Source organism: Agelaius phoeniceus, chromosome 5 (assembly GCF_051311805.1).
Source record: "Agelaius phoeniceus isolate bAgePho1 chromosome 5, bAgePho1.hap1, whole genome shotgun sequence".
Lineage (NCBI taxonomy): Eukaryota > Metazoa > Chordata > Aves > Passeriformes > Icteridae > Agelaius > Agelaius phoeniceus.
The window spans coordinates 51,095,958-51,339,750 of NC_135269.1; the positions used below are offsets into that span (position 1 = coordinate 51,095,958).

Here is a 243,793-nt window from a genome sequence, read left to right on the forward strand (position 1 = left end):
GGTAGTGTCTTAAGGCCCTGTCATTACTTTGTGTCTGCATTTATTACTTTTGCTTGTTCCTCCTTCTCTCTGTCCACAGTGTTTTGTCTGCAGTGTAGGATTGGTGCTGACCCTGCCCACTCTGCCCTCACCCCATCTGTATAATTTTTTTCACGTTCTAGCACATCTTCCATTGGACACTCTGACCTGTTTAGATATGTGCTTCCTTCTTGAGGTTAATTTAACAGCAATGAAAATTCTAGTTATAGAGAATAACTCAATCCATTTTGTTCAGGATAGCAGCTGTCACAACTGGATGGGTTTTAGTCTATTTTGTAATTATAATTTACAATAAAATATCAAAATTTTAAGTTACACTGACAGCAATGTAGCTTCAAACTATTCAAATACTGCAACATAATTAATTTTCATTATACCTCTTGAACATACTTTTTAAATATTTAAATTATTAATTTATCAAAATATCAATAAAAGTATCTGCACATAAGAAATAACTGAAGTCTGAATATAAATCAGCTTTGACATTTGAATTCATAGAGATGGTAAAGACTGGCTTTAAAAGTCCATACACAAAGTAATTTGTGGACACTTGGCCAGACTGTACTCCCCAGAGCATATCAGCTTTATACTAGAGTCAATGAAAACAGACATGTGGTGTGAGAAGCTGTAAGAGAGCAGAACCTGAAAAGCAGAGCTTTTAACCAGCAGTCAAAGGCCACTCAGAGACTGATGGAATCAGCCATTCTGCTGAAATCTAAGACCATGCCAAATTGGATCACTGTCACCTGTATTTTATTTCCAAAGAAACTAGACTACATTGATTACATATTTTAATTTCTTGATCAGAACATGACAACACAGCTTCTTTTGTGTAGAAAGAGATTCCATCACTTAAACTTGAAAGTGATTCCATCACTTAGAGGTAGCTATTGTCATTTGAGATGCACTGGCTACCAGCTGCTGCTCCAGGTAGAACTCCTACAGCTCCATGTACAATTAATATTACATAGGCAAATAGATATTGTTACCTATAGATTCACCAGATGCTTGCATCTAGGTGACTAAATCCCAGCACCAGTGATTGTCAATAAGTGGGTTTTAATGCCTGGAAACATTTCAGCATCAGGATTAACATCTTTAGACTTATCTTGCAATTAAAGATAAATACAAATTTTTGTGGGTTTTGATCCTTGAACTCATCCCATAGTGTCTTTCTTAAAATATATTTTCTCCACCTTTTAAATGTACTGTTCACTGGTGCTTCTTGAGCTGTAGTATATAATATTCCATCACTTCTAATCAAGAAAAAGTTATTTTCACAAACAGGTATCAATATTTTCTATCTTTGTAGGCTGCTTTTGCGATTTCTTACCTTAAAAAAAAAATCCAAATTAATACACTTATTCCAAGAGAAAAGTGTTTTGGAAGTAGATAATGCCAGGAAAATGTGCTCTCATCAGAATTAGATCTGTGCTTAGACTTCAACTGAATTCAGCTGTCCTGAAAATAAATATTTTTTGTTCTTTTTTTGTATAAAGAGATAGATATAAAGGCATAGATGTGTGTGTGCATCCTATCTCGAACCAGGGTAAATTTAAGATGAACTCAAAGCTTTAGCAATTTGCACTTGGTTATGGGAAACAAGCTTTTTCTTGTCAAATTCTTTTCTTTCCCAACCTTTTCTTACTTGCAGTAACCTAACCCTTTTCAAACAGAAGCCTGCCAGACCACAGACTTTGTTGTCACTGAGAGAACCCTGGGGTATCACTGAACAGGCACAAAGAGCATAACAGTGCCCAAGAAGTAAAGCATGCTTATTTAAGCATATTTAAGCAGCAGAACCTGTCTCTTCTCTCAGCTTGAACATATTTCACAATAAGTGCAGAAAAACTTGAAAGGGTGGGAAAAGAAAATATTGTCTGTTTTAATGCCCTCTGAAATGGTAATTTGCTATGAAATTAACATGAAGGTGAACAGAGATACAAACTACATGTAAAAAGTGCTGAGCCACCAAAGTTTTAAAAAAGAGAAGGTTTTTGATTATATGTATTTTTCAAATGAAGTATGATCCTCATGAAGTGGAGCAAAATTATGAACTTTGAATGCAGATTCAGCTTGTCACTTAAGTTTCTGCTTTACCTGAAGTTTTCTAAATAATTGCAGGTCACCCAGGGAATAAACCCATAAAGGGGCCTTTAAATTGACCCTGAGGTTTCTGTAACCCATGGATGTGTGCTGGATGTTGATGCAGGTCTTATTGTGGCTGCAGATGCACAGAGGAGATTCCTGTGTCTCTCTCAGGAGATAGATTCTGGAGGATCAATTAAAACATGCCCGGACTCGACTGACAAGTGAAACCCATTACAAAGAGCTGAACCAGCTGATTTCTGGCATGGGAACTCACAGCCAGCTGAACCTCAGAAATCCTCTGCACTGGCAGTGTGTCACTGCACACAGAAAGGGTGGAAGACTACATGGCTGTGTCACTTCCCTCGGCCATCTATGCAGACACAGCATCTCCATTGCAAAAAGTGCTACACTCAGTGCTACCCTCACCAGCTGGGAGTTGTCTGTGCCAGCTTTAATGGAGCACAGTTGCAATGTCAGAGGCAAGCAACTCTTCTGCATGTGTTTTTCCAGAGACAGGGACCACCAATTAATTTTGCCCAGATAATCAAAAAGCTGTTGTGGTAAAGATATGATTTTTCCTACTGAGCAGAGCTACTGCAAAACTCACTGACCTGGAACTGAGATGGCCACATACTTTTATTCATCCTCAGATAAATCATGTGGGTTTAACATATCTTTTCCTAAATAGTGACCAGGAGTTGATATTCAGTTTTTGAAAATTGTTAAATATAATCCCATTCTCATTTATGCCAGTGTGAATAACACTATTGAAGAATCTGATCCACAAACTAATGATAAACATTTTCTCTGACATGAACACAAACATTCCTGTGTTATGTAATTTGAACTGATTTTTTTTTTTATCTCTGTTTTCCTTTGTGTTTATTTCTTTTTGGTATTTTTTTTTATCTATAGCTTGAACGTGAAAACAAATGTGAGTTATAGTCAATATAGATATTCCTAAGAGGGAGAGAAAAATTTAATGTTGTGGGTCAGCTAATACCTAAAATAATGTTCTCCTTCTGTTCTTTGTCTTTTGAATATTTTTGGGTTTGCCTGTGGTTTAAAAATGAACTCTTCTCTTCAGTGGAAAAGGTCATTGTGCTCCTGTAATTTTCGTGCTACATCTATGAAGTGCAGCCATTTTCTTATATCCAGTCAACTTTAACCCAAGCACCAAAATTTTAAAATACAGCACTGCCTTGTGCTTATGTGGAACATAATAACAAAAATCCAACCACACATTGAGAATATTAATTATACAATGGCAAGAAACTTACACGTTAATTAAAGTAAATGTATTCAAGATGGACATTTAGATTCTTTAGCTTACATAAAGGAAAATACTTATGCAATTCAAGTTAAGATCCTATTAAAATAATGTGGCTCCCTTAAGAGCCTTGCTTGGCATGCAATGTTAAAATAGGCATTGTTACTTTATATTGAATAGCATTCTATGATGCAACATGGAATAAAAAAAGACCCCACTGTCTTTATCATAGAAAAAGACCTACAAAGAAAAAAGATTTTTTACAGTGAATATTACACCTATAAACATTCTTTAAAATTATTTACACTACTAATTTAGCTACACTTAAGTTTCAAAAGTGATTTCTGTGTTAACCTCATTCCTAACTGTTTATAATTTTCTGAAAAATTCTATTTTCAGATTCAATGCCTCTGTGTTTTGCATCAAATAAATAAAAAAAGTTTGCCTCATTTGCAAGTTGTTTTACTATAATATTTACATCTCCAAGTTCATTCTTTCTCTTTTCTGACCTGAGCTGAAGTGAGTGTTCGTACTATGACCTTAAATTACATCTAATAACAAATCTTTGTGCAGCAAAACTGTAAATATATACACTGACCTTTAAAGATCATGCACAATGAATTTTAAACACACCTGCAATGTTCTATAAGCCACAAATGAAGAGCAGTTTTTATGAATAACTGTGCAGTGATGGGTGCATTCCTCTGCAAAGGCAAAACCTCTAAGTCCAAATATTGTTACAATTCTTAAACTGAAAAATAATGCTTTTGTAGATACAGAGGGACTACTTGCTATATTTCAGGTTGTTACTCTACCTCCCAATCTGGTGACTGAAGCCGCATTTTCTTGGTCACATTCTCAGGCCTTGAAAGCAAATTGCACCATACAGACCATATCTGTGCTGTTAAATTATATTTCAATTACTCATTTCTGTGTCTTTATCTTCTAATATATCTTTCCAGAAAGCAGATTTGTCTAGATGTGTCTGTGTTCAGGGTTAACTAGTGATTTGAAAAAGAGGGTAGACCTTCAGGGATGGACGTGACACTTCTTCTCTCCACACCTTGCATACAAGCTAAAAGGTTTGTGTAACAGCTCACACCAGCTCCAACTTGTTTGATTTAGCTTGCATATTGTCTGGAGCAAGAATTAAGATCCTGAATCATCCTTTATCCCCCACTCTCAGACCTGAGAAAATCTCCTGTTATACCAAAAGAATTGCACTGAAGAACATTTGAATCATTATGATTCCCTTTCCCAGTTTTTGCCAACTGTTAATTATCAATGATGTTAAAAATAACTAATCATCAGTATGCAGTAAGGCAGTGACATTTAAAAGTGATACTGAAGGGCCATGAACCAAATGACTTTTGACTGTTACCATGCTATAGTTATGTTCTCATGTAATGTGATTTTTCTAATGGGAGATAAAAAGCATTTTCTATAAAGTACAACAATTGCTGCCACTAGAAATAATATCCAAATCTACTCAGTTACCTCTAGGGGGAGGAGGAAAACAAAACCTCTTTCCGTAGAGTCTCTAATGGAGGTCTGTTTCTGAAATTTTTACACCAACATCAGTCACCTTACACAACATATTTTCTAGTTTTATTCTTTTATTCTTTCCTGATTGCAGTTCTGGATAAGTGAGATTGGTTTGGTGTTGAACTCATAAACCAGAATTTATATTTTTCTGCCTAGATAACTCAGAAGTATTAAGTATCAAAGTCTACCTGCAGATTTTCATGGCTCAGTGTTGCCATCACACAAAATTTCAGCTTAGGAACATATTAGTGTTAAACATAATTCATGAGTGCTCTTAAGCTTTCCTGGTATGAAGATAATAAAGCTTTTTTCTCTTCCTTATCCAAGACTCTGGGCTTATTCTTGACCACAGTACAATAACTGAAAGTAAGCAGATAGATTGCTTTACAGTATTCCCAAAAAATAAATATGTATTCCATGTATTGGAAACATACACAGATCTAGAAAAATAATACCACATCTATCAGACTTCCCTCACCTGGGTTACCTTCTTTTCAACACTCATTCAATATGCTTCAGGGTCCTTTGAGGAATCCAGGATCTTTCATGATTAAAGTGCAATCTCACACCACACTCATGGCCTCTTTCTTGCTCTCAAGCAAGGAATTGTATTTCTTCCCTGGATATTCTCACCTGTCATGACTAACTACATGAGTACAGTCCTGAGTGCAGTGTAGTGGTGTGATATAAACTTTGGGTTTGAAAATTTGTTAGTGGCAAACTCACCAGATGTGAGTTTGGCAAACTCTAGCTGCACTACCAGGGGTTTTATAAAAACATCTTATGAATCACTTCAGTGGGAGCTGCAAAACCTTTTCACTTATGGTAGTTATCAATGGCAGCTGTTCTGCCCTTGGAGAAATCCAGCAGTCTCAGATGCTGGTTTGCTCCAGAACACTTGGAGAAAAATATTTTTCTCTTTAATTCATCTATATCAGGCCAAAGAGTTTTCTTTTACCTGTATCACCAACCCTTTGGATACCATTCTCATACATAAGCAGAAAAAATCCCCATATTCAAGCCAAGGTTCAGTCTGGCACAATGGCACAAATGGGCAGTCCCAAATTCACATCAGTGTTACAACCTGCATTTAGGCATATTCAACAGGTTTTTATGTGTAAATTAGCATATGATTACAGTTTTCACATATCTTAACACAGTAGTTTCTTCTGAATAATTTGATAATAGGTGTTTTCATTACAACAAACATAGACAGTGATTGTTTTCCTATTTATTGCAAGACTTACCATAAGATCTCTTGAGAACCACATTCCATTTATTGCTTTTAGAAAGAGTAAGAAAGTGTAGCATGTTACATGCTTTTCCAAAAGTTTTCACAGTACACCAAAATTCATACTAACACCTTTGCTATCAACCACCACTATATGCTTTTTCATATACATAAACATTTTCTGTCTGTTTCTGTGATAGACAACCCTTTCTTTTAAGAAATTATTTATGTGAAATTCTGTGCTGGTTTTAGAATATCAGTTAAAAATAATTTGCTTTTGCAGATGATAGCAGTCATTAATTTCTTTCACATGGGACTGATGAATATTTAAATATATTTCAATTCCCAAAATGTTTACCTTTTCTCCTATTTAAGTCAATGGGCTAAATATTTTTTTGCCTTTTTCTTTAATATTTTCACATAGTAAGAGATCAGTTAAGGTTGGAAAGACCAGAAGATATGCCTATACTAAGGAAATACAATTTCATTGACAGGAAGGACTTAGAGTATCATATCTGGTAGTTTTATACTAAAAGGTAATTAGAGGCAGGTTGAAAACTGTCATTTAACATCTATTTTTTTTAGCAAATATTCCTATTCTGTATGATGAAAGGCAGTCCAGCTATTAGAAACACAATACAAAAATAGGTCAGCGGTGGATTAGTGTGATGCTGTGGAGAGCAGGGTTTTGCAAATGTCAGTCTCTATGGGTCCAGGAAGGTAGCATGAGAGGGATTTTATGAGCCAAACTGGATACACAGATTTTCTCAATTCAATGTTTTATAGTAAACATACCCCAGAATCAGCAGCAATTAATCTGAGTGACTAAAGTCTACATGAATGTAATGTAATGGCAGCTTCATTTACTGTTGTCTTTCACTGGTTTTGGCTGAATCCAGGTGCAAGAATGGAACAAAGATGTACATGCACTATTATGTATATTAATTAAAAACATTAGATTCAATATGCTTTGCCTAATTTTTCTTTTACCTATTTCCCACTGGATGCAGTTTCAAACAAGAATGATCAGTTAAACTATGGATTTCTAATGAAGTATTAGCAAATACGTGTATGTTTTTCTCCTTGTGAATAAAGCTATTTCTCTGTTTTACTCATCCAGCTTGGGCAAGAAAAGAACATCACGTGATAAGCATGTTCTAGCACTGCTCAGATTTAGCATATTCCTGCCAGCAGTCTACATATAAAAATTATTTACAAAATTTATCTGATGAATAAATTTGAATTGCAAAAGCTTTCATTTTTAAATTTAAAATATAAAAAAGGTTCATAAATAATTTTTGGGTGATTTGACTATGAGAAAAAGCTAAAACAACCAAACTATTAACTGAGGAGTACCTTCTAAGATTTATCTAAGATATTTTTATAAGTAATTCTCAATTGGAATGCAGTTCATGTTTTGTAGATATCACAGTCAGACAATGGAAAAAGTCAGACAGTTTCTGATAGACAAAAGATGGCATTGATTGCTTTCTTAGTGAAGTACAAGTGCATAAATAAAACTAAAGTCTTTTTGAACTGTTTTAGTTACTTATGACTTTGCTATGAGGATGATAATTTTTAAAGAAGTCAATATTTGTATTAAAAGGTGAAAAATTACTTAAAAGGTCTGGTGGGAGGACAGGGTTAAAATTGGTAGGTTTGGTGAGGAGGAAGGAATAGTTTTGCTCAAAGTGACATTGCAGCTGAGAATGCTAAAAATGTTGGTGTGGGAAAACTGCATTTCTTATGCCTTCTGTTTGGAGGAGAAAAGTTCCTGTGGGGAGGTAACACAGTCTCCCAGGACACGTGTGAACCCTTTTGCTATGGCAAGATGGCAGAGAGTCCCCCATGCTGATTGCTAGGAGGAACTGAGGGGAATGGAGACTGTGTCCCCCCGTGTGGTTCAGCCACATCAAAAAGGTAATGAAAAGCCTTCTTTTTTAGCAAGGTAATGAAATAAGTTTACTTTTAGTATTTTGGCTGTGGTTTGATGGTTGCCCTCGGTTACCTCTATGTGTTGATTCACACAAGATCCTTTTCCTACAAGATCATTGCTTTGCTTCTGAAAGCCCAAGCAGGCTATACTGATAAACAGCACATCCATAACTTGCCCAAGCAATTTTCTTGTTTTGCTTCTCTAGGATGATCAACAAGTTTTCCTGGGTTGGGCTGGCTGTGTCTCAGCGTGTCTTGTGTAATTCTTACATAATGTGCTTGATTGATCCTTTTTCTCCAACATGCAAATCTGGGAATACCACACGATAAACCAGCTGATCAAAATTAGTGTTTCATGTCACAACTTGTATAGCAAGACACGTTACAGATGTGTATTTCTATAAACTATTTGAGCCACTTTACTAGCAACTGTGAAAGAAAATATATTTCTTCTTTGAAAACTGTACCACTTTCACCTGGGATAGAGTTAATTTTCTTCTAAGTAGCTCCTGCAGTGATGTGGTTCGGATTTATATCGAGAATAATTTTAGTAACACACTGAGATGTGTTGGTTGTTGCTAAGTGTTTACCCAAAGTAGTTTCCTGTGCTCTGCTGGTGAGGAACTGCACAAGCAGCTGGGAGGGAGCACAGCCAGGACAGGTGACCTGAAACAGCCAAAGAGAAATTCCACACCATAAAACATCATTTCCAGTATATAAATTGGGGGGGAGTGGCCAAGGACCCACAATTTTTCTTTTTTCAACTTACCCTCCTTCCCACTGGGGTAGGAAATGATGGTGAACAAACTGGTATTCTCTCACCAACTGGGGTTAAACCATGACAAAACTCTCACCTTTCTTCCTTCTGTGGAATTTATGGATAATTTTTCCAACCTGTGACAATTTATCTCTTCCTTTGTAGAAATGTCTCTCAAATCTTTTCAGAATCTGATCGTATTTCAGTGCAGTTTCTGTCTTGTGTATTGCCCTCCTTTCACCCAATAATATGGTCTTCCTGTAAAATTACTGCCATATCTAACACTGAATACAGGCAATATCAAGAAAGCATTTAAGTATTTCAAATACCTTTTCAAGTTTTTCTGCCTTTTCAGAAATTTTTCAGAGAATGACAAAAAAGTCATTAACTCAAATGAGCACTCACACAGAAATGTTCATTCAGTTTCAGTATTCAGAAAAAATTCCAGTAATGTATTTACTCTATGCATGTACACTTTGGAACACTTACACTGTTGGGAAAGGAGTGACACCAGGGTAACCTCTCTGGCCCAAGCATTTAATATGTTAGCTTAGCTGAGGCCTTGTTATTTTTTCACGGTGTATCCCAGAATTCATGTATTCATTGGACTTGATTATTTGAAAACTTCCAAGAAGAAATTGAGAGTTAACTCTCCTAATTTCAGATATTTAAATACTACATGTGCAATGCGTATAGCACATGTATAGCATATGTGTAGACATGTTATGAATGACTGAATGAATCCCATCTGTAATATTTAAATATTCAATATCACAAAAATCACAAAAATAAATACTTTAATATTTTAAATATGTGCTATAAACATATATAGACATGTAATCCAAATTTGTCTATAGAGACCACTGAATGAGTCTAAACAGCTGTGCAACTGATATCTGATAACTGATTTCTAAGGACAGTTTGTTGTCAATACAGAAATATACTATCTGTCTTAATGGTGCCTATTTCACCCCCTTACTCTTTAAAAATGTGATAAATGGCTTCTAAAAATGAAGATTTGTCTCCATTAATTAGAAGCATAGTCTAAACAAGCTTCTGTTAGCTCTGATTGTCAGAATCTTAGAGGTCAAATAATTTGCTAAAACTTCCCTGCCTAGGGCCATTTGAGACTCTTTGGTATGTATGAGAGTCAATGTGAACAGCTTGCCAGATGTGGCACAGGATCTATGGGAAACTTCCTGCAGCTGCAGCTGGGAGCCAGGCAGGGCCTCTTTGGGCAGCTCAGATGGCACAGCATCCCCATGTGGAAACAGTAGAACCAAGATCTTGACTTTTACACGTGTATAAATATGTGAGAAGAACTCATCCTATCTGCGATTGCTGATTTGAGTCCATCACTTAGTTTGACATAATTTTGTGTAATCTAACACTTGCACAGGGTAAAACTATTGACTTAGCACACTAAATTGTCAGACCGTGGGATTGTAGGACCTTGGTGAAACCTGTGGCAGCCTGGACATCATCATGGTCTAATGCTGTAAGCTACTTGCATCCTCTCAGAAAAAAAAATCTTCAATGGTAAAAAACTCCTGGTGTGGTTACCATTAAAGCCACTAAAACATCTATTGGATATCTTTAGTGTGTAGCACCTATATCTTAAGACTGCTAATACAAGGAGAAAAATTTTGATTTTTTTTTTTTTTCTGCCTTGTTTTTGGGGGTGGGGTGGGTGTGTGTTTGTGGGTGTGTGCATTGGCATGCTGGTTTGTTTGGTTTTGTTTTCATTTTTGTTTTTTAAGTAAGCAAGATTGATTTCCTTTTCAATTTTCAGATCTCTCAAACTGGAGTGTAAGGAGGAACACAGGAATAGAAATTGATGTGGACTTATTGGGTTTGCTTGAAGCCAGCTTTTGTTGTAATCATGAAGTATATGTATTGACACATATGAAGAAGACTAGAAGGGAAATCTGTGAGCATACATGTGCATCTTCATTTTGGAATGCAACGCACAAGAAAAGAGCTGCTGCACTGCCTCAGGGAAAAAAAGTTTAGCTGAATATTGCATGGATCCTCTTACTTTTTCAGGAGTAAACCCTGAATGGTTTGCGCAACCTCTGAATAAAATCTATAGTCACAGGTCCCCCTAATTACCACTCCTGTTAATTGTCATTATCTTCTCCCTTCTCTGTCTCTCACACCTTCTCATCTCACAGCCTACACTTTTAGCTCTGAAAAAGAACAAATAAAACTCTGTAACTTATCATTAAGTTGAATAAAGAAAAAAATCATCTTCTTGATGTCAGCACATGTGTAATTATTCTCATATGCAGTGAGCAGCAACAAGAAGTAACAGTGCTGGAGACTTTACATCTGGAAAGTGCTTTGTTAGTTTTCACATAGGTTACACCTCATGTAATTTGGTGGAATTACTTTCCATCTTCTCTTTCCATTTTGGATAGGAGTAAAGATTTAAACACTATTAAACATACATGGTGGATAGAGGAATTAGTAGGTTAGAGGAATTCTCTGGTTTTAGGAGTTCAACCAACAGTTTTCCCCAATTCATTTTCAAAGCTTTTCAACAACCGTTGCTGGCTTCTAAATTCTTCTTTACCCTGCCCAGCATGTAAAACATGCAATACATGTAGACACTAATATACTCAGCTTACCTCCCATCTCAGCTGAGTGAGTCTCATGCCAGCAATTTTGGTGAAGTCATCCTTTGTTTCAGGCCATGGGATAGAAATCAAGCCTTTGTATGCAGGATATTTGATCAAAAATCCATACATGAGAGAAGAGGGCAATGCATTCACAGCTGATAGCTTTCTAGTACTTTTGCCTTCCCATTGATTGCACTGACAGCAAAGCTGATGAACATCTTGTTCAGGTACACCTGTGGCAAGGCTGGAAAGCTCTGGGATGGGTAGAAATAGAGCTCTGATATAAGACCTGGGCCAGATATTTCATCCTATGAATTTGAGTTACAGTCCTTGGCACAGAGATTAAAACCAAAATGTTTTTATTTTGGTGCTTTATCATGATTTACTGGGTTTACACATTAACGTAATTTTCTTGCCCATATTGATAAAGGATTTTCCTGATTCCCTGGTATTCTTCTTACTAAAGTTCCTTTTTCTTCCCCTTAGTCTCTCTTCTCTGTTGTTTATTTTAATATAAAATAACAGTAAAATATTGCTTTTGTAAAGAGCCATCTCTAGGATGTATGTCAGTTATCTTTTCTATAGTTACATTGCTTTATTAGCACTAAAATTTGCTAAACTTAATACAAGCATTCATCTTATCAGCATCTTTATACTCAAAGCTTTTTAGAGTGGCAAGAACCTCAATTTTTAACAAAAGACAGATTTTCATGTCATTGCTTATCACTTCTGCTTACTGACCTCTTACCTGAAGCCTCCATTTAACTAAACACCATGAAACATGCTTAATGTTAAATGGGAAATTCTAGTGTCTTCAAGAACGTTTTACCGGTGCAGAGCATCTGAAATAGGACATCTAAAATATTTTCTAAAGCTCTGTTTCCAAAGAGTCTGCTTTTGGCACCAGTATCTTAAAAATCATCTATTTTTAACACTAAAGTTACCTGCTATGATGCTGAAGTCCCAGGCTCTTTAAGAAATCAGATTTGTTATCTATAAACAGATTTAGGGTGCCAAATTTGGCAAAGGAGAGTTTTAGCCCACCAAGACAGTTTCTCAACCCAGCCAGTTTTTAGTCTGTGTTGAGGGTAGCAGTTTTCCCTGAAATCACTCACCAAAATGACCAGTGAGCCACCAGGCTCACTTAATTCAATTTTGGTGCATATCCATGAGACAATTTAATATCTTTTCCAGCACAGAAAGGGAATACCACCAACATTTGCAGAAACCCAGAGGCTACGTGGCTTTTGGAGTAGCAGGGAGAAGTTAAATAGACTGGGAGCTGGCTGTAGAAAGAGAGATTGGTTCTTGGATATTGGGATGAAAGGCTCAGAGCTGGCACGAGAAACTATATGTTTCTGGCAGAGGAGTCTATAAGAGGCATGAAAGAGCCTTGTGGGTGGCCCACTAAAAAGGGGGGTTACAGCTGGATCTGAAGAAGGCTGGCAGAAGACAGTTCCTGGCTGCTAAATTTGCCAGCTTGTGTATGCTTGCAGCAAGGCAATGACCTACAGGGAGTTGTCTGGACAAATTCCACATCTATACCCAGCAGGCACTGGGATGTCTTTAGGGCTGAATGAGGCATGATGATCTTACATTGGTAGCTCACCATTTGTATACACGGAACATGAAAAGAATTCTCCTCAGAAACAAAGGTTGGGAAAGGGTACCTTCATTACAACATGATCAAGTGAACACGGAAAATTCTTCAGAAGTGTTTATTTAAACACACCTGTAATCCTCTGGGTATTAAAACTGCACAATGACCATAAAAATAATAAAAAAAGAGTGTAAGGTAATCTATTTATTTTTTGCCCTACCCTCTTTGGATGTGGAGTGCTTAAAAAGAATTAATCTGCTAAGAAACAAATCCACACAAAGAATTGTTAAAGGATTGGAAGACTTTTCATGTCCTTCCTCCTTTTTTTAATTTGCTCATATGTATGTTAAACATGACCATATCTTTCCAAACTTTTTATGGTCATGTTTATAAAGCTCTTTTTTTCTATCATGACCCACCTAAATAAAGTACTCCAGGTAAGTCCTCACCAGTGGCAGGTGCAGCAGAACAGTGACCTTCCTGACAACACAAAATGACATGTTTTTTTATAGCAGCATGATATAGTTGATTCAGAACTAGCCTAATAAGTCTTCTAACTTCTCGGCCCTTTCTGTTATTGCTACCAATGAGTTAACACTCTTTTCTGCATGAAAACACCACAAACAATATATTGAATTTCACCTTGATTGATATTCTCTTTTTTTATACCAAATGATCCTTCAGCTGGTCAAGATCTTATTTAGTGAACCTTGCCATCTTCACTCATTCAGTTTTTCATTAAAGTTCTTTCCAAACTATCTAAAAACTATTCATTCAAGCTATTAAAAAATATTGAAGAATACTGAGCACAGGACAGAGCCCTAGGGAGTGTGACATAATAGGAAATGGTTGACTAATAGCTCTAGAGAAGATGTGTGCTTTTAGCTGTGAACCTGCCAAAACCATCATGTATACATGACTTCCTTGAGAGAAAGTGCCATATGGAAAGATCTCAAAAGCCAAAAGTCAAGGCACATCCTGCTGTTGCCTCTTTTTCTGTATGTGACATGATTTTCTCTGGAGAATTAAGAAACCGCAGTTTAATTAAACAATTAATGTTTGAGTATTGGAAAATCAGTTGTCTTTTTTCTCATTTCATTGTTATCTTTTAAATTCCTACAAACTGCTATTAATAATTTGATTATGATTCTTCCAGGTTATCAAAATGGCATGTTTTTTATAATTCCATTCTACCCTTTTCAAAACTGGAAATATCTTTGCCATCAGGTTTCCTTGGATGCTGTGATTTCTGGAAAAAAATCACTGCAGGTTTGGGAGTTGCTATAATACACTTAATCAGGAACTCCCAAACTTGAGAATAACTAAAATATTCTCAAAGTGTTTTGAGCCTAGGTTTTTACATCTGTTTTTAATTTTAATTATTTTGACCATATAGAAGAACTAATATTTTGCTGTACTTGAAATAAAAGGCTTTGAATTTCTCTGCTCATTACTTCCTTCCCTTTCCTGGTAAGGATTTAGCTCATTCTTTCATTTCACTTTCATTTACTTCTAACATATAATTAGAAGGTTTTCTTCTTGTCTGTTTTCTCATTAGTCACCTAAACTTTCACATATTTTTAACACTAATAATGTGTCTCAACTAGCTCAACCTCCTGGCTCAATTGCATCATTTCAGATTACTTCTACTTTTATCCATCCCCAGGGACTTTCAGCAAATTGGCTTTTGGTTGCTTGAAAGCCAATACATTAAACCTATTTTTTTTTTGATTGATGGTGTTGTTATATACTATGTGTTTTCTGACTTTACTATTTAGCTCCTTGCTCAGATACTTACATGAAGGAGGTCAGGAGAACAGGAGATTCTTTGTCATAAGCAAGTGATATCATAGATTATGGTTAATAGATTAATCATCATAAAAATCATAAGTATACTGAAAATGAAAATCAAAAATGTGTACTATTTTGCAACTTTCTCCTTACATGAAAAGAGAAGCTATGTTGAACATCTATTGGCACACACTGGAGAATTACTTTCATTGTAAGGTAAAGTAACTTCCTGCACAGTGAACTGGTCCTCTTTCTCTTCTGTTGAGATTCCCATTCCCATGAGGAAGGAAAGCTGAGTGCCTTTTGTATTCTCCTGTGCACTGAACAGAAAGCATAAGGTCTTGCCTGGCATAAAGGAACTGAAATAAGTAGACAGTGTGTGCAATGGTGGCCTCTGGGAATGGTTTCAGGACTTTGTATTTCCTAGTTATTTTGTGCCTTTTTGTCAAAGGGTAAACAATTCAAGCTAAATTATTCAGAAGGGATTTAGGAGGTGTTTTCTTTAAGTTCTGCAGTGTACAAATGTGTGGAGAGAAAGAAAAATCAAGCATTCTGCTTTGGTTTTGTGTTTTTGTTCACTGGTTACACTGAGATCTTTGAAGGATTGTATGGATGTCTGGGGTAATCCAGTTCCCCCCTTCCTGAGTAGGGCTTTCATAGGAAGCCACTCCAAACCACTGCTGGAAGAGGTCTATCTCAAGCCTAGTAAAGGAGAGAAAAGAAAAATCCTGGCAGATGAGGAGCCATGATAAAATCTGAGGGGATTTTGCTACCAAGACCAGTACATTAGTGATATTTCTCCAGCTAAGAGAAGACATAGAGTACTTTTCAGGAGATGGCATTATGTAAATATGTGGTGTATTTTAGCAGTGCAATACCAGCACAAGGCCTCAGAGTGCAGAGTGAATTCACTTTCCTGAAAAAAATACCTTCTTTACATATAGGTGGAGGAATGTAACTCCCTAAAGGTAGAAATTGAGGTAGAAGCCATCTGCTTCTGGATGCTCACATCGACAATAGAATATATGCATACACATAGATGTTTGTCATTTAAACAAAAACTAATTGGTAATTACTAGGACCATGGTATGCCTCAATACACATAATCTGCATGAAGCCAGAAAAAAACTGTTTGACCCCAATGTAGCGAAGCCTCCCCAAGGACTGCTGGAAATGCCATTTTCCAGACTTCTGCTTCCTGCAGTACATGGCAGCAGATGGCCAGCCAGCACTCTGGGATATGACTGACTGTGAAACAGTGCCTTGACTTTATTCTGTCATTTTAAGGACTCAAAATTTTAAATGTATGTATTTTGACAAAGTTGTGAGACTGATTATATGGGAGGTAAGAAACAGGGGAATAAAAGTTGTTGCTTTACAAGATATCGTACTCTCTAGAGAGACTAAGAACTTCGGGCTTGTTTATGCTAAATAACTTGCTGAGCCCATGTGTCTTGGTTAGGTTAAATAATTCTGAATGTCCTCAATGGGGTCACCATCCTTCTTCAATATTCCCACAGCGTAGTTTGAGTAGTGAAAGAAATAGTAACCCTAGAAAGCTGTGACCCTCATGGCTTACTGTCCCCAGGAGAACAGAGGCTGCCTCTTTTGAAATTGGGCATTTTTGTACTCTGGCATCCATCCATGTTTAGTGTTATTCCACTTATCTGTTATTATGGATTTGGCCTAATTCCATATGATACAGAAGCATGTATTTATATTTAAATATTGTGCTGACTGCAGTGCAATTACTGTACAATTACTGATCCCAGGGAACCAATTCTCTTTCAAAGCATTGTTACAGCTATTTTTATAGTGATATTTTTTCATGGTTGACAAAGTTGTAGGTGACAAGGTTCAGGCAGGCACCAGAAGTTGTGGAGGTACTGACTTTCAATATGAGAGGTCGAAGTGCACGTCCTTGTCCTCTGTCCACTGTCTCAGCATGATCTGTGACACTTTAGGTAAGATTTTACAAGCTAGGACATCTATTTCTGTGCAGATTTCAGCTACATAAGTGTAACAGACTAGTTTGAAACCTTCTTCACATTAACCCTATGAAAATAAAATACTGCAATACTCTACTTGGGCTTAAAATTTAGTACACATTTAAGAACCTCACTTACCTGTAGCATGTGAACAAGGGTCCTGCAGACCCAAATTAACAGTAAATGCACAGTACTTATGACGGGGTTCCAATACGAAACATGGCATTGAAAGATAAGGATTAGCTTGGTATGCAGGAATGTAAATGCATTTAATTCTCTTTATGATATAACATACCATAGACTTGACATGTTGTAGCAATATTAAAAAAAAATTGACGAATGTCAGGGATGTCCTCAAGGAAACAATGAATTCCTAATTTGCACAAAAAGGGATAGAGATAAGGAGAGAGGAAGACCCTGCTGCTATGCATGACTTTCAAACCCTGAAGTTCTTCTCCAGAAGTCAGTGGGCAGAGATGTGAGACATGAGAGCTTGGTGAGTTAGAATCACATGTTGCTGTTTCATTTTTTACCTTTGACATTTTATTTCCAGCCCTGATATTAAGAATTTAAGATTTTCTTTTGCTCAAATAAGCTTTCCATAATTTTCCCATCATCTTTCCAGTGCTGCAGTTGGGGCCAAAGGAAACTGACAAATTTGGCTCACGTTCTGTCTCTGGAGGTAAAGTATGCAAGCATCAGTCTAATATTCCCTCCATGAGGTGCTCTCTAACATGGTGCTAAATGCTCTCAGCCAGGCTGGAAGGGTCAGCCAGGGCCTGGGAGTGCCGAGCACTCTATTGAAAAAGTTGTTCCTGGCAGACACAGAGTACACCCCTTCTTCCAGGATCAGGTAACAAAGAAAGACCCCTCACAGCAGACTCCTGGGGAACCTTTCAAATCAGCCCATGGCTGCAAGGGAAAATGTAGCAGCTTCCAGCACAGCAGAGAGGGCTGAACTAAATTAACCAAGAGAAGATGTTGGACAGTACTGTTTGTGAGACTGTGTTTGAAAAAAATATTTACAAACATTTTCTGCAAAGTTGCTACTATTGTAAAATATGCAATAGATGGTGTTTTCATGAGAATTATGAAAAGAAACAACTCTTTTGATCTAATAAATTCCAGGAAATCCATTCTTTATTCAATCCTCTGACCTCAGATGCTGTGAAATACAGATTTGTTCTACCTATTTTGAAAGGTACTGGAAGTTATCTAGTAGTTTTCTCACTCCAGTAGACATTGCAACAATGCTGTCGTTTTTATCACTTTAGCCCATAAGGCTTCTCTCTGTGCTGCCAGGCTCATGCCTCAAGAAAGTCACTGGCAAAAAGTACTTGGAACTCTGCTTAAAGCCCAGACCCAGGCTTTGGAGGAGGTCATTAATGCTTAGAAGCTGGTTACCAGGGGAAAATGTTTCCATGGAGCTTTCATGGAGCTTTTATGGAGACAGCAGTCTAAAACCCAATATTCTTCTCAGAGTGATAAGCTAAACAGGATGTGGGGAAAGTTTCTATTTTATCCTCCAAAATAGGTGACAATTGCACTGATGTTATTTTATAGCTATTGTTGGATTCTTTATTAGGTTGAAAACAAAATAGCAGGTGCAAAAAATATTAATATATTGGAAGGGACACATACAGGAGTGCATATCTCCTCATGTTCCCATGCCCCTAAAATTGTTTGTATTCCACTCTAATGAGAAACTAGATGTAAAGGAGGAGGTTATTACAGGTAACTCAAGGAACTGTCAGTCCCATGTTAAGTCAGTGTTAAAATAGAAACTTGAATTCTGTGTTCTCTAAATGCAATGATGTGAAATGTTTTGGGATTGTCACAAACCAAATATCACCAATACTATCAAAAGGAGACCCTATTTAAGAGCTTATCTGATAGTTTGTGTGGTACTATGAAAAAGTGCACATCGTGCAGTAAAATAAACACCATTGCCATTCAAAATCAGGGGGGAAAAAGGGGAAACCAGGCTACAGAAAACTGCAGAGTGCATTGAAAGCACTTTTAAGTAAAGCCTTTCAGAGATTCTAACAACTGCCAAAACAACCCAACTTCATTTGGAAGAAAGAGAAAGCAACAGTGTGGAAAGAAAACCCATGCCACATAGAAGAGATTTGAGTGCAGAACATAGGGCCAGAGTGATGGTAATTCCATCTTGAAATGGTAAGTATCACAAGTGAAAAGGCCTAGCTGAAAATAATAGTGCTCCAGGTACAGGTCTTCCATAAGGTCCTAATTAAACAAAAGAGATTGCCCAAGAGTTTAGATTCAGGAAACAGCTCCAACAACCTGAGTACCCTGGCATGTAATTGATAAAATATTAAAGTGATATTTTTAATCCAGCAGCCGCCCAGGTTAAGTCATGAACTTGTGAGTTAAGCATGTGTTAGTGAAACATCAGCAGCTAAGTTTTACCCATGAAATACACACTCACAGAGAGGTTATCATCCATGGAGCAGGCACACACCTGCTGAGAGCGGGCAGCCGTGCATGCACAGCTGCCTCCTGCCTGTGAGCCCAAAGGAGCTGCTTCGATCCCTTCTGTGCCCAGTAATGGGGCCCAAAGCAGAGACAGCTTGGATACTGTGTATTGCTAAAAACTGAAAAAGGTGCACTGGAGCCTGCATAACTCACTGTAACAGAAAGGGCTCTAGCAATGCCTGTGAGGAATACAGCAGAAAAAAAAAATAAAAAAGAGAGAACACTGAGCTGTGGAAAATAGTTCATCTCCTTCCTTTTTAAGGCTTTTTCTTACAATCCTAATTAGACATGAGCAAATAATTGATTTTTCAGTTTGGTGGCTGAACCTAAAAAATACTTTATAATGTGTTTTAGATAAACCTGAACTGATTTCTTTTGCTAACTTCTTTTGTTAACACAAAAAGGAGCATTAAGAATATTTGGTGATCAAGTACTTCTACACTGACAAAAATAATTTTGCTCTGCTTTTTTGTTGGTATTTAGTTTGGTTTTTTTTTTTTTTTTTGTCTTAATAAATGAAGGACAGTTTGACTTCTGCAAGGAATGATCAATAAATTTTTATTTTAAAAAATTGAAATTTGATCTCAAAGTTCACAAATTACTTTGGTAGACCTAAAACCTTTCCTTTCACATGAAATTTGAATATGAATGCAGGCACAATCTCCATTATTGAAAGCCTTTACTTTTTTTTACTAATTTCACATTACTAGAATTAATTCTGCCCTCATGTAAGTGGAGCAATGTAGCTCTCACCACCACAGAGTCCTGAATCAGTAAAGAACCTGTGTGTGTTCTTAATGATAAGGAACCTGAGAAGACATTTGTATTTCTGTTTGAAAACTAGGTCAACTAAAAAAAAATTTGAATTCTAAACATCATTTCAGCAGCTTACTCCTGCATTCCTTTCCCTCTTATAACTGTGCAGTAACTTCTCTATATTTCCAAAATCTTCTGTCCTGTTGAGGTTCCCGTTACACACTGAAGGAGAAGTGACTGGGGGCAGCCTGTAAGCTCCCAGTCTGCACTGCTGACTCCTCAATGGAGAATTCCTCAGGGTGCTTCTGATCTCCAAGGTCCAGATCAATGCTTCTGCCACAAGCTGCTTTCATCTTAGGCTCATCCCTGCCTGTCTAGAGCTCTCCCCACACTCATTATGGTGTGGATGAGATCCAGCCATACGGGCAAGATGAGACCCAAGGAAGACTCAGGTGAAGCTTGCAGCTCCTGTATCTGGGTGAACCAGGATTTCTGAGCATTCCCAGAGTGCAGACCTGCAGTTGGAGGAGCTGTGGACCACTCACATCCCACCATCACCCCAGGAGTTAACTCCTTACCAAAAAGAAAAAACAGGAGATACGTAGTAAGACAGTAGTGGATTGTATGAGCAATTGAGGAAAATTGACTGAGTCACTTGGGCAAAATGAATAAGCTGAAGAACAGGAAGAAAAAAAAAAAACCACATAAAATGAACAATTCTTTAGCAATCTTGGCTGCCTCTGGTATCAACAGTTTCTAGGACTTTTTAAGAGGGATCTTGACTGCCATACTGCTTCAAAAAGTTGTCCAAATGACTATATTCTTTCCGTTTCTTTACACATTTCCTTATTTCAGTTACTCAGGAATTGTAGCTAAAGAGAAGAGTAAAAACATTTCCCTTTATTTATGGTGTGCTGGAGGAACCTCAGTTGAGAACACTGAAATCACAGCCAGATCCAGAGTCCTTTGTTAAAACCTGTTTTTGGAGAATCCTGTCCCCTGCTGCTGACTCCTTTATTTGTTGTTGCCTCTTTTCTGTGCTGCTGCTCTTGGCAAACTGGGCCTCCTCTCCCCTTCAGAGGGGTAATCATCATATTCAGTGTGGGAAATCCCTGTTCCTGGGAAAGGGATGAGGCTGTTCTTGCTATCTGCTCTGCCAGCTCTGTGGGTAGTTCCTATTTCTCCTCTGTGTCTATTCAAGTTCAGGTACAGAGGACCTTTCTCCTAAGCAGAAATGGTCCCTGCCTAAATACAGGCCAGTTTAAAACCACTCTAGTCTCTAAAGCTGTTGACTGAAACGACACTGGCTCTTTTGGGAGATTCAACACCTAGCAAAATTTCATCTGTGAACACATAGGTTTAAGTGTCTTAATCTGAGAGTTCTAGGTTGACTTTATGAATCTATGGCCTTTTATTTCACAACAGCTTTACTCTGACTGGTAGGACAGCCCAAGAATTTAGACCCTGTGACTGGAAATACTTAGAACCTTGAATTTAGAGCCATATAGGCTTAGATCTGAAGACCAGCTAGTTTAGGTAAGCTAGGCTGACAGAATCTAGCCATTATTTCTGAATGTTACAAAATCTAAAATTGTCTATTAGAATCACAGTAAGTAGGATCAGATGAGTTTCTGTAGTGTCCATGTACAATGATCCCAGTCTGGCTGCTGCACAATGAGGTTCTATCAAAGGCAAAGGGTGCATTCAGGTTTCTCATACATAGTTTTTGAAAGGAGGTCCAAGAGACAGCTGTCACTGATGCTTTTACTCATCCTTGCAAGTAAGGTCTGAGTCCCATTCATTAGAGAATGTGTAATGACAAAAAAATTGTATCTTCCCAAGGTGTTTAATTCATTTCTCCAACTTTTAGATTATCATTCTGATAGTCTTTACTGAAAAATCAATGCACATAAAATGAATACATACACAAATGGCAGCAGCATTAAAAGAAGCAGAGTGAAAAGACTTTGAAAGAAGTAGTAGATTATATCTAACAAAAAATATATGTGAGTTTTGAAATGACATTTGAAAAGACATCAGAGGGGCAAGGAAAATGAGGTCTTTTCTATCTGTCCTGACTACAATTCTACTGCAAAAATTTTCCCTAACACATAATAATCTTAGCAAAAAATCAGCTTTACAAAGCTAATCAGCTTCACCTTGAATTCCTTCAATATGATGGCAAGATATTTTTGCAGGTAAAGATACAAGTGAGAAAGGTAAAGACCTTTAGCATAAAAATCTGTGGCTTGTTGCAAACAGACTGACATTTTTGTAGGAGAAAATTATAATTAAGTTGCAAGATTCTTTTCCAAAACAGAAAGACCTTATTCTACAAGTGAAAATTACATAAGCCAAGTGGTTCATCATGTTACCTTTAAGTTCAGCAATCAGTAAATTCAACTCCCACTACCCCCTCAAAGAGTTTAAATCTGAAAAATACAGAACTGAAACTAACACACAAAAACTGTGGTAGGGAAAAGGGTGGCAAGATTACAAGGGTAAATGAAGCCATGTAAATCATCAATGAAATCCAGTGTCCTGAGTTTACCCAGACAGCTATGCAGGATTTGTACAGCCACAGGCTGGTTTTATCTTAGGCTTATCTCTGGCTGTGATGAGGCAGGGCAGGCTTAGCCTCATGCAGTCCCCCAGACTGGGGAGGTAACTGGTGATGTTCAAGGCCTGCAGAGAGCAGGAGCAGCACCCACACATACACTTGGACTCCAGGATTCCTGGTGGTGATGGCCCAGGCTAATTGCTGCCAGAAACCCCCATTCCAAGGCTGGGTCTGCAAGGAGGGACTCCCCTGGTCCAGCAGAGATCCTCTGCACTGAAGTAGTCACTAAAGAAGTTGTGAGCTCCAGGCAAATAAGGTAAGGGTGACAAAAGAATGTTAAAATTTTAGTGAAAATACATCTATGATCCAGGCAAATTGCAGGGGAGAAGGGAGCTGGGAAAAGAAATGGATCATGAGTTATAAAGAAGAGACAACTTAACTGCACAATAATAAAAGACAAACATCAGCTTTAGAGGAAAAAAATATTTTGATGACAGAAACATTCTTGCAAGTCATGGGTCAGTGCTGCCTGTGACAGGAAAGAAGAATCATTCTTGCTTTGAGACCTTGTTCTTGCCCCTAAGTACTTTTCACAGCATAACAGTAGGAAAAAGTTGTTAAATATACAAAATTGCTGCTGCTGTGCTCTCTGCTGTCTCACAGCATGCTTTGATCACCAAAATATATAAGCAGAAGCCCAGATTCATTGCTAAGCAACAGGCTGCTTAAACATACACCTGAATTCAAGTGTGTGACAAAACTCCTATCAGTAAGACAGAAGCTTGTCACTCAGTTTAAATTCACAAGAGTGTCTTGTTGAAGGGGGATATGGAGGTGGTAATGTGCACTCTCTGCCCAGCACCTTCAATGTCAAAATGGAGGTCACATGAAGCTAAAGCAATATCAGACTTTTGCTGCTTTCTTGATGCTGCTTTTGGACTCAATTATCTTCATGATCTTTTCTAATCTAAGTGATTCCATAATTTGTTATCAGCCATTGCCATTTTGTATCTCTTGATTAATTTTTTTGCAACAGTTCAAGAGTTTTCCTTGCTCATGAATTAGGAGTGGTGCAGCATGAGGGAAACATGCAAACACAGCACCTGGAGGGATTGCTGCACCATCTGATCCCATTACCACTGTTGTGGGACACCATGCACTAATCTTGCAGCACCAGGAAGGTTTTACAGAACATTCACTCCCACACTGTAATCCTGGTGTTATGGGTTTGGAGTTGGAAGAGACATTCCAGATAATCCAGTTCCAACCTCCTTGCCATGGACAGGGACTCCTTCCACCAAGTTGCTCAGAGCCCCATCCAACCTGACCTTGAACACCTCCAGAGGTGGGGCAGCCACAACTTCTCTGGGCAACCCTTCCACTGCCTCACCAGCCTCACAGCAAAGAATGTCTTCCTAATATCTTGTCTAAACCTACTCTCTTTCAGTTTGAAACCATTCCCCCTTGTCCTATCACAACATGTCTTTCCTGTAAGCTCCCTTCAGGTAGTGGAAGGCTGCAATAGGGTCATTCCAAAACCTTCTCCTCTCCTGGCTGAACAATCCCAACTCTCTCAGCTTTGTCTCATAGGAGAGGTGCTCCATCACTCTAATAATCTTCATGGCCTCCTCTGGACTTGCTCCATCAGGTCTATGTCCTTTCTGTGCTGGGGACCCCAGAGCTGAACAAGTACAGTTCTTCAGGTCTCCTTCTACAAGACATGGGATACAATTTTTAGATATAAGTATACATGGGGTTGTGTGTGTGTACAAATAACATATGCCATGTATACATGCATGTATGCATTTACACAGCTACTTATTTTTGAATAAAATAACTGAGAAAAGGAAAATTTGGAGATCTTGCTGCTGTAGGACTTATTCTTCCTTACCTAGTATTGTCCCTACTATTTGTTACATTCAATTCTCACAACACCGTAAAAATGAGTTGGTAAGCATTTGGAACCTGAGAAATGTGGTTCTGTTCAATCTATCAAATGAATAAATAATTTTAGTTGATGCTGAAAATCTGCAAAGAAATCAGTTGCTATAACAGCCACTGAAACTGTGTTAGAAATTTTGGGAGAAACTGACTCATGATATAAAGGTATCACATACATTCAAAGTTATTCTCTTAATGTTTACTAAAGTCACCTAAGGAAAGGTATAAAAAACCTCAAGAGGCAGTAAAATGATGGCAGTGACAGCCAGATGGGTTCTGGGCAAACTCCTTGATCACTGGGAATGGCACCAAGGCTTTTCCAGCTCCTCTACAAGAGACAGAAAGAAGAGCAAGAAATACAAATTTTCCCACAGGTGGGATCCTCTGCACCTCACTTCAGAGGTCTGTAATGTAAATGCCTATGTTTGAGGTAGCCACCCCCAGGTAATTTCACCTGGAGGCAAGACATCTTTCCATTGTCAGATCCAGGGATCAGCCTGACTCATCAGATGCAAGCTATGTGTAATTTTATAGGCTAATTGTGGTTGCAATTAATCTGGTTTAACTTTGTTGTTTTAAAGTTTGGAGATCTGTTCAGCTCACTTGAACCACACCTGTTCAGGGAGCAGTTTTGAAATTTTGCCTCATGCTTTTATTTATTGACATAATGATCATAATTATCACCCCACTTCAGTTAGCAGTGGTTTTGATGTGGCTTCTCAGGGCTCAAAGTTGAGTGTATAGGGAACAATATTCTTTCAAAAAAATGCTGATTTTGGCTTATGTAAAATGCTTCACACGAACGTGAATGTCTTTCTGGAATAATCACTCTTTTCTTCTTGCAAGTAAAAGATACATCCAAGCAACCTCAATAAGAAAAAGAGTGTAGCTCTGATCAAAGCTAATCACAGTGTACTAGAAATGTTTAATTATTTTCCTCTACTTTCAATGCAATTCCAAAATTATCTAATACTCACTTCAACAGATCTGAAATATATATTGTCTTGATCAAAGGCAAAAAAAAATGCATTTTCATGTCATCATTTCAATCGCTATCCTAAACTAAATATTAATGTGTATTCTATGATAAAGTTAAAAACAATTATTTGGTTTTATTAGTAGACATAGCATAGGAATTAGCAGTTTAATCTTACCCACACAGACCATTTTCCATGTATGAATATGAAACATCACAAGGAGATAGATTAAAATTTTTCATTTTTCAAGAATTCTGAAATATTTGGCTCCTTATCCCATTTTATCTCTAAGAATTCCTTGAGAAATGGAAATTCAGATCAAGCCTGATATAGTTTTATGAGGGAAAGTAATATTCAGGTTCTCTGAAATCTTCTGAAATTCAGCTACAATCAATTGGATGAATCATGAAGAATTATTCTTTCTAAAAATTGGATGGATTTTTAAAGTTGTGTGTCTGTAGGGTCCTACTAAAAAATCCATATGATTCAAAATAAAAAAACTCCTTTAATAATTACTTTTACTGAGAAGGCGTAAAAATCCTGTGTTATTTGCACAGAAATAAAGGAAGAGATCATGCTTCATTCAGGTCTTCTCTTTGAATATCTCAAAATGACTTCGAAAGATAATAAATTTAAGTCTCAGAAAGATCAACCCATTGTTATATTCTCAGTAATTTTAGAAAATGGGAGTGGAAAATGGGAGTGGAAAATGGGAGTTAAATGGAAGCACTCAGAACAAAGTACTTAGATGCTATCTCAGACTCCAATTATGAAGACCAAAGAGCAAAACCTTCCACGTATTATTAGCACCACAGGAGATCTTTTTACTAAGCTCATTTAAAACACAGATCTGCACCTTAATCCCTTCTCATGAAAAACATCTCTTCTGTCTAAAATTTCCCTGAAGCATAAATGTTGAGGCACTTGTGTGCAAATGGAGCAATTAAAAGGAAGATTAAAAGAAATTTATAGAATGTTATTTCCTTCATAACTACTCTTATTACTATTCTGAAGCTCCTCAGAGTCTCATTTGATTTTCCCAATGGATTTTCAGTCTTTTTCTAGTATCAATATCAGTCAGGATCTCTCCCTGCAGAGTAACACATCTGTTCTCAGGGAAAAGAAAGGCAGACAGATACAGGGTTTCTTCTAAATCAAGCCAGAACCCATTATGCATTTTGTTTTCCCTCATGCATTCCCACAGCCATAGGAAAGACATAGCAGGTAAAGTATTCACTATGGAGAAAAAAATTACCAAGACTATAAACCACAGTGAAGCCATGTAGTTCTCATGGAAGTCTAATGTATTTAAATAAGCAGAACTCACTTTTACTGGGGGAAAAAAAATTGATTTTTTTTTCCAATGATAATTTAGGACTTTGCCTTTTTTTTCACTGAGAGTAACAAAATAAATAATTGCTTTAAAGATTGAAGTGATCCCAATCAGATTACAGTTAGGGAATTTTGCAGAAGCAAATGCTTTAGGAGGAAAAATAGCTTTATATGCCCAAAAGAATGGCCTTATTTATTTGAAAATGTAATGTCTTTAATCCTCAAGGAGTTACCTGAGCTTTCACCGTTCTAAAAAACAAGCTATATGCAAGGAACCCAGAACTGATCCTTTTTGACTTTAAAAGCTCTTTATAGCTCTCACTCTTTTAATTTGAACATCTCTGTTGCTGCTGAAAGAGCTTGGTCAATATGACCTCTACAGCTGTCTCAAATACAACTTGCAGCTAATGGAAATAGACAACAGCTAGGATTTTACTGAGAAAACACTTTCCCAGCTGGATTAACCAATAATAAAAGGTGGCAAAACACCTTCTACCATCTTTTCTGGCCAAACCCCTACATTCCACCTCCTACAGAAGGTTACAGTCGCAGCCATACATGTTTGATTTCTCCTACTTGGGTCCAGATACTGAGACAAGGTGAAACCTTCACCTCATGTTGGGTGCAGGAACTCATGTCTGACAGGTGTAAACTTTGAGGTGTAAACACCTGAGGTTCAAGACTTAGAACCTTGCACTTGTGTCCCTGCACTTAAGAACCTACTGATACTGTGGGCTGTCAAATATTTTATTTGTATCCAGCAGCCTTATTTAATTGCCTTTAACTGCTTCTATATGAGCAATTGCGTAGTCACTTTCCTCTTAGACAATTCAACCCGTGGTGCCTAGGCAGTGCAGAGGAAAAGAGAGTTCTCCAGCTGTGAACCAGCAAAAGAGAAAAGTGAAAAAACCAGACCATTCTTGGAATAGACTATAAAATGTGTGCAAAAGACTTTACGGTATTTAAGAATTAAGGAAAAGATAGGAAAATATGAAGTACAGAATAATGTACAAAAATCTTCCCAAGAAAAAATACAGAGAAGCAAAGATCAGTTTGCCATTGACACTGCTGAGAAATCCATGGCTAGAATATGGAGTGAAATCTCTTTATCCCTTTGTTACTTCTTGAATTGCAGTTCAACTTATGTTTGCTAATCTATTTTTCTTCATTAAAAAGTTACAAGACATTGTCTTACATGTCTCGGAAATCAAAATCAATCTGTGCAGTTTGAAAATTTAGGAACATGTTTTCTGTCCAAAGGTAACAAAATAAGGATGGTTATCTTACTAAATTCATGTTACTTTACAAGACTATAAAGAAAATCAGAAGAGGCATTTACCCCAAATTGCTGGATGGAAAATAGATCTCAACACTGTTTTAATTTCAAGACGTGACTAAATCACATTTCATGCTTTCCTATCTTCTAGATAGTTTATTTAAAACTTTCAAGAGTACATTTGTACTTTCCTTCTAAGATCTTAAAGTTCCAAACTGCAGCTGCATGAATGCACGTGGAGTGCACCTTTTTACTGAGCTGTACTTCTGTCCCTTTGCCAGCTGTAGATGGAGCAGCAGGCAGTTTCTTCTCAGAAACTTCTAACCACTTAGGATGGGAGAAAAGAAATATCATGTTTATGATAACACAGAGAGAGTAGTAGTAATCTGCAAGGTGAAACATGTCATTCAATTCAAGGCATTTGTGGGTTTGTTGATACTGCTTAGCACCAGACCTGACAGTTTGGGCTTTGGGCAGTCTATTCAGATGACTGTATGGGTTTAGCCTTTGAAGGAAGCATACAAGGTAGGTGGCTTCATGTCCTGGACAATAACTTCCAGTTACAGTAAATGGAAGCTGAAAGTGATGTGGTTAAAGTTTACAGAGCTCATAATAAGGGCATGCTCTGTGAGACATGGATATAAACCTCCCTCTTTCCCAATCATCAGCATAGCTACCCATCATTCTTCTGACAGGCATTGTAGCCCTTGCTCTCAGTATGCATGGCTCAGTCAGTTTCCTCATTTCAGTATCCTGGAACAAATAATTCGCACTTCCTTTTCAGAGCAAAAATCCAGATAAATTTGGATTTCAGGCTACATAACCAGTGAATGAAATGAGACATAGCTTCATGATCACCACTATTTGGCAGTGATCTTCAGAATGTATTTCTTCCTCCCTGCACTCCACTCCTGCATCTTGGCATCATAGAATCACCTGAGTGGAAGGGACCTCAAAGATCATCTGGTTCCAACTCCCCTGCCTTGCACAAGAACACATTTCACAAGATCAAGTCACTCAGAGTGTTATCAAAAATAGGTAGAAATAAAATTCCTTAACACCAATGTAGCAGGCATTCTTTATTCTACCAGATGCACAAGGGGATATCTCCTCTGAAATATCATTCATCCTGAGTATAGAAGGAGCTTCACTTTACATACTGTATTTTACATACATATTAATTGATTTTCCTGGAATAAACATCAATATGATAACCATTTTCTCAAAGAATATTAATATATGTTCCCTCCCCAATACTCATGAGTTCTGTCCCAGAGATCTCTTTGGTAGTCCTGGGTGGTCAGTGATCCCAAAGTCATATTTGACTGCCGGTTCAGCTGATAAAAATTAGGCATAACTGGGCTGGATACTCTCCAGTTCTTCTTCTTGCTCAATGCTTAACATCATCCTACAGAATAAGCATTGTGCAGATCCATAGGCTAGTGATTTATGAAGAATAAATGTTGTATTAATCCACCAGGTGCAAACAATTCTTCATCTGGCAACAAGAGCTCCATCCACCCTGGCCCTGAAAACTTCCAGGGATCATCCATAACTTATCTGGGTAACCTGTTTCAGTGTCTCAGCATTCTCATAATAAAGGCATTTTTTCTGAATATACAATTTAAACCTACTTTCTTTCAGTTTGAAGACATTCTCCCCCCAACATATAGTCCTGTCACTATATGCTCTTGTAAGAAGTCCCTTTGCATCTCTCTTGCAATCTCCCTACTGGAAGATCACAATCAAGTCACCCCTAAGCCCTCTCTTTTCAGAAGGGCAGAATCCCATCCCCTGACCTGCTGGCCACACTGTTTTTGGTGCAGCCCAGGATACATCTGGCTTCTCTCAAGGCTCCCAGTATTCCCATTACACTTTTACAAGACATACACCTCCACATCCAGGTGCTCTGCTTTTTGTCTCAGTTTTTATCTTTCCACTGGAATGCAAATACTCTGCTTTAAAAGATCTAATAGCTCTCCAGCTTAAGGAACTACATATTCTCTAACCAAATTCAGATGTATTTTCCACAGGATTTGCAACCAGCTAGGTGCTGAATTCTATGAATTACTTAAGTAAACTAACATTTCTTCAGTATTTTATTCAAGTCTGCCTTGAGTCTTACCTGCTGCTACAATCATACTGATGTTCCCATGTGACTGTGTTTCTATGGATGTTACAGTGTGTTGAATTTATGACTCATCTCCACTTTAAAGATAGTCGGTATGCACACATACACAAAAATATCAAAAGGTTGTCATCACTTCACTGTTTCAAATCTGGTTTACAGGCTATTTGATGTAAAACACAGAAGGCTTTTCTATCATAAATGGTGAATAATACTGACCACGACTAATTTTTAAAATCTCATCAGAGTAGGAAAATTGAATCAGAAACTGCTTGCTCTTTTGGTGATGATCGAGATGTGTAGCAGGTATTGCTTATTAAGCGGTGTGAGGTGTAAATGAAGGAACAATACATCCTACTCATTCATTTATCAGACTCTGTGTCAGTGAGATAGCTGCATCCCAACATATAAACCATATTTCAGAGGGGCATATCAGATTTGACTTAAGTTGATGGCAACTGCATGTGCAAAATGCATTTCAAAACTCAGATGCCATGATACATTCCTAAATCCACTGAAGACAATGAGAGGCCCCTCTTTCCAGTGGAACAGCTGTCAAGTCCTACAGCAATTAATATTAAAATTGTACATTTCTGAACATAAAATTCCTCAAGATCAAAAAAATTCTGACATTCTATTAGTAATTTTTCCATAAATCAAAATTGAAAACCATCAAATGTCAGAATTTTCCAGTGACCACATTTACTTCCCCGAAATTCACCACATTATGTTCTGCATTTATGGCTTTTTATTCATTGTTGCTTTCATTCTCATTATAGAATGATGACTTGCGTCCTGAAAATAGCTACTTGATGGAAGTGGAGCCATGGACATTTAGTTTCAGCATAGACACAAGAGCACAGATGTCTGAAGTTAGGCTGGATTACAACTTTTGTCATTCAGACATCATGAGAACTGAGACATATAAGGCAGCATGACCCATTGCCCAGCACAGACTACAGAACATTATCCAGTGATCCTTTCCCTAACAGACAGAGAGCTGATAAATAACTGGTATTCCACCTGTTGAATAAGGTGAGAAAGCTAGGGATAGGCAAAACAGTATAGAGTATCATGGATTATATAGAATCCCTTGCTCTAGAACCAAGAAAAACAGATCACTAACACCACTACAGTGAATAAATCTGTCTCAAGCATACCAGCAAGGGTTGAAATTTGAGTCAGGTGTCATTTCCCTAGAAGTTTTGTTCCAGCTAACACATAAAAAAAGCTAAAAATATATACCCTCTATCTAATTATCTGGTTTAGCCTCTAGACACTGCCTTTGCCTGCTAGATTAAAGACTGATTGCATCTACTGATCTCTCTTTTTTTAATATACATATGTATGTTTATATTTTTATAAATATCTAAGTTGTATCTTGATTTTCTTTTGATCATGGAAATAAATTATGAACAATTACCTCACTGTAACATATGAACACTTCATAAACTCTTACTTTTTTGATAAGAGGTGGCAAATGTAATCTGCTTTAATGTAATATCTTCACTGTGAGAAGATAAAAATAGAAGTATCATACCCTATTTGTTGCAATGGAAGTTTTAATGTTTACATCTAGCTCAACTGGTAGCAATTAAAACTCTAGAAAACAGCCCTTAATAGGATCAAAGAGGTCTTTTTCATTTCATTCCTTCAAATGCACATCAAAGCCTCCAACTCCCTGGGTAGTGCCGTTAAGCTGCTCTATAAATATGTGTTCTGTCATCTCACAGTAAGGAACACGGAATTTTTGGCCAAATAACAGTTGAGCTGCAAAGTGAGCATTGCAGAACACAGTACTGTGGGTAAAGAGAAAGTTTTACTGTGAAGGCATCATGAAACTCAACTGAGGCAGATCAGCTGAAGAGTCCCCATCCTGGTATTAAGAAGCCAGATGTCCAAACACATCTTTTGACTCATGCAATATGAGCATGAAAATTTAGCCCACAGCCCAAAAGAGCCTCTCACAGTCACCTAAAAGCAGAATTGGATCATATTTCTGCCCTTAACTGTTGGAAACAGTCATATCTGTCAAGCAACAAAAACCATAATTTTCTTTCAGATCTCTTACGGAGATCTGTGAGAGCCTCTTTTTGAACCTACCTACATCTCCTGAAAAGCTGGACTTACAAGGAAGTTCAGATCTGATAGGAAGAATTTTTGCTGGTTCTTCTACTCAAAAGGAAGTATTAATTCCATGCTGTTTGATCTTTAGATGTGGTCTCTTCAGGATTTGAGACATACTGACTTCCATAAATCCATAGGATTTATGCAAAACTTGAGTAAGGTAAAAGATAGATGTTATTATTCTCTAAAAGAACACCAAATAGGAGTACACATTGCCCTGGTCAGGCAATTTGAACTTCCTGTGCATGAAGGGCAATCAATAGTTCTGTGCTTGACATAAGTTTTCCAAATAGCACAGAATATCTGGTGTTAAATAAGCAATGGCAAATTATGTTCTACTACACTACACACATGTACGAACAGATTGTTTCATCTATTAAAACAAAGGACAACTAATTGCTTGCATAAACTAAGACTTCTTTTGGACACCTTGCCTTCATTCCTTTTTCTTTCCAAGCTTTACCATGATATAACAATTCCTATCACCTAAGGGAAAACAGATTGTTAAAGACAATCTGTCCATAACATTGTTTTGGACCTCAGCAGAAGCCTAATCACACAATCAGCCTGGAGATGCCTTTCCCTTTATGAGTAAATTAGATCATGGATTTCTACACTCTTAGAGCAGCTATATAGAACTTTGAAACTACTGTTTCTAACCAGAAAGTTTGCATTTATTTGAACATAATTTATGAGGTGCATAGCAATATTTAGATATCCAAATAGCATCTCTCTCTCTAGCAGAGTAGGAGAACCACAGGCTACAGGGTCTATAACCCTTTTGTTGCAAATTGAAAGGCGCCTGAGACACTGGGTTAGAAATATCAAACATCCTGATTTATGTATCTGTTTTCCTTACTAGCTATTCCCATGGAATTTAACTTATCACTTAAAAACTCCTAGGGAAATGAAGACTTCCTTCTATCTGAAGAATTTTTTTTCCTTTTCAGATACTACAGCGCAAATAAGAATTAGGGATTATTATCATGAGGTCTTCACTGTGTATGGATCCAATAGCAAAATGCACCCTTCAGCACAATTTAAAAGCCCAGGATAGATTGATTCCTGTAAGCTGGAAGGAATTATCATTGCCTAAGGTAAATCTTCAGAAGTGCTTCAATTACTTAGGCTGTTGAAGTCCCATTTTCAAAAATGACATACACACTTAACAACATAAATCCAATAGAAGCCTAATGATTATTGTAGCCTAATAGCTATTTCATTGCAGGTGAGCAGCAATAACTGCTATACTTAACCTACTAAGATCTGCATATGAGGCTTAGCTGGCTCTTCCTTTGTAGGTTAAGTACAGTCAAATTTTTCTTACTTCCCATGTAGCAGGCAGGAAGCCTGTTATGAAGGCCTACTTGACATGTGGCAGAAGGTTAAGTTATAGTAATTCAGGATTAGCAAATGAAATCAAGGGACCTCAGAGCTTATGAATATGTAAATTCAGCTCATGAGAGGTTTTTGACTCATAGCCTAAACAGAACTTCACCCAGAAGTTCCTCCAACAGTCCCACAGCAGCTCGCTGAATAGATGCATGGATGCATTTTCTTGAAATCTTGCTTTATCCTAAGAAATAGCTATAGATTTTTCAATTCTCTGAAATAGTATTCCAAATGTTCTTTCACGCAGGTATGTATTTTAATATAATTCCAAAGAGAATGTTTACTGAGAGCCTGTGATTCTTTGTATTCCTTCATTTCTTTTACCTGTGTTGGGTTACCCAAGTTTTCAAGGAGCTGTGTCTCTTCTTGGTGTGCACACACACACACCCACACACATGTGAACTAGAAATTGTGAAGAATGCACTAGGAAAAGACACACTAACGGGTTAATCATCCATCTAAATCTGTGTGTGGGTGGCTAAATAATTCATTTGAAATATAGCTCACTTCTCACCCACTCACAAAGGTGTTACTGAAGACATGAATTCTCTTTCATACTTGGGAACAAAACAAGGCTTATTTTTTGGCTTTTGTAAGAAATGCTAAAACCAATGTGAGAACCCATCTTCTCAAATACACAGAGTTCCCACAAGCATTTACACAACATCTGCTGCAGTGGGCTGAGGCTAGTAAACAGTAATGTTAATATGAAATAAAGATATAGTATTGCTAATAATACAAAGTAATAATGTGTTTTTACTGCTTAGGGAATCACAAGTGTATAACCTAAGGCAAAGCCTGCTTTTCATCTGGAGGGGGAGAACGAAGACAGTCACCTTTTTACAGCAGTAAATGTCATGCTTTGTAGAATTTCTGCTTCTCTGCTGCAATGTGATTCTGTAAATATGATGTATTCATTTGTTCTACATCTATTTCTGTGTACCACAGAATGGATGCTGTGATCCAAAACACATGAATGAAGAATCACTGGACTGATTGAAGAACCACTCTATTTAAGTGAGAATACGCTGGATGTAAAGGCTTTGTTTTCATTAACATGGTGAGCTTTTCTGCCAAACTAGCTGCAACTGAATCTCCTGCTTTAATAAAAAGTACACACTATTCTCTATTTACAGAACATTATTGTTTCCAAAATGCTGCTCCTAGATAGCAAAAGCTTGTAAATCTTTTCTATTCCTGTGTAATAAATTTCTCACTCAAATACACTTTAAAGGGAGCAACTTATATTGGTTTTGCTTTTCAGGTAAATATATATCACATACAATAGGAAGCATAGGTATCATCCTGGTTTTTTCCACCTTCTTTTATGCCTTTTAGGTGTTTTAAGTTTAAAAAAAGCATGCCATAATATTCAAAAGATACGGGAAAAACAAATTCTAAACTTCATGGCTTTACCATCTTAGAATTGCATTGATAAATTCAGGAGAATACTTCTGGCACACTATGCTTAGCCTTCACATTTAGGGATGTGCTAATTTAACTGCATGGAGAAGCAACTCTGAGGCATTCTCCTTCAATAAGACCCTGTCTTCCGGGCCATCACTGCATGATAAAAACAATCTCAAAGTGTTTTTTGCACAAGGATTGACATAATACAATTCCTCATCATACCTTATTATTGTATCTTGCTCATCTGTTCATAGGGGGGACACTGTGCACAACTGCAAAACTGACTTTCAGGAAATCACTTTCTGGTTGACTCTTTCTTTACTCAGACACTCAGTTCTCCTCTACCTATGCTAATAAACAAGGAAACACACTGAACTGTGTATGTAAATGCAGCCCAAACCCTTCATTTTTTATAAGTCCAGCTACGGCACAGATCCAGTTCAAATCTAGCTGGATTGAAAGGGAGCCTTTTCACTTTGTTTTAGATCAGGGTATGCATCCTGCCTTGGACAACTCATCTTTCGGTAAAAAAGCCCTTCCAATTCCTTTCAAGTTTCCTTCTAAAAACATCTTTCTCTTCTATGAGAAGATATTCTGAAATATTCTCGTTTTCTTCATGCTGTGAAATTACAGTATGTGGTCTTTATGGGCAGTGTATGATGCAACTGGCAAGTGTTAAATGGCTGGCCACCCACTGTGGAATAATAGTGGATGGTAGCAAAAGCACAGTAAAAGTCCATCAAATAAAGGGCCAGAATTCCTTAGACAACAGTTAAAACCCCAGGGATAAAGCAGTCGAGCATCACTTCCTGCTTAAGATAGATGACATTAGTGTCCAATGAAAACAGACCTAGACACACAGGGAAAATGCAGACCAGATCCTGAGATCTAGATGTGAAGGCACCCCATGAGCTGCACTTGTTATCTGTCCACAAAACAATACATAAATCTGTAATGCCTCCTGTTTGGGAAAAAACAAAGCACTATATAAACCAGTTTATAATTTTTACAGTTCCTCATTGCAGCTGGCTATTGCTAAAATAGATGATCTCATAGTCTGCTGTGTGGCTGCCAGATAGCTTGCATGCAGATAGATGCCTTTGTGCTGCAGACCATAGAAACCTGCATAAAATTGGCCTTCTTTCCTTAATAGAGCTGCATGAACAAAGATGAGTTTGTTGCTGACCAAGAACTGAAAGCTTTGTTTTATAAGACTCTTTGAATGTATTGCACTTTGCCAAAGGGAAAGGTTCTCTATTAAAAAGGAGAAGGAAAAAGGGAAAGAGAGAAAAAGAGAGAAAAAGAGAGAGAGAGAGAGAGAGAGAGGAAAAAAAAAGAGAGGGAGAAAAAGAAAGAAAGAAAGAAAGAAAGAAAGAAAGAAAGAAAGAAAGAAAGAAAGAAAGAAAGAAAGAAAGAAAGAAAGAAAGAAAGAAAGAAAGAAAGAAAGAAAGAAAGAAAGAAAGAAAGAAAGAAAGAAAGAAAGAAAGAAAGAAAGAAAGAAAGAAAGAAAGAAAGAAAGAAAGAAAGAAAGAAAGAAAGAAAGAAAGAAAGAAAGAAAGAAAGAAAGAAAGAAAGAAAGAGAAAGAAAACCAGACAAAGTGTGTGCACTTCTTTGGTGAATATTTGTGAGTAAAGTGGGCTGAAACCCTTTTTCTTTTTTTTGAATAGTGGTCACATTTTTTTGAGCTGAATAAAAATGAAAGCAAAAGGAACTTTAATTAATGGGATGCCTTTTGATTTGTAGAGCAAAACTGCCAGAGCAGATGTACCAGCAAAGAGGATTAGATTGTCCCTTCCCTGACACACTGAAAATTTCTTTTTCCCCTTGTAGTAACCCCCATTGAGGAGAGGCTGTCTTTAGTGTCTAAAATTCAGCACTGCTAAAGAAACTGTTGTATTTGGGCACAATGGGCAGCTCTCACAAGACTAGACAGAATATGTGAGGAGAGAGCTAATATTCCTTTAAATCCAAGGTTGATTCCAGTTCAGTATTTAGAGTAAGCCTAAATAAAAGAGAATTTCTAAGTCTGAGTTCTTTCAAATCTCATCAAATATGTATTAAAGTGAATCCTGAAGCAGTCGTGATGAATGTTCATCCTTTTTAAAAGGCTGAAGTAACTTAAAGAAAGAATCTTGAATTTGTTTTTCATTTATATTAAAAGTCCGTCAATTCATCTATTTCTGAAATCTTTGGCTTAAGTTCAACTTTGAGCAAGGTGGAATCATGGAGTGTGAATGCAACTGATGAATTTTATACACAAAAATTAGGTCGGAGAAACAAATTCCTTAGATATTTGATTTTTACATATTTTAATTGGTGTTTTTAAAACTCCAATTTGAAGAAAAACAGATCTCCATTTCTATTTATTTAACTTCCTTTGCACCAGCTGTGAGATAAGGCATATAATAAAAATTCTTTTTATCTAGTGCTTGCTTAGGTTCATTTTAAATTTCTTCTGTATTGAGAAGATTACTTTGGAAATACATAACTGGCTCAGTGGTGGACATGCTAAGGTGGTGAATGTACAGAAGCCTCATTTATCCAAAGAGCAGCTAAATGGCTGTAGGAATCAAAAGAAATACCTATTTTTTTTTCATATATTATATTGCACCTATAAACAACACATATTTACTAAAGCAAATGTGTACACAGAAAAGAGGGGCAATGATACATTTTTAAGGTTACAGTGCTTATTTCTTGTCTTTTTGGATCACTCCTGGAATGGACCATGCACAGGGGGCTTCAGTTTACATTTTCCTTCCTTTCTAAGGGATAGCAACTCTGGCCTACGTTTATTCCTGCCTTAGTCAAAGGCTAACCTTGATGTACTCTTTCATGAGGATGTGTCCCAAGTCACGATTTTGTTACTTACTGCTAGGGTAAGTGATAAAAATTACTTTTAATGCACCATTTCCATCATGTTTACTTGCCCAGAACAGTTTCTACTGCCAAATGTCAAACAAAAATCAAAGCTCAAATGTTTCCTTTTGTTAAAAAAGGCTTCTTCTGGTGCAGAACTTGGCCATGCACTGCTCTCCCACTGGGTAAGTTACTACATTGTTTAGGCTATGATCCTGACAAGTTCAAGTCCTAAGGAAACATTTTAAATGTGTTTTTTCTTCTTGTAAATCACAGTATAGATTATACTTGGCATAACACTCCTGCTGCTACTGTAGTGTCAGAAGCTTTATATTGGCATCAAAATTGTGTACAGCACCAGAGACCTACACCTCAACAGTGCACACATCATTGCCAAGGAATCAGGACTTTTATTTAGCCAACTGTGAATCTTGTGAAACACAAATAAAAATGAAGCTATTAAGTTCTTTTACCAAACTCTCCAACATCAAGATTTTGGATGGGATCCTGTGATGGTATGACCAGCCTACCATTAGACAAATCATCTCCAGGGAAGGGCTCACCAATATCAGCTGTTTCCCATGTGTGCCTAGTTAATCTGCAGTCCTTTTTTTCCACACTTATTTTACATAAAAACAGTGGGTGAAAATAAGCACATGGCTTATTTTCATAAGCACCAGGGATGCACTGCTCTTCCCCTCCCAGCAGGAAATTGCTTGATTGTATTTTCAACTGCTGACCCTTACATCCAGCTTTGTTATGCAGGGGGTGGGGTGGGGGAAAGGCGGGAGCTTGAAAGTGCTACCTTTTGGCAAAAAAAATATGGGTATTCTATGGAAATTGTATGTCCTCTGGACAACTGATTCCTAAACTGTTCATTCTAAAACTAAAACAAAAATCCAAGATAGGCAGAGGTAGGGATTGCAGTTCATAAAGTGCACAGGGACAAAGAACAAGTACATAGACTCACTTTAAGACCTTAATAACATAATCAGTAACAAAATTATAGCTGTGAAGTGATTGTGTACTAAAAGTGTGATAATGATGAGAAGCAGAAATTTCAGGCAGGACTGAATTTTCTTTTTCCATAGAATTTGCTATATATCAAAGATGCTGTTTTAGTTTACTCCTCTTTCATTTTCAGTATGAATTTTCATGTACAATTTTATGGTGGATGCTTCAAATTTTATTTTAATGCAGTATATATTATTCATGGACATAAAATAAATTGGCTATAAAATTGTGATTTTGTTTGTTTAGCTGTAAGTATGGCATTTATTAGGAAGCAAGATATAGCTTTATAATAACCAACTATTGAAAGACCGACAAAACATGTCATCCTTTATACTGGTTTTGTTATATCTATATTAATAGGACCAAACCCAGCAATTTGGGCTTGTGCATGGAAATTGAATTAGAAACAGAATGTAATGTGAATGGGTTTATCACAGACACATTTATATAACAGCACTACAAACAATTTACTTGCACTTGCTGTGTAATTAAATTCATGATTCAGCCTGTTTTGTTAAATGACATTCATGCCTACATATGCAAAGATCTGATTCTTTTCCCTTTTTTTTTTTTTTAATTCTGGAGCAGAGTAAAGAGGGAGCCAGTTAAATCAATGCTTACCTATGAAGCACTACACTAATTCTTCATTCCTTGTATTACTTACTTTTTTAATTACATCTTCCTTAGTTTGTAATAAACCCAGTGCCCTACTCCAATACCTTAGCTTCACTATTGTGATTTTTTTTAATGTACAGTATTTTTTGCTATACTTACAAAAGGAAAGATAAGGTAATGAATTATCTTTCTACTGATAAGTTAACAGTATCTAGTGATAGAGTAATGCAGCCCCTTTATGTGTGTTTCCCATATGTGTTTGTCCAAATAATGTTGCTCACTTGCTGTAGTCTAAGTGCTAAACAAGATATCTTCTCCTTTAAACATCCCTCAAAAACTTGCCTTGTTGTAGACATCTTTTTATGAAAATCCTTTCCTCGGGATTTTTTTTTCCTCCTGAGAAGCTGAGAGACCTCAGGGACAAAATGTAAACCATGATTGTCTGCTGCTGTGGAATGCAACAGGTGGATTTTTGATTGGCCCATTTTGGATGTTTATAATTAATGGCCAATCAAGGCCCAGCTGTCTCGGACAGAGTCTGAGGCAGCTGCCTTTTGTTATCATTCTTTTCTTTTCTATTCTTAGCTTAGCTAGCCTTCTGAGATGAAACCTTTTCTTCTATTCTTTTAGTATAGTCTTAATGTAATAAATATCATAAAATAATAAATCAAGCCTTCTGAAACATGGAGTCAAATCCTCGTCTCTTCCTTCAACATAAGACCCCTGTGACCACCATCACATTGCCTTATTTGGTTTCTTTTTATTCAGCCTCATCCCAGTCTTACTGCCAACACGTCTCTATGAAACAAATTCCAGAGATTTCAATTCACTTTTAAGTTCAAATCCCATTCAGTTATAGTTCCATCATTTATCTAAAACACAGAATATTCTAATTTCTTCTGAAATTACTTGTTCTGCAATTCATGCCATAGCTGCTAAAATAAACTTTTTCTGTAATATAGCCTATTGGTTTTCTTTTGTTCCTCCCATCAAACGCAGTTTTGCAGGTTTTGTGTTTATAGATTGAAAACTAAGAGGTAGGTAATTTGTGTGTTACATTATTTTATTCAGACACTGTCCTTGATAATTTGTGTCTCTTGCCAGGAATCAGAAAAAAGTTGACCATCAGGCCTGTACCAGAGCTGTTCTTGCCTCCTTACTCTCTGTGACATGAGAATGATTAGCAAACTAAGACTACCCCTCTCCAGCTGCATAGCCTCAGCATGTCCACCAGTAAGTGAAGAGACATCAAACAGAGATGGAAATGTGCATCCATGGAAAAAACTTCACAGTGGCTCTGCCTGTGACTTTCAAATCACTTTGCAAAGCATGGTCAAGTGTTACCCTGTGAAAAGTGAGGTATCCAAGGCAGGGCTACAAAAGCAGCTCTTGGAGGCTGTGCTCTCAGTTGCTTAGGTAGAGTGGGACAAACAAGAAGGAGAGAAGATGTGGGCAGAAATTCCCAGGTAAAGACTGAGGCAGAATTAGTGAGAGAGTGAAGGGTACCAAGGCTACCAAGGCTACCAAGGCTTTAAAGGCTACCAAGAAAAACAAAGCAGGTGAGAGAAAGATCAGAAATGCACTTGTGTTGGTATGTGATGACAAGACACAGAGGAACAAAATGAAGCTCTTTGCCATGCACAGCTCCTCTTAAATACTGCAATAGGAGGGCTAATATACTCTTTGGATACAGAGTGTATCCCATTGCCCTTTCTAATGGACAACAAACTAAATAAAGCATGTAATTCAGGCATAGATTCACTTCCACTTGGGGCACCTGGCAAGAGTAGAAAGGAGCAGAAGAGGAACACCTCAAAGGGGAAGAGTTCTGTCCTTCTACCCAGAGAACATAATTTTTGCTTGCCTTCTGCACACTGCTCAGCCTTTTGCACCATGCAGCTCCAAGGGAGCCGAGGACTCTGGTATCCAGGACACCACAGCACTGGAGGGCTGGTCAGCCTGCAATATGGTCTGAATGAAATCAAATCTTCCTCAGACAAATAAGACTTGGATTCAGGGTTTCCTGTTTCCAAGAATAAATGGTAGTGTATGATGCAGAGGACATGACTGCTGGTTGAGGTTCACAGTGAGAAACAGTTACCTGTCACCTCAGCATGAGGCTAGGTGAGTGTCAAGAAGGTTTTTACAAGCTTTCCTTCAATGACATATCTAGGAAGATTACTGTTTAAGGGGCTAGCTAGCTAGCAAATCTGAAAAGATGTTACCTTGTTTCATCTGTCTTTCACAAATAAAGTTTTATTTCTATTTATGACAAGATCCAATTCTAACAACTTAAGTGGCATTGAATAATGCCCTTGAATTGTGAACGAGTCCATCAAAATCAATTGAATTTTCTCGCATACTGAGGTTGAATTCAATAAAACCCAGAGTAACAGTCATGATCTCCAAGAAAATATGATTCATTGTTACTCCCCTCCTAAATAAAAAAAAAAAAAACCAAAACAAAGACCCCCACTTATCGTAGACTTTCTATTATAAAATCTTCTTTTTAAGGGTCAATTATTCTGTAAAATGTATCTTAAAAGAACTCTGTCATTTTCAAAATTTGCAGTTGCCATAAGGATACTTTATCCCTGCATGAAAGGTCAAGAGAGATTCTAAATTGGTATCAATTGGCAAATATCCATGTGCTTCCATGGAGCTGAATCTATTTACATCAAATGCTTTCCTGGCCTTTTGAGAACAAGATTTTATTGTTATTATTATTATAATTTTAAAGGCTACCAAGACAGCAAGGTTTACACAATTTTTTTTCCTGAAACTTGTGTTTGTAAAAAAAAAGCGCCCTACTTTCTCTTTAGTAATTTTCTAATTAAATCCACATGGAGATAATCGCCACTTTAAGAATAATTGGGTGTATATTCTTGTTCTTGGAAGCATGAAAAATTTTTCAGCCAATACAACTTCATGAAATGTTCTTTATAACAGGCTCAATGGCTCTCACAACTAATTTGACATTATATCATAGGAAAAAGTCTGTAATACTCCTCCAGCAGTGAATCAAAGAAGCAGACATATTAATATGTACACAGAATTTATCCTCAAGCTAAACCCTTGCCTCATGCTCAGTGCCTGAATTTGCTGCTATGCCCACGTTGAGAGGAACAGAATCCACATCACAACAACCATGTTTTATCCAGAATGGATCAGGGGCACGTATGGCTCCTACATATAGAGATTTGGGGATTTACTCCCACACTGCAGCCTCATGGTGTGCAGAAAAATGCCATTTACTCTGTCCAGTACTCAGAGAACATGGAGCTCTGTCCATGCTCCCTGTGGAGTGAGGACACCCTCACTGCTATGGCAGGGTTCCTCCTGATGACAAACAAGTGTCTTGCTCTTGAGTTGAATTCCATGTCTGCTCCTGCCCAAAAGCAGGACAAATTAACACTGGTCTGCAAGTGCAGGTGCTCACTTTTAGACAGACTACCAGTTTCCAGGCAACACAATGACCCTTTTTGTTTGGAGGTATTGCTTTGTTAGGTGTAATTGTATACACTGTCTCCACTTTAATCAGAGACACCTAGTAAATTATACAGGGAAGCATTTTACAGAGAGGAACACTGGCACCCTGAAAAACTCCAACTGTTTCTCTGCAATATTTATTATTCATATGCCATCCCCATTTTCTGTATGGGGCACTTCACATTGCAACAAAGCAGAAAGCAAAGATGCTATCAGCTGACAGCTTGCAACTGTGGATCTAAAAGTTTAACTGTTCAATCCCACACCCTTCAGACAGGTTGCTCCCTGCTTAGTTGTGTTTTTGCTGCCTGGTGAATAGTTTACAGTACAGGATTAAACAAACACAAGAAATTTTCTAGTCTAACAATAGGTTACATTTTTCTAATGGATATCATTATATCTACACAGTAAATTCTCTCTTGTTCTAGAAAAGAACATAGCTACATGAGGTTGAGAAGTGTTACTTTCCATTGACAGCCAAAAGCCTGTACCCATGTGTCTGATCCAGTTGTGTTGTTAATGGAGGATATTGGCAGGAGAAATGAGAGATCATTACAGCTCATTGCTATTTTTGTACACGGAGCAAACATAGCAAGGAACAATAACAAAAGGTAGAAGAATGAGAGGAAAAAAATCAAATTCCCCTTTATTTCATTCTCATCCCTGAGTGACTGCTACTCCAGGCGCTGTGGTACTACAGAAAAGCTTGAAAGCTGAGAGTCAGATCAACCCATCCACCTGCCCAAAACACCCTGACATCACAGGTTTTCGACAGAAAAAAAGACAGACTGAAAGATGAGCCCAGGTGACCTCCAGCCTATTTGATTTCATGGCACATCATATTGAATGAACCTTCCCAGCACAGTTAAACAAACGATCTCTGATATTTCTCTAGGATATGCTTTATTGAAAACTGAAAAGATTTTCACTTTTCAAAGACTGAAATCAAATATTTGCACTTTTCAGAGATTGCACATTTGGTGACATCTTTTTGCCCACTGATAAGAGCTTCGCAGTCCAGGTAAGGATGGGTGTAAAGAGGAATATTTCCCATCTACTGCAGAAAATGAGGGATGATTGATTAAAAAACTTGCATCACTTTAATTAAGCCTTCAGGTCTGTGGAATAAAACCATTGGATTCATGATTAACAGCCAGAACACATAACATTCTCTTCAAAGAACAAAGTGATGTACTAGTCAATAACACTGTGGATATTAGAAGAGTGGGCAGAGCTGTGGTAAGTGGGAATTATGGTGCCATATGGCAGCAAAGCCCACACAGAAACAGCAGCTGCAAATCCACAACAGCAGCAGCAGCTGCTGCAAGGGACTGAGGAATAGCAAACCCTCATAAAAGCCCTGGAATAGAAAAAATATCACGATGTTGGGAAGGCCCATGCAGCTATAATTCTTCTTAGAGTTCTGAACATGGGTTAATCACTCCTGCTAGACACTGCAGTGGAGTGCTGCAGGGTCACAGGAGTATTTTCATGACTCTTTTAACCCACAAGAACCTCTCATCTCTCTTGGTCATGTTTCTGTCCTTTGCCCCTCCATCCCTCTTAAGATATCTACTGTGCTCTTATGTCAAGAAAATAACTTTGTAAAGCCAGTTCTGTACTTAATTTGAAAGTTCCCTATATATAGCTCTGTGATTAGGAGGTGGTTTAGGTGTGGCACACAACAAGCAGTAGAGCAAAGGAGCCTGGAGTCAGATCTCAACCTCCACTCTTCAGTCCCTCCTGGCTGCACCTACTTGTGGTGAGGGGGAAAGGGAGATACATGCAGATCAAATATTAAAGAACAGCATTTTACCAGAGTGTTTCTCGACCCAAATAAACATTGCATTAGATTCTTTTATAAGTACATAAAACCTATTACATTTTTAGCACCATAGACCAAAAAAAACCAAAGGAAGCACTATGGTAATTAAAACACAACCCCTTACAAAAGGAGATTTTTAGCTATGATTTTCTGTCTGAATGTTCCCAAAACTTTTAGAAAAGCAGTTTATCTTCAAGAAAATTCCCATCAAAGGCAAATCCATTGAAACACTGAATAAGTTGTTCCTCTGCTTAATTAGCCCCATCATAATATGCTAATCAATAGTAAATAATTGGTTTTTAATAGTTACCGCTCTATAAAGCCTTTAATTACCCACAACCTTCCTGCAAGTCATAAACATCACCAACCAAGCAGTAACATATTCAGTAATAGCTCTGAAGTTTCATAAAAGTCTTTGGTGATTTGAGTATCTAATTGAAGAAACTCAACCTTGTCCTTCCAAGCCAGGTACTCAAAGCAGCTCAGCATATTTGGATAACCAAACTAGAGATGGGGATAAAGGCAGGTTTCACCCAATTTTACCAGCAGAGTTTGAATTTTACATAGCTGTTTTTCTCTTTTGCTTAAAAAACACATTTCATTTGTGTTGAAAAAATGTATGTCCCCATTTCATTTTGTATGTAGTACATATGGGAAAAGGCTTCCATGTGGCAGCAGTGATCTTAACAGATGCTCCCCTTTGGGCAAATGGGATTTAATGGAAAAAGTGCTGAGCAAGATGCCAGTACCTTGTTCTGATGGAGCGAAATCATTCTGAAATGAAAGTTTTGTTTGTCTCCAGTGTACTTGGTTTATGATGTCAGCTGTTAACTGTTAACCTTCATCACAAGCAATGTTTAATTTATAGGTATTCATATCAGATATAAAAACAGAGAACTGGAAGTTAAATCAGTTATTAAGTACAGTCCATTAAATTGCCAACATAACCCATTAAATGAGAGATTATAACTGCAATTTATTTTTCATCTGTTACTCTTAAGGGAAATGATAGTTGCTTTCTACATGGAGTCATCAGTCAGACTCATGGCTGCCTGATGAACTGTGATGATTTGAACCTAGGAAAAATAAAGAGCCAAGTCATTCATTACTTTCTCTTGTACACCACTTGTAGACATGGTGCCAGCTGCAGGAAAATCTCTCTCTGCCCCACACTTGAGTTGCAATAGGCCTATTATTCAATGCCAGGCTATGGTTTCCTAACTTTTCCGGCATCAGCTTAATAGTAGCGTCAGCTGGGCATCATGCCATGCACATCAGCTATGCCTCATTTACCCTCCTGCTCCCAATTAGCTTGATCACGATGATAAAACCAGGAGAAAGACCTTTGGATAGAAGGCACATATTTATTTGGCCAACAGTCTAGTAAAAGGAAGGAAGGATGGGAAACTCATAAAGGGGAGGAAGCATGGATTGTGATCTTGGCTGTTCTGCAAGTGCTCTGCGTGACTGCCACTTCTCTCAGCTTTCTCTTATTCTTCTTGCACAACTGGGACCATTCTTTGCTTTGCTCATGGGAGTTTTCTGAGCCACTCAGATAGCACAGTGGCAAGACACAGAAATCACTATAAATGAAGGATTCCAAGAACTTTAAGTGACCCTGGTGTTCACAGATCCACAGTTGCTGCTGATGTCTCTTAATCAAAAATCTTTGCTGAATTTTTGTTTGCTGTGACTATTAGGCCGTGAAGCTGCCATCTCAGTTGTAATCCAAAAGCTGAATGTGATTATTTTGGGTAAAGGAGACAAATCTTCTACTTTGAGACCTTTGTGCAAGATATAAACCACAGCAATATAGCTATGAGAGAGAAAGCTCTCTGATTTACTCAGCAAGTAGTGTTTGTGCTAGCACAAGGGAGCAGACACCCCAAGATCTCAGACACAAGCAGGGCTTACAGTATGCTAGACAGGAAAGGGGAATTTACAATTTCCTGCTGTTGAATCCATGGCATTATATGGCAGTGGAAGAAGAAATAATTTAAATGTGAAGATCCTGTATCTCCCTGTGATCTCAGTTCCAAGGCAGAAAAATTGAGGAAGAGTTGCTAAAAATCCTTCCAACAACTACAAAGAAAATCTTCACCTAACAATCTCAGGAGCTTAAGGTTTCCTTCATTTTGGTCTTTTGGCCCATTTTCTCTAAGGTGTTGCTCATCCTCTGAAAGATACTTTCACCTATATGATTCATGGTCTCCTGAAGTGAGGTGTTCTTTTTTGAACATAATGGAATCAAATTATTATTGTGTGAAGTCCTTCAGGAAATCTGTACCCAGGGTAGTTGTGATGAACATTCAAGGCTAGCATAAGCACTCTGGGAGTGCCAGCACCCAATACAGAACATGTTGCAGCCTCAGAGCATGGAGGCATAGGAAGAGACAAGGCAAAGGTCCTGTCAAGACCAAATATCTGTCCATTACAGGTCAGGAAGGAGTGAGTCAGCTGCCTATCCCATCTGATCAGGTGTAGTTCCTGTCTCTTCCCACCATCATTAAAATGGTCAACTTCAGACCTGAAATGAGTCTTGTTTCCTCATCTGGGCCTCAGGCATTAGTCATGTGTGTGTTATTTTGGCTGTGACCCTCTATTCATCAAAATGAGTGACAGTGGAATTGAAAGAGAAAAAGAGAGAGATCAACATGTGATGCCATTTTACGCCATCTGCTACTAAGTATGGGGATGCATATGGGAAAACACTATTGAGAAGGCTTCTTAAAATGTTTACCTACAAAGACCTACTACTTCACTGCTGCAATCTTTCCTAGCAAGGATAATTCTCAGAATGATTATATCCTCTAAAGCTCATGATAGCATTTACACCTACACTATTTAAAAGTAATGTCCATGTTCCACCTGAGCAGGCTTTCTGTGGGAGGTACTGAATAGAGTGTAAATAGCTAACAATGCCTACGTGTACTTCTACGTGACTTTAATTCTTTTAATTTAAAGACTTTTAATTTGTTGCTCACAGCAAGAAGACATCCTATTATTTAACTTCACTGAAAAACTAGTTATTCCTTAAAGACTAAATGTAAATCAAAATCAAGTCTGTAGGAATTAATTTAATCTGCATCATAATAAACATCGTTGCCTCTGTTCACTTTCATGTTTCTTTGCAAATTGGAAGACTAACATATATTTTTCTTTCTAGCAATCATAATTCCAACCACAGTAAAAAATTAACTCCTGCTTTCTTTGAGAGTCTTAGGTTCTTATCCAGAAGACTGATTTTTCATATTTGTGGTGTGCTTAGAAACACATTATCTCATTCTAGGAGTCATGTGACCCCATTCCTCTTTAAAGCAACTATCCAAAAGCTATAACCTGTGATGTTTTGGACATGTTCCTAACTTTTCTTGAACAAATTTATAGCATTCACTCCATGTTTGTAGAATTGGCCACTGATTTTCTACATGACTATGTAATTTAAGTATATAACCTGCAGCCAACCATTAAAGTGAATAGATTTACTTTGCTAAAGATAAAAAAGACTATTCCTCTTATTAATGCCCCAAATCTTTATTTTGCTACTGTGCAGAAGATAGTATGTCAGTGGAAAAAAATACATTTCAGTTTGACCATTATTTTGACCATTATTATGAGTGCTTTTCATTTTTCCATCTGCAGACTTTCTACCAGGGCACTGCAGCCCCAAGCACTCTGTCATAATTCCTCAAATAATTAACAAGGAGATCATTTAAAATGAGCAAGTCTCTGAATACACCCATTGCTCTCTAACATGGGAACTTCTACAAAATGGGATGGTTGTGCAATGGCATTTGTACACAATATTAATTAGTCTGAAGTACCATATGAAGAATATACCAAAAGTCACTGACAGGATGTCTCCTTGCAGCCAAAATAAAATTCTTGTTTTCAAGTGAAATATGAAGTGAAAGAAATACTTGCTTTCTTAAAAAAAAAAAAAAAAGTACTTTGGTGCCAAACATTTTAGAGATATTGTTGAGGAACAGTCCTTCCTCACATAGAGGTTATCCCTGTGGTGCTGCCAAGTTTAGGGCCTGAGTGGATGATTTGCCAAGTAAGTGCCAGTTGTGTAATATATGCTGTAGCAGGCATGGAAGCAGATTTTACTTTCACACTCGCCTTCTGAATTGGCATTCTTTGCCTCTTTTGTGCCAATATTGCTCCTCTTTCCCATTCTGTGCCCTCCTTTTTCACTGGAATGCCCTTTCCCCTCACGTATAAGCTGAATGTCCCATTGTTTGCTAGAAAGCAAGAGTTGCTGAATATGGATTTTATGAAAGTCACTCAGGAAAGACAGACTGTATTACTTGCTACATACCTTATTCACATGGTGACCCTATCAGGAGTACATTATTAAAAAAAACTCCACTTTTATTTTGTCACATGTAGTTGTCTATCTTACATAATGGGGATGAAAATAGCTTTTCATTTCTCTGAAGCTTTTCTTTCTCTTACATCCCTTCTGTTTGAATGACTGTTTAAATTTTGCTTCAATTTTTTCTCTCCCAAATCTTTATTGTCCTCATATGTATTCCTTTGAGTTTGCAAATTTCCACTGTTTAGATAAATATACCTACCTAAATAAACCTACTCTTCAGTTCTTAACCATATGTTTTGAGTCAAGTCTCTTTAACAACTCCACACAGAGCTTAAGCACGTCTTTCCAAATGCTGACACTTATGTGCACCCTCTCAAGTAGTAAAACTGGATTTTCCAAAGACTTTACAATCAAGCCTTAGTAAGCAGGTTTATGCAATCAAATTATAGAAATTGTTGCACAATATTAGAAAGTTTCTTCAAGTTAAAGGCAACTTCTAGCTCAACTGGAGAATCAGAATCCTGTTTGGTGTAGGTTTCTTTAAGTCCAGGTCTACTGTAGATCACGATGTTCTTCTTCTTTGTTATAGAAGCAGGAAGGATGAGCAGGCTAAACAGAGACATGTCTTTAATGTCCTTCACCTACCTGTCAATGGCCAATGTAGGATATCAGCCTTGCATCCTTTGAAGTTACAGACGACTCCTTCCAAGAGCCAAGAAGTGACTGGAGGACAATAATCACTCTGAGAGTTCGGATTTACACAGATGTTGCATCAGCTGCTCAGGTCTTCACTTGTCAGTCAAGCAGTTGTATTAGTGAGGATGTGTTCTCTGATCCTGGGGTAAACATTAGGTGTTTCAACTTAGATTGCATCCTTTTCTTTGTGGCATAATCAAACTCAAGTTTCTTTTCCCTGTTATTTCAGGACGTGTGTCAACTACTGACACTCAGCCAGTGCTTGGTCAAACATTAAATATGACATGATGGGGTGTGGAATCTCTGAGTCATTATCCTTCACTGAATGGCTCTAAGCTGGGCCTTTTAAACTGCTCCCTAGCTCAGGAAAGACCCCAAATATCAAGATACTGAGTACAGTATCAAAGTCTTTTGTCTACATATTTTAGCCAGAAGAAACAGAAGGCACCTCATTGTGTCTCACCTTCAGGGACTGGTGAGATCCAATTAAAACATCTCAAGGGTGGTTGATGCCACTGCAGAGTGACTGCTCAGCAGTCTTATACCTGGCACATGCATAATTCTTTGGAATACAACGATTTTGTCATGAGGAATTCTACTTAGGAGATTTTTTTCCTTTGGAGGAAAATATTAGTTATCATTAATTAATGTCTACTACCAATTAATGTCTACAAACATGTCTCCTTTATTAATGTCTACAAACAATAAAGACACCCTGCTGAAAAAAAAGATGGGGGGAAGACTTACTGAAATGCCTGGACAAAGATCTTTTTTACTTTCTTCTGAGAGTAATGGCTTCATCTAAGCATATGTCAAAGTAAGCTGTTAAGAAAAAGTGGTTAACACTCAGTTTAGACTCCCTGTCAGATTTCTCCATTTCAGGGTTCATGAACACACAGAATCATTCAAGCACCGAGTACAGCATTCATATGGGGAGAGAAGGGCAATTAATAGAAACTCATTTATTTCTTTGGAAATGCTATTAAAATGTAGGTCACCTCCTTTAAAAGGGAGGAGAAAGTCTGCAGATGCTAATCTTTGGTGTGTTTTGAATCACACTTTCCCTTATGAAACCCTGATAGCTGCACTTTGCTATAACTGAAATCAGAAGCACTGCAGATGTAGCCATCTTCTATTCTTTTCAGGACTCTGAGACAGAGTCCCTGCACAAGTTTCTCAATATTTCTGTGTAGAATTTGAATGTACAACAGAACCTCTAGCAGTTTAATTAAATTTGGAGAAAAAAGAAAACCAAACCTAACCAAAACTGTACGGGACACATGAGAATGTACTCCTGTCTATGGCAAAATATATTTTATTCCGATTTAAAATAAGAGTTAGTGGCTTACTTTCTTAGTGGGATATTTTATTTCTGTAGCTCTTCCTACAGTAAATCAGTTCTTCTTTTTTAATAACCATTATTTGTTAACTTCTTTCTTACCATTGTAACAGGATGCTCAAATTATTTTATTCTTACAGAGACTGCACTTAATCAGACACTTCACTATATCTCATTGTTTCCACAGTTATATACTCGATTTATTTAGCATCTATGTCTAATTTGTTTAAGTGTAGTGTCATGCATTTGTGGTTCTTCATAAATAAAAAAATAAGAATACAGACAGATTTGTGCATTTTTTTATTTCTGAAATGATTTTTTTTTAATTCATGGGATGAAATAAAATATTTAAACCTTTAAAATACATTTAAATATTTGTAAAACAAGTTTTTCACTGCTAAGGAAACCATCATCTTTCCTGTAACTTTTCTTAGCTAAACTTCATTGTTTAATACCCAGCTCCTTCTCTCTTCCTCTCTTTCTCTTTCCCTCTCTTTCTCTCTCTTTCTTTTCCTCTTCCTTGTTCGCATCTTTATCCTTATCCTCATCATATTCCTTGTTCTTGTCCTCATCATCCTCTTCCTCTCCCTCTCCCTCTTTGACATCTGCTTTCCTTATTTTCTTTCTCAAAGCAGGTTAGACTCCATTTATGTCTAGGACCCATGAAACTCTCCCAGATCTTTAAGCAGCCAAAAAGAGACTCTATGTGAGCCAAATTATGAAATAGGCTAAATGACACAAAAGGAGATAACTCTCCACAAGGCTTCTGTGTGCTGACTCTTTCAAAGCTACAGCCCATGCCTGGAGATGACACTGATTTCTGTGTTATTACATCCCAGCACTGAAAGGGAAACTGCACTTACAGCTGGACTATTATTCTTAAAACCTGAAGAAAATTACTATAGGATAAATCTAGGTTTTTCTTTGGCTAATAAGTGCAATGATATTTTTAAGAGTTGGAAGTTTATTTAAAGTTAAATTAATTAGGATATTAAGTACAGAGGTTGCAAAAGAATAATTTAAGAAAAATTATGAGAAAAACTACTTGATCTAATGCTTGCTGTTATGGCAGCTGTGCTATAGGCAGCTTTCTTCGTAAAAAAAAAAAGAATTTATTTTTTGCATGCCTGGAGTCTGCTCATGTTATTATCTAAAATGCAATAGTTGAAGCAGAGGGGAGTGTAAATGTGAGGTGAAAAATTCCTAATACAATTCATTGGTGTATCTAAGCAACCAAGTGGAGGACTGGATGTGCTGTCTCATGGCCATCTGAAACTTTACAGTACCTGCCACTCACCAGTGTGGCCCACTCTGACAACAGATGCAAAAATGGAAAATTTAATAAATCTGACTTCAGGAGAAGCAACACAATTAAGCTGTTCTTTAGCAAAATAGACCCATCATATAAAGTATTCAAAAGAACTGCTACAGGCTGAGAAGAATAAACTTTCCATCTCTGCTTCATTCACCATGATGTGCCTCTCACTGCTTTCTTCTCTTCTTCAGCCCTAATTTCCCCTCCTCCTTCCCTTTTCAACTCCTAATTCTTTCACTGCTTCCCATTCAGGCCTTGCCCTCTGCATTCAGTTTCTGCTTCTCATTCCCCTTTGCCCGCTACCCGCCCTGCCTGGTCCTTTTTGGGTTCAGTTCTTCTTACTTCAGGCTTTTATTTCTCTGAGGGATTTGAATAATCACTCCTTCTTTTTTGATCTCATTGTCATCTCAAAAGGTCTTGCTGCCTTCCACCCTCTCCTCAAAAGGTAGGTTTCCAAAGAAAGTATTCATTCCAGAAAGGAGGAAAGGGACCTCTGAAACTCACTGACCCTTCCTAAATTGGATGCCCCATTGTGCATCACAAAATTAGGAATTTTTCAATTGTATGACAATGTTAACTTTGTTAGTGAATTTCTTTTTTAATGAGCACATTAAAATCCTCCTTAGCCTTATAAAGACATAACTCTGTCTACTAGTCTATCATTATTAATTTCTGTCTCCAGTCAGCTGAGGGTGAGGTTTAACAAGGCTGATTAAGTCATACATTAAATTTTATGTAAAACATCAGCTGAAGGAGTCTTACTAAAGGCCAAATAAATGTTTTTTTAGTATAAGAACTGGGACCCCAAAACAAGCCTGATGCATAACTGATGCGTACTCCTGACCATATTTTTAAAATGCCTCTCAAATCTAAAATCTGCAACTGAATGCCCTTAAAGGCAACTATGCACAGCTGAGCATCTAATCAGACTGCTTGAGCAGAGAAGTCTTTCATAACTGTGCTTGTTCTTTATCATAGGTCAGACCAAAGAGTGAGACACAATAATCAGGTATTCCAGAAAAAAAAATACTGTGGTACTTCAGAGTCATAACTCCTGCAATAAATTAAAGAACAAGTCAAAAAATAAAATAAACAAATTTGCAGCTATTATCAAAGGCTTCAGCCTTTTGCTTTCACCATATGTAAAAAAAAGAAATTAAAGAAAATCCTTAGTAACATAGAAAAGGCCACAAAACAAGAGCACCTTGAGTCAAACTTCTTCAAAGGTCAACAATATAGGCATAATATATTTAGTCAAGCAAGTCATATATTTTGCTCCTTATGCACTCTTTCAATGGCAAACCACTGCAAGTTTGCTACAGACCTTGTAGCTAGGTGAGGAAATGTTAAAAACATTCCTTTTTTTCCTGCAGCACCCAATCACCAGGGTACTAAACAAGCATTCCAAAATAAAATGAATGCAGAACCATATGGTGAGTTTTGCAGGAAAAAAATCGCTCATGCTTCTGTTCTGTACTACAGATGGTTCTGATGGACAGCACATTTTTACTGCCTAGAAAAATGTGAAGACAATTCTGAAAATCTATTTATGGAGCACTGTCCTTCTATTAGACATAGGGATAAGTAGCCAGAGGGTATCTTTAAAGAATTACCATTTCTATTTTATATTCTGCTGCACTGTATTATCTGATCATGCAAACGCCTCAGCAAATCTTTGAAAAATTCATTGTTGCATCCAGTCTTTAGAGTACATTTTCTTCTGTTACTTTCATCTCACTTCCCAGAATTCTCACTTCTACCTGTAACACTGAGCCTATTGTTACTTGACATTTTCGAGCATCAGTATGGTTATTTTTTCTTCTAAACTTGGTACGTTTGACTTCCTGGTCTTTTGAAGTAGTAGTGGTCTTTAGTAGTTGCCTAGTAGACACATCTGACTCATCACCATATCTGTGGGATGTTGACTAGATTTTAAAAAAAAATCATCAACAAAAATAAGTGAAAGATCTCTTTTCCTTTACATTTACAATTTCCATCTCAACAGTTTTCTTATTCATGGATAATGTAAACCAACAAGCACTTTCAGGTTTTCATTTATTGTTTTCTTAACTACAGGACAGTAATGCCCAAAATGTTCAATCTACAGTTATCACAATATTGACAAATTAAATTGTTCTGCAAAACATACAGATTTAGATAAAATGTCTCAAAATGATCTCTTCACAAAACATAGGAACATTCATTTAGCAACATAAAAAATCATTCTCATGTCATCTGACTGTGACCATAATATTATGAATTTCAGTCTGCTCTCCATGAACTCAGAGGAAGAGAAATCCAGCCCGTTCTCCCTCCTCCTCCTCTTTGTCCTTTGCAAGAATTTAAATAAGACTTCCATATCTACTTTTACCACTTCCATTCTGTTTCAAAAATAAGTGGTTTTGTGTAAATGCAGATAGCACACGGTCACAGGCATTCCTGTTCTACATTCAGTTTCGAGAAGTTTGCATAATTTTCTCTTTAGGGATTCTTACAAAAAGTGACAGGGGGATGGAAGTGTGTTTTTTTACTCCTCAGTCATGAATTCCATCTGTTGTCATGGCACTGAACCCAGTGTTGAATAGCAGCCAGCATTGCTTTTGATGTTCTGTAGGATTAGTAGAGATGTCTGAAGTTATTGTGCAACATAATTCATTGGAATAGCCCAAACTGGGCTATATGCAAACGTTGAGTTGCTAAATTAATATATAAATATGGTATACCACCAAAGTTCACTTTCTGGGGGCAATCCCTTGGACTGGCACTATTTCTCTAATGACTCACATACATTTTTTTTCAATTATCTCATTTCTACGAAGACAAGTCAAAAGTCTGAAGCATTTTGTTAAAGGCAGTTCAAAAAAAATATGGCAAATGAAATACAACTGATGATCTGTAGCTGGTGAAATGATGAGGCAAGTTTTATTTTTGTAATCTAATAAAGATATTCATGATTTGACTCTGCTTTTGACTCTGATGTTTTCTATTGAGCTATCAAGAAAGTTACCATTGATCCTAAATTCAGGAGGAATCAAATATTCAACAATTAGAGATATTATTCAATGCTCAGGACATTCAGGTTGTCCTATTTCAGATCTTCAAATCTCTTGACATAATCAAAATTTCAGAAAAGCCCATAAAGTTTGGGGTTTTTTTCTTGTAAAGATGAGTCTCAGTGCTGTATAGGAGTTTCTTCTGACATTTCCAAAGAAAAACTAAAAGTTGTCAGTCTAACAATACCTTGTCTTGTTATGGATACACTTTGGAAAGATTTCCAAGTTTAAAACGGAGTTTCTGGTCAAATATTTCACCTTGGAAGGAGCTCAGGAAAAGGACATGTAAACAGCTTTCTGCAACAGGTAATTACCAGGGTAGTACATGAACAGAACTCCACTGGTTCCTTTTCTGTCTCTAAGAAGCCAAGTTTGCTTCTGCTTCTCAGAAAGCAGCCAGGGTATGGGGGCAGTGGCGGGGCAGTGGCTGGGGAAGAAGAGGTAGCAGCTGGCATCTCCTGTCCTCACTGGTCCTTCCCTGCAGGAGCAACAAGCCAATTTACTGTGCTGTTTCCTGAGGAGGAGCAGTCCAGCACTTCATCCTTGGAAAAGAAGCATTCAGTTTTGCCTCTGCCCCTGAGAGGTTCTATCTCAGCTCTGTCCAGGAGAGTAGCCTGGTGGGTGGCTCTTTCTAACAGAAGTAGAAGATATAGGTCTAGGATGCAGAGCAGACTGTGTGGATTTGGTATCCCACAGCTACAGCCAGTGCCTTGCTGCTAACTGTGCTCCATGGCTTCAATAAAATGCTTTAGAGAGAGCTGTCTTGCATTCTCTGCATCCCGAAAGGAAAAATAGGAACTAGAGATTTATTTTCTTCTCTAACTGCTGGAATATTACTGATTTGAAGCCCCTTAGATTTATGCTGTTTCTAAACAAAAATAGCTCTTTTTTCCTTAAATTCATTATTTTCGTATCAACTGTTTGCACAGACTATATGGTATCCAAGAATGGCATTGGACTCTTACAAGTGTTTGGAAATTACCCCAGCTTTTCCACACGTGACACTCTTTGAATGAAAGTATGCAGCCAGATCGGATAGTGTTTATGTGGAATAAATCTACTTATTTCAGTAGTAGCATCCTGAAGCTACTTCAGTGCAAATTAATATGTTATTAAATTAATTAATCAGGTTCTTATTTGAAATACGTATATAGAATACAGATACATTGCCTTGAAGACCAACAGAAGTCTTCTGATACTCACCAAGGGAAAAGGATAAGGAAAACAGGACTTCTCAGGATATGGGATGGAGCACAGAATGAAAGTATGCTCTGCTATGCAGGTGGCTTTCACCTGCTGAGGTTTTGCCCTCCCTAGTGAGCCAGTAAGGCTAAACTCCAACACATTTAGTGACGTGAGGGAGCTTTAAAACTGCAGCAACAGATGCACAAAAAAAAGCACCTGCTGCAGAGTTAATAGAAGTAATTTCTTGTTTATTTTGAGGAAAAAAAATAGCATGATTTAGTCTTTTGTGTGTGAACTGGTAGAAAGATATGTCTGTTTTAAAAGAAGAAACCATCATGGCTCACACTACTTTTTCTCCTTTCTGTAAAGGCTTTTCACCCATACTTTCACCTCAGTCTATAAATGCATGTTTCTTTTGTAGCTGATATATCAATGTCTGTACAAATGCAGTGCAACACATGAATGACTGGGAGAAGGCTGGACATTATATTGGTTTGGAAGAAGCACAGCTTAGGCACTGGTGAGACAGAGCCCAGACTGTTTTTTCACCTACAATGAAATCTCGTTTCTTTGTGGTGCCTCCATCCCCAGAAGCTACAGCCTGCAGCAGATGTGCAGCATGGGAATGGCATCAGCCTGGAAATTCTGCTGAGCATCAGCTGCAGCCCTACTCACCTCTCACTTCATCCTCTGGCAGATGCAATATGCTCAAATATTTGCTTTATGGGCTCTGTGTCCCCAGGGCTTGACCACACATCCTTCAGCAGGACAGAGAGAGCACCAAAGCTGGAGATAGGGGTGTTAACTTTGCTTTTCAGTGACAAGCAGACCACTGCTGAAGCAAATACAAATTGCCACATCTGGAGATGCTGTGCTCTGTTCTGCTGAGGGAGTCCCTTCTGCTGCTCCATACAGTGAAGAGAGTGGCAGAGGACTGACAGTGCCAGCACTACAATGACCCTGGGCCAAGGTCAGTCATGGCTGGTTTCTGGTTCTTATGTGCACAAAGAAAGGGGAGAAACAGAGAGGCCAAGAATCCAGAGTTCATTTGCAGGTAAGAGTGAATCTCATTGAGGTGAAAAACCTTTTCCTGATATCACAAATACCATTCAGTCCCTGTATTAAGTATTCTGCGAGGTGCATACAATACAGATATATTTAATTTGTAGCTTGTAAAATTAAAGATTGCCTTTTCACTGATAATTTGGTTCATAAAACACATCCATTGCAGGCTCCTGGTGCACAGGTGCAGCACTGCTACCTGAACATGAGCCCACGAGCAGCGTGGTAAGGAGGGATGCATATGTAGTAGCACCAGGCTGTATCAGTGAAACTGCTTTCATTTTTCACTGTCATAGTCCTGTGTGCTAGACTGAGCTGTCCTTCAGGAAACAGTCAGGCTTGGTTCCCTGTGCCCAGAGGAAAGAGTCTCATCTAGTAAACAAGTGCCATGCTATCCAATTGTGTGAATTTTACTCAGTTTCATTTTTTAAGTTGCTATTATCTCAGGTACCCACAGATAAGATATCACTGCAGGAAAAACATTTGATCCAGGCCAGAATGATCCTGTCTTATTTAAGGACTCTCCTTGGCCACTAAATCTTTTATCCTCCTTAAGGAGATCCAAGAGCTAGTCTCTCTTTTAAAAAAAAAACAAAACACACAAAAGAGATGTTGAAGCACTAGTTTGTTTTTGTTCAGGGGTTTAGTAGACTCCACTGTATTGTTTCCGTTTTATTTGGCTTTACAGTGCACTGAGAGTGTCTTCAGAGACAGAAACCTCTTTGATAAAAAGCACAATTGTCTAATCTGTGTCAGTCATGCTGATGGACACTGTAGATATCTTGATATTATGCTGCTTAGTATTGTCAGATGGAGCTGAAATATCAGCATAGAATTATATTTTCAATGAAGCTGGGAGCAAATTGAAATTAAGATGTACAGTTAACGGCTTTCAAAAAGTGGCCAAAAGCCTACTGAGCTCTCTTTTCACAATGTATCATCAGAAAAAGTTTTATAGATAACCTGTTTTCAATAGGCAGAGAGACAGCAAGACAACAAGACAGATCTATCAAAGAAAAAGCATTTAGGACAAGATTATGAAGTTGTTGAGCACTTACATGTCAAATCTCATTGACTTCAACTTCTCATTAGCATGAGAAAGGGTTGCATAGTTTGGCCTTTAGTGAGACAGTAGGCTTAAAAAAATACACATTTGTCAACTTTCAGCTGAAGCATCTCACTAATTCTATTCAGACTACCCAGCTGAAAGAAAGTTGAATTAAGTACCTGCATGGGAGCTTTTTTCTATGCCTTTGTGCACACAGGAGTGAAATTCTCTTCAATTTATGGATTATGACTTTTACTCTAAGATTTTCAAAAAAAGATCACCGTCTACGGTATTTTATTCCTCAAAAACTGCTCCAATCTTTCTAAAACTCATTACAATTTGGAATCAGTTGCTGAAATGTGCACAGATCTCACAGGTATCCTGAAATACTTCTTTCATGTATAGAGAAACAGCACAAGTATTACCAACAACTGAATATTCTTGGATGAAAACTGCCTTTAATAAGTTAGCACTAGTAGAAAAATCTGCTTCTTGACATAAAAATAAATTACAGAAGGCTTTCCTTTACTCACTAAGAATTAGTTCTTTCCTAAACTTCTAAAGATTTTAAACTTACATGATGCACATATGTTTTTTGAAGCTACTCAGGCAGTAGAGGGAACATGCTGATTCAAGAGCTCCTTTTTTGAGGGAATATCCTTCTTCTTCTTCTTAATATCCTTCAAGCTACTATGTAGGCCAGACAAATTACACACCAAAGCCTGGATGTGTACTGGGCTAGTCAGACATTTTCAGGGACCTCATCTGTTTCAGTAATCCCGTGTTTTAACACATGAACCCAATTCATGACTATTTTTTCCTTTGAGGATTTCCAGAATTGTTTTGGAAGGTCAGTATACAGTTCCAGTCATTTGTAGATAGAATCCAATCATAGCTAAAGACACAATAATAGAGGCATGGCTCTAGATTAAAACAAAACAAAACCAAACAAACAAAAAGCCAAAAACAAATCAAACAAAATACACAACCAAAAAGCCATAAACAAACAAAAAACACAAACAAAAACCAAAACAAACTTGATAGAATTGTTTGTCTGTGGTATTTAAGAGATAGTGAAGAAAAAGCAGGCCCGTTTCAGGGGGGCAAGGGTTAGGTTATGTTTGATGATACGTGTTTTAATCATTCCACCACAGTTTTTTTCTAATCTTCCTTGCTTATCACTGTTAAAAAAGAAGAGCATATCTCATTATGTATTATTTCTCTGCATCTACTATTTGCCTTTCAAAAACATTTGTTTTCCACATGGACTCCAAAGGCAGAAGGAAGTGACAGCATTTAAAAGCATAAGGGCAGCACCAATTCTACTAACAATTTTAAAGCTCAACAGGAGTCTCCAAGTACTAAAGAAATTTAACCTGTAGCACACAAATGTATTTTAAAAAGTACAGGGGATTAGATTAAACCATGAACTCTCAGAAACAATGGAATTGTACCACTGACTCTGCTAAACACCAGGCTTTCATCCTCATTGTATCCCATAAAAGATCTATAAATACAATCTGAGCCTGAATTTTCCCTCTGTAAAGACTCAAAACTCTTATTTGAATGGAAATGAAGACAGTTTTGGAGGGGGGAAATCCAGTGCAACAGCACTGTCAATCCCATAACTAAAATGTGGTGCATTTTTCCAGATATACCCTGGGACTGGACAAGGACTGTCTTATCCACATGGCTCCCACCCTTGTCATTGTCCTACCTGAATGTTGTGGGAACATTCCTCACAATGAAGTGGCTATATGGGGGTTATGTAGATAATGTAGGAAATATTAGGAAGAGAAAGGTCATATGTATTTTCAGAGGCCTTCTGATTCCAGGCTTGACTTAGAGGAAGCACTACAACACTACAAAGCCCATGCCAGAAGGACTGCTGGATTTTACAACAGCTATCTAACATCTGTGGAAAAGATGTATAGGGGCAATGGCATTTGAGCCCAGGCCTCTTAATTTTGCACAGTACAGTTCAGGAAAATCCATCTGTACAGAGGAAGAATAATTTTTGTGCCTCCCAGAATAATTTGCAGCAGGCCCTAAGGTAGGGCAGGCACACTCCAATGCTACAAAATTATGTTTTAAATTTGAACTCACCTATATTACAAAGGTGTAGGAGTGTTGCATTTTGAGGCATCACAGTTTATGTTACTGTAGTGCTTCACTGCCATCTGACTAGTACAGCAGTCATGTATGCCCTAGAAAAGTGGGGAGGACAAAACAGCTGTGAGATGAAAACCCTCAGTTATTTAATGCTCTGAGTACAAAGAAACGGAATGCAAAATATTTCAAATTTAGTCATTTATTTACAGTGTATACCAAGAAAATCTGAAACTGTTATTTCAGTAAAAAGCCAAGATGTTTTATAGCTACAGCACATTTGTTGCCTGTATCAATTGGACTTAATCCAGCCCCTCGAGATCTGAGTTAAAGAAAAATCATTAATTTCATGACAAATATGCTCATCAGTATCAAAAATTGGTGGTGAGACTTACCTACATCTTAATAAAAAGTATTGAACATGTGACCCTGTTTTCTGATATTCTGAGGTCTGATATCTGCACAATGTAAATTGTGCCTTTTCAGTTGATTTGAGCAGTTGACAGAGTAAACCACGGATGTTATTCCAGTCTTTGGTTTAATTGGAAGCTTTCAGTATGTACTCTAAAAGTATGGGAAAAGAGACCTGTTTTTCACAGTCATACCTATTCTAGTTATGGAGTTTTTCACACTGTTACACACAGCAAGTCCTTTAAGGCTACTTCCAACTTCAGGACAGTCAGAAGATAGGGAGGCCCTCTCAAGACTGACTGCCCAGCTCAGCATCCCTCAGAGTGACCTGAGGGTCACATCCCTCGGAGTGCAAAAGCAGCTCATACCATGCTGGTGACATTGGTCACAGGAGAAAAAAATGTGCAGTTTTGTCCAAATATTTTTTCCCATATTCTTGATTGTTTTTGGAGTCTGAAATCTAGTTGGAGATTACAAAATTCAAAAACAAATAAATAGTGTGGGAGCTTGCTGTACTACACACAGATAAACACACACACGTACACATACAAACCTCCACCTCTCTCCCCACCCTCCCCTGTTAAAGTAGCTATCTTGCACATCAAAGGGTGAAGGGTATTTTTGGTATATTCAAAAATCACTCAGGAGATGAACAAGCTTATTTGTTCCAAATGATGAAAGTTCAAAGTATTTCATTTATGCTAACAGTTCATTAGTGTAGCCACTCATGTGTGCTAATCCCACTTATTAAGCCTCCCTGTCTTCTATTAATAATAATTTAGCTAAATGGGAGATGTTTCAACAAGAGTATTCCTACTTTCATATATAATTATCCTAGATATGGGTATAGTATCTTGATAATAATCTTCCTTTTCACAAAGACTTTAATCTAAATAGAGCTTGGAGTTGCCACAAACAACACTAAGTGCTGCACAGGCTGCATTTGTCTGAAATACTGTTACTGAGCTGTCTGTAAGTGTTCACCTCCAAAAATCCCTGTGTGAGCAGATTAGCCGTGGTATCTCTCCTGAGCAGACAGAAACCTGTACAGCAGAAAAACACTGGACTAGAACCCACAAAACCACTCATGCAACTTAATGGCTCTCAGGACCTTCAGGCAAGCTGTGGCAATGAAAAGAGGCAGCAAGTGTTGCAAAAGCAATGAAGGACCCGAGTGTCCTATTACTCCCTAAGTGAGGGCTTCAGCTAGTACACAAAGAGCAGCCATTTCCTCCTCCAGCTGTTTCCAGAAGTGAGCTAATTGTGCCTTGAGAGATGACTTAGACAAGACAGTTAAGCCTTGGCAGCCATGGTGGCCAGATCTGTTTGCAGGACCTGATTCATTTGCTACCGGCAGCTCTTCCTGTTGGCCAAGTGAGCAGTTCCCATCTTTGCTCTCCATGGTCTGATCTGGTTTTACAGACCTTGGTCTTGGGATGTCTCTCTTCCAGAATAAGGAATCTCAGACTCTCATTTTTGTCCCTCAGATGTCTTCCTTCTTGTTCCCTAAACATAGAAGAAAATCCCATCTCACCTCATCTTTGAGGTGCTCTTTGGAGAAGATTGCTGTTCTTAAGAGAAGAAAATTTTGGTATTTGAAGGTGTGTGGTGAGGAAAAAAAGCCCAAACAGAACCTAAGGAATTTTTAAGGAGGAATTTTCTTTTGGTCATTATTAGAAGCATCAAGCAAGGAGAGTTTTTATAGAGTGACATAAGTAATGATGTTCTCTGTTTTGCTCTCTATTAAGAATATTTTTGCCATTTTTTGACATCTATCAAGTACTGAGCAAAACTTTTCATACAACTGTCTATCATAACCCCAATACCAAATAGTGAGTGGCAAGAGCAATCTCAGATCTCATCATTTTCCTTTAAGATATAGGAATTCTTTTTTATACATATGTCACATATGTCTTTGTGTATATTAAATTTTTTTATACTTCAGTTACCACAGTTGATAGGCAGCTTTGAAGTTTTAGTAGCAAAATAAAATAAATCTATGTTTTCTGATAATATTTTGTTCAAATATCAGAAGTTTCTTTTTCTAACAACAGAGGTTCTGAGATCCTAAAAGTTTTTACAATGGAATGACTGCCAGAAATGCTTTTATAATTAAGAAGGAATATTGTTTAATTATTCCTTTCCTTAATTGGGAAACTTGGGCATTTTGATTCTATGTACTAGAATCGAACATGTCTGCCTCTGTTTATTTTTCCTATCAATGAAGTAGCAATATGTGGTACTGTCAAAAGAAGGAGGAGTTGTGAATTTATTTTGTGGATACACTGAATACTGACAAATAGCTGCTATTTTTTATATGGGCTATGGCATCTCAGCATACTTCTGTTGCCATTTTGTGTACTTTTATCCCCACTTGAATAATAGATTTCAAACATACTTATATTTTAAAGCTATGAAAATAATAGCAGTCATAATATGCAAATTCATTTCCATAATCTAATTAGCTTCTTACTCCAGCTAAAATTGAAACATATATTGTAAATGTGCTACAATTTGCTATAAAGAAAAAAAATAGGAATAAAATTATAAACATGCATTTAAGGAAAAAACTTCCCATGCTTCATTTTCCAGCAGTGAACTATTCCTACCATTCAATATGCATTATTTGAAAACTCCTCTGTGCAGCATCATCAACAATGTTTACTGGAGCATGATGATTATGATAAATCGTTCCAGGGAGTTCATACCTATTGTGGTTGTAGGTCAGCACTTGCTCTCACTTGCTGTAAGAAGAATGTCACCAAATTCACAAATAAAAGAGAAAAAAAAAAGGATATATGTGACATCAGCATAGGAAAAGCTGTTTAATAAGATCAGTGAATATGCCAGCTTGCTTTTGGCTGGAATTGACTTAGTAGATCTCAGCTTAATGGCTTGTTCCAGGAAGATTTATTTATTTTCTTTCTTATTTACCATTAAATGGGCTATTATTAAAGCCTGCTGCATATGTAGGAATGGGGTTTACTCTGCATGACCAACTGTTTAAGTCTATGCATGCCTTTAATACATAGCTTAAGCATGCACTGGAATTTTGCATTTTGGATTGATGTTTTTAAAAGTATACATTTTGGTTTTGTTTGTCCAAATTTCCTGTCAGGATGTACATTATCTTTAAAAGAAGGCAGGAGAAAAAGAGCCTTTTAATCATCAACACCACTGAAAACAGTGCCTTATTCTGCAGTTACTGACTGAGAGAATTTTCTTCACTGGCACAGAAAATGCCTCTTTCCACTCTGTAATGAGAGCTATACCAGCAGTGAGAGCAGGAGGAGAAGGGGTGAAATTGCAGGCACAGCCCACTGCTTGGCTGACATGAAGGACAGTGGGTGCCTTGTGTGTCTCAAAGTGAAGGGCCAAATTCAGTGCCTGGGTAGGCTGCAGAAGGCTGGGAGAGGCTCTGCACACTGTCCCCAGCAGTAAGGGGAACTTTCCATAGAAAGTTCAGCAAAAGTTAAACATCCCAGGAAGTCACATTACCTTGTGTTTGGAGACTGTGAGGGAATTGGATGTTAAATAATTCACTCCTGCCCACTCTTCTTTTATCATTTCAGGATTTAGCCTTATCTGTCTCTGTGGGAAACTACTGTGTTGCTAACAGGTAACCAGGCAGTGGGATGATATGACAGTGTGGTCAAAGCTGTACTTTCTGTTCCCAGTTTTACATTTAATAATCCAAGCATAAATTAATAGAAAAGTTAAATAGGAGTATTAAATATTATTTTCATTTCCTCCTTTCATTTCTTTGCTCCATAGAAGGATGGAAGATAACCAAATGTCCCTAGAGGCATATCCATTAGTCTAGAACATAGGAAGAGATTTACAACTGGAGTAAGAAGATTTTTACAACGTGGCCATGGCTCCCACAGAGATGAAAATATAGTCAAAAACTCAGCCAGTGGTGCATCTTTCTTTACAGAGAGGTTCTGTGTAGAAAAGACAGAATCAGCCTTCAATAAATATGTTGGAAACACTTGTTCATAAGAGGTGTTGAGTAGTAGCAGTGGGTGTCGAGTAGTAGTGTTGAGTGCCACATAACAGAGAGGTAAATTGTGATCAAACAAATCACAAATCTGACAAAAAACAAATCACAAATCAGACAGCCAAAAACAAGTAAGAAGGAAATGTAGACAAATTTGACTCAGTGCTCATGCATGTATGTATGTGTGCGTGTGTGTACATAAATATACATAAAAAATGTTCAAAATTTGCCTTTCAGTGCATCATTGCTTACTTCCTACACTCGATAATCACTCTGCTCTGATACATAGTGGGGTTAGAAGGTCATTCCTCAGCAGACTTAACAAAGAATAGCTGTTTTGGCACTTAAAGAATCACCTAGGCAGAGACTGGTTTTGCCAAAAGGACAGAGTTGGTAGGGGGATGTGGAGTTTATTTCACAATCACGTGGTAAAGCTGGGAGAAAGCAATATATAAGATTTTTAGCCCATAAACCTTTGCTTTGCTTTGTCAGAAGACATGATGTTTAAGCCTTTTCCATGGCTAGGCCAGACAGAGAGCTGTCTGAAAAAACAGATTTAAACCCTGCTTTTTTTAGTGCATCTAACAGTTCAGCTTTTTTCAACTGGTTCTTACAAGGAAGTAAAATAATAAAATCAGATTATGTGAATAGACTTTGTCTCTCACACAAGCCTTCCAAGGCTGTGATGGCACCTGGCTCCTGTCAAACTGTCAAGTTTTGATCTTTTTCTGAGAGGAAAATTTATACATGTACTGCCATTTTGCTTAGCTTTGAAAACCAAATTGGGTTACATCTTCTCTTTTAGGAAAGGGACAAAAAAGGGCATTAAAGTCATCATTTTTCTTGTCTTTTTGTGTTCTTGGAGGCAGATGAATTGGGAAAGTAATGCCTCAGCCCCATTAAAGAAATAAAAGTAACACTAGGTAGAGTGCAAAAATGGAATTCATTTAAAATATGAAAAAAAAAATATTTACCTGTTAATAGGTTTTGAATAATCTTGATCCTCTAAAATACTAAACAAAATTGAAGTAGACAAAAACAGCAGGTTTACTTTTATTTTGTATCTTAATATTACCAAAACAAAAGTTTGAGTTCCTGTGCTAACACTTCTCCATGTAAAGGGCCATTCAATATTAAACACCCATGGCAATAAGCAAGTGCTCTGAAGAAAACCAGTATTTTAACTTGACACATCTGACACATTTGATTTCAGCATGACTCCTAATGAATGTGGGTTTTGGTTTTGCATCATGTATCTGAATGATATTCCTAATGATAGTAGTGACAGGACGACACGTGTTTTAACACTCCTTTTTAATATTTTGAATGAAAATGTGGGTTTCTCCAGCAAAGGGAGAGGAGAGGAGAGGAGAGGAGAGGAGAGGAGAGGAGAGGAGAGGAGAGGAGAGGAGAGGAGAGGAGAGGAGAGGAGAGGAGAGGAGAGGAGAGGAGAGGAGAGGAGAGGAGAGGAGAGGAGAGGAGAGGAGAGGAGAGGAGAGGAGAGGAGAGGAGAGGAGAGGAGAGGAGAGGAGAGGAGAGGAGAGGAGAGGAGAGGAGAGGAGAGGAGAGGAGAGGAGAGGAGAGGAGAGGAGAGGAGAGGAGAGGAGAGGAGAGGAGAGGAGAGGAGAGGAGAGGAGAGGAGAGGAGAGGAGAGGAGAGGAGAGGAGAGGAGAGGAGAGAAGAGAAGAGAAGAGAAGAGAAGAGAAGAGAAGAGAAGAGAAGAGAAGAGAAGAGAAGAGAAGAGAAGAGAAGAGAAGAGAAGAGAAGAGAAGAGAAGAGAAGAGAAGAGAAGAGAAGAGAAGAGAAGAGAAGAGAAGAGAAAAGAGAAGAGAAGAGAAGCTGCATGTAAACCCAAAAATGGATTTGACAAATATCAAAGACATTATTGAAAATGAAAACAAGAAAAGAAGATAATGCTACAAGGAACTGACATTATTGTGAAAAAACACCCATAAAGCACTCAGAGCTAGAAAAAAAATTAAAAGCTGAAGGAACCATGGAATGACTCATTCTGGAAATTAACAAGGTTGTCACAATACAAAGGAAACTACAGTATCAACACTGAGAAAAAGTTCATTTAGCCTAACAAAAAATGCTGAAATTGATAAAAAGATCAGATTTGAAGGAAATATTTAACATCAGGTTGGAAATGAAAGTTGAACATTAAAGAAATTTAAAAACAAAATTGAAGGCCTTTGAAAAGGAGAAAAGTTTTAAACAGTGACTAAACAGGGAACAGTTTCTCATCAAGATTTGCTAATGTTCAGAAAAGTAAAAGTAGAAATATTGTGTACTAAAAAAAAGCTTTATGAAAACCCCCAACATATCTACTATACAGTATAGTGAGGAAAATAAGTCATATTTTCATTGCTAAGTCATCAATAAGAATAGTGAGTTTTAAAGAAACAGAAATCTGTAATGTTAGCTACAAGTCCATTTCATATCTGCTTGCTCCTGTGACACGTTTTGGGTTATTTATACCTCATAGAGAAGAGAGAGGAAGCAGCAATACAAATCATGTTTTGAGCTAGTTAATTATTTTCTTTACACATTCGTTTATTTCCAAACTAATTTCTGTGAATTTGGCTTGTCACAGTACAAGCTAAGACATCATGAACTGACAGCTGAAGGCAAAGATGAAGTGTCACCCTACCACAGCCAAGTGCTTCCTGTACCATAGAGAGCTCTGTCCCCAGCCATTCCTCAGCTCAAGAACCAGAAGGGAATTGTAGAACTTGGCCTCTGTCCTGTGTATTTTCTAAACCACTGACACCCATTCAAAGCAGCTGTAAATTATAATCACAACAGGATATTATAATTTAATTCTTATTCTGACCAGCTATGCACACACACACTGAAAGGCCAGAGATGAACCTTCTAATCCATCCTAATTATCTCTGCATAATAGGCTATAAAACTGCAGATGAGTTGCTTAGTGTAGGCATCTGTGGCCATGTTTTAGGGAGACTATATTTGAATGTAAAGGTTTGAAATTATGGAGAGTCTAACACACTCACTGGTGATCTGTCTTAAATGTTCATCATCCACCTCATATAATATTATAGTGTATTACCTACTGAATGTTAACTGTCAGCATAACAACCATGTCAGTCCAGATTCTCCCTGTGTAGTACTTACAGTGGAAAACTAGGAAATGGTAGTGCCCTCTGTGAATGCTGTACTTACCCTTCATTGTGGATGTGTTCATGATGGGTAACTTACTCATGGCTAAATAAAAGGGAATTCTTAAAGGAACCCTGTAAGAAAGAAATACACTGACCTATCTAAAGCTTTTTCCAGCATATACCTGGGCAGCTAATCATGCTAGCAACTGTTAAGAGGAGGTCCTTTAGTCTTGTCAGACAGTCACAAACTGGGGAGCAGCTGGTCACAGCTGAGCACCTGGCAATTAAAAAGTCATCAAACTGCTCAAAAGTTGGTTCCAACATGGATAGAGGAGGAACCTAGAAGTTGCTGCAAGCTCTTGCATACTTAGAAGCAACACAACTGAGTTACATCTACCTGTCATCTTGAGAGAAAAGCCATGCAGAGGTATAGTCTGAGAGTCAGGCATTACTGCAGGCTCTGGTTTTATACTGTGCACTACAATGATATATTGTATATTACAATATATTGTGTATTACAATAATAACTATGCATACTGATATGCAATATTGAATTATTCTTACTCCTACTGAAAAACTAAGCCAGTTGCAAAATGGTGTTGGAGCTGGAGTTTATCTCAAATATATTAACTATTTGTATTAGTATTTTGTCTTCCATATGTGGATCAGTGTGTTTGTACATGCTTGTCTATGCATGGGTTTGGAAATCACTATAGCTTTTTCCTGGCATTTAGATTCATTCAATAAAATGAAAATCAGCTGATTAAAATCTTTAACATTTTCCCTTAGGACAGTCCTAAAATAGTTTTATATTGGTGGAGCTCAGCACATGAAGCTTGTTTCTTCCCATGATGCTGAAAGTCCATTTAACACGAAGTGTCACTCAAGTTTTCTCCTAATGAACCAACCCCTATTGTATTTACACTGTAGTACCCTGAAAGATGCTGACCTTGCATGAGAAGACACATCTGCAGACTGCTTTCCAAATACAATTGACTGCTTGAGCATCTTGGCACTTTCTCCTCTTACTTTTGTTCACTCTGAAAGTTCTGCTTTGTTTAATGTCAAGATAGCTCATAACATCCCAAAAAGCCAGGTAGAGCAGGTGAAAATTGAAATGAGAAACACACAGGATCGTATTTTTTTTTTTTGTCTTCTTTGAAGGACAAGCTGGCAGATGCAGCCCCTGTGCCTGAGGACTGAGGCTCGGTAGAGTAGGGTACCTATAAAGCACCAAGTGTTTTTACACTTAAAAGTCGCATCACATCCGTGCAGAAAAGGCCGTTTCACTCGGATGCAAACAGTATCACAAACACAGGCACCATTCACACGGCTCCTGGGCTGCACTTCGGCGGGCCTGGGATGGAGCCGAGGACCGTGTGTACCATCTAACGCTCCCAAAATCTCTTGTGTTTGTCAGGGGTGTTTCCAGCCCCCACTTATCTTTCCCATGAGAGCTCGGCTCGGCGCGGCAAGGCCGTGGGAAGGCAGGCGCAGCTCAGAGGGCAGGGTGCCCCCCCCGCCGGGTCGGGGTGCGTGCAGGGCAAGGGGGACTCGGCTGGGGCCCCGCACCACGCGTGCTGCTCTGCATGCCCCCGGCCCGCTGCTCGGCCCGCACTTCCCAATGCGCGGGACCTGGTGTTTCTTTGCCTTCGTGTTTCACTTCTGGTTTGGGTGGCTTTTGCTTTCTTTTTTTCTGGTCTTGTTTTGACTTCCCGCAAAAACGGTGCCAGTGCTTGCGCCCTGACCCACTTCTCCGTCGGATAATGATATTCCGCAGCTCCAGCCCCTTCCCCCGCTGCCACTCCAGTTCCCAGGGAACACGCAAACCCTCCGGTTCCCGGGGCAGGGAGCAGCCGGCAATCAGCACCTCCTTAGAGGCGGCTCCGCTCCCAGCGCCGCCGGTGCCCCGTGCCCGTTCCCACGGCTGCCCATGGCGGTGCGCGCCCGCAGCCGGGCCCCGAGCTCCGACCCTCGGCCCGGGCACAGCGCTTCCATCAGGGTCCTTCCCCGGCCGCTGCTCTCCGTGTGCTCCGGGCTGCACTGACCGGCCGCGCACCCCGCTGACCTCGGAGACCTCAAGAAGCCCAGAGCCACCCCCCGTCTCCGCCTCTTATACAGATCTTGTTAAAGAAATAAACTTTTCTTCCCACGGCAAGGGGAGGCTGGCGCTGTCTGGGGGGCTGCTCCCGCGCGGGGCCGCTCTCCCTCCGCCAGCGCCGGAGCTGTGTCCCAGTCCTCGACCCCGGGGCCACGCTCTGCCCGCAGCCGTGTGAACCCCTCTCGGTCCCCAGGCCCCCGTTCCCTCCCTCCTGCTTTTTAGGAGGGGGGAGAGGGTTCTGTTCCTCCCGCCCGCGGGTGCGCGCCACCGCACTCGCCGCGCACAACACCCCCGCACACGCACCCCCATTCCCGCACCCCACATTCACACCCACCAGCGGGCACACACACACACACGCCCACACACATATACACACATACACACACATACACACATATACACACACTCTCACACGCGCGCACACACACATATACACACACTCTCACACGTGCGCACACATATACACATACTTATATACATATACACACACATACACATATACACATACCTTCACATATCCACACACTCTCACATACACACACACACTCTCACATATCCACACACTCTCACATACACACACACGCTCTTACATATCCACACACTCTCACATACACACACACACACTCTCACATCCACACACACACACTCTCACATATCCACACACTCTCACATACACACACACACTCTCACACGCGCGCACACGTGCGCGCCCGCCCAGCGGAGCGCGGTCTCCGCCCCCCGTGCGCACACACATACACGGCGCGCACACACACACACACACATATCCACACGACACACACGACACACAAACAGTCGCGACAGGCACATCCAGCGGACAGCCACGCACACGCAGCCGCCCGGGCACAGCGCACAGCCCGCGCTCCCCCGCAGCCACTCGCGGCCCCCGCCATGCGCTGAGCGGAGCCGCGGCCCCGCCAGCTCCCAGCGCCGCTGATCCCGCCCGCCCGCCCGCAGCGTGGGGGCGGCCGCCGGGCGCGGTCGCGGCGCGGAGCCGGAGCCCCGCGAGGGAGAGGTGCAGCAGCCCGCGGAGGCCGGCGGGCGGGCAGGAGGCTGAGACAGCCGGACAGGCAGGCAGGCAGTCGGAAGGAGACGAGGGACGATTTGGACATGCTCATTCTCGGGAGCTTGGCTGCCTGCATCCAGCTCATCTGTATCATCAGAGTGGGTGAGTGATCTCTACATGAATTCATCTTCGGGCTTCGGGACAACTTTTCTCCCCGTGCTCCGGTGGGTTTTGGTCTCTGTGATCCCTTTTACATAGATATGCAGGCGCAGTCCGTGCCTGTTCCACACCGCGAAAGCACGCTGTCAACGCCACGGGTGGGAGCGTTTCTCCTACTCCTTTTACCTCAGCCGCCGGGCTCCGAGGATGCGCGGTACCCCAGGGCACGGCCGGCGCTGCTCCGAGCGGGGCTCGCCAGCCCACGCTGCCCCTGCTCCCCAGCGTGCCCCGCCGAGCCCGCTGGGGTCCGGCACCCGCGGGGGAGGGACCGGGTGTGCGCCGGTGACGGGGCGAGAGAGAAAATCCATGGCCGGCAGTGCTGATATCGATCATCTCTGGGGACGTGGGATGTGAGATGTTACTTTAAGGTCTCGCATGAACTGTTCCGAAGAGGAGGGGATGGTGCAAAATTTCGCTTTAAAATGACTCGTTCTCCCTGAACGGGTAACGTCAGTGGTTGCCCTAAACCATGCAAAATACGAGTCGGTCATTCACGTGGGACCCCGCATACAGAATATGGATTCATATATAGATGTTAGTAGGACTGCTTACATAACCAAATTCATTTTCAGCTCGTGCAGACGCGTGCAACTGGAGTGCATCCTAAAAATCATGCCGTTCCCTGTTACATGATAAGATGGGTATTATAACCAGTGTGAGTCACTTAATGCTGTTAGAAGTGCTTCATCAAATAAACACTAGCAGCTTTTGTGGTCGGGTTTGTATCCTGATGGATGGTCGTTTTGAATTTATAAATTCTAATTAAATAGATCACTAGAAAATACCGGTTAGCTGCTTATATTTAAGTATGAGGAACTTGGGAGCTTGGGAGCCTTGTGTACAAAACCAGTCTTACAATAGGTCTGCGGTGACAAAGTAGTCACTAACCTACATTTGTCACCCAATAGGTGGAGCTGCTTCTGAAACCATGCAGTTCTATAAACAAAGATCGGGGTTAGGTTTCACTTCTAATTTAGTAGCAAGTTCTGCTAGTTAGGGAAAACTACTTTTTTATTTTATGGGAAGAAAGTTTTTGCCTCTTTTCAGAAAATACTGTGAGAGAATAATCTATAAACGTAATGAATGTAACTGATCTTCAGTTAAAATGTATAATATTCATAAAGGCATTGATAACATTTTAATGTCACTTTTAAACTAACCTATTCCTAAAAATAGGGTGCTTACTCCAATTCCCTTACTTCAGATAATTCTCTTATACTGTGGCAAAGAATGGTCTCTTATAAAACTTTTTTAAGTTTTAATAATGTCTTTCTTACATCAACAACCTGTTTCCTAAAATCAGATATACTCCCAAGTCTGTTTAAACGAAAAAAAATTAGCAGGTGCTTTTACATGTGTGTGGAGGTATATGAAAATGTTTGAGAACAGATCAAGTATATGATAATATCATCATAATGTAATACAACTCAGTTAAATTTTGGAAAGAACTTCCCTATTCAGGTGATCCTATCACACTGGAAGCAATGCAAGACATAAACATAATTTTGTAACCTTTTTTGTTCATTTGTTTTAAATCATTTTATCTAGCATCTTATTAGAAATGAGCTGGTTTTATGTAATATTATATATGGGTACTTGTTGTGCATATGTATGTTATATTAATGAATTTACAAGATCTGACAGGATAGGAAAAGGTTTTCTACTCACACTCAAGATTTCAGTGCAGCTACTTTTTGTTTCTTAAGACAGATACACTATTGTTTTCAAACCTGACCTGGAGAAGACCCCCTTTCTAGGTGTGATGGATTGATTTGGTTGCAGTCGTGCATCCTTCTTAAGACTCATGAGCTAGACTATTTATGGAGCAGGGTATTAGTCAGTGTGTTCAACAGTATGATTGTGTCCAAGAATGAATAACCTGTACAGGCCATTAGATTGATTTAATCAGATTGCATTTGAATATGTTCCTGTTGGATTACCTCTCTGTAACAAATATGCTATGATGTGATAGCATTAGTTCATAGAAACACATACTTAGAATCCTGATATCATTTTCTTTGTTGTTTTTTGTTTGGTTGATTGGGGTTTTTTCATAAAATAGAAAATAAATTATTGCATACCACCAATGTAGAGTTCCAAGGGTTTGGTGAGTGAGAAGAACTGGATGGGACTGTCTGGCTCTTACCATTAAATATTTCTGGTGCAGAAGAAGCCAGACCCAGGGCTCTGTGAATGGATTGGTGCTGGAGAGCATGGCAATCTGCCTTTGCATTGTGGAGCCTATGCTTATTAGTGTGAGGCTAGGTAACATGGAGATCCCAGCATCATTTGCTTGTAGTTTCAAAAAACGTTGTTGAATCCTCAGCTGGTCTGGTACAGAGCTTTATCAGTGCTTCTTTTCAGGGAATCTGATTGGGAGATTTGCTGTTGACATTGGGAGATTCATCAGGGAAATCTGTCTCATATGTGTCCAAAAAAGACAAGCCAAGTCAGCCTCACTGAGGAATAAACTGTTAGAGCAGATGGAGGCAGAAAGTTCTTCTGGGAATGACAAGACAGTGACAGTTCATTCTTTGCCTTACTGAAGAAATGGTTAGGAGCTTAATTCTAATATCCCTGCTGAGTTATGAACAGCACCTTCTTTTACAGTGCTACTGAAGCCAAGGAACTTGATTCCATCAAGTACTGATGTAATTATTTATGGAGCAGGGTATTATCTGAGTACTCTCAGTGAGTGCTGTTCAGTGAAGTCCAGTGAAACCTGTGGAGTGAGATGCTATTCAGCCACAAAAGCTCATAAGAAATCCTATGCCATTGTTTGTGAACACTACTGTGTGCTTAGAGATTTCCTATTAAGTTCTTTCTTTTACTGAGACTAAAGGAAAAAAAAAAACAAACAACCCTATATGGACAATTTTTTTATATTTTTATTTTAAATGAGAAATTTATGAATCTGTAATCTTCAGCCTGCATGTATCTCAGACTGAAGATACTCTTTGAAAATCTGCCCTGGCTTGCTGATGTGCTCCATATAACCTGAAAGTCAATGAGGTGTGCCCTTTTTGAGCCTTTTGTTGCATTGTTCCTATGAAAATAGTATCTGGAGCCTTTTCAGTAAGTATACTATTTATGAATCTGTGTAGGCAAGAAAATGTTCATAGAAAAAGGAACTTGTTTTAACAAATTAGACTGTAATTGTGGTTAAATTTGGGTCAAAGTGTAAATATTTAGGCAAGAATTAAAAATATTGCATGCTTTCATTAGCCAAATGTATGGGTAGTTTCCCCAAATAAAGTAAAAACTATCTCTAGAATTAGCTGATCTGTATCCTACTGCTGTCACTATCTGGCCTCAGCCAGGGTTTTACCTCTCAAAATGCAGCTCATTAATCTATTAATTGCTTAATTAGTTGTGTCTCAGTTTAATTTCTCACTATCTAGAAAAGATCTCTTATTTTTAGTTTGTTTCTGGCATCCCTGTGCCATGACTTTATGCACAAAGATGGTAATAATTCCCTAAATATTCTTATTTTTCTTACACAACTGACATCAGGACAGTATTTCCGATCTCTCAGGCAGCAAGCACCTCCCTATCAAGATGAAAGCAACTTCTCTGGGCTCTTTACTGGAGGGTCACTATGAAAAATTATGAGACTCTGAAGCAGAGCACCCCTTTGGCTTCCCAAATGCAATCACACTTTGTGTTCATTCTCATGTCCACATTCTTCGACTCAGAAAGCCCTTAGACTATTAAAGGACTGTGGGATCAGATCCTTCTTTTTTGCACTGATCTCTTCTTTTGGAAATATTTTTGTATGCCAGTTATTGGGCACACTTAAAACTGAATTGCATCACAGTAATATTAATGTATACTACTTCTAATGCTTTAGCACATTTAATGCTTAAGATTATATGTTCCTATGGATGATGATACATAGCTCCTGTGGAGACATGTAATCCTGCTATATCTAAAACATAAGAGCTAAAACAAAACTTGAGAATTTTAGAACTGATTTATTTTCCACTTTAGCCACCTATATTGTGGCCATATATATGTTATGCACTTTTGCACCATAGAGATTTATATGTATCAAAATCTAAATAGGGATTTATTTTAGGTTCAAATACTGGCAGGTATGAAAAGTGACAAAATTAATGGCATGTTCAAATTAATGTCAGTTTAGACAAATATTTACTTAGCACACTAGTCATCTGTAGGACATACCTAAAATAGTTATGTAGTTTTCAACATGGAATCAATACAATTTATAAGGAGAGTTTTCTCAGTTGCATTTGGCCTTACTTCATCTCTGAATTTACCTTTTATCTGGATTCCTGGAGAGAAATGAAATAGTATGTATAAAACAAAGATGGTAATTTGAAAATATTATCATTATAATCTGTATTGTAAATTAGGATGTTAATTTATGAAAATAGGCACTTGCCTATTTCTTAAGGAAGGCTATTCCCTAGATATTCAGTGCTCATCATTTAAGTGGCCACTTCCCACTATGAGATCTCTAATTGGGAATTTAAGGGTGAACAGATTCTGTTCTTTCCCTGACAATTTCAATTCCTCTTCAAATGTGCTGTGCTTCTCAGTATTCCCCGTAGGGCCTGGAAGTCTGTGGCAGTTCCGGAGCCCCCAGCTCCCATTTAACAGCTCAGTTCTCACAGCTTCTTGCACCATTTATGTGGCTTTCCTGTACAAGACATCCTTTGGCTATTCAATAAGCTTCTTTTCCCATAAAGACAAAAGTTACCTTTTTGAATACATGTCAAGCCTTCTGTATTAGAAAGATGAATCTACAGGAAGAAAAGGACTTACAGTATTAAATAAACAAGATCCACTAAATGAAAGATAGCAAATATTTCAAAGAAGCCGGGACTATAAATGAAACTTGGCTCCTGCAGGTTGTTGAGGAGCTGTTGGCGGCAGAATACTTTTGTAGGAAGGTATGGTGCAGGTTGCTTGTTGAATACAAATTACTGATGTTGGTCCATTCACTCGTGAGGCTAAACTGGAAATAACTGGAAATTTTAGAAACAAGGTGAGGGTTTATTTGCATCACTGGCTGGTAATTATGGTGCTATCTGATAGAGGTGAAATAATAGACTTTTTAAGTAAAGCAGACAGCGTGTGAGAGTGTCAGATTATTCTAGATGAGGCAGGTCTCTCAAAAGCTCCTATTGCCCACACTTGGCTTTGGTTTTCTTTCATCCATTGGAAGGAGTTCTATTTCACCCTACAAATCAGTATTTTTCATTACTGTTTGAAGACCCCAGGAGCTCTTGTTTGAGTTAGTCAATTTCAGAGCTCATTATTGTGGTGAAAGTCACAAGGATGGTGAAAGTCCTATCCTACATCTGCTGAGGAACACTTGGCAATGGAACTAGGATGCCTCTGGAACTCAGGTGTCTAAACCCAAATTTTAATCAAAAGGCTCCCTGACTCAGCTCATACCTTGATGGCTTCCAGGAAGTTTTCAGGCAGCTACAGTCCCCCTCCTCCTCACCTGACCTTATTGTGTGCATCTCAATGCCTCTTTCACTCCAAAGTTTCATTGGATCCACATGCAAATGTCCTTTCAGGTGGCTTTCCTGAACCTTAAGTCAGTAAGGCTTCCCTAAATATCTGCTGACTGAATCAGGTGTCTTGATCTGCCTGCTGCTACTTCTCTTCAGGACAAAGGACAAGGTGCTGGCTGTGCCACCTTCTCATATTGTAGCCCAGTCACTAAAGCCTTTTACCCAGACAGTCTAGAGAGCAGGCCTGGTCTGAGATAAAGGGATTTGAACCCACGTCTTCTGTCTCCAAACATTAGGTTTTGTCAAATCAGAAGACTTTTCATACTTCTTGTGTAATATGAAGCAATTAAGCTTATTTTTCTAAATTAAAAATAAAAATAAAAACTGAGAGGATTCTGGGCAAAATCTTAAAAGAGGGTTGCTAAGCAGTTAGAAACCACATCTATTTCAGGAGTTTTTGGAACTGGAAATGGAACCTGGGAAAGTTAGCAAGAAAATTTTCCAGCATATAAGTTTGCCTTTTTCTCACTGTTTCTTAAGCATCCACTTCAGGCTTCTGAAGTAAGGATTCTGAATTAGTATGATGCTACAGCAAGATAGGAAATATGAGTTCTTATACCTCCTCCTACTCAGTATTTCATTATCTACTCGCTGGATACAATGCATAAATCACTATCCCTGCCTTTTCTCTGGTTGTGCTCTGAAAAAGATAAGATTTTGCTTGTTTCTTTAATAGTTCCAGATACTTATTCAAAGAAGGGAACTCTAGGTTGCAGCTTTGCTCACAGGTGAGCAAAGCTCAAATGTTTTTTCAGCAACTCAGCATTTTACATCAGCTGTCCTGGTCAGCTGAGTACCACTTGGCCAAGCCAGTTGCTTGTTACTGCACTCAGCTGCTTAGATCACCTAAAGACAGTGGAGCAGCCTGAACTTCGAGGCCCTGGAGCCTACTGCTATTGCCTGGAGGGGGTAATTCTCTTCAAGCTGTCTTGCACTTGAATTTTTTTCTAAGTCAAGGCACCACAGTTTCAGATTCAGTGGCTAAAAAATAGGCTGGGTGTACTTTGGCCACTTGCCATATAAAAAGTGCTATTTCCTTATCTTGATTTTTTCAGCATCCAGTTAGACAAACAAGGTGACATGTTTGAGGTTTTTTTACTATCCTTTATGTTTCACTAAATGTAAAGAATGTAGTTACTTTGAAATTTTCTCTGTGATATTGAAATATTAAATATCCTAATGTGCAGGTAGCATTCAGACACTTATATTTCTGTATGAAGCTACTAGGACTTCTCACCTGACCAGTGAGAGATTTCATTTGAAGTTTTTGGGAGCACTATATCTGTTAGTAATTTGGCTGGGAATTGTCATCCTCATTGCCACAAAACTTCTGCTAAATATTGGATTACCTAAAGGCTGAAATATAAAGTAGGTAACATTTGAAAAGTTATCCATCTTCACTGCCTCATTTATCTGTTTGCTGAGATAGGATAAGAGTAAAGCAGGGAAGAGGTGGTTAAACAGTAACACCGAAAGGGCAAATAAGAGACATTAAGAGTACTTTTACTGTGTAAAAATCATCATACAGAAAATTGGTCTTCAAAATCCTATATATTAAGAATGTTGCATAAAAATAAATCACATCAAATGTATCTTAGTGAAAGACAGGGTTTTGTAAATTCTGTAACAGAATGGGACAAAGAATTCCTGACTCATTTAAAGTTTTCTTGTCATGGTAAGTTCTTTAATTAGAACAGATTTTTTTTTTTTTAATAAGCTATCCAGACCACATGAAATATTTTCCTAAAGAAAATGGAAGGATTTATTGAATTCATTGAGATTTAGATTGGTTTGTATCATAATGCTTCAGAATACATTTTTCCAAAAATAATGCCATTTTTCAAAAGCTTAAAAAAATCCTTAATAAAGATAAATCTGTGATGTTCTGCAGGGGCAGCATATACCGAAGAAACAGAAAGCTTTTTGAAAGCTACAGCAAATATTTTGAGGAAAAAAATAAGCCTTTAAAATCAGCATTTTAAAAAAGACTTGATTCTTCAATTGCTTTATATGCTGAACTCCATGATTTCAGCAGAAGTTCCCAAAAAGAAAAACATCTGCTTGCTGAGACTAAATAGCTAATGATCAGAGTAACAGCTGGCTTTATAAAAGGGACCTAATATTGCTCTGGGCAATTTTTCTTCTGGCTCCGTCCCCAAACTGACCAACTGTGTTTGATCTATTTCTAGTCATTTAGAAAAGTCATTTAGTTTCAAGTGTATGCCAGTTATTTCTTTCAGTACCTTTTGTAAGTCTTATTCTGATAGGCGTGTCTAAGTATGATTGCTAACAAATTTGTCAGGGTGGGAGTTCCTGGGTGGCCCAAGAGCCTTCTTCCAGCTTCTTGGAGCTCTCCAGTTAGTTGTCTGTGATATGTCATTCCAAATGGTGCACTGGCCACACAACCCACCCACCTGTCATTTGCACAGAGTTTGGGGAGAGTCTTGTGATCTGTGTGATCTGTGCCTACCTCTTTCTTCATATCTTTGAGTTTTGGTCACTACCTTTGCATTTCATGTATCTTGCAATGTTGGAGAAAAACTGACTTGCTATTGGTTTGGGTTTTTTTTTTCTAACACACTTTAAGTTTGTGTTAAAAAAACAATGAGAAAAGGTTTTAGAAGACCTATACAAGTTTTAGGGTAGCGCTAACACAAACCCAAATGACTGTAAACTAGCAGTGTGAAAATTTATACTGAAAACTCAGAAAAGTTCCTAATCCTGAGATTGGGCAAACAGGAGCGTGGCACATCTCTGAGGACATGGCACAGCAGTTCACACAGGCAGGGCAGGCAGGCCTGCAGTTTTCCTCCTTCTAATGGGGTTTTTGGTTTGTTGTCTGTTTTGTTTTGTTAGTTGGTTGGTTTGGGTTTTTTGTTAGTTATGGTTTTTACACAATGAAAAACTGCAGTTAGTAAAAATGTGCATAGCAAAATAGAACCCTCCAAAAAGAATGTGTCTGTCCAGACCCCTCTCTGTGGCAGAGTGTTTGAGCCTGTGTGTACTACCAGGAGGCATTGCAGGAGAAGGCTGCCTGAGGTGTGAACAGGTGAATTATCTGCTTTCACTGGTGGCTGAGCTTAGGGAGGAAGTTGAAAGACTAAGGTGTAATAGAGAAATTTAAACAGAAATAGATGGGTGGAGTTCAGCCCTTTCATCCTTGAAGGAGGTCCACCAGGAGTAAGAGGACTCCCATGCCTCCCACCGTCAGGCAGTAGGAGAGCACCTGGTGGATGAAGGGGATTGGAAATGGATCCGTACTTGGACAGGTAATAAAAATTCCTCCTGACCCCTATCCCCAACCCAGGTGCCACTTCAGAATAGGTATGAGCCCCTGAATCCAGAGGGTCAGCCAGATGATGGAGAAGAAAATGATCTGCCCAGTGAGCCTCCCAATTATGCTTCATCTGTCAGAGGGATCAGCACCTCTAACATCAAAAAGAAAAGAAGGATAGAGGTAGTGGGTGACTCCCTTCTGAGAGGAACAGGGGGCCCCATATGTCAAGGATCTGTGCCTCCCTGGGGCCAGGGTATGGGATATTACCAAGAGACTCCCTGGGCTGATTCAGTCCTCTGATTATTACCACTGCTGAAACTCCAGGCTGGCAGTGATGAGATTGAAAAGAGGAGCATCAGGGCAATTAAAAGGGACTTTAGGGCACTAAAGGGTCAAGTGGTTGATAGGGCAAGATCACAGGTAGTGTTCTGCTCAGTCCCTCTGGTGGCAGAGAAAAACTATGAAAGGAATAGGAGAGCCCACATCATCATCAACAAGTGGCTCAAGGGTTGGTGTCATCAGCAGATTTTTGGGTTCTTTGATCATGGGGCTACTTTTTTGGCACCTGGCCTGCTGGAACTGGATGGGCTCCATCTCTCTGTTAAGGGCAGAAGGATTTTAGCGCATGAACTGGCAGAACTCATTGAGAGGGCTTTAAACTAGGTTTGAAGGGGGAAGGAGATGCAGCTGGGCTATCTGGAAGCAGGCCCAAAGGTGGTAAGCCTGATTTAGGGGTGAAATCAGTAGCCCAGCTGAGGTGTGTGTATACCAATGCATGCAGCATGGGTGACAAACAAGAGGAGCTGGAAGCCATGGTGCACCAGCAAAGCTGTGATGTAGTCACCATCACAGAAACGTGGTGGGATGACTCACACAGTTGGAGTGTTGCACTGGATGGCTACAAGCTCCTCAGGACAGTCAGGAAAGGGAAAAGAGTTGGAGGGGTGGCCTTTATTTAGCAGGGATTTTGATGCCATGGCTATTAAAACTAATGATAATGGGTATGGGTAAGAATTAAGGGGAAGGCCAACAAAGCTGACACCCTACTGGGAGTCTGCAATTGTCCACCCAACCAGGAAGAAGTGGATAGCTTATTCCATAAGCTGGAGAGTGCTGGAGAATGTTTCAGGATCACCAGCCTTTGTTCTTGTTGGTGACTTTAACCTACCAGACATCTGCTGGGAACTTAATGCAGCAAAAAAGAGGAAAGTCCAGGAAGTTCTTAGGATGTGTGGAGGACACCTTTTTGTTACAGCTGGTGAGTGAGTGCACTGGGGGAAGGACTACAAATAGAGATGGGCTGGTGGGAGATGTGGTGGTTGAAGGCTGCTTGGGGCAGAGTGATCATGAAATTACAGAGTTCTCAATATTTAGTGGAATCAGGAAGAAGATCAATAAGATTTTTACATTGGACTTCCGGAGGGCAGACTTTGGCCTATTTAGGAGACTTATTCAGAGTTCCTTGGGAAGCAGCCCTTAAAAACAAAGGAGTCCAGGAAAGATGGGCGTGCTTCAAAACAGAGATCTTGAGGGCACAGGAGCAGACTGTCCCTGTGTGCTGAAAGATGAGTTGACAAGGCAAACATCCAGCCTGGATGGGCAGTGAGCTTTCAAAGGAACTTAGGAATAAAAAGAGGGTGTATTGTCTTTGGAAGGAGGGTCAGGTCTCTCAGGAAGTATTTAAGGGGATTGCTAGGGCATGTAGGAAAAAAATCAGGGAGGCCAAAGCTCAGTTTGAACTTAATTTGGAAACTTTTGTAAAAGATAATAAAAAATATTTATACAAATATATTAATGGCAAAAGGAAGGGTAAGACCAACGTTTGTTCTCTACTGGATGGGAGGGAACTCAGTAACTGCAGATGAGGAGGAGGCAGAAGTGCTTAACACCTTCTTTGCCTGAGTCTTTAGTGGGAAGATGGCTTGTCCTCAGGACAGCCGTCCTCCTAGATTGGTAGATGGTGCCAGGGAAGAGAATGGTCCCCTTGTTATCCAAGAGGAGAACTGCTGAGCTGCTTGGATGTTCATAAATGGTGATGAGAGAGCTGGCAGGTGAGCTTGTGAAGCTGCTCTCCATCATTTACCAACAGTCCTGGCTCATTGGTGAGGTTCTGGATGACTGGAAGCTGGCCAGTGTGACATCCATTCACAAAAAGGGTGGGAAGGAGGATCCTGTTAATTATAGGCCAGTCAGCCTGACCTCAGTACTGGGTAAGGTAATGGAGCCATTTATATTGAGTGTCATCACACAGAACTTACAGGATGGCCAGGGTATCAGACCCAGCCAGCATGGTGGGTTTAGGAGGGGCAGGTTGTGTTTGACCAACCTGGTCTCCTCTTACAACCAGGTGACCCACCTGGTGGATGCGGGGAAGGCTGTGGATACTCTCTGTTTGGACTTCAGCAGGGCCTTTGGCACTGTCTCCCACAGCACACTCCTAGAAAAGCTGCAGCCAAGGGCTTGGACAGGAGCACTCTGTGCTGGGTTAGGAACTGGCTGGATGGCCGGGCCCAGAGAGTGGTGGTGAATGGTGCTGCATCCAGCTGGCAGCCAGTCACCAGTGGTGTCCCTCAGGGCTCTGTGCTGGGGCCAGTTCTGTTTAATATTTTTATTAATGACATGGATGAAGGTATTTAGTCTTCCATTAGTAAATTTGCAGATGACACTAAGCTGGGAGTGTGGGTCAACCTGTTGGAAGGGAGAAGGGCTCTGCAGAGAGACCTGGAACAGCTGCATGGATGGGCAGAGTCCAATGAGATGAAGTTTAATAAATCCAAGTGCCGAGTCCTGCTCTTTGGCCACAATAACCCCTGCTATGTTACAGGCTGGGGACGGTGTGGCTGGACAGTGCCCAGGAGGAAAGGGACCTGGGTGTGCTGGTTGACAGTCGGCTGAACATGAGCCAGCAGAGTGCCCAGGTGGCCAAGAAGGCCAATGGCATCCTGGCCTGTGTCAGGAACAGTGTGGCCAGCAGGAGCAGGGAGGTCATTCTTCCCCTGTACTGGGCACTGGTGAGGCCACACCTTGAGTGCTGTGTCCAGTTCTGGCCCCTCAGTTTGGGAGGGACGTTGAGATGCTTGAGCGTGTCCAGAGGAGGCAACGAGGCTGGAGAGGGGTTTGGAACACAAACCCTGTGAGGAATGACTGAGGGAGCTGGGGGTGTTCAGCCTGGAGAAAAGGAGACTCAGAGGTGACCTTATCACTCTCTGCAACTTCCTGAAAGGTGGCTGTAGTCAGGTGGGGTTGGTCTCTTGCTCCAGGCAGCAACTGACAGAACGAGAGGATACAGTCTTAAGCAGTGCCAAGGGAAATATAGGTTGGATATTAGGAAAAAGCTATTTACAGAAAGAGTGATGATGTACTGGAATGGCCTGCTCAGGGAGGTGGTGGAGTCACCATCTCTGGATGTGTTTAAAAAAAGAGTGGATGTGGCACTCAGTGCCATGGTTTAGTTGAGGTGTTAGGGCATGGGTTGGACTTGATTAGCTTGATGGTTTCTTCCAATCTAGTGATTCTGTGATTACAATAGTGGATTTCTGAAAAGTGTTTCTAGTGTGGGAGCAAAAGGCAAACCTGTTTTTTCTGGTTTGTTTGTTTTTGGGGGGTTTTTATGTAATTGTAGAATACTATGTTTTTTATAAGAGCCCGTGGCACCTGAAGCAGTAGAAAGTCCTGTCAATGATCTAGGAGTTCCTGTCAGTGAGTAGCATGGCACAGTTTCAAACTGTGCAAAAAAAAGCAGAGTGCATCTGGCTGTGCCAGGCAGCTGCCCACCAAAACAACATAAACCAGTCACTCCTCATGATGGACTGGTACATTTGTAAGCTGAAGTACTGAGTGCTCACTTAGCATCTCAAGCACCTCTCAGCATTTCAAAATACATACAGTAAAATAAAGAAAAATATAAATAGGAGGCTATATATCTTAAATTCAATATAAAATCATGAGACTTAAAAATTTACATTTTGAGTTTGGTTATTGTGTTTTGAGGCTGTTCACCATTTGCTATTTTAAACAAGATTACTTGTAGAAGTATAAAGTAAGAAACCTCCTTTAAAGGAAAGTATTTGAAATTGCTCATGTGATTGTATGACATCAGGGGCTAGAGGTAGAGTTAAAATACTAGCAATTGAACATCTTAGAGAACTGGCAGTGTTCTCACCCCACACCTGATACAAGCATAGGAGATTTCAGTTAATTTTATTTCAGCGTCAGATTTTGCATTGGCTGAATTCTGAGAGTATTCTCAGGCTCATCTGCCCATTACTCATTAATCCTCTCCACTTCCACCTCTCATATTCTCGTATAGATGGTTTGGCCTCTCTGTCAGCCCCATTTCTCACTACATGCACATTTTGCCAAAGAAACAGGCAGTTACATGGTGGTTTACTCATGTAAAATTACTCCAGCAACTTTGTCAGGGTTCTCCTTGACTGGTTTCTGCACCCCTTTTAAAGCATAATTCTTACATACCTGATGTAATTCTTTTTCTCTCTTTGTTCCTCCTCCTTTATTTGAGATGAAGAAAAAGGGATTTCTGTTTTGTTTAGTGCTTTCTCTGCATAGTAAAAAATCAAGCAAACATAAATCAATATGTATTAGAACTAACAAAACATTGTTTAAAAATGTAAATTCCTTATTTTGTTTCTCTCTGAGTTTTTTTTGCTGCACTGTTGCCTAATCAGCTTCAAAGCTTTATTTTTTGGTATGTCTTTATGAGAGACAGAAAAGATTTCTGTGTTTAGAAGTTATGTATGTATTTGACCAGTGTCAAGACAGTATTACATTCAACAGAATTCATTCAGGAATACTTAGACTAGAAATTATTCTTTTAATCCATTAGTACAAAATACCTCCATGAAAAATTCCTGAGGATTATGCAAAGATATCCTTTAATCTGAGTCTTTTTTCAGTATTTTCTGGTTTTTGCTATTCACAGTGGGATTTGTAATGCATGAATCAGCAGACAAAGTATGTTTCCATGTGGCAGTAGTCATCTCTCTCTGTATGGGATGTTCCAAACTTTTTTGTGTGAGTGGTAAGACTGTGACACAAAACCTTCTAATGATTTATCTGAGCAGTGGCTGTCCTCATGAAAACAGGGGTTTAGATTAGATATTAGAAAAAATGTGTTCACTGAAAGGATGGTCAGGCATTGAAACAGGCTGCCCAAGGTAGTGGTGGAGTCACTGTTCCTGGAAGTGTTGAAAAAAAACTTGTGGAAGTGGCACTAGGGGATATGATAAAGTGATGGACTTCATGGTTGGACTTGATCAGCTTAGAGGTCTTTTCCAGCCTTAAGGATTCTGTGATTCTGTGAAAAATGACAGCAGGAACAGATATGCCCTATTGTTAGGAATATGTGTGAATCTTATATGACCCGATGAGCTTTTGCAGCTATATGTTTACTGTAGAAAAAGAGATTCATCATAGTAAAACATATTGCAAGTGCACTTTAGAGCAGATTCAAAATATCCTTATTGCCCTGCTGAATGGAAGGAGACAGGTTCAGCTAAATCTGCTGAAGGTAATAAGACAGTGATGAAAAAGAAATAGTTTCAGGTTATGTGTAGTCAAGTGAAATACAGGAAAATGTATACGGAGCAACCAGAAAATCAAGTCCTGTTTTTGGTGAATAAGGTAATATGAGTTAATCAGCTTTTTCTAATATGATCTACGTGTTCTATCACAATTGTAAAGAGTGCATTTGAACAAAACTGTAATACAGGTTTTCATGGTTTGCTTCATTAGTTAAATAATTCCTTGGATGGGCAAGAGCTTTTCAAAACACATGTAACCCTGAAATCTGTTGTTCACTTGAAAGAAACAGGAAATTCAACCTACTCTGAGTATGATTAAATCAAAGAGATTTCATCATCTTGCAGTGGAACTCAAAATTCTGGGTGTGCATAGGCTGGGACTCACAGCAGCCAGCATGCCCTTTACTGGGACAGGCAAGCTTGGCTGGTAAAATAAAGATCAGTGTAGATAGCAAAATGTGCAAAGAATAACTAACTGGGACATGCCTCTCAGGGACACATACAGGGAATAATTATGCTGACACATCTTGTTTAGATGGCTAGATATGTGGAATTCACAACTGTTGATCATACTACCCCTAAACCACTATATGATGCCGATACTGGACACTTTCTGTCATCATCTAATAATACAATATTTGCCAAAGAAACAGGAGATGGCAGTCCTAAACACTTCCCACAAACTGAGATTTGAACCACAGCTGTGGAGGGCAATATGACCCACAGTATGACAGAGCACAGCAGTTGGGGATGGGCAACACTGCTGATCTGTACCAGGCTGAAGGTGGGAATTGTAGAAATGTTTGAAAGTGAAAACCTAACTATTCAGTATGGGTGGTATAAGGTGGTTCAGTGTAGCATTTCCAGGTGCTAGACTAGATCTTTGCCCTCTCTTCTTCACTGCACCCCTGCTACCCTGCTCCAGAGCAGCAGCTGCTGCTGTGTGTGAACAGCAAATCCCAAGCAGCAAATCCCTGGTCTCTTCCTTCTCCTGTGGCTCCCTACCATCTCCCCCTTTACACCCCCACAGCATTGTCACTCTGTGGCTGCAGTAGGGATCTCTGTAGTGGAAGGCACACAAATGTGCATTTGGCAGCCTGTACTGCTGGAAGGGCTGCTCTGTGATGGGCAGTGGGCAGGAAAGTACATTCTGTAGCTTGGTTCAAAGCCTTGGGTCAGCAGTTGGCCCATGCTGGGTTATGCCTGTCATAAAAGCAGTGATACATGGAATTCCAGACCCTGTCTCTTATCTAGCTGCTATCCAGTGTAAAACCAGCAGGATTTCTATTGTCTCCTGTAGTTTTGAAACCTGATGAAGAATGCTGCTATCTCCTGGTCAGATGCTCAGTCTGGTACTTATCTAGGTCTTTTGGGTATCTCTGAATAGTCACCTGCTTACCCTGCACCCATGAAGTCTCTTCATCTTTCAGTCTTGGACCAATTGCTAATTTTGTTGTGTTGCAGAAAGTGAACCAGTTAGACACAAAAGTGCATTGTAACTCTCCCAGAAAAGTGTGTAGCTGTATCATTAGTCTGTGTAAGAAGCATATGCATTTGCACCACCCCTGTTGGAATAACAGGAGGTTTTTCTGCCACAGGCAGGTCTGGCAGCTGAATGAGCAACTGTGCAGTGCCCTGGAAGAAAATACAGCATGTGCTCCTTTTTGTAGCAAATCAGGTGCTTTAGATGGCATAAAGACAACAGATGCATTTCCCCAGTGAGTCACTGAGTTTCCCTAAAGCCCTGCATCTCCAAGGCTTTCAGCTGAGGTGAAGCATGTTATGCTGCTCTCACTACAGTCAAAACCTTAAAGGCTTAGTCAAAACTATAATTAACTAATGCTTGTGTTAGACTTAGAAGATATCTCACTAGATGAGCACAAAATCTGTTGCTAATGATTTTAAATCTATAAAGCAACTTCCTAAAACCCTTTGAAATTGGCAATTATAATGTTCTGTCTTACATGGGAAAGCTTTGATCACTCCAGAGCAGGAAATAAATGCATGACTTAAACTGGAGAGATTCAGTGACAGAACAGCAGCAAACTGTGAAATACAGTGGCATGGCAGAGAGCCAGAAGATTTGCTGTTGCTCCATCCAAAACTCAATTTGAAGTCATTTCAGTATTTCTGTGTTGCATAAATGACTGTGAAAGTCCTAGGAGGTCTGCAGTTGCATGTGCTTACAGTCTGAAGATAAAACTTAATTGAAGAATTTTTGCTTTCATCTCTTGTTCATTTTTTTTTAAATTCCTATGCAATTACAAGGCTACATTCTGACACAGCTCTAGAAGTGAACCTAATGAAAATCTGACTTGTTCTGTCACAGGTACTTAAATGTGATTTTTTTAAAAAAAGGTGTTAAATATATGTGAAAGCCTGTTGTATTCTGTTCAACAATAGGAATACTCTGCAGAGAAACTAACTAGCTCCAGTCTAGAAACTTCATTTTTGCTGTGATGTTTTCTGAGAGCAAAACATGTGAAGCTATCTTCTGTGCTTGACTAATGCTTGTTGTGGCTTTAGCAATGCCATCCACCAAACTATTTTCCTAACTTTTTCAATTTTTAATTAAATCATTAAAATTACCAGGTTCTTAGGTATATAAGAGTCTGGTATTTGCTTGTAAACTTTTTACTCTTCCTCAAATAACTCAGTTATTAATGTGTAGAAGAGAGAAAATAAGAACATTTTAAGAAAATAAAAATGCATTCTAAAAAGACTCTGCTTTTAAGGATGTATGGGGTCTTTTTAAGCTACTGTACTGCTGTCACCTGCATATAATAAGCACCTGTTGGAGGCATCTTAAGAAACATTTTACTTACTATGATTAATTGCATAATAATCCTCCCTAGTGGCTGTTTGATTAAGTGAAAAATACTGCAAGTTGTTTCTTGAAAGAGCAAATATTATATTAATGGTTTTATATCATAATAAAATAAATTTACATCCAAGTAAAAGGAGGGGGGAAAGGTCTCTCTCTCTCTAATTGTTCATAAGCTTTCCACTGAGGGATTAAATGTTAGCACTGTGCCTATTGATGCAGTACTAGTACACTTCAGAAATTTTACAAACATTTGGGAAATTTATAACTGGTTATTGGAAATACAACTATTTAAAATTCACTATTTATTTATTTCATTGCATGCAATATATTTATTTCATCGCATGCACAGATGAATCCTTTAATTGGGCTTTTACATGTGTTGGATATTTATAAAAAAATGAGAACTCAGGTTAAACTGACATGTGGAGATGCTGTATAACCAGGGACTTGCTACCATTTATTATTTATGTATTGACAACATTTACATGCACCTGTCAGTGAGCAGGGTTTCATTGCATAAGGCACCATATGAACACAGAGCAGTAGTATGACACCTACTCTAAGGAATTTAGAAATAAAATAACATACAGAAAGAGAAGCTGAGAGGACAGAGAAAATGGGTGTTAACTGCTAAGAAAAAAGCCCTATATTAGTATAAAAAGCAGTTGAGTTGGTGAAGCAGCAGTTTGTCATCTTTTCTAGCTGTTCCTATGAGTACCAGTTTTCAAAGAGGTATTGAAGGGGTCTGTCTCAGTTCTACATCTCTAAGGTAGAGGTAGTAATACTCAAAGGTCTTTTGTGTGAACATGAGTATGTTCACATATCTGAAACTCTTTCAAGAGGAAAAAGGTTGGCTTGAAGTCACAGGCGACAGGGCAGTGTCCCACTGTGAGGAGGTTGTGCAGGGAGCCTCTGCAGCCTCTGAGCACCAAGGCATGTGTGAAGGCAGCTCCCTCTGCAGTTCCCTGGTGTCCCTGGTGCAGCCCCTCCCATGCTGTGTCAGCCCGAGACAGCACTTTGAGGTGAGGAGAAGCATTCACCTGGAGACCTACTGTATCCTGATGGTTCAATAGGAAGCTGAAGATCTTGAGACCTTGGAACTGAACGTTGGCAATATCAACTCGAGCACATTTCCTTCTGCAAAGATGAGATGATAAAAGCTGAGATGATATACCCATCCTTCCTGACATTGGTTCAGGAACAAAATACTGCATATGTACAAGGTGTAGACATAGTACAGTGTGCACATAGGTGTGTGAGCAGCAGAGGTGTGCTGGTTTGGGTGAGAAAGGAAGCCTTTTCAGCCTGTGCACAGCCTTCCTAATGGTGTGTGACTTCACTTAGGGGAGACTGCATGGACATTTAAACCTGAAAACATGAGTCAAAACAGCTGATGTGAACATTTATCTTGTGGTGGATTGTCTGTGGTCATAATCCTAAATGGGGGTTCTCACCCTGTGTGACCTGCTGCTACCCAGAAACTATGGGCTCCAACAAGATCTCATACCTCATGGTCCCTGAATGTCAGCATGGAGAAATGTGGGAATATCAGGTAGGCATTTGCTGTGTAAAACAAAGCTCTAACATCTCACAAAAGGGACAATTATACTGAATGGGCATGCCCCTGATGTTATTTTATCTAATTGCTGTGCTCATATGAAGCATGGTAGTACACTGAAGCACACTGAAAGTTGGGTTTTCCTCATTGTAGCAGTCAATAAAGCTTGGGTCCACGTGTCATGTTTGATGATAATAAAAATAATGATACTCTTTATCCTGTGTCATTTTTCTTCATATATCATTCTCCATGCTACAAAAGTAGCATGTGAGCACAGGTAAAGAGAGGGGTGGTGGCTGTTGGCAGCTATTTTCCATCAGCTGCCATTTCAGTTCCACAAGGTCTTGCAGCCCCCATTTTCTAGGTGGTCCCTGGTGCTGAATGAGTGGGTACAGCTTTGCACTCTTATTCCCTCCATACTGCCTCCTCATGCCTCTGTGTTTGCTGCCAGTTACCAAGCTGCAGTGTCCTGACACATTCCTGTCTGCAATTCTGACTTCAGGGAGGTGATGCTCTGTACCCATTTGTTACTTTTACTTCGGAAATAAATGTTGCCATCTAAGTTGTTACCATAAAGCCACCTGCTGACATGGACAGAAGTTTTAAATTGCACAGGTGCAGTGTATAAAATACTACATTTCTTTGCATTCTCTCTTTAAAAAAATAGCATGTGTTAAAAAATTAATTGAAGGACCATTCCAGATTTCTGATGTCTTCTGGAAAATGATATCTTGTGAGGGGAAAAACAGTAAGAAAAGGGGTGGGTCCTTTTAATAAGAGGAAGAGACTTAATGGTAATTTCTAGACTCTTTAGTCTTTTCCAGTTTGTAGAAATCCCAGAGAGATTGAGAGAGTAAATGAAAGAAAAGAACGGCAAAGGGAAAAAAAAAAAAAGAAAAGAAAGGGAAAGGGAGAATCAGGAAGAAGGCAGTGAAGAAGAGAGGGCAAAAAGAAGGAGGAGCAGTGATGGGTTTAGGGAAGGAAGAGACACCACCCCCTGCCCATTTACCTGCACTTCCAAACTGCCTTGGCCTTTGAGGTTGGCCTTCAGCCCCTCCTCTCTTGTCCTTCCTCATAGGGAACCATATGCACTCCCATTCCCCTCCTTCTCTTTCCAGCCCCACATCTGGATGTGAACCAGATTCCCTCCAGAAAATCCTACTCTTCTAGAACAGTTCTTGTCTGAGGGTAGGAGGGAATATTACAAAGCAGACTCTGGGTAATTGCCACTCACTGCCTGTGGCAAGTACCCATATCTGAGATCATCATATAAATTCTACTTGTGCTACATACAGTCTCAATGCAGCTCAAGTTCTGTGGATTCACTGGCAATATTACAAGCAAATTATTGAAATAGTTGTTAAAGAGTGAGTGCTGACAGTGCTATTCAGGCTGTAATGACCACTGTAATCTAAAAACTTCCAAGGAGCTTTATTGCTTTATTGTTTTCAAAGAGAAATGTGTGTTCTTGGGCTGAAAGATAATTTGGTTGGAATAATACATTTCGTTTATAATGAATACATCCTAAACTAATGCTGCCTCCTTGAACATTATGTAAACCCAGGATTTGAGGGTAAAACTCACTTCCTAAGGATGGCACACTGCTGCCTCTATGGACAGGACATTGGTGTCTGTTACAGATTAAATGGGGACTACTGGTGTTCACCAAAATGTGTAGACCTTTGGTAGTTACTCTTTGTGAAGAAACATTTGGAGAATTAAAAGCCTTGGACTTGTAAGGAGCACGTTGGGAAGAATTTTAGCATGCAACAGGGAACAGACAGGCTGGCATGGCAGTAGGTTCTGTAAGTTTTAAGCTTTTTTCAGGGAAACAATATTTAGAAATAAGTTTCAACTAAATTTCACAATTATTTTAATTGGAGAAAACAGCTCTAAATTCTTTTTGATGCAATAACTGTAATCAGTACTATTTTAAGAATCCACCCAAGGCTCTAGTCATGAAAGAACATGTGCTTGACTGGGTTGCATTCACTCTGTAAAATAAAACTGATGTTCTACTTGCAGCTCTAAAGAGAAAATCTCCATTTGTTTTCCTCCATGCCAGAATTCCATGATGGCTCTGATGAGTATCCTAGTTTTCCATGGAAAAAAAATCAAAAGAGAAAAAAGCTGTAATTACCCATGGAAAAAAAAATTAAGTAAAGAAAGAAATTGTCAGGATAAAAGGCATACTAGTGCAAATCTTGATCAAAAAAAAACTCTTCTGCTCAGTTCTAAAGTGTGTCCATTGCATTTTAGATGTACATATACTAGGTGTTACTATTTTCTGATGTACATTGTACAACAAATAACTTTCTAAGAGCAGGGCAATATTGGGTTACTGTGGTGTAACCCCAGCCAACACTAAGCTCCAGGCAGCCACTTGCTCACTCCCCCATCAGCAGGATCATGGAGAGAATTAGAAGGATACAAGTGAGGAAAGTCATGGGTTGAGACAAAGAAAGACTAATAAGGAAAGCAAAAGCCCCACTCACAAGCAGGGCTAAACAAAGAATTTTTCCCACCTTTCCCATGGGCAGACAAATGTTCAGCCATCTCCAGGAGAGCAGGGCTCCGTCACACATAATGGTAGCTTGGGAAAACAAATGCCATCAGTCCAAACCTTCCTCCCTTCTTCTTCCCTCCAGTTGGTATACTGAGCATGATGTCATAGGGTCTGGAACATCCCTTTGGTCAGCTGGGATCACCTGCTCTGACTGTGTCTCCTCCCAGCCTCCCAAGCAGCCCCAGCTTCCTTACGAGCCTGGCAGTACAAATAGCAGAAAAGGCCTTGGCTCTGTGCAAGCCCTGTCCAGCAGCAATAGAAACACCTCTGTATTATCAATCCTGTGTTCAGCACAAATACAAAACACAGCCCTATACCAGCCATGTGAAAAAAATTAGCTCTACCCCAGCCAAAACCAGGACATAGGGTAAAAACTGGTATCCAAGAGCTACTCCTGCATTTAAGTGACTTGCATGCTTAGAAAGAAATTAGAAAAAAGTTAACTGCTGCAAGTTACCATATAGCAAGCTAAATTTATAGAGGATTGGTTCCAATTAGAGATGATCATCTGCTTTTTTTGATGTAGAAAAATAGCCAAAACACAGCCAAAAAGTGACGTAGTCAGTATTTGCATGAGAATGACCTATTGAGCATACACCAAAGTAGCCTCTCAAGAACAGTAAACATAGAAGTAGATATTGAGATACCAATAAAATCAAGAAACCTTTTTTCCTACAGTTATATTCTGTTATTACCTTTCATTTGAGTGCAAATATAGAGTTCATAAGAAACCATACATGTTTTAGTGAACTAATAAAATTTGATCCTAATATAATGTATAGTATATTGCCTGTATAAGAGCAGTAAGCCCATTGTTTTGGCAATAAGCCAGGCACTGCTGGATAAATTAAAATGCAACCCTTCCATCACTGCTTGATTTAGCAATTAGTTGACATCAATCTAGGAAACACGCACTAGGCAGAGTACAGAATGTGATTTCTCCATATTAATACTCTAAATTCTTTTATTGCATATCTATATAGTAGGCAGGATTAATACTGATAGGATTTCCTCTATTTACCAAAAAAAATCCCTAGTCATATTAAAGTGTTATTTTGCAGTTGCATTCAGCATAGATAAAATATTCCTTCATTCTAAATATAATTATGATAAAAATTAATGATGACAAGCCTTGAGAAAATAAGTGTGTGACAATTAATACAAAAGTGGGTTAGATATGAGGATTAGATGATGATGCCTATAAATCACCAGTGTAAGAGGAGTATGCTGAGAAAAGACAACCATAAAGGCAAATTACAAAATCTAAATGAGACCCTGGGTACTAGGAAGACAATGATGTAAATTTAATCTGAGATGTGGGCTAAGGCACAAATGTATAGGTGAAAAACGAAGCTTCAATTTGATACAAGAGAAAGGAAATGTTTGACAAATGATCTATAAGTTATATGTGACCTCAGAGAACAATTCATCCATCATTCAGTTAACTGCTGACAGTTTCCTTTCCCTTGGGACTTAATTTGATGGCAACTGCCTGCCCTCAGCTGTCATTTTTATAGGAGCTGAGAAGCTTATTCCTACCACCATTTGGCACTCACCTGACACCCAGCATGCACACAGATGGGTGACTGCCACTCTGGGACAGAGAGGGCCACCAAGAGTGACCAGAGAAATCAATGTGGCCATTCAGGAAGCTCTGCCAGGATGGCCCCAGCAAGGGCATCTGAGTGCTTTGACAGCTGAGCCATCCCTCAGCCCCGGCAGCATTGGTTCATCAGTGGCACAGGAGCCTGCCCCAGCAGCACATGAAGGTATGGAGCCCCTGCAGCACGCTGGCCTTGGTGTGGTAGATGTATGGCAACAGCTTAGAAAGAGAAATGAAATGTTAGGAATCTGGAAATAGGTGCATACGAAGTCAAAGTTGGCAGGAAGGTGAAATGGACAGCTTAAACTGTCCAACTGCAAAATACAGCAAAATTAACAGGAAAAATTAGGAATGAAAGGAAGGAAAGAAGAAAATAAACTAGAAGACAGCAAAATGAACTTTGGGTCCTATTCTGATTTGACCAAGAACTTTTTTCAGAAGACTTCTGGTTTTTTTTTTTTTTACAAAACCTCTGGGGGTTTTTTGTATTTTAGGCTTCACATACATGCTATAGTTCTTATTCCATTTTTTCTGGAAAGAGAGATGAAACACTTGTGTCCCCTCATGAAAAGGTATGATGATTTTGTTTTGATCTTCAGCCCAGAAGTAAGTTTTACCAATGAAGAAATAAAAATGAACAAATACACACTCTCTGGTCTTCTGTATGTTGGCCTCAAAAGTGAATTGCTTCAGGTATTTGTAAAAAGCCACAATCCTTTCATAGTGCTACAATCACCTAAGAAAGCCAAGATATATTTATGTAAAATTTGGAATTTACAGTAGAAGGCTAGACCTTATTTAGGTTTTTTTCCTTCTAATCTCAGCTGTAAGGTGTATTTGATTGATGCTGTGTGGGCCCTTTGCCCTGTTGTGCCTCAGAGTACAAGAAAAGGGAGAGTCAATGCTGATCTGTATATTCTAACCATTCAAGGACCAAAGATGCTCCTTTGGGATGAAGATTACAACTTCTTTCTAAGGCAGACTTTGATACAATTATCTATTTCTTGTTGAATTTAGTTACCTATAATACGTGCATCCTGAGAACCTTAAAAAGGCACTGCTTGCACAGGTTTTATGTGGCCAGCACACCCCCAAGAGATGTTCCTTACTTTTCTAAAGAGAGTGTTTACTTCCTGCTTCTTTCATATGCCAGTCTCTTAGAGTGGGTGGTGGGTGGGGGAAATTTAATTTCTCCTTTTCTTATTTTGCTTTGGTATACTTATGCAGCAGCCTGTGCCTTGGAAAGGGACAGTACTCTTCATCACAAATTATATATAACTTCAACTAATCAACATTTGCTTGGAAAATTTGCATTTCCTATAAATGAAACCATATATAACTTATATAATTCTTTTTCACAGAAAATCTATTTTCTTTATATGGAAAGACTTACTTTGATATAATTTCCTTGAAGCTGATGGTAAAACTGAAGTTACAAGTTAATGATACATGGTACCAGAGAATATTGTGTGAAGTATTGAATGCTGAATTGCAGAAAGCTATGTGGATATATGAAATGTATTTATTAGTGATATGGTATTTATGGACTGAAAAAATATCATCTTTTTCAGATGAGTGTCAAGATACTTGATTTCTTTCCAGATTAATTTTCAGAGTAGAACTTAAGGTACAACTTCAAGATTACCACTGAAGCCCCAGACAGGTGTTACTGCATATATATGCATGCATGATTATTGATTTCAGTTTAAGAATTCCAGAATTCTCTCACACACAGAATAAATGGTTGAACACCAATGCCTTTTACTAAATTCCCTATTTTTCTTTGCTAAGAAATGTATTTTATAATTTGGAAATCATTCTTATACCCTGTATCAGGGTAAGCAGATAATTTAGAGCATTAGAGGTACTTTGCTTTAAAGAAGAATAGGGTAAGAGAAAAATTTATTTCAGTTCATTTGTGAAAATTGTGTTCAATGTATTTGAAGACATTTTAGATAATGAAATTTTGTACTCAGATCACACCTGAACTTGATCCCCTCAAAAGCTGTGACAACACTTCCTGTTTCTTTAATGGAGCCACAGTTTCTTGTAGAGGCTTGGGTGTGTGAGACAAGAAGGAGCTTTGCAATTAAAACTGTTACATGGTAGTCTGATTTAAAAGTATTCAGGATTTGTCAAAGAAACTAGCAATTAACTCTGAACTGTGTAAAATTTCAATCCTTAAATACAAAAGAGAGATCTCTTCCATTTGTAATTATCTGTATGGGCTCTAAAATATAGGCTCCAGATAAAGAAAAGCATTTCCTTTCATTAAACTCCATGAGTATTGTTAGATGGAAAGGTCATTACTATGAAAATATTGTTCAGTTTAAAACCTCAGTGTGATTCTCTTAGGAAAAAACACACAAATACATAATTCATTATTGAAAATTTCTCCACTTGTGCATAGCAGTCATAGGAAAGGTTTTTTAGGAGCAGAAGCTGATGAAGAAGTCTTGGAAACCAGAAGAGAGAGGTTTTTGGGGAGGGAAGACCCGATTTCAGTTATCCCTAGATGGATTCAGAGGTGTGGAAGATTGAAGATTAGATGATAATAAACTCAGAAATATTAACTGAAGCATTTTGGACCTACTGTGCATTCCTCAGTGCCTTTGGAGCAAGAGATTGTTCAGGTAAGACACTGACTTTCATGCTGTAACATACCTTGACCAGAAGGTTAGCCCAACAGGACCAATCCAGATTCCTCCTAAAGATCTGATTTTCTCCATAAGAGGTATGTGAAACCAGCAGCTGTATTGCTGCTTTACAGGGAAACATTTTTTAAAGGATTCATGTCATTTAAGTGGACAATGTCCTACAGTAGGAGCATTTTAATTTGGAAGTCTTGAATCTGCCAACATCTTTTTTAAAAAAATAATTCCTAATAATGATATATTAACATAGTTACAGTAAATCCAGAATCTCTGAGACCTTTTCCTGGCCTCTCCTCTTTCACAATTCTTGAATACAAAATTGCAGTGATGCCTTATAGACCAAAACTGATTTCAGTTAAAGGTAAAACAAACCAAAAAAAAAAGGGTCGCAGGAGAACAGAATGTACCTCTAGTTATGGCAAGGTCAGCCAAGCCAGACTGCATTGAGGACACCTTGTTGGTCAAATGAAGGGATTGCATCTTCCTTTTGGTTTATGTCTGACAGATGTACTGCTGTGACTTGTAATTTTTTGACATAAAAAGTTCACTATTATGGCATAACAGAGTAGCATTTTATTGTACATAGGATATTCCAAACTGTTTAAATTTTGCAGCTACTTAGTTTAAGGTAGTTGGATAATGATTGCTTATTTTAAAATATCATTTTAAACAGTTACCCAAAATATTAGTTTTCCTTGCTCTTTAACAAATTTGCAGTTTTTTACTGTAAACTGTATTTTAGGAGATAAAAGTATGTATTGTTTGAAACTCTCATCACAATATTCATGTCACTGAAAGCTTGGCTGCCTGTTTTCTCTACAGACTTATGTAAATTTTCAGGGACCTTGTGTGAATGGAAGGAGTCTGAATTTGTGTCCATGGTAATCTGTTCAATGTGTAGAGGAAGTTACAATGGCCTTAGCCCATGAAAAGGATCAGTTGTTTTCATGGAAAGCAGTCAAGACATGCTTTGAATTCAGATAGTCAACTTAATCAGAGCTGGACTTTGTTTCATAAGGGTTTCTCTTTGAAAGAGCTGAATGCTGGTCACCTGCTACAATCAAAATACATCATTCATCTGTAAAGGGGCATAAAAATTTAACAGTTAGCTGAAGAATGGATACATCCCTGAAACAAAGGGAAGAAAGTCCTGCAGTAATTTAGAATCTCTACATGGGCATGTAGAAGCATGAAAATGCCTCAGCTATTGGGGCTCATTACCTGCCTGCAGCCACGGGCAGCTGAGCTCATTCTTACTGTGCTTCCTTAGGAATGGGAATCCAGCAGTGCTTGTCCTCACTGCCTTCCTGGCTGGGATGGGAGTCCTGCCTGGGCAGGACTGGCCAGTCCCAAATGTGGGAATTCAGAGTTGTATCAGCCATCAGAGGACATAGCAAGAATTCAAGTCTAGTCCTCCACCTCAGACAAAATGATTTTGCATGGTACAGCCCTGGTAAAAATAAAATGATTGAAACTATATTTCTCTTTTGTCTTTACTAAAAGAAATGATGTAACATTTGGTGAGTTTTCCCTGCATTTAAATGAAATCACAGTACAAATATTAGAAGTATAATTAGGCAACCTATATTTATTTGGCTATTCAGCAAAGATTTAATTTGAAAGATTGACTAATACTTGTCTCAGCTTTATCTAGTTTCAGCTAGTGAAAGGTCCTTCTGCTTCATATCTTAATTAATCTGCTGCAGAATATTTCCAGAGATTAAAGGTAGATTTGTATGAGGGATGGCTTGCTTTTGATGATGAGAAGGATGACAAGGTTAAAAACAGTAAATACAATAATGTAAGAAAATAAACAGTTCAGTGTCTTTTATTCATGCAATTTTTTTTTTTTGCAATACCTATCAAGTGCTACTTGAATATTTTCCACATTACCAATGTTAGCTAAATAAATTTCCCTTATTGTTGCAAGAAGCTGTATTTAGAGAGCATTGTAACTACATTTCTTGGCCTTCCTTGCATATGGCATTACCCAACAGCTTTACAGTGGGAGGTGGTAGATCTTTCAATGCAGAGCTCTGAATTAGGACAGCAAGGACACTGGGTACTTACCCCTAATCCAACTTAAGAGCTGTAAATTCACAAAATTATTTTCATAAGAGCTAATGTGCCCTGTGTGTTCAAACATCTCCAAACAGTGGGGATGTTTGGACATTAAAATTGTAATGGGAAACATGGTAGCTGCTCAAGATGTAAGAGAGACCTTTTCTTTCTCCATGGGAGCAGACAATAGCAGCAAGGATTTCCTTAAAAGTTGCAACAAAAGATAGAAGCATAGGCAGAGGTATACTGCTAGGGAGTATCTCAGATGTTTTTACAGAGGAAATAGGGATCAATGGCCAGATCAGGCTATTCTCTTGGTTCTCCAGGTCAAACACAATTGACCTGGAGAATAAAGCAGAATTTCTAGAAACTGTTTGGGGGGAAAAGCAATATTAACAATAATAGACAATTAAATAAAACTTTGTAGAGTAATTGCATTGAACCATACAGTCAGGAATCACAGAATTGGAACATTGGAAAATGCTCTTGTCCACAACATAAAGGGACAAACTCTGCAGTATAAGTTAGGCCAAAATCTGCTCTACCCTATTCTTTTATTAGGGTAGTGAAAGACAGTATTGTCTAAAACCAGCATTTGCTCTTTGAACAAAGATTGCAACACAGAAGTAAGCACCATGTGATCCCAGTTCTATGAGGTAGCTGCAGCTGATGGATCTGAGATTTTTCCTTTTATTAGGCATATCACTTCACAGTCATGTTTTGCTTCCCTGATGGAATTTCAGAGATCTAAGGGGCACATTGCTAAAGAGCATCTAGGGACATACTCCTGTGAATTGAAGCGAGGGAAGAGCCAGTCATATCACTTTCTCCAGCAATCCTCTCAAAGTTAACTTCATTGTTTACCTGGGCATAAAAGTAAATTGTCTATCACTGAACAGTAAGTGATATTTATTTTAAGTTTAAATAGTACTTATATGTTATCTAGGCAAAATGCACTCACTGTTTCACACACCATGGATCATTTCATGTGTGGTATGCAAGTAGTAGGAATGGCCATGTTGGTCATCCCTGAATTCAGTATTGTGTGACAGAGGCCAGTGCAGAGGTTTCAGAAGAATGGGCATGAAATCAGTAGGTAGAATTTAAATACTCCCCAATATTTTCTCGTATTTCTCGTCTATGCTAGGTACCTTTCACAATTTGTTGTGATAAGACCAAGTATTCCTGATATCCTACAGTTATTTCAGTCTTCATTTAGCTGTTATCCTGAGCAGTTTCTTGCAGTGATAATTGCCTAGACAGATATGAATAAAGTGAATCCTTTCAATGCTTTTCTTACTTTCAGCTTCCTCATTAATGCCCCCAGGTGTTCTTGTTCTTCCAAAGAGAGGGGAACAGAAGTTCCCAGTCTTCCTCTTAGCAATATTCATTATGCTTTATATTTGTTTTCTTTCCAAAACAAGCATTCTTAACTTTTTCCATCTCCTTATCTAGAACTTTTCCATGGCCACTTTCATCAATGTTCCCTCTCACCCATGTTATTGTGCTTTGTTGTTTTCAAGAAGGCAAGTTCAGTACAGAATCCATTTTTCCAGATGGAGCCACACTGATGATTTGTTTTAAGGGGCAATAATATTTTTTCTTCACCATTTCTCAAATATTTCCAAATTTAGGCTTGGACTCCAGCTATACATTGAATCAAGAACTTGATTTAGCTGTCCAGGGATGCCCTGGTCTATGCTATCAGCTGATAAAATTAATTATTTTAATTAAACCAACAAAGTAAGAGCAGGAGTTCGTTTCTGTGCTTTTTTGCAATTACTTTTTGCTGCTACTTTTGTCACAGCTAATCATCATTTGGCATTGTTACACATTTTCCTTGCCTGTTACAGCTCTTTGAATTTCTTGAAACCATAGTCTTACCTAATCTGATTAAATGAAACCTCAGTGCATCACAGCATTTTGTCATGTCCTCTTGGATCTTATAACCATTTTGCTTTCTGGAAAATAAATAGGCATTTTGAAGAAATGTTGCAGTGCTATTTAAACTGGGAGTATTTTTATTTTGGGGAACTCTTTAAAAAGCTTGTGCATTTAATTACTAAATGTAGGTGTCATTGTACTATTTTGCCACCCATGCTGTCCCTTGAATGTCAATCTGAATTATGGTGCCATCATCTCTCTTTAATGACTCATCTGCTGTTCACTGGGTAACCTCTGCTGTGCTTATTAGAAGAAAGGCTTTGGCTTGTTTGTGTTCAAGAGGTGCTTTTCAGATTTGCACCAGCAGTGTTACTCTAAGCTTTGTCCTGCGGGGCCATTTACCCATTTGAAATGTGGCCATTGATGTCATACTGGTTTGTTACATTGTGCTGATTATTTCATCCTGCTCCCCCTTAGGAATTCAATTTGCTTTTCTTTGCTAGCCTTTGTGACATAGCCACATATATACATATTTATATATAAAAAATACATACATACATATATATATATATATATATATATATATATATATACACAGTATATCTGTTATTAAGGCTCAGACTTGTTCTTTTAGAGTCAGCTGCATGTTCCTCTCCTCTCAGCAGTTTTATTTTCCACAAGGCAGTCCCCAGTGTCTAGAAGTTTAAACCTTCCTTGCTCACTCAAAGAAGTGAGTTTTAGCACTCTTCATTTTGTCTGTTTGGGCCTGCACCCTTAAATCGAAGCATTTATAAGAAAACAGGCAGAGAGAGAGCTTCTTCTAAGGCTATAGGTAAACTTGCAGGCTGTTCCCTATTCATAGTTCTGCATTGCTAGGCGGGATATGTAAGTCAGGCTTCCTCCGCAGCACAATGGCAGAAGTGTCTAAATGGCCCCGGGACAAAGCACCCTAATTATGTGCCCGAGGAGTGCTCACAGCAGACACTCTGAATCCAGCCTATTGAAGTTTTTCTGTACCATAAAACCTCCATATAAATATTCATAAGAGAGAGGGGGACAGGCAGACATGCTTCACAAGCTGCTAATTAATGCCTTTACCCATGGTTTTATTGCTCTACACCTAAACCAAGGACAGGATGTGTTTATCAAGGGCTTCTGAGGATTTGGGGAGCCTGCAGTAGGAGTTCAGTGTTAAAATCCTCTTCTGGTACTAATTCTTTATCACTGAAGAGCCAAAACCTCTTAGTTCTGTTGGAAGTTGAGATCTGAACCAGCAAAGACTTTAGGCAGGTGAATTCCCAATGAGGAAATTACTTTTTTCTGTCCTGGTGTAAATTCACAAGCCTCTTTAGTGCATTGAAATCTAAGTACAAGATTCAAGCATGCTCATACTACTAACTTACCATACATTTTTAGATAATGTTTTCCTGATTCTGGTTGCTGTTAATTAATGGAGCAATTAATTAATTTATTAATTGGCTATAAAAATAATTCAATCCTGGTACATAAGTAATTGAATGTTCTTCTAGTTAGGTACATTGTATTTAACTTCTTAACATTTCAGTGTTTAGTTTGTAATACAAATTTGCCTATGAATCACAGTGACATTCCCAGGCTTTCAGATTTTCATTTCAAAGATTTAATTTCTCAGGATTAGAAAGTCACAGTCAATTTGCAGTTGGTTATTGAGTGTTGACAGCTGACTGCCACAAGTATGAACTTTCAGTTGTACTGAACTAATGGGAGCCTAGGAGGAGTTCTGCAATAGGATTCTCAGCTCAAACTGTGTTACACACTCAGTGTAGGATTGCAAGTAACAAGAGGTCAGAACCTCCATTTTGTGGTTCAGTGCACAAATTAAGGCTTTTCATGGAGTGCCACCACCACCTGAGACCTGTGAAAATGCTTTTTACTGCCTTAGCAAAAGATTGGATTATATGGGGAAGTGGTTACTGCAGGAAGGTGAAATTTCATGTTTACAGTGATTTTTCAAACCATGTTTCTATCATCTTACAGGGCTATTATTTCCACATTTTGGGTCAGATCCTGCTTAACTCAGTTTATGGCTCCTGGCAGAGCTGAAACAATATGAACTAACAAAATAATGTTGTGGGTTTGTTTTTCTGAAATCACAAATCTGCATTGTCTGCTATTACTGTTATGTAAAATGTGCATAAAGTAGACATTAGGAGGATGGGTAGGTGATGGTTGTATGCCACTGTATAGGGGTTTTGTGCTCTGTCTGCATTCACCTGGGCCTTATATTACTTCCCAGTAAGATTTACCATCCCACTCCAAGATGAAGAACATATTGATTAAATAGAAATGAGCAAGATACATTGACTATATGGATCATGCAAAATACCTGATCAAAACATCTCTCTATTTCCAATTATTATGGTATCTGAATTCCAAAATTGTCTTTGAAGTTCCAGTTTTGTAGGTGATTGGTACAGGACTAGGATGAGATTCCTGTTTCCTTCATGGTACTGTCTTGGTCATACATAAACCATGAGACAGACTTTGACCCTAAAACTATATCAAATGGTCACTACAGAGTCGATCACAAGTAACTGAAGAGAATTAAAAATTAAGTCAAAAAAGCAAATGTGAAGAAAATAGTTTTTAAATTGGCCTGCCTGACCTTATTTTATTTGATATCCTCCCCTGCTATTTTTTAGTTAAATCTGTATGAGAAAAGAAAAAAATCAAGTGTCAATATTGCTGCAGTTAGCTACAATAAACACTCACATCCAGGATCAATCAGTACACCATGTTGTTTTCAGCAATTTGTGAAAGTAAAACAATTGTTCTGTAGAACAATACACCATATTTGTGTATGTTTGATGAAGTAGGGGAGCAGATACTGAGCATTTGCTTTTTAAAACATGAGTAAAACATGATGGTCAGTAAAAGTCTGCTCTCAGTGCCTGCATTGTATGAAAAAACATGAGTGGTGCAGCACCCTACCTGCATGGTGCAGGAGCTGGCACAGCACAGAGGAAAGCCCAGACCATCCTCTGGAACCTCAAGCCAACCCCCCTTTTTTGGTACTCTTTTATTTTATGCGACTCCCCAAAGTAATAATTAGAAGCTAAACCAGTGTCATTTAATCTGTCCATATTGACTTTAAAATTTTTGGAATGAAACTTCTGAATAGCTGAAGTGAAATGATAGAATGATATCCCACCAAAAGCAGAGGCTATATTGATTAAACTTGGGACTCTGTGTCCTTGGTAGCTGTAAAATCTGGTTGAGAATTATGGGAACCTTAGCCCCACCCAACAGCACCACACCCTTCTCTTCAGTCAGCCCCTTCCAAATGCTGCCATCTCTGAGCAAAGCTCCAAGATCTGGGAAAAATTATGGCTGAGTGCACTATTAATTTTTTTTCTGACCTATGTGGCATGTACTTCTTTTTTTCCAGTAATTTCTTGGTTGAGGTTGTGCCATAGGGGTTAAATTCAATATACATTTCAAATATATTGTGGTGAAATCTCACTTAGAGATAGTACTTGGAGTGTACTTAGAGTCAACAGGTATGGTTTGGCTTATTCAACAGTGAGTTTCCAAAGGATTTTGTAATTTTATACAGCAGGAGTCAGACTAAAAAGTGACACTTAGGCAAAAGACATACACCCAGGTCCAAAGTTACCCAAGTCTTGAAATATGAGAAATACCTGACTTTACAGATGCTTCACTTCTTTCCCTGAAAGTCTCCTGAATGCTTAAAATTCTGCTTTAGAGTTTGCTAAAAATTTTTAAACTGGATGGCAAGGAACTGCCTGGAGTCTTTTTCATACCTAACAGATAGCTAATTTTAAAAATTAATGAGCTTTCAGGCATCCTTTAAAAATTAAACACTATCAGAATAGGTTAAAATACACATTTGTAGTGTTAAGCTCCATGTAAGCTATTGCTGATTCTAATTCTCCTTTTCACTGCATCCTGCTGGCTTGAAAACTCCACGAATATCAGGAGACAGGTTCTTCTTCCCCTGACTGGGGAGAGGGGAATCTGTGGGGCAATTGCTCCTTAAAAGCACACAAAAGGCAAGGGGGCAAGGACAAGGCATCTGCAGGGGCAGAGGGAAGGTGCTGCCCTGTGCTCATGGCAAGGGGAGCTGTGGGCCTGAAGGGTAAAAGGCAGCCTAGATTACGTATCCACTCAGTGTATTGTTAAGTACTGTATCATGAATGAGTTTTAAAGTAATTGCATTATTCTGATTATTTTTCTCTGCAATCTCTGTTATGCCACTGTATTAATAATTCTGCTGAAGTCTAGTAAAAATAGAAAATTATTAAAAGAATCATAACACAAACCCATAATTACGTGTCTTTGTTTTGACTTTGGTTTGTGTTTCTGGTGTGCCAGTGTTTGTCACATTTTTCTCTGTTGTCTCTATCAATCATGAGACACTGTTTTCTTTTACAAATGATGTGTTTCAGTGATGAGTTGCAATAAGGAAATGATTAAAGGACAAGAGTAAACATGAGATTTAAAACATGATGTTATCATAAGGGAGAGCAATATGTGTGTGTATGTACTTATAAACAAACCCCTTTTTGACAAATCCTTATAGATGAACATTTACGCAGACATACTGATGCACATATATAATAAAATTGTTAGGATTTGTCAAAAAATGGTAGGTTGTGTATTGGTTTACATGTTTTTATATGTTTTGTTTTCATTATGTTCATATTTTTGTTATGAAATAGAGACATACTTTTAGAGATATGCAGTGGGTATTGGGTTTTCATGATGAGCTTTGGAATTTTTCTGTCTTGATGTTGTGGTGTGTAGTTCCCTCCAGGGAGTAGAATGATGTTGGTATTGTTTTATAAAAACTATGTGGCATAATCCCTAGAGTTATTGGAATACTTATAAGAAAATCATCCAGAGCAACCTCTCTCTTCCCCATGGTTATTGAAAAATAATTTCATTGAGACTGTAATATGACTGGAGGGATAATGGTTGAGTAGAATTTGCAATTCCTGCATCAAATAAATGGGACAGGAAAATATATAATAATTAAAGACTTCCTCCTGTAAGGAATGTCCTTCTCTCAATCCCCCCTCCACCAGCATCTTCAAAGGATCCAGTCTAAGGCTGTTCATTCAGGTCCCCAAGATGATTTTAGCCACTGAAATATTTTGCAAAATACAAAGTTTATAACAGCTTGACTTCTCAATCCCTACTGTGCTGAAAAAGCATTTATTTCAGTAAATGCTCCTTTGAGGCAGCTTGCATGAAGTTTACTCTCAAGAGTTTCAGATAAATATTGCCAAAGATTTAGATCTTTCTGGTTGGTAGCTGCTAATATTAATGGACAGAGAGGCATTGAAGAAACAGTATTTAAAAAAAAAAACCACAACTTTCCAAAAGCCAGTTAAAAGTGAACTCTGGGATTTTGGATATGGGATTTAAATTTGTTCCAGTTTTCATTGCACTTTTATCACAGCATTTTCTGTTTGCTGGAAAGAGAATTGTGAATGTTTTTACACTTAGGTGTGCAATAGAAGAAGCAGTGCTCATATTCTTCACTCTTAATTATATTTATTACAGTACTTGACACATTATTTTACTAGAAATTGTGATCATTTGAGTTATTAGAATACCTTGAATGTTGAAGAGGATTATGCAAATAAAATTATATTACCTTTACTATAAGAGGATTATGCAAATAAAATTATATTACCTTTACTATTTATGTTTAAAGCAAGTTCAGTTGTTTTCATCTCCTTCTTACTCCTCTGGTACTGCTGTAAGAGAAATAAATTAATTTTGAAATCAAATGTCTATAGTTTCCCTGACTTGATTTATTTCTTGTTTGTTCATGTCTGATCTGGATTTACTTTTTATCTGTATGATTCCATGAATTTACATATGTTGCATTAAAAGACTCTCTGGGTATGGGGAAAAGAATCTGGGTAGCAACAGAATTATAAAAGAGTATGTGTTAGGAATCACTCCTTGGTACCTGCTTTTTTTTCAATATCGATTCCAATTTCAGTCATAAACACCACCTTGCCTCAGTTCATACCTGGGACAATGGTGTAACATTTTGGGGAATTGCAGTCTTCCCAAGTCCCTCCTGGTTTTGGCTTTGGACAGGATTTTAGGTGCTTCAGCAGCAATCTAGTCCTGTAGTTTTGCAAGGCTATCTCATTCTGCAGGTCTTTAAATTATTGATAAATCTTTGTGCCTAGCCCAAGGGGTTCCCAGGCACCTGATTTCATTTACCTGTGCCTGTTCAAAAATAAGCACTGGTAAGTACCACTCTCCCATCCAAAACTGTCTTGTTACCTTGGTTTCAGTGAGCAGACACTCCAAGACTATGTTGGTGATGACCAGAGAAGCCCTAAAGTTTGCTATAGATAATGCTTTATCTGTTGGGAAATGCTGTGTGGGAGGCTGAACTCTATCAGACCATTTGGTGTACAAGATTCCAGGTGGAAGGAGACATCTGACATTTCCTACTACTTTGCCTGTAGTCACAGTGAAGGTGGCAGCCTGTAATTTAACCATGTTGAATCATACTCCAGAGTTTCCCTCCCAGTTTCCACTGGCTGCTTAGGAAATTCAGGGCCACTCTAAACCTCAGCATGTAAAATTCCAGAGGAGTAGAACCTAAATTGGTCAAACTGGAGTCCATGTTAACTTTGCATGTACAAATGTGTTGGAAAATCCTGATTAAATGAGATTTATAAATCTTAGCTATCTTAGCTGGTGCCATGGGCATTATTTTTCTAATTCATGGCACTATTCACTGTAAAGTTGTGACAGGCGAACTAAGCAGTGTACATTATTAATACTCTGGTGCTTAATAATAGCTACTTTTAAATTAAAACAGTCAATGTTTTTATTCTACTTTTTCTTCTAATTTTTTTTAACTTAAACACAATTTGTGTTAGTAAATAAACATAGCAATGGCCAAATTGTAAGAAGATTTTTATTTTGGCCTTATATTTAGTGCAGGAAAAGTCTCACTTGTCAATGTGTATTGGGATGAGCAGCCTGCACTCAAGTGTGATGGAGGGGACTGACTCTCTTTATATATACCTGATCATGTACCAAAGCCTGAAGTAAGCCTTCACACAAAAAAATATGGGTGAAAACAGATTTTTAAATTTCTAAAGGTGGGAGAGTACTTGGACAGGTCTTGACAGAAGACTTAGACACTTTGACATTCAGAGAAAAAGAATATATGAAATTGTAGAGGAGGGTTATTAAAGTATTTTTGTGTTGGTAAGAATTTTACAGATGGCATTACAGAATGAAGTACATTCATAAGAAGAGGGAGGCCTTACTCTGGCACATGTAGATCATTCTGCTAATGGGATTTATAGTTAGCTACTCTCTTTTAAAACTTCAAGACTGTTACCAAGTTGGGTTCTGAATCTTCTCATTTCCTCTGTCAGTATAAATTAGAGTTATTTCAGTTGAGGTAATGAAGCTACACCATCATAAGATTGATGAAAGATATAGAAGTGAATTCTGTGACAATCCTGTCAATGAAAGAGGCTAAAATAAGTAAATTAAAATTGTGAAAGAAGCACTCCATTTATCATCAGATGTGATATTGCACAGTTTTACCTCTGTTTAATGTACTCAGATGCAGAACCTATACAATGAAAATCTATCCAATAATCTATTTATTTGTATTCTTTCCATATTTGACAAGCACTGATCATCTCTTTTTTTAATTACATGTAGCTTCTTTTTTTAATTTATTATTATGCCATTTTTGCAGTTTGTCTTCCTCTCTGTGACTTCTTTGCAGCAATTTTTTCTGGTGTGTCACTTCTTAGCCACTAGCCATGCACAGATTCTCTTTCAACTACCCTGTATAAGCATTGCTGTTACCATTTAAGTTTGTTCTACAGTTGCTAATTCTTCTCCAGTGAAGATATGTGTATCTTAATCAACAAATAAGCTACTTGCCTGATAACCTGTCTTTGTTAATAACCAATGCCAACTGACAAGGCAAGTGGATTAAAAGAGGGCAAATATGCAATGAGAATTTCCTAGTATAATCCTCCCAGTTTCATCAATAGACTCAGTGAGCCAAAAGTGGTGTCACTGGGTTTAAGAAGTGCTTGTGGATTTCTCCTTCATAGATTTTAAAATAATTTCCAAACCTGTGTAATCCTCTGATATTCATAGCTTCCCACTTCTGCAGTCAGTAGTACCAGTGTACATAGCTGAGCTCTCATGAGACACAATTGGCTTGAAACAAGAGCCTCTATGTTCCTCAAAGAGAAGATTATCTCAGTTTTCAGTGATTGCTCATCCTTGCTGCTCTTCTGAGAGTTCCTGTGCACTTCCTTGGCCTAAGAAGCATGCACGGAATCTTCCCCACGTAAATTGGAATTTCAGTACTGACAAAGCCTTTATCTCCATGGCTATACTACATCATTGCCATGATCCACTTATACCAGATGAACGCTTATGACTTTAGAATCTATCCTCTTTGCTTTCAAATTAGATTTTAGCAGGAAAATATTGAATGGACCATGTATTACAGGACCAAATCATGTTTGCAATCTAAATGCATAGTTCATAATGTCTACCCATACTGCACAGGCAGAACACCAGTGTCCTATTTGTAGATCTCACTAATGCTGACATTACTTAATGTGTCCCAGTTCCCATAAATAAGTGATTCTGGTGTCAGAATCTCATAAATCCCAGCTCCACTCCAGGTGCAACTCACAAGTTCAGGCTGAATGGAGGAAAACCACAAAGAGGTTGTCCCTTTTTCCTCTTGAGTCTGGCAGCTCGTATGTCTTGACACTGCTGTGGCACAAAGGACATAAAGGGTAAAATTACAGTATCCTGGGTATAAATGTCAGCCTCAGATTATGCCTGAGCTTGTATCCTTTGTAGCAAAGCAGCACGTGGAGTGCAGCATCCCCAGACTCTCGAGCAGTGTCCTTAGAAAGCCCTTTTATACCAAGGCTTAGGAGAGGGATCTCTGGTAGATACTTGGAGCTTGTTGCCTCAGCATCTCTGAGAGGAATTTCTCCAATAGAATTTAGAGATTTAAGGTCCCATTTCCTCTATGTAGGCTCTTTTTTTCTGGCACAGAGTGTCACATCAACAGGATCTCCCTCACAGAAAATTCTTTCTGTTAATCACTAAAGCTAATAATTTTTCACCTTTAGATATGCCTATTGAGGATTAGAATGTTTCATTCACAGCATTAAATCAAAAGAAACTCAACTGAGGCCAGTAAGTACACAAGGAATATCAGACTCATGTGAGAAAGAAGAAAATATGGTTATTTATACTTTTTAGACAGGAAAAAGTATCTCCAAGATCTTATTACTCCTAGCACTATGCTTTAACCAGAGATCATGTTCTCTCTTTGCCCTTGCCCTGAACATGAGACAGGGTCAGTCACAAATCAGTCTGTCCTGCTACCCGTGAATAGCAGGGGAGCACTTGCCAGCATTATTTCTGATTTCATGGGCCTTGGGCACTGGGGCACACACTGTTTCAACAGAATATAAAAAGGAACAAGTCTTACAGCCTCAGACAGAAACATTTGACTTTGAAGGAGTGTAGTAAAAGGGGGAGAAAAAGCATTTAATGATATCTTGCATGTCTCCTTAATAGACATGGAAGGATGACCATAAAACTGTTCAAAACATGATCCCAAAACCAAGCTTCCCTGTTCTGTGAATAAACCAACAATTTATAGCAACATGTTCAATCCCTTCCTGGAAACAAAAAAGAATATTTGGTATTTTTTGCTTCATAAAGCAGCACCTCATCCAATAAAATGCTAACTATTTTAGGCACTGGCTGTAGACGTCAGTCAGTGTCACAGGAGTCATGCAGACTGTCAAGCTGATCAAGCTCAATCATATCACAGATTTATGCATAAAACCACAAACTTGACATCAGTTTTGCCTTTTTTTTTTTTTGTGAGTTCTTCCCATCTTCATTTAAATCAAATGCAAGGAATTTGAATACAGTATTTAAACAGAAGTACCTGCTGTCATATATCATCTGCAAAAGGGATGTTGATTTGTTAGCTTTAAATGAAATAAAAGTAAAAAATAAAATAATTTCTTTCCAGCTGGTCTCTACACGTTTAGTTGTTTAACCTGACAGTTTACACAGCAATAGAATGCATGGTTGTGTTTCCCAGGGCAATTTACACCAGCAGCTCAAAGGAACAATTGCTGCATGGCTCAGCCTCACACCCACACAGCACTTTCCTCCACCATTCATGCTAGCTATGAATCTTCAGTCCCAGATGAAATTTGCTTTTCTTCCCTAGTTTTGCCACATTTTTAAAGTGCAAAGAGACAAGACCAAACCACTGAAAGTCTCTGCAGATGCGAGAAGGTTCATGGCAGTGAGTGTGCTGTGGAGGGGCTGTGGACACACAGCTGGTGAATAACAGAGGAAAGAAGGTGCATCAACTCCTGACACCTCCTGGAATCTTTAAAATTTTTCTGTAAGATTTACTGTGTCTCTAAGTGGGTAATGCACCAAACAAGTGAACCTTGACCATTTTTTTCTTATTCATTGAAACTATCTCTCCTTGTTCAGCAGAACTCCCTATGAAATTTAAAAAGTAGTGGGAAACTCTTATCCCCAGGCCCTGCTTAGTTTGCATGTGACTTCAGGAAGTAACAATTAGGAGGACAATGGGTAAAGGAGGAAAGTGGAGACATTAACTGACAGCTGTGAATCACAACTTACACAGCTTTCTTTTCCATAATTAATTGAATGACCAGGCACAATGCACATTGACTTGGAAATGTGGTCCAAAGACACCTTTGGAGAATGTAAATCCTTTTCCACTGCCCTTACTTACCTGTGAGATTTGATCTTAGTCAGGAGTGAAAGCTGTGTATTGTTACAAGGGATAGTTTGGTATTTTTTGGCAGGGAGGGAGAAGGAAAAGAGAAAACTATTAAAGGACAATCACATCACATGGAGGAGGTAGAGGTCTGGTTAAGTTAATAAAACATGGGCTTCATTTAGGTAGCAGAAAGTCACTGTAAGACACATAAACGCTTAAACTTGCAAATAGGAATTATGATTTAACATCCTGTAACCAGTACTGCATTTCTGCATGAGAGAAAAAGAAATGAATGTTATGAAATTGTTTCATTAAATTATTTATTGCAGAGTATGAGCCGAATTTTGCGGCATTTTCTCAAGGAAGCAATCCATATATGTGTTCAGCATGCCTGAGGGCAAATATTTCTTAGATAAGTTGTATTGTACTTCTCTAGAACAGTAATGACAGTTTATATTATGGCTCTAGAAATGATGATCTCAAAAAACATGTATCTGCAATTTACATGCTTTAGTAATTATTAGGGGGCATAGTCATCTATTTGCCCATATCACTCTGTTGCTAGAATTGCCCTAGGACTGGCATAAAAAGAATAACAGTGAAGGTTATTCAGTAGTCAGAGTAAGTCAATGAGCATTTATATACTTAGATATTTCTCTCTAGAAAAAACTAACATCATTTAAAAGTAACTAGTATCTAACCTTCTCTCTCCATCAAATTTATGGGCATATAAGTAATATTTTAGCTATAATTATGCCAATGATAGAACACAATGAAAATAATTTGTCTATTTTAGAATATTGATATTCAAATGTTGAATAATTTTAGAATATTTTATTCATTATCTTTAACATTTATCTTGTATCAGCAGTACAAACATTTATCTTGTATCAGCAGTACAAAGTTACAGAAGTCATGTGAAGTCATGACCACACTGAAGCAAAAGTTTAACTGTCATTGACATCCTGGTTATCCAGAATGGTTCTTTCAAAGCACATGACAAAACAGGATTTCTGCGTGGCAGAGTTATATTAATTTTAAAAGAGGAGAAATTGGAAGGAAGGAAGGAAGGAAGGAAGGAAGGAAGGAAGGAAGGAAGGAAGGAAGGATTGGAAATCTTCTGTTTGCTTTGCTTGTGTCCTTAATATGCTACAATGTTAATGATATTTAGATTCTGTTTAACCAGTACTTATCATTTGAGGTCCAAGATAAGAACAAAGTAAATTAATCATCATTAATTAAAACAGTGATAATCTTATGGGGGTGGGGGGGGTTGTCATCAACACTTCAAGGTCCTGTTAGGCTTCTGGTTTTAATATTGTAAATTATGACTATTTTGCAGATTTGGTGTATGGATACTATAGACAACAGAGGAAACTGATTGAAGAGATTGATTGGTCATATACAGGTAAGCAAAGCTGTCTATTAAATAACTTATTTCACTTTGATATTTTTGTGTTCATTGTTACAATTTTAAGACCCTCATGTGTCTGTATACCACTTGCCATATACCTAAACAATTGCTAAAGTGTAGGAAATGGAATCTGAAAAATTCCATTCAGGAATATGGAACTGAAAAGTTCCATACAGGAACTTTACAATTTACAATAGGAGAGTATTTTCATCTATTTGGATTCATATTTTAATCTACTTAGTAATAGATTACATCTATTACTTTTGGAAAGAGAAAGTCCTCAACATTAAAACCTCAACCTGAGACCTGACTTATTTGATGAAGGCTGGGCCAATAAATTGTTAGGTGCTTGTTAATCATTTCAACATTATTGTTCTAGCAAATCTGAAAAGCAGTCAGAAAGGCTGAGACAAGCACAGCACATTATGAGGGAAAGAACCTATCCATACACTGCACTTGAACTTCTACCCTGTGCTTGTGAGCACTTGAGCATCCTTGCCAAGTCCCACCCTGACTCTCCTAAAAACTCAGTCACTTCGTCTCTCTCATTTGCATGACTAGGAAAGATATATCCTGAAATTTTTCATGCCTTATTAAAGAAGAACAATGGAAAATTCACAATTAGCTTCTTATGTTCTTGCATATAAGTCCAGTGATTTCAGTAATACTAAAAAGGTAATTTTGTCCTAGGTCTCTTTTGCCCAACATGTAGGAAGTGAGTTCTTATGGATGTGTGTAGGCTCCTACATTTTAAATTTCTTAAGCTACTGTTTCAAAAATACCAAACTATGAAAAATAAGGACTGTCAAATTTAAGTTTTTCATAAATTTTATTCAAAACATGTCCCTGTAGTTAAGGAAAATTACAGCATTCTTTTTATTTCTCTCGCTCTCTTTCTCATTTTCAAGACAATTTTTATCTTCTAGTGTAAAACATATCTAACAAGTTTTAAGCCTAGAGAGAATTGAAACAGGCTAGTCATAAAGCCTTCTAAATGGGATTTATAATGAAAACTCCCACTTACACAGATTGTAGTGCAAAATTCAAGCATAAAATCAATCAATACAGTATTTCATGTTCAAAGTTGATCCATTTTTTAATATTGTAGTTAGATGACTGCAGGGATAAACCTCCTGGATTCCTGGTGACCAGAGGGCAATCTTTAAAGGGTAGCAAACAGGGTTTGTTTAGGATATCAGAGGATATAGCTCTTCCCTAGGCTGCACATTGCACCCATGCAGTGTGCATGGGTGATGCTGCTGCAGCATCCATGGATGGATGGATATTTTGTATGGAAAAATAGCACAGAATTGGCATGTCAGCTGATCCATACCTGTTGATACTCTCCCTTAACCTGTGAGATACCTGTGTGTAGTAATCTCAATTCATATGCTTTGCTCCAGTGATTCCCCAGCTGGCAAAGCCTTTCTCCCCATTCAGACCTGTCCAGGAGCCCTGGCTAAAATCCTGCTGCTCCTGCAGCCACCTGCCCCAGCTGCATCCTGCAGCCACCTGCCCCAGCTGCATCCTGCCCTGCCCCAGCTGCATCCTGCCCTGCTCCTGCTGCTTCTCCGAGCCCTCTGCTGCACAAGCTCTGTGTGCCCCCAGCATTCCTAAACAGCTGACTGCATGTGGGGTCAAAAATTGATATTCAAAGCTTTTGGGGAAGGCTGCATGTAAATCAGGAGCTTAGGGCTAGCAACTGTTTGCAAGCTGAGTATTATGGGATGCTCTGCTGAAATACCAGGTAATTGGTTCATGGCGTAAGGTGGAATACACAAACCCAGCTTTCACTAATAAAAAGACAGCCTTCCTGAACATGACAAAAATTTCCAGATTTTAACATTGTGATTTGGAGGCACAGAGGTCTAGAGCCTGAAGCATATGGGTTTTGATCTCCTTCATTTATAATAATTTAAATTATTTTATTCCTGAGGCAAGTGGTATCAGGTACTGTATGTGTAAGTGCTGTACCTAGCACAGGCTTATGTTTGTGAGGCATAGACCAACAGCTACACCTCTGAATGGATGAATGCTTTGTCAGTACATTTTTTTCCTCAGACACCAGTTATATTCTACTGTCTCATAACCTTCTCACTGGAAGAGTGAAAGTGAAAAATTTCATTGAAAGTGAAAAATTAGACTCAATGTGCCAATGAAGTGTTTTGAATGGGCCTGGGGATCCTGAAACCATAGAGTCTAATGCACCATGTGTAAGAGAGATCTAACTGGCTTGGTAAATTAACCTGAGTCTGAGCAATGTAATTCTCTGTATCAAATAAGAAATTTGAGATATATTAGCCACATTGGGTCAATATATCCCTTTACTGGGATGGTGCTGTAAGATGAAAGTAAAATGGAGCTAGAGAGTTTTACCTGCTAAAATCAGCCAATTTCTGAATGTGAAGTTTCATAATAAAGCAATTTCACATGCTGGAAATTAATGAGTCACCATCAGGTTTTGACTCTTGGATAAGTGTATAATGAAGTCATAAATGTTACTGGAAAGATTTTGTAATACTTCTAAGAGCTCTGTTTTAAGCCATGAACTAAATCTGCATTTTCATGCATTAATTTAATCTTTTGTGTCCTGACTTTGCATGTATTTGCATAAACAAATACCATCTTAAAGAATTGGAAGGTAAAAGTTCTTGTTACAGATGCAGCCAATATTTTCTGGCATAAGGGGATGCTGAAGTTAGCCTATTTGTAAAAATTACTTTATTTTAACAACCTTTGATTATATTTTTCATTAAAGCAGTCATAGAAATTTTTTAAAATGTCATGAATATTTTCATATGGTATCATACAGCAAAAAGTGAATCCAACCATTTTTTGTTGCAGAAAAACCCTGGCATACTGTGAAAATTCAATCTCCTTAAATCAGTTACATACTAATTGATAAGCAAAGGTCATTTACACAATATTTAGTCATTCACATATTACTTCAAAGCATAAAGCAAGTAATATGAGCTTTGATTACTTTCTGTCATAGAAGTGAAAGATTAATTTCTTTTTTTTTTTGATGCTTTGCTTATCTGAATTGTTTTTGACAGAAGGAATGATATAATGTTGTTTTCTGGTTCTGATGTTTGGTTTGGGTTTTTTTAACATGGCTGGTTGATAGTAGTCCATCAAAGTCCAAGTCTATAATTCACATGTAAAACTGGCAAGTGATATCACAAATTTTTTTTTGTTTTTGTCCCCAGTGAAATATCTTTCTGTTGGGTTTCACCCCTGGGATTTTGGTTCTTGTTCACAACAAACAAGTTATGTGCTTTAGGGGGAAAATACACAGCTGAAATTTGTTAAAAACAAGAGATTCTAAACAGTCTTCAAGGAATTAGCAAGCCAAGTTTTCAAACATTTTTAAAAGTTGAATGTTCTATGTAAATAAATACCATAATCAGATCAATGTTCTTTGTCTCACTGTGTAGGAGTGTTATGTTCAGCCTGTGCTGCCATTTATTATGTGATACACTGTTACACGCTTGCTTTACAAATATTGGCAACTCTGATCTTGAGGAAAGGGTAATTTTGGTATAAACTGATTGGTCTCCAGGTATTCAAAGAACATTGCAAGTAGAATCTGAATAATATTTCCCTTTTCTCTGGGGAAAAGCATCATGAATCATAGAATCACAGTATGATTTAGGTTTGAAAGGGCCCTTGGAGATGATGTGATTCCAGCCTCAGCTCAAAGCAAAATGATCTTCAAAGCTGAAACAGGAAAAGTATGGAAAATCTCCAAAGAAGGAGTTTGATCAATGTGTTCTGTTGTTATTTTGAAAACATTTCTTTTCTTTTACTCAGCTTCAATATGTCTTATTGCAACCTGTGGCCATTTCTTCTCACCCTTTCCTTGTGCACTGATCTGTAGATTGCCTTTACAGAGCAGTAGACTTCAGCTAAATTCCCTCCCAGCCTAAGCTTCAGCAAACTCAGATCCCTCAGCCTCTCCCCATACATGATGTACACCCAGACCACCTCAGCAGCCTTTAGTTTGTAAATATCCATCTCATACTGGGTTCAGGAGGAAATCAAAACTGGACCCTGCATTCTCAATGTCACCTCACTGGTGTGCAGTAGGGGGAAAAAGTCACTTCCCTCATCCTGCTGGCTCCACTCTTGCTAAGGTAGCCCAGGACAGTGTTTGTCCTCCTGACTGCAAAGGCACACTGCTGACACACACATAATTCATTCCATCAGGATTATTAATTAAGATATTCAGATAAGTTTTAATATCTGATGTTTTTCAGTAGTAATGTATAGTGATGGTGCTCTTGTGGCACCTGCACCAATACTTCTTTCAGTAGCAATGCCTAAATGTAATGATTTCTTTGTTTTGCTCCCCTGTTGAACTAATTGAACTAATCTTGTTAAACCTGAAATTGTTACCTTTTTGTGTCTGACTCAACAGCCTCCTGGAGATATTCCCCTAGTTTATTATTCCCATTACTGTTGCTACACAGATAAAACTTTAGTTGTTATTTGGAAGTCTAGGTTTGCCATCCCAAGTCTTATAAATGTGCTGTGATTGCTTCAAATGTTCATTCCTGTTGTTTGGCTCAGAAATTAAAATGGCCTTTGTTTTCAGTGGTACTGAGAAAACACAGTTTTCTTTCTTGCCCAAACAAGAGCTAATATTTTAATTTCAAATGTTCCATCATATTTCAATACTGAGGAGATTTAATTTCAAAGTCACTTCTCATTAAGTTTATGGAAAAGCATGTTGTTGCTTATGTCCATAACAATGCATGGGTGTATTTGCTTTTCACTCAGCCTAAAAGTGAGCAAGGATCTACTAGCTGATCCACAATCTCAGCTGCGGCCCAACAGAATGATTTTAACACTGGTAGCTAACTGCTTATTCTGTAAAATGTCTGCTGCTTCTGTTACCCAGCAGTTCAGTCCAGGTAAAGTGGAAAATTTGAGTCTTCCCCCTCATCCTCACCCTGTGTCTCTGTTCACCAGCCATCTGCTGGGAGCATGGACAAGGTGGGGCATGCAGGTGCTGCTCCCTGCCCTGCAGCGAAGGTGAAGGAGAGGCTGTGCTGCTGAGGTTGTGTGAGCGTGGGCACGGTGCTCACTCCCTGTGAGACAGCTCCAGGAGCAGGGCAAAGGGAGTCAGGAGGGAAGGGCAGGGTCTGGGTCTGGCCATCACCTCCCAGGGTGCAGCATGATAGATGAGCCACTTGGTGAGCCAAATCCTGATGGTCAGCCTGTGTGTGAGAGGGGGATGCACCAGCAGGAGCCTGCTGGAAGGGGGAACGAGGAGCTGCCTGCTGAGCTGACTGCTTTAATGGACTGCTCTGCCAGACCAGACTGAAACGTCTCCAAGAGAGCCCTGGCCAAGAGTTGATGAAACCTTCTGCTTTCATTGGTTTGATAAAACTGTGTTCTCGGAGATGATGCATACCAAATTAAGTTCCTTTTTTTTTCCTTGCGAAGTAAATACCATAGCAGTATCAGCATCACTTCATGAGAAGATCTTGTCTTTTTATGACCTCCTGCCAAATACATCATTTTGTGCTTCGTGTTCACCAGGTATATTCATAACTGATGTGCTGTATCAGTTGTGGGTAACCCAAGAGCCATATGCTCTTGGGCTGTGTGGGTTCCTTCATTAAAGGGTCAGCTTAAAAAATTAAAATAACATACTTTCTTTTATTAAGTCATAAAATGGTTCTGCAGGGGTCTTTTTTAATAGACTTTATGCTTCAGAGGCTGTCATACCTTTTCTTGCATGACATCTCATTACATGTATTTATAACCCCCAGATCACACAGCCACTCGTGCTTCCAGTCTTTCGTCATGAAATTCACAGGAACACTAATTAAAAGCCTATTACACTGTTAATGGTTTTGGAAAGCTTATGATTCCACAGCAGAAATTACATAGTTATGCATCTGTTTGCATCAAAGGGACAAGATGTCCTCAAGTGAAAAGCCACATGCTGGCATTTCTGGCCATCAAGAAATTCCTTTTAAGATATCTCACTGTACTGAATCAACAGCACAAAGCACATTATTCAACAGAAAGAAGATGTCTATTTAGTATATTTGTGGATTTTGAATCCGTATAAAATTATATGGTTCAGAAGTCTGTTTGCATTAAGCTTACTTTTCGATGAAGAAAGCTGATCTTTGAGCAGTAGAAAGCTATTAGCAGCAAAGTGAATTTATTTAGCTTTTATTCAGTAATATTTCTAGGGTAAACTGAGTGGTAAAGTTTTCAAGGGATTTTGGGGGAGGAAGTAAGAGAATTGGATCTCAAATTCATGGAATTTTCTAAGTTGGATTCTTGTAGGACAGGTCTGAATAACAGCATGTTGGTATTCATATTTGTCTCACCACTGCTAAATTATAGCATTTTTATTTCAAATAATATTAAAGTGATCAATTTGCCAAAGTTTCCTTTGATGGAACTCAGATAAGACTGTTCCTTCCTCCATTTCAGTCTTCTAATGCTATAAACAAAGAAAACCATTTTCACAAAGTGCAGAGCAACTTCTGAGCATCATCAGATTTTTCAAATGAAAAGTTGGCTTCTGAAGTACAGAAGTCTGAGACATTTGCATAGTGTGGCACTGCTATTATGCCAAGATCTGTTCAGGGGTCAGAAAGATGTAGAAACTTCCCATTAAGTAAATCCATTTGGAATTTAAAAGCTTTTTAAGAGTGCTGTCTTTGGGAATATACCAAAGTCAAATGGAAAAAACCAAATTTTGAATATCTCACAGCAAACTGCAGCCTCTGGTTAAGCCTCTTTGCCCTTCAAAATGATCATAAAAGAATCCTTTTGCACATACTACTGAATGATTTCTCATTTACAAGTGCATTCAATCTGGGCTGCAGTAGGAAGGTTGTGTTCTTGGGGACCACTTGCTTACCAAATGCACAGATGAATACTTTGAGGTCATCACCTCCATATCAAAATGATCTGTGGGTTTGTGAAGTTTAGAGCCCAGCAGATAATTCTCCCATTGCTTATGTTTACAGAAGGCCATATTCAATTATCTGCTCCATCCAATAAGTTTTGGACTTCCTTACTGACATTTTTACTCAAAGGCTATTCTGCTGTATTTATAACAGCTTTTGGTTTTTCCTGAAGAGTTCAAACCCCACTCATTTCAGTATGCACAGTTGGATAATACCTAAAAAATAATTCTGTGGATTTCACTCACAAATTTGAAGCCATTTCTGATCTTGCTGTATCTCATTAATTCAATAGATACCAAACCCTTCTGGGTAGATATTCCATGTAATGTTCTTTAACCCATAAGAATTAAAGCAGCCCCCCAAAGGCAGACTTAAAAAACTCTGTGAGAGAAGGAAGATAAAGGGTACAGTGAAGAATTGAAGAATCCTGAGCAGAAGGGGACCGTGGAATGTTATAAGTTGTTTTCCCACCGAAAAAAAAAAAAAAATTCAAAACTTTTAAATTTGAGAAACTAGGAAAACCCATCAACATTTCTGTCTTGGAATAATCAGCATTTGCCACTAGATTTATCAGTTCATGAACTGTTCCCTCAATCATTCCAATGCCAGAATCACAGAATTTCAGTTCTGAGCATCTCTTCCACCTGTGAAAGTGCACAAGACCTTTTTTTTTGAGAAGCTGGGTCTCTCTGCATACATATTTAGCTGGTTCCTGCTATGCTTGAAGAGCTGTGCTTCCAACAAACTCTATAGACAAGCTGTGGTGGCCTCTTTCTGCTCTCTTCCAAGAACTTTCTTTATAAGAGAGTAAACTGTGCCTTGATCTGATATTGCCTGGCATTGATCCTGTTTTAGGAGCCACAGAAACAATTGACTTATCTTCTTTCAGCCTTTATCATAGATGCTGCATTTGAAACCTAAGCTGTTTTCCCTCTGTCAGTGGCTCCTCTGTCAGTGCACTTTATCTGATGAAAACTGTGTTAACAAGAGACGTTTTGAAAGGGTAGTTACGAAAATTAAGGTATTAAAAATGTAAAAGCAAAGAGAGGGATAATGTGTTGGATGCTAGAAAAAGGAAAGAATCATTTACATGTAAGGACTTGGAATTTTTTTCCCAACTTCTGATATTTCCTTACATGTGTAAGGAGCCAGTTCAGGGCTTGAGTGCATGGCTATAAACTGATTGCAATTATTTTTACTCCATTAGTGGTATAAACAAGCCCAGAACAAAAAACACCCAATTTTTTTAGTACCCCGCATGAGTAACTGAAAGGGAAAAATTCAAAAAATTGTTCCTGGAGTATTTACAAATACTGGGGCAATTCTCCTGTTTCAGAACAGAGTGGATTTTCTGGCTGCTTGTACATGTTTTGACCACTTTGCACATACACAATATGATGAATGATCAAGTTATATTTTTTCCTGTTGTTTTTCAGGAAAGCAAATATTTATGTTTAGAGTTCTAGTGAGTGAAAAATTACAAGCTAAAAGGTTTTTCTTCATTACTATTATTATTCATATGTAATTTCTTGAAAGCTAGCTTCAAAGTAGGGCTGTGGTGTGTGTGAGCAGAACACTAGCACATTACCTGTTTAATCTGTATCTCACTTGCTTTCCAAGTATCCAAAAAAGATGCAAAGTGGCCAGCACAAACAGGCAATAGACAATATGTAATATACGTTCTTAAGGAGCAGGAACATACTTTAAAAAAGGCAAGCATTCCTTTTGTTCATCTGTAAGTAACCACTCCACACAGATTCAGTAATTATCATGGCTAATTTTACCAACACATTTAGCCACCAAGATGAGATCTGTACACCTGCCAGTCCTAATGTGATGTGCATCCGATCAAAATGAGAGCACTGCTTGTTCTCCTCTGTGTGAAAGCAACTGATGATAATCTGTCGCAGTGGCTTGATCACACATCTGAAGTTCCCTTTGAAATCATTTGTTTTTTCCTTAGAGAAGCTGTGGAGCATGTGCTAAAAAGAGCTGTTCTGGATGACTTCCTGTGTCTCCTCACTTCATCCCATTCTCAAAGGAAATTTTTCTATCCTTTCCATTTTACACTTTTTGTCATATTGCTTTAGTTCTTCTCTTAGAGTGCAGGCGTGACTTGTTTCCCTTTTGCATTACAAAATTCTCCTTTTTCCCACTATCAAACAATCATGTAGGGTTTTGTTGCCTACTTCTCCTTGACATTCTTAATAGCTCCATGAAGTCACTGTCAGTTTGCCACTTTATCTCCTGTGTTTCCAGGAAAAACTTTCCTCCCGAGTAACTAATGGAGAAAGAGCTGGCTGAGTGTTTCCATGACTATCTTGCAGTCTCTCCCAGCTGCCTTTTCCTAAATGTCAGAGCCACTCTCCAGCCTGGTTACCATGGTGCCTTCAGCTGGCATGCCTGCCAGGGTTCACAGAGCCAGCACACCCACTGAACGTTTTATGGGAACATACCAGGAGAGAAGGCTCTTACCTGCTGTGCCACAGTTAAATAGAACATATCAAAAGGTACTTCTTGGTGCATATTCTGTGTAAGATTGGCTCCAATTTAGTAGCATAAAACCCATTCAATCAATTAAGGAAATTCCCTTTGTCCCTCCGTTTGTGAGGGTAGTGGTACATCTATAGATGTGCTACAAGTTACATACATAAACCTGCTAGTGAGTTGCCAGCTCAGCAGGTCATAAATGTAAGTGCTGCTGGAGAACAATGAGGTTTCTACTGTGCTATATTAATTAACTATCTTCTATAAAAAGATTTTAAGGTGTTTTATTTTTCCTTATAATTTATTATTCAATTTCAAATACTGTTATTAGCAAAAGAAACTTTTCATCAATATGGTTTCCTGAGGTGAAAGTCAATACAACTATAGTATATTCTGTGTCCCACCATTGGAAAACCTGATTTTTTAAACCTCAGGTTCATAAGTAGCAATCTGTTGATAGATTAGTAGCTGAAATAACAAAATCCTTTTTAAAATGACAATGGATTTTAAAGTTAACTTTAAAATTCCATGCAACTGAGTCATATTGTTGTTTCTAAAATTTGCCTTTGTTCCAAATAATAAGCTGCTAGTAAGTTTTGTTCAGTCAATTGTTTCAGGTTCAGCTGGTCATATTCTCTTAAACAAATGGTTAGCTAGAGTGCAAGCACATTTCAGGTGATCGTAAAATAAGAGCTCTGAACTACAGTGTATTTTGATCTGTCTCCTTGATAAATGTTTTGTATAGAAACAAAATATTCTTCTCCCAGTTGCTCAGCTTTAGTTTTTGTGAATGAAGTGGTATTTTCCAGTCCTTTAATTGAATCTTCAGGGTTTTGTTATTGGTACCATATATGAACCCCCCAACTCAAACACTGCTGCTACAGGCAATCATGCCATCTAACTCTGAAACAAAATTAATTGAAATCTGTTTTAAAAATATGAGGAATATTTTGCTTCATAGTTTCACTGAAACCCATTCTTGACTTTTCATAAAATCATAGATTCATTTACATTGGAAAAGACCTTTAAAATCATTGAGACCACCAGCACCACCAACACTGCCAAGTCCCCCACTGAACCATGTCCCTTAAGCAACACATCTTTTAAATACAGCCAGGGATGGTAACACAGCCACTTCCCTGAGTAGCCTTTTCCTTATGATGAGGAATATTTTTCTAAAAGCCCATTTGAATGTCCCCTGATGCAACTTGAGGCTATTTCATCTTTTCCTGTCACTTGTTACCTTGGAGAAGAGACTGACCCATACCTGGCTACAGACTGCTTTCAGGGACTTGAAGAGTGAGAATTTCTACCCTCACCTCCTTTTGTCCAGAACAAACACACTCAACTCCCTCAGTTGCTTCTCATCAGACTTGTGGTCCAGACCGTTCAGCAGCTTCATTGCCCTTCTCTGGATACACTCCAGCACCTCAATGTTTGTCTTGTAGTGAGGGGCCCAAAGGATTGCACAGGATTCCAGCTGTGGCCTCTCCAGTGCCAAGTACCAGAGGCCACTCCCTTGCCTGGTCCTGACTACACTATTTCTGATGCAGACCAGAATGCCATTGCCCTTCCTGGCCACCTGGGCACATGCTGGATCATGTTCAGATGGCTGTCAACCAGCACCCCCAGGTCCTTTTCCACTGAGCCACAGCCTGGAACATTGCATGGGGTTGTTGTGACCCAGGGGCAGAATTTGGCACTTTGCCTTGTTGAACATCATCCAGTTGCCCTCAGCCCTTTGATCCAGCCTGTCCAAATCCCTCTGAGAACCTTCCTGACCTTCAGCTGATCAGTAATTTGGCCCAGATTTGTGTCATCTGCAAACTGACTGAGGGTGCACTTGAGCCCTTCATTCAGATGGTTGGTTAAGATCTTAAATGGAACTGGCCCCAGTAGTGAGCCCTAGGGAACCCCACTTGTGACTGGCTGCCAACTGGGTTTTCCTCCTTTCACCTCCACTCTTTGAACTTGGTCATCCAGCCAAACTGATTTGGATTTCCAAGCTAGCTGTATTAGTGGACTGTTGAGGTAATCTGGTTCTTCTGGTAGAATTGATTGTTTTGTTTGATTGTTTTGTTTGTTTGTTCTTTGGGGAGTTTCTTTCTATTGGCAAAATTTGTCTGCATTGATATCCATTTCCTGTTAGTTTTTTTAAGTTAAACCACAATAATCTGGTCTCTTGGCCCCCTTTGATTGTTGCACTAGCTTTTTCTGCTCAATTATGTTTCATCTAAAATTATTTTGTCTTCAACCAGAGTGTCATGCAATTATCCTACATGAACTGTTCCCAGGACTTTTTGCAGAGACATTAATACTTCATTATCTTTACTAGGAGTTGCATGGTTAGACCTTCAGTACACCCTTGCCTTTCCATCAGTTTACAGCCCTCTGAGACTGTCAGACATGGTCTGATTCTCCTCCTCACCCATGTTTTTCCTATGTTGAGATTCTTATTAGTAACAAAACCTCCCACTACTGTCTAAATGTATCACTTTCCAAATTGCATTGTTGAATTTCATGCCATATTTAATACTGTTTTTCTCAGGTCAGCTGTTCATCCCATATGCTGTACTGGACCTCCTTGTGATGGTGTTTTCACATGTCATGTGACATGGTAGGGGGAAAAGTAGGGGAAATTAGCAAAAAAAAAATAGGGGAAATTAGCAAAACTGAGAATCTCCAGAGCTTCCTGCACACACACAGCCTAGTACTTCCTATTTACTGCTGCTTACTATTTTTCTTCTTTTCTCATTGAAAAGTACTGAGTTGTTAGTGCTGGTGATAACAGCAACAGGATAATATGGTAACATTTTGGTGTATTTACAGATCTATTCAGCACAATTTAAAAATTACAGATTTTCTGCTTTTCCAGACCCTTTTTGTACTCCTTCCTTCCTTCCTTCCTTCCTTCCTTCCTTCCTTCCTTCCTTCCTTCCTTCCTTCCTTCCTTCCTTCCTTCCTTCCTTCCTTCCTTCCTTCCTTCCTTCCGCCACTTCCGCCACTTCTGCCACTTCCGCCACTTCCTTCCGCCACTTCCTTCCACCACTTCCTTCCGCCACTTCCTTCCGCCACTTCCTTCCCTTATTTACTTTCTTTCTTCCACTATATCTTTATTTTGAAATCATCTAAACAGTCATCTGTGCTCTCATTCAAATTCAACAGGCACATTCAACCTTACTCTAACTCCACTGCCTTTATGATCATGTGTCAATATAAGGAAGTTGTCTTATAAAATGTTCTATATCCTAAGTGAAATACCACTTATGTTGTAAGTTTATTTCCTGTTCAAGCATCACAACGTTGCAATAATTTATAGTCTAAAAATAGACGGCTACATGAATACTTAATATACAGTTAGTACCTTTATTATGCTATCACTCACAGATAAATCTCTTTGATAAATTCCTGTGTAAATAAAATTTAAATTATTGCTTAGTTGGTACAAAATTCTACAACTGCTACTAATTACCTATACTCGGATTTCAAACTTCATTGCTACTGCCTGAACTAAAGCCAACTGAAATCAGTGAAAAAGATATCCCTTAACATGAAATTAAACTACAGTTCAGTCCTAACCAATAGTTATGACCAATTTATATCACATTAACAGTGGAGTATGTTTCTAAACAAAATTTTTATGTGCGGATCTTAGCAATGATGGAGCAGGTAGGAAAAATACTGAGAAATTGAGTGCAAATATTTATTCTACTTTCAGTGTGTAAAAAATTACCAAATTAATTTAAAAATTATCATAGCAAAACTAGGAGTATTTGGCAATTAGGTGAGGAATCACTTCATAAAACGCAGTGGCAATTAGCTGTTGCCAAGCAGGCCTCCCATTATTTTACATTCTAAGAAAAATTACAAGCTTATTAGCTTTATTCTGCAAAGTCAGTCATCAGTGAAAATTGACATTGATGTTAAATTGTCATGAAACTTCATATTTGGCACCTCTCTAAGATGAAGGGCTAAGTTTGTACTTTCCAGAGCCATTGTCTTAGAGCATGGTAGTACGAGATTCAAAATAATGCAAGCAAACACAGCTTTTTCTACACAATCAAGAATTATGTAGATTTTTAGTTTATGGTAATGTTAGAATAGAAAATAGTTTCATAAATCCTTTCAAGACGTATGCGAGAAATCTCCCTAGATGTGATCTTCTCCACTATTTTCACTAACATCTCAGGTAACAGAAGGGAGGGCATTTGCAAATTCATGGGAGACACCATGCTGGAATTTGCAAGAATTTTGGGTGACATAGTAAGAATTCAAAATGTAATTAACAAATATTCTGAAATTATTCAAGTAGAATTTTTCATTAATGTGATAACAACAAGCACAAATTACTCGCACCACGAAAGAAAATCAAGGATGTAGATGCAAAATGGATACTGCTGGTTTGGTGGCTGTATGGCAGTTAGCCATAATTGCATCTGAATCAACAATATGTTGTCATTGCAGAAAAGGCAGTCCCATTTTGAGGTGAATTAACAGGAATGATGTATAAGGCATGGGAGGCAATTATTCTGCTCTACTTGTCGCTAGGAATATCTCAGCTGTACTTCTGTATTTATCCTTGGGCTGCACACTTGTAGAAAAGACAGTGACAAATTGAGAGAAGGTGCAGAGAAGAACCAAAAAGAATGATTGGTGTCTAAGGAAGCCCAAAATCCTTGGAAGATAACTGAAGGAAATAAGTTAGTGTAGAAAAGGGAGTTAGGATAATATTTTTTAAATATTTAAAAGCTGTCAGTTGTTCTCGATTCCACTGAAGTGACAAGGTTGAATCAGTTTAATCTGCAGATGAAAAGGCTGAGGTGCAATAATAGGAAAATATAACTGTAAGAATAGCTCCATTCAGGTTGCTTAGGAAGGCTGTGGAATCCCTCTTATTGAAGTTCTTTCAAAAAATGGGGAAGACAAGCATTAGTGAGAGATTATTGAAACTGATTAAACCTGATCCTGTAATGAAGGAAAGGACTCAGATGACCTTTCAGTCTTGCACATCTGTGATGCTTTGGGGCAATGTAAGACCCAATTTAATCATCTTCCAAACAGCACCTCATGTCTACGTCACTGCTTAGACAAAGAGAATCTACCAACCATTCCTGAAATTACCCAGATTTTCAAACCTTCATGACATTGTTAATCATTAAACATTCATCTAAGAAAATTGTTTTCTATGCTGGGTGATTTCCTCAATTTTGACATTTTGAGGCTGTAGGAGGAGGGGCTGCAGGGAGTATTCCAGACAAAATTATAGGTTTTTTTTTTTATAAAGAGACACAGAAAAATGTGCAAGTTCGCTCTTCTGGGAAAAAAAAAAGGCACAACATTTCTCTGAAATCCTCATATGTCCTTATTTTGGATTTGGATTCTGGAAGGATGAGGTAGTTTTTATTTTATCAATTAAGTTTCTATATAAGGCAAGTTTTTCTTGGGCAAGCTCTTGACACCATGCCCTGACATAAAATATTTGTTGAAATAATTTAATGTTACCTGGGTGATCTAGACTACTGTAATTCTATTTAATGGAATTGCAGTAGAATCCAGTAGGATGGAAACCTCTGTCTGAGAAAAGTAAATTCTTAAGTCACTCAGACTTGTTTCTGGGGCTTGCCTGATTTGCACCTAAAATTCAAATTTAACATTGAAGATTTCTTGTAACTCTAGGTTCATAACTTTTTGTGGGTTTTATCAATCACTTACTCTTCCAAAACTTTCTGATGCCTTTTTGAAATCCCAAATAATTTGCTTTTCTTTGGACATTTGTTGCAGACAATTTGAGATTAAATGGATTTAATTTAATTTGATTTCATTCTCTATCTCTTGGACTACTGCAAGCCTGCAGTCAGAACACTGAAAACAAGCAGTATTTTCTTTCTTGTGCCACTGAGCAGCTCGGATGATCTGGACTGTCAGCAGCTGGAATGTATTGACTTCACTTTTAGAGGAGCCTGAGGGTTGAGTAGTCTGCATTTGTACTGCTCTTATCCTGTTCTGCCTTTGTGTGCCCTGTGGACTAGCAGGGCCCTGTTTCACAGAGCCCACAAATTGTTGAGTCACCTGTTCACTCAACTAGTACTTTCTAGTGGCTGCTTTGTATTTGCTCTAGCATTCACATTTTATCTTAATGAGACAAAATGAGAAATCAGCTTTTCCAGCCTGCTGTCTCAGAGCACCTCCAGCAGCTCCCTTCAGCAGTACCACTGTGCATCACTGGTGCTCACACATTTGCTGTTGGTGAATCACTTTCTTTTATGTCACTCTCTTTTGCTGTCTGCCTAACTGAAACATTCCTTACAATATTCCCAGAGGTAACTGCCCTGGAGTGTATGATGAATCCATGTCCCTATGAGGATAATGTTAGGTTTCTTTTTTGTGTCATAATGATACTGCATAATGGAGCCAGAAATTTTGCCTAGAGATTGAGTAGTTAGAATAAAACCAACCCTACAATAGCAGATCTAGAAAAAAACAATTGTAGTCACTTTCTTAAATGTCAGGCTTGCATCCACATAACCTTGCAAAGTTTCATATATGTTCTTTAAAAAACAGAAACTACTTTCTGTTTTCTGAGCAGTCCAGAGCACTGACATGACCCTGTAAATTTTTTGCATGTTTTTATTGTAAACTGGTACATTATAGGAGTACATGTAAGCAGATGCTCCTTTAGCCTAAGATACATTTATATGCAAATTTAGGACCTGATTCCAGCTATGCAGTCCCTTGAGGCTACTGGGAGTTAAGACACTGTAATTTACAGGCCTATGCACTTTGCTGATTTGAATGAAGAGGTGCAGTCAGGGAAAAAATGTCTCTGTCTCTTCCAAAACATCTTTCTTCTTCCTCTGATGTATTTTTATAACCCATGGAGTGACTATTCTAGTTGTCAGGAATCACTGGGGTACTTTCTGTCAGCAGAGCACAGAAGTGCTAGTGTGTATGAAGAGCTGGGTTGTCTATCACTGCATAAGGACATCATGTTCATCAGGCTCAAGTATCATTTGTCCCCTTCTTTATTTTCAAATGAACCATCCACTGCTATTAATTAGTTAAAGTGAAATGAAATCAAGCAATACTTTTCCATTAGAAATGCCCCTCAGGGATACATTTGGTTTTCTTTTTACATATTTGTGCTCTCCATGTTGCACATTCCACATAAAGTTGCAGCGTAGAGTCTACAAAGTGGCAGGCTCTTACATGAACTGAGACTAGTCTTATCTAACCTTTTACAGCTTCTTTCTTCTTCCCACACTATGGTGCAATTTTCCTGGAAATTAGCACAGCTCACTGGAACTGAGGTTCCAGATGAAGCTTCCTTATCTCTCAGATTATATCATCTCTGAGTAAAAGGCAAAAACAAGCCTAAAAGGAAAGACAGAACTTCAGACTTTTCCCTTGTCCTCCTTCCCCTACCCTAAATGCTGAAACCACAAGGTGAAGTCAGGCTTCTTTTCAGCTTGAGAGTCACTGCTTTCTCATCCAATGCTCTAATCACTAGTGCACTTGCAGTGGAAAATGATTTGTGGCCATCATTCCCATTGCCATTCCCATTGCCATTAAGAGAAAATTGATTGGACATTTGGACTGACCTTTGAAAGGTGCCTGCCTTCAATACAGCCAGTGAAGAGAAAAAGGCAATTAATTTATGAGCACTGGCTCTCCCCTTCAAGTCCCTCTGCCTTGGGCTGTGTGGCATATTTTACCAGATGCATTAGATACATTGCATTGAGCCTGTGCACTGCTGCAGAGAGATGGCCAAACTTGTGCCCATGTTACCCCTCAGTTTCTTCTTTTTGTTAGAGTAAAACAATGGCATATGGATGCTCATGAGAAAGCATCCTCTAAAAATAGACAACGTGATGTCAAATGACAAATGTGCTCCTTCGAACCAAGAAATCTGGTTTTCTTGGAAATGACTAACCTGATTTTGATTTTGCAATGAGCATCCTCTAAATGCTATGCAGGGCAGAAAACCTGCAGTTTAAAACCCAACATCTTAAGCAGAAATGCAGCTTATGCAATCTTGAAATTACTAAATATTTCTCAGAATATATTTATATACTCACTTTTTGTTTTTCCTCCTCTGCTTGAATGAAGGTTGTTTTTATATTCCACAGCTCATGTAGGAGGCTATGCAAGAAGTTAGTAATAAAATATTAATGTTGTCATCCCACAGGACATATTGTTTATACCATCGCAGATGCAGTTTACATCTCAGATCAATAGAGCAATTTTTAAAAACCTCTTTTGAAAGCAGCAATTGGAGTATGATTATAGTTGTCCACAGTAGTTATATCATACAGCAAATCAGGAAATATATGTCAGGACCCATTATGCTAATGGGAGTCTTGTAAGATTTTTAAACAATGTAAGTAGATGCCAGATTTGCAAACTGATGTCCCTTTTTGATACAATACTTTCAGTAGGGAGGAGAGAACAAAAATATTGTTGACTTGAATGTGGCTGTCAAGTTAATGCTTCACAGGAACCCACAACACTAATCACCCTTCTTGAATACAAGTTCTCCCTTTCTTTAGCTCTCTCATAAGTTATCCCTTAAGCACTCATTACCCACCGCAGCTGAAAGTTGGTAAATTTGTTTTCAGTGTCAGCTACCACCATTCCAGTCCTGGCCAGATACAAAAGAGACAACAGTATACTGCCAATGACACATTGTTTCCATTGCAGTATTTGTAAAAAAACATTTTGTTTTAAAAACCAGTTTAAATGGAGTAAGTTCTTATATATTTGTTCTCCATAAAATGCCCACTGTGTAGCAGGTGAGAACTGTAAAAATTATAATTCAGAGGATTGAAAATTCTCAATCCTAAATGGCTATTTAAATAGCACATCTGGAGAAGGACATCTGCCAAATTTTTAGCCATCAGCGGCAGCATCATTAACAAGGGAACCATTATGGCATGTGTAATGGTAATATTTATCTTAGCAACTGAGACTTTGTCCTAATATGAAATTAAATTATGTACCAAATTAAAGGTTAGATCAAGCTTTACAATTTTTCAATGGGCTCTACTTATTATCAAAGAGGGAGTTGTCAGACCTGATCTGAAGGGGGGAGTTTATGCAGATATACAGCTGCAGCCAAGTCAAAGGACATGGGAATGCAGAGTGGGCAAGAGCAGGGAGTAAAGCTCCCTTAGTGCTCTGTGTCTGCAAGCTGAGGATTATTTGAACAGTGATCAAGTGTTCTCAGGAGACATGTTTTAATTAAATTCTGCTCAGCTAAGAAGTTGGACAAGGACACAATTGTCAACAAAAATCCCTCCTTGATGAGGCTGAATGCCGGCATCATGAGACCCTCAGGGTGTCCCTTAGTGTTTCAGTTTGGTGGAATAGCAGTGATATTACAGGTTGACAGTGCAGAAGCAAGAACAGTGCTCTGCAGGCTAGGCCTACTGATATTGCCAATGTGCCTATGGAATATGATATTCCAAGCTGTGGAATAGTGTGCTCAACTCATCTCACAAATGAGAGGGGCCCAGGATGGCCATGCAGAGTACTTGTAATGCCTCAGGAGCTTTTAGCTCTGATAGAGTTTATGTAGTTCTGGTGAAGACATTTTCTTTCTGACTTGATTTAACAAGTTTGTATTATTTTTTCTTTACAAGGTTCAGCGTAATGGGAAAAAAGAGTAATACTGGGAAGGAGTCACTACTCTGTCTCGCTGGGTCAGTGATTTGGATGATGGGGCAGAGTGGAGCCTCAGCAAGATTGCTGGTGATACACAGCTCTGAGGAGTTCTGAGGGACCTCATCAGACTGGAGAAGCGGGCTGACAGGACCCTCGTGAAGCTGAACATAGGAAAGTGCAAAGTCCTGCACTTGGGAAGGAAGATCCTTAGGCACATGCTGGAGACAGCCAGCTGTAAAGCAGCTTTGTAGGAAAGGACCTGGAACTCCTGGTAGTCATGAATTAACAATGTGTCCTTGCAGCACAAAAAAAAAGGTTAATGTTGGCTTGGGCTGCACCAGGTAGAGTGATGCCAGCAGGAAGGGGGAGGTGATCCTTCCCCTGTTCTCATCCCTGGTGAGGCCACACCTGGAGTACTGTTCTGGACTCCTCAGTACAGGAGTCATGGATGTAACGATGCTGCTCTGAGCAATATAGTGTGGGAAAGGGCCCCCAGTCCATGATAGAGGGGTTGGAACTAGATGATTCTGAGGTGCCCTCTAACCCAACCCAGTCTGTGATTCTATGATTCTGTGATTAGAGAAAGTCCAGTGAAAACAACAGGAAGAATCTGAAACACAGGAGGTTCCCTTTAAACTTTGGGAAGCACTTTTTTTCCTGTGACAGGAACTGAGCACTCGCTCAGGTTGTCCAGAATTGTGGAATCTGCATGCCTGCAGATATTCAAAAGCCTGGTCCCAGGCAACTGGCTTTACATGACCTGATTTGAGCAGGGGGGCTGTACAATGAACCTCAGAGGTCCATGCCACCCTCAACTGTTCTGTGGTTCAGTCATTCCAAGTAAGAATCTCACACAAAGGGCAGATGATTATGAAACCAGAGAAGGAAGGAAATTAACATGGCAAGCTAAGAGATGATAAGGGTGAGTGAGTCTCAATAAAAGTTTGCAATGGTAAATCTCCACAGAATAAGAGTTTCAAAGACAACAATGAGTCAAGAAACTATTTATCAGAACTGCAGTGTGACAGGATATTAGCAAAAGTACAGGCAATATAGAAAAAAAATGGTTTTCACCAGATCTCCTGTGACTCACAGTCACAAACTGGCAGTATTTTCTGTGAAGTCAAAAACATCTGTTCTTTGCAGAAACAATTCCATGGAAACTCTACTCACTGAATCTTCTAGATTTGATGTTACCCCACAGGGAGGTAGGCTGTACTGGAAACAAAAGATTCTGGGTATTATTCCAAGATAGAGCTTTTTCTCATGAAGGGAAAAGCTGCTGTTGCCTACAGCAGAGAGAAATTATTTTCAAAGACTTCACAATTACATATGCAAGAATCTGTCTCTGCATTTTCTCAGAAACTTTCATTTACATAGTGCTTTTGCCTTGCTTTCCCACCCCCATCTCCCACCTTCTTCTAATGTAATATGTTATTCACTATTTTAGAATTGATGCAGCAGAATCATATAATTTACCTACAGGTTTTTTTTGATCAGTCTCTTAGACTGAAATCTCTGTGTAAATGTTGTGCAAGTTCTTCAGGAATGAGATTAACCTTTTCATACCTTCAAAACTATACCAAGAGCTGAAGATTCAGTACTTGGGCTTCTCTGCCTTGCCTGTGTGATATGCCTTAGCTAGAAAATCAGGTGTTGTATCTTCTTTTTAATGATCACAACCTTTTGCTGCTTTTCCCACCCCAATTGTAATCAAAGCCTACATTAGTCATCCACAGCTACCCTAATTAGGGAGAAGTCATACACAGGGCCTCAAAGAATTAGAGAGAGAGGGGAGACTGATACATTGTGGTGTAGAGTACACATGGTAAGCAAAAGAGAAATTCTTACAGAAAAATAATATTTCAATATTCAGTATGTAGTTGGTTTATACTTTGCATAAACTAGGTGAGGTTTCTTCTCTAATTTTCACAATTATCTTTCATGTGTCCTGGTTTTGGCTTGGATACAGTTAAGTTTCTGCTTCTTAGCTGCTACAGTGCTGTGTTTTGAATTAAGTATGAGAATAATGTTAATAATACCCTGTATTTTTAGTTTTTGCAAAGTAGGGCTTGCCTGAAGTCAAGTGCTTTTCAGTTTCTAATGCTCTGCCAGTGAGGAGGTCAAAGAATCTGTGAGGGAGCACAGCTAGAACAGGTGATCCAAACTGGCCAAGGTGGTATTCCCTACAGACCGTCAGACTCAGTCTATAAACTCAGGGGAGCTGGCTGGGAGCCGGTTGCTGCTGGGGAATGGGGTCAGTGGGTGATGACAAGTATATTGTGCATCACTTGTTTCTCTTGGGTTTTATTCCTCTCTCTTTTTCTCTCCTTTTTCATTACTGTTATCATTAGTATATTACTTTTGTAATTTACTGTAATTTTCAATTAAACTGTTCATCTCTCAACCCATCAGGGTGTTAGTAACATTACTCTTTTTCTGATTATCTTTCCCATCCCACTGGGGTCTGGGGTGTGGGCAAACATCTGCAGGGTATTTAGTTGTTGGTTGGGGTTAAACTATGACAATATGCAATCTGAGTTTCTTGTTTGAGAATATAGTAATTAGGCATCATAATTTGATGCAAATTTAGGTCAATAGAGGTTTTGTGACTTTGGTCACAAGAGGAAGATTTTTCAGAATGAGAACAGTCAGAAATTGAAATAATCTCCCCAGGGAATAATGGACTTCCCATCCTGGACACTTGTAAGATTCAGCTGGACAGGGTGCTGGGCCATCTTCTCTGCTCTGTGCTTTTGCTAGGAAAGGTTGAACAAGATGATCACTGAGGTTCCTTCAAACCTGGCATTCTATGATTCTTTGATTGAATAGTTATGGAACTGTGTCAGAAAACTTTAAATGTGTACAGTGCTATTTGTTGCCATATTGCATAAACTAGCCATTGAGCTGGAATGGCAACTATAAAACAACTAGAAATGGATTATATTTAATAATTTTTAACAATTTCTTGCTCTAATTGGAGTTTGATATGCTACAGAAATATGATCTATTTATATGAACAGACTAATGATACACAAGGTGTTTTGTGGCCATCAGTATGTTCTGTGACCAGAATAGCTGACTGTGCACATTGATCTGTTTATGAGGCTGAAACCTAATTCAAATGAGAACCAAAACACCAGAGAAATACTGCAGAAGAAATGGACACTGATTTAGGGTTTATGTGTGCTAGTGGAAGCAACATGAGGAATTTTGCAGTAAGTTCTGTGTAGACTTCTCAAGAGCACAAAGGTTTAGTGTGTCCCATTGTAACAGTGCTGATGGTAGAGAAGGTATACCTTCTTAAACTTCACAATTCAGAGTTAGGCACCTACATTAGGCATATAAATAGCACAAGGGGGAGTTATTTTCTTCAGAATACACCAGTTAGCAGAAAGGTGCCTGCTTTAGCCCATTTATGTCATCCCTGCTCTTTCCCTGCTGAATGCTCCAGCTGCTGGGCTACGAAATCAGCATCCCTCTCCTTCTTTTCTTGAGGCCCAATGATCCTTCAATTTTTGGCCTCTCCATGTCACTCCACTGGCAGAATGAGTGAAGATGACTTGTTTTCCTTCCCTGTTAACTATTCTCAGGCCTTATCATGGAAAATGCAAAATATGGATGGTGAATAATTTTCTTTTGGCTGAGGAGCATAACCACATTGTTCCAAATACACTGCCTGGTTGTAGCTGCTGGGATATTGTGGTAAAATGGGCATTGCCTTGAATGTCCCTGAAGGGCAGGAGATGCAGGTGCAGGGCTTTGCTTTCCCCTTGGTGCTGTTGGCTGTGTGCTCTGAGGGTCTCTAGGCCCATACCAGCTGGATCTCTGCCTTGGGAAACTGTGGCAAGGGATGATGATACAAAATGGGCTTTGATTTTGCTTCCTCAGCTAAGTCAAATTGACAGTGTCTTAGGGTACAAACAGTGATAGACTATATAGGGGAGCTTTTGATGAAAATTTTGGTATCTATGAACTGTAATGTGGCTTGGTCTCTTTACCTTGATTAACTGCAATTCAGTCAGGTACACAGTCCTAACAGCTTGCAGATCTGTTTCAGTTATGGCTGTCCAGCTCTTTGCAGACTGAATAGACAAGATGATTGTCTGAAAATTTTTATTCTGGAGTAATTCAGTAAATGTAAGTGTGTTTTCAAAATATTTAAATTCAAGATAAGATGTTTCAGGTAGTATAATAATTTTCTTCCTAAGTATAAAAGTGATACTTTCCAACAAGAGCAAGAATGAAAGGAAAAACAGCAATAAAAAAAATTTCATTAAAATTTAATCTCCCCCTACAAATCAAGAAGTGTTTGGATTCTTCAGTACTGGAGATGACTTGGTACTGAAGTTACTTGTGTGCATTCAGTCCCCTCTGGGGACTCACTAATATCCTTTATGTGAGTGATAGCATAATTCTGTGCAGAAGAAAATTACTGCTCTGCACTGGGGAGACACTTGATGGTTAGGTGATGTTAGTGGGTCAGGAATACAGTGTGTTACTCTTGATCCTGCCATAATAACTTCTTGATTAAAATAGATAAACAGACAAAGAGTCATTCCTTAAATTTATTCCACTGTGATAAACTATGCTAGATCTCTTCCTGCTTAAATGGTTTATTTAGTAAAAAGTAAAAATGTGATATTTGCAAGTGTAAAAAGTGTACCTTATATATTTGATCCCTAAGTAATAATGGGGCAAAAATAAGAAACATGATCTTCAGGTTCTCTTCTACTTTCCTATAGGTATATGAAAAAATACTTTCTTCATAGGGAAATGGCAGAGAAAAATGATTACACCAACCTTCATGGAAGAAGATTTTATATTAGATTGTGTAATTCTGTGTATTAGCCATGGATTTGAAAAAAAAAACCAAAACAAACAAGTAGTAAACTGTTAAAGAATTTAGTGAATTTAAATTTAATATTGATAAGAAAACGTCCCCACTCTGAACTTTTGTCTTAGGTGGAGTAGGTAGGCAACAGTTTTTATTTGTTCCTGAACACAAGCAATGCAATGAATTCTTCATTTCAGAGAATATGAAGTAAAAAGCTGTGCTCCTAAAAGCAGCAAGACTTTTTAGGTAAGTTTTATCACAGTGAGGCCAAAGAACTTACTGGCTGATAGAGATAGATGTGGGACCACAACTGCCTAAAGATGCATGAGTTGTGTACCTCTGTCCAGTTGGTGCTGCTTCTATCCTCATTTCAGACATTTTCCACTGTAGGAGAGAATGCAAAAGTTGTGAGGGAAAATCCTGTCAATGGCAGCAAATTCCAAATCTGAGGTGGATTGCACCTACTGCTGAATAGCTTTTAGCTCTGCACTCTTGAGAATAACTACTCAGCATTGAAGGGGACTTTGAGAGTTCTTAGCACTGAAAGATTTTAAAAGATTATTAGGATTTTTTTTATATTTGCAAAGGAAAAACAGAGATCTGCACAAATTGTTTATGCAAAAAGTACTTGAAAGAAATATCTGCTGTGTAATTTACATAATGCCATTATTGCATCAAGACTGGGTCAGATATCTCTCAGTGGAAGAGTTTAGAAAGAGTTTTTGAGGATATGATAATCTCAAAAAACTCTAATCAGGTTATAGTATTATTTAAACTTTACAAGGATTATCAGAGGAATGGTTCTGTATATCCACTGACATTGCTATGGCAGTTATGAAACCATCTGTACAAAGTTTTTCAATAAAATGTAAACGTAATGGTAATGCTGAAATTATTTTTAGTCCAAATAAAATAATGCCATTAGTGAAGGAAGGTTTGTGTAATGTTAGGAGGGAGTTAATTTTTAATGTTTTTCAAAGGATTTTCTTTTGTTTTGGGGAGGTAAAGGAAAGAGAATCAAAGTTCTTAGTAATTGTAGTCAAAAATCCTTGCCAAAAAGGCCATTTTATGAACTAGAATTGTCTTTCTAATGCAGAAAATAAAATATGAGAAGCAATTGTGGAGCTAAACATGCATAAGCTCTGGCTTATGCATGTAAGAAATCCATTTAGCTCAATATAGTTCTGTATAACACATTTCTGCCCATCACCTCATTTTATCCTTACCATTATGCAAACAGAATGTGTATTGAAATTCCCATAGAAGTGTGATACGAAATCCTGCTAAAATATGCTAAAAGTAATCCAAATTTCCTATGGTATTATGTTCTTCTGGAGATATTTAGGAGCTTCATTTTATAAAAATTGAAACTGTGTGAATATGAGAACCTAGGGAGCAAAGAACCAGAATTACTGGTACGTCCTTTTGGACATTAGGGTGATTTTTCTGCAGGCAGCTTCCAGGACTCCCTGGTCAGTGATGCAATCCAATAGTCTTTTATACTTATATTTATCTTCCTTTGGTTTATATCTATCTAGGTCTTTGCTTTTTATGATCTTTATGTTATTCTTTACAGTTGAAATAAATGCCTTTTTGCTATTCAGAGTTAAATGCTGACCTTTTTGATGGCTAGTTGTGGGACTTCTGCATTCACAGTTCCACTACTGTTGTTCAGTAGTGATATTTTATATGCTCACAGCCTATCTGATTCAAAGCCCAGAGAACCTACTTGTGGATTATTTTTATAATTCAGCAGGCTTTGGATCAGAACTCATGACTGTGGTCTTTATGAAATTCTTCTAGATAGGCTTGTCCTGACCCAAGTTATTTTCCTAGGTGGTAGTAACATACTAATGCATGTGTTTGATAACAGGAAAAAGTGCCACTGTGCTCTACCACAACAGGACTTCTCATGGAACTAAACAGACTGCTTGTTAACATGTAATGGTCCAAGAGGGAGGGAGGATACAGGGAAGAGAGCAGGGGAAAGAAAAAAGAAAGAAAGAGGACAGGAGGGAGGTCATACCGGAATAGAAAAGAAAAGGAGACTATATTGATTTTCTCAGTGAAAGCCAATATTGTTAGATCTGCTGAGCTGAGAAGTAGATTATATACTCTATTCTAAAATTCACCGTTGCATTTTGTTTCTTTACAACAGTGTGCCTGGAGTGCCTGCTTCTGTCACGCAAGACAATTTCTAAAATACAGTAGAGTCTACTTTGTAATAATGAGGAGAGAAAAGTGAAGACTAACGCAGTGCCATAATGCGAGTCATTAGACTTAGATGGTGATCTGTACTCCAGCAAAAATGAGGTTTATTGCTGCTGAAGATGAGTTTCATTGTGCTCATCTCCTGGGACTGCATGAACTATCACTTGTCAGACAGGTGCTAAATGCTGTGCTTGAAGTAGGTTATAGCTTTCTCTTCCTTTGCTCCAACTGAGTCCTTTAAAGTGCATTTTTTAGGCCTGTTAAAAATTGGCACAACCTTTGTGTCTACACAATTTCTTTCATAAACAGCCATTCCATTTCTCATAAAATGGCAGTTGCACGATATGGGGAAGAGAGACATACCACCATAAGCTTAATTTATGCCCATGTTCACCAACAGAGAGACAATAAACATCCACTTGTTCATTGTGCAGTAATCATATGTTTGGGAGTAAGCTCTAATTCTAAGAAGTACAGATGAATTGCTCATGGGGCCTTACCATGTTTAAAAAACGTTGCTTTTATGCTCCAAATCAGGGGCAGTTTGAGAGGCCTAAGCCTGTGATTGTCCCATTTTATTCTCCCTTCCCTGCTAGCAGCATGTGAAACAGCTGAAAAACAGGTGGGGAGTTCTCTTCTTGTGGAAGACCAAACACTCTCATATGGGAGTCCAAATGTTGCCATGACACATTGACAGCTAATTAAAATGTGTGCGTGTTATAGGAAAATAAGCCATAGGCCTTATTTCTTGGTGCTTATTTCTTAGTCTAAAAGTGAGTCAGTTCCATGTATATTCCAGTTCTGTTTTCAGTTCTGGTTATTTGTGATCTTGAAATTATCCTTGTCACTCAGTTTCATTCTTTAAAGTATTACTGAAAGTAAAGGAAATAACTGCTACAATCTGAATTCCTTGAAACAAGGTTAGAAGTTATGAAACCCACTTAGGGCTTCATATATTGTCAAGAATTAAATAAAGCAGGAAGAAGAATGTGTTACTTTTTATTGGACATTTTCTCATTTGGCACTATACCAAACTTCCTTCCTTAATACTTAGTTGAAAATATTGCTTAGATCATAACACTACTGTAATTATAAAAAATTATGTGGCAAGTTTTCATTATATATAACTACATGATTCTCTAGCTGCAGCTATATCCAGATTCAGCAGCAATGAGATGAGAATAATAAAAAAGAGGTACCTTAAAGGTTGACTGAATTTCTCCCATAATCCTTCTCCTAGTCTGACCAGCTGTCCCACTGAGTGCCCTGCAGATGGAGCATCTGTGATAATCTGTATTTCTCTAGCACAGAAGTATTTGATTGTATATTTCTAACTAGCCTGCAATGGCCAAATCTTTTAGGCAATGAAAGATGGCAAACAGTTGCCATTATGAAAGAAAGCTGTCCACTGGCATTCATCCTGCTATGCATTTTGCTCAGTAATTCACTTCGTCTGACCATGAATCATCAGACTGAGTCCCAGGAAGAAAAAATAACAGATAGCCACTGTATTAATGGGACTGATTAATTTTCCACTGTATCTCAACAACTGTAGTTTGTTCTATCTGGGGATAAAGTGGGAAAAACAAAGCATTTTTTCTTACTTGCTTGGTTTTTGACTACTTTATTGAGCAATGTCTCTGTGACTGTGGATATGAAGAAAGCATATAGTTTATGCTCAAAACACAAACAAACAAAAATGGAAGAAATAGTCTGAAGATAGCAAAATGTTTCACCAGTATTTTCTTGACACATCTTCTATGACAGATTTTAGTAAGATGTAAGTGGTCTAGGACATTTTAAATGAGGAGAAGGAAAGATTGAAATGAGAGGGTTCAGCTGACTACAGGTTAGTGCTGTGCTATCTTTCAGGGTATTCTCACAGCTAATTCATGTTTACGTGCACGTAGACACAAAGCACAAGATACAGTCTAGGTAAGCTGATATTTAGATACAAAAACAATTAATAAGGTGCTACATGGAATAAGCGATTAGATTATTTGACTTGCATGAATGCATCTGGTTTCAAAGCAACTAGAATTTTCTGTTGATTCTGTTTGCTTTATCTGACATATTACACCCCACAGTAAGAAAATGTGTTGAATTAATTTCTTTGTCACTGTATGAGTAACAGAAAAAGTCCATGGGATAAAGAGTATTTGACTTCTGCTCATTTATAAGCAAGTTACTCTATCAGTGTTGATCTTCTATGGTTTAAGCGCTATTAAATTTTTCTAGATCTAGTCTGTGGGCTGACTCTCTTTAACCAAACTAGCCCAATTTTATTTTTGAAAACTTGACTGAGATGTTGGCAAGAAATCCAGTGCTGGAAAACCTCCAAGCAACTGCACCACTGAGACAGGCATAATAAATGGCTAAGCCCAAACCTGGAAGCCAAAACTTTCTCTGTAGTTACAACTCTGTCTGGGCAAGTAATTTCATCCATTAAATTCATGAATTTTCCAATCTTAAGAATTTTTATAAACTTATGAGACTGATTGTGATCAGGTTGTGGGAGTAGTTGGAGATTTTGGAGGGGAAAAAACCAAAACCCTAAAACCATTCCAGTGAAGATCAAGATAACACAGAAGCATTGCCTTCTACTCAGTAATATGTGAAACTTAAGTCATTTGTTTTTTGATGACCATAATGTTTCCCTAGAATGCAAATTGTTATGGAATACAAGCTGTGGTAAGATTCCCAAGACCCATATTGGCAGAATTTCTCTCTTTGGGCCAGTAGTGCACTCATCCAGATTGAGAATTAAATCATTCTTCTGCCTTGGAGGATTACAGAGTGCATTGTGCAACCTTGGGTATAATGATTCTATATTTTAGAGTTCAGAGCAATATTGATTTGGCATCTAAATTTAAACTTTGTCCCAGTGTAAGTACACATATCTTTGTGTGGCCTTATTTCTGGTTTTTCATATCTTAGATAAAACATCTTTGCTAAAAATAAATAATTGAAATCACTTAACACTTCAAAGTGATAAGTCAATAACATTTTTGATAAGGCAAATCCATTATTAACAGTCCACACAGAGGGGTTATCTTTAATCTCCTATGTGTGTCCAATCTATATTTATAGAAGTAATTTTAACATCATGAAATCAAATGCTGATGAAAAATGTAGAGGAAGAAATTAAGTAGAGGTAAGGAATCCATCTCTCTTTTCTGCTGTCCTTCATCTATAAAATAAACCCTAGGATTCACATCCATTTCACTAAAGGTCTTCCCTAAAGAGCCTCCTTTTCTCCATGCTAAACAACCTCAGCTCCCTTAGCAGCTCCTCATAAGATTTGGACTCCAGACCCTTCACCCTCTCTGTTGTCCTCTGGACACACTCCAGCACCTCTATTTCTTTCTTTCAGTGAGAGCTGAAGTGGAAGCCAAAAGGAGAACTGGATGCTTGTTGTAGGAGTAGAGTCATAGGGACTAAGGTTGAGGAGCAGAGTTAGATATGGACATATCCTAGAAAGAAAGGCTAGGAAAATTTTCTTCAGACATTCTGCCCTGGACAAGAGTGGTAAAGGTTATGGTATAGCAGGCATCCATTTAATCTACTTTGTTCGGTTTTATTTCTATTCTTCATGAGTTACCAGTTACTTTTTCAGAGCTGACACCTTTGACAAATATTCTTCCTCTGTGCACTCTTGAAGATATATTGTGCGTATTTTTGTTCTCCTCGGATTTCCAAAGCACAGTTTGGGAGAAGTCATTTTCAAAGCTCAATTTCAGCAATATTTTTCAAAATGGCTGGCTCAGCTTTGATTTATGATTTCCATCATAACACCTCTAGTAAAACAATCTGCTCTTGTTTAAAAACATTCAGTTCTTTCATTTTTACTTTGGTTTTCAGCAATTTATATAAACTGCAGCAGTTCCACCACCTGCTGCCTACACCAGATGCATTTATGTTAGCATTTTAGTTCAGATCAGGAGTGGACTTTTGAAGCAGATCTCCTGTCTGCGCCCCACTTACTAAGCTTTGGTTTGCAAGATAGAGTTGTCTCACAGTGTGTGGCATGGGTTCATCTTAACTGGTACCAAACAGGAATTGTGTTGCAGGAGAGTAGCCTTCAGCAGGCAATGGGCATTCAGCTAGACTGAGGTAAAAACCTTCTGGAAAACATCTGATATGGACATCTGGTCCTCAACCTCAACTGTTTCCCTCTATAATGCTACTTGTATTGTTCAGCACTATTTGCTAATACACACACCCAATATGTGCTCCAGCATTTGCAGAATTCATGCATAAATGTGTATTTTGCTGCTCAAATGTAATTTGGGTCATCATGACCAGACTCCAGTTCTCCATTCCTTCTCAGACTCCATTCCTTAGGGGATTCCCCCTGTTTCTGCCCCAGATCAGACCCAGCCATTGATTTCCTGTACATTTTATTCCATAGTTTTTTATCAATGATACAGCTACACACTGTCTTCTTGGATGAGCAAAGATTGCAAATTTTATCATGAGATTCATGTTAGGACTTTATTACACACTGAGTCACAAGTAATGACTACCAAGTTGTAGAACTTAAGTTCTCCATACAAAACCACAAAATAAAAAACTATGGAAGTTGGACGGAGATTATAGTTTCTTTGATTTTAATTTACTTGTTTTTACTGAACATAATCATAGACAGTAGAGAATTTAAAGACAAGATGAAAAATGCAATAATGTCTTTCATCAAAAGAAGCATGGAAGAAATTTTCCAAAAGCACCATAGTGGGAAAAAGAAAATAGTGGTTTTAGTCAGTTCTAATGTCAGTGATGGAAAGAGCAGAATAACAGAAATGTATGTTGGAAAAAAAAAGATGGTGTTCTGAAAGAGAGACTGCAGGTCAGCTATGGGATTGGGTATATCAGTGGAAAGAGAATGGAGATTTCTACTGCCTTGGGGCAACTGCAGGAGTCTGAGGAAGTGTTTGGCTTTGGCAAAAGGAGCAAAAGAAATAGAGCATGGAGTAGGGAGTGCAGCTTAACTCCAAGGGATGGCTGTGGGCAGCTGTCTCAACCCAAACTGACAGAAATGTGTGAGAGAGACCTTTAAGAAGTTTCCTGCAGCTTGGAAAATCACTGAGCTGTCTGAAATCAGACCTGGAAACAGGAGCCTTTTGCAACGATGCACAGGGCAAGCTGAGTTATTTGTGTCCTTTCTGACCCTGTTTGGAGGCTTTTCTGTTTAAAAGTTAACTATTCTAATTTTATTTTTTAAATTTCATTCTTGATGTTAAAAGCCTTCAACATTTGTTAGAAAATTCACTATAGAAGACTTGAGCAGATTAATATCCAAGTGTTGGTTGACTTGAGCTGAGAATTTCTTAAGGGACACTTTTGAAGGAGATGAAATATCAGCCACTCTTTTCTTGTGAACGTGCATTACAAATCAGGATATTGCATTATTTTTCCAGGTGATAAATTAAAACTGACAACTAAAGGACAAGTCTGACTTGAGGAGGAGCTGAAAGTTTACCCAGTGTGCCATTTCCAAAGGGACCAGTGCTTGCTTGGTACAGGGCTCAAGTCCCCACCTGTAGGATGCTGACATTCATAAGCCTGTGGCTTGATCTCCCTTTGGGTTGTTGGCCTATTGTGCTTGACAGTTCCTTCTGTTGCTATTTGCAGGCAGTAAATGTGTTTGCATACCATCTGCAGTAATTCTGATGCAGCAAACTGATACTGGTAACTGGCTTAACTTGTACTTGTTCAATAATTTAGTTCAGGTTTCTTTCTAGCTGGCTGCCCAGGTGAGCATCTTGTATGACTGCCTATTATCATGGTTACAGGACTGGCTGCATATCTTCTTCCCCCTGTGAGTTTTCTGAGTGCAATAGGAGTGCTGTCCTTGCCTGGAGTACCAGATAGCAAATCTTCACTGACAGACTTGGATGTGGTAGACTGGCCTGTAAACGAGCATTGATTTATTTCAACATATCTAGAAAAATTCAAATATATGCACTGCATACACTAATATTAGCTCTTAGCTGCTAGTAAGTGGGAAGTTAACTGAAGTCATTCTATTTTCTTGAATCTGTACTGTTAACTCTTGGTTTTAATTACCATTTTGAAGTATTGCCAGAAATCCCTGTCAGGAAAAATATCTATATGTTTTCAAACAATTAACATACACAAAATATTGTTCTATTTATATTAGCATGTTATATAAACAAGAGATTGTCAGAGCTGATGCTACTGTGTTATACTGTTTTGTGGAGTACTTGTCCATTTCCTGAAAATTATCAAGTCTTTGGTGAAGGGCATGCTGTGTGTGTCCCTGATTTGTGTCTGGGCTGGCCCCAGTGAAATGGCACACAGCCCCTGTGCCCTGGAGAAGGCTCTTGCTGCAGCACAGGAGCTCCTCTCTGCCGGGCAGCTGCAGAGGGAGACGGATGGAGTGGGAGTGCACAGCCCTCCACAGGCACAGCTGGGCCATGCAGCCAGCCTCTCAGAGAGAGCATCACTCATGGGCTTTCCTTTTCCAGGGTAAAGTCAGTTTACCTTTCCCCACTCACCTTTTTTCATTTTCCAGGGTAAAATCAGTTTACCTTTCCCCCTCTGTGTAAGAAATTCTTAAAATATCTTATTGCTCCTTTGTATTTAAAAACCTTACCAGATAGACGACTTGGCCAAAAGGAACATTAGCCTTGGAATGATTAAAAGTTATTTGGGTAGGATAGTTTTCCAGCAGTTTCCAAGATTTTTTGCATGCTGGTTCCATTCATCTGAAAGCTTTTTTTTTGTTTCATGTACATTGTTCATGAGGGTTTTGTTGTTATTTCATGCTTTCCTTGGAGATTCATGAGAATGTATGTGTGGATGTCTAGAGTGCTCAGAGTGTGACTTAACTGCCGAAGGTAGGAATGAATGGTAAATATTGCTACAGACAAAGTCTAAAAAAGGGCCAGTACTCTGATCTCAGATTGCAAACTGTGTTTTAACATTACCACAATAAAAAATGTATGGATGCCAGTTAGTATTTAAATGTATTTACCCCAAATGTTTTGATTTCTAGGAACTTTAAACCAAAAGAACTGGGGCAAGAAATATTCTGCCTGTAATGGTGCCAAACAATCGCCTATTAATATAGATGAAGATCTTACCCAAGTTAATGTGAATCTGAAGAAACTTAAATTCCATGGATGGGAAAAGGAAACTTTGGAAGATACTTTCATCCGCAACACTGGCAAAACAGGTAAAAAAGTCAGATTTCATGTTTCGAGTTAAGAGGTCTGAAAAGTGATATAGGACAAACAACCAACCAAGGACTTTTACTGAATCATTTTCATTTCACCTAGCTGGTACATTCTGAATTTATCTATTAAATAAATAAACAAAACAACAGTGATGACAGTAGCTAAATGAAACAGAAATCACACAAACAAAAATGTTTATGTGCATGGACAGATACAGCCAAAGCAATCACATCGTGACTATCATCCTATCATGGGCATGTCATTAAATCTAAACAGTAAGTTGGCATTTGCTGTGCAATTATGGTAACTATTACTATATATCTAGGGTCTGAAATGGGTAGGCAAAAATGATTTTTAAAAGTACGAATAAATTACCTACTCATCTGAAGGCACTTCATGGATGAGTTGAAGTTACAAAAAGCTCAGGTTGGGATTTATCTCACCCACACATAGACACATATAATAGAGAAACTTTCATCTGAATTACTCACATAGACGCCTCCTAACAGTCAAAGAAGAGAAATGTGTGCTTTTGAGTTCTGATTTGTTTTACCAATCTTAGAAATGCATTTTAGAAAGAAGTGATTTATACCTACGAGTGCCTATTTTTCCAAGCCATGAAAAAAGCTTATGGTGTCATCTAAATTGTCAGACAAATCTTTTAACTACCACTTATAAATCCAGGAATGCAGAAACTAAAAGCTGCTTGTTAGAAGTACTGTTCCTTGTTTGGGGCATGGGTGTGGAGGAAGGTATCTCTTAACAACTCTCTTTGACCTTCTACCAGTTCCAGTGGGACCCCTAGATCAGCCTTTTTTGTTTAGTTTAGTTTGATTTAGTTCAGCTCAGTTTAGCATCATTGTTCCTAATTTCTGTTCTTTCTATCGTATACTTTCTACATATCACTACACAAATCACTTACTTTTTTCCTGCCCAACTAGCTCAGATAAATATTGCTTTGTCTTTTCAAAATGCCCCTGAGAAAATGTTCTTTAAAGTCCTTAAAAGTGAACTGAGATCTTTCATATCTACAGCAATCCAGATGTTTTCAAGGAACTGCTAAGCTTGTTTAAATGGTCTTCAAAGTTTTGAGGAAAGAAATGCAGGGAAAATGAGCTCCATTAGTGCTGTTTTATCAAGAAGTCAAGCAGTTCACAGTTGCTGGAGATGGGAAAGACAAAATGTGGGGATATCCCATCCTGCTCATTCTCTCCAGAAGACAAATACTCTGTCCCATCTACAGTTTGTGTACAGCTATGTCCAGCTGAAGACCTGTCATTGCTTTTTCCCATGGGAGATAGCTCCACAGCTAAAGAGTCTTACATCAGGACAGCTGGCTATAATATTCTTTTGTCGTGTTGTCTCATGATTTGTATATAGAATTGTGGTAAAAATGGGGGGTAGGTGTGTATTTTCCTTTTTGTTAGAAGCACAGACCCTTTCAGGAAGGTAGGTACTTCAGGAATTTATTTTCTTAGACAGCCAGCTGGTAGCAAGACCAGCTTTCTCAACTTTTTACTGTAGTTCTGTGTCTAGTTTCAGATAACAGGAAATGCAGTGCACTTCATTAAATTACTATTTTATGAACTAAAGCATGAAATGAAACATATTCTCCATGCTAATAGTGAATTACCACACTTGTTACTTGGTTTAAGTAACCAATTTCCCGTCAAATTGCTTATGAAATACAGAGAAATAAGCATATCATATTTAACTTCTAGCACCTAAAACTGAAATATGAGAGTTATAGATGCCTTGTCTGGATTTTATATTCACATTCCTTTTTTTTCCCTCTTTCTCAATTTTTTCAGTGGAAATTAACCTGACAAGTGATTATTATGTGAGTGGAGGTGGGTTAGACACCATATTCAAAGCAAGCAAGATCACTTTTCACTGGGGAAAATGCAACGCGTCATCAGACGGATCAGAACATAGTCTAGAAGGACAAAAATATCCTCTTGAGGTAAAGTATAGAATAGATTTTGATGATTTCAACAATTTGACATTCTGCGACATTACTACTCTATAAAATTCCTTTGTTTATCTCTTAAATCTATTTGTAAATATAATCATTCACTTAAATCCAAATTAAGAATAAATGATGCATTTTAGAAGGGCAGTTTAATGTGTTAGTGGCATGTTAATAATGTCTAAACTCCACTTTTTCCCATCTTCTAAGATGGTGTTAGATGTCAGTTCTGCTAATCTGACAAAGCTCCCATGAAATGCTGAGCTCCCATGAATTTGGCCCATCATGTTCCACATCAGTTCATTGTTCAAAGTGTAAATGGACTTTTCAAAGTCAGGGCTTTGCTGAGAGCCCATGGGGACTGCTGGGCCTTACAGATACAAAGTGTGGGCTGGAAAGAGCTGGCAGTGGTGTGCCAAGAGCCACGTGAGCAGGTCCTGGGTGCAGCCACATTCACAGGCAGCCAGGCCAGCGTCCCCCTGGCTGCTTCGGCAGAATGAGTCGCAGCAGCATGGGAGTGGGCTGGAGGAGAGGAGCAGCTCCTCCTGGGATGCACAAAGGCCAAACTCTCTTCCCTCAACGTGGCATTGTGTCATCTTCCAGTACAAAAGAGGCAGTTGTGGCAGGCAACTGTGCTGTTCCTCACTCCAAACATTTTGAACTTCTGTGTGAAAGCAAAGCAATAGTGCCAGGGCTGGCCTATACATGGGGAAGAGTGGTAAGCCAGGAGCAGTCTCTGGACAGTGTCATTTCTTTTGCCTCACTAGCCACTTTAAAATTCCCAGTCACACTCCATCTGCCCTGACAAGGCATCACAGAGAATACTCTCTTCCATCATCATCTCGTAGAAAGCCAGTAGGAGCAGTCACTCCCCCATACACGTTGGTCACCCTGCAGTGGAGGAGATTTCCCAGCTGCATCTGGAGAAAGAGAGAAAGGAGTGCAACAAAACCAGTGCTCATGACAGCAGTCAGATGTGCCTGGTGATCTTATACTACCAATGTTTTTCTACACTTACTGCAAGGCAGATGCAGTAGGGACATCCTGACATATTATTCATGTTTTATCACTGATGGACAGACTAATTTCACCAAGTACTCTAGGTCAGGTGTCCAGTTATCTCAGCTTACTGTGTTATCCACGGAAAGCATTGTGCTCCTTGAAAGGGTAATTCCTGCAGCATTAAGCTTTCCAGGAGAGCTTGTTTTTACATAGCTAATTATTGATGAATTCCATTCTGCATCCTCAAATAACACAAATGAGAGAGGTAAAAAATCCCTACATTTATTTAAAATACTTTGGATGTTTTTTTCCTCAAAATGGGAATATAAGCAATTGTATTACTGAGTGTTTACAATTTTTTATATATAACATTTGAATATATTTTTAATTGCAGATGCAAATCTACTGCTATGATGCAGATCAGTTTACAGATTTTGAAGAGGCAGTTAAAGGAAGTGGAAAGTTAAGAGCTTTATCAATTTTGTTTGAGGTAAACAAAATATATCTTTGTGTCATTTAATAAGCCTTGAAACACAGCAGATGTTCAAACTGAATTTAACTGGTTCCAATGTGTGATCACTGAGTTAAAAATTTCATCCATCTTTCTAATTTATTCTTGCAGAAAAGCAAATGGGCAAAATAAGTTTGTTTGGCTTTAAATCATCTATAATTTTGGTGGTAAACTGTAGTTTGCAATCCTTTTTCATGAAGCCTGTTAAAATATTCAATTTCTTTTTAACAGATTGGACTAGAAGATAATCCGGATTACATTCCAATCATTAATGGAGTAGATAGTGTTAGTCGTTTTGGTAAGTTTGCCTCCATTTTTTATTGATTACTGATTAACTCAATTCCACTTCAGTGTGACTATGAAACCTTTGAGACATTGAGGAGCATGGTTCTCTATTGCTCAGTCATGTCTATTTTGTTAGAAATGACAGAACTCATCTGGACAGATGAGAAATGGACAATCACCAACCACATGAAATCTAACATAAGCAAGTGCCAGATTCTGCTCCTGGGAAAGGGAAATCCTGGTTATGCCTACAAACCAGGGAGGGACAGTCTGAAGAGCACCCCTTTGGAAAAGGTTTTGGGGTTTAGTTTAATGGGAAGTTGAATAGGAGTCAGCAGTGCCCTGGCAGCCAGGAGGGCCAATCCTGTCCTGGGGGGCATCAGGCACAGCATCACCAGCCAGGCAAGGGAGGGGATTGTCCTGCTCTGCTCTGAGCTGGGGCAGCCTCACCTCGAGTACTGGGGCACTTCTGGGTGCCACAGTGTAAGAAGGACATCAAACTATTAGTGTGCATCCAGAGAAGGGCAACCAAGATTGTGAAAGGTCTTGAGGAAAGGAGTGTCTGAGGTCTCTTTGTTCAGCTTGGAGAAGGGTGCCTCATCACAGTCAACGACTTCTTTAAGTGGGGCAACAGAGAAGCATTTGCTGACCAGTGGTAGGACATGAGGAGATTGGGTGAAGCTGTGTCAGAACTTCAGACTGGGCATTAGAAAAGGCCCTTCACTGAGATGGTGATCAGGGACAGCCTGGGAACAAGCTCCCCAGAGAAGTAAGTGGTCATGGCACCAAGTATCTGGATGATGCTCTTAGTCATATTGTTTAGTTTTAGGTTGTCCTGTGAGGAGCAAGGAGTTGGACTTGATGATCCTCACATGTTTCTTCCAACTTGAGATATTTTATGTTTCTCTGATTAATTTACCCCAAGAATATTTGTAACAACAGACATGTAAATGAATAAATATAACTATCATGAGAAATTTTTAACTGTTTAAATGCTAAATCCAGACAAATCTGATTTATTATGTATGTCTTCTTAATCATACATGTCAGGGTTTTTCTATTTGGTTGGAAGCCAAGTAAGACTGTTGTAACTATCTAAGAAGGGTCTTACAATAGTGAGACTGTCATGTTCAGTAGACTCAGAGGAGAGAAATTTTTTTTCAGTAGCTCCTGTGTAAATCCAAAATAGTCCAAATATATAGTATTGGTAATGCTTGCTAATCAAGACACATCTTCAGTGTGCACAAAGAGATCTGGGCTATGTCTCTAACTCAGTTTCTGGTGTCTTTGCAGATGCATAAATATGAATGAGCACTGTCTTGGACAGGGACATATTCTTACATCATGTCCATGACTTTAAGGAAACCTTGTCTCAGTTTTCCTTTATGTAATGGTGCTTGAATTTAAAAAGCTGTTTTAAAAGCCTTCAAAAGTGTGACATTCAAATCAAGATTTCTTTTTTCCCTCTGGAAAACAAACACTATTCAACAAATTTAAAAGGGAACACCTTTCATAAGTTAGAAAGACATGGGGGGTGGAAATATAAAGTAGTTAAGATTCATTACTTTTGTGTGTCATCTTCTGTGAAACAAAAAGGAGAACTAGTAATACATCAAGACAGATGCTGTCCTACAGCCTTGGAAGGAGCTGTAAAACTATCAGAGGAAGATTCAAGATACAGCCACTACATGGCCCTTCAACAATGCTTAGAATACAATTTTCCTGAATAAAATGCAGATGAGCTCAGGAAATTCAGGTCATAACCAAATCAGGTTGTTTCTTCTGAAGAAAAGCACACAATCTCTCCTTGTCTGTGCCCTTGTCAGTCATGTCTCTCTTGTGCTTATTTGAATCACAGTTGCTGAGTTCTCAAGCTCTGCAGAGGAGCACTCCTTTTCCTTCTAGACAAACTTTCTGGTTTTCATCATTCTTTGTAGGTGTTTGATTTTGAGAATCTAGGCTGTGAGTCTCATTAAAGGGTATTCTAAAATCCAAAGTTGCAAAATGTATGGCAGGATTCTTGTTACAAATGAGAAGTTTCATGTCCCCAGCCATCTATGTAAAATGGACTTCATTTTTGCTGAGGGACAAATGTGTTAACTAGACACATACCAGATAGCAATGATAGCTTCTGTCTGAGGGCTGATTAGCATTTTGACAGGAGAAATGGAAGGATGTGCTTTGTTCTTCACTGCTAAATGTTCCCTCTTCATGATACATGAAGAAGAGAGAGGGGACGAGCCAGCTCTTAAACCTTAACTCAGTAGAGAAGTCACTGCAGAGAAGAAAAGCATCAATCCCTTGTAGTCAACTGTTAATGCAATTTTGCTCTCACCAAATTTGTAAGGAATTATGCAGACAAAGGTCAGAAATCTGTACAGAGATGAATAAGTAACATACCTGTAAAAGCATGAGTTAATGCACAGTATGAAAATTCATTAGATGTTCAGAAGTACTTACCAATTAGGGAGGAACTTGAAATGAGTAACTTTAGATTGAAGTAAGTTGTATAAGCTATCTACACTATTACAAGGTGTGAAAAGCAACATTATTTTAGATGCACCAGAAAGTAAAGCAGATAATTTTGACAGACTGAAAAGTCTGCCTTGCTGAAGTTGTTACCATTTATGCCAATTGCTGTTGCTGGACCCTACTGCCATACCAGCAGGCACAGCTTTCTGTGGATGGATTTCCAGCAATCCCTCATGCTTACTCCCAGCTGAAAAGGTACCCAGTAAGGTGCTGACCTGAAAGATTTGATATTATTTTCACAGGACGTGTTCTCCTGGAGGAGGTCTTTGCATTGTTTGCTGATTTGTGTAAAGCTGTTGCAGTGTTTCACTATATTATCACCATTTTAAAAAGAATCCTGATCCACAGAAATTTTGTTTCTGCTATCATGAGAAATATTAACCCTCAGGCCTAGCATGGCAACTGCTCCCCAGGCAGTGATTTTCTGCAAAAAACTCAACAACTTGATTAAATTTGGGGGAGAGTTTGAAGCCATATCATGAGACCTAGAACAAAGATTTAATAAACCTTTTTTCTTTGAAATTCAAGAGTGAGACAAAGGTTTGGCACCTTGTATGTAAGCTTACAGTGAGAAAATTCTTGTGAACTAATATACTAAAATTAGTCCGTTTGTTACTGGAATAACTTACTACACCTTCCCAAGTAAACAAAGTTGGGCTTGAGCTATACTTTTTCAAATGAAATAGAAGACTTCATGATTTATTTGTATTCTAGTCTGTCTGGAAATTAAATTTTGAAAAGCCTCTAAATTAGCATGTTCCTATAATGGTAGTTCTTTTGAAGAGTGTGATTTGTATTTATTAATTGCTTTGGTAGTATTTTAACTATCTGACTCTATTTTTCTTTTTTATTTTTTCAGGAAAACAGGCCGCCTTAGAACCATTTATTTTGCTGAATCTCTTGCCGAATGCAACAGACAAATATTACACTTACAATGGTTCTCTATCAGCTCCTCCATGCTCTGAAACAGTTGAATGGATTGTGTTTAAAGATACCATAAGTATTTCTGAAAACCAGGTAATTTGTTTAATGTAGTAAAACCAAACAATTATACATAATACCAAAGAGAAATTGCCATGTATATGGTAGAAGCTCACAGCATTCATTGCCAGCCCAACAAAGCTTTTCTTTAATCTAGTCAGAAGTTTTTCATCAGCTGTTAGATTAGAAAGCATCTATATTAATTGTGTTATCTTTTACATTTTTCATAGTTTAGTACTAGAATCTGAGCAATTTCTTGTCTTAAAATAGGATAAGAACATATCCCAGGCTGTCTGGACTTCGAGCTCAGATAAAAGGGAGTACAAAACACTTTTTGGGTATTCCCCCAGACACATGGTGATGCCAAGCAGAGCATATAGCTCCAACAGCTGAGTGGTTTAAAAATACTTGTTGAGTAAAACATTAGATACACTGATAGAACAGAAGAAAAGTTCAGTGCCATGCAGGATAACTCAACTCTGAGACTTTATCCAACGTCTTTTCCCCAGAGCTTTTGCCTATTAGCAGAATCTGGTCAAGTTTTATGGTTTGTAACTTATTTTTTTCCTCTTGTCTTCTAGTTAGCTGTATTCTGTGAAGTGCTTACAATGCAGCAGTCTGGCTATGTTATGCTGATGGACTACCTGCAAAACAACTTCAGAGAACAGCAATATAAGTTTTTTGGGCAGGTGTTTTCCTCTTACACTGGACAAGAAGAGATTCATGAAGCAGGTACTTAACTGAATTGTCATTCTTCTCTTTGCAAGTTAAAAGACAATTTTCAGTTCAAGATTCATCCAAGTATGCAGTTACTCATTTTAAATTGTGTAGAAAGTAGCACACTGTATTATTAGTCATAAATCTATCACTTTAGAGAAAAAAAACAGCAATCATAAAACATGTCAGATTAAATGGAGTGGAAAATTAAATGCTTGTCTTGACCAGGCATTCAGTGAAAATCACGTCAGTTCAAGCTTCCTTACAGAGCCCTTTTAATGTGTTTCAGACTTCAACCAGCTGCCTTTTCAGAGACTGCAAGAGTATTTTGTTTTACAAACCTATTTGGTTCTTCATCGTGTAGTGTGGATGCTTTTTCAATAGAGACTGAAGGGCTGTCACCAAATTAATTTCAAGTAGTTTGCTTAAAAAGTGATAGATGGAGAGAACTCCAGAAGCCAGATTCTGTTCTCAGTCTTACCTTAAACTTCAGGGAGGTTTGAGAAGGTTCTGTGACCAAAATAGTACATAAAGCAGTAGGAAACAAGATTTGGCACTAAATATGGAAGTCAATTATTCCTATACTAACAAACACAAAAGAATATATAGGAAACTTCTAAACTGGAAGCACTGTGTTACTACTTGGATGAGAATACCTGTAGATTTTTTAACTCAGTTTCACTGAACTGTGTTTAATTAGACATGAACAGATGACTTAAGCACAGGCTATAGGTGTTCTGATTAGAAGTGTGGTTTCATACATGTAATTTTACATATTTATGTGATCATGTATGTCGACGCACACAAATGCAACTATGGGATTTCTTTAATGTAGAACATTAGAGAAGTGTTTATATTTTTGCCTCCATTTTAAGACAGAATTTTAAAACTCTAGGAATCATTAAAGTTAAGTGTTCAGATGTAAGAGCTGTAACACAAATGCCAAAGTCTCTAAGAGCCAATAGGCTTATTCATGTTTAATATTGCATAGTAGTCAACAGAAAAAAACTAATCTTTTAAATCCCTTTAGAGGATGTATGAGAAATGCCAAGACTGATTATTACTCAGGTAGATAACTGAAAAATTATTTTGTGTTTTGAAACCTAGAATCTCAATTTTCTCCTGTTGCATTCAATGTAGATTCTCATTAGGGAGTAGGATTAAATGCTTGATTTATTGCTGTAATTAATACATGACATTTCGTAAGTAGAACTAAGTTTTCTTAGAAAAGCTAGAAGTTTCTTTCTATTCCATTATAAAGTAATTTCAGGAATTTTCAAAATATTTTCAGGAATTTTCTCACAGCAACATCCCCAACATTTTACGTGTATACAAGCACAGTCCTACTAAGGGCATGGAAGATGCCTCATTCCCCAAACCTGCCCAATGATATATGTAATTTCCCTATGCAATATGTATGTAGCAATTTAAGAAGATTAAAATAGCTAATCCTTACAGCCATGCTTGAGGATTCACCTAAAAAAAAGTGTTTTGAAATTGTAATGCTTAATCTCCACCAACCTAGCTGACATGCAAATCCATTTATAATAAAAATCATAGTTTATTCCTGTAAACCTGAGAACCATTGTAGTAGCTGCTGGGCACATTGGGTGACTTTCCATCCTCTCCACCCTTCTGGTAAGGCCTTGGAAATAAGTGCTGAAGCTTAACTCTTATCTATCTTCCTGGATTTAGTAAGGTATAAAAAACAATGGGTTCTTCAAATTCAAGACTGACAATATATATTGATAAAAAGCACTAGCCAACCTGTTTTCCCATGAGAAATACAACCACATAAAGTTCAGTGGCTCTCAGTTAAATTCTCTTGTGAGACATGGGGTGAGGACTCGTGCGTTTATCCCTTCACGTTCCTCAGTCCACGTGACTTCATTGTCAATTCTCAGATTCCCAGCTGTGTGTGGACACTTCCACTGGCACAGTGGGTGGGGTGCAGGTGCCCAGGCATTGGCAGTGGTGGGTACAGGGGGGTCTCTGTGGGGAGAGCCCAGGGCTGTCCTGAGGCAGACCCAGACAGTCCCAGCTGGCTCCAGCCCACCCATCGCAGGGCACTGGGAGCCATGGTGGCAGCACCTCCAGGAAAACAAAGCTGCACAGCAGTGAGGGGTGAGGGAGACAGAGAAACTGCTCTGTCACTCCCAGGTGAGAGAAAGAAGAAGGGGAGGAGGTGTTCCAGTAGCAGAGCAGAGATTCCCCTGCAGCCCACAGTGAAGATTATGGTGAGGCAGCCTGTCCTGTGGCAGACTCTGGAGACTCCATGCGGCAGCCGGCTGCTGGCTGTGGCTTCTGGAGGGAGCCCGTGCAGGAGCAGGTTATCTGTCAGGTCTCTGACCTTAGGGAGGACCCACAGTGTAGCAGTCTATTCCCAAAAGACTGTCCAGAGGCTGGAAAAATTCATGAAAGACTGTATCCTGTGGATGGGACTCCAGACTGGAGCAGAGGAACAGCATGAGGAAGGAGCTGCAGAGGCAAAGTGTTATAAGCTGACCACAATTCCCATTCCATATTCCCCTGTGCCACTAGGAGTGGGGAGGTGGAAGAATCAGGAGTGAAGTTGAGCCTGTGAAGAAGCAAAGGGTGGGGCGGTTTCATAGTTCTGTGTTTGTTCCTCACTATCCTACTCTATTTTTATTGGTGATAAATTTCCCCAAGTCAAATCTGTTTTGCCCATGATGGTGATTGTTGAGCAATCTCTGTCTTTATCTTGACCCACCAGCCTTATCATCTTACTTTCTTCCCCTGCCTTGCTGAGGAGGGGGAGTAGGCAAATGTCTGGGTGGGCACCTGGTGGCCAGCCAAGGTCAACCCAGCAGACATCTGCTGTGCTGCTCCACCTCCACTGCAGGGATCTACAAAGCCCCTGAATATATGAATGTAAATGAAGTGATTTCATGGCTTCAACAATTGAAAAGTTGAATTGAAAAAATAATCTCAAACATAGATTTAACTAAAGTAAAAGAACACAACGAAGGTTGAGGGAAAAAAACCAAATTTGGGCAGGTTATAAAGGTATTCTGGTCAAAAACATAGCCCAGGCAGCTTTTGGCAATGATTTGGCTGATGTACCCCAGTGGTTCCCCATGATGCAATTAAGTTTAAATAAAAATTTCCTAAGTTACGTGGGTAGCATTTTATTCCACAGGAGAATCAGCAAAGATAGATGCATTACTACAACATGATGTGATATGCAAAACCAGCATCTAAGTATTCACCTGGAGAAAGCAGAGACTTGGCTTAAAGTTTAGCTGGGGTTTGAGTAGGCCTCTGACTTTCTGTGAATTTTTTTGCAAATTTTTCTGTGAATTTGTCCTTCAGACTAGTAACAGACTCAAGAGCTCCTTCTTGCAGTCTCTTTGCTCAGATTTTTCTAGAAGTTGGTATCACAGCAGAAGTACTTAATTAGGTAAGTTTTATGTGGTCTCCTTTCTAGTCTCTGGAGAAGGAAAATGGGAAAAAGCAGAGTAAAGTACTTCTGTGTTACTGACTGGTAGGAAAGAAAAGGGATCAGCAGGATGATTTAAAAATTGGCATCAGAAGAAGGGCAAGAGAAAACATTTTGGGAAAAAATGGAGGTGAAATAATACGTAAATGATTGTCATGTAGTAATGTCAGTCATTGCTGAGATGAACATCAAAAGGAAGAGAACAAAAAGAAAGACTTTTTCTTGGGAAAAAAAATAGAAGAACCATCTGGAAAGGGAAAAAAGAAAACAAAGAAATAACACTGGAAGCACCAACCTTGTACCTTTAAAAGTTTTATAATACTGCTCTATAAGTCTGAGTACAGACTGAGATTTCAGAACCAAATTCACTCATAAGCAAAAAAGATGAAGGGAGGAAAAAGACTAGAGAAGAATTTGGAATACAGAGAAGCATTTTGACAAGAATTTTAAACACCTTTGAAAAGAAATAGCTGAGGAGTGTTTAGATTCATTGAAAAAGATGGAAATCTGTTTAAATCACCTGTGTTCATACTCAGACTTGAGAAAGGCTATTCTAATGATTTCTCCTTGCCATCTGGTGGAAATGGGAAGGAATGACAAATTTTAGGAATGCAATGGAATGGAATGGAATGTACACAACATAGATTTTTTTTTAAAACTTGCTCTTTTTTTGCATCAATTAAAATAATTAAGTGTAATTGATAAAATGATGTATCAATTATATAGCACAGTAGATTCAAAACACAGAAAGGGAACTCACCTTAATTACAAAGACTAACGTTGCCTCTGCTATTAGCTTACACATACCAACACAGAAATTAGGAAAGCCTTGCTGCTTGTTTTCCATTGACTCTCTCAGGCAGAAGCTGCTCAGAACTTCCCACCTTCCTTGGAGAAATTCCTTTGACAAATATTTCGACGAGGTTTGAGTGCCCCCTTGTGTTCCAGTGGCAAAATGCAAAGCTGAAGGACTTCTCTTCCAAAATGCAGCATTGTCCCCCAAAGCCTTGGGGCATCTTGGTTTTCGTTTCTTTTTAGAGAACTCCAAAGAATCTGCACCTCTTTTCTTAGTATGATAATAGGGTTTTTTGCTTTCTTTTTCTAGATACTCATATATTGCTCTAAGCACATTATGAAATGTTAAAAATGTTTCCTCGTTTATTCCAATTCAAGCTAAAAATATAATAACAAGCCTTAAAATATAATAACATTAAATGACTGCTGCTAATGCAATACTTAGATTCTCATTATTTACCTTTTCATTCTTCTTTAAGTACTATAAAAAGATTCAAACAGCCTTGAGGGGAAATTCAGGTGATAGGTTTACCTTTAACCATTAAACACAATCTACTGTAGATCAGTCTATTATAGCTAGTGTGAGAGTATGCATCTCTTCTAGTGCTACTTTCATAGAGCCATAAAAATTGAGATTTTTTGATTCCCAGGACAGATATAAGAATCTTTATGTGTTATCATTTATATTTTATTTCTTAGGAACTGGATGCTAATATTTCACTAAATATGTTATAGGAGGCAGAGAGAGGAAATTCAGTCCTCAACTTTACTTGCTTTTAGAAATCTAGCATTTAAATACTGGTTCTGTTACAATGGCATGGCATTTCAAATGTTTTAGTAGAAAGCTAAAATTGAGGCACGCAAAAAGACTTTAATTCGTTTTCTCAGGAAGTATCTCAAGATTTTAGTAGTTACTTGTACCATTTGATAAATACCATATTCTTTCCTCTTTTCTTTCTTCCAGTTTGCAGCTCTGAACCTGAAAATGTTCAATCTGATCCAAAGAACTATACCAGTCTCCTTGTTACATGGGAAAGACCTCGTGTTGTATACGACACCACAATTGAGAGATTTGCTGTCTTTTATCAACAGCTGGATGGAGAAGATCAGACTAAGCACGAGTTTCTGACAGATGGGTATCAGGACTTGGTAACTGTAAACTCTTCAAGTTTCATAAAAAGGGATGATGGTGTAACAACCCACTGTTAATTATTGTGATGGATTCAACCATAGCTGGGAGCTGATTGAAGAGAAATTGTCTAATTTTTTGGCTGTAAAGCCACAAAGACAACTTAAAACAAAAGAAAAAACCTCTCTTGTCTAGAACAGGAAAAAACTCTACAGATTGCTGCTTTGATTTGCCTATACTTGCTGTGAGCATGTCACTCACAGAGCTCCCTAGCCATAAAACCCAATTGTCAGTCAATAATAGCCTGTAAATCATTGCTCATGGATGTGAAAGAATGACCTACACAAGCAACTAATGAGATTCAATTCAATTATACTGCTATAAATCCTAAGTTACTGACTACAGCTTCATGGTATTTTACTAATGAGATCTGTTCCTCTAACCCTCTTTAAAGACTTGTCTGATATAATGTTACCTAAACTTGTGTTATTGCTAAATAGTTATTTGGTTTATCATCATCCATGTAAAAAGTCACAAGTTTGTATTTTTTTATTTGACTGAAAACCATTTGTTACAATAAAATAAAAAGGCACACATTATAATACTAGAAGAAAGGAGCTTTGTGCTTCATAACAAAAATGTGCTATAAAAAATTAACATTTTCAAATTCTTGATACTTATTTGCAAGTAAATGATTAAATGTGTTTTTTTCTTTTAGGGGGCTATTCTAAACAATCTGCTGCCCAATACAAGTTATGTTCTTCAGATAGTTGCTGTTTGCTCTAATGGTCTGTATGGAAAATACAGCGACCAAGTCATTGTTGATATGCCTTTAGAGGATGCAGGTAAGTGGTCTTTCGAGTTTAGTGATCCCTTTTAGCTGAAAAATCTGTATTTCAAGTAATTTGTTTGCAAACCAGTTAAAATGCATGACTTTGGAATCATGCCAAAATGAAATTTCAAAATCACTGCAGTTAACCTTCAGCATGTCCCTTGCTAATGATATTTTACATGACATAATTCCTTGTAAGCATTACCTATAAAAACTGCATGTTAATTTTTTTAATTCTAAGACTATTCTGAAAAGCACCTACTTGATTTCAAATCTCACAAGTGTATCTTTTAGATGTGTAGGGAAATAAAACCATGTTTGGTATTATTTCTCTATGGTTCAACCATCCTCTCAAAATTAATCCACACCACCAAAGTACTAAGGAATCAAGCAATACAACCCCACTATATGATTTATAAGTCTATATTAATGATTTTGAAATTTGATTTCTTATGAATACTTGGAGTATAAATTCAAAAGACTTGTGATGATGGAATTCCCTTGCTTCTTAATGCTGCCTTGCAAAAGAATCAAAAGGCCTAACAAACAAATCTTAATGATTTCACAGCCAGATTTGCTTCTTCTGCCTGCTGGTAAATATGAAATAACTTGAAACTGTAGCATGAAGCTTGATCTTATCCTAATAATTCCTTAAATTTGGTGTAAGTTTTAGCATCGGATTCAGTTCCTATGAAAGTGAGTGAGGGCTTTGTTTTTAATTAAGAACACTGTAATTAATCATAGAAAAAAATCAAATGTTTTTTGATCGTGTTAGGAGCTATTCTATTTTTAATCTAAGGGCCTGGATTTTGTTGTTTGTTTATGCATTCTGTAAATACAGTTTTATACTTATGTATGTCTGTTTAGCTACAGCAAGGTCATTAGTGGTGAACTTGGAAAAACAGGCCAGTTTTTCATTTCAAGGGAGCCACGTTCCATTACAGTGAGAGAGAATGTGATTCTCAACAATCTCTACCACATGAATTCTGGACTAATAAGGCTAGTAGGCTTACAATAATGTGGGTTTCTCTGTAGGAAGAGGATACAGCACCAGGTATAGTACATACACATTTTTAATAAAGATTTAACTTTTTCAAACACAGTGCATAATAATGTATTTTGGGGTCTTAAGTTAGTATCTACTGGAATTTTTCATATTTCTCTTTAGTTTTCTAAAAAGTCCACAACAAGGTTCTGGTATTCTGTCTTACATTTCACTCTTCTGTCTACCTTTTATTCATCTCTTAGTATATTCTTCCACTTACTTTCCAGAATTTACTGGGTTTGTGTTTGAAGAGTTTTCTCAGATGAGAGTTTATCTACATATCCCACATCCATTTCTACATGGAATGACAAATAAGCAGCATAGTGTTATCATCATTTAACAAAAAAATCAAGTCAGTACTGTGCTGCCATCACAGCTGTAAAACCTCTGAAAACACATATTGCAAAACAAAGTCCAGTGTAGGTGATATCCAGAGATAAATCACCCTCCTCTTGCTACTGCTGTATCCCTGCTGTAAGGGTGGGTTGCATCCGACCCCGCTGTGTTCCGTGAATCCCTTTGGAAGGAGAGGTGGATGCAGAGGCAGGGAGAGAGCCAGGGCTGCTGGGGCTGGGCAAGCACTGCCCGTGCTCTGTGGCAGGAGCAGGAGCTGCTGGGAGCAGCCCCAGAAGAGGAGGATGAGGCACTGGGCAGCCTTGGCTGGCCAGCAGCGCAGGTGCCCCCAGCCAGCACAGCAGCCCTGCTGAACTGCTGCCAAAGTCATGCACAACAGGGCCTCATCCATTCCAGGAGAAGGTAGAGGGAGGGAAATACATACTGGAAAATTAACTTCACCTTCCAGTATCATCAGGAATTTCTCTGAGATTTGTATGCTCAGACAAGAGAATTTGGTACAATAAATGTTATATTTCAGACTGTGTTATATTTTTCATAATAAATGTTACGTATCAGGCTGAAAGTTTGATACTCTCAAGCCTTTTTACACCAGTAAAACAATTAATTTTTACTTTGGTATTTTAAATTTTAAAAAATTTAAATAAAAAGAGTGCAAAGTTTTTTAATAAAAATTAAATACTGAAATTAATATTTGCCTGTTTAAAAAAAACAAAAGTTTCACTGACATGCTTCTTATCTGAAATGGACACAAAGTTATTAAATCTAATTTGGTTCTTTTCTTTTGGCATTTCCACAGTGATACCTCTGAAAGCATTGAATAAAGAAAATTCAGGGAAAAATTCCTCTCATGTAATTAGTATAATTTCTAAGAGTGTACATTGCTCTATAAGTAAGTTTCTTATATGCTGAGTCAACTCTGGATAAAATTTTAAAATAGGAAAAAATCATCCATTAATTTCTAACATTAATATTTATTTGCATAATTAATTTTACTAATTATTTATACCTGAATTAACTGTTGCAAATATTTCAAATATTTCCATATTTAATTATAATATACGTAATATTAGAAAACAGATATGTGGGAATGTAGATATCTAATAAGAAAGATTTCTTCAGAGTAGCTTGCTGATTACAACTATAATATCAAATTGATTTTGTGATCTGCTTTATAGATCTTGAGGCAAAAGGGGATTTCTTGGAGCTCCTGCTTGGGAATTTATGAAAGAAAAGTTATCTTCACCGTGAAGACATGAAATAAAGTTGACACACATAAAGCATAAATTAAATCTTTCATTTTCAAGAATTACTCTGAGTAATCCAGTTTAATTAAGATGAAATTCACTACAGTCACCTCCAGATCAGTCTTCCTGTTAAGAGCTAGAGCAAGGCATGAGTCATGTGGAGCCATTAGATGGGCCCTTTTCCAGGAAGAATTCTGTCCTTGGAGTGGCCATTTCTAATGAGCTCTGGTATTCAAAAAGCTCAAGACTGTTGGTTTAGACTTTCCTTTTTGAGATACTTGCAAGAGAGTGTTTCTCATGCCTTCTCCCCACCCAGTCTGGTGCATCCCATAGGGTTAGTGAGGGCTCTAAAGGCTCTGGTGATCCACAGATCCAAGGCTCTTGTTCTCAGCAATGTTTTGTAAGATGACTGACCTCTTTGGGGTCTCTGCTTCAGTTTGTGGAAGCCTCAGGAGCTGTAATGTAATGACACTGGGCAAGGCACCACAGTGGAGACCTCTGCTCTCTGGGTTTTTCCTGAACTCTTCAGAATTGCAACCCTTCTTCTTGTAATACACTATGTGTGCAGGTTAAATTTTTTTCCAGTTAGTTTCCACTTAGTAAAAGCCAACAAATGCACAAATGATGCAGCCACAAAATTTCCATTGAAAATTTAGGGAATCGTGTACAACACATTTTAATCAGCTTTGATAACAGTCCAACCTTTATTTACAAATTTTTCATTTGTTATTAAAATTGGATTTTGAATAACTATGTAAATGTGTGCTTCAACTCTCTAGATAACATCTGTATAGAACTGAAGGTTGTGCAGTAGTTTGTTGTGTAGCTAATACTGGTGATACTTACATGCTTTTGCTGACACAGGAAAGGAAAAATATATAACTCCCCATTCCTATTCCTTTGTTGGTGTCTGTCAAAAAAAAAGCCAGCATGCTGGGACATAGCTCTCAAATGCTGTCTCCTGCCTGGCAGCTCGTGCTGTCAGCAATGCTTTGTGAGGGTCTAACTATGCAACTTTTTTGTAACTCATCTTTGAGATTTTTGTCCTGAAAATCACTAAACATGTATTAAATGTCTGATTTAGGGGATGCTTTTTTCTAATTTTTTACTGATAAAAGTAGAAATCTGAAAACTAATTTAATCAAAAGAAACAGGCTTTAATTTTGTACTTGCCGTGCGATTTATTACATGTCAGTACAGAAATGAAAATAGTTTTTGTTGTGCGCATTATTCTATGATTATAAATCACACTGTTTAAAGAGATTTTTTTTAATATTTCCATTGAAAAAATGTAGGGAAATAGTTACATCTCTGTATTTGTTCTACTGTTTCTTAACCTGTCATTAAAATGGACTAGGAAAAGACCTCTACAGAACCCTCATTATTTAATTATTTTAAAATGTATACTATAGAATAATCAATATGTAGTTTCAGAAAAAATAAACAAGCTTGTTCATCAACCTTTTGGAGGGTGTGGCTGTTCACCTTGGATGGGGGATGTTATTATGTTTCTGTAATCTCCTGTCAAATCAAAAGCTCAGCAGCAGGATTAACAGAACTTCTGTAAGTGTGTGTCTCTAATACTTTTGACAAATAAATTTTATATGACCATCTAAATTCAAATATTCCTTATAAAGTTCCTGGAGATTTATTGGTTTTGTTAATAAAGAGGTTCTTTATATATATATATACACATATATATATATATGTATGTTAAAGCCTCTCTTTTGAGAAAACAGCAAGAAACTGTAGTTTCCTACTGGTGGAATTTGAGAGCATGTATCCTACTGTATACTCTAGCACAATCACTACAGTTTGTTTTTCTGACTGAATCTGATTAAATCTCAACTCAAGAATAGTAACCACAGAAAAGTATGGGTAGAATTCCTCTGTACTAAAAACATGTTTCAGACAAGTCTGTTAAATTACTCATACATGGTGTGGATCTATTATGGGAAAGCATTCAGACTAATGTCAATATTTGATTTGTATCATTGAGAAGCCAGGGAATATCATTATCTCATCCACCCCTTCCTCCCCTCCACTCCCCTCCCCACCCTGTCCCAGAGCCTCCTAGGCCTCAGGAGTCAGAGGTAAGATAATTTTTTTATCTATCTAGCTAAAGAAAAGTCAGTTCTGTATTTGGTAATTTATAGATGTTTGTTACTAAAGGATAATTTGTGAAGATTTTGTGCAGCATTTCTTAGTGAAAATTTGTTTGCATGCTATAACCTACAGATAATACTGTTTGATCTTATTAGTTTGATAAACTTCATCTAGTGTATGTTGCATATAGCACATCTTAATTTGTTTTGAAAGGTAGATATGGATAGACCAAAGAGAATACAAATTAAGTCATAGATCTCCATCTGACTTTGCAAAAAAGAGAAATATAGAGATGGAATCTTCATCCTAGTGTATTGAACAAACTACATTTGGGCATTGTGGAGGAAATGCAGACATGGAGCTGTGTGTGATGGCATTGTAAGAATTGCTCTCCAGGCTAAGAGGTTTTCACCTAGTGCAAATCAGCCCTCAGAATATGTGCTAGCACTTATGTGCAGACAGCGTGCTAGAACATGGCTTAGGAGGAAGCCCTAGAAAGACTCAGAATGGATATGGGCCTTTTTGTGGACCAAAGGAGCAATAAGGTGCATTAGTGCTCTGGAAGGGGTCTTACATTTCCTCACTGAAGAGCTGAGCCAGTTCCTAGCAGAGAGGTGGATGTTCCTCTCAACCTGCTTTGAAGCCTCTCTTGCTGACCACCACCAGAAGTGTAACACTGGATTTGGCTGAAAAGGGAGAAAGAAGGCAAGAAACTACCTCCAAATTTGGAGAGATGGATTTTCAGCTGGGTTGTAGGAAATTAATTTCTTCAACCTGTTTCAACTGGTTTTTTATTTTTGAAAATTTGGAAGGCCTCAAAAGCCTCTAGAGTAGTTCTTCACAGAGCATGCAATACCTGTTTATTAGGGACTTTTTCTGGGATGTGATACAACTGGCTTTATGTCTGTACATTAAATCAAGTAGGGTGAGAGTCTAAAAAAGGTTGTAAGCACTGGGAAGGGTGAGTGTCTTTGGTCTGCCTTTCTGGGAGCATGCAACCTGCTGAATACTGACTATGATGGCATTGCTGTTGCTCTAGCACCTAAGTCCAAGCCTGGAATTTTCTATATGAAAATGATGGAACAGATTATTTACAAGAATATCTTCAGAGCTTTCAGATTTAATGTGGAGAAATAGTTGATCCCCAGACCTACTGTTTTTCTCACTTCTGTATTTCCCATTAAACTGTATTTCTCATTGAAAACATTTTTGTAAACTTGGCTTTCCCCAGCCAACATGTGCTTCCTCCAAAAGTGCAAATCCAATGGTATCAAAATAGAGCCAAACAAAACTGTTGTGGCTGAATGAATGTGTCTAGATAAGTGAGCATTGCTACCCTTAGTCCTTATTCCAGGGGGTGGCCACTTCTCCAAACACAGTCCTACAAAAAAATCTTTGACATTGTCTCAATAACCATATTAATTAGGCAGTTGAGTCCTTGCAGAATTCAGAATTCTGTCTATTTAAAATTGTGGATGATACGGTGTGTATTTTTGTTTTATAGAGGCTGACCTCATTCCTGAACTGAGTGAAGCTGAAGAATATGAGGTATAGCATTCATTTTTTTTAAGAGTGTATTTAAAATAAATACATTTCAACTAGATTGAAATTGCATTCTGTGAAAATTGACAAAACTATGTCACCAAATGAGTGTATTATCTGCATTTATGTATACGTATATATGCATGTATGTGCATACATAGCCTTTGAGCTATATTTCTCCCTAGATAACTCTGGAGATACCTCAGTATTTCTCTGGGGTTAGAGGTACATGGTGAAGTAAAGGATATCACAGAATATTCCTAAATATTTTTAATATGGGGCACCAGTTTGCAATCTCCCCTCTGTGAAGTCTGACAGAATTGTTCATCAAAGAATCAAAGCTGCCATCCAGTGTTAGGCTTTTTAGTTAAAGAGAAGTTTGATTTCTCCTTACTTGTGATGGTTTTATCATGTAGTAAATTAAAGTAAGGGAAGACGATAGTTGTGCTGAAGAGTGAGAATCAAGTGTGTCTGCTATCAGTGTGCTATTGGTTTAGCTGTTACTCAGAAATTCTTGGAGGTTCATTTGCTTCTTGAACTCAAGTATAGTATAAAGTATACCATTTTTTAAAGTATAGCTTTGTTTTACAAAATTTTTGATGATCTTATGATAACCTTTGGAGGCTTCATATTCAGTAACTAGGTCTCCAGCGTCGCAGCAAGGAGAGATGTAAAAATGCCATGATTTTAACAGTCTCTAATACCAATTGTGTAACATAGACAGTTACTTCAGTAGGACAATGATCAAGTAATATCAAGTAATCCCTCAGAATTTTTAATTTATAGTTTCAGTCTATGACCACAACATTCTCACTTCATGACAAGTCCTTTTAGTTAAATAGCACAGCCTGTGCTCACCTATCTATTTACCCTCCCTTGCATTTGTGGACACTGAGTAATCAGTAGTACAGTCATTTCTCTTTTCTAATGTATCTAGATTATTATGTTGCATCTGTTTCACACCAGTGAACATCAACTGATTTTTACTTGAATCGAAAAAGTTTAAAAGCTCATACACTGCCTTGCAGAAATAGAAACATGGGCCTGTCCAGTCTAGCCCAGGTTTGAAGGCAATCAGTGGTGGTGCTGCTGTCCCTACATTTTGGATATTTAGTTCTTCAAATGAAGTCCAAACCTGAGAGTGACATCTGAGGTACCTTATGTTAAGTGCATGAGGGGTTCCTGATTCAAAGAGGGACTGCAGTGTGAAGCCCAGCTCTAGCCTAGTGGGTAAAGCCCTTGCTCTGGTGAGACTGGGTGAAGGCTCACAACTCCTGTTTGCTGAGTGCCTCAGTCAAAAACATACTCAGCAGCTCTTTATCTTGGGCACATTCCTTCAAAGGCTGTTGATTTTTTACATTACTCTCCCTGCTGCGCCCTGCTCAATGCAGGAATGGGAGATCTACTCAACCTAAACTATAGTGGAAACTGAGGAGTGGTTAGATTGATGACTGTGCCTATCTCCTGTCTACTGGGTGTTTTCTCTCAGCATTATGCTTTTGAATAACAAACAGTGGCATTTCCACCACATTGCCAAGCCAGATCTTTAAAAAAAACCAAAAAAAACAAAATTATTTTGCAAGAGGCCCTGTGCTGCTCTGTCTCTTAGGGCTATGTGTGCCTGTCAAATCAGGTCCTTTCAGAAACTGAAAGTGTACCTCAATCTACATGGCAGAGTTGGGCTGGGACAGGTTCGATTCTGGTGCAGCACTAGATGGGGACACAGCACAGAACTGCAGGGACTGCTGTGTCTAAGTCAAAACAAAATTGCTTGCTGAGGGAGTTAGGTGCTTCAATGATAATATTTTTTTTTTATTTTGTGCAGGGAAAGCTGTAGAGTGGATGAAAAGATTTCACCTTAGATCCTCAAGCACTGCCTAAATGCTGATTGCATTCAGGCACATTTTGGTTTTTTTTCTTTTGGATATGTCCTTAAAAGGCAGAACTCTAACACAGATTTTGCACAAAGTATTGTTATTCATTGTCATTCATATTCAGAAAACAAAGAGTCATAACAGGACTAGGGCATATGGCTCACAACACTTGTGAAACTCTGACAGTCTTGATGAGGATCATGAACTCTTCCAGAATACTCTGACAATTCAGCAGAATTGAGGTCATAAATATATTTTACAAATTAGGTTGTTGTTATTATCATTTAATTACCATCAGGATATTAGTGCAAACTTCTAAGGCATTCTGAAGGCAAAAACATTTTTTCATTGCAGTGTATACAATCTATGCCATATATTGCATATACAATTGCATTTTATTAGGAAAGAATTTGGGCCTTCTTAATAAAGTAAATAGATACTGTGAGTGATTTTTGCCTCTCAAACACAATTTAAGTAACACAATATTGAAGAAGTTATTGGGACACAGCATTTTAATGTTTTTATTGCAAATAAGTAATATTTTTCAAGATAAAAGAGGATATATCTTCTTGCAGTTAATACTTTAGTTTAGGACAAACAGTCTTCTCAAGTGTTATTTTGCTTTACCCCTCTTGATTTAACCAGGAAAATGTATTATTAGAGTTTAGTTTTCATTCATGTTCAGAGTCTATAAACATTTTTAATTGTCTTTGGCTATGATATTTTTTCAAAGGATGAAGTTGATGAAAAGGAAACAGAGGTGGATGAAGAAACTGCAGTGGTTCCTAGCACTGACAGTACAATGAACCAACTGAGGAGAGATTTTCAGGTGATTACATCCAGCTACAGTCAAGAAAAAATGCGAACAAAACCCAGTGAAGCCAAAACAAATAGATACCTAACAAGAGAAGAATTGCATGGTAAGGATAATGTTTTCAAAGCAGTTTATTATGCTACTTCTCCACCTATTGGTGAAAATTCTGAAGAGGAAGATCCTTTTCTGGAATCCCAAACAATTACTGGAATTCCTCCTCAACTCATTGACTCCACCAAAGGCAGAGAAGACGAGTTTATATATCTTTCTTCAGGCACCGAGCCAACAAGAATAACCACCTCTGGCCACAGTGACGAAGATTTCTTATTGCCTCCTTTTAAACCTCATCAGGAATCTGATGACTTTTGGAGTTCAGTTCCTACCACTTCTTCATCACAGCTGGTTACAGAGGAGGCCTCCCAAGAAGATGCCCTTCCTTCAGGAAGCCCAGATATCAGTGTGCATGATGTCCTTTCTCAAGGCTCCATTAGATATGTTTCAGAAGTTGTAGCACCCTCAAGCTCCGATGAGCCTCCAAAGCATACTTCTTCCCCTGATGGAAATTTATGGTTTCGTAATGCTACAGATCCAACAACTCAGTCTGTTGATACATCACCTAGCGGGCAATTGTCTCAGACCAGTTACACTGATGCTTATGTAGAGGGATTAAAGCCGACTACAGCGCCCTACACAAGCAGCCCAGTGGTTTTACAAGACACCTCAGATGCGGATTTAGAATTGCCACATTATTCTACCTTTGCTTTCTCCTCTGCTGAATTATCACCTCACTCTATCTCTTCAAGCTCTGGAGAATATGGTTCTGCTTCTGCTGCCAGTGAGGTACTCTCTCAGACAACTCAGCCAGTCTATAATGGTGAGATACCTCTTCAACCTTCCTACAGTAGTGAAGTGTTTCCTCTAGTCACCCCTTTATTGTTTGACTCTCAGATGCTCGACACTACCCCTGCTACATCAGATAGTGATGTGACCTTGCATGCTACACCTGTATTTCCCAGTGTTGATGTGTCATTTGAACCCACCCTGTCTTCCTATGATGATGTACCTTTGCTTACATTTTCCTCTGCTTCCTCCAGTAGTAAAATGTTTCACCGTTTGTATACAGTTTCTCAAATGTTTCCACAAAGTGCTACTCCAGCTGTTGCAAGCGATAAGGTGTCCCTGCATGCTTCTTTGACGTTGGCAGTGGGTGATCCATTAATACAGCCAAGCCTTGCTCAATTTGCTGATGTGGTGTCACATCAGACCACTCATGCTGCTTCGGAGACACTGATGTTTGGTCATAATAGAACTCACATATTTTCTCAAGTTGAACCATCCAGCAGTGATTTAAATATGCATGTACTATCTACAATGTCTGAACTTCCTTATGCTTTGTCTGGTAATGTGGGCTCCCTCCAAAGCTTTACTGTTTCCTTTGACTCTGCAGAATTTGTGCATGATTCTGTTGACGTATTTCATCAAGATCCTTTATTTAGCAGCTATAACAATGTACTGGTGCATAAACCTTCTTCTGTAATATCACAAGCTGATACTTTGCTGCAGCCTACACGCTCTCTATCTAGTGACACGGATTGGTCTGAAGCATACTCTGGTAGTGAGTCCCTTTTGCCTGATACAGATACTTTGACAGTACTTAACGTTTCTTCCTCTGATTTTGTTGATGAGATTCCATATGAATCATCCGGGTTTAGTGATGTTAATAAGATGCTTCAAAAAGGTGATGTTATATATGGAGATGAGAGAGAACTGAAAATTTCCTCTTCTTTAAGTGAAATGGCTTCCAATGCTGAAAGTAAAGTGATACATGAACTTTCTACATCTGTTTCTAATAATGTTGTAATTGAGCAGAATATGACTCTGCAAGAAAGCCCACTTCCTGTTTCTAGCACAAAGGGAATCCTTCCAGTCTCTCTTGCTTTTCCCACTACTAAGATATTTGATCATGATATTAGTAAACTTACAGAAAAGCACCTTTCTGTTCAGCCTTTGCATGTTACAACTCCAGCCTTTGATGACACTTTGCTTAAACCTATGCTTAGTGCAAGCTCAGATCAAGCTCTCTCTGTCCCTGCTTATAGCAAAATGTTATCCTCGACTCAGCTGTACTTTTATGAGACCTCAGCTACATTAAATAATGAAGCATTACTGCAGTCCTCCTTCCAATCTTCTGGCGATGGCACTCTGCTTAACACAGCTGCAGTTGTGCCTAGTGATCCTATATTGGCTGAAAGCTCAAGGGTTCATAAAGATAGTTCTACATTTGACCAAATATCGCATCAAATGGCACCAGTTACTGCTACAACTGAAAGCAAGCTGCATTCTACATCTGCACCTTCTGTTGCTGACATGATGTCAAACACTTTTAGTAAGCCCACAGCGTCACTTCAAGGTTTATCTTTTTCTTATGAAAGTGAGAGATACATTTCATCCAGTTTATCTAACAGTGAAGATGTTCAGAAGGTCATGCCTTCGTTGTACAGTAGCGATGCTTCGTTTCAGCTGACCAGTTTAGAAAATACAAATGCCTTTCCGTCCCAGGCAGCGAATGCTGCAACAACTCCCTTCCTAACAGGTGACACATCATCACATGTAGCTACTCCTACAGACAGCCATATCTCTTCAAGTGTTTTTGAAAGAATTGAGGTTGACAGTGTCTCTTCAAGTTCCACACTTGGTTTTGATCCTGTTCATATGCCTGCAGTTGTTTCTGGTTCTGATGTGTCCGTTCATCACACTCTTCCTTTACCAAATACACTTATTTCAGTTACGGCTGTTCCTTCCAAAAGTGAGATCCCTGTAACTTTGAATAGGTTGCTGGTTCCTTCTGGAGAATCCTCTGGGTTGTCTCCCAGTGTCATGTCCAGTACTGATTTGTGGTCTTCTGTAGTTGAGGATGACTACGATGAATATGATGATGCCTTCCCTGTAAGTAACTGCATCTCATGCACATCCCATAGAGAAGATCAGGATATGATAGTAGAGGATGAAAATACAAAGGTAAATAATAACAAGGATCAGAGTAACCTAATTATAAGTTCATATTCTGAGAAACCTGAAGAACAGAAGTTTTCTACTGCTGCATCTGACAGTCAGATAAACCGTGCCATGGACGGACGTAATTTTACATCCATACCAACTCAGACAGCGAATGTGATACCTGAGAAGCACAACAACCTGAAAATTTTGGAGAACCATATTCAGACCTCTAGTGTCCAGTTGCAAAATACATCAGAATCTAAGTCTTGGGCTGTTTTGACAAGTGATGAAGAAAGTGGTTCTGGCCAAGGTACCTCAGATAGCCTTAACGATAACGAAACTTCAACAGATTTCAGTTTTCCTGACCATAATGAGAGAGACACTGAAGGGCCAGTTGAAGCAGGTAACTCAGAATTAACTCCTGGATCATCACAATCATCAGCCTCATCTGTTACTAGTGATCATTCATCAGTGTTCAACATCTCTGAGGCAGGTTAGTTATGGATAAGTCTAATGAATACCATGGGAAGCTGTCAGGGGATACTTTTGTGCCATAGAGAATGAGAAGGTTTATCTACAGATAATAAAAGGAGAACGTAACAGTGCCAATGGGTGTGATTAAGGAAGCATTGGGGAACAGGGTTTCATACTGAGCTGGCTATCTTGTGAATGCTACTTCTGGCTACTTAAAACTGCACCTGAAATATTCTTTTGTAAGATGACTGATGGTCTGCTTTTGGATAGATGCATACTCTCAGCAGAAGTTGAGTCATGCAAAATCTGAAACCAGAATTGTTTCAGTGCTAATTTTTGCTTTTATTTTTAAAGGTTTGAGAGGGACTTAGGTTCTCTGTTGAGTTCTTTGTACAGAGACTAGTGCTGCCCGTATGGAAATACCACCAGAGGAAACCATGCCTCTGCCAGAGGAAACATGCCTCTGATACTTACAGCAGCACAGTTTTTTGTTTTCTAAGAGGATGAACAAGGAAGAAGATGCTGGTCTTATTCTGATTCATAAAAACATTCATTTTTGCTCTGTGTATGCCACTTTCAGATTTCAATGAGATGCAGAATTTTTGTGCCAGATTTGTGTATTCCCAATGTAGAGCCAGATTCTCCTCTAGATGTTTATGTTTAATGCTATTTTCTTATTTATTCCTCTTAAATTCAGTGAGAGTATTTGCAACCCACGATTCCAAGGATAATGTCAGAAGTCAAAATTCATAAACATATCCTTTGTATTTAAAAATGCACTGTGGAAAATCTGAAGTATTCAAGCACATAATTTTCATTCCTTCTTGTGCTAGAGAATTGAAAATCAAAGAATCAAGTGAAAAATAATCTATGATCTTTGAAAAAAAAAAAACAGACAAGGAGACAAGGTTGAATTGGTATTTTAGAAAATAAATTGAACTTCTGTAATGTACTTGCATCATCTATAGAGGGCAGTATCATTCAACTAAACCTATTAAGGAATGGCATTCACAAAGCATGCGAAGGTTTCAGCCCAGTCCTACAAACAAATACACAGTTGAATTACATAAGGTTGTATTTCTCATGAGCAACAGAATACTAACATGAAAAGGTGGTAAATTGACACTCGATATACTTGGGGCTACAACAATACGAAAAATAAAAAATAAAATTAAAAGAGAATAAAAAACATTGAAATTACTAAGAGTCCTAACAAGGTAGGTGTTACAAAACTGAATTAATAAGTGAATTAGTTCACTGGTAAGCAGTTACCACTTTGTGTAAAATACATAACATTCCTTCAAAAATAAGCAAAAATAGCATTAATATTTCAAAAACTATGTTATTAGTATGACTGAGTGTTGCCATAAGGTACTAGAGTTTACGTAATGGGTGTCATTTGAATTTTTATCAATAGTAACTCAAAAAGAATTATACAGTACTGGAGGAGGAGTACAACAGACTTAGTTTGTCTTCTAGATATTATTGAAAGACACTGTACAGTATCATTTCATGTTCATTACTTTTTTTCCAACACATGATGCCAAATACTGACTTTAAATAAGCTGAACATTCAATTTCAGCATGTCTAACATGGTCTCCTGTAAATCAAAGACATATTTGCCTAATGAAATTACAAAGAAATGCAGCAAGCACAAAAATTAATCTCTCACCTGAGAACTTACTTATACATTGCAATGGATTTTGCAGAAATTGGTGAAATGTCTTTTCATCGTGACCATTACAGAAAAACATTGTCATTTAAACTTTTCTCAGTCTTGTAGCTGTTGATGCATAATTATGCTTGTTCTGAACTAGGATTTTCTCCTTAAGACCCCTGTGACTACCCAAACTTTTCAACTTCTGTTGAAAAACTAAGTCAAATTAATAGAAAGAAATATGCAAAGGATCCAAACACATCAGTTATTAGAAATCAAAGAAATCTGCTATAGCTGAGACTACCTTTTCAGCTGCCATCATTGGAGTGAATGAAGTAGGCAAGAAACCCTCTGTTACAGGAGAAGCCTGCACTTCATTCCCCATAGGAGGAATCCTAATAGGATATGGTCATGAAGTTTGAAGGAACATTGTCATCACACAGATAGGATTGGATTTTATGCTGTGAATTAGTCCAGAGTTGGATAAGCAAGTCTGACTGTTTCAAAGGGATCGTTTTGTGCTTTCTCATGCATACACATAGTTTTTCTCTGGAATCAATAGGAAGCACCAATTTTAACCTACTCAACAGAAACTTGGAGATTTTTCAGAAGCAACTTTGTGCCTTCAATTACTTTGCCCATTGAGCTGCAGAATTTAAAGAGAAGTGGTTTATATGGGTGTTAAAGAGTATTTTGAATTTAAACCAAGAAGACATCTGCAAAATTAGAGCCTAGACCTTTTTGCACATAAAGTCCTGAAAGCCTCTAAACTCAAGAAAATGGAAGAAAATAGAGCTGCCTGGAAATCTGTACTGTGTGAAGCCATTTGTTTTTGACATCCTATTTAGAGCATGTAATTTGCTGTCTTTTTTTTTCCCCCCTCCAGATTCAACTCCATTCCTTCCTCTCTTTGTGTAAAAGCTTTTCATTCATGTAGAATTGGTCTCTTGAAATCCCAATGGAGTGCAGATGTTTTCTGTACAGCAAAATTCTGCTCTTATACAGAAAATTCATTGCATTAGGACTGTTTGCAAAAGCAGAAAACATTCTAGGGGTTTAATTCTAAAAAGCACAAAAGTGCTTATTTCTGCATTTTCACTCAAATAATGCTCACAGTAAACTGCACAAATTGAAATAAGTCAGTTATTTTACATCAAAGTAACAACTTTGAAATACTTACTTTTTGAGGTATGATCAAAGCTAAAAATAAAGTATTGGTGTTGTCCAGCATTGTGTTTCCTTCTTTAATAAAATTATAAAATATTTTGTTTTAATCTTCATACAGATTCCCATGTCCAAATAGTTCTCTCATCCAACAGTATATGGCTCACAGAAATATGAAACCAAAGCAATATCTAAATAATAATTTGAGCACCTGTAAAGGTGGGAAATTTAAGTGTGGCTCTAGTATAGTTGAGAGAGGCAATTGGATTCAAAGGAAGCAGGATGTATCTATAAGGGCAGAATGGGCAATGGATAAAAATACAGTAAGCTAAACTGCAATACAGCAAGCACATAAAGACTTTTGCAAGATAATTTTTATATTAACCTATTAGCCAGAGAAGTGATTTGCATTATATGACTGACAGTTTAATATCAATTCCAATGCACATTCCAATATTATGTATTCAGATTTCTTAATTCATTTGGCTTTCAGCTAATAAAATAGATTTAAATAAAAAAACTTTCTTCTGAATTTTAACAACAGTCTGCTATTCTTACAAAGAGAAGTTTCCACTGCTGGAGGGCTGAGTCACATAAGCTTGAACACTTTGCTTTGCCTTCTATCTGCTTATCTTCTGTAAGCTGGTTTGCAAATGTATAAACTTTCTGCGGTACATAGTAAAAAATAGAGGTAAGTGATATTAAGTAGGCTCATTATAAGACACATTCACCTGTGCTGTGCTTTTCTCAGAATTTAAACTTGGACTGTTTCAATTTTCTCTGACTGCAGAGGCAAGTAATATTAGCCATGAGTCTCGTATTGGTCTAGCTGAGAGTCTGGAATCAGAGAAGAAGACAGTTATACCACTTGTGGTCGTATCAGCCCTGACTTTTATCTGTCTAGTGATTCTTGTGGGTATTCTCATTTACTGGAGGTAAGTTGTATTTTGGTTGATCTTTTTTTCAGTTCTAAAGAGGTATGATTTGAAAAATGTGATGGGCATTATTGAACTGGTTTACAGGAGGGAGACTGGATCATGTCTCTTACCTTTCCTTCATATTGCTCAGTGTCATAAAAATGACAAAATAAAGTGGTTTCTGTCCAAAATACTCAGATGCTTTTTTTTTTTTTTTTTTTTTTTTTTGCAGGGGGTTTAACCACTGCAAATAGTTTATTCCCCTATTGATAGACCTTAGTAAACAATAACTCATGATTGATGCCTAGAAACCAAGTGACTAAACAGAGCACTGGGAAAAACCAGAGGGAAAAGAAAAATAGATATCATGGCATGGGACTATTTATTATCTTTCCAATCTTTTACCCATTAAAAAAGGTAGTTATCAATTTAGAATGAGAATCTATTGTCCTCAACAAGACTATGTAAATAAGCAATTCATATGGCACTGTAGGAGTGTGCTGATGCTCTGTGGAAGACAGAAAGGGGTTAGTTTAATGATACTATAATAGTGTAACTGTTTGAAGATCACTTGCTGAGTAGCTCTCAGGATGCTCTGTGATTAAAAAGTCATTCTACTTCGTGATTCTGACAAACTAAAATTAGCTCTGGTCTTTCAAAGCTTTAGTGGATAACTACAGATGTGTTTCACGTGCACATGTGCTCAGGTTTCCTCATGGATGTGTTTCTCTGTGACTTGATAATTTGATAAGCCAGTAAAAAAAAAAAAAAAAAGTAGGATAAAGGGAATTGATGGTTATTAGAAGTCATTATAACATAATTAGTAAGAGCGAAAAACTGTGTCCACACTGTGAAATAAAACAGACCAGCTAGCATGGCACAGATCTCTTCCTTACAGCTGAAATTACTTCCCTCAGAGAGGATAAAAAGAGTGGCTGCATTCACATTGCTAACTGGGGATGGCCTCTGCCTTGTGCTAACCCCAAACTGTGTCTTGCATTGTGTGAAATACTGCAAGTTCATTTGGCCTGAACTAAAAATGTAACAGGAATCTTGTTGGCCACATGGCAGTATGTGGCAATGCTCAAGGCTTTGGCACTCTCCCACTGGTTCTAGTTAAAGTCAGTCTTCCTAGGGACATGCCTGCTCAAGCTCTCAAAACCCTTGCACAGCCCTAAGACTTTCTCAAGTGTATAGATTGTCTGGGAGGAAATGCAGTGGTGGGGCCAGAAGGGGGAAATAAGTTGCAAAAACTTCTATTTCAGTGATTGTCAGGAACCTGATCCTTCTTCCACTGTGCTAACACATAAACTAGCAGCCAGGAACAGGATTTTGCTCTTACAGGGACTGTACAAAGAATTGGGGAGACAGGCCCAAAGATCTTCTTTCAGATGCCTCCAGAGCTTGTTTCTTCTTCCTTCTTCCCAAATAATCCTGCTTTATCTAAAATGAAAAAAAATGGTGAAGAACCATTAACTTTGGCCCTTTCCAAACTACTGACTACTGTAATCTCTAGGCTGTGATGTCAGGATTATGCTTACTGACTTTTCTTCTAGTCTCCTGACACTAGTTTTCTGTCGGCCTATCAGGGTGTGTCCCACATGGGGACAGAACCCATTCCATCCCTGAACAGACTAGGCTTCAGAAATTGAGCTCAGGCATCCTTTGTTCCAGGCAAGTGTGCTAGTGAGTCAGACAGCCTTTGCCATGATTAAAGACACTTGATTGATGAACCTTGAGAAAGATTTCTTCTGCTTTTCAAGGTAGTAGTTAATTGCCATAATAATTGCAAAAGTCATTTCTTAGTTTATGCTTAGTTGGATAACTCTATTCTCCATCCCAGGATTTCCAGCTAACCACCTGCATTCTGAGAATCTTTTTTTGTCATTCATGTTATGCAACATGATTGTTCATATTCAACTTCCAAAGGGTTTCATCTCTGATGCTGAGCAGTATTTGAAATCTCTTTGCTAAAGAAGGCCATGCATTTAAAGACCCAGATTGTACAATGCAGTTCTAGTAATCCTACACGTTACAAGCTTGTTTTTGTCAAATAACATTGTGTTCATTTTGTATTCTTTCTCTGGGAATGAACAATTCTGTAAAACAGGTCTTTCAAAATGAAACAAAAATCCCGTTAGCAAGAATATCTTCTTGCCTTGAACCTAATCTTTTCTGTATTTCTTGTGTACTACAAAATAAAATATGGAGCTCTTTTATTGTTAATCCTCAAAATTCTCTTGGCATTATGATAACACCAGTAACTATTTCTTATTTCAGGGGAATGTAGCATAAAGACTATGCATCGTAGATAGGACTTTACAGCCCTCTTTCAAAGTTGCTAAAACATTGACCTCTTATTAAAGACTGGAAAAAAATCAAAATATTAACTTCATTGCTAGGTAGATGTCATTAAGCCTGGAAAATATTAGTAGAAACTCTGTAAGATTTTTCTAATGGATTTCGTTTGTTTTGAAATAATTGCTCTTAGATGTTAATGTTTTGGGGGTTTTTTTGCACTTTTTTTCCCCTAATTTGGGCCAATTATTTTCACTTATTAAAGTTCATAAAAACATTTAGGTTTACAAGAAGCTATTCTAAAATTCTTTTGCAATGGTAGTCCAGAAAAACCATTGGTCTATCTCAGCTGGTCACATGAATGAATAATGCTTTGGGTTGCTCCCACTAGTAGCTCCTTATTAGAATATTGAAAAGGTGTGTTATTTGGTTTAAAACCAAATAACTACCAAGAGCAACAAGTTCCAGTCTCTCAAGGTTAAAGAAAGGCAAAATTATTTATTTCTTCACTTTAATGATTTGTATCAGAAAAATAATTCTGTACCATCTGTTGTTTGGGTTTTGGTTTTGGGGTTTTTTTAAATGAAATTGTTAATCAGCGCTTGAGGAAATTCCTCAATCTCTTCACTATCTCATTAGGCACAATTTAAATCTTTTTTTGATCGATATTTATTTCTCTGACAGGGATTAAAACTTCTAATGGCAATATTGTCTAAAGATTGAATAATTACCAGTAGGAAAATACACCATTTTTAACTACTCTGGTTTTGTGTATCTTTTTTAATTCAAGCAATTTTCAAGCAATGTAATTTTCCTTTCATTTCTTCAGCATGATTAAGATTACAGTGGAATAAACAAGGAGATTCTTTGCCCTGTTTAGTGGCCTTGCTGTCCAGATAGACTTTTTAAAATAGCATTAGAGAGAATTTTCTGTCCGCATCTAGAGTCTATCCATTTCTTTCAGTATCTGTCTACTTTCTGAGTTCTTGCAGCAGAGATGTGGCAGGGATATCTGAATGTACTTGCTCTCTTCTTTTCTTGATGGCTTCATTATTACTATTTTGGGTAATTATTCATATTTGTGCATATCAGCTTTCATAATGTTTATTGTAGGAAGAGCTTGGAGAATAGTAACATGGTAACAGCTATTAGTGGACCTTGTACCATTCAAAATTCTTTTTCAACAAACATATGTGAATTGTGGTAAAAGACCAGCTCTGAGTACATGAACTACAAACTGCTAATGCACTTCCAGGTCTATTTGCATCTGTAGACATCCCGAGTATCAGCTGCCTGTCATGCAGCCTGTTAGACATTTCATGATAACAACACTTCAGAAATTACCAACCTGATGACAGACAACACCCTGAGTAGCTATTTGAATTTTAAATTTCCTCTACCACCTTGTATAATTTGAACCATACCTGTCAGAGAATGTTCATTTTCTTAGCCATGGTTTGAACTAATGCCTTGAGTCCTATGATAAGTTTATGGGAACAGAGTCGAGAACCTTCTGTGAGGATCATTAAGCTTGGACATGCAGAAGCACTTAAGCCAGATTTAAATATACAGAGGCCACACTCATCCATCGATAAAGGAAAAGCTTTTCAACAGTGTGCCATGTCATAAATAAAAGTTTTAATAAAATAGTACAATATATTACAATTAAAATTCCACTTGTCAAACACATAAAATTAATTGCAGCTATTTATAAAATGAATAATTAATATCCATTGAGGATCGACTTATAGATCCTTTGGTTTCACCACATCTTTAAATTAAATCTTTAAAAATCTATACATTTTTAAAAAATCTAGTAATTGTTTGAGAATACCGACTGGCAGATAATCCTCGAGCTCAAAAGACACTGAAGTTTTCAGAGAAAGAAAAATCATGCCTCTAAGACCACTCTGCATGAGCAGGAGAAGCACAAACACATCCTGTCTCATGGCTCTGACTTGCAGAGCTCAGCTCCCTCCCCGGGCAGGATCCCTCTGCGCCCACACCCAGTCCCATGAGCACAGGGGCTGTGCTCCCTGCCAGCCTCAGCGCCAGTCCCAGCCCACCTCCAGCACTCCCTGCCCCAGGGCACAAGCAGGGGCCCAAATGCTTGGAAATCTGTGTCCCCCACAGTCTGAGGCTTGGTCTTGTAGGCTCATGTAGCTGCCATTGAAGTGCTCATTCAGATCCAGCATCCCTCCTGTCAGACTGAAGGGCTGCTGCTGCTGCTGTACAGATCCAGACACTGTAATTAATTCAGTGGTTTAGCACTGCTCCCATATATAAAGTGTGTGTTTGAACAAGTGCAGTGTCTAAATTACAAATTACAGTTTTAGGTTGGAGATCTAAGTGCTGAGATGAAAGGTGTAAATTAAATAATCAGGTTATTGAGTGATGGGACCTTTGTCTGGAAGTTTGAAATAGTCATCACTTTTTTCATTAACAACAAGTGATAATTAACAAGATGTGAGTATTAACATTAGGTTTAGTCATGAAGGCTTTCAGTGCCAATGCAGAAGCAGATGGAGTGCCTATTTATGAGTCTTATTACAGGTTAAGTCACCTGCTATGAATTTGTGTCCCGAATGTGCTAAGAGTGTAATTTATTTTCAGCCACAATTAATTTTTAAAGATTAAAAATACATTGGCTCAGTGAGGGATAATGAGTGTATGGCATAATATGAGGACATTTTAAGTGCAGCTTTAGATGTGAAAGTCATTATGCTAATTAAATTCTTTACAGCTTAATCTTTTCTCAAGCAAATAGATGACAACGTTAGTCCATAAACCTTACATGTGATAGTTGTTCACAAGAAATAGACTTTTGGGGGAAAGACAATTTTTGGGTTTGGAGCTTTCACATCAGACTGCTTGGCATGTTTGGTTGGTGCAGTTTTTAATGAACACAATACAGCATCTGCTGTGCCCAGCAGACAGGGCCAGACTTTCCAAAGTCCAGACTTTCCAAACACTTTCCAAAGTGTTTCATGATTTGAAGACTTGGAGACTTGCCTGCATCTCACAGATATTTCACACACAGTTCTGATACTAACTCTTGAGTTTTATGCTAGCATGGAGACAGCCTCTCTTACCTGAGCAGCCACTAACTCTGATGCTAGAGAGTCTAAAATTTAGAAGGGTGTTCCCAGGTTCCTCCAGAATGGTTCTTGGTCTGCATCTGTAACTGCCATTTCTAAGTGATACCACGTACATAACAGATAGTATTGCTCCAAATATCTCATGCAAAGTCAAAGTTTCTCTGTGAACATCACAAATACAATTTTAGAGAATTCTAGCTGGACTTCAGATTTCATTGTCATGTGAGTTACCAGAACTATTCTGCATGTCTCCGTTTTCTTTTAGGTAGCTGTCTGCTTTTTCTTGTGTTTTAAGAGAATCTGTATTGTACACTGATAGAAAATTCTCAACACATTCTGAGAATATGGGCATGTTTCCCAGAGGCTTAATTCAAATAAGCTTACCAAAGTCTTTATTATCTATATTAATGGTTCTGGAAAGAATGACAACAGCCACATATTCCCTATCTGTTTCTCAAAGTATCTTCAAAATTTATTTCTGTTTATAACAATTATATGAGGGTTTTTATGACTGCAGCAATACAGGAACAGAATTGTGCAGTTTTTATGACTGCAGTGATACAAAATTTAAAATAACAGTGATTACACAAAGTAACAATCATACAATGGCTGCAGCCAACAGATCTGAAGAAGCAGAATCTTGTAAATATAAAATGAGATTAGTATTTTCATGAGGCATATGTTTGTTTTGAAATTTTATGATTATGAATAATATTTCAGAGAGATTAAATGACCCAAAGTTAAGATTGTTATTAGCATGTCTAATCATATGGGGATTTTTTAATTAAAGAGGCTTTGGAATGCTTACAGCAGCAGTTAGTTATTCATTCCTTTGAATAGCTTGAATTCTTAACAGATGCTATTCCTATTATCTTCACATCTGGATTATAGCACAGATACAAATAACATTGTGAGTCATAGTTAAGGTTGGTTCCATTTGCATTCATACTTCAATGTTTTTTGCAACAAAGCTAGCATCTCCTGGAGTTAGAAATCTCCCTGTTTCTGTCTGTCAGCTTTGGGAAGTCCTCCTTGGTTAAGGTGTCCCTCAGTGTTGTGATTACATTATGAAAAGTTGTTTAGCCCCAGTCACAGCAGTTCTAGAGCCACTGTTTTGGCAGTTACATGTTGCTTTTATTGCATTTCCATGTCTGCAGTAGCATCTATCAATGAATTACCAGAACTGATCTCAAACACTGCTCCATCTTCAGGCTAACATCATCATGAAAGGGAACAGTAATTATTTAAGGGAATTTGGATAAGTAAGGAAGACAGTGATGTTTTATGTACTTGGAGTTACACAGCATCTACAGTAGCTCCTGATTCAGAGTTTTTCCTCCAGCTGTCACCATGTCTGATGTGTGCTCTATCTTCTGCTTCTGGTATAGGTAAAGATGCATGAACTATGTATTATGCTGAGGTAATGTAGTATCTTCATGTTGTGTGCATAATTTGGTGATGTGCTGGGGGAATATTTATATTGTAGCAGTTGTATTTGACGCTCCATGAAAATTGGTTTTCAAACATGATTTTTCTCTCTGACTCAATAATGCCAGAATTCTAAATCATCTCAGATAATGTTTTGTTGGTTTCTTTTTTTTCAATTTTTTTGTATATTTATTCCTTTCTAGGAAATGTTTCCAGACTGCTCATTTTTATTTAGAAGATAATACATCACCTCGAGTGATTTCTGGTCCCCCAGCTCCAATCTTCCCAGTCTCAGGTATTTCTGGCAACTGTTCTGTGGATCGGTGTTAACTGTTGGAAGATGCTGGTTTATATGTGCCAATAAGAATCCTTCAAATACTATAACATCTGTAAACCAGAGATTTGCAACCTCTTGTACAAATCTGTGTAAACAGGTACACTTGATATTGGCAGACTTGTGTTATTAATGGTCTCTTCTGCAGGTAACTCAGAAGAGAAATATCTTCAGTTTACAGTGTTGCCTCAAGGATACTCTGTGCTTTGTAGCCATCGTAAGTGCAGCCTCGCTAGAGTGGCTGCTCAGGTAGCCATCTGAGCTACACTAAATAGCTCTAGAGAATTACACCAGCCACAGACTCTGTTGTATTTCTGCCTCTAATTGGATTTGTCACCTGTGTATAGAACATGTCCTATTCTTTTTACCAGCAGGATGAGGATGTGCCTCATCTGTCTGCATTTCACTTGCAATTACAGCGTGTTCTTATACTTACGTATTTTACTAGCATAATTACTATGGTATAGCTATGTGAACCTCTCATTAAAATAATATAGAAGTTCAGAATATTATTAGCATCTTCTGATTCTACATCCACCACATTTATTTGGGGAAACTGTTTCCTTTCTTTTCTCAAAGAGTGTCACAGGAGCACATGCAGCCTTCCAATTTTTTCAGTCTGTGTAGAGTGAAATAGATTAATTTCATTCATCTACTTAAACCCAAAATCAATTAATTCTGAAGCAGATCCTAAGCCACATTCTCACCTATGAGACAAGGTTATCTTGTTTCACAAGTAATATTTTTGCAAACTGTGCTATTATACAAGGAGATGGATTCTCATGGAATGACAAAAGGAAGAAAATCAGCCCTTGTGTGAATAACTAGTAAACACAAATAAATCCCAAACATTGGGCTTCCATTGTAACTGAATTGTAGACATCTTTAAATGCATCTTGTATGGATTGATGCTATTAGGAGATGATTTATTACTAAATGGTTAAAAAGCAGAACTACGGCATGATTTCAAAAAACATATAGTATAAGAATAAGCAGCAATGTTAGGAGATCTCTGCTTTAACTCTCCATCATTAACTGTACTGAACTACAACTGTATCATTTTCTAACAATTTTTTCTGACCAACTCACCTTGGGGGAAAGTGTGTTCCATTTCACAATTGCACTTACAGTTATTCTGAGTGCCTAAAATGCTTGTTTTGAAACTGGAGGTTTTCCTTCTGAAATGGTGATAAGTACTAAAGAGGAAATTTTTTTCTCAGTGACTTAAGATAGACAACATATTTTATGGAAAAAGCTGCAAGCACTGATGAAATAGTTTTATTTTGCATGCAACAGATGTCAAGTGAACAGTAATTGTGTTTTCTATTGCACAAATGTTTCAACAGTATAATTTTAAAATTGCATCTAATTACAGCATAATACTAGAAAAGAGTGTAAGGCAGGAAGAGTGTTTTGCAACTGCTAAGTTTAATTCTTATGGCTGTGACCAAAAGGACACTCCACAGGTCTCATTATATATTAAGTTTTCCTTCCATAGAATTATATGTTAAGTTTTCCTTCCTTTCATTGGCATAGATAGGAGATCTGCATTTATTCACAGAAAATGCCATGGCTCTTCACAGCACAATTCAAAGATGCATTTAAATAGTAATGAATTACAGGGTAGGATTCAGATCCACTATCAAACTCTAAGTAGTTTGAAGTGATCCTTGCCATCCAGATATAAAGTACATTCCTGGGTCCAGAAGTGATTGAATTGGGAGATTTGCACGGGCAAGGAAACAAAACCTAAGATTTGTTTCTCCATTATTATACTTACTCTTTGGGTCATTTACCTTCCCTTTTGGTTTTGTGTTTGCATACCATTAGGATAAACACTTCATGCCAGGTTTCCTCTCCAAAGTGTGAAGATTGTGTTACACATTTGTTCAGCTTCTCTTAGGCTTGACTGGATAAATTCACTTTTTGTATTCAGATCCAGTCATATAAGTGGGAGACCAGATGGATCTTAGTACAAATCAACAAATTCTTGGTAACTGAAAGCTAAAATTATTAGGTGGGCTAAATACTGAACATCTGTTGATGTGAATAACAGGTCCTTGTTCAATGTTTCTGACATTTTGTTCACATATGAAATGGTGATGAAATTACAGATTGTGAAATAAACATATTTTTAAACCATGAAAGGCTTTAAAAAAAAATCCAACAAAATTATTGTTCGGAACCAAATCTCAGTCAGAAATAATGTCATCCTTTAGCAGATAATTAGCAAACAGATGACTTTGTTTACACAGCATATTTGCAGTAAAGAGAAGATTAAAAGTCCCAAAGGTTTCTGATGTTATTTCTGATGCATAATCTACACAAGTGTTTTTGTATTTGTCTAAAGTAAAATGGAGATGTTACTTTAGTCATATTTATTCCTCGAGAGTGTAGATGTTTTCTTTGTGAGTAGCCAAAAAGTCCTAAACATAAATCTTTCATTTAAAACTTGAAGTGTGAATCCTGATGTGAAAATCTGTGGTCAGTACTGCCGTGATCAGACATAAGATTATTATCAATAGGTAATCATAGAATCACAAGGAGAGCTGGGAGAAAATTCGGTATGGAAAGTAGTCACTAATGCAGTAAAAGATGAAAATTAATTCCTCTTTTGGATTCCTCTTTTCTTTTGGATGCCAATGCAAACATTCAAGTGTCAATTAATGTGAAAATACTGGCATAATGCTGTTTTAATTTAGTAGGCTTGGGACTATGGGGCTCCAAGTTCCAGTGCAACACTAATCAGCTGGAGCACCCAGACAACTCTGCCTAATCATTCCTACTTTATCAGTGTTATTCAGAGCTGTGCTCTCTCCTTTTGAACATCTTGCAGGAAAGAGCTAACCCTCCCATGTCTCCTTGAATTCACAGGGAATTTTGTGTGTTCTTCTATTTACAGACAAGCTCAGCATCTTGCAGAATCAGCTCATTGATTTGGGGGGGCTTACAGAAAGAGCAAGACCTAGCAAGGCATTTTCATTATCTTCTTCCCAAATAATAATTTAGAAATGTACAAGTGTTAGGTAACTGTTTTAGAAATGTTAATGGTATCAAAGGATGTTGTGGTTTTTTGGGAGTTCTGTATCCAAAGTTCATGCCAAGAATTTTATTTCAGGATGTTTTGTGGATTGCCTACATATAAACTTCATTATATGTCACTGGCTTTTTATTCTACATAAATATATTTTTTGTCTTTTCCCACCCCTAAGATGATGTTGGAGCAATTCCAATAAAGCATTTTCCCAAACATGTTGCAGATTTACATGCAAGTAATGGTTTTTCTGAAGAATTTGAGGTATGGCTCTATGATGTCATCTTTTTATTAGCACGTTCAAATAATGTTAAGTTTAAATGCCTGCAAACAAAAACTGGGGCAATACATTCTGACTTGGGCACCAGTTTCATGAATGCATGTAAATATGATTGCTTTGATGCATAAAGCCTAGGGAGATTCCTAAAATCAGGACTGGAATACAAATGGGAATGTTTATTATTGTGATAAAATACTGAATAACTGTGTGAATAAACTGTGCAAAGGTAGTGCAATGTATATGGTTTATCAGATATAGTGATAGATCTAAAACTTTTCCAATACTAATGAAAATTGAATTTTGCAGAAGCTACTCATATTTGCTTGTTCCATTTACAGAGAAAATAAAATGGAAGTAATAACGAGTACAAGTGGCAAGATTTCTGATTAACAGGGGAGCTAATGTAGTCTTCATATGTGGTAGTGAAAGTTTTACAGTTCCTTTCCTAAAGTATATGATTCATAAGAGGTATTTCAAAATGTTGAAACATATACTCTAATCATATAATGTTACTATCACCATATGTAATTAATGATCTTCATTGTTTTTCCTACTCGTGTATTGCAATCATTTTAAATATGGATATGTTCTAACAATTCACATAAGCATTAAAACCCCAAATACCTAATTAAAGCTGTGCCATTAGCAATTCTTACAAGAGATTTCTAATAAAATCAGTCAGTTGGATGGAAACAAGTATTTTAGCAGATCTATATTAAGGCAAAATATGATAGTAATATTCCTTTTGCAAAAGCAATAATGAAAGTAAAAATTCAGAGTTTTTCATCTTCAGGTTTTACTTTTATTTCCCCAGCCAGTGCATTGTGATCCAGTGGACCAAAAATTCCATGTCCTTCACATAACCTTCTTCATCAGCATTTCTTCTTGAATTCATTTAAAATTCAGAATATCCATTTGACTGTGGGACCAAATTTGTAAATACTTGTGAATGTCCAGTTCATATTCACATATTACACATGTGCATATGCACTGATGGAACTGGACTCCAGCTTGACTAGCTATTAATAAGAGCAGATGTTGTATGTAAATACAATGGATACTAAGTTCTTTCAGCATTAGTCAGTGCAGCAATACAGAAATCAGATTGTTCATTCTAAACTGATCTTTTCCTACAATTTTACTTTTCCTAAATTACAGCAGTGATCTAAAGACCAAATATAGTGCATGTCTCTGAGTTACAGCTGCACCATCTGAAATATTTCATGCTAGTTTTAACTATTACAAAAAAAAATCAGTGTCCTCATCATTTCTTGGAGATCTATTTTGGCTTTATGGACTACTCCAGAAGTAGTGTTCGGTTCTTTTCTCTACTGACAGAGAACTTAGAAGATTGGGAAAAACTGAAATATAGTAATTGTCTTTACAGAGTTAGCATATATTTGAAGAGTACAAGGGTGGTTCCAATTTTATTTTTTGGGGGGTAACAGGTTTTTTTTTTTCTATTACTACAAAATAACTCATTTAAAATCAAATTTTTAAACTGAAAACAATATTTCATATTTGTATTTAAGTAGATTAAGGTGATTGACATTAAAATTAACTCTAAACAGTGTTGGGAAACACCGTTAGTACCTTTAGTGATGGCAATGTATTTGCTGTTTAAAAGTGTGGACCTTATAAATGCTTGAGTTTCCTGTCAGCTAAAGTAATCAATAAAATGAATTAATTTGTGAGTCTTACAGACTTTGTGCCTGTCTTGTCAAGCGTGTCCCTCTCTTTATAAAACTGTTGGCTTCACTGTGAGACCGCTGGCAGCCTGATGAGGGCTGTGGCTCTGTCTTTGCCCAGAGTGCTGTGAGGCTGGCTGAACTGCACACAGTCCTGCTCCAGTGGAGGTTTGAATGCAAAGAGAGCAAAAGCATTCCTCAGGGAAACTAATGCATTTATAAGGACACATAAAAATTCCAGTGAACTGTTACATATATAGATAATCTGTCTAAAGTCTGTGATGTTGCTCATATGTACAAGCTTTCACTGGCTTAAGATCCAACATTAAAGATAGGAAAAGAGATTCCAGTATTTTAATTGGGAAAATTACCTCTTGTTCCCTTTAGGGGTTATGTCAAAATATTCAGTTTTGTTGTTATTATGGATATATTGCATGACCATAACTGTTTTCCATATAGTAAATGTAATTTATATAAACATTTATCCATTTGTTCTGTGCTGTGGAATTTGATTTTTTTTACTTTTTTTGCATTCATTCCCTCATTAGACACTGAAAGAGTTTTATCAGGTAAGGAATTATTTCACTGCAATTTTTTTAGCAATGAAGTAGTTGTAAAATATCATAGATAATTGGGTATAAGGTTGTGGTTCTTTTCATGCTTGCCTACAGTATTTAAAGACATTTTATGTATCTTAATAGTTACTAAAGTGTGCCATACTTTTTTTTCAGGAAATACAGAGCTGTACTGTAGATCTAGGTATTACATCAGACAGCTCTAATCACCCTGACAACAAGAATAAGAATCGATACATAAACATTGTTGCTTGTAAGTAAAGGCCTCACTTGTTGTTTTGTGTGAGAAATCATTTTAAACAAGTACAGATTTATATGTTATTAGCAGGAACAAAAATACTTCTGCACTGAAATCTCCAGCTATTGATCAGCAAAGTGCTCCTTGGAGAGGAGTTGGTATCAGATTTCACATTTCTTTAAGTTAGTCCTCTGACATTCTGCTACTTTGGTGAGCATGTGTTAGCAAGATACATTTGTGTCTTCTGCAATGACCCAAAGGGAGTTGGGAGATTTCATTGTAATGCCATTAGAAAGCCAAAGAAGCTTTGATTGTCAAAATTAATCCATCTTTGCTTTAGAATAATGGTGATTTATTGTCTCTATGAGCTTCAAAATCCCTGGATATATTTACTGTCAAATATAAACATAAATGTTCTGGCTTTATGTTGTGTTATGCCTGGCAACAACGTAATACAGCAGCTTCATTAGCCAGTACACTTGTTTGCCCATTGCATCACTCTCCCAGATTTTTCTTCTCTGTAACACATCTATTCAGTTTTGTTAATCTCTTTTTCAAGCCATTTCCTCTGGGTTTTTGATGATTTGGTGGCTCAATACTTTTTTTAACTCTCTACAGCATTTCAACTTTGTTCTGATTACAAGAAAGCTCTAAATTAAATATATCATCAGCATTCAGTGACACTAAAGCTTAATTTAAAAAGTCAGAACTGGGTCAGCTGTCGGGGAGAAGACAATATAAACCAGCAACAAGATATGCCAATCTCTCTGGCTAAAGATGTCTCTAAAGCAACAAAAACTCAGGGATTTTCCTCTGCCACTGTGTTTCATACCTGATCATACAAAAGGTGCTAGCCCAGGAGTTGTTTTATTAAAAAACAGTGCAGAGGCAGCTTAGGGCAGCTGAAGTAGCAAGAATTGTCCTCTATAAGTGACTCAAGTGTAGTTCTGACAATCAGTGCAGGCTACAGAACACTTCAGCTCCCCCTGATGTAGTTACTGCTGACTCCTCAGATGACCAGCATTTTCAAAGTCCATTGCTCTCCAGAGTCCACTCTTTTAACTTGGAATTAAAGTTCCTAAACACTGGTGCCTGCTGTCATTTTGAGACATCCCACTGTGCAGATTTGGCAGTCATGACACAGGACTTACAGAAGACCTGGACACCTTTACAAGCAGCAGCTAGAGGCCATAGGGGAAGCATGTCATAGTGGCTAAAATGACCCCTGGTACTGCTGTTCAGGCCACTAGATTCTGAATCCCTTCAAACTTTGGGTTAATTTCTTTATTTTTCCACAAATTAGAATTTTTAATCTGATTCTTATCTAAGGAGAGGATGTTTGCATATGCGATTGTTAGTGTATTGGCCTTGTGTATTGTAAAAATGCATTTCATTATTTTTATGAGAAAGAATGTAATTCTTACCAAAAATTACTTATTTTCTCCCTTGTTTTACTGCAGATGATCATACTAGGGTTAAATTAGCGCAGCTTGCTGAAAAGGATGGAAAACTGACTGATTACATTAATGCAAACTACGTCGATGTAAGTGCCTTTTTCTATCCACTGGCCTATTGATCTGTCAGCCTTTTCTGTAAAAAAAATATGTATGGAGATGAATAGATTTAATTCCAAAAAAGTATCCCAGCATTTCTGTTAAAAAAACTTTTGTAGTTTAAGTTAAGCCTACAAATTTAAAGCAAAGGTAAAATGCCGATTCTTTCTTGAATCCATCTTGGTATTGTAGCAGCTACAGCTTAACAAGGGGCATTTTTAAAGAAAAAATGTCCTTCACATCTGAGCCATTTTAGAAGTATATCTCATCTGAGTGGTTAATTCTCCCATCTGAGGTAATCTCATGAGAGGAAGATGCCATTTGGCTCAGAGCCTCACCAAGATACCATTACCAGTTTTCATTACATAATTATTTACATGTGAATGATCATAATTCATCTTTTAAACCCCTTTTGCAATGCACATCTGTGTGTCTCCTAATCACTTTCATGTCAATGTTCTGCCTAAGCATGGGCATTTGAACATACAGATCCTATTTGTTGGACTGATAAACACTGGCCTAACAATTGTATTCCTATGTCATTTGATACCACAGGGTTTCCACAAAGTCAACAGTTAAAAATTTAAAAGCACTTAAAAGTTTTGCAGAGTCTTCAAAAAATACATGAAATGTCATGTACACCTCCCAAACTCGTTTTGCTCATGGACAGTGATTTGACAATTGTCATTTCTTTTATTTCAATTTAGGGCTACAACAAGCCAAAAGCCTACATTGCAGCTCAAGGGCCTCTAAAATCAACAGCAGAAGATTTCTGGAGAATGATATGGGAGCATAACGTGGAAGTTATTGTGATGATAACTAATCTCATTGAGAAAGGAAGGGTATGAGTACTGTTGTCCAGTTTTTACTTCTCTAATGTTGGTAAATCTACCTGTAGCAAACTCCCATCTTTCTTTTTAAAATCTGGTTTAGTCAATTATTGAGCAAAAAGCAATAGTTTGTAGTAGTTGCCTGTACCTGGATTGGCTACAGAAGTTTACAGTTGAGGATTTGTAGCATGAAACTAAAGAAAATATTCAATAAATCTTGAAAATACCATGCTCTAACCACAAAAATAAAAAACATCTTATACTGAAAGAAAGACTACTTGTATATAATATGAGTGGACAGGCTGTGGGCCTTGTTGCCCACATTCTGCTACCAATCTGCTTATCTGCACTTTGTCAGGGTTGCCTTGGACCCTGGAAAGGAGAAGAATGTAGTTCAAGTGAACTTTCCTGGATATTCACTGTCTGCTCCCTGTTAACATCCCATGGTACTCACAGTTCTTTTCCTACTACATGACGGGAGGTCCATTTGTCCAGTGAGACCAAATGAGGTCAAATCCCACCACAGGGTGTGTTTCTCTGATTATGTGATGGGAGTAAACCTGTACCCTGGGGTTACATGAGGGGACATTGCATCTCACTTGCCACACTGGCACCAATGCCTAAAATGAATGCAAATCGTATCATACAACCTATAAGGCATCTCTCAAGTGATACAGACACAGTAATTTCAGATGAGGGCTGACTGGGAGTACCACTTCGTTTGTAACACCATGCTATAAACAAGCACTCTTCTAATACTCCATGAGGAGGATGTATGACTACCCAGCCAAAAGAATGGACATATCACAGCTCTCTCCTGTATATTCTAGCCAAACACGGGCTCACTCATACCCTCTCCTCCAGATACACTCTGCCCATACTATAAACTAATCAGAAGCCACATACGACTCTACTGACTTGAATGTATTCCTATATTTCCTATAGATCATGGTTTTTTTCTTTAGGTTTGAGAGTGTCTATAGAATGGAAAATTCCACAATATTGGACCCTTTTAACTCTGATAGTATGATTTAAGCCTCTTTTTTTGAGTTTTCCAAATAAAGAGCATATTTGAACAGCTATCCCTCCACAACACAAAATAATTGTTATTTGTTCTCCTGCACAGAAGATCATGTCTATTATAAACTGGGTATATTGACAGTCCCAATACAGTTTCATGCTTTACTCTGCTCTTAAATTTGAACATTTCAGCTTACTAGTTTGACATTTTACAGGTTTTTTTTCTCTATTCCTTATAGAGAAATTTTCTAACAGAGAAAATTTCTTTCTAACAGAGAAAATGTGACCAGTACTGGCCTGCTGAAGGTAGTGAAGAATATGGGAACTTCTTGGTTACTCAGAAGAGTGTTCATGTCCTTGCCTATTACACTGTGAGGAATTTTACTCTTAGAAACACCAAGATCAAAAAGGTTTGTGACATCCTAAAAACACAAGTATGCAAAAGGAAGTGTTAAAAGATGCTCAGAATATATTTAAGGCAGTTGACAACTCTTTTCTGCTGTATATGTGAAGCTGAATCCTATACATCTCAGCCAGCCAAGATGCTTGTGAACACAGATAAATGAACTCAGAAAATTTTAGGACCATCAGGGAAAAAGCAGGGATCACATTGGAGAGCTGATGTGGACTTTGACTGCCTGGGTAGCAGGATGATACATTTTCAGAAAGAGAGCAATTTGAAGAAAATGTGGTATGAGTTAAATTATCCACCTAATCTCTCCATTTTTTTTTAAAGACAGGTGAATACACACTTTGTTTTATTGTAACCAGAACCAGCATGATCTCAGCTCAGCAGGGTGATGTTAGCTACTTTGAGAATTCTAAAAACTTAATTTATTCCAGCCACATAAATATCTGAGACATCTGACCTCTCACCCTCCCTGCATAATTAATACATAATGTTTGGCATTTAATGTCAATTAATTTATTCTGCCTATTTTAGGAACCAATCTCTGAATGAGGTGACCTGCTTTCTGAAGGCATCCCTGCCTCTGAGTTGCCATGGAGGGAGGGAGCTTAGAAAAGCAGCCTACACAAGGCTACTTACCTTAAAGCTGGGTGAGATGAATCCTACTCTTTCTGTTCACTCAGCAGAGGAGCAGAGTGGCAGGAAGAGCTGGTGACTTTTGAGAGCAGCTGAAATTTGTTACCCTCCAGTGCTCTTAATCTTTCTCTATGGCTTTCTGAGAGTGTCAGGTCATTTTCCCACTCAGTGGGCAAGCTGGTAAGACAGAGCCACTGGTCCTTCCTTCCCCTTCTCTTTGGAGGCTGGAATATTCAGAGGCAGATGGCATGCTTGGAACTAAATAGGGATAGCACTAGTTCAACAGCTATCAGGTATGGAAACAAAATGAAGGAAGATGTGGGCTGCTGACATGTGGAATTATTTTTTTGTTGCAGGGCTCTCAGAAAGGGAGGTCCAGTGGCCGCATAGTGACTCAGTACCACTATACCCAGTGGCCTGACATGGGTGTTCCAGAATATTCCCTGCCTGTTCTCACCTTCGTGCGGAAGGCATCGCAGGCGAAGCGCCACGCTGTGGGGCCTGTTGTGGTTCATTGCAGGTGTGCTTTCTAGTGCTGTAAGGTTCACTCCACTTTTGTTTTGCAGAAGAAAAGAATTTCTCAGTGGTGGGTTAAGCAAAATTTCACCCTTCTGTTTAACAATTCCTGATGGAGTAAGATTAACTTCTTAGCTGATATTCTTATCTGATATTTCTCTCCTTCATAAGGCCAACTAATCAATTGTGCCACTGCTGTAAATCTGTAAATCTCCACAAACAAGGTGATGCTGCTGCTCTGCACTATGTTCTTTCTTTTTTTTTTTTTTTTTGGCTAAACTGCTTTTACTTCTATTTTTTTCACATTTCTGTACTGCTATCTTGAATGCTATGAGCTTACCAGATACACATGTGGGGATAATTGTTTCATTTCTGCAAATATATTGTTAGGATGCTTTTGGCTCATGCTTTCTTTGGTGCAGGGATACTCTGTAATCCTAAGAGGAGCTCTGTGCACAAAAGAAGACTCTCTCTATTCCTGGCTGAACTACACCTCTGCTGTTTTTAACATTCTCTGGGCTCTAGGAGTCATTTGCAATGGAGGAGCGTTCTGGGGAACGGTTGAGGTCTGCATGTGCCGCAGTGTGCAGGCAGGTGCTCTGTCCGTGCTCTCTGGAACTGGCAGCTCAGGGAAAATTGGTTAAAAAGGGCTTGTAGGGCCTGGAATGACTTCACACTGCCCATGAAGGACCGGGTTATTGTAAAATATATAAGCAGGTTCTGGTTTTCCACTGTAGTACCTCACCTTTGATGGAACATTTGGAAAGAGAACCTCCTCATGAATTCTGTCCTTCTGGAGCTGACACTGAGAAAGCCAACAGGTAAAGTCACCTCACAAATGCTGCAAATGAAGATATTTTATTTGTGGGACGATCTAATCTGACTGACATCTGTTTTAACTTGGAAAATGAAAATTCCATATCTTGTTGTTCTGCTGCTATTTACATCCTGGCTGTTCTTGGGAAATTCAAAATTTCAAGTCTGATATTGCTGAGATATTGGCAATACATTAGGAGTCAATTAAATTGAGTTTTTAAGAAGTGAACGGTGGTAAGTTGTGTGGCTTCAGTCAGACCTCTCCCCTGGGTCACAGGTGTAACTCACCTCTGTAGGCAGTTTTGTACAGTTTTTAGCTAAACTGACCACATGCACTATGGAATTTCAAAGGAATCATCTCATGTTTGAAATATAAATTTTATTTATATTTACAGGCTGTATGGAAGACACAAATGATGAGATTCATAAAATTTATTTTAGCTATTTTTATTCGGTACTTTTCATGTTTTGTCTTTCATAACAAGTACAGATGGTGTCTGGTAATCTTTGTACTTCTTTGTGTCTAACAGGGTATTAACAACCTGGACCTTTGGGTTTCATATCATACTTATTTAGACAGTTTATTACAGCAATCTGATCTCAGTCTACCTATGCTGTGTGCCCCCTCTGTGGCAGAAATGAGATGACTGAATTAGCATGTATGGACTGAGCTGGATCTGCCCACTGGGGACCATGCAGATCCAGCACGGTGCTGCTCTCAAGTTACATGTACAGTATACATAATGTTCCTTCGTATCTTAGAGGGGAATTACAACAAAAACTGACCTCTTGACCTTGTACTTCCTACCCAGATATTTTATAAACAAGAAAGTTTTTCTATAATTTTATGATACAGCTGATTTTATACAATGTTAATCAGAGTTCATAACAGGAATGAGTTGATTAACACTTTCTTCTCCATTTCCTATTTTTAAAAATGTTTTCAAAAATTGCTTGCCATCTCAACTTTGTCTAAGGAGCACTAAGCTTTTTTCTTTTACAGATACACTCTCAACAGTTCTGCCATTCCTGGGGGATTTCTTTGAAATCTTCTGTACTGTAGTGGGTTGCAGAATGCAACTTTTGCTTTAAAGTGGGGTTTCAACTTAGAAGAATTTGAACATATTAACTTTGCCAAAGTGCTGACATATACCACCTTATATAGATATACTTGGCAAAGTATCCTAAGGAGTATCAAGGCTCATAATTGCAGACCTGCAGGAAATCCCTTAGTTCTATTTCAGCCAATAATTTAAAAATCATTTGAGAAAATGATCTTTAGGTCTATTCTTGCACAAAGAAAAAGATTACTATATTGAAGATTACTAGCCTTGAACCTTTAACAAAATATATCGTATAATAAATTCATTTTGTAGAGGAAAATCTTCCGTATGCAGCTGTTTGTTGAAAAAGCTATGTGTATGGAAAAGTTCTTTACATTAGTGTTTTATTTCAGGCTCAAGACCATTTTTTTGTTTTATAGTGCTGGTGTTGGAAGGACAGGCACATACATAGTGTTAGACAGCATGCTGCAGCAAATTCAGCATGAAGGGACAGTCAACATATTTGGATTCTTAAAACACATACGTACCCAAAGGAACTACTTGGTGCAGACTGAGGTAAGAATAAAATATAAATAGCATGAGACTATTACAAACCTTCTGTTTGCAGGAGGGGAGATAATGCAATCCTCTTCCTGGCACCACCAGACAGACAGAACCCAGTCACCAGGCTAGATTTTCCCTTTTGCTTCCCTTGGTTTTATAGACATCCTTCTAGGCACACTGAGAGCAGTGCATTAGAAATTACCTTTCCTTGGGCTCTTGTCTGTTTATTAAGGAGGACTCAGAAGGAAGCCTGTATAAATCATGCTTCCTACAGCAGTGCTTTCTTGGCAGGATTTGTATTTTTGTCACAGAGCTTTGTGAGGAAGCACCATTGTCAGGCATTCAGATCTTCACTGAACCTCATCAAACAGTTTATATTAGGCAATAAAATATGCTGAAAAAGCTATTTCACACAGAAAATTATATATAGGTGCTTTAAACTGAAGATTATATATAGAATATTGAAAGACCAAGAAAAAACAATAAGGGCAACAGCAGGGCATTTGAAAGTCTATTTCAGGTTTCCAGAACAGGTGGTTAGATTCCCCAGTGCCTTTCAATAGAAAAAAATGTTAATCAACAGCTAGGGCAGTTGTTCCAAAGGATGTGAGAGAGAAAATAGAGAATAGCAGTAGGAACCAGGGGTAGGACTGGCTTGAAAATTTTCCTCAAGGCTGTGCTTGCATTTTTACCTCTATTCTGTTACCATGAGATATCACAGGTAGTGAGGATTTGGTATTAAGTCATACATATATATGTGTATGTATGTATTGCAAGTGTAATTGTCAATTGTGCTGGTAATGTGTGTACTGCCACTGCAGAGGGACAGCCTTCACTACAGAGGATCACATTTGAGAAAACCCCTGTGGAAAAATACTGAGCACATCAGAAGTGGCAGCTTAACCTGAGGAATCCAGGGGAATCTGAAAATCATGAGAGCTCAGATGTTTGGTTGTGTTTTCCTAGGAGCAGTACATCTTCATTCATGATGCATTGGTGGAAGCAATACTCAGTAAAGAAACAGAAGTCCCTGAGACTCACATTCATGCCTACGTTAATGCTCTCTTGATACCTGGACCAACAGGAAAGACCAGACTGGAGAAACAATTCAAGGTGAGCTCTCTGAGATAGTAGTGTGAAAATCTTTGGGTTTGTAAACCTGAATGACTTAAAAGTAAGTATCTCAACACAACTTTCATCAGCTTTCTCTACCTAAAATTTAACTGCTGAGCCTAAATTAAATTAAGATTAAACTTTTCAAATAAATGCAGTCAATTGGGACAGAATTATTGGCCTTTAACAAAAAAATCAAAAAAATCAACAAAAAAGAGATCATGAGAAATAGAACAGTAAGTAGATTTTGGAAAATTTAACTACATGCCTTTGCAGGTAGATCTCAAAGGTAAAACAGCAGTCTGGAAAGATACCATTCTGGCAGATATGTCAGACTTCACCTTCAAAGATATGGTTATTGATCTAGAGTTCAAGAATAATTTGAACTGCTAAGAACAGTGAAGAAAAAATATTCTGGTGACATGTTAAGTAATTTAGACAGATAACTAGATAACAAAAGTTTAGAGAGACAGCAAACGTGCAATATAGGCACCCTTCTGTTTAATGCAGCTTATGAAGGAATGGCTTTTCTGCAGTTACCTGACTTTTTTTTAACTTCATTGTTTCAGTTACTGAGCCAGTCTAACACACAGCAGTGTGATTATTCAACTGCACTCAAACAGTGTAACAGAGAAAAGAACCGAACCTCATCTATCATTCCTGGTAAGCTTCTTCAAATCCTCAACAAGAACTGAAGACTTCTGCATTAGTTTGGAGCAATGTTCTGAAGAGAACATTACAGCAAAGAAATGAATTATGAATTACACATAGAAAAACAAAATAGATGGTTGGATAGCACTTTGTCCCAATTGATGGAGCCCAGTGTTATAATTACTGTGAGATGTGAGATAATGGTTATAGTATTCTAAGAGTCATTGCAACATGCTTGTGAATTCATAACTTTTTTTACAGTGGAAAGATCTAGAGTGGGTATCTCATCACTATCTGGCGAAGGCACAGACTACATCAATGCTTCCTATATTATGGTAAGTCAGTTAATATATTGGTGAAAAACAATGAACAGCTGTTTTCAGAGCTGCCATTTGGCTGATTTAGGATGGCACAGTCCTGATTTTGAAAGCTCCTTTCTTCCATTATCACTCTGCCTGAAAGAGTTACTTCCCCCAGGAAGTACTCATCCTATTGTTACTGGCTTTAAGGTTGGTTAAGTGCATTGCATTTTAACAATCTCTAGAAACAGAAATCACATCATAGTTTTAAAAACGGGTAAAGCTAAATGCTTCATGGAAAGATTTTTTGAGATGAACTAAATGTCTAAATGTGTTGAGTAACAAGTTAATTTTTAGTGGCTGTATTGTGATTTATCTTCCTACCTGCTCATCTTACAGTGCTTTTGCAACTGGCATAGCCTAGGATACCACAGTTCACCAGCTTTCCATTATCTTTTTGCTCTTTGGATTTTCCTCAACTCTTTCCCCCTTCAATAGCTGAGAGGGAGGAGTAAATGCCTCCTGGACATTCAGGAAAGAGATGGCAAATCTCTGTGCTGTGGTGTGTGTACATCTTTGAGGTGCATTATTGCATAGGAACTCTCTTTCATGGTAAGAGATTGACCTGAGATATCTATAAAAATTAAGAAACTGCTTGGGATTTTTGCAGATCTTTCAAGAATTCTTTTAGTTGATCAGGTAGGCAGCTTCTCTGGAATTATATTTATAATAATATATTATATTATTATTATATTATATATTATTATATAATATATTTTTATTCTGAGTTGCCTGTTTGAGTCTCCTCTGATGTCTTTTCTCCTTTTTTTAATCCATTTGTTCTTAAGTCTTAATATTTTTTCAATGTAATTGAATCTATTCTTTTCACATGGAAAATATTTAAGTGGAAGTTTTATATTTTTCTAATATTTGCAGGAAGCCAATAAAGGAAAAAATGTACAATGCATTTTCTTGGTTCTCACTCTGTCCACTAGAAACTTCCTTTAAGCATTAATACTTGGGCAGCAATTCCAAATCTGTCTTTTTTTTTTTTTAGGGTTATTATCAAAGCAATGAATTCATTATTACTCAGCATCCCTTACTACACACTATCAAGGATTTCTGGAGAATGATATGGGACCATAATGCCCAGTTAATAGTCATGCTTCCTGATAGCCAGAATATGGTGAGTTCTGTGGCTGATTGTTATGAGTTTATGTACGAATTTTATTAGTATTACCATTTTGAAATATGCAGGATATGAGAAAATATCTTGGATTCTGCAAAAAAAAGTTAAAATTAATTATACCAAGCTAAGTGTAAAATCCCCAAGTCATCTAGCAGAAATCTAGAAATCCTTGTCTAGGCAGATTGTGATTGGAATGAAAACATATGACAAGGAGGATTCCCTCCCTACCCATCTGACCATTTTGGTTATTCAAACTATTATAGAATTTTCTTTAAAAAAAAAAAAAAAAAACAAAACAAAACAAAACAAAAAAAAAAAAAAAAAAAAAAAAACCTCTCTTCATTTCTACTGTCAGACAGAGAGAATGCTCCCATGAACTTTTTTCTGCACTTTGAGATAATCCCAAGACCACAGATACATTAGAACACAGCAGCTAAATGTATCACACGACCATGGGCCATGCACAGCCCCTCCAAAGGCCAGGCTGTGTGTGTGGCACTATGCAGCACTGCAGGTTCATTGCTATGTAGGCCCACAGGGTACATTGAGACTACAGAGGTGTTTCAAAACCATCACTTTGCCATTGTTATCCCACTTAAAATTTGACTTGTCAATTTAAATCTAGCTGGCTGGATTTAATATATATATGACACATTATTTATTATGTTGGATTTTGTATTTTAAGAGCTTAACATTATTTATTTTTATGACTCCAATTTTGGTTTTCTTTTCCTGGAGGCTGAAGATGAATTTGTGTACTGGCCAAACAAAGATGAGCCTATAAACTGTGAGAGTTTCAAAGTCACTATGATTGCTGAAGAACACAAGTGTCTGTCTAACGAGGAGAAGCTCATAATCCAAGACTTTATTTTAGAAGCTACACAGGTAACACTGTCATAAACATATAACTCAGGACTTGATTTTTTAAAGGTAATGCCCACATTTTTTACATTTTCAATGCTAAATTACTGATAAAATATCCATGCCCTAAGAACAAGCATGGAGGGAGTAATGTCTATAAGGCAATATGATGACATGGCAAACAGGGGGGTCCAACCTCCACAGCAGTGGGGTTCTGCCTCTGGAGGCTGAAGCTGGAACAAGGCAAAGGAAAAGAATAAAGAAAGTCAATTTTTACAAAATTGATTTATGGGGTTTTTTGTTTGTTTGTTTTTTTTTTAATCATTTAGGATGACTATGTACTTGAAGTGAGGCATTTTCAGTGTCCAAAATGGCCAAATCCTGACAGTCCCATTAGTAAAACTTTTGAACTGATCAGCATCATCAAAGAGGAGGCTTCCAACCGTGATGGGCCCATGATTGTACATGATGAGTAAGAACTGCACTTGTCTGTTTGCTTTGATGTTTTCCTGTAGAACCATCCTTTTACTGCCTGAAAGCAGCTGAAACAAGGCAGAAAGTCTGCACTGAACAGTAGTGGTGATGCTTCTGTTTCAGCTGCATCAACAAGAGAAACATTTTTATTTTATCATACTTCATTTCAGTTTTATCATTTTGATAGTCTGATGGTTATCAGGTAGGTCACTTTCATTGTCTTTTACTGAAAGAATTAAATGTTTAGATGAGGCACCATTCTCCAGCTGTTCACTAATGGGAAAAAATAACAAAATGTTGAGACACTGAAGGACCCAAAGCATTTGGTTATTAGAGGGTTGAAGAGAAATAACTCTAAGAAGTTGTAGCCAGGTGCTGTGAAAGATTTTTTAAGCTAGTGCTGGGCAGACCTGTTTCAGATATTGTAAATACCACATGACAGAGATTCATCTTACCATTTTGCCCCAGAATTTTCATTTTTTCCAGCTGTAAAACCTGATAGATTTTCTAGAGTTTTGTTTTGTTTTACTTTACAAAGGCATGGAGGGGTGACAGCAGGCACTTTCTGTGCATTAACAACTCTGATGCATCAACTGGAAAATGAGAATTCAGTGGATGTTTACCATGTAGCAAAGATGATAAATCTGATGAGGCCTGGAATCTTTACAGACATTGTAAGTAATAAGTAAAATGTGCACTTTTTTTCCCTATGTGTGACATTAGATCTTAGGGCAACATTACTGAACAATTTTGCATCTTAGTTTCTGCATGAATTAATCAAAACTGTCTTCCAGAGGTGCTGTAGAAAAAGAAATCTCCCTGGAAAGAATTCAGATGACAAAAAATTGAGAAAAAAAGCCAACAGACAAATAGTAACTCTAATCCTGTCCCCAAATTTGCGATTGACTTCAACAAGGATTTGAGTCAGCATATAGTATTTCTTTTAGAATACAGTTTTCTTCCCTACCTTTACTGTGCTACCTATTGCTGTGCTTTACATTGTGTACAGGGGGAGCCATTAGTCAGAAAATAATAAAGCTGCTGAGTAACACAAAAAATTCTGGAGCACAGTACATTCACAGTCTGACACATCAGCTGTTAATTAATTTTGAGCAACAGTGCCACAGAATAACCATTTCTGCCAACATCCTGAGTGTACCCTCTTTTCTCCTCCAGGAACAGTACCAGTTTCTGTACAAAGCCATTCTCAGCCTTGTCAGCACAAGACAAGAAGAAAACCCTTCAGCATCTATGGACAGTAATGGCTCAGCTTTACCTGATGGAAATGCAGCTGAAAGTTTAGAATCCTTAGTTTAATTAGCACATCAAATCAAACATACACATCACTGCACCACACCAATCACACCTGGAGTTTACCATTATTATTTTCAGTTTTATACTTTGGGTGGGGAAAATCTGTCCAGTCACTATATATATAACCAGACCCCAACAGTTGCTCAAACCAAGTCATTTCTGTTATCTACAACTTTACTGTGGAACTTTTATCATTAACAATGTGTGCCTTTTCTTGAAAGATTTCTTGTAATACATTGTTACATTTGGGCTAACTTGATTGACTTTTACAGTGTTTCTAATAATTGAATTGTGGTATGTTTTTTCAGTATTAGGTTTTTTGATTTATCTGGCTTTACTTTTAACTTAAAATTACCATATTTATAGATGTTAGGGAATCCTCAATTACAAACATGTCATGGGTTTAGTATTTGGTTTATTCGCTGTATTTATAACAATTTACATTTGCTAGAAATGCAACTTTTAATATAGTAGAATGTAAATAAGATACTGTTCTACATAACATTCAACATTTTAAGACTTCAATTAGACATTTAGAATAGTAATCTGATACTTACTGTAAATACTGCTACTTCTGTAGTTATCCATGGACCAAATTTATATTTATAATTGTAGATTTTTATATTTTACTACAGAGTCAGTTTTCTAGTTCTGTGTAATTGCCTTGTTAAAATGATGTAGTCACTATGTTTTTACTTTAACAAAGTCTTCTGATCTATAATTGTGCATCTTAAGCAATTTACCTTCATATAGCTGCATGTGATTTTAACTTTTTGTGGGAACTAGAAATCATATGTTTTGAAATGAAAACTTTTTATGAGACTAACACTGTACTTGGCATTGTTAAATTGTTTTTACCCTGGTATTGCAAAAATAAATATAAATATTCCAGTCTGTGCTTAGTAGTCTTCCACGCAGAATAAACAGTCTGCACTGTCATACAGGAGAGCTTTTACTTACAAGGACCTAAGGCTGATCTGCAACAGCTGCTCTTCCTATGGAATCCACGAGTTCAGGAGACATTTATAGGAAACTTTTATGTTTTTTTAATCTCTGCTCCTACCCATACCTACAGTGTCCACATTATCTCCTTTTTTAGCGTTTCCTCCCACATCTCCCAGTCTGTAAATGGGCTGTCCCAGTCTCCTCTGCTGGCCCCTCCCAAGACTCCTCTGTGCTGCCTTGGCTTCTGATCATTCATTCCGCTGCTGAGCCCTTTGCTGCCTCCTTTGGCAAGGCCACAGCCAAACTTTGGGAGCAATAAAGCAAGCAGTCTCTGCAAGAACAAAACCAAAATGTTTCAAATTGACCTCAATCAATTTCTGTAACCTTCAGAACTGGCCAGAAAAGATACTGATTGTACTGAAGGCTGTGCCACCGAGGGGCCAGAGGAGCCTGGAGTAAAATGTTCATTTAAGATTAACGTGGGTAGCAAGACCAACTATTTTCTCGCTTTCTACAGTATATATATATAGAAATATTGAAAGCAGAAATACTGTTCTGGAGTAGAATGCACAGAAAATAATGGACCCTATCTGAGAAGAAAACGAAGCATGACAAAAGACAGGCCTGATGTGAGATGTTAGTTGACTGATTCCTAGAGGAGGCATGTGTAAGGGAGTTATGCCAGCAGATAGATCTAGACCCCCTCAGCAGTGTGGGATTGAGGATAGGTGGAGCTGGAACAAAGCCAAAATAAATTTAGATTTAGAGGAATTGAAACAGCAGAACCTTTAGAGAATCTTCATACTATTGATACATGAAATGAGCATGAAAGTCCTAGACAAGGAGACAGACTGGCACAGAATGTCAATATAGCTAGCAGTGAAGGAGATATTTCTGTGCTCTTACCCTGTTTTTTACAAGAAAAATAGTCATATAGGCAAAACAATGTATCAATAAATCATAGGGATGGTGTAAGGTTGGAAGGGACTACTGAAGGTCATCTAAACATAGGGGGGTTTATAAAACTGTGTTAAAATATTAGTGTGCTTGAATTCTCTTTTACCTTTGACCACTTCTCTTTATAGCCACAGCAGTGCAGTCCCAGAGGTTATGGAGTGTTGAATCCATGTGACTCAGGACCCTGGAGGTTTCCCTTTCCCCATCCAGCAGAGCTGCGTGCAGGATGATTGCCCTGTCAGCCCCATGGCCCTGGGCAGGTCCAGCCAGGAAATGTGCAGTGCACATGTTCCACACAGGGAGACACACGTGCATACACACACAGGATGGTAGAAATAGGATTCATGGCACAGAGAATAGGACCAGGATTTAAGAAGGGGCAGGACAGAGGGCCATGGTCAGACACAGGGCATGAATGGGTGAAGGTACTGGCCAGCAGCCAGCACATACACATGCAAGCACCTTTTACCCCTCTTCTCTCCTTGTTCCTGTGCCTATTACTTCCCTGTTCTCCTTAGTGCCTCTGTTTCTCCAGCCTTGTCTATCTCTTTTCAGGTAAAAAAGGTTCTTACCTAATTATTTTCATGGGTCTTAGCTTTGCTACCCCATACCCAAATATGAAACCTCAGATGCTGCTGCTTAGATCATCTCAGCCACAATGGTGTTATCAGGTTCCCTGGTACTTCTTAACTCACAAGCTTTTCTTTCCCAAAGGTCTCCACCAGACCTTGCCCTTCCCTTCCATAACTTCCCATGAACTGCCTCTGTAGCACCACAGGACTTTATGGCACTCTTCCTAACTCCTGTCAGCTGCTCATTCTTGCTCTCTCCAGCAGGTTTCTCAGGATCTGTGCAGGTAGCTCAGCCTTGGGCCAGGGGTGCCAGCCACGTGCCTGCAGATACAAGTATTCATTTCTTTAGTTCAAATATATTAGTTCATTAAATAATTCAGAGGGAACCTACTTTTCTGGGCTAAAATATCTTTATTCAGGTTTTAGACTTTTTTTTTTTTAATATCCTGTGGTTCTCGTCATGGTTGCATAATTGGTAATTCTGAAGTTCAGGAAGAACAGGACTGAGATAGGACTCCTAAGTGCAAGCAAAAATGCAGTGTGTCCCTTGTGGAGTTAAGTGAACAAATAGAATCTAGAACTATTTTAAATTGCAGAGTTTGGGGGTTGACAGGAGTTCAAAATGTACATAGAGGGTGCATTTCCCCAAAAGATGCACTTTTTTAAAGAATTACACATACACATTTTTCACAGTGTTCAGGCACAAATTTGGTGCATACAAAGGTGTGTAATGGTTGTGCTTTGCAAAAGGGATTCTTTTCTTTCTCAGCTGTCCTGAGGGTTCCTTACTATTTCTTCTAAAGCACTCAGATTTGCTGACAGACTCCATTTGCACATCTAGGCTAACAAGGACAGCAATATTTTGTACCCTTCTTATTCAAAAATTATAGAAAAAAATTTTGATATCCTAATCTCTAGGGGTGCACATACCAGAAAGGTTAATTGTGATTTTATGGCCAATTGCAAACCATATTCTATAACCCTATTAGCAGATTCTACACTTCTGCATTTCACCACATTAGCATCTCATGTGCTACTTATTTAGCCTTTTCTTCTGGAAAACTAGCTTGTTGCCTCACATATCAAATAACAAGCATGAAGTTACCTTGTGCTAATGTACTTACAGTTTCATATAGTGGTATATTAAAAGTAATTTTTGACCAATTAATCGTTATATTTTTTCAAGCATCTGTGGACCAAAAGCAAAAAAGGAATCCTCCTTTCTAAAATCCCATCTTGACATAACTGTTCATTTCAACCTAAATTTTTTGCATACATTTCAAAATTGTAATCCAAGGAATCAGCTGTCATTCAAAGTTTCTTTCAGAGATGTTTGTAATCACATTCATCATCTTAGCCTGCTGACAAGTTATTTAAAACATAAGTGCTTAGCATAATCTCTTTACTCACACATATTGGTTCTGATCTAGAAAAAAAATAAGAATCATAAAAAAATCTTCTATAATCTTCAACTGTGATGGATTATAGATTTTAATAAATGCGTGTCAGTTCCTCTCTCAGACAAAGGCCATATTCTAATTAATTTTTTTCTTATAATCCAAGCCACAGACTCAAAAGACATATAGCCTGCCTATTCAAACTGGGTCAAGTGTGGAGAAGATGTTATGTATCTCTGGCAAAAAGTAAGATATTAATAAACAACATCAGGTTAAGCTTTTTTCTTTACAAAGCTGTAAGTCCAATGTGTGACAGGGAAAACTTGATTAGTGATCTTCCTCCTAAGAATCATAGAAGAGTTGAGAGTTTAAAAAAAAAGAAAACAAGTAATTTACTATCACCAACTTTTTAGTGATTGTGATGTGGAGATTTAATACCTATGGAAAAGCTTTGCAAGGATCAGCAGTAAGTGGTGAACAGAAGACATAAAAACTCATTACTATCAGTAAAACAACAAATCAGATAAAGAATTCATAAATTGTTGGACTTCAAAACAAAAAACAAAAATTTGTTAGCAATGTTTTATCACAATGCTTTGCTAGCTTTACAATTCTTTGCTATGTCCTAGGATAATGTGAGTAATTTCAGACAGGTTGAAATTCTCTGTGGTAAATGCTTACTTCAAGATGAGTTTAGCAAAGTTAAACTCCTTTCTCACTCATTCTGAAGCATAAACAAAGCACAGCTGGGGAGGAGAGGAGCAATATTGTCTTGTTGGGATTAAAAACAGAAACAAAGGCCCCACTGCTCCCCTAGCTCTGAGGTATCATAGGTTACAGCCTTAGTTTTCACTATTTCCCTGCAGCAAGGCCCATGTCTGGCCATCCACTTCCCACAGGTTTGTGTTTTGCTGGATTAGGGTTTCAAAGGGACAAGAAGGAAGAGAAGTGTCTCTTACATTATTTGGCCACATCATATCTGACTCCCCTCCTTTACAAATTGCATTCTTTCTTTTTGAAACCAAAGCAAGTCAGAGGGGAAAAAACCCCTCTTATGGAATGGAATTCTTATGGCTTATGGAATTAGTTTCTTTGTTTCTGGAAAGTCACAACCTGTACACAGTAGTTTAGTAGGAATATATTTGAGATGGTCTGATTTGCCTTGATAAATTTTGCTAGACAGTCACAGCTAAATTTTTCTCTCTTTCTCTCTGTCTTCGTAGTTTTCCAGCCCAATCACAACCACTAGAGCCCATTTTTTCCCTCCCATAAAAAGCTATTTTGCTATGAGCTTACACCCTTTTCCAGCAATGTCACTTTTGTACTCCAGTCCCTCCAAGGGATAGAATTCTCACCTGTAGGAAAATCTGGGGCTGAGAGAGTGTGAAACACAGAGGCAAAGAAGCCAGTGTGAGAGTAATGGGGCTCAAGCACCTCCATCTCAAAAAGAAACTGTGATTTTACATGTCATGAAGATCTGGCATTAGCATAAATTCCAAAATGAAAAAATGAGAGACACACAGTGAAACAATCTGTTCCTTGAAGCCTGATGTGAACAAAGAGTCTAAAATTGCCTTTCAGCACAGACAGTGATAGCAGAAGCAATGTGTTCAGCTGAGCAAGGTCCTCAAGCTGAGACAGGCTGTGAGACACCAAGGTTCCATGCTTTCCTGGGCCACAGGGAGGTATCTCATATCTACTGTTCTGTAGCTACCACTTCAGTAGCTGCCCTTGTGCTCAGGATCAAAACATGCTGGAAAAAAAAGATTTCTTTGGATTATAGCTGAAAATTATCTAGATACAGATACACCTATATATATATATATATATGTATGTATGTATGTATGTATGTATGTATGTATATATGTATATGTATATAAATATATGGATGGGCATGTTTAAACAATCCTTGAAGAGTCTTCTCCTGTGAGTCTAGCAAGAGGTATGCAGAGGTATTTCATGCACATAGAAAAGTCCATGTGTAGGCATCCTTTCAATGTAACCATCTATGTGAAAAACAAAATCCCATTCCCATCCTATTATTAGACTGTAAAGATGACATGACAACACAACAGAGGCGTTCAGATTTATTTTTCAAGCAATCTCATGTATAAGATACAATTATCTTTCCAGTAATATGCAAAGAGAACTGAGAAGTATAATCTTCATACAAAAAGATGAGCAATAAATTCATTTGAGTCTAAACATAGAAAACAAAATGCAGCATTGCACTGGGAATTAGAAATATATTCCAATATAAAATGTTTAAAAAATAGTAGCAGTGTTTCTTGATGAAAACACTGCAGTTCTCATTCTTTAATGTTCCAAAAATATTAGATATTTGTAAAAAAATCTGATTTTTGTCCCATACTGCATTTCCAAAGCAGAAAAGCAAGTATGGTGCATGCATATATACAGAGGAACAACTCTGTGGTTGTGTATTCGTGGGCTAAGGGAGGGGACAGAATTCTCAAGTAAAATCCTGGTCTCACCAAGCACTGGACTGGAAGGGACCAGCAGGTACAAGTATAACTTAACCCTTAGTTGTAGGCCATTAATCTACCTGGAAAAGGAGGAGGCAGCAGAGAGCAGAACATTGCAGGCTCCATCCTTACCCCAGCTGCATCTACCAGCCAGACAACAGACCAGCAGCCTGTAAGGTCAGTGGGAAGCAAAAGAACTTGGTGGAGACAGGATTTTGTGTGATATATGCATGGAACTGTAACAGAATCCAAATCTGACATTACATTAAAAAAGCCTTGGTTCAGTAGAGAAAGTCCTTCTCTTTCACAGTAACACCTGCCCTTCATTCTCCCTTTGGCTCCTTTCACCCAACTCCCTAGCAGCTGCTACTTCATTGCACCTGCACAGAGAAAATCCAAATCCTGAGCAGCAAAACCTGAAGATCAAAACTTGAATTATTGTTATGGCTGCTTTTCCTACCATGCAAAACAACACCTGGAATTCCAGCCTCTTGGAACTGTGATTACAGCATTGGTTCTCAGGAAGGAAAAGGCATTTATCAGCAAAGTGCGTTTGTGAGCAAAGCTGGAAGCAGACAGCTTCCTGCATCAGCATTCAGCTTTAGAAAAGGGAAGCTCTAGGCAGGTGCACAGGTACCAGTGCAAATACAACCTGCCCACAGCACTACACCTCACAGACCTGACTGATGAAGTCTAAGCCATGCTTTAAGTTGCAAGGGGGTGTAGAAATCCCTAAGCAAAAGCAAGAGAAGCAGGCCTGAAACAAAAAAATGCAATTGGTACTATGTTAAGGAGAAGCTGCACTTGGGCTAAAGCTCAGTTGTGGACTGATGTGGCTAAACTGCAGCTAGAGCAGGGCTGACACATGTGACAGCACAGCACTCAGCAGCAAATGAGCTGGCAAACTCCATCAGGCTAAAGTGACACAGTACTGAGTAGTAGGCATAGGTTCCCAAGTGAATGCTTCAGAACCATGCTAGCAGAAGAACAGGAGCTAACTCAACAAATGGCAATTTATACCTCTAAACCTGGTGCATTTCAAAGCTGCATACACTACACAATGTATTCCCTTTGTAACAGTACTTAACTTGGATGAGGCACACAGTGTAAGTGGGAAGAGTAAACATGTCATTTGGAGCATCTTCTAAGCACAGTAACTGTGTTGTATTTCAGATTGCCCTTCGTAGCTGCAGAGCTAAATGTTAATGTGCTCTCTCCACAGCACAAGGCAACACGTAACAGCAGGTACTTCAATATATTGCAACCAGCTTCCACTCTGTAACAAGAAAGGGTATAGGGGGAAGCCTGCCTTAAATTTTCTTCCTCCTCCAATTAATTTAAATTTACATTCATTATAAAGTGATTAAAAATATTAAGATCAAATATTAAAGAACTGAACATTTTCAAGATTTAACAGGATCTTATTTGCTAGTAGTGCAGAATTTCTAAACTATTTTTTGCATATTGTTATTGTGAAAACATTCATGAATACTGCTAAAGTGAAAGGGACAACTAGACTTAAAATTTAAGTATCATGTCCATCTCCATTCTTCTGAAAAATAATTTTTACCACATGAACAATTAAACTTCACCAATGGAGTTCATTACCCGGACTTTTCCACCACAAAATAATCCACTAACAGATTTTTCTTTCAGCTTGACTTTGTCGCAATAATAACCCTATACACTTAGGAGATAAACTCTAATAACAAAAAACAAAAACCTTCTGAGATATTTTAGAAAAGATAAAAGGAAAGATCTGATTGATGCTGAAACATGTACATGAAAGCTTAACAATTTTAAGAGGAAAATATCACAACCTGTGAGTATTGACAGTTTCTACATCAAGCCTGGTGGCAGGTTTTACAGAAGGCAACATTTGCCTATGAAATGGCAGGTGCTGCCTTTAGCTGGTCCAACTGAGATTCTAAAAGGGGAGGTGGGGGCACCAAAAAAACCCAAGACCTGATAAAATCCACTGCTTTCAGTTACTGTTTGATAATGCTGCGAGTACTGTACATAATGCCTTCTGCCCGAACACGTTCAAGTATTGGCCCATAAACATTCTTTGTCAAAGGTATGACCATTCCTTTGGCAGTTATTTCACCTGAAATAAAGGCATTAAAAAACCAGTGTTAGTCCTCTACCAGGTTTATTTGAGAAAGCTTTGGTAGCTTCACAGTGGGGTTTTTGGGACACAGCCAGATCGAGGTGCAGGGAACTGCTGAGCCATTCAGCCCTGTCACATCATCAATTATAATTTATCATGCTAAAGGTTTTGTCTATACTAGTGTAACATTTAATATTAAATGACTTAAAAATCTTTGTGGATTAAGCAGTAAATTAAGAATGTCACTGAATATCTGAACATCCAAACATGCAGATTAAAAATGCCTGTAGACAGGAAGCATCTGACAAATTAAAAAAAAATACACATAAATGTACTTAAGAGACACTATATATTTACTTTCTACAGGCAGGAAGATAAAGAGGATTGAAATACTTTTACTGAAGTTGGAATAGGCACTTACCATCTAGAACCATTTTAGCAGCTATAGCTGCAGGGTATCCTACTGTTTTAGCCATTGCAGAATATCCTTTGTTATCCCCATAGACAACCAGATCAATAAATTTGTCTTCCAAATGGCCAGAAGGATGCCTGAGACCTATTTCACTTCTCATAACAATCATGTCTCTCTCTCCAGTGCCTAAGAGAAAAGCACACAAACTATCCATTACTTGTATGTCAGTGACATCAAGATGAGGTTCCTGAATAGCTAGGCACTACACATACACAGCATGCATATCAGGGAAGTGACTGAAGGCAACAGAGGAGGACAGAACACTAAGATCAAACTGAAAGTGTAACAGGAAAAGAAAAGGATAAATTGGGGAGGTAGGGAACATCACAATACATTAAAAAACCTATCAAGAAGGTTTATTAATGAAGGTGAGCAAATTAATCCAATTAAGGCTTATAAAAGATATTGCCATGTTCCATTCAAATCCATGAAAAAGAATTTTTCCCATACCAAAGGGCAGCTTCATCTCCATGTGCTTTGCAAAAGCCCCTACAATGGAATCTGCTGCTGGAACCGGTTCATCTCCCAATAAACCTAACCTGGCAGAAGAAATGAGGAAGACTTACATCAGTGCCTATCAGCAGTTTCATCTCATTTTTTTAATTTCCAGTTGTTCAGCATACCAGTTTAACAGTATTAACATGAACCAAAATGGCTAGAATTGCAAACACTTCTTTTTTAATTTTTAAACTTTCAAAATCATTGGAACATTTACCATTCCACTGCTTCCAGCTGACTTTTGTCCCTGTCCAGTTTGCTAAATACAGCTTCTTTAAGAACATGGTGCTCAGCAGGTGACTTAATTCCAACCAGTTTGCACATGAGCTCTTTCTGTTTGAAAACAAAAGGTTCATGAAGGTCTGACATCTGTTCCCACTCCATCTCAAGCAAAGTTTTGAGAAACAACTACTCTACTAAGATCAGTTAAAATCCAGGACTTCAGAGGAGTCAGCTTATGTGTACTGGGAAAGTGAGAAATTTGAGAATTTTAATCACAACAGGTGAAAATAGGGTTTATCTTTTCCTAAAAGACTTTGTACCCCACTCCTCCACTGCTTCACCCCATATTTTAGTCTTACCCCTTCCTCTAGCAGCAAAGAAAGAACATAAAAGCCTGCATAAACAAGGAACACTAGGAGAAAATTAGGATGAAAGAGAAGCCCCCTGGAAAATGACAGAGTGAAAATTTAGAGATAGGGTATCTTTCAGTTGGTGTAGAAATGGAGAATGTCCCTTTCAAAAGGAAGGAAACAGACCAATAAAATGAACAAAGCTCTGGCAAAATCCTGTGAGTGTTACCAAAGAGATTTCTCATGATACTTGTGCATATCTGAAGGCCATTCTGTGCCACCTAGATGCTAATTATTGCTTGCTTCATTCACAGCAAGGTGGATAATGTACTATAAGCAAGATATGAAATATGCAAGAACTGCAGAGTCTACAAGCTCATGTTAGACTTTCTCTTCTACTTTCCTGACAGAGTAGATGTAAAAACATTGCTAAATGTTTGCAGTGAGAATAATGAGTTTATAGCTACTTTTACAGATTACATAACACTGTATACTTATTCACTGAGGCTAGAAGAACTGGAAATTCCAGTCATCTTTGCAAAGAAAACTTCAAACTATCAACTCTAAAATTGAAAGTAGACAAAAAATTATCACAAAATAAAAAAAAATAATTCTAAAAAAAGAAAAAAAAAAAAGTAATTCCTATATGGCCACCCAAAAACTCCTGGAGTTTGCTCATCTTCCCAATACTAAATGTTAGTCAGAGACAAGCAAGACTGGCCTCTTCATCTTCTGCTTTCTTGGTTCTGAGAACACCCAAGACATTCTTCAGCTCTTTCCACCCCATACTGAAATATAAAATACCTAGTCTCTATAGAGACAACAAAAATTCTGATTGCCAAATGTAACAGCAGCACATCAGAGTCATGTCTTGGCTGAGATAAAGATGAAGTAAGGCATCCACAATCAAGACAGAAAAGCTGCATAACAGAAGATCTAAAAAATGCTTGTACAGAATTTCAATAGAAAAACAAATTAATATACTCATTTATGCACAAGCTCTTACTTCTTGATGCCCTGAAAAATACTTTTACACTGACAATCATGAGCCAGTAATAATTTGGACACTGACGACTAGACTGTGACTAACAAAAAGCATAAAAATATGACCATGGCTTTGCCTGCTGAGGCCTGAAAGCCTCCAATGTCAGACACCCCAGAATCTATCAGGGAACCTGTTCCAGCACCTTATTCCATTCCTGCTGAAGAAAGTTCTCCTAATTTCCAAGAAAAAAAACATTTCCAAGATGGGGATGCAGTAGAAGATTCTCATTGCTAAGCAAACCCAAATCTAGCAATAAGAAAACCATCAATAAACCAGAGGAAGGAAGGCAGAGTAAGCAGAGTAACTCACCCAGGTTAGAGGTGGCGTGGTTGAGCTCAGCAAAGGATAAGGATCTGGGTTAATTAATCCTAGTTTTACAAAGCCCCCCATGGCTCTGGAGAACCCCTGAAATAAAAGAATAACACCATTAAATACATTAATCACTTGAAAATGAGGTATTTCTCCTTGGTTTGAATGCAGTGATAGATGTAACCATAATTATTCCCTGGGAAGCCAGCCACAATAACCTGATGCCAGTGAGGTTAATGCCATGGAGCAGTGTCTTCCCCAGCCCCTCTCCACCCTTCCCCACTTTTCAATACTTTTTTTTTTAATGGCTTATTCTGTCATCAATACTTCCATGGCAAGTACCATTGGTTGCTGAGATCAAAGGACTCAGATGGCCAGCACTGGTGGAAATCCCAGCCTGTCACTGCAGGGTTGTGTCAGCCAGCTGATAAACTACTGAATACACAGAGCACAATGCTGAACTCTGCTCACCCAGTTCCACACCACTGGGATTGTGTGGACATCACATGGGCTGCTTTTAAAGGTAAGAATCCTGTGTGTTTATTTCTCATCTTCAGGAATATCAGACAGACAAAGCAGTAGAATGGTTTAAAAGGAATTGCAAAGGTTGCATTAGACTGCACAATAAAAGAAGTCTCAACTGATTTCTGCTTACTTCTGTTTGTATCCCATTAACATTCCCACACAGCTGCTGAATACCTGAGAGCACTTACATGCAAGTGACTAGAAACACAAAAAAAGCAGAATGGAGGAAATAAAGCACCCTGAAAGAAGACTAATTAAATTAGGAGTCACTTATTACGAGCACTAGGTTATCAGCTCAGATGGCCTTGCAGTGAGATCCTTCTGTGTGAAACCTCTTTTTAAACTGACTCCATTAGGTATCTGAACTTGATCTCTAAAAGGCACTTTTAGGAGATGATTGGCTCCTCAGTGAACAGATGGGCTTCTGCTCTGCAGCACAGCAGCACGTGCAAAGGGCCAACACTAACTCTGTCCTGCTCAGCACAGAGACTCTGTGCTGCCATGTCAACACAGTATAAACAAAAAATAGCAATAATAGCACCGTGCAGGCAGAGGTATGGAAACCCTTCCCCAAACCATCACCACCCCAGCCCAAAGTGCTGGCCCTGCTGTGGGGGTTAAGGAAACAGCACTAACCACAGGACCAGCATTCTTGCAGCACACTGACATCCACCTGGCATGTCACCCTGACACTTCTGCAGTTCCTTGTGCTAGCCCATACAAAAGAAGAAAGTTTTACCAGGCACCAAATGGAATAGATAGGATTGTCATATTAGGATTCCATTATGAGACAGACACCTCCCACATATTTTTACAATCTCTTCTGAAAAAGAGATTGTATCTAGACTGACAGAAAGAGAGCTATTGCAATTTATAACCCTTTTTCCCCCATACTGGCCTTCCTTCTTCCATGCCTTTATCTAAGCAAGCTTCCCTCCCAGAAATACAGACAAAAATCCTGTTGTATTGCAACAGGGGAATTAAGACAAAAAGAACATGCAACTTCCTCAGACTATGGACAAATAACTTAAACCCTAGCATAAACCTTAGCAGACATAATACAACATCCATAAAAGCTTTTTCAAACCTTCAATATGATTCTACGTTTATTCCTTCTTAATGCATATTGACTGAAAAAAATAAAGAAAAAGAAAGTCTGACAGAAAAACATCAAAACATTTTGATTCTGCTTTGGACATCTAACAAATGAAAGGAAAAGACTTGATCAGTTAGAAGGGAAACACATCTATCTCTTTACATTTTACTTAGCTGACCAAAATTATTAAGCTTCTCAAATTTAAGATTTCTAGTTACTTAATGAAAAACTTCTCAGATTGTTGGAAAATCATAATTTTCTGTAAGATTTTTACATTATGTTTTTCATGGGACTATAAGAAAAGAGAATTATTTAATTTTTTTAAATCTTCTATTGATCTGACACCAGATACAGAGCCAGAATAAAAAGAGGAAACACAGACTATGCAAGACAACTGGCCAACTGTCTAAAACAAATAAAATTATTTTTCCATTTTGCAGCAAATACCTGTTAAATATACCAGGTAAAGAAAGCTACATTAAAAAAAAAAAAAGAAAAAAAAAAGATAACTGCTTTCAGTTGTCTCTCAACTGGGAAACTGGGATAATGGGGAGCTCATAAACAGCAAGTGAAGACCTGTAAAAGGCTTAAATACACATTTTTATTGAAATTGCAACATTCATCTCTTGAGGAAAACAATAATTACTAATAAAAACACCAACAACTTACTTTGTATCTTAAGGTGCCTCTCAGTAAAGTACGAGCTGTCTGAATGCCATATGGCTCAGCATATTTCGTACTGTCTCTGTTAGGAAAACCTTCAAGGTTTAATCCTGGGAAAAAATCCATTGGAGTAACAGAATCCAGTAACGCTCCTCCAGGTGGAATATTGATAATCTAAAGTTTGTGAAAGAACAGCAAATATTATTTTTGTGCAGTTGTATTCAACTTATTTTGGAACAGAAAAGATAAAGTATGCTCAAAAGCAGGAAAAACAAGTTTGGCATTAAAGTGCAAACAAAGGCCCAATCTAAATAAAGCAGTTGCCCAAGCCATTTAATCATACTTGGTGCTGGAAGACCATGCAATTTGTCAGCCATCAAAGGGCTAAAACAAGCCATGTTCTTCTCACACACACAGTTAATTCCTGCTGCACTTATATTAAAATGGCAGGTTCCCATTTCACTTACATTAATGCCATTTTGGAGCATGTCTCGAACTGCACCAGTGTGATGGGACATGAGCTCTCTGTTTTTTGGTCAAGTAATTTATTATGTTGTTTAGGTTTTGTTTGGTGTTTTTTATATGGGAAAGAAAGCAGATATAAACAAAATGATGGATGCTTGTTCCTTTTTTTTAAAAAAAATATTAAAATAAATCAAGTGATATCACATGGGTATAAAATTACTGCCCATGTGTGTCTTTACTTGAAGCTACAAAGCACTATGGAAGGAAAACCAAAAAAAAACAACAGGGGACTAGTTCTCTTACCACTCTCTTCCCAACCACAGCCCTGAACCCCGTTTCCTTCAAGCAGCTAAAGCCCAGATCTGCTATGCAGCATCAATACAAACTCATTTTCTGACTCCTGAGCAAACGGACAAGGTTTACTTATAGAAGAAATACTAAAGCAGTGAAGCCTGCAGCCAAAAGATACTGTTGTGTTTGCCAGGCAAGACAGGTGTGTGAAAGAATCCTACACAATGGTCAAAGACATAAGTATTTAGAGGCAAGGAGGGAAAACTGCAGAATTAACTGACAAGCTCATCTAGTGCTGGCATAATGACTCATTCATATGCATGATCTAATTCTTCCTAGCAATGGGTGAACCAGATCAGAAATAGAAATATTTCAACATTTTCCAAGAACCCTTTTCATCTGAAACTTATACTTCATTGCTTTTTAAATAATGATCCAACATACAATCCCTGCATTTTTCCTTTCTTACTTCCATAAAAACAGTAGAGCACCAAAATGTCATAAAACATAAAAGATTATATTTCAAAAGAATTCTAAGTTTTGCAGATCAAAGAGTTTTAGGTAACTAGCTAAACTTTACAGTGGTTATACAAGTCAGTCTCCTTGACAATTGCAATAACTACTCTGAGCAAGTGACAGTAGAAATAGATAGAGCTGGAAAGCAGAAATGTGATAATGGCTTGCAATAGCTTTGCACAAATCAATTACAATGTTTACACAAAACAGAAGCAGTGACATTTGTAAGGTTCAGTCTAATGACTCCTGCACAAACAGCAAAACAAAGCTTCTATAAAATAGACCAAAAAGCATTTCACAAAACCCACTCAGTGTGTTATTGGTATTACACATTGCACCAAAAGAGAAAGGAATCAAGAGTTCTATTGTGCATTGTGCAAGTACAAAATGAAGCTATTTGATTTATCAACACAACTAGATAGACAAGCATTCTCACCTTTATTTCACAGGACCAAAGACAGGGCAATTAAATAGCAAAAGCAACTTCCAACAGGAATGGAAGTTGAATCCAGAAAAATCAACTCCAATCCATTGCTTTTGTCTTTAGAATGAATTCCTTCCTGGCAACCAGTTTCCACATAGTAAGTAAGTATTAAGCTAGCAGCAGCTAGGTATCATCATGCTCCAAACATAGTCCTAAGTGATTTATGCAACTGGCTTGAAAGTAAACAGAGCATATTGCACGTCCCAGTTCCTTCCTTAGCCAAATACCACAGTTTTTGTCTGGTTTTAAATGAAAATTTTCCCATTACTTCACCTCTCCATCTTTTAAATACGTAGCAGACTGAACTGTATTCAGCAGCACCCCTTGTGGACTCCAGCTGAACTTGTACCTCAGAGGATTGTCAGAGTGCTCTGGAGCTGGCAGGCCACCGCAGAAAGAGGTGTACGATACAACCTGTCAGATTTATCCACAGGAAAGAAACAGTGAAGAGAAAACAGATCAGGATGCATAGAGATCTACCCATCAGTTCTTGAAATTTCTGTTGTTCCCCAAATGGGTCAGATGAGAAGGATCTACAGTGGGGAGGGGAAAACTGCAGGCACTGCCCGTAAGGGAGAGGAAAAGATACACTGGGGCAGGGCCATCTTAGCTGATATTCTCACCAAGTGAGTTAGTAGCTATGAAATTCAAAGCATCAGAAAAAGTAAAATGTCCAGAGTCTGTTACACATCAGTGACATGCTCAAAAGCTGCATGGTGTTAAAAGAACAACTTTACTAATATAATCTTGGCAGAGCCACGCACTCCCCGCTAACCTTACCGTAGCACCAACTTCTTTCGCCTTGTCAATACATTCCATCGCCAACATGTGATCAAGACCAGGATCCAAGCCCATTTCACTGACAACTGTAATACCAGCAGCTTCTACACTAAAAATAACAGAAGCACAGAGCCATCAGAATATTCACTATTACTGGCCTTTTATTCCATAAATCTGTCCAATCTGCCCAGTGAACCTTCCCCAACACAGTAAATTCTGGGCTCTGTCTGTAGCTTGTGGGAATAAAGAAACAAAAGCAGATATAAAATCCTGAAAAGTGACAACCATCTAAGAGTCTTCTAACCTTTTTTTCTCTTACTTCTCTGTGCCTAGGTGCTGGTGGAAAAACAATTTTCTCCTGGCTATTCCATATCCCAGAGTCTCCTGGACAGTGCTATAGTGCAGGAAGGTAGTAATGCAGAGAGCAGCACAAAGCTAGTCATAATTGTCCTAAAGAGCTCCTACAAGGAAGAGAGACTAAAATGCCTGCTTTCCAAAATTACAAGTATTTGGGGGGTTTTTCCCTAATAGTTGCCTACATTCCCAGAGGAGTTCACATATCACCACAAACCAAAGATTTATTTTATTTTCAAAATCAGTTTGTCTTTTGACAAATGCGAAGTACCCTTTTTATTTTTTTTTCCTGAGTGCATGCTGTATTTTCAGTAAGAATGGTAGGAGAGGCCCCTAAATATCCCTCACTTTCTGCAACACTGATTCTCTACCAGTCTAGTTTTTTCTGTTTTATCTTTTGTAGAGACACAGCATGTACAATTCTTCACTTGAATGCACTTCAGATTTTCCAATACTGTGCCTCAGAGGAGTACCTAGATTAAGCTTCATGCTCAAAACAACTTCCAAGCATATAGTAAGTAGGACAACAGAAACGTTAGTTAGAGTTGTCACCAGTTTGAAAATTATACAGTGGGCATATCCAAAAGAAGAGCATGAAGGAGGAGATTACTGTAGATACAATAAACCAAGAAACGAGTTTTTATTACGGGAAGGCAAAGGATGATGAACAAGCTTGCTGGTAGAATATGACAGCACAGCTACTCAGCTTGAATATCAGCCCAGCTCAAACATCTTAACAGGTCTGAGGGAAGAGGAAAAGGCACATTAACATGAACTAGGATGATGCAGGCAGAAAAATAAATTCCATTATTTAGAGCATTAGTCTAACCAGGTTTGGGTACGCACTCATTGCAACATGCACCTTTGGGAAAGTTCCTTGGTCCTTCATCACAGAAAGAGAAGCAGAAAGAATTTGGAAAACAGTAATTCACAACAAGTGCTGCAGATGTAACAGACTGCAAAATATTCAGATAATGCACTAAAGAAGGAAGCAACACCAGGGAGATGCTAGTTCCACACCTACCTCTCCTGAAGTTCTTTCATGGCTGGTGTTAAGTAGCTGGCTGTTACCAAGTTCACTTTGTTGTCAATACATTTCTTAGCAACAAAAGGATGTGCTGAATAAGGCAGCAAACTACAAAGGAAGGAGAATCATGCAACATCAAAATTCAACCAGTTTCTTATCCTGTCACTGGAAAGACACTCAAATGTTTTTTGAATGCCTACAAAAGAACTCAAGTAATAGCTCAAAAATACAGTCACACCTGCCTTGGAACATACAGTCACACCTGAGCAGTTCCATAGCAATGAAAGTGAAACAGTACCCTAGCAGGACAGCATTGTTGTACGCACTCAGAACAGGGCATTGAACAATAGGGAAGTCATTCTTGAGAGGGCATCACACTTCTCTGTGATCCACAAACCACTGAACTCTTTCAAAGACATCTTCTAAACAAGCATGCTGGAGGTTTAGAAGATGTAAACTGTCCTTGAGAAAGCTTGCATCACAAAGATCTTGGTGAACTACTTTGTGAAAAGCACATTCTACATGGAACAGAAGCAACATTCATGACAGCTGTGGCAAAAGAAACAAAATGGCAAGGACTGTGAAGTTCCTTCCCTGTATCAATATCTGGAATGAGTTCTTTCTTAATGGGATATACAGAAGAAATTACCAAGATGCCAGAATTTTTCCTCCTCTTGTGAATATGAAAATTTGATCCCAGAGACACATAAGCTTGTGGATGCAACTGGCCCTTCACATTAACAAGGAAATCCACCTAATTGGTGAACACTTCTGAAGAAGTCAAAACCCCTTTTAAAGTTCTGATGCCCTGCTACATGAGAAGGCAGCAGCCAGTTACAACTACTTACATGCACAAATACAACCCCAAATCTTGGCCATTAAAAAAAAAGCTTATGTGTTGATTTAGGTCAAGCAACTGGGGGAAAGAAGCAGCATGACTTAGGGTTGAGTCTGTCATGTTTTACACAGAAATCTAACCTGATCACAAGGTCGTGGTTTTTCACCAAAGAGGACAGCTTTTCCTCATGCTTAAGGACATCCATATGAACTGGAGTAACATTTCTGTACTTCTTTGTCAGTTGTTCAAGTTGCTCCTTCATGACAGATACTGTTTTAAAAGTCAAACAATAAACCATTACCTATAGATGAAACTAAGTCTAAAGCACACCCATGTATGGTTGTGTCATATTTCCCAAAGAGAAACATTTGCATGCATGTTTTCCTTCACTAACAGTTGAAGAAAAATCAGACATTTAGTAAACAAACATGTTCAGAAAAACTTACTCGATCCCTCATTCCACATGTTTAAAAAGAAATTTTTGAAATTCTCAACACACTTCAACAGAATTCCTATTTACAGTCAAGTTTAATAGCTTAAAGCAAAACCTAATTCACATCAATCACAATTTTAAAAATGACAAAGATAGAAACAATAAGCTTCAGCTTAGGTCAAGTGTGAGCAAAAGTGACTGACTGTCAAACTGACTACTTTTAATATTTACATATGGCTTAGTCCTCCCAATCCCAAATACCATATTGTAACTAAATGGGATAAACCCAGCCTCTGCCTGCCTTCACTTAACTACCATTATAAAGAAAGCAGAACTGAAAGAGATCCAAAATAACAACACCAGTATTTGCCACCTCTGACTGGTTTCCCATCCAGCTCACCATGCTGCCACCACAAGCCAGAGAGAACAAAAAAAGGAGTGGCCAAAGAAGATAGCACATGGGGCACAAGCTCCTGGGGAATTAAAAGGCATCAGCACTTACCATTATAAGGAAAGCAGAACTGAAAAAGAGAATGACAGTAACACAACCAGTATTTGCTACATCTGACTAATTTCCTTTCCCGGCTCACCATGCTGCCAGCACAAACCAGAGAACACAGCCAGGAAAAAGGAACGGCCAAAGAAGGCAGCAGGAAGGGCACAAGGTTATGGAGAATTCAAGGCATCTGTGCCTCTGAATTATGGCCTTATTCCCTTATGGCCTTTCCACAGTCAGTGGGAAATAAACATTACCAGAAGGTGTTTCTCTATATCCTACAAATCAAATTGTGCTGAGGGAAAAGAGCTAGGCAAAATCATCCAAAAATTCAAACTTAAAAAATTTTGATTACATGAAGGTTTCCTCATTAAAGTTTTCATCATCTGGATTTAAAGTGGTGTAGCCTAACACTACGAAACCAAGCATGGCACTTGCATGTGCATTTTGTTTTCTGCACCTACTTGCCTGCTATCAAAATATTAAAGAGTAATATCTTCATGTCCCTTTCCTTCTGTGCTATTTTTGTGCATGTGTGCTGTAGAAACTGCATGTTTTTAAGCTACCCAGATAAGAGGCTATGTTTGCTCAGTGCCTGGCAAAACAGATCTTCCAGTTCACCTGGTTTCCCTTCCTGCTACTGCACTGCAGGGAGTGGATGCAACCTCTGTAGTGACAAGGGGATGGGCACTGCACATTGCTGTAATCCTTCCCTCTTCACCACCTCAGGAACTGCTCATAACAAGGGTGCAGCTTTCCTAGATTTCCCCTCTTCCTCCCAGTAAATCTTTTCCCAGGGGTTAAAAGTACTATGGTTATCACCATGAAGGGTAGAAAAAGCAGCCAAGAGCCAGGTATGAAAGTAGCATGACCAAAAAAAAAAAAAAATCAATGCAATAGCAACAAAAACCAACAGCAATAAAACTGTAAGTTCTAAGGGAAATGACTTCCCAGCAAAATATCTTTCAGGCAATAAGGCAATAGAGCCTGAGTTTTAAATCTGAAGCCCCAGAATCAGGGTAAGGTCATCATTAAGGGTACAGAAAAGGATTATTGAGATGCCCAGCCTGAAATATGCTACAGATAAAACCAAAACAGAGGAATAAACAAGTAGGCATTTGGTGCTCATGGGAAAGTCAGAGTCTGAAGTTTTACCATCAAGACACTCATTTTAAGAAAAGCAGTTACTTAACTCATACAGATGTCTATAAAAACATTTTCATATTCTTGTTGTGTGAGGCTGAAAACACAGCCAAAAACCAATGTACAAAAATGACAGTATGTACAAAACCAATCCTGAGCCCAAAGCAGGTTAGAAGGAAAAATACTTTCCAATTTCCCTACAGGTTACACATGGAAACAGTTAACTTCTAACATGGCTATGTCATTTTCAAATCAATTATTTAAAATCAAAATGCTCACAAAGCTATAAAATCCTTTTCTGCTGTGCATAGTAACAAAGATTTCCTTTATCTCTTCTCAGGACCACATCCATTTATTATTTATGAGAAGGGTTCTGCCACATGCTTCAGTAAGACATAATACTGTAATGAAAACAAATTCTTACATACCAACTGTGATGTCAATGTTGGAATCTCTAGTGAGATATTCAAGCACAGGGCCAGAAACATAGCCAGATCCAAGCAATAAAACCCTCTTCTCATTACTCATCTTCAGGGACTGAGCCTGTTCCCTAGAAGGTGTTCAAGGCAAAATTAAAAATTACAGAAGGAAACTGTAATCTGCCAAGGTTAACAGAAGAAATATGTTTTAGTAAGTCTACAAACCATGAGCTCTATTCAGACCAAGAGTCAAGCTCCTAGCCCCCAATCCAGGACTATCGAGCGCTGCTCCCATTCTTCTGCTGCATAACTTCTAGTTCCTTTCCTCTAACATAAACATGATCAAATCCATCAACATTCCCACTGCTTCTCCAATTTCTTCTAGCTGTTCATCAAAACTTTCCTCAGTTGTATTTTTCCCAATGGCCAAATTACTGTAACCTGATACCTTGAGGGCCACCAATGTCATGCTGGGCTGTCAGAAAGGGATTCCAGGCTCTGCCTTGCTCCCTTTTACAACACAGTAACTGTTAAAGGACACAAAATCATACTGGTGAAAGAGTGTTTTGTAAATTATAGTAGGTTCATATTAGTCCACCACAAGAACATGATAGTCAATAAAAGTCAAATAAAATTTAATGCCCAACCAAGAAATCATTATTGCAGACAAGGACTCAGATTTGAAAACCATCACAGCATTTCAACCTAACTACTACTACTCTCATAAATAAATTTAAGTAGATCTGTTGACTTTCAATATATGATGTACTCACATCAGATTTTGCATTTCTTTCTGTCAACAGAATAATGCACTCAGCAGTTGTTTAAATATGCTCTCAGAAACTCATAAATCATAGCAGGAACACACATTTTGGCTGTTTATAATTAGTTTTCTTTTTAGGTTAGATTTGCATTAAGTTGTAAAATCAGTATTGTGAAACTGTGTAACATATGACTACATAGAAAAAATTATTTAGCAAAAGAAAAAATTCTTAAAGCACTTCTTATTTTTGAAGAAAGCTGTTCACTGCCCTACTGTTTAATCTAATTAAAGGAGATTGAGGTTTGGCTTTTCTTATCCCATACCCTGAAAATAAATTTCAACAATAGGTTGGACTTTCAAAGTTACAGTCTCATAGGAATCTTCATAAGCATATAAGCAAGATCCTCAGTTTCACCTTTGTCAACTAAGAGTTCATACCAGCATTGCAGATTATGCCTCAGAAAGAATCCTGACCTGTAGCTGACAAGATGTTGTCCACTCTGCTGAAACCTGCTGACCTTAGAAGAGGACCAACCACATGTCTACTAAATAATATTTGGTTCAGATATTTTTGAGGCTTCTCATGGCAGCCAAAAGTCAGTACTTTGGTTGTGTTTTTTCATTTAAAAAATGGCCATAACAATGATAGATAATGTAGAAGTTTGCCAGAGCAACATCTGAGAGAGAGCAAGACAAACCAGAGCACTATTGCCCAAACTAAAGCATGGCAGGAAGCGTCTGACCATATTTAGGGGCACAAGGCCTCAAATAATACCATTGAAAAACTACTGTGAGTGAAGAGAGTTAAATCAATGCCAAATACATCTATATCATATGTCTGAAGCACATTCCAGCTTACTGTATCAGTACTGTAAAGCTTGAATTACTCTCCAAAATTTCAGATGTTCCATCCCCCTTTACTCTTATTTCAGAGCCTTTTTAAAAAGTCATTCTTTTCAGATAATTAAATCTGAATGGTATGTACCAATGTATCAACTCTCTAACCTAAATTATTACTATAGATTACTGTAAATTTTGACCTTCATAAAAGTTCTACAGATTTGATTTTTCTAAAAAATGTTAAATCATTATTTAATACATTCACAGAAATTCTCCTAAGCCATTATATTGCAGACCCAAGGGTTTTCCTTGTCTTCCTCCTGTAAGAACGTCGTCCACAACTGAACTCTTATGGGCAGTGAAAGAGAAGAATTTCTCTCCATGCCTTAGGGAACAAAAGTGGTAGGTAGCTTGGAGTGTTGATGAAGGAGAAGTTCTTGTATGAAAGCAAGCTGGATTTTTCAATCCAACTTATCAGATTTACTAAAAATTTTCTAGAGTGTAGAATGAAGTCACACTTGGATCAAATACAGCATGTTTACTCTAGGACAGGCAAAAACATGAGCTGCCAAATGACCCATCAAGCATGAGAACAGAATCTACACAGCTCCAGATTATGCTTACTCTCTATAAATGAGTTTTAATAATTCAGTTACAAATAGCATCTCCATTGTTAATGTGATGTGCCTTTCCAGCTGTGGGTGAGAAACCAGTAAGAGTTAAGAAGCAAGTAAGGGTGCAAAGATGTAGATGAGTTTGTTTGGTAAATCTAATGGCACCCAAGACAGCTCAGCTCATACAGTCTGGCTGTCCTACATCTGAAATGTTCACTGACATTGAAGGAGTATTAGCAAATAGTCTAAACAGAACCCTCAGAAACTAAACTGGATGTAGCATAATACTTTTCTAGAGTGGAAACAAGCCACATAATTCCTATAGGGCCTGAACAAGAGCACATCTCTATCTAAACCATCACACCCTAAGCAGTAAAACCCTTCTTTCATTTGCATCACCTCTGAAGTTTGCAAAACAAAGGACAGTATTGTTAGCAGGTCCTGCTTTTCTGACAGCTAAGTGAACAACACCACTGAACAAATGAACATCCCATGCAGCACACAGATCTGCAGAAATATCAAAAATCAACCCAAAAAAAAACCACCCTTGGAAATGAAGTCTCCAGGGTAGTTCACAAAAGACCATGCAAGTGATTATGGAGGAAGCTAAAAAAATATCAGATCCTTGCACTGTGTGAGGAATAAAAAAAATTATTATTGAGACAGCCTCTTGAAGGGCATAAATATCAAAGAGCACATAACAAAAATCACTATGAGCTGAAAGCCTCTGAGAGGCAAATAGCACATTACTTAGTGTGAAAATTCACCTTCAGTTCATCAAGCACAAGTTCATAACCAGAAGTCCCAAAGAAAATTGGAGGGGTTTGAGATGCAGAAGTCAACAAACTGTTTTTAGTGCAGAGTGCATGCAGTGCTTATGGTCAGACCAATTTAAATTTTTGTAAGATGTACAGTGTAGCTGTCACTGACCAGGAACATGAACCCACTTACTGTGAAATTAACATTTTTCATGTGTAAACTATAGATATTTGTTAATAGTAAGGGGGCAAGGGGAATGGAAGGGATGGACAGGTTATTTATACTTTTGTTAGCTTAATTCACTCTAGGCTACCACTGGCACATAACTGCTGTGACAGGGTGGGGATGAAGTGGTAGCTGAAGCTGTAGGTGATGAATATAACAAAAAGTCTGAGAGTCTCAGAGTCTCCTCAATACATCCAGTCACAGAACAATGCCACACAGCACAGCACTTGAGCCACACAAGAAGTAACTAGATTCAAGGAATATTCAAGAGCCTTTTGCTTTCTGCCATTCCTTTCAAATGACTATATGTTACATCCTTTTCTCAAGGGCAAGGAGTAACAGAGTAAATCTAGCATGTGGCTGCTCTCTGTCTCTGGTAAAACAGTTTTCATAACGCAAGACAGAGAAAAATGACCACTTTCTCAACTTCAATGTAAGTTACTAACAACACGTGTTAATGATTTAGGCAATGTGCATGAAGAAATAAGATCATCAACCTAGAAGACATTTAAACACAGTGCAGTATAGATGCATTCCACCAAGACACAAGAATAAATGAATGTAAAAGGGGAGACAGAATGCAGACAGGGTGGCTTTTTAAATCCTGAATCAAATAAACTTTAAGAGCCTACATTACCTGCTCTCTCTCAGTTTCTGAATATATTGATACTTAGGTGTCAGTGAGCCATTGGATGCAATCACTGCCTGGAAACATATGAAACAGATTTTGAGGGCTTTATGTGTCTGTATATTTCAAAGCAGGGGAAGACAAGAAGGGTGCAAAATTGCAAAACTTACATCTCGAACAACAGGAGAGTAATTCTGTTTCTCTAGAGGTTCTGAGCCTTCTGATACCAGCTATGGAGACAAGTTATTTCAAATCAGGTCATTTTATTACCAAATATTTCTCAAAGTAAAACATTAAGATTTTGAGCAACATTTAAATGCATGCAACAATACCAATATCTTGTATATTTGAAATACTTATGGCTGCAATCAGCATCACTTGACTTTTAGGAAAATACAGGAATTCAAACAGCAGTCTGACTGTGAGGGATTGCTGAGTGCCCAAGAAAATCAGATGTTTACATCTGGTGCAGGGTCCAGAAGCAATGAACTACCCACCAGAGCCTGTTTTCTGCCTACAGAAAGTGTTCTTGACAAATCCCTAAGACATCCAGGTCACTCATGTCTCATTCACATGTTTCCTTTTCAAAGGATTGCCTCAAGACTTCAAAAGCTTTTTTTCTTTTTTTTGAAGTACGAAGTCAGTTATGTTCTACAGCAGATTCCTTTTGAATGTATACAGGAGACCAGAAAAGCAACAAACAAGCAGACCAAGTTCTGAGCCTTTTACCTTCTTGTCGGACACATAAGCTCTTACCATCTCTTCAATATAAGGGAAAAGCATGTCCCCAAAGTACTCTGTTGCTTCTATAGGAAGCTGAGCTGGCAGATTGTCAATGGAACACATCAGAATCCCCGAGCCTTCAACACTGAAAGAGAGAAAACAGCTCTTCTAAACTACTTCTTAGTACCTGAAAGGCATCACCTTTCAGAAGCGTTATAAATGCATGATTTTTTCAATATAATGTTTGACTCTACGAGTTACAATGGAAAACAGTACAGAGGAAGGGCTCTCCCACCTGTCATGAGTAATATGCTGGTCAGCATCATACATACAAAATGGGTTGTCAATTGTTGTACATTCAGTCATAAATTCTATAGATCCTCCAGTATCTGCTGAAATGTCACATATGGCCAGAAGCCTAAAGCAATTAAAATAAAAAGACAGTGGAATAGAGTATTAAACAAATTACTAAGAAACACAGGTATAAAAGGTCACAAGTGGAGAGAAAACAAAAAAGAAATGTGAAAAAGATCTATGTAAATTGCAGCCTTCTTCATCTCAACCAATTTAGAAGTCAACAAAACACAAAAAATGGTACCCAGGAAGATAATGGAAATTTGGCCCTATTGTACTCATCAGATTTGCACTCCTATCCAGAGCATCCAATTTCGTGGCAAGACTGGCAGAATCCATTCACCCATGGTATTTTCTCTCTATGCCCTGTGCTGCCAACACCTCCTATTCGTTTCCCATCTACCAATTCTCTCAGGTCATGCCAAAGTCCTGCATTAAACTAACTCCCCATCCTACAGGGAAGCCTAAAGAAGCAGCTGCCTTCTACCAGATAGCAGGTGCAGGTGGAGCATTCATTAGCCTAATGCACAGCCTCTGGCTCCACTGAAGGTTAACTCTTCAACTCTTTACTAGTTGTATGAGAGAAAGAAAGGTGTCAAGAGCTGGCAGAGAAGAGATAAAGACCTGATCCCTCACCAGGATATATTTTCATGTCCTCCCCAAATCTGTGTCAGGGCTATTAGAGAAAGGGTGGCTCCCACCCCCATTGAAAGGAGACTAACCCTTGATTTGCACCCCACATTCTATCCTTAAAACTAATCAGGGCTGTGAAACATTTCCACTACCTGCTGCAGAAATAAGAGGTGCTAAGGAACAGTTATTGAACTTGCACATGTCAAATGACAGGGTAGCAAGCACTTTCCCTAAAACTCTGCTCAGGCATAGAAACTTCTCCCAATACTGGTGCAGCAGGTACATTCCCAAATACCACACTTTTATTTGTATGAGATTCTGTATGAAAATCAGTGGCAGAACTACCTCTGCAGAAAGACAGCTGATACCTGCTAATCATTTCTACTGTAATGTTTTCAAAAACTCCAAACTGTGAAAATAGGACTGCAAAGCACAAAAGAACAAGAGTGAAATCAATGGGGCACTGTAAAACGTGCCACAGGAAAATGGGGCACTGTAAAACATGCCACAGGAACCATGCAAAATAAACACAATCATTTACTATGTGCTGTGGTGAAACTACCTAACATTACAAGTTAATCACTGTGCTGCAAAATTGTTACAAGTGAAATGAGTGTCTTACCTGTGTGGTAATTCAGGACAGCCATCCATTCCACCAGTAGCAGATTTAACTGGCACCAGCAGCTTCTGAGTGTCCTGCCGACTCAGCAAGCGAGGACTATTTTGTTCCCAGTATATGCCATTAATTAAACAAGTTGTGTAGGGTGCAACCTGCAGAGAAAGTTACAGATGCCTCCTGTTTTCACCTAGTACTTTAAGAAGAAGGACCTGGTCCAGCATTTTAGGTTAATGCTCTCAAATTATGACAATGCAAAAGTATAGTAAGTTCAAACACTCTGTAGAAAACCCTTCATAAAAGAACAGAAAAGATGCTCACATCAATGTGAAAGCGAGAAATGTAATTTTCTGGATGTTTCTCATAGTCTGCTGGATCATACAGTCCATCACGTTTCCTCACGAGATGATGGTGACGACTTAGCACTGTTCCATAGACTTTCCTGAGGTCTGAAGTAAAAAAGAAAAATTAGCTCTTATAAACCTTGGACAAAAAGGGTTTCTGTGTTTTCAATCACTATTGTCACTGCATACCTCCAGATCTGGAAACTTCCTTTAACTCATGTGGTTCCACAAACTCACATGGGAGAGCACTGAACATTTCTTGAGCACCCTGAAATCACGAGGAAGGATTTAGAATAAGCAGACCATAAATGTCATGTAACACTGCTCACTTGGTGTTTGAAAACAAATGCAAAATTTCACATACAATTTGACAGCCCTGCCAAAGAACAGCTCCAGAGATGTACACATTGTTTCACACCTACTCCTGCTTACCCAAAACTAAGCAGCTTGGGCATTGTGTGCAAGGAATTTACATCATTCCCCACTACTGCAAAATGCCTAAACCACAATCCAGTGCCTGGTTCTTACTTCTAACGGCTGAGCAGGGAAGCCCCAACTCAGCCACAAGAGGGTTTTGCTGCCACTCTGAGGAGCAGTTTCTCTTTAGGAAAGATCCCCAATGCCACTCCTCATCGGCTGTTCTAAAAGCCAGGAACTACAAGATGACTTCCCCAATGAGCTATGATCACAACCAGAAGATTTTCAGACACATCATCCTTTTGGCTAGAAAGAACACATTTATGCAGGCAGTGATTTCGCTTTATAGCTGGAGCCTTGTTAACTGATCTTTGTTGCCAAAACCAGGGGGAAGTCTTTTCCCTATGTCACAAAAAAATAACCCTCAAGTCAAGAACTTGTAAGCCAAGTCAATGATATCCAGACATAAAAACTCAGCAGGGGTTGGAAAAAATAATTCTTTCCTCCATACTTTAACGGAGTGATTAATTTACCTTGTGAGCACAGAGTCAACAGTGCAGAGAGAGGGGGAGAGAAATCATACATGTTGGAAAGGAGAGAGAAGCAGTAAGATTTAATCCATGTTCATTGATAAGAAGTTAGCACGTCAGCCTGGTTAGGCATGACCTCATATTAAACATCGTAGTTTACGTAGTTAAAAATTGTTACTGGCAAAGGAATATGTGAAGCTCAAGCAAACAAAATGAACCCATCAACCCATTTAACCTGATAGAGATCAAATGCCAAGAATTTCTATTAACAATTATATAGCATTTCATTGTGAAGACGATTCTTACCTTAGAAACATTACCAGTGCCCGTAAACACAAATGTTAAGGGCCCCACTGACTTTGGCATCAGTCCCAGTGAAATTTCATACCCGGCATCCCGTACTGCCTGCACAGCCTGACTGCTATTCCTGTAGTTATGTGCCATCCCAATGTGCTGAAATCAAAGGCACAGACCAATTAAGATATTCTCCATATTCAAATACAGATAACTAGCAGATACCAAATTTATTTAGCTAAAGAAAAATACATTAAAAATACTCTTACCATGAAGGGAGTGTGATGACCCAGAGCTAAAAATCGCAAACCCAATCCATGCAGAATGTTGATCATTCCTGTTGTTAAAAAAACAATAGAAAATTGGACCATCAGTCCATCAGTCTTAATTACAAATATTCACAGTTAGAAACTGCAGAGATTGACTGAAGCCTCAAATCATCCCAGGTATTTTTCCTATGTTTTTATATTAATACTTTACTTCTAAAGAAAGTCTACATAAAACCAGAGAAGGAGAAAATTAATAGCAGTCCATGACCTTAAACTTGCTCCTGGCCCATTATGCATTTAGGCACCATTTAATATTCAGATATCCTTTTATGAGGTGTATCCACATCACTGGATTCCAAAGAAGGAAATAAGAGTCTCCTGAAGAAACAGTGCTAAAGTTCAGTAGAAAGAAATGAGAACCATGCCACACAAGAATCAGATTAAATGCATAACAGTGACAAACAGATATTGTTCAAGCTCTTGGGACTGACAGCAGCCTTTTTTTTATTAAAAGCCTAATCAGTTCATCTCTTGATACTTAGTCTGCTCCAGACAGTTCAATGGACAAACAGGACTTCAAGACAACAGCATAAAATATTAGATTTGTCAGGAATCCACATGACTACTTGACATGTCGTCTCATGAAAGTAGGAGGCACAAACCAGAATGGAAAAAAGCTGTTAAAAGCAAGAATTCAAAATGCAGTTAAAAACACATCGCAAGCCCCAACTTCCAGGAAGGACAGACAACCAGAAGTATTACAGGAAGTCACTCGTTGCAAGCCTGCCTTTACTTTATACACTATACCTGCTACACCAGCCCACTTTCCAAAGGCCACAACTCGCATTCCTTTATGATCAACCATTTTTTCATAGTCAAACAGTCGAATTTCCTGAAAATACACAGCAAACTGAGTATTAAAACTTTCAGTGAATGCAGTCTGTGGCACGCTGTTCTCCCAGGAACTACCTTTTCACATGCCTTTGTCATTCTTCATTGATAGAGCCTGATGGGTTTATATATGGTAACAAGATAAAGTATAAAAATAAAAACATAACAGTAGCACTGAATTCTTGTTTGAAATAGTGTCTGCATTGCCCACACCCTCTTTGCACACCCTCTTTGCTCCCCAATGTGCCACTCCAGCAGCTCCAGGCCCATTCACATCCTCTGGCAAGAGGCTGCTCATTTCTGCATGAACTGGCTGCCTTCCTCTGAAATGGCCAGACTGCACTCCAGCTTAGTAACTTCCCAACTCTTCCTGCTCAGAGAGAAAGAGCCTCCCTTGAGCACACCATGCTCACAACTTATCTGCCTCATGCACATGAAGAGAGTAACACTGCAAACACAAGATTCTCTGAGCAAGAAATACTCAGTTTCAGGAAAGGATACTGAAAACTGTCCTCGTTAGCCTTGCTTACAAGTATGTGTGCTGGAAGTAACCATACTAGGCAGCAAGCTCTTGATCACACTTAAGCATTAAGTTCATTTTCCATCCCATGTTAATTGACAATGATCTTCAATATGACATAATTTACCTGTTTTAAAATCTCATCCAAAAGGGGCATGTTTGCCTCTTGGGCTTTAATAGTGTGAGAGAAGAAGGCATAGTTCTTTTTAGGGATTAATTTGTCCTCTGGAGGTCTCTTCACACCTATTATCAGTGAAGCCTCAGAAATATCTTCTTGAATAATGGCACCTGCTTTGACGTAATCCTATGAAAGAGAAAAATCAAAGAAGATTTTTCTGTGTTTTTTCTTAATCAGATCTCAGCATATTATCATCTAGAACAGAGGAAAAATAAATAATTCTACCAAGCAGAAACAAGTTACTGCATGTGATACATCCACAAATTTCTTTGATAAAGAGGTATCAAGTATCAAATTGAATTACCATGCTATTATCCTATTATACAAGGCCAAATTATAATTATGTGTGAGTAAAGTACTTCATCTTACATTTACAGACTACAAAAAGGGTATTTTACTAAATTTGAAATATCTTGCAGTATTGCAATAATGAACACTTTGTAAGATGTTCAAATACTTGGAAATAAGTTTAGAGAAATCTGAAAAATTCAAAAATATGAAGACTGATGACATGTGATTTTATAAAATTGTGTAAGTGCAAGTCCAAGCTGATGAGCGATTTCTAAGGAAATGCGATAGCATGATCTGTGCTTTGATGAAAAAAGCTTTGTGTCTTAATTAAAAGGTGGTATGTGCAAGTAATGACTAATTCCCTACTTTTGTTTCAATTTGCATCTGTTTTCTCAGTTATCTTACAGCAGAGAATTGCTGCTGCTACAAAAACTGTAAAAGCTCTCTGTCCTGAAGCTCACAGCATTAAAGAATAAAACTCTCCTCATTTCACATGAGGAATAGGACTGAAGCAAGAGTGGAATTCACCAGATTCATCTTTCCTGCTCTTTTAAAAAATACAGTGTTTTTAAGAGTTCTTGCCTTCTCACAAACAGAAGACAAAAACACCAATGTTAAAGAAATTCCCAAGCTTCTACTTCAAGAGAACCTAGAACTTCTAGGGAGAGTGATGACAGGGCACGAAATTGATAAAAACAACTCCAAAAACCCACCATGACGCCAAGATTACATTAAAAGGCTATAGAACTATTCCCTTTCCTTTCCACTAGCACAACTCCTCATTTAGCAGCAAAATTTATATGTTTCTGGGGATTTTATGTTTCCTTATGAATAGCCTTTGAATATTATTTTTCCTGTACTATGGTTAACAACTGCACTATGATTTTGCTTGTGTCTCCAAATGGGACCTTACCTTTTCATGGATGGCTCTCCGGTTTGATGGCTGCACCAAGACCTTGTATCCCATCTTTGTCAACTCCTTAACATGCTTTGGTGCTAGAGGTGCTCTTCTCTCCCACGCATTGACATCTTCCCTCCTGATGGCCAGCACAGACTTACGATGATGACAACGCTTAGTGTGGTGGAACACACACCTACCGTTTGTGTGACTAAAGGCTCGGAGCATGGTAAAGCCTGATGGCAGCAAAGACAAAGTAATAAAACAATAGAGGTACATATGCAATTCAGACACTGTTTGTGCAAAAGTTCTGGTCTCCTTTAGCATCTGCTGTAAAACACAAACTAGACACTTCATACTCTAGTTCTTCATACTGTTGTGAGACATGAATTCAATTTCAGTGAATTTTGTTGCATCTTGATCTGATGAGGTGTCTTTAGAGACAAATTTTCAATTTTAGTAGTTGTGTTGATTACTGTAAAGGAAGGGTTTTAATGTGTTCTAGGCAGCTACTTTTAACTGCAGGGCTTAAAAAGAATTCTGGAAACTTAAATTTTCCAATTATATTCATTTGCCACCAGAAACCAGGCAAAGACCATCAAAACTTGCATCAAGAACAGTCAGAACTAACAAACATATAGAAAGAAAGCAGAACACAGGCTGTATGGCAGGCAGTTGATTAAAAGAGAAAGACCAGCACTAAGTATACAACTAATGCTTACACAGGCCAAAAATGGAAGATCAAGATCAAGACCTTTAACTATTGAGTAGCAGTGAGCATATGTGTGACCAGGAACAACAGGTTTTTGCCCTAGTATGATTTTTCTGCAAAATGGAAAAGCTTCACTGGAACAGATTCCCACTGCAGAGAAAAACCCCTTTATCTTCTATCTCTGTCTCTTCACTCCCAGTGAAGCCTACATGCCACTGCTTATTTCTGCAGGGACACTGCCAGGTCCAGCATCAAGTATCTAGGAGCCTAAGGCCGTCAGATACATTTGCAATTAAAAGATGTGAATCTCAGAGATAGGCTTCAAAAATGTGAACTTTGCTTCCAACGCAATTTTAACTGATAATACATGAATCTCTGTATCTGAATCATTTGGAAAATCCTGTTTGTCCTCATGCCTCAAACTTGTAAAATCTCTATATACCTAAAGACTTCAGAGGTCCTGTTTAACTCCAGGCTTGGTGAAACAGAGGGACTAGCACACGAAGGACAGCACGAAGGGAATCATCACACAGTCATCTACAACAGCTCCAAGTGTGGTCTTCCTACGACTACATCTGTCCACCAGCAAAGGTTACTGTAGTGAAGTTGCAGGTATTTTGACGCTTCTCTTCAGCATGCTAAGAGGGTTCTCAAAGTGCATAATGATCCCTCTCAAAAAACAGGAAGCCTTGTCACATCATGTCACTATCTCAGCACATTAAGACATAACGATGAGAGCAGTTTCTACTAGAACACTGCACCTCGTACCCAAGCCTGCAGTGAAGCAAATTTCCCTCCCACAGAGGACTTGCACAAGGAGAAAAGCGACGCCTTCCTGCGGGAGTGCACCGGGACCGCGGGTGTCCGGGCAGGGAGCAAACAGCCGGGTGACCTCTGGCAGGCCAGAAGTTCGCCTGCATGCCTCCCTGTGTGTGCTCAGGCTCAGCCACAGCGATATCCACATCCCGTTGGAAAAGTGAAACTAACTTGAGCATTCCAAGCCTGAGTGCTGGGAACCCTCCCCGGCCCCCCCCGCCCAGCAGCCGAGTGACCGCGGGGCCGCCACCGCGCCGGTCCCTGCTGGGAGCGGGTCACATCCCCGCGAGCATCCCTGGGGCTGGGACAGTGCCCAGCAGCACAGCGAGGGGCCTCCCGCCCGCAGGGCCGACGCGCGGACGGGAAAAAATCCCTGGGGAGCGGCAGGGCAAGGCAGAGGGGCGGCGGCGGGCAGGGGGAGAAGCGCTGTGAGCGGGCGAGCGGAGGACGGAGGGCGGCGGGCAGCGCTCGCTGACTCCCGGAGCGCCGGGCACCGCGAACCCGGAGCGCCGGGCAGCGCGAACCTACCTCGGGCAGCGGGGCAGCGGCGGCACGGCCGGGCGGCCCCGGCCCCTCCTCCGGCCGAGGTCCGGCGGCGCCGCCGCCCCGCGCCGCAGCCAACCGCGAGGCGGCGGCGGGAAACACCTCCCGGGCCGCCAATGGCCGCCCGCGCCCCCCGCGCTTCGGGGAAACGCGTCCATTATGGGAACTGGGCAGGAAACATCCCGGCCACCCAGCGGGGCAGGCCAGGAGGAGGCACTTGGCTGAACCTAATGCTGACCGGAGAGGAGAGGACTTTCTTTGTCAAGAGCTGTCAGCTGCGAATATTCCTTGGAAGTTTGGAGCCTTTACCAGGCCACAAGCCTTTCCAATGGAGATGTTACAGAGATAATATACGTGTCCCTATATCGTCTCCTATGTTGCATGATCTGGTTTGGCCATGAGCCAACTGCTTAGAACACTCTGCTCGAAAGTTGAAGGCTGTTTTCGAAGTCGCAGTGTAATTTGAAACGCTGACTTGAAAAGGTGTCGAAAGCATAAGCACAAGCAAACTCGGGTTTCCAGGGCGAGCCTCCTTCAGCTTTTTACATTGGAAGATACTTTCTGTATATGGCTCCTTGTAACTGAAGAGTCTCATATCCAAGCCACCTCTGAATGCCCTAACTACTGTGATGGTGGTAAAAGTTCCTGTTTTTAAAAGTTCCTGCTGTCTTTTGTGAGGCCCGGGACATGGTCTATGTAATGTATGTTATGAAATAATTCATGCTTAAAGAGAGAATGTATTTTTTAAGATTGTAAAATCCAAACGAGTCTCTGACCACAAGGAGCCCTGGGACAGATGTCTACTTCGGAATGTCGAAATTCCTGAAGGCGGCAGGAGAACAATACTCCGTTTACCTATGAATAGATGTGGCCAGCGCGATCGATGATCGTCCTCCTCTGGGGTAATCTGGAGACACTCAAGAGTAATCATCGCTCGACTGATACCATCGAGATAACAGAAGTCGCCAGAAAGATACATCTGAATAGGCGACGTCCCCTGACATGATCAGCGCCTGCCACTACTCAGAAAACAGCGATTGTCCGGCCCAGCACCGTGAAAGAAACTCTCATGCCTATGCGGGGTTACAAAGGAAAGCGGGGCACCTCTGCCTCAGGCATAAAAAAACTGTATAAAAACAGCCTCTGGAAGCGGCATGCGTGAACACAGGGAGGTCCGATGCGATGAAGGTCAGATCTGTGTTCACCCAGCACCGATCCCGGGCTCGACGCTGTCTCTTTGGCTGTTGTGGTTTTGAGGACTGTATATTGGTCGCAGAAAAATAAAATCTTTTTGCATTTTTGATAATTTGGCTTCTCGATTAGTCATTTATAACAGTCTAGACGCCAATAGGATCGACTCCTGTACATGAGAAGGAGAGGTTGATTCCTAATGATAGAGGGATCCATGGATATATATAGAGCTGTAGCTCTGGTCAGCTCTGCAAAACCGCATTTTACAGAACAGTAGCTAAAAACTTTTTTTACCACCAAACCACTTCACTTTTAACATATTTCTCTTTGCAAGAACGTTTAGAGATTCCTTCATGTGTATGTAAAGACTTCACTTTTAGCTGGAACTCTATATACACTACTTTGCTTGGGGTCAAAGTTTATGTTGTGTCATTTGAAGTTATTGAGGGCCGCGGTGCCGGATTTCTTCTGCCCGACCAGCTCCCGGCACCGACAGCAGGGTGGGCTGCCCCCAGAAAGCCGCCCGATCCAGCAGGGTGGGCTGTCCCCAGAAAGCCGCCCGATCCAGCAGGGTGGGCTGCCCCCAGAAAGCTGCCCGATCCAGCAGGGTGGGCTGTCCCCAGAAAGCCGCCCGATCCAGCAGGGTGGGCTGCCCCCAGAAAGCTGCCCGATCCAGCAGGGTGGGCTGTCCCCAGAAAGCTGCCCGATCCAGCAGGGTGGGCTGCCCCCAGAGAGCTGCCCGATCCAGCAGGGTGGGCTGCCCCCAGAAAGCTGCCCGATCCAGCAGGGTGGGCTGCCCCCAGAGAGCTGCCCGATCCAGCAGGGTGGGCTGTCCCCAGAAAGCTGCCCGATCCAGCAGGGTGGGCTGTCCCCAGAAAGCTGTCCGATCCCGGGTGCAGCTGCAGAGTACGGCGGCTCTACGGCTCAGGTGGACTGCAGACTGTGCCGAGGGTAGGGACAAGGATCAGGGAGAGGCCCTCTGTATGGTTTCCAAAGAAGCTCATTCCCCGACGTTGAGCGACAGAAAAGGCAAACTTCCCGCCATACATCTGCTTATAATGGGGAGGAGGTCCCAGGAGAGGGACCTCCTCTCCCTTATACAATCGCATACAATCTTTGACCAATTGGGAGAAATTCGGGATGGAACACAAGGCAGGGAATACAATGTTTAAACCAATAGGGGACTGCAGGGGAGGAGAATAATTTAAACAAACCAATGGGGTTTCGAAGGATACAAAATTGATAGGGAAGTTTCTAGAGAAAGAGGCAGGCTTGAGAAAGGATTGACATTCAATAGGAGGAGAAACAGGGAACAGAGGGGCAGATCTTTGGAGAGATGGACAGCTAGGGCAAAACCAATAATACAGGGGGGAAAGGAACAATCCCTCAAAATAAGTACAAAATAAGTACAAAATAAGAAAGATTATAAGACTGACTGCTAGAAATGCATTACAATTAAAAAACACACTGCAACAACTGAGGTTTGTACATTTTAGTTTACTGATGCTTTCAGAATGTTCTTCTAGGAAATGAAGTTCCAGGCTGGGCCAAAATAGTCAGCAAACCAAAGATCATCCTTCTTTAGTAACAGAGATATACTTGGTGACTCTGGCTTTACCCAGCAGCAAAACCCTATGTGAAAGCAGGAAGAGAAGATCAAATAAGGACGTGACTGAGATACTGCCAAAATGCCATTTGGAGAGTTGATTTCTGCCACAGATTTGTCATCCCTCTGAATGGAGATTGAGAATTTTATCAGCACCATTTGAATCTCTTCCTGCATCCAAAATAGACCAGGAGAATTGTTTTATATTTGAAGCATAATGGGCCCTCCAAAAGTTCCCATTATGCTTCAAAGAGAAAAAGGCAGCCTAAGGAGCCAGCATGGAGTCATGCTGTGACAATGTAAAGCCAGGTAAGGTGAATCCCACCTGCACTGTACTGTGTTCCAGCTATGGAAGACTGAATGGCTTAAAAGGAAAAAAAAAAAAAATCTGGAATTCTGTCTTTACAAAACATGCTAATTTGGAATTAGAGCTGTTTTCTGTAATAAATACCTTCTGGTGGATTGTGATTCCATTTGTCTTAAAAACCCTAATTATAAGTTCCAATTCTTACTCAGCTGGAATGCTTTTTACTCAGCACTGTGGGGGAAGTGCTGACTTCCATTATGGTAACAATAAACTCCCAGAACACATAGAGAGAGGTGGACTTCATAGATTTTGTTCTTAGAGTGTCATGTATAATTTTTGAATCTGTTGAAGTCAATGAAAAACTCACACCAACTTCTGCTGGAATAGGGCTTCTCCCTAGGTCTCAAGTGAAAAAAGGATTTGGTGTCCTGAAGACATTATTGCAGACTGTGTACCTACTCTTGTTTCTCCTTTAATTCTGGTTTTATACTGCAGAGATCAAGAAGTTCCAAGAAGCTTTCAGGCTTTCATTCAGAACGAGGCTATTGAAAAGCATGACCTTTTATTCAAAAGCCACTACCTGCCGTGGCTGTTGACTGCCACTGTGAATACTGACCTCCCAGCAGAGTACTAGACACCACTGAACAGCACAGTGCTGTGTTCTCTACAATCACGTAGAGAGTATATTTACATTCCTATTGCCCAGTGGGGAAAATTGCCTTCTCAGCATCCCCAAAGACCTTCTAATTTTAGTAACACCTAAGATGTAGGATATATGTGTTCTCATTTGTAAACACTAGAACACACAGTAGCATCATTTATGTTCCTGTTCACTGTAAAACTTTGTTTTTTGCATTCACAGTGCATACTCAGACTGCTGCATCAAATTGAGATCCAATCAAATTGAGATGCTTTTTTAAGCCATTCTCACAATCCTTGAGACACCATGGAAGTATTTTTAAATGACTCTGTAAATAAACCTAAACACAGAAGAAAATTACAGCCTGTGATGTCTGGTTAGTCAGCAAATTAGTGAATTGGCTGATTAGAAGACAAGTACCAGGTTCACCGCAAGAAGCCACAGCAGGTCAGCTAAAATACCCTGACATACTTTCATTAAAATCTTCATTTAATCTATTAATTAGACTTACCGATGCTCACACCAGTAGGGCATTCAAGTCAATAACAATCTACCATTAATTATGGATCCATGGAATGAATAAAATCAAAACTGGGGCCTTGTTTTGAGAGAATCAGGGGTTACTGCTTGAAGAGTTAAAGCAATTATGCTGTAGCTGCGTTTAAAGTGCAAACCTGCTTCTTAGGCTCCTTCAGCAAACAATGGCTATCACTGCCCTGGCTCCTGCAAGTTAGGTTTGTCAGAGAGAGCTGAACTTCTTCTGAAAAAAGATCACAACAAAACTCAACTTTTTTTTCCTCCATTTTTGTACCGTTTTTGTCTTTATCAATTTGGTTGTAGGAGCATGTGTATTGCTCACATTTTAAAGCTGATAAAAATGACAAAAAATTATGGTCCAGCCTACAATTCACATTCAGACCAGTGCCAGACCAGATATTCAGGACTTCTTCACTGAAGATTTTTTGCGAGAGTTCTTGCTTCTTTATGGACTTTTAAAATCAGAGATATAAAAATTATTTGAACACAACCATGAAAATAGTAGGAAATGTATAACATGTAGAGTGACAGGTTCTAGACCAGCAAGACTATTTCTAAAGCATGAAATAAAACAGAACTGAACTGCCTTTAAAAATAGCTATTTCTTTAATAAGAATACTTCTCATTCTTCAGTACAAGTCAGCAGAATTAAACAACACAAGGTGTGTGCGGGCACAAGAACAAAGTGTATAGGGGATGGGAAGAGTAAATGGAGATATCTGCTTAAGCCACAACTGCTGATTTAAAAAAATGTGTGCTAGACTACTGTCTCAGTATGGTCGGTTTTGACATCCATAGAGAAGTACATGTTGGAGCAGGTCCTGAAACACAGGGTGTAAGAAAAATTTTACCCAAGAACAACAACCAGATGTCCCAAAATAGATCCTCAATGTACTCCTGCATGTGATCAGAGTGACAGTATATCCAAGGGCCAGCTGGCTTTCAAATCACATCTAGGTAACTTTCTGGGTGTTACAGTAAGTGTTCTGACACCATTGTTAAGTGCAAACTGATATATATTAGGGTGAGATAATCCTAAAAGTCATGTAAGTGTGACAAGGCTTGCCTTGCCTTCCCATCAATGCATCTGTACAGATTCCTTTCACTCCACCATCTGGAAGAGTGCAGTGGAGACAAAAAAAACAGCTTTCCACAGAGAGAATATGAACTAGAGCTAGACTAAAAATGTAATGCCATGAAGATTTTCCTATCTTGTTAATCCACTTGTTTTATGTTAATGTTATGGCCCAGTTCCTTTTCCCTTGCAGTCAATTCCATCTGCCCAGGACCCTGAGACAAAAACTACTTCTTTTGTGTTACCCTTTAAAAATTACTTTTTGTATGACAAGAATACATCATAAAACACACCATTAACTGAGGTACATCATCTTTCTGTGTAATTTTCAGTATTTAGATATTTAATCTGTTGTGGTTAAAAACACTATAGAGAAAATTATAGACCCACCACATGACTATATGTGAGCACATTTATATGCACATATAACCACATCCATTTGTACATACTCATGCTTAGTGTCTTCATCTTCTTTGGGAAAACATTTCAACTACATTCAGTGGACACATTTGGACAGTAAAAATTGTCCTGAAAGCTACTGTGTCACTTAAGTTGTTTAGTAAGAATGAAAGGACTAAAAACTTTATATTGTGTTTATGAAATCAAATCTTTGTGTCTCAGCCTTGTACATCCCATATCATAAGATAACAAATAGGACCATAGCAATTAAAGTCTACCATTAAACCATTACTCACATTTCAATTCCTGAATAGAAAGAACAAAACAAAATAGAAAACAAAAACAACAACAACAATGAAAATTTTTTAAAAGCACGAAAACCCCAAACCAAAACAAATACCAGCCCACCAGCCCTTGAGGTTGTAGCATGACTTAAATAGGTTGTTTCTGAGTAGCT

At 38.4% G+C, this 243,793-nt stretch overlaps 2 protein-coding genes and 1 long non-coding RNA gene across 11 annotated transcripts; 2 read left to right on the forward strand and 1 right to left on the reverse strand.

Annotated features, from left to right (window-relative positions):
• Window positions 1-71,465: 71,465 nt before the first annotated feature.
• PTPRZ1 (protein tyrosine phosphatase receptor type Z1) lies at window positions 71,466-204,727 on the forward strand. 8 transcript variants are annotated; one of them, XM_077178992.1, is made up of 32 exons: window positions 71,468-72,017; window positions 113,761-113,826; window positions 146,987-147,166; window positions 148,979-149,130; window positions 150,533-150,628; window positions 150,881-150,947; window positions 154,326-154,483; window positions 155,029-155,179; window positions 160,384-160,568; window positions 161,267-161,393; window positions 167,637-167,680; window positions 170,282-171,236; window positions 171,810-173,852; window positions 177,446-177,590; window positions 184,600-184,691; window positions 187,943-188,028; window positions 190,281-190,301; window positions 190,464-190,560; window positions 192,006-192,088; window positions 192,806-192,940; window positions 194,224-194,358; window positions 195,350-195,513; window positions 196,247-196,330; window positions 197,809-197,944; window positions 198,899-199,045; window positions 199,615-199,708; window positions 199,958-200,031; window positions 201,053-201,181; window positions 201,923-202,069; window positions 202,375-202,517; window positions 203,058-203,193; window positions 203,696-204,727. In XM_077178992.1, exons 1-32 carry the CDS (start codon window positions 71,960-71,962, stop codon window positions 203,834-203,836), a joined length of 6,471 nt encoding a protein of 2,156 aa, XP_077035107.1. In that variant the 5' UTR covers window positions 71,468-71,959; the 3' UTR covers window positions 203,837-204,727. The 8 variants fall into 8 exon arrangements, with proteins under 8 accessions (XP_077035101.1, XP_077035105.1, XP_077035102.1 ...); XM_077178986.1 differs by having other exon boundaries at window positions 71,466-72,017; window positions 170,282-173,852; XM_077178990.1 differs by having other exon boundaries at window positions 71,466-72,017; window positions 170,282-173,762.
• Window positions 163,355-165,486, forward strand: LOC143694159 (uncharacterized). Its single transcript, XR_013182455.1, has 2 exons — window positions 163,355-163,671; window positions 163,958-165,486. It is a non-coding gene; the product is annotated as an uncharacterized LOC143694159 (long non-coding RNA).
• A 5,049-nt stretch (window positions 204,728-209,776) lies between the features above and the next one.
• AASS (aminoadipate-semialdehyde synthase) lies at window positions 209,777-237,678 on the reverse strand. 2 transcript variants are annotated; one of them, XM_077178995.1, is made up of 24 exons: window positions 237,567-237,678; window positions 235,526-235,746; window positions 234,271-234,447; window positions 233,540-233,624; window positions 232,733-232,800; window positions 232,476-232,622; window positions 231,412-231,490; window positions 231,200-231,327; window positions 230,885-231,033; window positions 229,571-229,693; window positions 229,309-229,420; window positions 228,723-228,782; window positions 228,562-228,629; window positions 224,733-224,854; window positions 222,373-222,502; window positions 221,392-221,502; window positions 220,014-220,122; window positions 219,507-219,647; window positions 217,484-217,651; window positions 215,194-215,289; window positions 213,485-213,600; window positions 213,220-213,308; window positions 212,719-212,895; window positions 209,777-212,294 (listed from the first exon to the last, which is right to left on the reverse strand). In XM_077178995.1, exons 2-24 carry the CDS (start codon window positions 235,736-235,738, stop codon window positions 212,176-212,178), a joined length of 2,787 nt encoding a protein of 928 aa, XP_077035110.1. In that variant the 5' UTR covers window positions 235,739-235,746; window positions 237,567-237,678; the 3' UTR covers window positions 209,777-212,175. The 2 variants fall into 2 exon arrangements, with proteins under 2 accessions (XP_077035110.1, XP_054487315.2); XM_054631340.2 differs by lacking the exon at window positions 237,567-237,678 and adding an exon at window positions 236,991-237,348.
• Between the last annotated feature and the right edge of the window lie 6,115 nt (window positions 237,679-243,793).

What these genes read in the sequence shown, in the direction of transcription:
- PTPRZ1 (XM_077178986.1), top strand. Translation starts at nt 71,960, where the DNA reads ATGCTCATTCTCGGGAGCTTGGCTGCCTGCATCCAGCTCATCTGTATC. An exon ending in CATCTGTATCATCAGAGTGG is followed by an intron (nt 72,018 to 113,760) that starts GTGAGTGATCTC and finishes ACTATTTTGCAG; the next exon opens with ATTTGGTGTATGGATACTAT. An exon ending in GAAACACCAAGATCAAAAAG is followed by an intron (nt 194,359 to 195,349) that starts GTTTGTGACATC and finishes TTTTTGTTGCAG; the next exon opens with GGCTCTCAGAAAGGGAGGTC.
- AASS (XM_054631340.2), bottom strand. Translation starts at nt 237,186, where the DNA reads ATGTGGATATCGCTGTGGCTGAGCCTGAGCACACACAGGGAGGCATGC. An exon ending in TTTCTCGCTTTCACATTGAT is followed by an intron (nt 231,034 to 231,199) that starts GTGAGCATCTTT and finishes CTTTCTCTGCAG; the next exon opens with GTTGCACCCTACACAACTTG. An exon ending in CCACGCCACCTCTAACCTGG is followed by an intron (nt 213,601 to 215,193) that starts GTGAGTTACTCT and finishes GTTTTCAAACAG; the next exon opens with AAAGAGCTCATGTGCAAACT.